The sequence below is a fragment of the Giraffa tippelskirchi genome, chromosome 13, assembly GCF_054371585.1.
Source record: "Giraffa tippelskirchi isolate mGirTip1 chromosome 13, T2T-mGirTip1v1.2.pri, whole genome shotgun sequence".
In the NCBI taxonomy this organism is placed as follows: Eukaryota; Metazoa; Chordata; class Mammalia; order Artiodactyla; family Giraffidae; genus Giraffa; species Giraffa tippelskirchi.
In genome coordinates this window covers 38718903-38985450 of record NC_137287.1, presented here as the reverse complement: position 1 = coordinate 38985450, position 266548 = coordinate 38718903, and the positions used below count along the sequence as shown (strand labels likewise).

The following is a 266548-nucleotide window of genomic DNA, read 5'->3' as shown; positions in this document are numbered from 1 at the left end:
GGGTGAATGAATGATTGAGTGGCTTCCCCAAGCCCCTGCACACTCAGAGAATCCTAGAATTGAGCCTGGACAGCTCAGGCTCCCTGGATGGCCTTGCAGCAGAGAGCAAGGGATGGGGCCTCTGGGAGCCCCAAATCCTCAGAGATTATGGGATCAGCCGGGGTCTGTACGGGCAGGCCCTGCATCCTGTCAGAATCACCCAGCCCTGGGATGTCAGACCCCCTCACGCTTCCTCCTGCAGCTCCACCCCAGAGGCCCTGTCCCCACAAATTCAGAAGGCTTTGTTAGCATCCCAGGTCAAGGAGCACCCTGGACCCACTGTAGCTGCAGAAGCTGGATTTATTGGTGGATTCTGATTCAGGGCCGCACTCAGGTCCCTGACGCCTTTTGCCAACCACCAACCAGATGGCCTTGGCATGGTAACCCACGGCTCAGACCTGGAAACTCAGGAATGGTCATTTCTCTTTGGTTGAGGTGTTATTTGTTTAAGAATGAAGGATAACCCCATTCAAAGCGAATGCTGGTAATGCCCAGAGGCCTGTAGTGGCCGTAGACTCTGATGAGCACCTTGTCACTGTCATCAGGGAATTCAATAAAGGTGTTGTCAACTTCCTTCCCAAATGTGAACAACCTCCCTTGGTCCGTGTATATGACCAAGTAACGGAGGAAGTTCTTATAGGAGCCGTAGATTCCTGTAATGTGTTCTTCTGGCAGCAGAATGATTTCCTGAGGTGTCCCACCTGGGGCTCCATATTTCTCACTCCAGGAAGAGCCATATCTCACCTGGATACTGAGAGGAAGGGGGAGCTTTGAAGGTCCAGGATATGGGTGACCCATCAATCTTCAATCCTCTAAACACCACCCCCCCCATGTCACCAGCAAGGACAGCCTGTCACTGCAGCATAAGTGCCTGAGCACGTGACTTTGGTGCCTGAGACAGGCTTCCTGGTCTCAACCCCTGCTCTGACAATTTCAGGCTCTGTGATTTGGGGCTTGTTGATACCCAACTGTGGATGTGACTGATGATAGACACAAAGTCCGATGCTGTAAAGAGCAATATTGCATAGGAACCTGGAATGTTAGGTCCATGAATCAAGGCAAATTGGAAGTGGTCAAACAGGAGATGGCAAGAGTGAATGTCGACATTTTAGGAATCAGCGAATTAAGATGCACTGGAATGGGTGAATTTAACTCAGATGACCATTATATCTACTACCGTGGGCAAGAAACACTTAGAAGAAATGGAGTAGCCATCATGGTCAACAAAAGAGTCCAAAATGCAGTACTTGGATGCAATCTCAAAAACAATAGAATGATCTCTGTTCGTTTCCAAGGCAAACCATTCAAAATCACGGTAATCCAAGTCTATGCCCTGACCAGTAACGCCGAAGAAGCTGAAGTTGAATGGTTCTATGAAGACCTACAAGACCTTCTAGAACTAACACCCAAAAAAGATGTCCTTTTCATTATAAGGGACTGGAATGCAAAAGTAGGAAGTCAAGAAACACCTGGTGTAACAGGCAAGTTTGGCCTTGGAGTACAGAATGAAGCAGGGCAAAGGCTAATAGAGTTTTCCCACGAGAACGCACTGGTAATAGCAAACACCCTATTCCAACAACACAAAAGAAGACTCTACACGTGGACATCACCAGATGGTCAACACGGAAATCAGATTGATTATATTCTTTGCAGCCAAAGATGGAGAAGCTCTATACAGTCAGCAAAAACAAGACCGGGAGCGGACTGTGGCTCAGATCATGAACTGCTTATTGCCAAATTCAGACTTAAATTGAAGAAAGTAGGGAAAACCACTAGTCCATTCAGGTATGACCTAGATCAAATCCCTTATGAGTATACAGTAGAAGTGACAAATAGATTTAAGGGACTAGACCTGATAGACAGAGTGCCTGATGAACTATGGACAGAGGTTTGTGACATTGTACAGGAGACAGGGATCAAGAAAATCCCCACGGAAAAGAAATGCAAAAAAGCAAAATGGCTGTCTGAAGAGGCCTTACAGATAGCTGGGAAGAGAAGAGAAGCAAAAAGCAAAGGAGAAAAGGAAAGATATTCCCATCTGAATGCAGAGTTCCAAAGAATAGCAAGGAGAGATAAGAAAGCCTTCCTCAGCGATCAGTGCAAAGAAATAGAGGAAAACAACAGATTGGGAAAGACTAGAGATCTCTTCAAGAAAATTAGAGATACCAAAGGAACATTTCATGCAAAGATAGGCTCGATAAAGGACAGAAATGGTATGGACCTACCAGAAGCAGAAGATTTTAAGAAGAGGTGGCAAGAATACGCAGAAGAACTGTACAAAAAAGATCTTCATGACCCAGATAATCACGATGGTGTGACCACTCACCTAGAGCCAGACATCCTGGAATGTGAAGTCAAGTGGGCCTTAGAAAGTATCACTACGAACAAAGCTAGTGGAGGTGATGGAATTCCAGTTGAGCTATTTCAAATCCTCAAAGGTGATGCTGTGAAAGTTCTGCACTCGATATGCCAGCAAATTTGGAAAACTCAGCAGTGGCCACAGGACTGAAAGAGGTCAGTTTTCGTTCCAATCCCAAAGAAAGGCAATGCCAAAGAATGCTCAAACTAGCGCACAATTGCACGCATCTCACATGCTAGTAAAGTAATGCTCAAAATTCTCCAAGCCAGGCTTCAGCAATACGTGAACTGTGAACTTCCAGATGTTCAAGCTGGTTTTAGAAAAGGCAGAGGAACCAGAGATCAAATTGCCAATATCCGCTGGATCATCGAAAAAGCAAGAGAGTTCCAGAAAAACATCTATTTCTGCTTTATTGACTATGCCAAAGCCTTTGACTGTGTGGATCACAATAAACTGTGGAAAATTCTGAAAGAGATGGGAATACCAGACCATCTGACTTGTCTCTTGAGAAACCTGTATGCAGGTCAGGAAGCAACAGTTAGAACTGGACATGGAACAACAGACTGGTTCCAAATAGGAAAAGGAGTATGTCAAGGCTGTATATTGTCACCCTGCTTATTTAACTTATATGCAGAGTACATCATGAGAAACGCTGGGCTGGAAGAAAAACAAGCTGGAATCAAGATTGCCGGGAGAAATATCAATAACCTCAGATATGCAGATGACACCACCCTTATGGCAGAAAGTGAAGAAGAACTAAAGAGCCTCTTGATGAAGGTGAAAGAGGAGAGTGAAAAAGTTGGCTTAAAGCTCAACGTTCAGAAAACTAAGATCATGGCATCTGGTCCCATCACTTCATGGGAAATAGATGGGGAAACAGTGGAAACAGTGTCAGACTTTATTTTTTTGGGCTCCAAAATCACTGCTGATGGTGATTGCAGCCATGAAATTAAAAGACGCTTACTCCTTGGAAGGAAGGTTATGGCCAACCTAGATAGCATATTTAAAAGCAGAGACATTACTTTGCCAACAAAAGTCCGTTTAGTCAAGCCTATGGTTTTTCCAGTGGTCATGTATGGATGTGAGAGTTGGACGGTGAAGAAAGCTGAGCACCGAAGAATTGATGCTTTTGAACTGTGGTGTTGGAGAAGACTCTTGAGAGTCCCTTGGACTGCAAGGAGATCCAATCAATCCATCCTAAAAGAGATCAATCCTGGGTGTTCATTGGAAGGACTGATGTTGAAGCTGAAACTCCAATACTTTGGCCACCTCATGCGAAGAGTTGACTCATTGGAAAAGACCCTAATGCTGGGTAGGATTGGGGGTGGGAGGAGAAGGGGACGACAGAGGATGAGATGGTTGGATGGCATCACCGACTCGATGGACATGGGTTTGGGTAGACTCCAGGAGTTGGTGATGGACAGAGAGGCCTGGCGTGCTGCAATTCATGGGGTCGCAAAGAGTCGGACACGACCGAGCGTCTGAACTGAACTGACCAGCCTCTCCTGGCCTTAGTTTGCTCATATGCAAAGTGGGACTGATTTGGGGGAGGAATCACTGAGGTCTTCCATCAGGAGAGCTCCCCAAAGTGCCCAGTCACCAGGACCCTCAGGAGGTGCAGCTGGTCTCCTGGCTCAGAGAGGGTAGTTGACCCCGGGCCCAGCATCTGGAGCCCCAGTCACTGCACTAGACCAGGTGGGGGCCCCAGGAGCAGGTGACCCCTATCTGTGAACTTCCCCCACCTCAGTGTCCATCCAGAGTGTCCCCTCCTCACCTGGCCCCACCCACACTCTGGGCCCCATGGTGCCTGCTGCTCTGGCCCATTCCCTCTCCCCAGGTCCCTGGGATCCCGTAAATGCAGAGCAAATATCTATCCCAGGCCTGGAGCAAAGCCCCCATTTAACCATTAGGGGAAGACCCTGGGTTTGGTGCCTCTACACTTCTAGTGTTCAATCAGTGGTCCACTCTGACCCTCCTTCCTTTTCTCTTTGACCCTAACCTGGGCAGAACTTCTGCTTTCCCATAGGCATTCTCAAACTGAGAGATCATTTCTGGTTGAGCTGAGTTGGGGTTGAAAGGAGACAGTGGGGAGAAGCACCCCTCCCTTTAGATCAACCCAGGAAGCAGAGGCTGGACTTGCAGGGGAGAGAGGAGGGGACAGGGCTGGGGTGCAGGGGAGGAAACAGCAGAGGAAGAGGGACAGGCAGAAGGTGCTGGCTGGGGGCTCCAGGACCCCAAGGCCTCAGCTGACTCAGGAGACATCAGGACCCCAGTGAGGGTGTTGGGAGGAGGGACCAGCCCCCTCCCCAGGTTCCTGAGACTGGGGCAGGGGCTGGGATGCAGTGAGGGGCTCCAGGCCCTGTTCAACTCACCTCTTGATTAGGCCCAGAGGACCTATGAACACTTGAATCCTGGTGATATCGTTTTGGAAGTCTCTGGAGGTACTGAAATAGGTACCTCCTCCAGGCCCAAATGTCTCTATTATGTGAAAGAACCAGGTGGGGAAGAGAAAAAAATAAACACACAGTGACATGTAGCCCGTTTCTGCCCAGAGGAGGACACAGCCCCTCCAGATGAGGGGAAAGGCCTGAGAGCAGAGTCCGCCTGTGACAAGGGCTGGCCCAGACCCCAGCCCTGGACGGAGGAAGGAGGGTGAGGGGGGCCTCCAGGGGGGTGGGCTGGGGGGTCCCCAGCCAGACTTACGCTGTGCTCAGCAGGTGGGGCTCCACAGGAGGGCGAGGGTCAGCCACAGCAGCATGGCTTCTGGCTGGAGAGTCAAGGGCTCCGGGAGAGAAGAGGACAGGCCATCCGATCTCAGAGAGGGGCTCCCCTGACCTCGTGGGCCTAAGCGTGGTGGGGGCGGGGCCTTACCTGGCCTGCAGAGTCCCGTGGTCCCGTCCTGGTGCTGGGAGTCTCTTAGCACCTGGATGTCCTCCACTGGGCCTTTTATACCCTCCTGGGCCATGTGGGTCCCCCTCCAGGAGGAAGGAACAAAGGGGTCAGCAGGGGGCAGGAAGGAGCTGGGAGGGGTCTTCCTGTTGGAATCCCCAGAGCCATCCAGGGGAAGGCTCCCTGGGTAACTGCCCGCAGGAGCTTCGTGGGGTCCAGGGCTCCTGCCTCATGTAGAACCCAGTTCAGGGTCCAGAACCCCCCATTGTGACAAGAAGAAGGGGAGCAGATAGTGGCCCGGCATGTGCACAGCCTCACTGGGGAAGAGCTGGCCGCCAGGGACCAGGGACCCGAGCTTCATTAGGATGGTAGTGCTGGGGGCTTGGTGTCAGGGTGGAGGCCCTGTCTAGCTGCCACCTCTCTTTCTTACATCACGACCCGAGGCCAGGGGTCAGCACATTGTGATCCATAGGCCAAGTCCTGCTTGCCATCGATTCTTACACAATCCATGAGCTAAGAATACATTTTACATTTTAAATGATTAGTAAAAATTCAGAAGAAGAATGTGAGATTTGAAAAGTTCATGAAATGTCAATACCATTGCCAATAAACTGGTGTTATCACCCTTCTGGGTTTCTCTACAGGCTCAGCGGTAAAGAACCCGCCTGCAATGCAGGAGATGCAGGAGACATAGCTTTGATCTCTGAGTCAAGAAGATCCCCTGGAGGAGGGCATGGCAACCCACTCCAGAATTCTTGTCTGGAGAATCCCATGGAGAGAGGAGCCTTGTGGGCTACAGTCCACTGGGTCACAAAAAGTCAGACCCAACCGAGCAACTTGGCACACATGCAGCAGACAGCAGCTTTGTCCAGAAGCTGGCCCCTCCTGGGCCTGCACTGACTCCTGTGGCAAAAGTGAGGCCCTGCCTGTCCTCCAGAGCTCCGCACATGCCCCCAGAGGCCTTCAGCCCCGTGATGCCTCTGGGGAAGGCAAGGCCAGCCGGCTGCAGGGGGCAGAGAAGCCCTCCGGAGGCCCCGGATCCTCCTGGGGAGGCGGAGACGCAGGAGGCCTAGGGCCCTGGCAGGTACACTTCCTGGAGGAAGGGGCCCAAAGGCGACACAAAGGGGCTTGTGTTCCTGCCCCAGCCAAGCGTCAGGCACTTTTTCTGAAAAAGCTGCCAGTTTGAAAGCCTTCCTTCTCTCTGCAGACTGCCAGGGTGTGAGCCCAAAAGCAGGGTCTGTCTGGCCAGGACTCCAGGATGCAGTACCTGGGGTGGGAGTTGGAAGAAGTGTTGGCTGCTGGCCTGGACAAGGAGGGGATGACAGGACTTGCCCGAGGGCACACGGGCAGCACATTATCATAGAGGGCAGGCGCATGGTTATAAGGGACACACATGCACACATGTGCTTTCAAAATGCATATTTGCAACACAGGATGCCCCTTCTAACATTTGCCCAGCTATCCCTACACCCAGGAGTTTGCACTTGCCCTGCACAGTCATGTGCACCATGCACACCTATGCTGGAAGCCTGGTTCCCAGAGGAGCCCCGCCCCCTCGGTCACCCTGGCCCAGTGCTGGCTCTGAGCCCACTGGGGAGATTTAATACAGGCCCTTTGTCCCTGGGGATCAGAGTTGCGCACAAGGGGGTTTAGGAGCATTGAAACCATAATCCCCTCTGTGGGCGTGCCCCAGACCTCAGTCTGCCGGGAGCCTGAAACAACAAGGTCCCCTTCCCCCAGCCAGGGCAGATGCTGGGCCCACTGGCATGTAGGTCGGGGGCAGGTCAGGACTGACATCCCTTGCCTCCCTCCCGCTGTGCTCTGTAGCCCTAGGACAGCCGATTGAGGCCTCGGTCCCTAGCACATCCCAGCATGCTCAGAGGTGGGTACCTCCCTGCGGTCTCCCAGCAGGGAGCCACTGCCTTGCTTGCTTGGAGGCTGGATCCTGCTTCCCAGGCTCAGGCTCCCAGGGCGGGGCAGGGGGTGCTGGCTCCCACAGGTGGCCTCATCTGCTGTCCGAAGCCCCAGGAATCAGATGGAAGATCCTGCTGAATGGGGTAGGGGGGAGATCAAGAAGGGAAGGGGCATTCTGTCCCGGGCCCAAGAGAAGTCCAAAGCTGGCCTTTGTGCCTGGTGGGGCTTCCCTGGTGGCTCAGACTGTAAAAAAATCTGCCTGTAATGCAGGAGACCCGGGTTCCTTCCTTGAGTTGGGAAGATCCCTTGGAGAAGGAAATGGTTACCCACTCCAGGATTCTTGCCTGGAGAATCCCATGGACAGAGGAGCCCGGCAGGCTACAGTCCATGGGGTTGCAGAGTCTGAAATGACTGAGCGACTTTCCCTCGCTTGCCTTTAGGGGGCTGTTGCCAGACCAGGTGGCCCCCTCCGAAGGGACAACTTGGCTGTGCATTTCTGAAGCTCTCGATTCTCCCCCCTTACTCACTCATTTAAAAATCTCACTAGATGCTCTAAGCAAAACATTTTTCTCCAGCTTTCGGCAGAGAAACTCAGTACTTTTATTGGAATGCCAAGTAGCCCGGTCTAATCTTTTATGTACTTAATGTCCCATTAGTGCGAGTGCTGAAAATAAAATGGCCTCCACCCAAGGGTCAGGTTGACTGAGGCAAGATCTCCAGGTTCAATTCCCCGAGGCTGCCCTGACACAAGTGCTTTTCACCTGGTATGTCAGTCAGCATGGGCTGCTGTAACCAATACTACAGAGCGGGGTTGGGGGGAGGGGGCGGACTCAAACAACAGAGGTTTATTTCTCACAGTTCTGGAGTCTGGAAGTCCAAGATTAAGGCTCCAACGGACTCGGTTCTTGGTGAGGGCTTGCTTCTGGTTCAACCCACTGCAGGGAGTTAACCAAACAGACTGAGGTTTTCTGAGAGCCTCTCAGGAACCCCAAATCCACTGTATCCTGCCTACAAGCCCCTAGACCCATAGCAATGCAAGCCCATCTGCCTACATCTCTTTTTTTTTAATTTAATTAATTTTTTATTTTTGTCTGTTCTAGGTCTTCATTGTTATGCGTTGGCTTTCTCTAGTTGCAGCGAGTGGGGGCTCCTCTGGAGTTACGAGCACGGGCTTCTCGTTGCGGTGAGTCCTCTCGTTGTGCAGCACAGGCTCTAGGCATGCAGGCTTCAGTAGCTGTCGCGCGTGGGCTGAGTAGTTGTGACACACAGGTCTAGTTGCTCCCTGGCATACGAGGTCTTCCCAGACCAGGCATCGAACCAGTGTCCCCTGTAGTCGAACTGGTGTCCCCTGTAATCCTCATTACAAGGCAGATTCTTAACCACTGGACCACCAGGGAAGCCCCTGCTTATATCTTTGAGAGGCTTCACCAACTAAGAATTGCTGGGGTGAAGCGTTCTTAAAGAATTACTCTGTTTGTACATATCATGTTGTTTTCTAGAGTTTGAAAGTGTCTAAAAGAAGCAGGTCTCCATGCTGCCCCACCTGCTTATCTTTCCTTCCATCTGCCTGTCCTTGAACTTGTCTTTCCAAACAGATTTCTGGAACAATGTTCAAACAAAACTAGGGTTACTTCCAAATGGTGGAATTTAGGACATTTTTCTATTCTCTTTTCTGTTCTTTTTCGTACTGCTTCCATTTTTTAAATAAGATTGTATTAATTTTACAAAGTAAAAATGATTGTTCTTTTTTTAATGGGATACATTTTTAACCTATAAGTTCTCAAAAGATATGAAATTGGAGGTTCCCAGGATCAGGAACAATGTGGGGAGTGGGTTCTCTTACTTACCCAGGGAAGTGTACTTGAGGACCTTCTCATGACTTAAAAACCTTACAAACATGAAGCCCATTTGGCTAAAACATTGCGCTCACAGAAAAGTTATCCTAAGAAACAATAAGAGGGACTTCCCTGGTGGTCCAATGGCTAAGGCTCCATGCTCCCAACGCAGGAGGCCCAGGTTTGATCCCTGGTTGGGTAACTGGATCCCACCTGCAACAACCAAACGACCCCGAATGTCATTACTAAGACCCGGTGCAGCCAAATAAATAAACGAATGGAAGTGACTGGGAAAGTGTGCCAAACTTTTAAATTAAGGTTTTCTTGAAGATATCATTTTTAATGACAACAACTTTTCAACTATCCAACACTAGGAGATTGATTACAAGTTTGGTTCTGGTGATTTTTTTAAAAAGTTTCTTCTTTGAGCTCCTTTGACTTTTATTTTCTAACGAGAAGGCATTGTTTTGATAATCATCATAAAGCTACTTTTACTTTGCTAAGAAGTCTGGCTCTGCAGAGCGATTTTCCCCATTATCTGAACATTTGCCCAAGGTGGGGGCGTGATGAGCAGCCCCAGACAGGACACATGCCAATTCTTCAAGCCATGATCGCCTTTCCACTTTAAAAGGAAAAATAAGCCTCTTTATTAGTCAGATGACCTAGTGCCTCTGCCATCGGATTCTGTAAGGGAGAGATCTCCTGGAGGTGGACAGAAAGGGAGACCACCGTGAAGAGGGACTCTACACAGGGAACCTGGGCAGCTGGTGAATGACAATGAGGGTGAGGGCGATGGGAAGGCAGGGCCCAGAGCTGTCACAACATAGACATAAGTGCATGGAAATGAGCATTGTTTCAGGCAACTCAATTCGCTGTATTTTCATCTACCAGCTGTATTTAGTAACATGAGAAAATGTCAATGTTGTGCCATTTCCTCACTTCTAGATAAACACCTGGCCTGCTTGAGCAGCCGGATCTCAGCTCACTAACGCCCCCTCGTGTCACATGGGGCATCTGGGAGGGACAGGTGAGTAAAGGAAATGAAATTGTACTGGAGAAAAATCCACCTGAGAGGTGGGAGGCCCTTGGGTCAGGGGGGTCCTACAAGGGAGAGAGAGAGAGAGAAAGAAAGAGAGACTCCAAGGGAACTGCGAAGATTCAGCCTGGCCCTAGAGATGGTGGGGCAGCATCTACACATCCCTTGAGAAATCCCTCACAAGTGAGGGTTCTATGGTCAAGAAGTTTGGGAAACACAACCCACTCTATCTTCTCTTTCAGATTCCTGATGCATTTTAGCAAATAAAAGTCATTGAAAAGTTCTGCAACAAAATTTTTTTTATTATTATTACAACTTTTATTCCGAAAAACTATTTTTTCTTTTTTTCTTTATATTTTTTAATTAATTTTTTTATTGAAGGATAATTGCTTTACACAATTTTGTTGCTTTCTGTCAAACCTCAACATGAATCAGCCATAGTTATACATATATCTCCTCACTTTTGAACCTCCCTCCCATCTCCCACCCCATCCCACCCCTCTAGATTGATACAGAGCCCCTGTTTGAGTTTCCTGAGCCATGCAGCAAATTCCTGTTGGCTACCTATTTTACATATGGTAATGTAAGTTTCCATGTTACTCTTTCCATACATCTTACCCTCTCCTCCCCTCTCCCCATGTCCATAAATCTATTATCTATGTCTGAATCTCCATTGCTTCCCTGTAAATAAATTCTTCAACATTTTTCTAGATTCTGTATATATGCATTAGAATATGATATTTATCTTTCTCTTTCTGAGTCACTTCACTCTGTATAATAAGTTCTAGGTCAACAAAAAAAACTTTTTTTAAAGAGTTAACTTTCCCCAACGTCTGTGATCCTAGGATCCTTTTACAAATAAAGTCTATTCACAGCCCTGGGAAATAACATTCCATGGAACACATGTTGGGAACCACTGCTAAAACGGAGCCATGGCTGAGGAAGGCTGGGCTGTTTCAGAATTGATCTAAAGAAGAAGTAAGATGGTCATTCTGGTGCTCACACTGGGGCCTCAGGAGCTGGGTGTTCTCTTCAAAATCCTGCTGGCTGGGTCACAGGGTGACGGTGGTGATATTGGTGATGGTGGTGGTGGTGGTCAAGGTGGTGATGGTGATGAGAGCCTATGCATAGTGCTTATTCTATGTTTGTTTAGTCGCTCATTCATGTCTGACTCTTCTGTGGCCCCATAGACTGTAGTCTGTAAGGCTCCTCTGTTCATGGGATTTCCCAGGTAAGAATACTGGAGGGAGTTGCCATTTCTTCCTCCAAGGGATCTTCTCAACCTAAGGTTCGAACCAGCATCTCCTGCGTTGCAGGCAAATTCTTTACCACTGAGCCACCAGGGAAACTTGCTTCTTCTACACAGGATATTGTTCTAAGCCATTTATAAATAACTCATTTTATTCTAACCATCTGCAAGGAAGGTACAAATTTTTAGATATAAAAAATGAAGCTGAACTCGTTCACTGCTGGTGAGAACATACTATTGGTAAATCCACTTTAGAAGACAGTTGGGTGTGTCTCCCAGGCCGCTGTACAGTTTGTGATGTGTTCAAATCAAAATAACACCTTCGGGGCCACCCACGAGGCCTCCTGATGGCCTGAGGGGGCTATTTCTTCAGATAAGAGGCCTCCTGAGAGGCCCACCTGTCTCAGGTGAGATTCTCAGAGGTAGATACTGAGGGGGGTGAGGATGGCGTGGTGGCTGGCTGCAGCCTGCTTTTCCTTCTGAAGGAAGGGCACCATCACCCAGTCCAGGGGACCCCACCTGAAGCTGGGCTGGGGGCTGGGCGCTGGGCACCACTTCTGGCTCTGCCCCCAGCACCTCTCAGGGTTGATGCAGAAACTTCCTCTCGAGGCCGGGAGGGGGTGCTGTCCACAAACTGCAGAGCAGCCTGGGCAGGCCAGAGCCCAGTGGGCACCGTGTATGGGAGACCTCCTTCCCGGGACAGGGGTGTGAGGCCCTCAGAGGCCATCCTGAAAAAAGAGGAGTGATGTGACTATTTCTTGGTTTTGTTCACTTATTTGTTGACTAGATGCCCCTCCCTCCCAGCCATGAGAAGGTCTGTCTGGGTCACTCGTGGGTCACCAGCTCTGAAAGCAGAGATCACACCCCCACACCCACCCCCTCCCCTGTCCCAGGTCCCCTCAACATGCGCGGCTGCAGGGCAGGCCTGCCCATCTTCCTGGTATTGGCTCAGAAGCTCCTGGGCTCCACCCCTGCTGGCTCTACAGACTCCTGGCCAGGCCAAGCCCAGGTCCCCATTTGGGTCCCCAGGAAGGGATCGGTGGGGGACAGTCTTGAGGGCCAGGCCTGGGCAAACAGGTCTGGTGACATATCAGGGCCCTACCACCCGCCCCCCCAGGACCTTCCTCCTCCGTCCTGCCCTCTCCACCAGCAGGGGACTAACTCTGGCCCCAGAGGGAGCTCCCTGGTCTTGTCTTCCCAGGACAACACTGGGTCTCACATGAGCCTCCCCAACTGAACTTATGGTTTTTCCAGTAGTCATGTATGGATGTGAGGACTGGACCATAAAGAAGGCTGAGCGCCGAAGAAGTGATGCTTTCAAATTGTGGAGCTAGAGAAGACTCTTGAGAATCTTCATAAATGATCTTTCTGATCGAATTAACCTGAAAGGGTTTTGTTGTTTGCAACCAAAATCTGCATAGCACAGATGGGCAGACGACGATTTAGGAGTTAAGCAGTGATCTTGGGGTGGACGGGACGTGAGTGACCATGAGAGTGTCCAGGAAGCCATCCGGGGCCACCGAAAGTGCAGCAAGGTGTCAACTTGAACACATACACTTTTATTAGCAAAGGGGACAAAAGGGGACTGGGCCTGACTCAGCAGATGGCCCGACTCTCGGGGGCCATCGGCTGGGCTCAGGCCAGCTGTAGGAATGGGAGATCCCAGAGCAGAGGAAGGAGCAGCAGCAGCAGGCAGGGGTCCAGCCTGCAAGTGCTGTTTTTGGCCAAAACTGCTCGGATCCACTTGTAGTGCGCACTGACATTGGTGTAGACACCCGGCCGGTTGGGCCTACCGCAGCCCACTCCCCAGCTCACGACTCCAACTTGATACCACAGCCCTTTCTTTTCACAGGCCAAGGGCCCACCTGAGTCACCCTGGGGACCAGCATGGGTGAGCCCAGCCTGGGGCGGCGCGGGAGGCGTGAGCAGAGAGGCCGGGAGAGCAGGAGGGGCTGTGGAGCCGGGCAGACGAGGTGCAAATCCCACCCCTCCCCCCCACCGAAGCGAGCAAGCCTGTTTCTGCATCTGCAAAGTGGAACAGTCGTCCCTACCCCCGCCCCTAGGGTGAACACGAGGCCTGAAGGGAGGGCAGGGACGCAGGGTGCTTTCTTTCCGGGGCGGGGAGACGGGCGGCTGGGGTGATAAGGTACTACGGGCCCAGAAGCGTGAGCTGGGGATGGGAGGGACACTCACAAAGCAGGAATCCTTGCCGCCTTGAGGGTCGCCAGCGCAAATCATGTCTCCCCAGATGTCAAAGCGGAAATCGGGCATTGAGAACAGGTGATTACACATGGTGGTGTTTATGATCCCGACCTGCACTTCCTGGAGGGTGTAGGGAGATGGCAGACCTGCCAAGGAGTTGAGGGAACAGAGAAAGATGGTGTCCTGAGCCTCTCCTCTGCCATCAGAATGGCATAGGCTACGAAGGCATGCAGCGGGGGGACCCTGGGGCACCCACAGTACCTGGGACATTGCCCTTGACTCCTCTGCTCTAGCCCAGCACCCAGCATGTGGTGGGTGATGAACACACCACGGAAGGGCCTAGAGGAGGGACAGGCTGTTACAGCTTCCCTCACCATAGCCTGCAGACAACAGGCCCTGCTCCAGCCCCCGGGGAGAGATCTTAGCTCATCCGGGTGGGGCTGGTGCAGCTGAGATGGTTTAGGATCTGCACAGTCCAGCACCCAGTGCCTGCGGACGTGAGGTAGCCCTGGTGCGCTCTCTCTCCCCCTACAATGCACCTGCCCAGCCCAGAACTCTACCAGGCACTCCTGCAGTACCCCTGAGATGCAGTGCAATCAGCCTCGGTCTCGGGTAAGGAAAGATTCAGGAGCAAGGTCACCCTCCCTCAACCCTGGCAAAGCACCAGGAGCTGCCAGAACCTAATATGAACCCGTGCATGCTAAGTTATTTCAGTTGTGTCCAACTCTTTGCAACCCTATGGACCATAACCCACCAGGTTCCTCTGTCTATGGGATTCTCTAGGCAAGAATACTGGAGTGGGTTGCCATGACCTCCTCCAGGGGATCTTCCCGACCCAGGGTTTGAACCCGGGTGTCTCATGTCTCCTGCATGGGTCAGTGGGTTCTTTACCACTAGCACTCCCTGGGAAGCCCTGATATGAACCCAGGCCTGTCCGAAGTCTAGACCGGAATCATTTCCTTGTCCTGCAGAGGATGGTGACCCCATTAACACTGAAAGCTGGTGAAGAAATCGTTTCTTGGCTGCCAGGTGCTCTGCTAAGCCCTTATGTAGGAATGTTTTTTAAGCCTCAGAACTACCCTCTCTGGTGGGAACTATTATTACCCCATTTTACAGATGAGGAAGGTGAGGCAGAGTGAGATGAAGTGCTTTGCCCAAGGCTTCCCCACTAGTACAGAGTACATCAGCTCTGGGGGTGGGGTCAAGAAGTCACCTTCTACCTGTGGGAGTGAGGGTTCAGCTGGCACTAGGTGTGATCACCTGTCAGCTGGGGGAGGGGCAGTGTCAGCCTGGTTGGGCCCCTCAGCTCACGGCCATCCAGCCCTTTGGGCCCAAGAAGTCTACACTGGGGCACTTTCTCCAGCCCCCTGGGGTGCAAGGAAAGGACGGAGCATGTCTCCAGTCGACTCCCCTCTCCTCGCTGGCAATGCCAGGTGTGTGGCTGGCTACCCTCTCTGGGCCAAGAAGCCCTGGTTTCTCCATAGATCCCCAGGGCCTAGGAAACTCTCCATGCCTCTCTGGGCTTCCTCATCTGTAGAGCAGGCATAAAGATGTTCCCAGCCTCTTCGGCAGGTAGACTTCAGAAGGAAGACAGTCCTTGCAGCCCAGAACCGTGCTGGGACACACAGTGCACTAGGGGAGCCTGGTCTATCATGGCTGCTGTGGTTGAGGGCGAGGCAGGGCTGCATTAGGCCAGGGGGCAGCTGACCGGCAGTTTAATCCGTGAGCCCCTCTGGGGCCTTGGGCCCAGCGGTTTCCAGGGACTCGTGGGGACAGAGAAATGGGCGGCAGCTAATGGCAACCCACTCCAGTACTCTTGCCTGGAAAAATCCCATGGACAGAGGATCCCGTTAGGCTACAGTCCATGGGGTCACAAAGAGTCAGACATGACTGAGCGACTTCACTTTTCACCTTCACAAATGCCAGCACATGGAGCCCCGCAGAGACTGAGTGGGAGCAAGGCTGGAGCAAGGCTCGAAGTTTCAAGAAGAAAGAATGAATGAGCTGGCACTCCAGGATGGGAGGGCTCCCCCCTCCCACCGCCCCTGTCAGTGCAGAAAGGATGGGGGAGCTGGAGTGACAGGCTGAATGGAGGGGGTGGGGGAGCACCCTGCTGGGGTAGAAAGAAGGGTTTCCTGAAACACACCCCCCCCCCGAAACACCCAACAGACACCCAGCAGGCTGGGGGTGCTAGCCTGGGCCTTCCTCTCTGGTTTCTGGCTCACAATCTCCAGAAGAGAGGGGGAGCTTAGGGTACAGAAAGCCCTGCTCTATGGGTGAGGGGCAAGAGTGGGGAACCAGCGTGGGGGGAACACTGAGCAGGCTGCCAGCGTGAGGCTGGCACAGCCAGAACCAGCGGGCAATGATGCCGCCACCCTCGCCTGGCCCAGACCCGCCTGTCTCCAGACTCACTCAGCTCTTCTTCAAGGTCTCCCCAGCCGGTCACCCAGCAGTCAGTGCTGTTCTCAAACTCGGAGATGGAGGCCATGACACAGATGGGCTGGATGTGCTTAGTGTAGGTGACCGAGGAGGACAGCTTCACCAGGGCGATGTCATACACTGGAGCTCCCAGATAGTAGGGGCTCAGGAAAATCTGATCCACATTGTAACGGTTGTAGTAGGCTTGCAAGTTCCAAATGGATGGTGCGGCAGACAGTTCCCCAAACTGGACTGACCATTGAAAGGGATCTTGGTTGCTATTAAGGGAGGAGAAAGCCCTCAGGGGTCTTCAGAGGGAGGGTGGGCCACCCCAGCACACCTGGGGCTGCTCCCTGAACTGAGACCACCAGGCCGCTGCCCGGCTCACCCCAGACACCATTAGCAGGTCCTCCTTCCACCAAAGAGGCTAAGGTAGAAACGGGGAGAGCCCTGAGAGGCCCAACCAAAGTCCCACACCTGGGGACTTGGGGCAGGAGGGTGCCTCCCCTGCCAGCTCATCTGGCCAGTCACTCGACCACCTGTTGCCTCCAGGGCCCTTCTCTTAAGGGGACCAGCAGGTTCATGGGCGTCACACAGGCTGGGCTCCCAACACCTTTGGGGACCACTGACCCCACCAGCCGCCGGCTCGTGTCCAGCACTTACCTCAGCTCACTCCTCCCCCGGGGGCACACCTCCGCTGGGAGGTGGGGTGAGGAAGGTGTAGGCTGGAGGTGCCATTTGGGGACAAATGAAACGAGAAGGAGGAGAACAAGACACACAAATGTTCCGGAAGAAACAGCACAGGGTTTCCTCCGGGAGCGCCCTGGGGGCCTCGCACCGGTGTGTAACGGGCTGCAGCCCAGCCTGGGGCTCAGGAGCACACGAGGGCCGCGGCCTCGTGGGACAGGGGCGCGCGTCCTGGCACAGACCCGGGATGCGGGGTCAGCGGGCCCCCTGCCCCCAGACTCACTTTTCAAAGCAGTGCGCGGCCGAGAGCACCCAGCGGCGGTTGAGCAGGCTCGCTCCGCAGAAATGGGTGCCCCACAGACGCAGGCTGCCCTGCCACGGCCAGCGCCCGATCTCTGAATCCTTTCCACCCACTATGCGTGTCGGGATGGGCCGTTGGCCACAAGGCCCTGGGATGGACAGACGGACACCAGGCTGAGCTGCGGGAGGCAGGCTCATCCTGCCCACCCTCACCCACTGGGAAGGGAAGGGGCTCCCGGGGAGAACCGCGCGTCCTGGGCTCGTGCCACCCAGGAAGCGTCGAACGCTGGGGACCCGCCCCACGTGGCCCGCCCCATCCTGCCCGCCCCCGGGCCCCCGGGGCCCATCAGTTACATGCGAGCATCGACGAGTTCTGAAAACCTGGAGCAGGGAGAGGGAAAGCTGAGGCGCCCTTCGCACTCGGGCCCACGAGCCCTCCGCCGGGAAGCGCCTCCCGCACGCCTTACCTGGAAGCAGCAGGTCCTTGTCCCGAAAGGCTGGGGGCAGGAGACGAGGTGAGCTCCCCCCGGCCTCCTCGCGCCCCAGCCGCCCCCGTCACCCCGGCTCGCGCCCGCAGCCCTCGCCCGAGCTCACCCTGCTCGGCGATTTCGATCCGCACCAGCAGCTGCGCCAGCAGCAGCGCCGCCCCCTGCGGGCGCATGGCCTCGCCCCCCGCCGCCCGGCGCCCCCTCCGCTCCCGCCCGCTCCAGGGCCCCGCTGAGCGCCCCCTGGGGGAGAGGGAGCCGCGGGAACCCTGGCCGCCCCCGCCGGGCCGACGACCTCGCTGGTCCAAGGTTTGTTTGGGTACCTGGGACGTCACAGTGCCTGGCTTTGAGCTTGTTACTGGGACTGGTCCCCAACGACGTACCTTGCTATGGCCCGGGAACCGGTGCGAGCAGCCGACCCCTCTCTCATCCGCCACGCTGGGGGCCTGGCCGCCCCCTGCTGCCCTCTGTACTAGCCGCTCCTTCCTCTAGGAAGGACCAAGGACCTGGCCCACCGTCAGGACTCTCATGAAAGCACAGTCCCAAGTCCTCACTGAGTGCCGACTGGGGCCGGGCACTGTATTATCTGCTGTTAAGTGATGAACTTCACGGGACCCACAGAATAAACGCTGGCCTGATTTGACCATCTAGGGGCCTCTTACCCTCCCTGTCTGCCTGTTGCCGGGCAAGGAGTCTCATCTATCTCTGCAGAGCCTACAGGTCGCTTCCCTTCCTTGTGGACACTGTTGCACCAAAGTCACTTTGTGGACACAAAGTCAAAGTCAGTAATACTTTAGGAGGATTCACAGAACTCAGAAAAGCTGTTCCTCTCCTGATTATGGTACCTTACAGTGAATGGATACAGATAACATCAGCACATGCCAAAGGTGCAGAGGAGAGTCTGGAAGAGGCCGGGTGCAGGCTTCCAGCTGTCATCTTCCAAAGGGGTCGGGTGGGCAGTGCTTAATTTTCCAACTCATGAAGTGCTGTCAACCAGGGGTACTCACCTAAGCTTTGGTGTCTGGAGTTTCTATTGGGATTTCATCGCAAAGGTATGGAGTGCCCATGTGGCTGACCTTAGTTCTCAGGCTGCAGCCCCTCCAGAGGTCCAGCTGATCTAGTCTGACCCAAGGCCCCACCATAAATTACATCATTATCAACTATCTGGAGAGGCCCCAGGACTCCAGATCTACAGACAGTGTTTTCAGGCAGGACTCTCCAAGGGCTGGATGTTATTTCCTAAGAGCTGATAAAGGGCCAGTCCTTTCTTTGGACTGTGCAGGGTTTGAACATCCTAGACCTGTTCAGTTAACCTTTTACTGCACAGCAACCAAGAATGAAGAAATGTTCACAGAAAATTTGTACATGCAGCGGAAGGATCTACTCAAATAAACTGAACTGACTCCAGAGGAAACTGAGATATTACATGGAACAGCAGACAGCTGGAAAAATTCTAACTGGTTTCCTCAGAAAGCCTGAAGAGGTGTTTATCAGCATTAAATAAGAATTATACTATAGAAGACCAATCAATCAAAGAACAAGAAAGAGTGTCTGGAAATTTAAAGTATTGCTGAAGTAAAGTAGTTTAGCCAAAAGCCTGAATAAGAAAATGGACATAGCTAAAAAATGAATTGGCAAACTTGAAGACAGAGTAGTGAAACACGGTTAGAACTTAGAGCCAGTTTAAAGGGGCATATTACATGAGAGAGCAATGTAGAGACATGGAACGACAGTCAAGACTGGCTCTTGTTGGGACTTCCCAGTCGTTAAGAATCCACACTGCAGTGCAGGGGATGAGGGTTTGATCTCTGGTTGGAGAACTAAGATCCCACATGTCGCCACAACTACAGAAGTCTGAGAGCTCTGAAGCTCACTCTGGAGTCTGAGAGACACAACTAGAGAGTCCGTGCACAGCAAAGGAAGATAGCCCACGTGACACAACTAACACCCGCCACAGCCAAATAAATAATAATAAAGAAAGATAGGTTCATTCTTGGTTGGTCTATCCATTTTTCCACAATAAAAAGTGCTTTAAGTGAAATAAAATGGGGGGTTGAGAAAAGGTGAAGATCAGGCTGGCCTCTAGAATCCCCATTAGCAAACCATTAGAAAAGCAGGTCTGGGGCTTCCCTGGTGGTCCAGTGGTTAAAAATCCTCCTGCCAATGCAAGTGACACAGGTTCAATTCCTGGTCCAGGAAGATCCCTTATGCTGCACAGCAACTAAGACCATGTACCTCAACTACTGAGGCGCCTGGAGCCCATGCTCTGCAACAAAAGGAGTCACTGCAAGGAGAAGTCCATGCAACTCAACAAAGAGTAGCCTCCACTGGCTGCAACTAGACAAAGCCCACCAGTAGCAACGAGGACCTACCAGAGCCAAAGGGAGGAAAAAAGCATGTCTGTACATGGTATTCGTTCCATTTTTGTTTTTACCTCCCCAGTATCATTCTGAATAGGTGACCAGACACTCGTGAACACAAAAAGAGTAATTGAGAGCCTCCCTGGTGGCTCAGGGGTGAGGAATCCACATGCCAGTGCAGGAGACACGGGTTTGATCCCTGATCTGGGAGGATCCCACATGCTGCAGAGCAACTAAGCCTGTGCCCCACAACTGCTGAGCCTGTGCTTCAGAACTCGGAAGCCACAACTACTGAAGTCCGAGTACCCTAGAGCCCCTGTTCTACAACAAGAGAAGCCACTGCAAAGAGAAGCCCAAGCACCACAACTAGAGAGTAGACCCTGCTCAGCACAACTAGAGAAAAGCCCGCATAGCAAGGAAGACCCAGCACAATCAAAAATAAATACATAAAAATAACAACAACAAAAAAATAACAAAAGAGTTGTTGAATGGCTGTGAGTTCTAAGGGACATTTGATGATCAGGAGTATCAGGATGTCTTTATTTTTATTTTTTATTAATTTTTCAATTGAAATATAGTTGATTTACAATGTTGTGTTAGTTTCAGGTGTGCAGCAAAGTGACTCAGTTTTTTGTTTGCTTTTTCCACCATGCCATGTGGCATGTGGGATCTTAGTTCCCTGACCAGAGATCAAACCTGTGCCTCCTGGCAGTGGAAGCTCAGAGTCTTAATCACTGGACCACCAGGAAAGTCCCAGTTTTATACACACACACACACACACACACACACACACACACACACACACACACACATTCTTTTTCAGATTTGCTTCCATTATAGGGTATTACAAGATATTAAGTATAGTTCCCCATGCTATACAGTAGGTCTTTGTTGGTTGTCTATTTTATATATAGTAGTATGTATATTTTAATCCCAAACTCCAAATTTATCCCACCCTCCGTTTGTAACCATAAGTTTATTTTCTATGTCTGTGAGTCTATTTCTGTTTCGTAAATAAGTTCATTTGTATCATTTTCTTTTTAGGTTCCACATATAAGTGATATCATGTGATGTTTGTCTTTCTTTGACTTACTTCACTTAGTATGTTAATGTCTGTGTCCTTCCACGTTGCTACAAATGGTATTATCTCATTCTTTTTTTCTCTTCTTTAACAAAACTTTTTATTTTGTATTGGGATATAGCTGATTACAGGGATGTCTTTACATCAGATTTACTGTTAAATGCACTGGCTCTTACATAATTCTGATAATCTAGACATTCTCAAAATAATTTCTGGGACCAAAGAAACAAAAAAATCACAAACAGGCAGGATGTGTCTTTCTTTATCCCCATAAGGTGTCAGTAAATCATGAAACTTCTGTTTGTTTTTTTTCCAATGACAAAAATCTGTAATACTGTTAGTGGAGGTACTTTACTATTTTACAAGGATTCCAGCAAGTCTATTCCAATAAGGGCCAAGCATAAGTAGTTTGGGCTTTCCAGGTGGCACTAGTGGTAAAGAACCTGCCTGCCAATGCAGGAGACATAGGAGACTCGGGAAGATTCCCTGGAGAAGGGCATGGCAGTCCACAGCAGTATTTGGCTGGCAAACTCCATGAACAGAGAAGCCTGGTGGGCTATAGTCCAAAGGGTCAAAAAGAGTCAGACACGACTTAGCATGCACACATATAAGTAGGTTAAGAAATTTAACTTCTTGTAATTTCTTTCCAGGACTTCCCTGGTGGTTCAGAGGGTAAAGCTTCTGGCTACAATGTGGGAGACCCAGGTTTGATCCCTGGGTCAGGAAGATCCCCTGGAGAAAGAAATGGCAACCCACTCCAGTATTCTTGCCTGGAAAATCCCATGGACAGAGGAACCTGGTAGGCTACAGTCCATGGGGTCGAAAAGAGTTGGACACAACTGAGCGACTTCACTTTCACTTTCTTTCTTTCAATTTCTTTCTAAACATCTTCTTTTTATTTTGTTTTGACTAAGGATATATATTGGTGGGAAAGTTGCAAGCAAGATAAAAGTGGCTATGGACTATCATGTACCAGATGCTTGCAGATAAAATAGAACCCAAGGCTCAAAGTCTTGAGAATGAGCTATGTAAAATGCCAATGTATTTCACATTGGTAAGAGTTATAAGCTCCTGAAAAGATATAAGAGGCCATGAGCTTTTTATACCCCAACAACAGAGCATTTTATACCCCAATAACAATTTTTATTTTGAAATTAAAAAACAAAAGATGTTATACGTAAAAATAAGATAAAAATGTTCTAAATACTCAAGAAACTAATAAATCCACATTTTTTTTTTCCTCTCAGAAATCAAGAGATCAGGTAAATTAAAAAGCTTACTGAGCATGATTTTGGCCTAAATCAAGCATTTGGGTGGAGAAGCAAATGGTAACCCACTCTAGTATTCTTGCCTGGAGAACCCCACGGACTGAGGGGCCTGGTAGGGTACAGTCCACAGGGTCGCAAAGAGTTAGACATGACTGAGACTGAGCACACACCCAAGCATTTGGGGCTTCCCAGAGACCCAAGGAGCCCCTTGGAGGGGGAGCTGCCTGCAGGCTAGGCTGATGTGAGGGGCAATCCAAGATAGGCACTTTTTTTTTTTTTTTTAATCTTTTGTCTGTACTGCACAGTATGTGGGATCTTAGTTCCCTGATCAGGGAATCAGGGTTCCTGCATTGGAAGGTGGATTCTTAACGACTGGACCAGCAGGGAAGCCCCTGGGCTTGCTCCGTATCTCTTTTCCTCTTTCTCCAATCCCTATCTTTCCTCTCCAACCCCTATCAGGGAAGCCTGAGAACTGGCTGGAGAAATGCAAGTCAGCCACTGGAGTAGGGAGCAGAGGGCAGGACCTCAGGCAAAGACAGGGGTGCTGGCCCCTGTGCAGGGAGAGGAAGCAGGAGTGGGGGTCCTTTGGGACCTCCATCAGTCTTTCAATTCCTTGAAGGCTCACCAGCTGTGTCACACACAGTCCCTGGAGGCAGTCAACAGTTGCACGTGCAAATGACGGAACAAGGTGATTTTGGATATTGTTAAGTTCTAGGAAGGAAATGGACTTCCCAGATGGTAAAGCCTCTGCCTGCAATGCGGGAGACCCGGGTTTGATCCCTGGGTCGGGAAGATCCTCTGGAGAAGGAAATGGCAACCCACTCAGGTACTTTTGCCTGCAAAATCCCATGGATAGAGGAACCTGGTAGGCTATAGTCCATGGGGTCGCAGAGAGTTGGAAACGACTGAGCAACTTCACTTTCACTTTCAGGAAGGAAATACAACAGGTCAGTGAGAAGGACAGTCAGCGAGGGCACATGGGCTTGACTTGAAGGCCCAGAAGAAGCTTGCCCTGTGCCTTTCTGGGCGAGAAGTCCGCAGGGAGAGGCCAGCCCGAGGCTGGAGCAAGCTCGGTGTTCACCAGAAAAGGACAGTTGGGGCAGGGGACAGGCAAGTAGGTGGTCAGAAGGAGGAGAGAGCTCCGGGACCATTGTCAAGGACCAGGCCTGTGTAAGCGGTCCCTTGGGTGCGGGGGAGGCAGGTGCTGGCATTGCGCCTCATCTCATGCAAGGAGCCCTGACCCAGGGAGTTCACAGGGATGGCCAGTCATGAGTGCTGTATAACAGAGACCACAGAGGGGGCCTTCTTCGGGGAAAGCCCACCCTTTGTTGCACACAGTGTGCCCCTGAGCCTACCAGCTGGAGCTCACACCCACTGCTCCTTCTGCAGCGTGTGAAGTCCAGGAGGGGTGCTGACAGCCCGGCTTCAACCTCTGGAGAAGTTTCCACGCTCCTCAAGCACCAGGCATGTCCCCCGTGTCTCCCCAATGCGCCCCAGGTCAAGAACACCTACTCTGCCTGCTCTGGCCCCCAGCGGCTCATTCCCTTAGAGTCACCACCTGGGCCCCGCTGAGGGTACCTTGGGCCCAGTATCCCCTAGGGTGCCCACCTCCTTGGGATATTCCTGCAAGTCCAGACTCCAGACTGCCTCCCCTGCCTGGAGGGACCGCCCCCCCAGAAGCCAATGCCTGGGGACTCATCACTTGGTGCACACAGAGGGGCACCAAGTAGGCACAGCCCTCCCAGGTTCCCGTCCGTAGAGTCACAGGGACACAGGAATAAATAACCAGCGATGTTTCCCTCTCCCTACTTTTTTTTTTTTTTTGGCCATTTCCTTCCCTGCAGGGCCCAGGTAAGAACGTTTGTAAAAGGCGATTTCAACTTGAAAATTTCAACTTGAAAATCACCCTGAGGAGGGTGACAAAAAGGGCTGGAACCTGCCACTAGGGGACAGCTTGGGCCACACGCAGGGACCAGCCTGAGGCCCGCAGAGGGAAGGACGAGACCCAAGACCACCAGTCCCCCAGGAGAGGCTTGTGAGGGGTCTTCTCTCCCGGCTCAGCCCAATTGTGCCCGGCCCCAGTCGGCACTCAGTGAGGACTTGGGACTGTGCTTTCATGAGAGTCCTGACGGTGGGCCAGGTCCTTGGTCCTTCCTAGAGGAAGGAGCGGCTAGTACAGAGGGCAGCAGGGGGCGGCCAGGCCCCCAGCGTGGCGGATGAGAGAGGGGTCGGCTGCTCGCACCGGTTCCCGGGCCATAGCAAGGTACGTCGTTGGGGACCAGTCCCAGTAACAAGCTCAAAGCCAGGCACTGTGACGTCCCAGGTACCCAAACAAACCTTGGACCAGCGAGGTCGTCGGCCCGGCGGGGGCGGCCAGGGTTCCCGCGGCTCCCTCTCCCCCAGGGGGCGCTCAGCGGGGCCCTGGAGCGGGCGGGAGCGGAGGGGGCGCCGGGCGGCGGGGGGCGAGGCCATGCGCCCGCAGGGGGCGGCGCTGCTGCTGGCGCAGCTGCTGGTGCGGATCGAAATCGCCGAGCAGGGTGAGCTCGGGCGAGGGCTGCGGGCGCGAGCCGGGGTGACGGGGGCGGCTGGGGCGCGAGGAGGCCGGGGGGAGCTCACCTCGTCTCCTGCCCCCAGCCTTTCGGGACAAGGACCTGCTGCTTCCAGGTAAGGCGTGCGGGAGGCGCTTCCCGGCGGAGGGCTCGTGGGCCCGAGTGCGAAGGGCGCCTCAGCTTTCCCTCTCCCTGCTCCAGGTTTTCAGAACTCGTCGATGCTCGCATGTAACTGATGGGCCCCGGGGGCCCGGGGGCGGGCAGGATGGGGCGGGCCACGTGGGGCGGGTCCCCAGCGTTCGACGCTTCCTGGGTGGCACGAGCCCAGGACGCGCGGTTCTCCCCGGGAGCCCCTTCCCTTCCCAGTGGGTGAGGGTGGGCAGGATGAGCCTGCCTCCCGCAGCTCAGCCTGGTGTCCGTCTGTCCATCCCAGGGCCTTGTGGCCAACGGCCCATCCCGACACGCATAGTGGGTGGAAAGGATTCAGAGATCGGGCGCTGGCCGTGGCAGGGCAGCCTGCGTCTGTGGGGCACCCATTTCTGCGGAGCGAGCCTGCTCAACCGCCGCTGGGTGCTCTCGGCCGCGCACTGCTTTGAAAAGTGAGTCTGGGGGCAGGGGGCCCGCTGACCCCGCATCCCGGGTCTGTGCCAGGACGCGCGCCCCTGTCCCACGAGGCCGCGGCCCTCGTGTGCTCCTGAGCCCCAGGCTGGGCTGCAGCCCGTTACACACCGGTGCGAGGCCCCCAGGGCGCTCCCGGAGGAAACCCTGTGCTGTTTCTTCCGGAACATTTGTGTGTCTTGTTCTCCTCCTTCTCGTTTCATTTGTCCCCAAATGGCACCTCCAGCCTACACCTTCCTCACCCCACCTCCCAGCGGAGGTGTGCCCCCGGGGGAGGAGTGAGCTGAGGTAAGTGCTGGACACGAGCCGGCGGCTGGTGGGGTCAGTGGTCCCCAAAGGTGTTGGGAGCCCAGCCTGTGTGACGCCCATGAACCTGCTGGTCCCCTTAAGAGAAGGGCCCTGGAGGCAACAGGTGGTCGAGTGACTGGCCAGATGAGCTGGCAGGGGAGGCACCCTCCTGCCCCAAGTCCCCAGGTGTGGGACTTTGGTTGGGCCTCTCAGGGCTCTCCCCGTTTCTACCTTAGCCTCTTTGGTGGAAGGAGGACCTGCTAATGGTGTCTGGGGTGAGCCGGGCAGCGGCCTGGTGGTCTCAGTTCAGGGAGCAGCCCCAGGTGTGCTGGGGTGGCCCACCCTCCCTCTGAAGACCCCTGAGGGCTTTCTCCTCCCTTAATAGCAACCAAGATCCCTTTCAATGGTCAGTCCAGTTTGGCGAACTGTCTGCGGCACCATCCCCACTTGGAGCCTGAGGGCCTTCCTGTGTCGATATAGAGTCCAGGATATTATCACATTCCCCCAATTCAGGGAGAATTCGCAGCATGACATTGCCCTGGTCAAGCTCTCCTCCCCAGTTACCTTCAGTCAGCATGTCCAGACCATCTGCGTCATGTCCTCCTCCCTGGAGTTCAAGAACAGGAATGACTGCTGCGTGACTGGCTGGGGGGACATCCATGAGAAAGAGGGTGAGGTTGGGGACAGCGGGTGGGGGAGGGGAGTGGTATCAGCCCGGCCCTGTGCCAGCCCCAAACACCAGCTGCAGGGGCCCTGCTCGGTCTGTGCCCACTTTGCCCTCGCTTTGTCCCCTCAGCAGTCAGCCCTCACCTCCTCCCCGCCCCCACCGCAGAGCAGGGCTTTCTGCACCCACACTCAGCTCCCCTCCCTTCCCGAGGCTGTGAGCCCGAAGCCAGGGAGGGAGGCCCACCCGCCCAGACCCACAGCCCCAGCCTGCAGGGGTGTTCGAGGTTTTGGGGTGCACTTATCAGAAAAGCACCAGGCGTTTTTTTTTTTTTAGAGATACAATTCACAAAGCATAAAAATCATCGTTTTAAAGTGTACAATTCAGGGACTGCCCTGGTGGTCCGGTGGCTAAGACTCTGCCCTTCCACTGCAGGGGGGCATGAGTTCAATCCCCGGCTGGGGAACTGAAACCCCACATACTATGTGGTATGACAAAAAAAAAAAGAAAGCATAAAATTCAGGATTTTTTTTTTTTTTTTTGATACTCAGAGTGGTGCAGGTATCACCACTATCTAATTATGGAACATTTTCATCATGTCAGAATGAAATCCCAGGCTTATTAGCCATTACTCCTTATTCCTCATTGTCCTTGGCCATAGTCCCTGGCAACCACTAATATGCTTTCTGTCTCTGTGGATTTACCTACTCTGGTCACTTCATATGAACACGATCTACAACATATGGTCTTTGGTGCCTAGCTTCTCTCACTCAGCATAACATTTTCAACATTCATTTTTGTTTTAGTGTATCAGTACTTCATTCCTCCTTTCTTTTTTGAGTTATTTCGCATATTAACCTTTTAAAATATATAATTTGAGACTTCCCTGGTGGTCCAGTGGTTAAGATTTCACCTTACAATGCAGGGGGTGTGGGTTCCATCCCTGGTCAGGGGATTAACATCCCACATGTTGTTGTTGTTCAGTTGCTAAGTCAAGTCCGACTTCGTGACCCCACAGACTGCAGCATGCTGGATCCCACGTGCCTTGCGGCCAAAAAAAACAAAACATAAAACAGAAGTGATGTTGTAACAAATTCAATAAAGATTTTTAAAATGGTCCACATCAAAAATAAAGTCTATAATTCAATGGCATTTCAAACATGCACAGTGCATAACCATTGACTCTATCAAGTTCAAAAACATTTTCATCATGCCCAAAGGAAATCCCATAACCATTAAGTAATCACTCCCCATTACAGCCCTCCCTCCAGCCCTTAGCAACCACTACCAGCTTTTTGTCTCTACGGATTTACGTGTTCTGGGTATTTCAAGTAAATGGAATCATCCACTATGTCACCTTTCATGTTTGGCTTCCTTCACTTAGCATAAAGTTTTCAAGATTCATCCATGTTATAGTATGTATCAAAACTTCATTCTTTTTTTACAGCTGAATAATATTCCATTGTATGGATGCACCATAATTTGTTTATTCATTCATTCACTGATGACTGTGTCGTTCCATCTTTTGGGTATGTGTGTCAATATTAGTATATAAATTTGTGCTTCAATACCTTTTTTCAGTTATTTTGTGAATGCATTTAGCAGTGCAATCCTGGATCACGTGGTAATTCTATTTTAACTTCTTGAGGAGCTGACAGTGTTCCATAGCAGCTGCTCCATTTTATATTCCCATCAACAATGAGGGTTATAATTTCTCTCCATTCTCCTCCACACTTATTATTTTCCAGGTTGTTGTTGTTTGGGGGGAAGGCATCCTAGTGAGTGTGAAGTGGTGTCTCACTGTGGTTTTTTTTTAAATAATCATATTTATTTATTTTTGGCTGTGCTGGGTCTTTGTTGCTGCGCAGGCTTTTTTTCTCCAGTTGTGGTGTGCAGACTTCTCATCTCAGTGGCTTCTTCTGCTGCAGAGCTTGGGCTCTAGGGTGCAAGATCTTTAGGAGTTGCGGCTCCCGGGCTCTAGAGCACAGGCTCAAGAGTTGTGGCCCACTAGCTTAGTTGCTTCACAGCATGTGGGATCTTCCCAGGATAGGGATGAAACCTACATCTGCTTTGGCAGGAGGATTCATAACCACTGAGCCACCAGGGAAGCCCCCTCTCACTGTGGTTTTGATTTGCATTTCTCTAATGATTAGTGATGTTGAGCATTTTTCATGTGCTAGTTGGCCATTTGTATATCTTCCTTGGAGTAATGCCTATTTAAGTACCTTAACCTTTTTTTTTTTTTTGGCCACACTACACGACTTGTGGGATCTTAGGGATTGAACCTGGATCCTCAACAGTGAAAGCATGGAGTTGTAACCACTGGACCACCAGGGAATTCCCAACTCATTTTTAAAAAATATTTAATTTATTTATTTGGCTGCTCCTGGTCTGAGTTACTGCACAAGGGATCGTCAATCTTCGTTGCAACATGAGGGATCTTTTTTTTTAGTTGCCGCATGTGGGAGCTAGTTCCCTGACCAGGGACAGAACCTGGGCCTCCTGCATTGGGAGCAGGGAGTCTTAGCCACTGGACCACCAGGGAAGATCCCCAACCCATTTTTAAATGGAGTTGCCTTTGTAGTTGAGTTGTAATAGTTCCTTATGTATTCTGGATACTAGACTTTTTTTAGAGATGTGATTTGCAAATATTTGTTCCTAGTTTGTGGGTTTCTTTTTTTTCCCCTTTTTTTCTTCTTTTTCTTTTTTTTATACTGGTTCCTGTGTCTCACTCCATAAATTTAATTGGTCTGGGATGTGGCATGGGCACTGGAGTATTTTAAAGCTTCCCAGGTGATTATAATATGTAGCTAGGGGTGAGGCCAGCTGGCTTGTGAGGGCCAAGTGATGCCAGGAAAGAGGGTTACAATAATCTCCAGGAAACAGATAAAGAGCTAAAGATTTGAAAGTTGAAATGAAGACCTCGTCCAAGTTCTGTCGAACAGGTAGGCTTTAGTGTCTGAAAGTTGTGTTTTGAATCCTCTTACATAACTCTTCAAATTCCTCGAAATAGGGGTCATAACCTCCTTCCTCCCAGGTTGCTCCACGTTGTCAGTCCCTGGTGTTGATGAGGGAATGGCATTTCAGATGCAGGGCTGAGCCAAGACTCACGGACCACATCTCTTTTCACTTTCATGATAGTGTCTTTTTTTTTTAATTTACTTATTTATTTTTGGCTGTACTGGGTCTTTGTTGCTGCTCACGGGCTTTCTTTAGTGGCAGTGTGCAGGCTTCTCATTGCAGTGGCTTCTCTTATTGTGGAGCATGGGTTTCAGGGCATGCAGCTTCAGTAGCTGTGGCATGTGACCTCAGTAATTGCAGCTTGCAGGCTCAGTAGTTGTGGCATGTGGAATCTTCGAGAACCGGGGATCGAACTTGTATCCCCTGCACTGGCAGGTGGATTCTTAACCACTGAACCACCAGGGAAGTTCATGATAGTGTCTGTTGATGCACAACATTTTTTATTTTGATGAAGTTCAGGTTGCTTTTTTCTTTTGCTGCTTTAACTTTTGATATCATGTCTAAGAAATCATTTTCAAGTTCAGTGTTCATGAAAATGTACTCTCATGTTTTCTTGAAGAGTTTAAGTTTTGTTAGAGTTTCAGCTGTTTTATTGATATGTATGTATTTGATTCATTTTGAGTTGATCTTTGTTTATGGTGCAAGATAAGGGGTCTGACTTAATTTTTTGCATTTGGATATCTAGTTGTCTCAGCACCATTTGGTGAAAAGACTGTTCTCTACTCTACTGAATTGTTCTAACGCCCTTGTCAAAAATCAGTTGGCCAAAGAAGAAAGAGTTTGTTTTTTTTCTACACTCAAAATTAGGTTCCATTGGTCTGTGTTTCTATCCGTTTGCCAGGACCCCATTGTTTGATGCCTGTACCTTCCAATTATGTTTTGAAATTGAGAAGTGTGTATTCTCCAACCTTGTTCCACTTTTTCAAATATTGGTTTTGTTATTTGGGGTCTCTTGATATTTTACATAAATTTTAGAATCAGCTTGTGAATTTCCACTCAAAAGACCTTTGGAGTTTGGATAGAGGCTGCATTGAACCTATAAATTGCTTTAGGAGAGTATTGTCACTGAGATAATATTAAGTCCCCAGTCCATTAACATGAGATATGTCTCCGTTTATTTAGATCATCTTTAACGTCTTTCAGCAATCTTTGTACTGCTTCTTGTGTGCAGATCTCTCATCTCCTCAATTAAATCTATTTCCAACTATTTTATTCTTATTGATGCTGTTATATAAATGAATTTTCTTTTATGATATTGTTTTGGAATTGTTAATTGGCAGTGTATAGAAATATAATTGATTTTTATGTCGATTTCAGATCTGCAGATTTGCCAAGTTTATTAATTCTAGTCCTTTCTTGTGTATTCTTTATGATTTTCTGTATACAAGATCATGTCATCTGTGAATAAAGAGTTTCACTTCTTCCTTTCCAACTTGAATATGTTTTTATTTCTTTTTCCTGCCTAATTGCTCTGACTAGAACTTCCAGTAAAATGTTAAGTGGAAGTGGCAAAAAAAAAACTGGCATCCTTGTCTTAGGGGGAAGCTTTCAGTCTTTCACAATTCTGTATGATATTAGCTGTGGATGCTTCACATATGATCGTTATCAGGTTAAGAAAGTTCTCTCTATGCTTAGTTTATTGCTTGTCTTTATAATGAAAGAGTGTTGGATTTTCCTGCATCAATCAGGATAACCATGTGGGTTTTTTTCCTTTGTTCTATTACTATAGTAGGCAGTATATTGATTGATTTTTATATATTGTACCCCCGTTGCTGACTGTGGATCAGATCATGAACTCCTTATTGTCAAATTCAGACTTAAATTGAAGAAAGTGGAGAAAACCACTAGACCATTCAGGTATGACCTAAATCAAATCCCTTATGACTATACAGTAGAAGTGAGAAATAGATTTAAAGGACTAGATCTGATAGGCAGAATACCTAATGAACTATGGATGGAGGTTCGTGACATTGTACAGGAGACAGGAATCAAGACCATCCCCAAGAAAAAGAAATGCAAAAAAGCAAAATGGCTGTCTGAGGAGGGCTTACAAATAACTGTGAAAAGACGGGAAGCGAAAAGCAAAAGAGAAAAGGAAAGATATACCCATTTGAATGCACAGTTCCAAAGAATAGCAAGGAGAGATAAGAAAGCCTTCCTTAGTGAGCAATGCAAAGAAATAGAAGAAAACAATAGAATGGGAAAGACTAGAGATCTTTTCAAGCAAATTAGAGATACCAAAGGAGAAGGCAATGGCACCCCACTCCAGTACTCTTGCCTGGACAATCCCATGGATGGAGGAGCCTGGTAGGCTACAGTCCATGGGGTCGCTAAGAGTCGGACACGACTGAGCGACTTCATTTTCACTTTTCCCTTTCACGCACTGGAGAAGGAAATGGCTTGCCTGGAGAATCCCAGGGACAGGGGAGCCTGGTGGGCTGCCGGCTATGGAGTCACACAGAGTCAAACACAACTGAAGTGACACAGCAGCAGCAGCAGCAACAGAGATACCAAGGGAACATTTCTTGCAAAGATGGGCTCAATAAAGGACAGAAATGGTAGGGACCTAACAGAAGCAGAAGATATTAAGAAGAGGTGGCAAGAATACACAGAAGAATTGTACAAAAAAGTTCTTCACGACCCAGACAATCACAATGGTGTGATCACTCACCTAGAGCCAGACATCCTGGAATGTGAAGTCAAGTGGGCCTTAGGAAGCATCACTACGAACAAAGCTAGTGGAGGTGATGGAATTCCAGTTGAGCTATTTCAAATCCTGAAAGATGACGCTGTGAAAGTGCTGCACTCAATATGTCAGCAAACATGGAAAACTCAGCAGTGGCCACAAGACTGGAAAAGATCAGTTTTCATTCCAATCCCAAAGAAAGGCAATGCCAAAGAATGCTCAAACTACCATACAATTGCACTCATCTCACACACTAGTAAAGTAATGCTTAAAATTCTCCAAGCCAGGATTCAGCAGTACATGAACCGTGAACTTCCAGATGTTCAAGCTGGTTTTAGAAAAGGCAGAGGAACCAGAGATCAAATTGCCAACATCCGCTGGATCATTGAAAAAGCAAGAGAGTTCCAGAAAAACATCTATTTCTGCTTTATTGACTATGCCAAGCCTTTGACTGTGTGGATCACAATAAACTGTGGAAAATCCTGAAAGAGATGGGAATACCAGACCACCTGATCTGCCTCTTGAGAAACCTGTATGCAGGTCAGGAAGCAACAGTTAGAACTGGACATAGAACAACAGACTGGTTCCAAATAGGAAAAGGAGTACGTCAAGGCTGTATATGGTCACCCTGCTTATTTAACTTATATGCAGAGTACATCATGAGAAACGCTGGGCTAGATGAAGCACAAGCTGGAATCAAGATTGCTGGGAGAAATATCAATAACCTCAGATATGCAGATGACACCACCCTTATGTCAGAAAGTGAAGAACTAAAGAGCCTCTTGATGAAAGTGAAAGTGGAGAGTGAAAAAGTTGGCTTAAAGCTCAACGTTCAGAAAACTAAGATTATGGCATCCGGTCCCATCACTTCATGGCAGATAGATTGGGAAACAGTGGAAACAGTGGCTGACTTTATTTTTCTGGGCTCCAAAATGACTGCAAATGGTGACTGCAGCCATGAAATTAAAAGACTCTTACTCCTTGGAAGGAAAGTTATGACCAACCTATATAGCATATTAAAAAGCAGAGATATTACTTTGCCAACAGAGGTCCGTCTAGTCAAGGCTATGGTTTTTCCAGTGGTCATGTATGGATGTGAGAGTTGGACTATAAAGCAAGCTGAGAGCCAAAGAATTGACGCTTTTGAACTGTGGTGTTGGAGAAGACTCTTGAGAGTCCCTTGGACTGCAAGGAGATCCAACCAGTCCATCCTAAAGGAGATCAGTCCTGGGTGTTCATTGGAAGGACTGATGTTGAACTGAAACTCCAATACTTTGGCCACCTGATGTGAAGAGTTGACTCATTGGAAAAGACCCTGATGCTGGGAAAGATTGAGGGTAGGAGGAGAAGGGGACGACAGAGGATGAGATGGTTGGATGGCATCACCGACTTGATGGACATGGGTTTGGGTGGACTCAGAGAGTTGGTGATGGACAGGGAGGCCTGGTGTGCTGCGGTTCATGGGGTCGCAAAGAGTCGGACACGACTGAGCGACTGAACTGAACTGAACTGCATTCTTCAGATAAATCTCACTTGGTCATGGTGTTAGAATTCCTTTAACATGAAGGACAGGGAAGCCTGGCGTGCTGTGATCCAGGGGGTTGCAAAGAGTTGGACATGACTGAGCAACCAAACAACAATGTTGCTGGACTCAGTTTGCTAGTATTTTGTTGAGGATTGTTGCATATATGATCTGTAGTTTCTTTTGTGAGATAGCTTATCTGGGCTTTGTTGTCACAGAATGAGTTAGAAAGTGTTGTTCAAAAAGGTTTGATGTTAATTTCTTTCTATGTTTAAAAAAAAAAATTTATTTACTTGCTTGGCTCTGTGGGGTCTTAGTTGCAGAATGTGGGATCTTAGTTCGAACCCTCATCCTTTGCATTACAAGGCAGATTCTTAACCACTGGACCACCTGGGAAAACCTCTCTTCCAGTGTTTGATAGATGTCATAGTTTAAGTCATCTGGCCCAGGACTTTTCCTCATTGGGAAATTTCTGACTACTGACTAAATCTCTTTACCTAGATTTTCTATTTCTTCTTGAACTTGTTTTGGTATTTTGTGTGTTTCTAGGAATTTGTTCATTTCTTCGAGGTTATCTAATTTGTTGGCATACAACTGTTCATAGTACGCACTTACAGTCCTTAAATTTTCTTTAAGATCAGTGATAGTATCACCACTTTCATTGTCAGTTTTGTTGATCTTTCAAAGAACCAACTTTTGCTTTCGTTGATTTTCCGCTATTGTTTTTCCCTTTCCTAGTTGTTTTTTTACCCTCATCTATCTCTTTATTATTTCCTTCCTCCTTCTATCTTTGGGTTTAATTTGCTCTTCCTTTTCTAGTTTCTTAAGTTAGATTATTAACTTGAGATTTTTCTCCTTTATTAACATAGACATTTCCAGCTATAAATTTCCTTGTGAGAGCTGCTTTTGCTGCACTGCAATGAGTTTTTGATATATTGTGTTTTTATTTCCATTCATCTCACAGTGCTTTCTAATTTTCCTCATGATTTCTTCTTTGGTTAGGAGTATGTTATTGAATTTCCATATAGTGAATTTTTCAATTTTCCTTCTGTTATTGAAGGAACAGAATTCTAGCCTCAATCAGCTGTTTTCTATGCTGTCAGTCTTTTCTACTTTATTGTAACTCATTTTGTGGTCTGACATCTATCTTGGAGAATGTTTGTACCCACTTAAAAGGAATGTGTGTTCTGCTCTTCTTTGAGGGGATTGTTCTGGTCTACTGACTATTCAAGACCTCTATTTTCTTAGTGGTCTCTCTGATTGTTCTTTCCATTAATAAAAGTGGGACATTGAAGTCATGTAGTTTGGGCTCAGTTGTTAGATGTGTAGATATAATTTATAATTATTTTATCTTAAAGACTTGACACATTTATCAATATGTAATGTCCTTCTCGGACTCTTATGACATGTTTTGACTCAAAATCTATTTTGTCTAACATTAGTATAGCAACCTCAACTCTTTTTGGTTACTATTTGCATGGAATCTCTTTTTCCAGATTTTCACTTTCAACCTGTATTTGCATTTGGATCTAAAATTATTGTCTTGTAGACAGGATATGGCAACCCACTCCAGTATTCTTGCCTGGAAAATCCCATGGACAGAGAAGTCCAGCAGCCTACAGTCCATGGGGTCACAAAGAGTCAGACATGACGGAGTAACTTCTCACCTCACAGACAGGATATAGTTGGATCCTTGTTTTTAATCCATTCTGCCAGTCTCTGCCTTTTAATTGGTGTTTAATCCACTTATATTAAAATTAATTACTGATAGGGAAGAATTTACTGCTTCCTTTATTCTATTGGGTTTCTATATTTAGTCAGATGTAGAAGATATAGATATTTTGTAGCTATATCTTATATCTATACCTATGCCTTATATCTTATTTCTTATTTCTTCTTTTCTTATTTAATTGATTTTTATTAGTATACTGTATTGATTTTCTTCTCATTTCCTGTTCTGTGTATTTTTTAGTTATTTTCTCAGCAGTTGCTCTGGAGATAACAGTTAATAACTTAAACTTATAACAATCTATTTTGAATTAATACCAATTTAGGTTCAACAGCATACAAAAATTCTGTTCCTATACAACTCTATTCTTCTCCTTTAAGTTGTTAGTGTCACAGTTTACATCTTTATATATTGTGTAGTCATTAACAGAGGTTTATAATTATTCTTATGCATTTGTCTTTTAAGTTGTATAGGGAAAAGAGCTATGAACCAAAATTATAATAATACTGACTTTTATATTTACCTGTGTAGTTACCTTCACCATTGTTCTCTATTTCTTCCTATGGGTTTAAGTTTCTGGCTACTGTCCTTTCATTTCAGCCTGAAAGGGTCCCTTTTCCATTTCTTGAAGGGCAGGGCTACTATGATGAACAGTCTCAGCATTTGTTTACCTGGGAATGTCTTAATCTCGCCTTCATGTTTTTGAAAGGTAGTTTTGCCTGATATTGAATGCTTGGTTGACTCTTTTCTTCTGTTAGCACTTTACATATGTCATCCCACTGCCTCTTGGGCTCCAGGGTGTCTGAAAGGAATTTAGCTGTCAGTCTTGCCAAAGATCTCTTTATACTTGATGTGTGTCTTCTCTCTCAACATTTTTTTAACAAGATTCTCCCTTTGCTTTTTGATATTTTGATGAAAATGTATCTCGATGTGGATCTCCTTGTGTTTATCCTACCTGGAGTTTGTTCATCTTCTTGAACGTATAGATTCGTGTGTGTGTGTTCAGTCATGTCCGACTCTGCGATTCCATGAACTGTAGCCCACCAGGCTCCTTTGTCCGTGGAATTTTCCAGGCAAGAGTACTGGAGTGGGTTGCCATTTCCTACTCCAGGGGATCTTCCCAGCCCAAGGATGGAACCCACATCTCCTGCACTGGCAGATGGATTCTTTATCACTGAGTCACATCTTTCATCAAATTTGGAAAGTCTTCAGCATGGATCATGCAGCTGTAGTATATGGGTTACAAACAAGCTAAGCAGCATCAGCCCCTCCCTGCTGTGTATGCTTCAGCCAAGATCTCTCCCCACTGGTCCAGGCAGGGCCTGTCATCTGCATGCCACAGCAAGGGAAACTGAATCTGGGGGAGGAGCTGTAACAGCCTCTCCATCCATTGGGTCCTTCTGTGGTCCACTATGTGCTGGGTGCTGGGCTGGAGCAGAGGAGCAATGTCCCGGGTACTGTGGGTGTCCCAGGAAGTCCACTCCCCCTCTTCTTAACCCGTTTCCCCAGATGGCAGAGGAGAGGCTAAGGTTGTTTCTTTCTCTCTCCCGCCCTCAACCCCTGGCAGAGCTGCCGCCTCCCTTCAATCTCCAGGAATTGCAGGTCTCCATCATAAACAAATCCAGGTGTTCCTACCTGTTCCAGCAGACTTATTACCACAGCAACATCAATTATGACATGATTTGTGCTGGCTCTGAGAATGGCAACGCTGACAGCTGCAAAGTGAGTACTCCTGCCCCAGTGAGGGCTGTACCACTCCTCCCAGTCTTGGTTCTGAGGATAACCCCCTTGGCCCCCCACCAATCCACCCTCAGAGTTTATTCATGAGATCACTGTAGACCTCATTTATCCAGCCTATAAAACAAGCTTCCCGTTCCACATTCATTGTACCTCCTTGGATCCTTATGTGAAATCCAGAGGACAGACTCTGCTCTCCCAGCCTCTCCTGCCCCGCCCTCGGTCTTGCTCACCCACACTGCTTTCCAGAGTGACTCAGGCGGACCCTTGGTCTGCGAAAAGAATGGGCAGTGGATTCAGATTGGAATCATGAGCTGGGGAGTGGGTTGTGGTAGGCACAACTGGCCTGGTATCTACACCAGTGTCAGTCATTACTTCAACTAGATCCAGATGCTGACGGCCCGCAGCACACCCAGCCCAGACCCCTCTCGATTGCTGCTCCCCCTCGCTCTGCTCTGGGCTCCCTTTCTCCTGCAGATGGCTTGTCCACACTCGAGTCCATGAGGATGCTGTAGTTACCGCAGCTCTGGGCACATTCACCAAGGGCTGGGGGCACCCTGGTGGCAGGACTGCCTGCTGGATCAGGCCTCGTTCCCTTCTGTCCCCTTTGCTAATAAAGTGTGTATATTCAAGTTGACACCCTGCAGCACATTCTGTGGCCCCGGGTGGCTTCCTGGACACCCTCATGGTCACCCGTGTCCTTTCCACCCCAAGACCACTCCTTAACTCCTAAATCATCATCCACCCAGGTTTGAGTTGCAAACAACAGAACCTTCTCAGGTAGTTCAATCTGAGAGGAAGTTAGTAGCACCAAGGTGGCTGGAGGCTCGGAGGGCTGGAGTTGGGGTGCTGTGGCAGAAATGCCCCCAGACTCTCCCCAGTGCTCATACCGTGTCCCCCACCACACAGATGCAGACACTCTGGTCTCACCACGGTCCCCAAAGGCTGACCTGGGACCAGGACAAGGGTGGAGGTAGTTCATTTGGGAGGCAATGCCAAGAAGCCCCAGTGAAAAGCGGGGAAACTGAGGCAGAAGGGGCAAGAACCAGTGACATTTGACCCTTGTGGCAGCTGAGGCACAGTCTGGCTGGGGCTCCCTGAGAGTTCATAGAAACACACCTCAGCATCGCCTGGGGGACAAAGACCCGGTGTGGCCACGTTTCTCCTGATTCCCTGTGGTTGAGGGATGTCCTGGGGGCATGGAGGCGACAAGCTCTATAACATGGCCTGGGTGGAAGGGGCGGCATCAAGCATGTCTGCCCTGCCCCCATGGGGCTCCCGGAACGCAGCCTCTGTGTGGCCAACAGACAGGTCAGCAGGGTTGTCTGGGGCCCCTGGGAACTACTCTGGCAGATGTGCATTTTCATGGGACCCACAGGTGCTGTGAGCACAGAAGGTGCTAGAAGCTCTGGTCTGGCTAGGGCTGGTCACTGTGGAGAGGCAGGCAGAGGAGTCTGGGAGGGGTGTCCTCATCACCCCTGCCTGCCCAAAAGCCATGCCGGCTGTGACAGCATGCTTGGGTTTCATGCCCCTTAGCAGCCCCCAAAGCTGGAGCTTCCCCTTCCCCAACTACTGAGTCCAGAGGCTGCAGTGAAGACCTGACTCAGCCAAATAAATAAACATTTTTTAATAAAATAAATAATTTTTAAAAATGATGAGGGGCTTCCCTGGTGGCTTGGTGGTACAGAACCCAGCTGCCAATGCAGCAGACATAGGTTCGATCCCTGTTCTGGAAAGATCACACATGCTGCAGAGCCACTCAGCCTATGCACCACAACTACCGAGCCCGTGCTCCGTAACCACAAGAAGGCCAAGCAGCACAGCTAGAGGGCAGCCAGCGGCCCACTTGCCACGACTAGAGAAAGCCCAGGCAGCAACGAAGACCCAGCACGCTCAACAATAAATAAACAAATTTTCTTAAAAAATGATGAAACTGAGACCCAGCGAGTTGACAGAATCCTTCAAGTCACCTAGCTCACAATCACCCGTGTCGACCTCAGGCTGTGTGGCGTGAGTGACTCAGAGGGGCCAGCAGGGGCCTGGTGGCTTCCATGTCTCCCAGGTGGGACTCACCTGCTTTGAGATTTCCTGCTGCTGCTGCTGCTGCTAAGTAGCTTCAGTCATGTCCGACTCTGTGCGACCCCATAGACAGCAGCCCACCAGGCTCCCCCGTCCCTGGGATTCTCCAGGCAAGAACGCTGGAGTGGGTTGCCATTTCCTTCTCCAACGCATGAAAGGGAAAAGTGAAAGTGAAGCACTCAGTCGTGTCTGACTCTTAGAGACCCCATGGACTGCAGCCTACCAGGCTCCTCCGTCCATGGGATTGTCCAGGCAAGAGTACTGGAGTGGAGTGCCATTGCCTTCTCCACCCCCCATCATCTGCCCTTCTGAGCAGTCAAAACCTGAGGGCGTTCCCGGTCACCTCCCCCACAGGCCCTCCGGGCTGACCCCACACAGAACGCTCACTGCCTGGTGTCCCGTGTTACCCGAGGACCGCGTGATTTAATGCCTGTGAAGCACTTGGCCCCAGACCAGCTGCCCTGCAACACTGCCCCGCAGGCCTGCCTGGCAGGGTGTCACAGCCCCTCCTCCAGCAGCAGGCCGAGTAACCCCCGGTGGCCTAGTGCCTGCGTGACAGTCTCGTCCACAGAAATGCCATCAAGCCTGCCCAGGCACACATCCCCCTAGCGTCCTGTTCAGGGCCACTTACCCCAGCCCGGCGCCACAGCGCACCCCTCCCTGTGGCCCGGCTCACCCCACAACGTTGTCCCTCCTTGTGTGACTCCAGTTGTCGGGGTTGGCATGGGGTGGGCTCAGGCTGCAGCCCTCCCAGAGGGCCCAGGTTGTGCTGGGACGTTAGTGGGAAAACACTTGGGTCCCGGGCAGGCCACCACCCCTCACCTCACCTGCTGCCAGGTCTTCAGGGCGCCTGGGGGTCTGGCCAAGAGCAGGGTTGGGCAGTCACCAGAGACGAGTCCTGTGCTGCAGGCGGTGGGCTGGGTGCCGCCATCCTGAAACACACTGGCAGGGCAGCCGGCTCGGGGCGCACCTCCCCTCCACCTTTGTTGAATGTTATTTTGTTTTCATCCTTGGCACTTAAAGACTTTGGCTGTAAGCAGCAGGATCCCCTAGAACCAGCATGAGTGAAGGAGAGTTGGTTTTGAAGGATACAGGGCAGCCTGCCGAGCGCAGGGATGACTGGAGTGAGGAGCTCCAGTTCTACAGGGCACTCTTCCTCAGTCCGGAAGGTTTCAGGCTCTTGGGCCAGCTGAGAGTCCTTGCCTGTGGCCACAGCCATGGCTGCCCCAACGATCCTCCCTCCCGCCCTCCTCCAGGGTGAAAACCTCAGGGAAGGATTCTGATTGGCTGGTCTCAGGTCACATGTCGCCTCTTGACCCATCACTGTTACCTGGGGGCCATGGTGGGATGCTGGCCCCGTCTGGGTCATTTGCCCATATCTGGGAGTCGGGGCAGGTCCAGCAGGAGAGAAAGTTGGGGCTGACTCAGCTGTGGCCCCTAGAAGGAAGGTGGTGAGATGGGCAAGCAGATGACATTTGTCCGGGGGCCGTTTGTGCAGGGTGACTCAGAGGTGAGACTGAGGGCATGTGGGCCAGCAGGGGCCTGTGCCTTAGTTTCTTGATCTGAGACCAGGGCTGGGTTGAGGTGAACCCCTGGGAAGGGATTCCTTTCCTACTCCTCTCAGGTTTGATCGCCCATTAGTCAACCAGTTCCAGATCCTCCCACCATAAGCCAGTTCCTCGGTGGGAATTTGTTTCAGGGTTCCTGCCCTCAAGTGTCCTCCAGACCTCCCAAATTGCAACAGGTAGACCACCCCCTGCAGCTCCCCTGCTGGACTGGGCATTCAGCCTTCCAGTGAACCTCTTCTCAAGGTATGGCCCACGTCCCCGGAGACGGCTGTGTGTCCCCAGGGTCCTGGGTCACTCTCCGTCCCACCAGCTTCTCCAGCTACTCCAGCTCTGCCCACTTGGCTCCACTGCAGCCAAAGCCTCCAGTGGCAGCCGGATCTGGGGTAACCAAGGTCAGGCACCTCAGGGAGGGCGCTGCTTTTATTCTCATGGCCCTTCTAGAGCGTTTCCATCAGCCAGGAATGATTCCAGGCTCTGTGAGGGCTAATCTGGTAATCTTCACAACCACCTGGGGGGGGGGGGGTGGTTTACAGAAGAGGAAACTCTCCCAAGGTCTTGGGGGTGAGAGGGATGACATTCCACAAACCGGCTCTGGAGACCGGGAGCATGGGCTTGAGCCTGGTCCTGGAACATGGACAGTGGAAGTCAGGCCTGAGGCCACCCTCCCTCGCTTTGTGTGGAAGGACTGGGGCTGGTTCACCACTAGGGCCCCTCATTCGTCTCCTTAACCCTTGCTGCTTCCCATGTCTACTGGCCCCTTCCGCTTACTCCTGAACGCTCAGTGCCCACTCCGTGCTGGCACTACTCTTGCCACTGGGGACTGGGTGCTTCTGAGTGTGCTCAGTCAGTCACTCAGTCGTGTCCAACTCTTTGTGACCCCGTGTCCCTGGGATTCTCCAGGCAAGAATACTGGGATGGGTTATCATTTCCACCTCCAGGGGATTTTCCTGACCCAGGGATTGAACCCGTGTCTCCTGCGTCTCCTTCATTGGTTCTTTACCACCAAGCCACCTGGGAAGAAGAACGTCTGTGAACTTTCCAAAATTTATACATTGAATCTTTAACACCAATGACTCTGGAAATAATTAATGAAGTCATAGGGTAGACTTATTAGTGTCCTTATAGAAAGAGATACCAGGGACTTTCCTGATGGTCCAGTGGCTGGGACTCTGAGCTCCCAAAGCAGGGGGACCAGGTTCGACCCCTGGTCAGGGAACTATATCTCACATGCCACAACTAAGACCCGGCACAGCAAATAAATAAATAATTTTTTTAAAAAAGAGAGAGACATCTGGCAGTACAGTGGTTAGGACTCCATGCTTCCACTGCTGGGGGCCTGGGTTCAATCCCTGGTCAGGGGACTAAGATCCTCCATGCCACACAGCACAACTAGAAAAGAAAAAAAGACAGCAGCACCTCCCCCACCACCCCTCATGCCCAGCAGACACAAAGAGAAGGCTATGTGATCACTCAGTGAGATGGCAGGGCAGCCACTTACAAGCCAAGAGAAGAGGCTCCCATCTGGCCAGTTCCTTGTTCTTGGACATCCAGCCTCCAGAATGGAACTTAAGCCTCCAGTCTGTGGGCTCAGACGGTAAAGAATCTACCTGCCATGCAGGAGACCCGGGTTCGATCCCTGGATTGGGAAGATCCCCTGGAGAAGGGAATGGCAACCTACTCCAGTATTCTTGCCTGGAGTATTCCATGGACAGACTGTGGGGTCGAAAAGAGCTGGACACGACTGAGTGACTGACACTGTGGTGTTCTCTCCTGGCAGCCTGAGCTAAGACAGGGACAAAGACCCAGACCCTGCCTCACGGAGGGGAGACAAATAGGTACGAATCAGACCTTCCCTGTCACACATCACCTCCGCCTGGGATACAGCCAAGGAGGGGTTGTGCTGGACAGGAAGGCCCCCAAGAGGGGGAACCAAGTGGATGGCTGCTGGAGGTGGGCACTGACTTGGTAAAAGGAGGTTCCGGAGCCTTTCCTGGAGGTAGGAGCAATCCAGGGCCCCACCCCCCCACTCGGCTCTTGCCTGGCTGGACTCAGGCTCCCACTCCCAGTTCCGTGCACCTTGGCCCAAGCCAGGCTTCCTTCGAGAAACCCAGGTGTCCCCTTCCTGCCACGGCAAAAGCACTGTTCAAAGCATCTTTGTTCAAGGCTGGACTGAGGAAGCCGCAGCCCCGCCCTGACCTCCTTAATTGCCTCCTAGCCCCTACCCTCCTCCTGGCTCTTTAAACCCCCAGATCCTCCCCCAGCCCAGTTAGCAGGAGGACACCAGCTGCAAGGCTGAGAAAAGAATCCAGGGTCTGCAGGGAACAGGGTGGGGGGGCACCTATCAGCGAAATAAAAGATGGGGGAGGGGCTGGGCTCCAGGGCTTGCACGGAGACCTAAGGTGCCCAAATCGTGCAACAGTTGGGGGGGCAGGGGTGGTCCTTGGGGCCTGGGCATAGGGCATAGAGCCTGGGCCACAGGGCTAGGTCTGGGACCAACCAGGTCTGAAGAAAGACAAAAGGAGCTCAGGGTGGGTGGGGGGGCTAGATCCTTCTCTTCTCTCGGCAGGCTCCAGCCAGGCTAGTCCTGGGCACTGCCACCCTTACCAGGCCCAGCCCTGGAGACAGAATGAAGAGGGCTTCCTCCCTCCAGGTCCTGCTCCTACTGCTGCTGGGTGAGTGGGGGCGGGGCTGGGGGTGCTGACCACAGGAGCTTTGGCTTCCTTCTGCCCAGCTTTCCTGCTTCCTCTAGAGCACTCTAAGGCACCCTACTCTTTTTTCTATTTTTGGCTGCACTGGGTCTTCCTTGCTCCTTCCAGGCTTCCTCTAGCTGCCGCGCATGGGCTTCTCACTGCTGTGGCTTCTCTCGACGCATGTAGGATCTTCCCCAAACAGGGATTGAACGTGTATCCCAATCCACATTGGGAGGCGGATTCTTAACCACTGGACCACCAGGGAAGTTCAGGCATCCTATTCTTGGCTCCAGGGCTTCCCCAGTGACTCAGCGGTAGAGTCTGCCTCAATTCAGGAGCCACGGGAGACGCAGGTTCGATCGATCCCTGGGTGGGGCAGATCCCCTGGAGAAGGAAATGGCAACCCACTCCAGCATTCTTGCCTGGAGAATGCCATGAACAGAGACTGGTGGGCTACAGTCCCTGGGGTTGAATAGAGTGGGACACAACTGAAGTGACCTAGCACACCCGCACTACTGGCTCCAAGGGTTCAAGTTCTCTCTGTCACTGACCTTGGGCTCTCCGAATCTGGTTGTGCTCTTCTGTGTAATGGGTGTAAGTCGCCACCTCACAGGGCTCTGGGGAGGGTTTAATCCTGTAGCCGATTGCACAAAAATCTGGCATCAAGTCAGTGTGACACATACATTCCACCCTCCTTCCTAATCTGTGACCGCCCTTCCCGTCACCCCGTTACCTGACACCAGACCGGTAATCCAGTCTCTTCCCTGCTTCCACCTCCAGGAGCAGCTGGGACCCTGGCTTCTGAAGGTCCGCTGAAAACCCCTGTGCCTACCCCTCCCTAACCCCGCCCCCACCCGCCTCCACGGCCCCCTCGCCTCCCTAACCCCGCTCCCCCCGCCTCCCCGGCCCCCACTGCTCTGCCCACCCCCAGTCCCCTTGTCCTCCCAGCTTGTGGGCAGCCTCGGATGTCCAGTCGTATCGTGGGGGGCCGGGACGCCCGGGCCGGAGAGTGGCCGTGGCAGGCGAGCATCCAGCACCGCGGGGCGCACGTGTGCGGGGGCTCGCTCATCTCCCCGCTGTGGGTGCTGACGGCGGCACACTGCTTCCCCAGGTCAGCAGGCAGCCGGGCCCCGCCAAGGGACGGTCCCCTACCCCTAGGGCTCCGCGTCGAGGTTTGCCGGGGCGGGGCGGGTGGAGCAAGACCCAGGGAAGGTCTTGGATCCGGGGGCTGTAAGTGGCCACGTTGGTACAGACACCCGGGCGGTTGGACAGGGCACAGCCCTTGGTCCCGGTACCACACCCACCGGAACCCCGCGCCCAGACTTCGCGCAGGTCTCACCCCGGGCTCTGAGAGAGAGGGCGGCAGGGACGAGCGCTCCTGGGCTGGAGGGGGAGCTGCTTTAATTAGACCTAGCGCCCCCGTCACGCAGGAAGGCGCTGCCCACCGAGTACCGCGTGCGCCTCGGGGTGCTGCACCTGGGTTCCGGCTCGCCCCCTGCTCTCCTGGCTCCCGTGCGGAGGGTGCTGCTGCCCCCGGACTACTCGGAGGATGGGGCCCGCGGGGACCTGGCGCTGCTGCTGCTGCGCCACCCAGCGCCCCTGAACACCCAAGTCCAGCCCGTCTGCCTGCCCGAGCCTGGGGCCCACCTGCCGCCTGGCACACCCTGCTGGGTCACTGGCTGGGGCAGCCTCCGTCCAGGAGGTGAGGCAGAGGGCAGGGCATGGGGGCACTAGGGTAGGGCCAGGGGCTGTCTCCCCAGCTCGCTCTAACCTTCAGGGACCCAGACATCCTCTCTGTCAGGCCAGGGAGCCCTGGGCTGGCAGGTGAGGTTTTTCCCACCAACACCTGCTTTCCACCTCACCCTCTGCAGGCTCTTCCTGGGTGTCCAACTCTTGCAACCCCATGGACTGTAGCCCACCAGGCTCCTCGGTCCATGGGGTTCTCCAAGCAAAAGTACTGGAATGGGTTGCCATGCTCTCCTCCAGGGGATCTTCCCAACCCAGGGATCAAACCCACATCTCTTAAGTCTTCTACATTAGCAGGAGGGTTCTTTACCACTAGTGCCAACTGAGAAGTCTCTGCCGCCTCTTAGACCTCCCCCTTCTCTTCCAGTGCCGCTCCCGGAGTGGCGACCCTTGCAGGGAGTGAGGGTGCCACTGCTGGATGCTCGCACCTGTGACCACCTCTACCACGTGGGCACCAACGTGCCCCGGGTCGAGCACATAGTGCTGCCAGGGAGCCTGTGCGCCGGCTACGTCGGGGGCCAGAAGGATGCCTGCCAGGTGAGAGAAGCTGCCTGGAACGTCTGGAGCCCACGCCCCTATGGCCAACACCCTACCTCTTTAGAACCTGGGACCCAGGATGTACCACCTCAGGGCTCAGTGTGCTGAACCCCGACCCAGAGGCACCAATGGGGGATGGCAGCCTGGGACCCAGAGTCCCTGGGGGGCTGGGACCTAAGCTCTCCTTTCTCCTGCAGGGTGACTCTGGAGGACCGCTGGTCTGCATGAAGTCTGGGCGCTGGGTCCTGTTGGGTGTGGTGAGCTGGGGCAAGGGCTGTGCCCTGCCCAACCGTCCAGGGGTCTATACCAATGTGGCCACTTACAGCCCCTGGATTCAGGCTCACCTCAGCATGTGATGCAGTGACCGACCTGAAGCCAGACTCTGGGTCCCTCGGCTGCCCGGTCTGTCTGGGGACCGACACATCCCATACCCTTCTGACTGAAGGCTCAGAGGCCTGATAAAGCCGAGGAGCCACCCATCCATCCATCTCTCTGTCCCCGGTGTCCTCCATGGGGCTCACCAAATGCGAGTTGCCAACCCTCCTCCAGGAGCCTCCTGTGTGTCTGGGGGTCTCACACTCCCTTCCTGCTCATATTTACCCTCCTGAACTCCAGCCAGGGCACCCAAAGACAGGCTAGTGAGTCAGTGCTGGGTCTGGTCTGTGTGCGCCTCTTTTCCGGAAGGAGTCAGAGAGATTCAGACATGACCGGGACCCAACCCCAGGGAGATGATTGACCATTGCTAGCTTTGAAGGTGGAGGGGCCACATGGCAAGAAGCTGAGGGCGGCCCCTGGCCGACAGCCAGTAGGGAAAGGAGCACCACAGCTGCAAGGGACCAAATTTGGCCAATAACCTGAGCAAGCTTGGAGGCCGACAACTCCTCCCCCAGCCTGCGGACCAGAACGCTGACAGACTATGCCCTTGATTTCAGCCTGAGGAGACCCTAAACAGGAACCCCACTGAGCCCACCCACAGAGTTGTGATGTAATAAACTAGTGTTTAAGCTGCTGTGTTTGTAGTCATCTGCCATAGCAGTAGAAAACTCATACATTTTGCCCCATTGCAGTGAAGGTGCCCCAGAAGGCAGGTGGCAGCCACCAGACCTGGCCTTCCCACACATTCAGGAGTCTGGGCCACTTGGCATCATGCCCTCTACCAAGAGGGGCCCCCAGGTAGGCCTGGCCATAGCTTCTGCTGTCCTTAGCTTTTTCTGCCACTCCCCCCTTCCATGCCCTGGGTGGGTCTGGGGCTTCCCGGCCCAGGACCTTCCTTCCCCCACCTGCACCTGGAGACCGGCCTAGGCTCTTTCAGCTCCCTGACCACCCTCACGTGCTGGGACCTGGTGTCTTCGCCCCTCTCTGCCATCTTCTCACCCCCAGGCCAAGGGTCATCCATCTAGGTAGACAGAGTTCAGTTTCTAGAGCAGCAGAAGGAACAAGAACCTGAACAAAACCTGGAGACTCCAACCTTCGGAACTGACAGAGGCAAGGGGGACAGGGAAGGCAGGGGGCCAGGGGAGGCTATCCCTGAAGGGGCAGCCTGGCTGGATGGGGCCAAGTGCACCTGCCCCAACACAGGCTTGAGCCGCGGTTCCCTCCCTCTCTTTCTTTTTTTTTTTTCCTGTGCCACTCCGTGTGTCTTGTGGGATCTTAGTTCCCTAACCAGGGATTGAACCCATGCCCTCTGTGGTGAAAGTACTGAGTCCCCACCACTGGACCGCCAGGGAACTCCCCTTCCTTTTTTTTCTTTTCTCCCAGGGGAAAAAGTGACTGCAGCAGGTGGTCGCTGCTGGGCCAGACCCGGCTGGGAGGAAGGGTGGGTCTGTGAACAGCGAGGGAGCTCCAGGCTGCCGGCTCCCCTAGGCTGAGCACCGTCCATCGTCCATCAGGGGCAGAGGTTGGCCGTGGCAGGCCAGGCAAAAGGCTGTGAGCGCATCGCAGTGGGGCCCTAGTAGCCCTGGCTGGGCGATGCTGGCTGTCCTCCCATCCCGCCCTCAGCCTGGGGCCTGCCAAGAGAACATCCTCAAGACGCCTCCCAAGGCATTGAGACCAGAACAAGCCAGGGACTGAGAGCCAGGATACCTCAGTCTTGGGCCTGCCATGATCAAAGTAATGGGTCTCCATTCAGAGAGATCTATTTCTTTTATATATATATAATGTATTTCTATATAATTTATATATTTTATTTATTTATTTAAATTTTGGCTGTGGTGGGTCTTCGTTGCTGTACGCAGTCTTTCTCTGGTTGCAGTGCTTGAGCTCCCCCTGGCGGTGGCTTCTCTCGTTGCAGAGCACAACTCTAGGGCACAGTCGTGGCTCTTGGGATCTAGAGCACATGGGCTCAGGAGTTGTAGTGTAGGCTTAGTTGCTCCACTGCATGTGGGATCTTCCCAGACCAGGGATCGAACCCATGTCCTCTGCATTGGCAGGCAGATTCTTAACCACTGGACCACCAGGGAGTCCGCAGAGCCCAGGGTTTCTGGAGCATAACCCAGAGCTAGGCAGACGTGTCCTAGAAGCAGAGGGGCAGGGAAATGCAAGGAAGGGAATGAGCAGAAGTCAGAATCCCCTGACACCCTGTGCGATGGGTTGTCCCCATTTGTCAGTTGGGAAAACAGGCCCAAAGTTGCACAGCTGGTAGGCGATAGGCTGAGATTCAAACCCAGGTGGTTCGATTCTGGAAGCAGCTGGGGATGGTAAGGAGGCAGTCACTGCCTCTGTTCTCTCCACTTCCTCCCACTGCAAGTGTGCGGCTGCAGGCCCACCTGCTTGCTCCTGGTGAGGCGCATGGACAAGCCGCAGCTCCTCTGTGCCCCGAAGGCTCAGTGGCACAGCACCCTGCCCCACTGCATCCCGCCCATTAGCAAGGTCAGTGGGCCGGGAGGAAGTGTGTGAGGGGTGGACCGGGCCCTGCATCATTCTTACACTGCACCCTGTCCCCGCGGGCTTCAGAAAGCCTGCCTGACCTGCCAGGAGGGAGCCCCTGGGGCATTCAGAGTAGTCCTGAGAACCACCCTTGCAGGGGACAGGACGCTGGGCTCCTGGCCATGCAGGTATTTTTTAGCTGTTCACCTGCTCCAGTTGGTAGCGCTGCAGCCAGATGGCCCAGCCTCTCCCAGGAGTACTGATGCACCTGTTTCCCCATCTGTGATCTGACCTGGTAACATCTGCCCCATTATGGCTGTTGGGAGAATCAAAATGACTCAGTTCTGCCCAGCGAGCACACAGGTTGTGCCAGGCATCGGTGGGCTCTCAACTGATTTCTGAACACTCGGGAGGTGTTCGCATTTCATGAATGGGGAAAAAGGCCCAAAGAGGCTAGGTAACGTGCCCCAAGACCCACAGCAGGCAAGAGGCGAAGCCAGATTTGAATCTGGGCTGTTGAATCAAATTCCACACTGAATTATGTCACTTCCCTTATAGAAAATAGTTGTAAAATGCTACAAATGAAAGACACACTAGTAACTAACATTGATTGACAATTACTATTTATTTATTTTTAATATGTATTTTGTTTATTTGGCTGCACTGGGTCTTAGTTGCGGCGTATGGGATCTATTTCCCTGACCAGGGAATCAAACCCGGTGCGTGCGTGCTGAGTCACTTCAGTCGGGTCCAACTGTTTGTGACCCCATGGACTGTAGTCCACCAGTCTCTGTCCATGGGATTCTCCAGGCAAGAATACTGGAGTGGGTTGCTATGCCCTCCTCCAGGGGATCTTCCCGACCCAGGTATCAAACCTGTGTCTCATATCCCCTGCATTGGCAGGTGGTTCTTTACCACTGAGCCACCTGGGAAGCCCCCAGCTCCCTGCATTGGGAGCACACAATCTTAGCCAGTGGACCACCAGGAAAGTCCCTGACAATTGCTATTTATTAATAACATTTTAAGAAATTTAAATAAAGCAAAGGAGAAGGTCCACCAGCCAAGACCCTACACACTTAGTTTAGAAGCCAGGGAGAAGTCTCCATGGTGAGCTTTGAGTGGTTGAAGCAACAGGGCAGAAAGGACCTGGGAGGACTTCCTGTGCAGGAAAGCAAGAACAGCTGGCCAGCTGCCTCACCTGCCGTCTTGAGGAGGGTCTGCACCCAGCTACAGAGCTGGGAGCTGGAGGCTGAGCCTCTCCTCCTCCCTCAAGCCTCTCCTGACCCCATTCTCCCTGCAGGAGGTGTCATTGTACTCATTGACATGAGGACAGAAGTTACCTCCTGCAACCGGCCACCCACCACAGCACCGTAGGGTGCACAGAGATCCCATGGGAGGGGAAGGGCTGCCTTGAGGCCTGGGGAGGGAGGAGACCCAGGAGGGGAAGGGACTTCAGAGGACTCCTGAGGAGCCAGAAGTCAGAAGTCAAAAATTATAACTATGGCTATAGTTTAGGAAACATCTATTAAGTGCTAAGTCTTGGTGATGTTACCCAAAAACTGGATTTGCTTCTCAGTGGGTATCGAGCAAAAAGACACAACCAAGAAGTAAAGATTTATTATTATTTGTGGCAAGTGAGGAGAACACTTTGGGTATCTCTTCCAAAGCAGTGTCTCCCTGGACAGCAGAATTGGCGGAGTTTTAAACTAAGGGTACATGCATATTCACAAAGGGGGTTGCATTGAGGCCAGGCTTAGATCACAAAATGGCCTAGGCCAAAAATGGCTTCTCTTCTGTCAATAAAATCATACCAGGTTCTCTTTCTCAAGGGACACACACCAGCATCCGCTTACAGTAAGGCTCCACAAACTCTACAAACAGCTATTCTGCCGCTTCAGAGAGGTGGAAACTGGGCTTTGGTGAGGTTAACTGCCCAAGGCTGCACACTCAGTGCCAGAGCAAGGATTTGAATCTCAGCGGGTATGAGCCCAGAGCCTGCATGGCTAGCCACCAACCTGATTCAGGGCCAAGGTAGCATCATCTTCAGATTCCTCCCACTCTAAAGAATTATCAATTTGTGGCCTCGATAACTGCTGAGCTGTTCAGCATCCAGGATCACCACTGGCTCATTTCTCATTGGGTGCCACAGCATGCCTCTCTGCCACACGCCAGCAACAACCCAGATGAGATTCTCCTTCTCCCTGAGAAAGGTTGCGAGAAAAGCCTTGCTCTAGCGTAACTGCAATTTGGGGCGATACAGGAAAGCGTCCAAGGAGGAAGCCCTAGGCTGTTAGTAGGGATGAGGAGTGGCCAGACATGGAAACCAAGTCCACATGCCCTTCCAGAGCCAGAGTGGACCTGGGCAGAAGAGTAGGTAGGTGCCCAGGGCACCCTCTGCCTGGAAAGACTGAACACCAACTTTGGCCATGCATGGTGCTTCTAACAAGTTAGGCTGTTCCATGGCCTAATTAGTTACCGAATGAAGGTCCTACAGCTTGCCACTCACAAAATCAATTACATACTCACAAATGTTGGTGGCAAAGGAAAGGTGCTTCTAATCAGAATGCTGGCAATCTGGAGAGATGGTGGACTCAACCTCCCCCACAAACTTTTAAAGGAAAGAAATCTCAGTTAGTCCTTGAGATCAGGTGTCAGAATTGTCACTGTCACCCCATGAAACTGCCTCAGATTGGAACTTGAACCCACGTGCTGGGGCTCCAACTCAGCCAAAACGTTGCTTGGGACTTGAACCCTGCCAGAACCAATAGTCTTCCAACTGAGATCACAGACCTGGTTTCAGGACCTAATGAACCTCATATCAGAAAGAATTCAGTGAAACACAAAGTGATAGCTAAGAAACGTATTTATTCAGAAAGAAAACACACTCCATAGCGTGCAGGCCATTGCAGAGGGTGAGTGCTGTGGCCTTGAAATACAGTTTGGTTAGCTTTTATGGGCTGAGTAATTTCATAGGCTAATGTGTTAGTGTTACTCAGTCGTGTCCGACTCTTTATGACCCCATGGACTATATCCCAGCAGGCTAGTCTGTCCATGGTATTCTCCAGACAGGAATACTGGAGTAGGTTGCCATTTCCTACTCCAGGGACAGGCTAATGAGTGGGAGGATTATTCCAACTATTTTGGGGAGGGGGGGTGGAGATTTCCAAGGCTTGAGCCATTGCCTACTTTTTGGTCTTTGAGGGTCCTTTGAGGTCTTTGAGGGTCAAACTGTCATGGTGGCTCACATTAGCTTGCTGCTGTGTTACAATTAGTTTATACTGAGGAGCAAGGTCTAGCCAACTTGACTTGTCTGCCATCTTGGACCCATTTGGTTCTAATCAGTTTGTTATGCCCTCTGGTTATGTCATTCTTTCAAAGGTTGTGCCCTGCCCGCTTCCCTCCTGTTTCACCCACATAGTCAACTTCTTGTGCTCTTCCTCTAGAGGCTATCTTGTTCATAGTTTGTTCCGATTACTGAAGTAAAGGCTAGGGAAGCAATCCAGTCACCTGCTGAATTTTTCATTTCTCCTTTTTTGATCTGTGGAAAGAATATGGCAAGATACTGTGCGATTAAAAATTTGAAAGGTGTGTTTAGCCCAGAGATGGATTAAGCATGGTTTCAAGTAGGGGATGTGTGTGCTGGTTCAAAACTTGTTTACAATTTAGCTTTGCTAAAGTGACAAGAAAAGGAGCTTCCTGCTGAGGGCAGTTTCCTGCAAAGAGCTGCTTTCACACTGCCTCACACCAACAACAGCGTCCAAGGGTCCTTACAGGCCCTAAAGCCTCGCTAAACTGGTTTAAATAATCCTCACAACCTAGGCTAGGGCGTGGAAACAGTACAGTTTTCCAATACGATGGACGAAAGATCCAGAATTAAACACCTCCTCAAAATGGCCACCAGGGAATCCCATAATCATGAGTCGGACTACCAGGTCTGACTGTGATGAATACCAGGTCTACGGCAGCCCAGGTCTCTCTGTGATGTGACTGTCTTGACGCCGCGATGACCAAGACTTATCATTCATACACTCTCCTTGGGACGTGACGCACCCTACACTGGCGAACTTCAGCCCTGTATCCCCTGTAAGAAGGATGGACCTGCGCCCAGGCCTCCGCCTGACTGCATCAACACGGGGACCTTGCTTTTGCCACAACCAAGGTGGCTCCACCGCCCAGAGTCCCTCCCGCGCTCGGTCCCCGCCAGACTCCCACCGCCTCCGCCACTCCGCCAACCGGCCCCGCCCGCGCCACGGCGCCAAGATGGCGGCCAGACGCTCGGCCGGAGCGCCCCCTTGGCGGATTACTTAAAATGGCGGCACGGGGCGGGGCCGTCGGGCGCGGGGCACGTTGGGGCCGGCGAGCGGGCTGCCGGGAACGGGGCGGAGCGCGGCCGCGCCGGCGCGTCGAGGGGGAGAGGCAGCCGCCGCGATGGTGAGCGGGCGCGGGGGGAGGGGCGCCGGGCCGGGGCCGGGGCCGGGGCCGGGGCCGGGGCCGGGGCCGGGGGCGGCGGGGGCGCGGGGCTGCGCGGGTGGGCCCCGGCTCCGCGCTCACGCCGGCCCGCCGCCCCCAGGACGTGTTCCTCATGATCCGGCGCCACAAGACCACCATCTTCACGGACGCCAAGGAGTCGAGCACCGTGTTCGAGCTGAAGCGGATCGTCGAGGGTATCCTCAAGCGGCCGCCGGATGAGCAGCGGCTGTACAAGGTGCGGTCCCGTAGGTTCCGGGCGCCCCGGGGTTGCAGGCGCCCGTGGGCGCACGGCGGCAGCGTCGTTGATGTAAACATCGGCGACCGGCAGCCGCGGGCCGGAGCTCCCCCGCGTGGGGCCGTTGCTCGAACTCGGGGAGGTGAAGCCCCGATAGCGCTCGCTGCACCGAGGTTCTCGATTAGGAGGGCGTGAGAGGCTCGCGCCAGACCGTATGCTGAGCGCCGAGGGCCGGCGTCTCATCTCATTCCTACAGCGGTCCCCCTGCGATGTTCTGGCCCTTGACTTGCTAGTTCGGCCGTGAAGAAAACTGAGGCTTGGAGGTGGCCACTTGACCAACCCAAGGTCGTTGGCAGAGTCAGGATTTCAGCCCCGATGCTCTTAATCCTCTCAAAACCTATCACGCGCCCCTCGGCCCAGACACTCTTAATGTAAAGAAATGGAGAGTGTTGAGATGCGTCAGGTCCCACCACTTCTTCCCCCAACAACTATTTATTATCCCCAGCTTACTGGTGATGTTCTCAAAGCCCCCCCCCCCCGCCCTTCCCCCTTTCCCCTTACAAACCAATCGCAATTATTCAGCAAGGATGGCTTGGGGTTTGGGGTTTTGGGGCAATACAGAGTGTCGGCCTCCCTTTCAAGTGTGGCAGCAAGAGGTCACTCACCTAAGTGCATTGATCTGCTTCTGCCTGGAAACTGATCTTTTGCTCCACTCCCTTTGTCAAGGCTTTTTTTCCTTATCTACTGGGATTTCTGCGGTAAGGACCCTTCCTGCTGCCTGAGTTCGTTCTACTGTGTGTCCTTTGCTCATAGAAGCTTCTTGGCTGCCGTATGAGTTGGGAATTCCAATAACTTCTATTTTACAGATAAGAAAACTTCACATCAAAAAGAGGAACCTGTTTGTCCAAGGTGGTGGAGCTGGGGTGCAACCAGATCTACCTGTGGCCAGATTGGTTCACTGGCACTTGGACTTGCATTCATCTAGAGTTGGGGGGGGGGGGGGAAGCGAGGGAGATTCCAGAGCCCTATCCTGGGAGATTCTGATATGGAAAGTCTTGGATGTAGCCCTGGAAACTAACATACTCTGGGGTGGTTCTGGGCCCTACTTGGGGCTGTGTCTCTTCCCTCTTCTGACTTGCATTGTAGCTATTGACCAGAGAAGTCTTTGTGACTTCTCTCTCCTGGGGCCTCTCCTGAGACCCTGCCTTCCTCTCTCCTCAGGACGACCAGCTTCTGGACGACGGCAAGACGTTGGGCGAGTGTGGCTTCACCAGCCAGACAGCACGGCCTCAGGCCCCAGCCACTGTGGGGCTAGCCTTCAGGGCAGGTGAGAGGGGCAGTGATAGGGTGGAAATGGCCAAAGAAAGGGGTGTTCAGGGAGCCTGCAGTTGTTCCTCCAAGCCTCTTGAACCTTGTCTCCCATTACACCAAATGCAAGCAATAGATAGTGTGCTTGCTTCCCCACTACAAGCAGTGTGAAGCATGTGAAATGCTTATGGAAACTGAAGCCAATTTCTTGGAAGATTCAAAAGATCCTTAGTCACAGTATTGGCTTACATTTACAGAGGACTAAGGGCCTGGCCCTGCACTCTGCACTTTATTTCCATTGTCCGATCCAGTCCTCTCGCTAGCCCTGAGGAATAAGCACTGCCATCCCCATTTGGGAGCCTCGGATGCCCAGGCTTGCTGGCAGTCACGTGGGGACCCCCCCAGTCCAGATGCAGTCTGCCAGGACCTTGTTTGAGCTGGATGCCGTGCCGCCTGCTGTCTCCATGGTGCATCTCTGTACCAGGCAGACTTTTATTAGAATCATTTTAAGGATGAGTGAGCTGAGCCTGCAGACATTAGATTGGGTTCTGCCCTTTCTTGCTCTCAGAGCCAGTACTCTCCTCAACCACGTGCCACCCTGACCAAAGCTTAGATACCTGAGTGGTGAGGGTGGTTTATGTTGCTCCAGTGTATCTCTTTTTCCCAAGAAAAAGATTTAAATTTTATCCTTTGTCTCTGAAAATTTAAACAGGGGTTATAGGGTCTTTTCACAGCTGTAGACCCAGGGGCTGGTGAATTTGGATGAAGTTACAAGTTTCTTTTTGTAGCTTGTAAGAATTCGTAGTGAGGGCTCAGGAGGGAGCATATAGCTTCAGTTACACTTTAGCCTCACGAATATCCTGTTCTGTGAGGACAAAGCAAGTGAAGCCTCAGCAGCTGTGTCCTTGGACAGCTACTTCATGCCCCGCGCCTCCCAGACTGGAGTGGTCTCCAAAAAGGAGTATGACGCCAGGACCAGCCTCACAGCAAGGGGGTGAGCCCTCGTGCACCCAGGCCCCACAAGTGCTCAGGAAAAGGCAGTTCTAGGGGCCGTTATGTGGGTTCCCTTGAGTCTTGGTGATGGGCAGGCAGGTGTAGTGCCCTATAAAGGTGTTCTCTGAGGCAGGTAGGGGAGGGCTGAAAGTACATGTGTTCTTCTTAAGCTAGGCCAGGCTTCGTTGTCCAAGACAAAATGTCTGTTCCTCTGATTTGAACAAAGGCCCTCTATGGACCTGCAGCACCTCAGCCATCTTGCAGGTGAGAACTATCACAGTGCAGTGAGGTGGTTTGTTTTTCCCCTTGACCCCAAGTTGTGGCATACGTTGTGGTGACTTCCACCTTGGGTGGCAGCACCTCATGTATGGAATTGCCATTTTGATGGGGGCTGTGATGTGGACTGAAGACAGGCTGATTCTACTCACAAAAGCACACTTCTGGGTGGGAGGTTGTCTCCCTGTGTAGAGAGACAGGTCTCCCCACCCCCCAAAGTGACTGCTTAGGTAGGGAGGTGTGATAACAGTGTCAGGTGTTAAATGGCACCTTTCAGACCATTTCCAAAGAATGGGGAAAGGTGATAAGAAAGAGACTGGAATTCTGACTCAGATTTGTGTCTTGGAAGATGAATTTGTTATTAACCCGGGCCAGGTGTCTTCAGCACTGTTGACATTGGGGCTGGATGATTCTGGGTGAGGTTATCTTGTGCACTGCAGGATGTTTAGCATTTCCAGCTCCTACTAGAGATGGTCATCTCCCCACTAGAGGCCAGTTTCAACTCATTGGCCAGGGAGATCAGTTAGCCTAACCGATTAGCCTAATCGGTTGAGTTCCTGAGCCAGGTGGAGGTTTTTCATGCAGAAGAAGAAGTGCAGTTCATTTGCTCTGTGCTGAGGTCACAGCAAGAACAAGACAGGGAAAGCTTCCTGGGACCTGCTGTTCCTAGTAGAGCAATGGTTACCAGAAACGGCATTCCCGACTGGTGGTTGTGTGTCCTGGGCATTGGGAACATAGAGGGACTATATAGGATGCCTGGGGAAGGTTTCTCTGAAGTGGTATCTGAATGCCGTTGGGTGCCTGGGGGCAGCAGCCATTCTAAGTGGCAGAGGGCAAGGCAAGAAAAAGCTTGATGTGGGAACATGGGGAGCATAGGAAAACACGTGGAGTGACATAATGGCATGATGTGAAGCAGGAAGAAGTGTGAAGGGAATGGGGAGGTGGGGGAAATTGTAGATGGATGCAGATAAGCTCAGAGGCTCACCCAGGGAGATGAGGTAAAGAAAGAGGGCCCCCGCATGGCCAGGCTGGGGGAGGGCAGCAGAGGCCACCCCAACTCCAGCAAGGCCCCCTTTCCTCTCCCCCAGATGAGGCATTTGAGGCCCTGCGCATTGAGCCCTTCTCCAGCCCACCTGAGCTGCCGGACGTGATGAAGCCCCAGGACTCAGGAAGCAGCGCCAACGAACAGGCTGTGCAGTGAGAGGCCTCCCCCAACTGTCCCCCCTCAATAAAAGATTTGGGTGTCCACCTGATTGCTGCCTCTTTCTGCACACCCTCTCCTGACTCGGGCATCCCCCTCTCTGGTGTGTTCCCCTCTCTGGTGTGTGGCCCACCCTCAGCCTCTTCCAGCCCAGCCTTCTCAGCCTGGGAACAAAAAGGTCTTAAGATGTGGCCCTTGGGGGCAGGGGATGCAGCCAGAAAGCAAAGGCAGCTCCTCTCCTAGCCCTCCCACCCCCAATAAAGTTTGTGGACCCAATTCCTGCATTTCTCATTTTTATTTGACAGAAAAAGTTGCTCTGGCTGTACAGATTTTAAAAAACCAAAATGCCTTTAAGAAACGTGAAGAAAAGTTGGGGGGAGGGGCCACAACCTCACTGGGAGGCCAGGAGGAGCCAACTGATTTCAACTACCCTTCCTTCTGGGTATAACTCACACAGGTCCGCAGGTTCCAAACCATCATCCCCCCAGGTACTCGGAGTTAAAGGGAGGAAGTTCCTTCGAAGTCCTTTCTGCGTCAAGACCTGGGAGTCCCAAACTGTATCCTCCCCTCCCGCAACTCCCACTCTCATTCCCAACCCACCCCAAACCCCCCAAAACATGTGAACCAGGAAAAACTCACAGAGATTAACATTTCACAGAACAAAGAAAAAAAAAGGAGAAGGAGGGAAATAAGGGAGCCCTTCCCCACGGGATGCTGCGGGGGCGGGGGGGGGGGCAGACAAGGATCCCTTCCCCTGGCTCCCTTGGGAAAAAAGGAGGGCATGCCCCGTGGCTCCAGAACTTGGGGCAGGATGGAATTCCCCCGAAAGGATTCATGGAGACCTGAAACGGAAGAGAGTCATCAATGCAGAGGCCCAGGCAGCCCCCAACACCCCCCCCCCACCCCGCAGCGCTCAACAGGGAGCCCAGCCCTAGAGTGTGACAAGGACTCACCTCGAGGAGCGGTGCCGCACGGGGCGGGGGCTGGGCGTCTCCTTCCTGCGCTTGTGACCCGGGGAGCGGCTGTCGCCGCGCTGGCTTCTCCGGGAACCCCGCTCGCTGCAGCTGCAATGAAGAGCCGTCGTGAGACCAAACACAGCACATCACCAACACCTGGTACCTTGGAGCCGCCTTCTGCAGGCATCAGCAGCTAGACCGGGCTCATGGCAGGAGAGCAGAGTGGCAACTGTACGTACCTCTGCTGGTCCCGCGGCAAGGGCTGGGGTGAGGGGCGGCGGCGCTCAGCAGGCGAGTAGCTGAGGGACCGGGAATCCCGGAGGGAGTCTATTGGCTTCCGGGGGCTGCGGGACCTGGGGATCAGAGCAGGTCTCCATAGTGCCACATTCTTCCAAACCCAGCAGCCGACACTCAGGACCCACCCCCACCCCACCAAGGTCCTGACCGCCAAACCTCATACCACACAGGGCCAACCTCAGACCCACCTTCATCCGCTCACTCACCCATCCGCCCGCACACCATCCACCGAGTACCCCAACAGGCAGGGCACGGGGTGCAGCGGGGGACGGAAAGATAAAGACAGTCCCTGCCCTTGGAGGGGCTCAATCTGATGGTGAAGGGAGGCCCAGGGAGGCTCGCTGGGCCCCATGTGTGGGAAGCAGCCCCACAGTTGTACACAAGGTGTACACGTGGTCTGGGGACCCAGGGGAGGGAAGACAAGGGCAGGGCAGGGAAGGGGCAGGGGCAGTCTTCTCGAAGGTGCTGTTTGAGCGGAGTCTTGCAGAACGAGGAGTTCACCAGGCGGACAAGGGAATTCCAGGCAGGAGGAACAGCATGTCCAAAGGCATGGGGTTCTCCTTAGACTGCAAGGCGCTGCTGAGTGTGGCTGGAGCACAGGGCGTGTGTGGGGGCGGGCAGGAGAGGAGAACACAGGGCAGGCAAGGCCAGTTGGTGAGGAGCCTCACACGCCATTCCCGCAGAGGTGGGGCTTTATCCTGCAGGCCACAGGGCGTCCCGGAAGGATTTGTGGAGTGAAGGGAGTAACCAGATGTGCGGTTTTAGAAAGATCCCTCTGGCTACGTGTGGAAGAGAATGGCGTGGAGGCAGGGAGACAGGGAAGAGGCTGTGGACAGAGTCGGGAGAAGATGACGGTGGCCAGACCAGAGCCCTGGTAACAGTAACAGGTTGACTTAAGAGCTAGAATCCCTGGGACCTGGGACCAGGCTGTATGTCAGGGGCAGGGAGAGGAAGGAACCTAGGACTCCCCAATTCCGGCTTGCGCACCCGCTTGGGTGGTGCAGCCCTCCGCCAGAACAGGGCACAAGAGGAGCAGGCAGGGAGAGGAGAGCCCAACTCCTCCTGTACTGTGAGCAGACACACCCCCGGGTCACACCCCACCCTTGTGTCCAGCAAGGCAGCACTCACCTCCGCTCGCCAGGGGGTGGCTTCTTGGGGCTTGCAGGTTTGGGCAAGGCCTGAGGGCCAGGCTTAGCAGGGGACGGGGAGGAAGAAGTAGAGGAGGAGGATGAGGAGGAGGAGGAGGAGGAGGAGGAGGAAGAGGAGGAGGAGGAAGAAGAGGATGATGATGAAGAGGAGGAGGAGGAGCTGGAACTGGAGCTGCTAGAACGCCTCTTCCGCTTGGCTGGGGCTGGCTCTGGAGGACGGCCCTCTCGAACAGCCTCCTTGGGGGCTGGGGCAGGGCTGGGGACCCTGTGGGAGAAGAGGGTGTCACGTGGAGACAAGCTGCCCCAGCCCCAACCCTACCTTCCTTGGCCTGGAGGAACGGCAGTGGGGGAGGGGTGCTGAGGAAGGCCCTGGGGCTCTCCGAGCTGAGAGCTGAGCCAGGAGTCTGTGAGCGCATTCTCTGGAGAGCGGTGGTGGCCCCAGCCGACCCAACCTCTGCTAACACAAGCAACAGGCTGGGGCCCGCAGCAAAAGGGATCAAGGTTAAACCTCAAGAATGTCCCTGATGGAGGAATAAGGCCCCTGGGCTCAGGTGTGGAAGCCGAGCTGGGTGGTCTCCGACCTCGGAGAGGAGAGCCGCAGCTTGGGGAGGCCACTGTGTGTGCGGGTTGGCTGGGGGAGGGGCCGTCCTGCCTGGAGGCAGGGAGAGGGATAGGATGACCTCTGAAGATCCTTCCAGCCCAGGGAGTTCCTCTTGAGGTCTAACTGCCATCCCTCCTGCTGTAAAATTAAGTCCATTTCCTCTAGTTCTGTCCTCTGTAGAGACGGAAAACTTATCATTATCCTCTAGAGAATTAACCTTCAGAGACTTTTATCTGTCCCATCCATCCCCCCGTTAACCCCCACCCCAGCATTCTCTTCTACCCCCAACTTAAGGGTCAGGGTCCCCATACCTTCTCTCAAAGAGCAAAGAACCTCTGGATAGGGCTTCTCCCTCCCCACTCCCACCAACCATCCCCGAAGCCTTCCCCATTCAAGAGTTCTACAAGTCCCCTCACCTCTTCAGTGCTACCTCAGGTTGAGCAGGAAGGCTAGAGCCCTCCGAGTCACTAGAGCTGGAGCCAGAGGAGGAGGAGGAGGACGACGATGACGATGACGAGGAGGAGGAGGAGCTAGAGGATGACGAGGACGAAGAACTCCGCCGCTCCTTGGCTGGCTGCAGGGCAGCCAATGTGGGAGGCTGCTGCGCCCCCGCACAGGCAGGTGGTTCCCCAACCTCTGGGTGGGACACCCCGGGGACAGGGCCAGAGAGCATGCCATTGTGGTCACCAGCAGAGGACGCGGTCTTTGCCACTGTCCCAGAGGAAAGGGACTGAGACCCTGCTACAGGGGTGGTCTGGGCAAGTAAAGATCGAGATTGGTCAGAAAAAGCAGATGGCACTGGGGACCTAGGCCGATCCTGAGCTGGAGGAAGAGCAGACTGTGAGGGAGCCTGGACCATTCTAGAAGCAGGAGAGGGAGCCCGCTCAGAGGTCACTCTAGACTGGCTTGGGGCAGATGGCGGGGTTCTGGAGCCTGGGCCCCCTGGTGGGGTTCTGGACCTGGCTCGGTCAAGGAGTGGTGGTGAGGTTCTCCCACTAACACGCTCATAGGCAGAGAGGGGCACCCTGGGGCTGGTGAGGTTTGCACCAGACAAGGCTGGAGCCATTCTAGCACTAGTGAGGTTTGCAGGGGCCAAGGCTGGAGGGGTTCTTGAGCTGGCGATATTCACAGGTGCTGTGGCATGTGCAGACCTAGGACCCACCAGGTTTGCAGGAGCTGGAGCCTGGGGTGCTCTGGAACTGGACGGATAGTTTGCAGCAGTCGGGGCTGTGCCAGAACCCGTGAGACTCAGAGCTGCCAAAGCAGCGGGGGTTCTGGCTCCTGCTAGGTTCACAGCTGGGGCTGTGGGAGTACGAGGGTCAGCGAGGTTCACGGCGGAAGGCGCCACTGCTGTTCTGGGGCTGGCCAAGTTCATGGCTGCTGCTGCAGCTGGTGTTCTGGAGTCAGCCAGGTTGACTGCTGAGGGGAGGGCAGGTGTCCTGGCGCTGGCCAGGTTCATGGCTGCGGCAGAGGCTGCAGGGATCCTGCTGGCAAGACTGGCCGCAGGGGCTGTTCGGAGACTCATGAGAGGCACTGGAGCTGGAACCTGGGACATTCTCGCAGCAAGGCCAGCCGCAGACATGGACGGAGGAGGCCGAGCAGTGCCAAGGCTGATGGCAGTCAGAGCAAGTGCAATTCTCGACTGAGCATGGTTTTCAGGTACAGATGCTCTTGGGTGATCAGGAATTCGGGGACCTGGACCATCCATCATGGAACCGCCAGCTTGCTGCAGGACAGACATGGGTGTTCTGGAGCTGCCGAGGGGCTCAAGCACTCCGGGTGACCTACAGCGGTCAAGAGGAGTTGGTGACATGCTAGGACGGCTGAAGCAGCCCATTCTGGAGCTGTTGAGAGCTACAGGAGGTGTCCGAGAACCAGAATGGTTTCTTGTTGCTGGAGGAGTAGCAGAACGTGATCGATCGGAACTGCTTCCAGAGGCAGAACGCCTGCGGATGGCCGGAGGAGATCTTGTTAAGGATCGTTTGCCCCGAGTTGTTCGTGGAGTACGGGATCGGGAACGGCGGCGAATAGCAAGTGGCGAGCGACTTCGAGAACGCTTGCGTGGCAGCAATGGGGTTCGAGACCTGGAGCGGCGCCGAATAGCTGGAGGAGTTCGGGACCTAGATCGGCGGCGTGTCACTGGAGAGGTTCGCGAGCGAGACCTTCTTCGAGTTACTGGAGAAGTACGAGATCGTGATCTCCTTCGGGTGACTGGGGATGTTCTGGATCTTGATCTTCTGCGGGTGATAGGTGAGGTCCGGCTTCGAGATCGCCGCCTGGTTACAGGTGGAGTCCTAGATCTGGACCTTCTTCGAGTCACTGGTGGAGTTCTAGAACGGGAACGCCGGCGGGTCGGCGTCCTGGATCTTGAACGTCTGCGGGCTACTGGTGGTGTTCTGGACCTAGATCGCCTTCGACTCACGGGCGAAGCTCTTGATCGGGATCTTCGTCTAGTCACTGATGTCCTAGACCTGGATCGTCTCCGACTGACTGGTGAGGTTCGAGACCTGGACCTCCGTCGGCTAACTAGGGGTGTTCTGGACCTGGATCGCCGGTGAGTGGCTGGAGAAGCCCGAGACCTGGACCGTTTCCACGGGGCTGGTGATGTGCGTGAGCGGGAACGCTTCCGACTGGTTGGGGGTGTCCGAGAGCGACCTCTGCGGCGTCGAGAGGAGGTTCTGGAACTCTCCTGCCGAGCAGGAGATCGTGAATGGTAACCAGAGCCTCCCCTCCGACGGCGAGTAACCCGAGACCTCGACCGGCTCCGCTGTCTTCTCCGAGAGGTTGACTGAGAAGATCCAGACCTATCCCGACGTCGGGTCGTCCTGGTTTTCTCCCTCCTCGAGCGGGAACGGGACCTCTGGAGCCCACGAGGCTTTGGTGAAGGAGAACGGCCTCTCCTTGAAGTTGTCTTAGTGCGTGGAGAGGATGCTGAACGCCGCCGGCGTGACGATCTCGACTTTTCAGCTGGCTCTGGGGAAGATACTGAGGGACTTCTTCGGCGTCTCGGGGGAGTTCTAGAGCGTGTCTCTGGTGAGGATGATGCAGAACGGCTCCTACGGGAGAGCCGGGCCTTCCTAGTTAGCTCAGGAGATGACCGGGAACTGCGACGGCGCGGCGGAGTACGAGACTTAGTCTTGGGCTCTGGTGATGACCGAGAGCTTCTTCTAGCAGTTCTGGATTTGGGAGGGTGTTCTGGAGAGGACTCGGAACTGCTGCTTCCTTCAGGAGAAGGGCCTCTGCCTTTGCTTGATGAACCTGACCTGCTTCGTCTTGGAAGAACTCGAGGGGCAGGAGCCTTGGGTTCAGGAGAGGAATCAGAACCACTCTGTGCCCTGGGTGCTGCTCTTGGCTTCTCTTTAACCTCAGGGGATGAGCCAGACCTACTACGCCGAGGAGAAGGCCGGGATTTGCTGTCCACCTCCGGAGAGGATCCAGAGTGACTCCTCTGCCTGAGTGGCATTCGCGTCTTAGCTTTAGAATCTGGAGAAGAGTCTGACTCGCTTCTCTCCTGAGGGGATGCACTGGGTTTCCCATCGAGTTCCTGAGAAGATCCAGACCGACGTCTCTGCCCAAGAGGTGTCCTAGCCACAGTATTCTGTTCAACTGATGACTCTGACCCACTTCTCTCTCTCTGGGGGGTAAGACATTTATTGTTGAGCTCCGGGGAAGATGGAGAACGACTCCTTGGCCTAGGGGTCTGAGGCAAAGCTTTTGGTTCTGGAGAAGAATCACATTCACTTCTCCCCCTGGATGGTGTTCTAGGTATATCTTTCATTCCGGGAGATGACCCAGATAGGCTGTGCCTGGAGGGTGTCCCAGATCCATCTCTAAGTCCTGGGGAAGACCCAGACCTGCTTCTCCTTGAGGGGGTTCTGGGTAAGCCATCTTTCAGTTCAGGAGAAGATGCAGAACTACTTCTTTCCCTTGAAGGTGTTCTGGGTATAGCATCAAGTACTGGCGAAGACACACTCTGGTTTGAAGACATTCCTGCTTTTTCCACCACATCTGGGGATAACTCAGAGCTGCTGTGTCTGGAGGACCTTGTTGATTGTTCTTTCACATCTAGAGATGGATCTGTCTCTAGCTGATTAGGAAAAGGTCCATTCAAATCTTTACCCTCAGGAGAAAATCCAGTATTCATTTCTGCAACAGGGCCTCCCGAGTTTCTAAATTCTAAAGGTGATCCAAAGCTATTCTCCCTGGGAGGCGAGTTTGACAGTTCTTTATGTTCTGGAGAAAAGTGTGGCCCACTCCAAGCTGAGGCCATTGCAGGGACTTCTTCCGAAGAAGCCTGCAACTGGCTTTGGTCAAGAGTCAAAGGTATAGCAGGCCTTTCTATTTCTGGAGATGATTCAACACTACTTCCAGCTGTTTCTTTAAGTTCTGGAGACAAATGCAGCAGGACTTGGTTTGAAGATTCTTCAGATTTCTCTACTACCTCCATTAATTCTTCATCTTGGCTTACCTTAGCTAATGCAGAACTTTGGTCTTTTGTATCTGGAGATGACCCAACACCACCTCTTTCCCTTGATGGAGTTCTAGGGGTATCTCTGAGTACCGGTGAGGACTCAGGCCTATCCTGCACTGGAGGAGGACTCAATTTGTCTCTTGGTCTTGGAGGTGATGCACTAACAGCCTCCTGCAAGAGTAAGCAAGTTTTTTCTTTTGACTCAGAAGGCTCTAATCTGCTCTGTCCCAGAAGAGATTTAGAGTCTATGGCAGGATATGAGAAAGAGTCAGACTGGGACCTGCTCTGTTCTGGAGATATTCCAGATTTCAGCCTAGGACTTGCTGACAATTCACCTCTTGTTGGAGATCTGGGTGCCAGCTCAGCGACTGGAGATGAGGACCTAGAGCAGCTGTCCTTAGGAGGTGTTTGAGATTTGCTCTGCAGATATGGAGATTCAGAATGACTTGGTCTCATTTCTGGGCTTGAAGTACCAGATATGGAGTCTGGTGAAGCTGGAGATTGTCCCTTCTGTTGCAGAAATGAGGGTGGTGTGCTAGACTTGACTCCTGGACAGAGGGAGAAGGATCCAGAGCAACTTTGTGCTAGTGAATCTTTAGACTTCTCTTGGGAAAATGGGGACTTTGATCCAAGAAGATTATGCCCTGGTGGAATCTGGGGCTTTGCTTTGGGGCACGGCGAAGTAGACCCTGAGTGACTTTGTCTTGGTGGTGTTCCAGGTTTCACTTTGGTATCTGGAGAGGAAGATCTAGAATGGCTGTGTCTTTGCAACAATCTAGGTTCTGTCTTAGAGCATGGAGACACTGATTTGCTTTGCCTTGGAGATGTTTTAGATGTCATCCTACTAGGACTTGGAGAAGAGAAGCCAGAATGGCTTTGGACTGGTGATGTTACTGCCTTCACTTTGGGTTGTGGAGATGATGACCCAGATCGGCTCCGTCTTGGAGGTGTGCCAGATTTCACTCTAGAAGGAGAAGACCCAGAGCAGCTATGTCTGGAAGGGGTCCTAGGCTTCACCTCAGCGTCAGGTGATGATTCAGAACGGCTCTGTCTCTGTGGCATTGCAGACTCTTCATTTACCTGGGGACTTGTTACGGACCCTTGCCTTGGTGGTGTTCCAGACTTCATTTTAGGTTGAGGAGATGAACTGGAATGACTTTGTCTTGATGGTGTTTTAGATTTCTGATTACCAGGCGGAGAAGAACCAGAGCGACTTCGTCTCAGTGGTGTTCTAGATTTAGCTTTGCGTTGGGATGATCCGGAGCGACTGCGCCTTGGTGGTGTCTGAGACTTTTTAGGGCATGGAGAGGACTCTGAAAGGCTTCGCCTCACAGACAAGCGGGATTTTGCTTTGGACCTTGGTGAAGAGAGAGACCTGCTCCGCCTAGAAGAGAGCCGCGATTTCTTCATTTCTGGACTTGAGTTGGACCTGCTCCTTCTCTGTAACATGCGCGATTTGTTCTTCCGCTCTGATGATGAGCCAGACCTGCCCCTTCTTTGTGGTGTTCTAGAGTGAGATCTTCCCCGTCTAACTAGGCTTCTACTACGGGATCTTCCCCGTCTTGCTGGTGTCCTAGACTGAGATCTCCCTCTCCTGTTTGGGGTTCTAGAGCGTGACCGGCCACTTCGTCTAGTTGGAGTTCTAGAGCGTGACCGGCCACTTCGTCTTGCTGGTGTTCTAGAGCGTGAGCGCCCACGCCTGGCTGGGGTTCTGGAACGTGACCTGCCACTCCTCCTGGCTGGTGATCTACTACGAGACCTCCGTCGTACAGGTGACCGGGTCCTAGATCTGCGCCTAGCAGGTGTTCTAGACCGAGACCTGCCTCTCCGGGTGGGTGTTCTAGATCGTGATCTCCGCCTGGCGGGTGTTCTAGATCGTGACCTCCGCCTGGCGGGTGTTCTAGACCGAGATCTGCCTCTCCGGGCAGGTGTTCTAGAACGAGATCTGCACCTAGTTGCAGGGGATTTAGAGTGTGACCTGCCTCGTCTTGCTGATCTAGACCTGCCTCTTCTCTGTGTGTTTCTGCTCCTGGACCAGCCTGGTCGCTGAGGAGACCTAGAGCGGCCACGTCGCTGGGGGCTTCTAGATCGTCCCCACCTCTGTGCAGACCGTGACCTACGCCACTGAGGTGACCGGGACCGAGAATGACCTCTCTTGGTAGGGGTTCGAGACCGAGACCGCCCCCTCTTAATGGTGGTAGGACTACGGGACCTCCCCACCTTACGGGAAGGAGTATGAGAATGTGACTTAGCCCGTTTTGCTCGGCCATGCGAGCGGCTCTTGGATGCAGGAGAAGAACTCTCTCGGCGGGACCCAGGAGCTGGTGCCGGTTTAGGGCTTTCAGGGGAAGAGCTGGCATGCCGAGAAACTTTGGTAGGTTGAGGGGATGGTGGGCAGCTCTCTGAAGAAGATTGGGGAGGTTTCTCAGGAGACTTAGGTGGTGAATGACCCTGGGCTGGAGAAGCCTCAGAAGGGGGGTTCACTGGCTCCTGACTTAAGGGAGTTGTTGCAAGGGGTTGTGGGGAGCTGCCATGTTGCTCAGCAAGGAGCAGAGTGGGAGCCGGTGGTTCTGGCCCTGTGTTGCTCCTTTCCGGAGAGGGACTAGGTCGAACTGCAGATTTCTAAGAGTAAAAAAGAGAGTAGGGGTAGGGATAATGTAAGCACCAAAACTTCCTATCATCTGTAAGGTCCCAACACCCCTTCCAATGAAACACCTTTTCCTCACCACAGGCAGTCACATTCATTCAATAATCACATAATACAAAATACAGTTAAAAACATATGAAACAGAGTCTATAATAATCTCAAGGGTCTTCTAATCTAGAAAAAAATCAATGCAATCTAATGTACTGTTAGTTCACAATGACCACTGTAACATGCTAAATGGAGAAAAGAGTATTTTTAAATGTAAAGATAAAGCAATTTCCCAAAGTGATTGACTTCACCCTTAAAAAATAACTATATTAAAGTAAAGGGAAAAAAACAGTTTGAGAATATGGCATGTGAATAACAAAAACTAGGATAAAGTATAGGAAAACACAGGAAAAGAAACCAAGTTACAAAAACCTTAAAACATAAGCCAAGAGAAATAGGAAGTAAATTATGTTTCTGAGGTGATCCAACTTGCAGTTTGGAAAAGCAACTCTGGAGAACATGAAAAATAACAGAGAGCTACAACTTTAACAAAGAGCAATTAAAAATACACTGTGATGGCTGAAATAAGAAAACACGATTAGGGTTTGAATTAGAAAAGCAAGTATAAAAGAAAAGGTATGGAAAAGATCCTTCCAAAAGTAGTTTTCAGACTGCAAGCAGCAACTCAGTGGGTTGAGAAGTTTTAGTAAGCCACAGCAACACTTAATCAAATAAATATTAGAGACACTGAATAGTAAAAGGCTAGTAAGCATAAAGAAAATTTTCTGTTCCAAGTTTTATCTTACATTTACAAACAGAACACTAAGGTAAAACCTATTTATTAATACCTAGTGAAGTTTGAAAGTCACAATTCTAAATGATTTGCAGATACAAAAGAGAACTTCATGAATACCAAGAGACAAATCAGAAAACAAAACGTGACCTTATTTTTCCCTTAACTTTGAACAGCTATCCTGAATCCACAGCCTTGCAACCCCAAGAACATCCATTAAATCAGGAACATACCTCCTTCTTGTCTTTATCTTTGTCTTCACAGGGACTGCTAGGTTGCTTTGTGGAAGGCTCCGGACTACTAGGCTGCCCTATGTTGGTAGTACCTGGTTCCCTAGGAGGTACATCTCCTTCCCCTCGATGCCCCAAAGCAGGCGAAGGACTTCGTCCAGTCAAGGCAGTTGTGTGGGTTTTAGCTGCAGCACTTCGAGACCTGAGGGAGGTAATTGAGGACGGGAAGAGAGAAAGAAAATCAGTTCAGGAGAGAACAGAAAACCCCCTCCCCAGCTCCCATCTACCTTCCCTAACTATAACCCTCCTCCAAAAAGCCTTCTCTCACTCACAAGATTCAAATTATTCACATTGAAATTCAGGTTCAGTTCCTCTTGCTCCTTCTCTTCTCAACATCAATCCCCAAAAATGTTCTCCCTCTACCCCTTCATATTTACCTCCCCCAAACCTCCCAGAACCCTCCACCCAGTCCAGTCCCTACCCGCTTCATTCACAACTCACCTCTGAGCCCACCTCCTTCAGGAAGCCTTCCCAGATTAAGGAAGCCAGGGCAAGGATTCCTTCCTCCCCCAGACACCACGAACAAACCACCACCCCCCCTATTCTGGCAGTCCATATATATCAGAACAAAACAAAAAATAACAAAATAAATAAAATAAACAAAAACAAAAACAAAAAAAAGAGAAGGGGAAATGTATATGTCTGTCCATCCTGTTGCTTTAGCCTGTCAGCTCCTAGAGGGCAGGGACCGTGTCTTCCGAATGGTCTGTGCAGCGCCTAGCACACCGTGGGCGCTCAATAAATATTAAATTGATTAACCCACAAGTCCCTCTCCCTCCCTTCCTCCTGGACCACCCCTTACCGACTGCGGGAAGTATCTGAAGAAGAAGCAGAGTCAGCAGAAGTTGAACGGTGGGCCCGTCGGCTCTTGGGGGCTGGAGTTGTACTTCGAGATCTGAAGGAAGACCAATATCACAGCTCAGGGCACTGTCACACATCTACAGGGTTCCCCTTATGCATCCCTCCACCTTCTACTGGACTGCCCTATTCCCAGGTGGCACTCATCTACCCGCTAAGCAAATTTCCCTCTAATTTACTCACCGCTTCCGCTTCTTGTCCTTAGATTTACGTTTGCTCTTTGGAGTAGGAGACCTGGGAAATAAGGCAAGATTATTTAACATAAAAACCATTTTTAAAGGAAAAAACATCCAAAAGTAGAATGGGAAGAATTGTTATTCACGAGAATCAACAGCAGGAAATCAAGGAACTGAGCTTTACTCTAAGGAGAAAAAAAAAGAGCAAACACAGCCATTGTATAGCAATGGCTCACCACTCCATGTGCCACTATGCTCCCTATGCCACAAAGAGCTCTTACCTATGCTTCCTTTTCTTGGATTCAGATTCGGACCTGTAGATAAAAAATAAATAAAACATAAACTATTATCTATGCCTGAATTCACCAAGCTTCTCCCATCACTCCATGTACTCCCACCTCATACCTGTGCTTCTTCTTCTTAGAACTCTTCTTCCTCTCTCGTCGAGGAGAGCTGCTCTCTGACCTGCTAAACGTGGGTTCAGAAACAGGGTCCTTCAGGTTGCCTCCTTCCCTGGCCCACCCTACTTAAGATCCATCCTCAAAAGGCTGCACAGAACAACTCCAACAGCACCTATGTGCCAGATGTACACCCAGAACTCATTTACTCTCTAAGCAGCATAGGTATCTATAACACCAAACCTCAAAAGAGAACACGGTACCAAAATTCTGATCAGTTCTGCAGAGCTACACAATCAACCCTTCCCCACTGTGGCAGCACACATATTTCCTCTTCCCTGACTTTCCTGACAACTCCCTCCTGCTTCTTAGAAATAAAAATTCTCTATTTCCAAAGAGAAAAAACCTGACAGGTGCGGTCCTCTGGCTACCAAAATAACTTTCCAACTAACTTACCGTCCTCTATCTTTCTTCTTTTTCTTCTTCTTTTGCTTTGGCGTTGGTGAGCGAGAACTGCTAGACTCCCGGACAAGGCTGAGTGAAGACAAAAAGAAGCAAAGATGGGTGCTAAGATGAATTTTCTGAGGCATTTCAACTTCAGAACAAAATCTGAAGAATTTGAGAAGAAATAATCCACACACAAAAGATGGAGCAAAGCGCTTAGAATTAGGAAGAGAAACTGACACTGGTCTCGTGTACCTGTAAGGCTTGGGAGGCTCAGGAGCTGGTTGTTTAGCTTCTCGAGCACGACGCTGGGGATCAAAAGAGCTGCCATCCACATAGGAATCACTGATGCCAAAAGCAGCTCGGAGTCGCTCATTCTTCTTCTCATTCAATTCTGCCAACTGGTGAGTCTCAGTTACCCTAGAAGAGAAAAGGTCAAAGGTCTAAAGGAGATTGACAACAAAGTGCAGTCATATTCACACAATTGCAGGCATAGACCAAACAGCCATGAGAAAAGGCAGACGAGAGCAGATCCACAGTAAGGAGAGAGAACAGCAAAAGCAGCAGAAGAGTCCAGAGAAAATGGAGAGGGAAACACTCACGCTGGCCTCTGCCCTGGGTTCTCCTCCTTCCCCCCAGGGTTCACATCCTTCTCCAGCAACATGAGTCGAAAGGTCGCCACTTTTTCCTGAATTTGCTGTTCCTCGTACCTGAAGAAGAAAAGCCTTCAGGGTTAGAGCCTGATTAGACACTCTCCCCAGACCCAGGTTCACAATTCCCTTGTTCCCAGCAGGATCCCTTCCCTTTCCATGCACACATAAAATTTTTCACTCACTGTCACCCAAAGGGCCCTCCTATTAAATTCTGCTCTTTTCCTGTAATCTTTCTTCCCTCCACTGACTACACCCTCTAGAACAGTGGATTTTAAACATGCTACACTCCGGGGCCAAAAGAGGAAAGTTAAGCAGGCAGAGTTCCAAGTGTTCCTCCCCAACTTCAATCAACATGAACAGGTCTTTCATTTCATGGGATTCCAAAGTAACATGCATTGTTAAAAAAAAAAACCAAAAACAAAACGGGGGGATGCCACTGCTGAAGTTTGAAAACCACTGCTCTAAAAGGTTTTCTGCCTGAATGTGCTCCTTTTCCACAAATCTCACTTCCCTACCCAACTCATGATCCCCTTTATCCAGGTATTATTCCAATTTCCTGTTTTCCTTCCTTTGCTACTCTCCAAGGCCTCAACCCTTAAATCCATTCACCTTCCTTTTCTCTACCAATGACAACACGTATCAGCTTACCAAGCTCTTGTGTCCTGCCTGGTCTGCTTCCCCACCTCTCCCTTAAAGCATGTATTTCTCAATGGCCCCCCTCTTTCCCCATGTGCCTTCATCTAAATAATTCAGACTCCCTCAGGCTCCCTTTTATGTTCCAGACACAGGTTCCACTTTGAACTGCCCCTCAACTCCTTTCAATTCGCTAGCTTCTTTATCGCATCCCCTCCTACAACTCACTCCTCTCCAAGCCTCTTTCAACTTGCCCTAAGCTTCCTACAGCCCACCTAACTCCCCCAGCTCTGCACTCACTCGGTGCTTGGCTCTCCCCCAGACCTCCCTCACCCCTGCTCTTCCATCATCTCCTCCAGCTCGAGGCATCGCAGCTCCACGCGCCGCTTGCGCTCGTGGTCCAGGATGTCAGGATTAGGCCGCTTCACCAGGGCAGCCTCCAGGCGCCGCAGTTCCTCCTCTCCCTTGTAGTCAGGCCGCTCACCCCGGCGGCCCCGCACCAGGGACAGGTTGCGCTGGACGTAGCCGTTGGTGCCGCTGCCCCGGGGCGTCGGCAGCCCGATCCCGTTGTACATGGCCCCGTGCCCGGGGGGGGGGGGGGCACCACCGCTCCTGAAGGGGAGCGGGGAGACACGGGTCAGGCCCCTGGCCCCAAACTAGCCACTTACCACCACCCAAATCCCTGCTCTTCTTCAACCCTACTTCGACAGGTCTCTCCACACTAAACCTCCTTTGGCTGCACAATCCTCCTGGTCTAAACAAACCCTTCCTTATCGTTCCCTCACTTTCTTTCTACCAAATCAAGACCAGCTCTTACAGTCTTTATCCTCAGTGTGCAAGAGCCACTTCTGTTTGTACCTAGCTTTTCCTTACCCACCCCAAACAAAGATCCCATTTCTCCCAAATTTCTCCACATTATCCCTTTATTCTCCTTTGAACCCAATATGCACAAGTGATATCCTTACCAACTACTGTGATTCCTAACCCCTGGCAACTGACTGAGGCCTCCAAACAGTGCACAACAAACACCAACAAAAAATAAAAACAGAGAGAGAGAGATCTGTGGCACAGAAGGGCCTGCAGTCAAGTCTAGAGTCTTCCAAGAACTGACCTAAGCATTTCAGGCTAGCTACCCTGAAGGTAGCCAAAAATTATGAATACAAGTTAACTCAAGAACCCCTAGATATCCAAAAGGAGGCCTAACCTAAAAGGCCAGCATGCACTGCAGAAACACATGAAGCCTGGATACATAATCCTCATATACTTCATCTCTCAGGTAAGGAGCATGTCCAATCAACTATCCTGACTGATAAAGTTATTTCTTCAATTTCCTTCCCAAAAGGGTTTCTCACATGGTTTGTGGCTCACCCAAGTCTCCCTAGCTCCTGTTAAAAGATTACGTTTTCAACTCAACGCTCTGTATGTATCAAACCGGCCTCCTCTAGTCCAACTGTTCCCCATACCTTCTCTACATTCCTTTCCCTATACTTATTCACAAAAACCCCACTCTTTCTCCCTCACCTTCATTAATGTCAAACTGTTGACTTAACAGTCCCCTCGTTACCTTACTTCCTATAGTTTTTCTCATCCAGCCCCACATGACTCTGAAGAAACCCTCAAATGCTAGTTTTCTGATTAGATTTCTTGACTACATAGACTCTCTTCCTTTCTCTTGCTATATGTACTCTTTTTTCCTCCAATTCCTCCTGTCCAAGATAGTTTCACAAGGGAAATGTGTGCGTGAACAGGACCCCAGGAAAGAACCCAAGGAACAAAGGTGGAGAGATTAGTGAAGGCAGAAGGAAAAAACACAGAACTGGATAAAAAGGAAAGTTTCATTTAAAATATTCTGTAAAAAACATTATATAAACACCTGGAAAAATGTACTAACCTCCCCCTTTACAGGTAGATGTTGAATAAAAGGAAGACAGCTCAAGTATAGAACAGTTTGGTATCCCTTACCCCCCAACTCTAAGGCTGGGTCCCTACCCAATCCCAGTTGCAGACTCTAGCAATCTAAAAACAAAACAAAAAAATAACCATATTGGGGTAAAGGATGATACTAAATCTAAGAAAGGCAAGCGGAACTGCGTGAAGAAATGAAAAATTTCTTTATAGTGCAAGAAATCTTCCAACCTTCACTTTTACTTTCTCAAAATTTCTCCTTACTCAAGCTAGATCTTCTCTGGCTCTCTATACCCTACCTAGTTTCTGCTTCCCTTGTGAAAACCTTCTGACCTGTAATTAATTCTTCAGTTTAACCATTCACCCACACTTCCATACCACCTCACGCAATAATCCTCCCACTCCCTGGAGAAGGATAACCAGCAGCTGCTAAGCAAAGGGTATTCAATCACAACAAACTACTTTTAAAGAAGGAACCAGGAAAGAAAACAAACAAAAAACAGAAATACCATGGCATCCAAGACAATGCTCAAAAAGGACCGATGGACAGGAGTGTAACAATAAAACATATACACAAATCACCAAAACCTAAATGGAGATACTTAAACTGGGGTCCACGGACTATGGGCATGCAAAAATCACCCAAGCCAAAAGCAGACAGTAAAAGCAAGCTGCAAAAGAAGATAAAAAGCAGTTTTTTCTGTTGGAGAATTATCACATGTCAAACTGACAAGACAAAAGGACTCTTAAAATTCAGTATTATGACAGTGGAGGAAAGAAACGCACCAAAAAGGGAGCGGAGGGTGCAGGAAAATGAAACTAAGTAATACGTAAGCACATCAAGTTCAGCACTGGGGCACCATAGTAGCTGACGAGGCTACCGAACACAAGAAGCTTAAGTACTAGCTCAGTAAGAGGCCTAGACTCAACACATTCAAAAGGAAAGACAACACAACTTTTAAAATTTTTGACCCAAGAGATATCTTACATAAGCGTTTGCGTAAAAATCAAGGTCTGGAAGAGTTTTGAGTCAAATTATAACAAAACCCTGCGCTTTCTCCTCAAGAAAGGGCTGGCAGCCGCCTCCCCAGCTTCCAACACAACTTTGGAGGCGATCATGAAAAGGTGCAAGAAAAGAGCACGTGGTCTGCCTTAACATACCTAGACTGAATACTTAAATTAAAAACAAACAAAAAAAAACGTTTTGAACGCTTCGCTTCTTAATACTTCATGGCAGACAGTAACGAATCCAAACTGCCTAAATCTAGGAGGCATCTAGTTCAAGACCTTCTTCGCACAGGCTGAGCCGCCAAGACCTATTTTCGGCCTTGAGGGATGGGGGAGGGGGCTGCGCGGCGCCCGGTAGTCTGGGAGGCTCAGGGCCAGACCCCAACCCCGGGGAGGGACGGATGAGCCGGACGCCGGCGAGGCGCGGGGCAAAGAAGCCGACAGCCGGCCCCCGCCGCCGCAGCCCCCTCCCCGCAAACAAGATGTCGGCAAGGACAGCTGCAACAGGGCCTCGTCGCCGTACGCGTCCGGGAGACGAGAAGCCAGAGTCGCGCGCTACCCACTCCTCGCCGAGAACGCGCGCGAGCCCAAGTGCACGCGGCGGCGCGCGCCATTGCCATGGGGGAGGGGGAATAAAAGCCCGCGCGCGACAAGAAGCGCGGGAGAGGGGGAGAGGGGGGAGGCAGGAGAACAGGGACGTCCGCGCGAGCTAGGGGCGGCGAGCGCGCGTGCGCGCGGCGGCCTAAGCCGTTCTCCGCGCGCTTTGGCCTGGCGCCGGGGCCGCCGCCCCTCCCCCACCCGGCTCGCTCGCTCCCTCACCCTCTCACCCGCCGCCGCCGCCTCCGCCCGCCGCCTCCGAGGGGGAGAGGTGCTGCCGCTGATCGAGCTCCTGAGTCCTTCGGGGCCTGGAGCTGCGGCCCTGCCTCGCCGGTCCGCCCGACTCAGCCGACACCGCCGCCTCCTCGCTTCCTCAGGGGCCGCAGCGGGCTCCGACTGCGCCACTCGCACCCCGCCTGGGCCGCGTTGCACGTCAGCACGACCAACTAAACGCGTCAGCACGCAGCCGCGCGCGTCGCAAGGCCCGTCGGGAACCGTAGTACGCTCTGCGGCCTTGTGCGCAGGCGCCGAATCAGCACGGGAAGTGTAGTCTCTCGAGTCCCGAAGGAGGTTCAACTTTGTTGTCGATGAACTACGATTCCCGTCAGCCAGTTGGGAGGAGGGTCTGGGGAGCGGAACGGAGCGAGCAACGCATTCCAGAGGGTTTCCGACGGGGAAGCAGGAGGACATAGGGCCTAGCGACGCTAGCCCTCGATCGCTCCCGCCTTCGACCCAGAGCATCCTGGGAGTCGTAGTTCTAGCGTGGCGTGGAACCCGTAGGTAGCTTCGTTCTCCTCGCCCCCCCACCCCACGAGGCCGCCATTTTGTCTCCCATGTTAGGAGGCAATGGGCCCGAGGCCAATAACACCGCTGCCTCCAAGTGACCGCACGGCTCCTGAGGTGAGCCCGGGGGCCGTGCTGCACCCATCCTTCCGGACCCAGGAGTACCCGCCCCCCAGACCCCGGGCGGCGGACACCCCGGTAATCCCAGAGCCCAGCTACAGGCCCAGGGCCTGAGCCAAGAGCTGAACCAGCAGACCGTGGTGTTCGCAGTTTCCATCCTCTGAACCGGACTGGCTGCCCCTGAGGAATGATTTTTTTTTTTTATGACTACGAGTAAGGGGGCCAGACAGAGGTGCACTTTTCTCCTGCAGAACATGAGGCGTGTTACATACGTGGCACGGTAAAAACGTTACAACCCCCCCGCCCCCCCCCACCACCAAGTTTGTCAGCCCTCTGCAGAATGTCTTAGGTTAATGTTTTTAAATCCGTTTTGCTTGAGCCTGAAAACCAGCCAGTCTCCCTCAGAGCAGAGTTGGGAGAAGCTAGGCTTTTCAGGCAGGCCAGTCGTCCGGGTTATCTCTGGTGGGGGTGGGGGTGAAGGCAGCATGTAGCAGCAGCCACTTAATGAACTGTGGTCCCTTTGACTTTTTATCTGATGTTACTAGGTTTTCTTTGTAATCGTGGAAAGATAAACTCACCTCATAAGCTGGACCGGGGCAACCCACCGCTTGGTCTAGGGCTATAGCTTTGGCTTAAAGGTGCCGGCGCTGATGTTGTAATCTTACCTTCTTGAACTCCTGGCAAGTGCTTCCCTGAGTTGGACGCACGTTGGAGTGATTTATGGCAAAGTGGAAAAGCCTGTCCTTTGTGGGCTTAAGCTGATATTTCTCAGGTGAGGGTGAAGGGTGATAGTTTCTTAAAACCCACCACCTTCAGTAAGACCCTTTCCTGTAACCAGATTCTCAATGATATTCTTCGCAAGAGATAGGAGGGTCGGAGGTGGGGAACAATCTTTGAAAAAATGATATATCCTGAGGAACCGAGATAAACACTGATTAGAATTAAATGGGTTCAAGGTGGCAGACAAGTCAACTTTGACTAGAATGTTAGCCTCAGTATACACTCATTTTAACATATCGGTGAGCTAGATGACCCACCAGAGGCCCCATGACAGTTCCAAGGCCAACCATCAAAGACCAAAAACTGGGCAGTGGTCCAATTCCTGGAAATCTCTGCCCCTTCCCCAAATTAGTTGGAAGAATTCTCCCATTCATTAGCCTATGAGAGGACCCAGTCCATAAAAGCTAACTACACCATGTTTTGAGGCTGCACTCACCCTCTGAGATGGCCCACATTCTGTGGATTGAGTTTCTCTCTAGATAAATTACCTTCTTGCATATCACTATCTGTCGCTGAGGTTTGTTTTTTTTTAAGTTTATTGATTTATTTTAATTGGAGGACAATCACTTCACAACAATGCGGTAGCCCCTGCCACACGACAGGGATCAGCCGCGGGCACACATTCACACCCCTGCCCCGCCATCCTGATCTCACTGAGTTCTTTTTGCCATGAGACATCAAGAACCTGAGCTTCATTAGTGTGTAATCCTGCAACCAGGTGTAATCTCAGTTGGAAAGCTGTGGGTTAGAGTCCCAAGCAGGGTTTTGGCTGGGTTCAGATCCCAGCACATGGGTTCAAGTCCCAATCTGAGGTGAATGGTTTCACCTGTATTTACTGAATATTTTGTGCTAAGTTCTGTATGTGGATCACTGCATTTAATGCTTGTGAGAACGTCCTATTCCTGTGAGAAAAGGATGAATTATGAGAACTATGAATTCGTTTACATATCCACAGTCTATGTGCTCAGTTGTTCAGTCGTGTCCGACTCTTTGCAACCCCATAGACTGTAGTCCACCAGCCTCCTCTGTCCATGGAATTTTCCAGGCAAGAATACTGGAGCAGATAGCTGTTTCCTACTCCAGGGGGATCTCCCCAACCCAGGGATCGAACCCACATCTCCTGCATTAGCAGATGGATTCTTTACCACTGTGCAACCTGGGAAGCCTACATATCCACAGTACGGTTTTCAAAATTAAAAAAGTAACATTGAAATAATCTACAAACTTTATATAGAGGTGTTATAAATTGTTCTGATAATATCCTTAATAGCAAAAGAAAATTCAAAATCATAAATGTTGTGTTCTTAGACATCTTAATCCGGAAGAGTTGCTGATTCTTTGTAATTCATGGCATTACCATTTTTTGAAGAGTGCAAGCCATTTATTTTATAGAAGGTCCCTAAATGTGGGTATGTCTGATGTTTCATCATATTTTTTAAATGCAGATTACACATTTTTGGCAGGAAGACCAGGGAAGTGATACATGTTCTCAGTGTATAGTAGGAAGAGATACATTCTGCCCAATAGTTCCATTACTGCCAACACTGACTTTGATCTGATTCTGATCATTTGGTTAAGAAGGAGTCAACCAATTTTCTCATGAAATGTCTAGTTTGTGAAAGTGAAAAAGTGTGAAAGTGTTTGTTGCTCAGTGCCATGCTGTGTGGGGCCACCCAAGACGGCTGGGTCATGGTGGAGAGGTCTGACAGAATGTGGTCCACTGGAGAAGGCAATGGCAAACCACTTCAGTATTCTTGCCTTGAGAACCCCATGAACAGTATGAAAAGGCAAAAAGATAGGACACTGAAAGATGAACTCCCCAGGTCAGTAGGTGCCCAATATGCTAATGGAGATCAGTGGAGAAATCACTTCAGAAAGAAGGATGGGATGGAGCCAAAGCAAAACCGATACCCAGCTGTGGATGTGACTGGTGATAGACACAAAGTCTGATGCTGCAAAGAGCAATATTGCATAGGAACCTGGAATGTTAGGTCCATGAATCAAGGCAAATTGGAAGTGGTCAAACAGGAGATGGCAAGAGTGAATGTCGACATTCTAGGAATCAGCGAACTAAGATGGACTGGAATGGGTGAATTTAACTCAGATGACCATTATATCTACTACTGTGGGCAAGAATCCCTTAGAAGAAATGGAGTAGCCATCATGGTCAACAAAAGAGTCCGAAAGGCAGTACTTGGATACAATCTCAAAAACGACAGAATGATCTCTGTTCGTTTCCAAGGCACACCGTTCAGTATCGCAGTAATCCAAGTCTATGCCCTGACCAGTAACGCTGAAGAAGCTGAAGTTGAACGGTTCTATGAAGACCTGCAAGACCTTTTAGAACTAACACCCAAAAAAGATGTCCTTTTCATTATAGGGGACTGGAATGCAAAAGTAGGAAGTCAACAAACACCTGGTGTAACAGGCAAATTTGGCCTTGGAGTACAGAATGAAGCAGGGCAAAGGCTAATAGAGTTTTGCCAAGAGAACGCACTGGTCATAGCAAACACCCTATTCCAACAACACAAGAGAAGACTCTACACGTGGACATCACCAGATGGTCAACACGGAAATCAGATTGATTATATTCTTTGCAGCCAAAGATGGAGAAGCTCTATACAGTCAGCAAAAACAAGACCGGGAGCGGACTGTGGCTCAGATCATGAACTGCTTATTGCCAAATTCAGACTTAAATTGAAGAAAGTAGGGAAAACCACTAGTCCATTCAGGTATGACCTAGATCAAATCCCTTATGATTATACCGTGGAAGTGACAAATAGATTTAAGGGACTAGATCTGATAGAGTGCCTGATGAACTATGGACAAAGGTTTGTGACATTGTATAGGAGACAAGAATCAAGACAATCCCCATGGAAAAGAAATGCAAAAAAGCAAAATGGCTGTCTGAGGAGGCCTTACAAATAGCTGGGAAGAGAAGAGAAGCGAAAAGCAAAGGAGAAAAGGAAAGATATTCCCATTTGAATGCAGAGTTCCAAAGAATAGCAAGAAGAGATAAGAAAGCCTTCCTCAGCGATCAGTGCAAAGAAATAGAGGAAAACAACAGATTGGGAAAGACTAGAGATCTCTTCAAGAAAATTAGAGATACCAAAGGAACATTTCATGCAAAGATAAGCTCGATAAAGGACAGAAATGGTATGGACCTAACAGAAGCAGAAGATATTAAGAAGAGATGGCAAGAATACACAGAAGAACTGTACAAAAAAGATCTTCACGACCCAGATAATCACGATGGTGTGATCACTCACCTAGAGCCAGACATCCTGGAATGTGAAGTCAAGTGGGCCTTAGAAAGCATCACTATGAACAAAGCTAGTGGAGGTGATGAATTCCAGTTGAGCTATTTCAAATCCTCAAAGGTGATGCTGTGAAAGAGCTGCACTCGATATGCCAGCAAATTTGGAAAACTCAGCAGTGGCCACAGGACTGGAAGAGGTCAGTTTTCGTTCCAACCCCAAAGAAAGGCAATGCCAAAGAATGCTCAAACTACTGCACAATTGCACGCATCTCACATGCTAGTAAAGTAATGCTCAAAATTCTCCAAGTCAGGCTTCAGTGATACGTGAACCATGAACTTCTAGATGTTCAAGCTGGTTTTAGAAAAGGCAGAGGAACCAGAGATCAAATTGCCAATATCTGCTGGATCATCGAAAAAGCAAGAGAGTTCCAGAAAAACATCTATTTCTGCTTTATTGACTATGCCAAATCCTTTGACTGTGTGGATCACAATAAACTGTGGAAAATTCTGAAAGAGATGGGAATACCAGACCGTCTGACCTGTCTCTTGAGAAACCTGTATGCAGGTCAGGAAGCAACAGTTAGAACTGGACATGGAACAACAGACTGGTTCCAAATAGGAAAAGGAGGACGTCAAGGCTGTATATTGTCACCCTGCTTATTTAACTTATATGCAGAGTACATCATGAGAAAGGCTGGGCTGGAGAAAACACAAGCTGGAATCAAGATTGCCGGGAGAAATATCAATAACCTCAGATATGCGGATGACACCACCCTTATGGCAGAAAGTGAAGAAGAACTAAAGAGCCTCTTGATGAAGGTGAAAGAGGAGAGTGAAAAAGTTGGCTTAAAGCTCAACGTTCAGAAAACTAAGATCATGGCATCTGGTCCCATCACTTCATGGGAAATAGATGGGGAAACAGTGGAAACAGTGTCAGACTTTATTTTTTGGGGCTCCAAAATCACTGCTGATGGTGATTGCAGCCATGAAATTAAAAGACGCTTACTCCTTGAAAGGAAGGTTATGGCCAACCTAGATAGCATATTTAAAAGCAGAGACATTACTTTGCCAACAAAAGTCCGTTTAGTCAAGCCTATGGTTTTTCCAGTGGTCATGTATGGATGTGGGAGTTGGACAGTGAAGAAAGCTGAGCGCCGCAGAATTGATGCTTTTGAACTGTGGTGTTGGAGAAGACTCTTGAGAGTCCCTTGGACTGCAAGGAGATCCAATCAGTCCATTCTAAAAGAGATCAATCCTGGGTGTTCATTGGAAGGACTGATGTTGAAGCTGAAACTCCAATACTTTGGCCACCTCATGCAAAGAGTTGACTCATTGGAAAAGATCCTAATGCTGGGTAGGATTGGGGGCAGGAGGAGAAGGGGATGACAGAGGATGAGATGGTTGGATGGCATAACCGACTCGATGGACATGGGTTTGGGTAGACTCTGGGAGTTGGTGGTGGACAGAGAGGCCTGGCGTGCTGCAATTCATGGGGTCGCAAAGAGTCGGACACGACTGAGCGACTCAACTGAACTGATTCTTACCTGGAAAATCCAATGGACAGAGGAGCCAACTGGGCTACAGGCTATGGGGTTGCAACAACAATGTCTTCAAGGTAAATTCCTAGAAGTCGGATTGCTAAGGCAAAAGGTAAAGACAAACGTAGTTTTGTTAGTAAGGACTGATCCCTCTCTGTAAGGGTTGTACCAGGTTGCATTCCCACTGGCAGAATATGAGAGGGCCTGTTTCCCACTGCTTCACCAACAGACTACCTTGCTGTGCTTTTCCATTTTGGCTAACCTCATAGGTCAGGAATGTTACTACAGTGTAGTTGTTTTGTGTGTGGTAAAATGCACATGAATGTAAATTTTACCATTTAAACTAATTTCTGAATGTACAATTCCATGGCATTAAATACATTCACAGTGGTGTGCGACCATCACCACTATCCATTTCCAGAACTTTTTCATCCCCCAAGCTGAAACTCTGTACTCGTTAAACAATAACTACTTCCTAACCCCAGCCCTTGGTAAACTCTATTCTGTTTTCTCTCTATGAATTTGCCTGTTATGATTGAAACTGTCCATCCTGGCCAGGCACCTAGTTATCATTGGCATGAGTTATATTCTACAACAGGAGATCCTAATAAGGAACATGAAACTAACAAGACACCACCAAACAAAAGAACTAGTGAAAGGTCAAAAGGAGACAGGAGACACCAGTCCATGTGTCCTCCCAGAATCCTTCTTCCTGGAATCCACCTTGGCTGAGCAACGCACTCGCCACCAAGAAGCACCCCAAGTCAGAATGATTGGCCAGAAACTAACCCCATCACCATAAACCCCGAGACTGCAAACCTCGAGACCCCTGAGTTTTCTCACCCTGCGGCTCTCTGCCCAGGCACCCTTTCTCAGTAAAGTCTCTTGCTTTGTCAGCATGTGTGTCTCCTCAGACAATTCATTTCTGAATGTTAGACAAGAGCCCACTGTCAGGCCCTAGAAGGGGACCCCTTCCTGCATCAGTTCTAGATTCCTCATTGCTCGATTGGGCCCCTTAAGAGGGCTGTCCTTTTGCTCTCTGTGCACGCCCTGTCCGGCCAGCACCTGCTTCACTTGCTTCTTAAGCACAAGACTGACCTTCTTACATACCTGCCCCAGGCCCCAGCTAGTGATTGTTTTTATTAAAGGGGCACTAAGGAGTGTGCCTGGGAGCCAAGCCTGCCACTTTGTCCTGCCCACTCTCAACCCCGCATGATGAGGTGGTTGCTCCAGGACCTTGTGCAGACATGTAAGTGAAAGTTGCTCACTTGTGTCCAATTCTTAGGAACCCAATGGACTGTATAGCCTGCCAGGCTCCTCATCCATGGAATTTTCCAGGAAAGAATACTGAAGTGGGTAGCCATTTCCTTCTCAAGGGGATCGTCCCAATCCAGGGATCGAACCCAGGTCTCCTGTGTTAAGATTCTTTACTGTCTGAGCCACCAGGGAAGGCCTGCTCAGATGTGTTAAGATCCTCCCATTCATTAAACCATTGATGTCTCTGTTGCCGATCCAGGCTGTTTCTGCATTCTTAAAGCTGGGAAATTATATTAGTCCTGCTGTGTGCACCCCAGCACTCATAGGGTGGAGTCTATCTGTCCTTTCACACCCAGCTTATTGTACTTAGCATAATGTTTCTAAGGTTTATGTTGTAGCACGTGTCAGCATTTCATTCTTTTTTTATGACAATATCCCGTTGAATGTATATAAACCACATTTTATTTACCCAGCATTCACTGACGGACTTTTGAGTTGTTTCCACATTGTGGCTATTGTGAATAGTGCTGCTGTGAACATTAGTATGCAGGTTACTGTAGGGACAAATGTTTTCATTTCTGGACTCTATAGACAGTCTCCTCTCCAGGCTCCCAGCCTCTGGGCTTCCCCTTCAATCTTTATGAAACCTCCTAAAAGATTTTTTTTTCTTTTAAAATTGTATTTATTTATTTATTTTTGGCCGTGTTGGGTCTTCGTTGCTGCTCAGGTTTTTTTCTAGTTGCAGCGAGTAGGGGCTACTCACTAGTTGCGGTGCTCTGGCTTCTCATTGCAGCGGCTTCTCTTGTTGCGGCTCCTGGGCTCTAGAGCACATGCTCAGCAGTTTTGCCGCTTGGGCTCAGTGTCTCCACGGCTTGTGGGATCTTCCTGAATCAGGGATCAAACCCGCATCTCCTGCAATGGTAGACAGATTCTTTACCCCTGAGCCACCAGGGAAGTCCCCAAAAAGATTTCTTAATTTTCCTTTGAAACGTAATTTGTATCCTACAGTGTAGTGTGTTGACTAGTGGCCCCCCAAACTTCATGTTCATCTGGAACCTCAGAATGTGACTTTATTTGGAGCAAAGGGCTTGGCAGAGGTAACCAGTGAAAGATCTCCAAACGAAATCACCATGAGTTGAGAGAGGAGACAGATGCACAGGAGAGAAGGCTGTAGGAAGATGGAGGCAGAGATAAGAGGGATGCAACCACAAACCAAGGGACGCCAGCAGCCACCAGATGCTGAGAGAGGCTGGGAGACTCCTCCTCCAGGGCCTCTGGAGGGGTGGGAGACTCTGCAACGCCTCGAATTAGGACTTCTGGCCTCCAGATTGCGGGAGACAAATTCCTGTTGTTTTGAGCCACACCATTTGTGGCAATTTGTTATGGCAGCCCTGGGAAGCTTATGCATACAGGTAAGCCACAGACCAGAATGCACTGTTCTCCCCATCCCTTTCTTCTCCGGGTGTATGCTCTCTGCAACTTGGGGGTTTCTAGGACTTTTTTAGAGCACTACCTTTATTTCTTAGCTGTTGAGGCTTCATGAAAATTCAGATGAATTATGCCACTTTTTCAATCTTAAAAAATACTGAGGGGAAAAAAAAAAATCCTAAACACTGAAAATAAAAGACCAACCAATCAAAAATATCAGTTAAAAATTATAAGCATATTTCATAAAAATATAAACATATTTTATAAAAATAAGCATATTTTATAAAAATATAAATGTATTTTATAAAAATGTAAACATTCTTTGTAAAAATGTAAGCGTATTTTACAAAAATATAAAGTGGCACTCCCTCAGCTGGTACCCCACACTGCAGAGCCCTCAGAGCATTGGTGGGAACCACTCCCTGGAGAGGCCACAGAGCGCGATGCCAGCTAAAGGTCAGAAGGAGACATCCGTGCATGCATAGTATTGGCACAAATCCATAATATGAAAAAAATGGGAAAAACCTAAATGCATGTACCTTGACAACCAGGAGAACTGTGTTGCTCTTTTAATGCAAGGTTTTTTCACTGTTACAAAAACCTTGCATTAAAAGAGCAACACAGTTCTCCTGGTTGTCAAGGTACATGCATCAGGCAGGCTGTATTCTCTGCCAAGATAAGGAAGTAGATGATACAAGGTGGGTGGTAGATGGTAAGATGAGTGGTGTTTTATATGTGTCAGAGACTCCGGGCCTCCCCCTGCAGGACCTGTCCCCAGGAAGCCTCAGGCTGCCTACTGCTAGCTAGCCCTCCCCAGGACCCAGCCCTCCCCAAGTCACTGCCCTCCCAAGCCCAAGTGTCACCTCCTCCAGGAAGTCTCCCAGGACTGAAGGCTCCCGGCTGGGACCTCCCAGAGTAAACGTCTGCTGCCAAAACTATTGGCTACAGGGATTCTGATCAGTACAAGCTGGAGGCTACTGAGTGGGCAGGGACTGGACTGAGCTGCTGGACTTGCAGCTGTGTTTACGCAGGAGCTCAGCCTCCTCTCCAAAGGGCTCCAAGTTATGGGGTCTTTGGCTCCATTTTCTGCAGCCTGTGGCCTACCGCCTCTCCATGCCTCCTTTACCAGCTACATGGGAAGCCCGCCCAGGTGCTGGGCACTCCCTCTCCCCCTCATCTGCACCCATGGAGCCCTGAGTCATCTCACAACTGGTACCTGTAAAAGCTTTTGTTGCAGAGCAGGCGAAAGAGAACAATGGAACAAACCATTGCTTTCCAGTGGCAGTAGTGGTAAAGAACCCGCCTGCCAATACAGGAGATGTAAGAGACGCAGGTTTGATCTCTGGTTTGAGAAAATCCTCTGGAGCGGGGCACGGCAACCCGCTCCATTATTCTTGCCTGGAGAATCCCATGAACAGAGGAGCCTGGCGGGCTACGGCCCATAGGGGTCGCAAAGAGTCAGACACATGATCTCCGAAGCATGGTTTCAGGGAAGCTACTGCTTTTCTAAGAAGCCCTGGTGGTGGGGTGCCGTGCACAGGAGGGAGAAGAAAGGAAATAGCACTCACAAGTCTGTTTGCTGATCTGGCCCAGTTACAGCTGAGAGTCGGAGAGGAGAGAGCTTGGCTTCCTTCAAAAGGTGAGGGGGTGCCAGACTGGGGAGCAGAGTGGGATTGCTGCTCCACCAACATGTGGGGGTACCTTTGAACAGGCTGGGGGTGGGGGTAGTTGGGCAGGAAGTGGGTGGGAGAGGGGAGGGAGGGGACCTAGATGCTCCTTTCTCCACACCCAGCAACCCAGCAATCCCTGGGGTAGCCCAGCCTGTACCCCACTGTCACTTTCCAGGGGACCCCCATCCTCCCGAGGTCAGCTCCAGGCAAGTGGCACTTGTCTCTTGTCTGGGCGACCCCTCCAGAAGAGTTGGGGCCGGGCTTCAGTCTCTGCTGGGGTGGGGGGGGCCCCAGGGAACTTGGGGGAGTCAGAGTGTGTGGGAAGGAAGATGACTACAGGTGTTCCCCCGACAGGGGTGAACTCTGATACCTTAAGAAGATGACAGAATTGAAAAGCGCGATAATCATCCATGTGGTGAGAGACAAGTCTCCCCCTGGAAACCAGCCAGACCTGACCAGGCCCAGCCCACAGCCGCCAGCACAAGAGCAGGACCCTGGTTGTTTCTAGAACAGATGAGGTCTCCAGGGCCCTGGGGTGGGGGTGGGAGACTGCTTCCCCTGGACTGAGACCCCAGCACATCCCCAGCTACAGACCAGGATGTTCAGGGGACCTGAGGGACTGCTCGGCCTCCACCCCCTCCTGGAAGCCTGGGTCTGGCTGGAGTCATGCTTGAGGAGCCAGAGTGCCCCGCTCGCCCCAGACCCTAGAGCCCATACCTGGCTTACCCGGAAGGGCTCCTCCCAGGCAGTCCTGTCCCAAGTGCCCCCCCCACCCCGCGGCCACTTGTTTCCTCCCACCAGTCCAGGAGGCAGAGGGTGCCATCTCCATGAGGGCCAAGTCACTGCCCTGAAATTACCGGATTGTTACTGCAGAGCGAGGGGCAAGGCCGGCATCTGCCTTAGAGTTTATTCTTTCTGCTCAGCTGGGGGTGGGGGGGCAGGGATGGGGCCATCTTGTTGAGTGTCCCTGTCTTTTCTCTGGTTCCTGCACCTCCTCCTGTCAGTCTGGGACCCCGAGCCCCACAATCCCCTCACTGTCTCCATCCTGTGGGGTCACCCTGGTGTCACTCAGGTCAGCTGACCTCATTCCCCCCTTATAGGCCCCTCCTCTGTCTATTAGTTTAAAAGCCATAGGGTCTGCGGTGTGGCCCGCTGCGCTAATAGTGGTCACTGGGATGGCCCTTTATGCCTGGATGAGGACCACTGAAAGACCATGCCCTTCGAGGTCCTAAGTTGACCACAGGTAGGGGTCGGGGAGTGTGTGAGTAAGAGGGAGGCCTGAGTGTGGTTTGGGGGAGGCACAGGTGCGGTGGGGAGAAGGTGGTGGGACTCCCTCCATTGGCCTGGAGGCCTAGTGGCCCCAGCCAAATGGCCACCTTTGTCCTCCTCCCGTAGTCAGTTCTGGGCCCTGCCTGACCCCACCCGCTTCTCTTGCAGGTAAAAATGAACAAGAACCCTAAAATGTATTGGAAGGAATCCTCTCCCAGCCCCCTGCAGACTGGAGAGTCCACTTTCCTAGGGTCAGGAATTCTTGGAAGCAACATTTTATCTTTGGGGTTTGAACAAAATCAACTTGTGGGCAAAAAAATAAATTCGTTGAACACACACGTATTGAATGTGCCTGACTCTGTTACAGAACTGGTCTCTGAATCCCAGGATTCAGGGTCCTTTGAGGTCCAGCTCTAACCTGAGCAGCCCTGAACACTCCCCACCCCAACCAGGCTCCTGGCCCTTCGCCAGTGCTGCCTGGCCTGGGCCACCTCTCAGCCCACGGGGGGCCCTTTGGGGCCTCTGTGCTCTTAGGCCCTGACAAGGGAAAAGCACTCTGCTTTTCCTCTCCTGCACTTACAGTCACACACCAACACTTCTCACACCAGATGTGTGGGATTTATCACACCTGCCAGTTTTCTGATTTCCTGTGGACAACTGAGATTTTTATGATAACTATGCTTTGATTTATTTTACTGATGTATAGTTGATTTGCAATGCTGTGTTAATTTCTGCTGTTGTACAGCAAAGTGATTCAGTTATACACATATATATATATTCTTTTTCATATACTTTCCTGTTATGATTTATTACAGGATATTGAATATAGTTCCCTCTGCTATACAGCAGGACCTTGTTTATCCAACTTATGAATAATAATTTGCATCTTCTAATCCCAAACTCCCACATTTATTATTTTTTCTTTTCTTTTTCTTTTTATCTGCCATGCCGTGTGGCAGCATGCAGGATCCTAGTTCTCTGAACAGAGATCAGTCAAACCTGTGCCCTCTGCAGTGGAATCATGAACTCCTAAACACCACAGGGAATTCTCTGGGGTTTTTTTTCTTTTTTTTTTTAACTGAGATTTAATTCACATGCCATAATATTCACCATTTTTAATTTAAACAATTAAAAAAAATTTTGGACACACAGCTTGCAGGATCTCAGTTCCCCCACCAGGGATGGAATTCCCCTCCCGCCACCACACCCTTGCAGGGCTGTGAAAGCCCTGAATCCTAACCACTAGACCAACAGGGAATTCCCAATGTTCACCATTTTAGAGTGTACAGTTTTGTGACTTTTATTAATAGTATATTTACAACCATCACCATTATCTAATCACAGAATGCTGTCATAACCCTCAAAGAAACCCAGTCCCTTTTCAGCAGTCACTCCTCATTCCCCCCCAAATCTCTCAGCCCCCAGCCATTATAGTCTACTTTCTGTCTCTATGGATTTGCCTTTTCTCTGCGTTTCACATAAATAGAACATGCAGTATTTGTCATTTACCGTCTGGCTTCTTTCACCCAGCAGTGAGGTCTCCCAGGTTCCTCCACGTTGTACAGGTATCTGTATTTGGTCCCTTATTATGGTGGCTCAGACGGTAAAGAATCTGCGTGAAATGTGGGAGACCGGGGTTCCATCCCTGGGTTGGGAAGATCCCCTGGAGAGGGAAATGGCAACCCACTCCAGCATTGTTGCCTGGAGAATTCCATAGACAGAGGAGCCCGGCAGGTTACAAGTCCATAAGGTCACAAAAAGTTGGACACGACTGAAGCAACTTAGCATAGACACAGCACATGGCTGAGTAATGCTGCATTGAGGGATAGCCAGCATTTATTTATCCACATATCAGTGGATGGACATCTGAGTCATGTCATAGTTGTTACACTGTTATAAATAATTCAAAAAGCCTGAGGCTAAAGCTGGGTCGCCTCAGGATAGGCCAAAGAGTGAAACTGGCCACGAAACAGCTATGTCAGAGGATAAACAGGAAATCTTCTAGTTATTCAGTAACGGGGCGGGGGGAACGGGAGACCAGAGAAACCAAACAGCCCTTCTGTGCACATGACCTCTGTGCTTGTCCCAGGTCAACATGGAGAGCAGACCCACGTTTCCCACCGTGTACACTCTGCAGCTGATGCTCCTGGTGGTAGGGAAGGGGCGCGTGGGGATGCCGTCAGAGCCAGCCGACCTCAGAGGCCCATCCAGTTCCTTTGAGGCCTGGGCGCCGGCTCTAACTTGTCTTCTGCAGGGGTTGAGGGAGGGTGGTGATTCAGCCAGGAAGAATCTCTCACTGACGACCCGGCAGATGGCTGGCTATCTGAAGAATACAGGCGATATCCTTCACTCCAAACTCCTCCGACATAAAGCTCAATGCTAACTGCAGGCCCCTCGTCCGTCTCCTTCCTCTCTTTCCTCCCTCCCTTCTTTCTTTCTTCCTTTCACAATACTTACTTTTTACAAAAGCAATGTCCTTGAAGTACAGTTGACACAGAATAAAATTTTCCCTTTGGAAATATACATTAGTTACTATTAGACATGTATTTGTTGACTAAACAAATCCCAGGGGACTTCCCTGGTGGTCCAGGGGTTAAGATTCCCCGCTTCCACTGCAGGGAGCATGGACTTGATCTCTGGTCAGGAAATTAAGATCCCACATGCTGAAAAAACTATTTGATGGAGGCAATGAGAAATTCAATTTTCAATCGATTAAAATTACAGACAGGTCCCTAAGCATTATCAGTGTTTTGAAACAATTTGGCAATATATTTTAAAAATAAATTCCAAAACGTGAGAGAATCGAGCGGAAAGGGAGAAATTATCAAACCATTAGAAACAAGTCAAAGCAAATGCTACGAATTGAATTGTGTCCCCACTCCCCACACGAAGTTCAAGTCCTAATCCCCAGTGCTTGTGAATGTGACCTTGTTTAGAAATAAGGACTTTGCCATTAAGTACTTCAGATGATCGTGTTAAGATGAATTTGCTAGTGTGGACCCAATTCAAATGACAGATGTCCTTATGAAAAGGGGAAATATGGGCACAGAAATGCACACAGGAGGACACTCCGTGAAGGTGAAAGCAGAGGTCGGGGTGATGCACCTAGAAGCCAAGGAGGGAGGCTTGGAACAGACTCTACCTCTCAGCCCTGAGATGGTTGGATGGCATCAGCTACTCAAAGGACATGAGTCTGAGCAAACCCCAGGAGAGAGTGAAGGACAGGGGAGCCTGGCGAGCTGCAGTCCATGGGGTCGCAAAGAGTCGGACACAACTGAGCGACTGAACAACAACTCAGCCCTCAGAAGGAACCCACCCTGTCCACACCTTGACCTCAAACTTTTGGCTTCCAGAACTGTCAGATGAGAAGTTTCTATTATTTCAGCCACTCCATTTGTGATAGTTTGTTCAGTACCACTGACACACTAATACTAATATGGGAGGAACTTACTTAGGATTATTTTATTTATTTTTAAAAATTTTATTTATTGATCTATTTTTGGTTGTGCTGGGTCTTCGTTGTTGCGGCTGGGCTTTCTCTAATTGTGATGAGAGGGGTACACTCTTCACTGCGGTGCAAGGGCTTCTCATTGTGGTAGCTTCTCTTGTTGTGGAGCACAGGTTCTAGGCACGTGGGCTTCAGTAGTTGTGGTACACGGGTTTTAGTTGCACGGGGCATGTGGAATCTTCCTGGACCAGGGATCAAACCCATGTCCCCTGCATTGGCAGGCAGTTCTTATCCACTGTAACACCGGGGAAGGCTAGGATGATTTTTTAAAAAACAAGAAACTCAAATTGGAAAAGACCATTAGATTTAGCTGAATATGGAATTCCCTGGTGGTGCAGTGGTTAGGACTCTGCTTGCACTGTCGAGGGCCCTGGTTTGATTCCTGGTTGGGGAACCAAGATCTCACAAGTGGGGAGGTGTGGCCAGTAAATAAATAAATATTCAGATGTGTAGATGTATACACCAATTTTCCCAATCATCTCCCCCACCAGATGCAAATGATAATGTTTCCATCAAATGTGGAATGCTAGGGTTAACTGAATTCAGTAAGGTTTCTTAAATCAGTAAGGAAAAGATGAACAAGTTCATAGAAAAATGAATAGCACAGCAGGTCTCAAAGTGTATTCTGGTGGCTCTAGGGGTTCCCAAAGCCCTTTCAGGAGGCCCGTGAATATTTCATAGTATTAATAATATGAGGCAAATTGTGGCCTTTTTCACTATGATGACTTTGCACCAGTGGTGAGAAGCAATGATGGTTCTTAGTGTGAATCAAGGCAGTGACACCAAACTGACAGAATTTGTTGCCAGTAATAAAATTCTAAGGCTTTTGGCAAAAAGTACAATTTTGGAGATTGTATCTGCCACCTTTAGCTTCATAACTTCCCAATATTGCTAGAGAGTTGCAATATTCATGAATGTTATACATTTTTTTCATATTGTATAATAAGATGTGTCAACGGATGCAAGATCTAGTCAGTGAACAAATATGTTTGGAAAGACCAACAAGTGATTTACAAAATCACATGTGAATAAAAGATCCTTTCAAAGTGCAAGATAGATCAGTGGGGTTTCATGTAATAGAACACAAAAAGCACACTGATATCATTTGAGATTTCATGTTGCAGCTAACCTTCAAAAAACTACCACATTCTGAGTGTCAGTGTAATATCAAAGAATAGCCATAATTATCTGAAAAGGCTCTAAAAAGACTGCTTCCTTTTCCAATTTTTTTTTTAATCTGAGGCTAAATTTTCTTCATACACGTCAATCAAATCAAAGTATTCTTATAGAGTGAAGGCAGACACAGATATGAGAAGCCATCTGTCTTTTCTCAAATGTGATATTAAGCAGATTGTTTTTTGGGCCATGCCATGAATCATGTGGGGTCTTATTTCCCCAACCAAGGGTAGAACCGATGCCCCCTGCAGTGGGAGTCCTGAGTCTTAACCACTGGACTGCCAGGGAAGTTCCCAAATAGATTTTTTTTAAATGTAGCACACTGCCATTCTTCTCACTCATTTTTGGTTTGAAGAAAAAGTCAGTGTATTTGTCACTGCTATTTTATATTTTCAGATTAACTTTGATATTGGAAATATTGATAGATGAAACCTATAAAAAACAAAAGCTCTTTGAGCTGCTCAACAATTTAAGGGGTTCTGAGACCAAAACTTCTGAGAACCACAGGACTAAGAAATATAAATGTTGGAACCCATGGCCCACAGAATGCTACTCTGTGAATTCTCACAATGACTCCCTGAGGTGGGTGATATTATTATACCCATTTACTAGATGAGAAAACTGAGACACAGACAGGGGAAGCAATTGCTCGTCACACAGCTAGCTAACGCCAGAGCTGGGATTTGAATCCAGGCATCTGACTCCAAGCTTGTGCATTTCCTTAGGGACAATCTGGCAATAAGTTCTAAAAGCCCTTAAAGATATTTGCCTTCTTTGACTCTTTCATTTGAAATTTTATGAAAGGGGATAATCAGAGATAATCAAATTTGGATACAAAGATATTTATAACGTAATAAAATTAGAAACAACCAGTAGTCAGCGGATTATTAATAGATAATGGAAAAGAAACTTACTAAGGCCTTTGAATGAACCTAGAAAATACCCAGGAAATGACGTGACCCCTGGAGAAATGATTGGAGGATGTTGGAAGTCCGGTTGCTGAACCTGAACCGAGGGTGGGGATGAGGAATCTGCAGATAGCGGGGTGGGGGGAAGGAAGGAGCTGGGAGTCTTTGGGAGGCAGACAGGTTCTGCTGATGTTTGGACTTGAGGAGGAGGATACAGGGGAATGTGGGTGAGCTGAAGGACACAGGATGGAGAAGATGCAGAGAACATGGGAAACGCCTGACATCCCGGGCAGGTGGGCCCCAAGGGATCTGGACCTGCCCTGCCCAGGGAGCCCAGGAGCAGCCTTAGAGGAAGAGGAGGGAGGCGGAGGGGTGGGGTGTCAAGGGAGTGGCATTTTCTAGAGGAGCAGTGTCTGCATTTTGTCCACTTGAGGACACGCAGCCAGAAGACTGGGGGCTCCAGCCAGGCGAAGGGCCGGGGTTGGGGAGACGAGTGGAGGACTGGGAAGGGTCGAGGTGAGCAGAGGGCGCAGGCGCGGTGCGGGAGGGGAGCAGGGGCGTCTTTGCATCTGGGGCGGGTGAGAGGCAGGGCCGGCCTCAGCTCGGAGGATGCTGGACCACTCGGATCGCCACCCGCCAAGTGTCCAGGAAAGCACTCCCAGGCACCGCAGCTCCCCGCACCAGAGCAATCCCGGTCCCCACCGCACAGGGTGGTCAGAGAATAAGTGGGCAGTGACTGTGCGCTGTGAGTGGTGGCTGGACCAATGGGCGATAGACGGACCGATAGATGAGTACTGGACCTGTGGGCGTTTGGAAGTAAACGAGGAAACGAGGAAGAGACCAATGGCGAGGGTTGGACCGAGGGTCCAAGAAGGATCAATGCCAAAGATGCTGTGCCCTCAGGGATGCTGGGGGCAGAGAGGAATCAGTGGCTTTGATGAGCATAAAGGAAGTTCTCTCTGTTCGCTCAGAAGAACGACGAGGACAATCGGGGCCCTTAAACAGTTGCTCAGGCTTCCTCCGCGTCGAGCCGAGATCAAACACTGGGGGAGGTCGGATGGTCTCAGTTAAACCCACCCTCCAGTCCTGGGAGAGCCCCGCCCAAGGTTGGTAGCCTGGCCGGCCCCTGGACGCTCAGCCCCGCCCAGTACCCGCATGGCCCCGCCCCCGCGCGCCGATTGGTCAGGCCGCCAGCGGCCGCGCGGGGAAGACCCGGAGAAACCACTTTGGCCCAAGGAACGGGCCCCTCACAAACCCTGCTGCGCATGCTCGTTCCTTGACCCCAGCCTGAGGTGACTGCCCGAACCTAGGCGGGGGCCCCCAGACACCGAGGCCGAGGGACCTGCCGCTGCTCGGCCTCCGGAGAGAGAGGGTCCCTCTGCTGTCGCCGCCCGGCCGGTGCCCGGTGAGGACGGGCCCCAGCGGATCGGGGAGGGTCTCAGGTCCCTGCCGGGCTCTCCTGAGGGTCCCCAAGGGCTACTGATGCTGGGGGCGGGGTGCTCCCCACCTCTGCCTCCCGGCGCTCAGGCCACCTCCTTGTCCTTCATCCGCGATTCAATCTCCTTTCTCCTCGTTCCTCCTTACCCCCAACCACCCCGACTCCAGGATTGAGCCCTCACACCCCAAATCAGGGAGCCCCACTCTAGGTTGTCTATCCTTGACCGCGTCTGCCCTACCCAGTACCGCCCCCGCCCTGCACCCAGCCCCGGTCCCATCCCATCCTTGTGGCTCTAGCGATGCTCTCAGGGCTGGCGGTTGGTGGTCTGAGATGTTGGGACAGGGGAGGCACTCAGGGGGCTTGGTCAGGAGGGGTGATCATGAGGCGAGAGGAGAGAGGTGGGGAGCGGGGGCCATTTAGGCGGAGTATAGACAGGTCTGGGGCAAAATACAGCGGGTAGAAGGAGTAAAGCTAACTCTAAGACTACCTTTGGTGACTCTAAGACATGGTGATTAGGGAAAAAGAGATGTCATTACATGAAATCCCCACTTTGGGAAAACCATTCCCTGTACATTATCAAGTAGCAATTCTTGACCCATTTTGGATCTTACTGCTGCTTTGAAAATCTCCCTGTGAGGATGTGTACCTGATGCCTAAGTGAACCCATCACCTCACCAGCAGCCCCATCACAGCCCTCCAAGAAGCACATGGGACAGTGATTATGGAGTGGCCGAAGAACAGTTCAACAATGAATGAGAGATTAGAAACTTCCTAAGCTCAGGACCCATGGCATCAGCCATGTTTCACAAAGTATAAGGATCAAATAGAGTACTGGTTAAAAAAAAAAGTAGATTCTCAGGGCCCTCTCCAGATGCACTGAGAAAGAAGTCTAGGGTTGGAGGAGTCCAGGATTGGGCATTTTAAACAAGAATTCTGGAAGATTCTTAGGTATCATGAAGTTGGGAAACCACTGGTCATAGACTTAATTTCCCTTTTCTTAATACATGAGTTTTATTGAGATAGTTTACATACCATGAATTCACTCACAATGTGCAATTCAATGGCTTTTAGTAAATTCACCAAGTTCTGCAGCCATCACCACTATCATTTGGAAATTTTTCATCATCCCCAAAACCCACATACTAGCATTCACTCTTCTGGCCCCCATCCCTCCCACCCATAACCCTAGAAAACCACAAATTTACCTTCTGTCTTTATGGATTTTTCTACTCTATCAATTTGCTAGAGACTTCAGGTCATTTTATAGAAATGGAATGTATAATTTGCGATCTTTGATGACAGGCTTTTTTTTCACTTAGCTAATCTTTCCAAGGCTTATTCATGTGTGGCATGAATTTTTCAAATTATCAAATAATATTCCATTGTGTGGACACATCACATTCTGTTTATTCATTTATCTGTTGATGGATATTTGGGCTGTTTCACTTTTTGGTGTCTATGAAGAATGCTGCTGCAAGCATTCTATGTACAAGTTTTTATGTGGACATCAGTTTCCATTTCTCTTGGAGAAACAACTAGGAGTGGAATTGCTGGGATAGATGGTAATTTTATGTTTAACCTTTTGAGAAATCGCCAGATTGTTTTCCAAACTGGCTGCACCTATATACATCTCCACCAGCAGTGTTATCAAGGCTCAATTTTCGTCTCAACCTCACCATCACTTGTTATTGTCTGTGTTTTGTTTTGTTTTACTAGATCTATCCTAATAGTGTGAACTAGTATCTCATGATCCACGTTTCCCTCACAACTAATGATGTTGAACATCTCATGTGCTTACTGGCCACTTGTATATTTTCTTTGGAGAAAGGCCTTTTCAGATTCTTTGCCCATTTTTAAATTGAGTTATTTGTCTTTTTATTACTGAGTTGTAAGTGTTCTTTATAAATTCCAGATGCAGGTCCTTTATCAGATATGTTGTTGTTTTAGTCACTAAGTTGTGTCTGACTCTCTTGCGGCCCCATGGGCTATATGCCAGACTCCTCTGTCTACGGGAAATCCCAGGCAAGAATACTGGAGTGGGTTGCTGTTTCCTTCTCCAGGGGATCTTCCTGACCCAGGGATCAAACCCGGGTCTCCTGCATTGGCAGGTGTGTTCCTCACCACTGAACCACCAGGGAAGCCCTTTATCAGATACACGATCTGCAAAAATGTTCTCCTATCCTATGGGTTGCCTTTTAACTCTCTTGATTGTGAGTCTCTTTGACTCACAAAAGTTTTCAATTTTGATGATGTCCAAGTTACGTGTTTCTTCTTTGGTTGTCTGTACTTTTAGTTCTTTGCATAATCCAACTCTTTTTTTAAGAGTTTTATCACTAGCTCTCATGTTTAAACCTGTGGTCATTTAGAGTTAATTTTTTGGATATGGTATGAGGAAGGGATCCAACCACCTGGAGTTTCATCTCTGGACCACAAAGGTTTGGGCTAGGCCATGGGTGTGCCCCAGGGCCAATCAGAGGCCTGTGGGCGGGGCTTCCCGCCATAACCTTTTCCTGCCCAGAGTGGCTCTGCCAGGGGAGGCACTGGCAGTATCTTTTCTGCTGGACCCTGTGTCCCCCCAGGCCCCCAATACCACCATGTTGTCCACCCTGTGGGGCAGGGTGGGCAGAGCTGGGAAGGACCACATGGGAGGAGCAGGAGTTGGCTCATCCAGAAGCTGGACCAGGGACAGGAGAGATAATGAGACATCAATCCTAGGGGGTGCCAGTGGTCAGGGGACTTGCTACCAGGCAGCATAGACCTGAGGACACACCCCCTGGAGGTGTCCTCCCTGTCACAGTGGGAGGTCCCTGCTCTCATGTCTAATTGTCAGGGGAACTTGTGTTGGGCAAGGCACCCCAACCACACATTGATCTTGCACCTCAGGCTCCTGTCATGGGTGATGGGGTCTTGGAAGACTTTGAAGTGTGGGGCGTGGACCCTTCAAGCCATGTGAGTTTGTTCAGTTGCTCAGTCATGTCTGACTCTTTGCAGCCCTGTGGACTGCAAACTCAAAGAAACAGTTCAAGGCCAGGTCAGAGAAGCAGGTCCAGAGGGGCAGGTAAGAGTATGGGCTTCGCTGCCCCCTGGGTCCTGGACAGGGTACATGAGACGTCTGCCAAGGTGACAGCCTTGTTTCTGGGCTAAAGTGAGAAGGACCCTCACCATCTGCCCACTACCCAGTCACCCCCAACAGACACCCCCGCACTGATGCCTCAGGGCCCCGGTCTCCAGGCCAGCCCTGCTCCTGTCAGCCATCCTTTCTGCTTCTCCAGATCAGCAGCCAGGGAGCCCTCAGTGACCACGGCTCCTCTGGACACCTCCACAGCCCTGTCCCCACTCATCTGGGGCAGCGCCAGCACCAGCTCAGACAGAAGTCACTGCCCTCGTGGGGCCCTGGCATCCCCTAGCCCTGGGTGGCCCGGGATGGGGACTGGATCTATTTGTGAATCCAGAGTCCTGCCTCCCAGGGCCAGGCTCCCGTCTGGGCTCTGCAGAGTGCCCTGGGGGCCCAGCCCCCGCTCCTGGTGACATAGACACAGTGTTGGGGTGAAGGGCAGCAGGCCTTCTGGGAGGGTCAGTGACCTGAGCTCACATCCCTCAAGTGCTTTTCCCTGACGCCCGTTGCTCAGGAAGACCGGCTCCTGTTATCCTGGACCAGGTAACCCAGGTGCAGTGTGGGGTGGGCCCTGACCCCAGCTCGACTGGACCCCCAGCTCTGCTCCATGGCTGTGTGCCTCCATGTTCTCATCTGTAACCTGGGTCGATGAGAATGATCAACTTCCACAACGTGGGGTGAAGGTTAAATGGGAAAAACCCATGGAAGCACTCCACCCTGAGCTCAGCACCTGTGGGCCTGGATTCCTAGTAACTCACAGCTGTCGGTACCTTGGTCATCCCAGCAGCCCCTGGAGAGCCCTGTTTCTGGCACATTTTATAGATGGGGAGTGAGGTTTGGCTGGGGGAAGTGACAGATCCACGACTGCCAAGACAGCAGACATGCCAGCCCATGTTCTCCAGCTCCATTCAGGTCCTTCCCCAAGGTGGGGGCGGGCATTGGGGGGCACAGGGCAGCCCCACCTGCCCTGACCTCCAGCCCGGATTCCTCCTGAACCCTGGCCCAAGGGCCCCTCCACTGATGGGACTTTTCTTTTTTTCCATGTGAGATCTTAGTTCCCCAACCAGGGATCAAACCTACACCCCCTGCATTAGAAGTGCAGAGTCTTAACCACTGGACTGCCAGGGACGTCCCCGCTGATGGGATTTTGCCTCCTCCCTTAGGACAGAGCCCCTGGACTGCCAGGTTCCTTGCAGGGAGGTGGAGGACAAATCCTACTGAGACCTGAGTGTGGCCTTGGGGCCCGGCTGTCCATCCCAGAATGCCCTTGCCTGAGCCCAGCGAGCAGGAGGGCGAGGGTGTGAAGGCCGGCCAGGAGCCCTCCCCTGAGCCCCCTGAGCCGGGCACAGATGTCGTCCCCGCAGCCCCCAAGAAGCCCAGGAAGTTCTCCAAATTGGTCCTGCTGACGGCCTCCAAGGACAGTGCCAAAGTGGAAGGGGCCAAGCGCAGAGGCGTGCACTGCATCATGTCCCTGGGGGTGCCCGGCCCCGCCACCCTCGCCAAAGCCCTCCTGAAGATCCATCCTGAGGCTCAGCGGGCCATTGAGGCCGCCCCCCAGGAGCCTGAGCAGAAACGCAGCAAGCTGGACACAGGTGAGGCCTGGGCCCAGCAGGAAAGGAGCAGGGCCTTCTGAGGGCTGAAGTCAGGGAGCCCGCCAGGCTTGGCTGGCCTGGAGAGGGTGCATGTGCCGTGGACATTTGTGTGTCTGTCTAAATACATCTTGGTGTGAATCTCTGTGTGTCTGTAGGCCTCCATGCACACGTGCGTGTGTGTGTGTGTGTGTATGTCTAAGTTTCTGTCTCTTTACATGTGTATTTGCCTAGGAGAGTAACTTTGTGTGGGTCCTTGTGTGTCTGTGTTCCTGGGCCTATTTCTCTGCATGTCTGTTCTTCTGCATTTACATATTTATGTGTCTTTGTCATGAGATGGGGGCATCCTCAGCCACCAGCCTAGAGTTCTCAGGGAACCTAAGGGACCCCTCAGGCTCCATCGCCTGCTAGATGGAGCCATCCTCTGGGAGTCAGGGAACCCGGAGCCTGGAGGCCTCTCTGCAGGGGGCCCAGCTCACTCTTGAGCCCTACCGCTGGTCTTTTCCATTCCAAGTGCCTCCTCGAGTCCACCTGCCTCTCCTGGAGGGAGAGGGTCCTTCCTGGTGACCTGTGGGGAGGCAGGGCTCAGAGGAGCCAAGTCACTGCCCTGAGGCCATCAGTCGGTAGCTGCAAGGATGGGGGGGGACATCTGGCTCAGAGCTCTTTCTCCAGCTGGGCTGGGTGGGACAGGCCAGGGCTCCCTCCACACCAGCTGAGACCTCTGCTCACTTCTCAGATCAGCCTGGGCTCTGGAGCCATGTAGGCCTCAACCCATAGGGCGCCTTTGTGAGAATTAGGACAAATCCACCTTCCTCGGACACAGAGATGGGGCATGGAACGGGCTACACGCAGGCCCCCAGGCGCCCGTGGGCAGGCGCTCATGGGTACCCCTCGGCCTGCCCCTCCACCTTCACCTCCAGACCTGTCCGCAGCGCCTCCCGCCTCCTGCCCTGTCCCCTGGCCAGGCAGCAGGGGTAGCAGCGGCTTCCTGGTGCTCAGCCCAGAATTGGCCCGAAGTTTTCTGGAAACAACCTCTGTGTCCCTGGGCCAGTGGCCTTTGCGAGCGTGTCTCTGGAGTCAGCAGTTACTTCTCTAAGTCAGCCAACAGCTCTGCACCCCTCCCCTGGCAGCTGGGATCCCCAGGTTTGACCCCCACCCCTCCACCCCCTGTTCCTTTGACAACAGCCTGACCCACCCCCTTCTCTTCCAGACGGAAAAGAAGACGGAAGCTTGGCAGGGCCTCCTGCCCCCAGCCCCTCGGTGGACGGGGAGGAGTCCACCTCGGGCCCCGTGGAGCCCAGGGCGGCCCCATAGCCCTGACAACCGCGGGTACGTCCTGCCCAGGTCAGTGAACTTGGCTGCGCCTTCTACACGTTCCACTGGGCTTCTCCTGGGGCCCAGCCCCTGACTGGTTTTCACTTTCAGCACTGTAATTTTTTTCCCCTCAATCAAGCATAATTTACTTTTGTAGCAGAAAAAAAATTTTTTAAGAGAATAAAAAGAAGCTGTACACTAGGTCCCATCATAGATAGGTTTTTAAAATTCCATGATTCTGGATCCTTTGAGACCCCAGCTCCAACCACCACCGGCCCCCTTCCCCCTCCACCTCCACTGTCCCCCCTCCCCTCCACCATCCCCCTCCCTCCCACCCTGGGCCTCCCCTCTAGCATTTACCTCGCCCTTCCTGGCCTGGACCATCTCTCAGACCCCAAAGGGCTCTGCAGGGGCTTCCATCCCCCAGGGCCTCACACCCCTGGGCCTCCTCAGCCTGGACAACCAGCCTGAGATGGAGACTCAGAGGCCCCCTCTTTCTGCCGCCTTTGGTCTCCAGCCCAGAGCCCCTGGGAAGCAGATCCTGCCTGTCCCTGGCTCTTCCTCCAGAGCCAGTCCCCAGGAGACCTCAGCCTGCTCCTTCCTCCTGGACCCTCAGAAAGGCCACCTCCTCCAGGGAGCCGCACAGGACTGACAGCCCCCCTGCACAGGGGCCCTAATGTTCATGGCAGCCCTAGGTTCTGCTGAGGAGGAGGTGGGCCTGCAGTCTGAGGGAGCACCCCAACAGAAGCATATGGTGCCCCGTTGTGTTCCCTCTGGGTGGTGTGGGAGCTGAGGTAGATTCTTGGGAGCCTGAGCATCCCCCCCAGGTCCCTGGGGTGCTGCCCTGCTGTTACCCTCCTTCAACCAGAAGTTGGGGTCCCCTGAGAAAAGGTGTCAGCCTGGAGAAGGAAATGGCAACCTACTCCAGTGTTCTTGCTTGGAGAACTCCATGGACAGAGGAGACTGGCAGGCGACAGTCCATGGGGTCGCACAGAGTCAGACACGACTGAGCAACTAACACCTTCAAGACGGTTCAGCCCACGTGTTCCTCATTTGGAAACTGCCTTTGGGTGAAACGAAATGGATTTTTTTTTTTTAAGGCAGAGTTTTAGAGGACTTCTGTTTTCAAACAACATTTTCCAAATTTAATCTGTATCTGTTGACTCCCTTTTGGGAAAAGTGAGTTACGTGGCATCTTCGTTGCCCAATTCTCCATTCTGCTGTTATTTTTACAGCATGGTTGTCTGTAACATTTACATTCTGTACCATAACTTGGAAAGTTCTTTTGTCTGGATTCTATATTTAAATAGATTCCCATCCCCCACCCCGGTTCTCCTTTCCTGAGGTGTGAGTCATCCCATGGTGGGCTGGTTCTGAGGGCTTGCTGGGGTGCTGGGGGGCGGGGGGGAACGTTTGATGGTGGAGCAGGCCTGGAGAAGAGGAGGCGGGAAGAGGAGCTGGCCAGGCTCGACCCCTGCCCCTCAGCCTGATCTCCAGGCAGTCTTGGCCTGGACAGGGTCCCAGCGGGCATCCACTCCCTTGAACTGTGCTGTGGCACCATTGACCCCTTCTGCTACTGCCAGGCAAGGCTGGGGAGGGAGTGGCACTTGGGGCCCCAGTGAGGGGGCCTGGTTGACTCACTGGTCCTTGGAGGCTGCGTGAGGGAGCAGCAAGGAGGAACCTCCCTCCGGGGGCCCAAGTGGCCCTGCCTGGAAGGTGGTCAGGACTGTGGGGCAAGAAGCCTCTGCCGAGCCAGGATGGGAGCCTATATGCTGGACCCGGAGGTGTTGAGGTTTTCTTATTTTTTAAATTTTGAAACACTGCAAACTCCCATAGAAGTTGTACAAGCATGCAGGGAGCACCACGGAGCCCTCACCTAGATTCACCCGCCCTCTCCCTCCTGCCATTTTCTTCCCCCTTGACTTCTTCTTTCTTTAACACACCCAGACCAATACTGTATATTTTTTTCTGTCTTATATTCATTTTCATTCTTATTTGTTTGGCTGCACCAGGTCTTGGTTGGGGCACACGGGATCTTCTGTGCCCCGTGCAGGATCATTAGCTGTGGCACGTGGGATCTAGTTCCCTGACCAGGGATCGAACCCAGGCCGGCTACACTGGATGTGCAGAGTTTTAACCCTTGGACCACCAGGAAGTCCCACCCTTTGGAGAACCTTAATGTCTTCCCAGAGCAGGATACACAGGACCCAGGGGTCAGCAGATCACGGCCCAGGCTCCCAGAGCTAGACAGGAAGCACAGAACTTCCTGTGACAAGTCCATGAAAACTAGGGCTAAGGGCTGCCTGCGAGAGGGCCAGGAGCTCCTCAGCGTATGACAGGGGCCTGGGGAAGCCCTGCCAAGGGAGCTGAAGGGTAAGGACAGCATGCTTGGGAGAGGTGAGCCTTGGGCTCAGAGAGAGAAGGACAGGAAGGCCATGAGGCAGGCAGGATGGGCAGAGGCTAGTGGCCCAGAGCCCAGGGGCCTAGAGGCCACAGGTAGGTCCAGGTTCATGGAAGGTAGAGGGAGGTGGGGAAGGATTCTCCCAGAGGGGGAACCTAGTCAGCATGGTTTTACAAAACTCACCAGACACCCAGAGGAGAATGGATGCGGGGTGGGGTGGGGGCGTCCAAAGTGGGAGCTGAGAGAACAGTCAGGAGGCCACTCCACACACAACTCCCTACCCGCTGCCCCAGGGTAGAGGAAAGGGAAGGGAGATGGGAGATGCTGGAAGGGGGCTGAAAAGGGCTCAGTGATGGGTGGTCTCTTTCAGGGGACTGGGTTTGAGGGAGAGAGGATTGGCCTGCCCAGCCAGTAGCTCAGTGGTAAAGAATTTGCCTGCTAATGCGGGAGACACAGGTTTGATCCCTGATCCAGGAAGATCCCACATGCCTCAGAGCAACTAAGCCTGTGGGCCACAACTCCTGAGCCTCTGCTTTAGAGCCCGGGAACCATAGCTGTTGCACCCGTGATCTGCAGTTACTGAGGCTGGCAGGCCCTAGAGCCGGTGCTCTGCAGCGAGAGAGGCCACCAAAAGGAGAAGCCCCAGCAAAGCAATGAAAAGCAGCCCCCAGCCGGCTGCAACTAGAGAAGAACGCTGGCAGTCACAAAGACCCAGCACAGCCATAAATAAATAAATAAATAAGCAATAAAATTTTAAAAAATACATAGGATGATGCTACACTTTCTTTTTAAAAATAACTTGCATTAGTCTTTCTTTCAAGCTAAAAATAATGTAATTCATGGTCATGAAATAAGAAAATATTTATTAAGAAAAAATATTACAAATATATCCAATAATTCCATCACCTAGAGATAGGTTTGTAATAAATATTTTTATATTCAGAAAATTGGGGTCATATACAGTTCCTTTTTTTTTTTTGGACATGCCCTCTGACTTGCGGGATCTTAATTCCCTCTGGAGAGTCAAAACTCCGGGCAGCAGCAGTGAGGCACCGAGTCCTAACAGCCAGGGAATTACCTATTTTTTTCTTAATATATTACAAAGGTCTTTCCAGCGTCCATTTTACAGCGTACCACAACGTACCACCACAGGGGTGGTGATCATTCATCCAGCCAGTCCCGCTGGACGTATCCCGGTTGTGTCCAGGTCGGTAACGATCCTCTCAAAAGTATTGGGTGAGAGAGCGGCTCCGAGGGAGGACATCGCTCGCAACATTTCCACCCGGCGCTCAGGCATCCTTGCCAACACCCGGCAACACCATTGAAAAATATTGACAACGCCCTACTCCCCGCCCCATCCGCAGGCACAATCCCCGCGTGTTTTCTCCTGGGGGCTGCCACCTTCAGCCTGGAGGGCCGGTCCAGGGACGCCCCCTCCCCCGCCCCGCGTGGCTGATGCTCCGGGCGGCCGGGAGGCGGCGTGCGCGGAGGTCGTCTGGCCCAGCGGACCCGGGACGCCCACCCAGGCCCTTTGCGGCCGGCGCACCGGCTCCAAAGTGACTTCTGCTGGGGCCAGGGAGGATTCCTCAGTGGCGATCCGGCAGATGGCCGGCTATTCGAGATCCGTGCTCCAGATCCTTCTCCGACAGACTCTCCGACCTAAGTCGCAGCCCCTCCTCCTCCGTGTCTGATTTCCCCAGCTGGTACTGCTTCCAAGACACCACGTGACCCACTGTTTATTAAAATCTATTGCTTCTCCCCCCACCCTCCTGCTCCGTAACTTAGGCTCAAGTATGCGGGGCCGGCCGTCTTTGTCGATTTCGGCCCCGGAGGCGCCCCGGGCGGAGAGGCGGGGGTGCGGGACGCGAAGCCCGAGCAGGGGGCGGAGATGCAGGGACCCCGAGCGTCGAGCCGGAGGTCCGGCGGAGCGTAGGCCCGAGAGGGAGGCGCAGGACGGAGAACATGGATGGGAAAGTGGGCAGGAGAACGCGGGAAGGAGGGGATTTGACCGAGGGTGCGGAGAATGTGGGCAGGCGGGCCCCGCTCGACCTGGACCCGCACCTACCCGGAGCGCGGGGACGCGGCGAGGCGCGGAAGAGAGAGGCGAAGGGGAGGGGTGTCAGGGGAGCGGCATTTTCTAGAGGAGCAGTGTCTTCATTCTGTCCACGTGAGGACGCGCGGCCAGAAGTGTGAGGGCTCCGGTCGGACGAAGGCGGAGCGGGGTGGGGCGGGCGGAGGGCTGGGAAGGGTTGCGGCGAGCAGAGGGTGCGGGCGCTGTGCGGGAGGGGAGCGAGGGCGTTGTTGCACCCGGGGCGGGTGAGAGGCAGGGCCGGCCTCAGCTCAGAGGATGCTGGACCACTCGGATCGCCACCCGCCAAGTGTACAGGAGACCACTCCCAGGTCCCACAGCTCCCCGCACCAGAGCAACCCGGGTCCCCACAGCACAGGGTGGTCAGAGAATAAGTGGGCAGTGACTGTGCGCTGTGAGTGGGGGCTGGACAGATGGACGATGGCCGGACTCATGGACGAGCATCGGATAGCTGGGCAGGGGCTGGATCAGTTCAGAAAAAGATGCTTTCCCCTCACTGAATGCCAAAGGGATAGATTTTTTTTTTTTTTTTGGTCTGACGTTTTATTTTGACATAATTTCATACAGAAAAATTAAAAGAAGTGTACAAAGCATTCTCATATACTTTTCACCCAGGTATCCCGAAATTTAGGAATGAAGCAGCCACAGCAGCAATAGCAAAATTTAGAAATGAGTGTCCAATAGGAAAATAACTAAATTAGGTAGCCAATCATATGTAAATAGATCTATAATATTGGGGAGGGTCATAATATACAGTTAGGTGGAAAAAGCAAGAATACCTGAAAGTAATTGCCATGGAGTGTGTTTGCAATGATGTAAAGTTTAAAATAGAGATCTATTTTCGAAAAGACTGACAAGAAAGATGACAACTGTAAACTTATTAAGGGGTCCAAAGCCATCCTGGGAAAGAATGAACTTGGAGAATTCACTCTCTGATTTCAAAACTTACCACAAAGCAACAGTTATTGTGTCAGGGTGGTGCTGGCACAAGATTGACACAGACCATGAATAGAATTGAGAGTCCAGAAATAAATCCTCATATTTACAGTTAATTGTTTTTCAACAGCGGAGCCAAAAGAATTACAGGGAGAAAAGAACAGGCTTTTAAACAAATTGTACAACTAGGATGTTCATATGCAAAAAAAATGAAATCACAGCCCTACTTTGCTGGTGCATACTTAGTCATTAAGTCATGCGCAACTCTTTGCAATCCCATGGACTGTAGTCTGCCAGGCTCCTCTGTCCATGGGATTTTCCAGGCAAGAATACTGGAGAGGGTTGCCATTTCCTTCTCCAGGGAATCTTCCCGACCCCGGGATCGAACCCGAGTCTCCTGCATTGGCAGGCGGATTCTTCACCACTGAGCCACCTGGGAAGCCCCATACTTTGCCCATATACAAAAGATAACTCAAAATGGGTTTAAGTCTCAAATGTAAGAAGTAAACCACCAAACTTTTTAGAATATGTAGGGGTAAATCTTTGTGAACTTGGACTAGGCAATGATTTCTTAGATGTGACATCAAAAGCACAAGCAAAAAAGAAAAGATAAACTGGACATCATCAAAATTAAGAATTTCTGTGTTTCAGAGGACCCTGTCTTAACTGGGGGCAATAAAATTAAAGACAATCCACAGAATGGGGAAACTTTCTGCAAATCATATATCTGACAATGGGCATATATCTAGGATATATAAAGAATTTTTAGGCTTAATAATAAAATGACAACTCAACTTTGAAACGGGTAAAGGCTCTAAATAGACATTTCTCCAAAGAAAATATGCAAATCGCAAATAAGTACTTGAGAAGAGGATCAACATCATCGGCCATCAGGGAAATGCAAATTAAAACCACAATGAAGTGCCACTTGACTTCACAATGAAATGCCATGCTAATCAGAAAGATAGATAGTAACAAGTGTTGACCAGGATATGCAGAAATTGGAATACTCACACATTGCTGGTAGGAATGTAAAATGGAGCAGACCTTGTGGAAAACAATTTAGCAATTCCTCAAGTGGTTAAACATTGACCCAGCAAGTCTACTCCTAGGTAGAAAAATAATTGAAAACATCTGTCCACACAAATTTGCACAGGAATGTTCACAGCAACACTATTCATAGTAGCCCAAAAGTGGAAACAGCCCAATGTTATTCAACAGATGAATGGGTAAACAAATTGGGGTATGTCTATACAGTGCAATATTATTTGATGATAAAAAGAATGAAGTACTGCTGGCATGCTACAACATGGATGGGCTTTGAAAACACTATGCTGAGGGAAAGAAGCCAGATACTAAAGACCGAAGGTTGTACGATTCCATTTAAGTGAAATGTCCAGAATATGCGTATCTATAGAGACAGAAAGTAGATTAATAGTTGCTTAGCGTGGGAGGATGGGGGACTAGGTGTGTTTCTTTTGGAGTGATGAATTGTTCTAAACAGATTGTGGTGACATCTGCATCTCTGTGAATATACTAAAACCCATTCAATTGTACATTTTTTAATTGGATGAATTGAATGGTATGTGAATTATATCCAATAAATCTGTTACCAAAAAAGATATAATAAACCTTTTATGTGTTAGCATAACATTTTTATGAAAATCATTGTATTTTCCAAAACAAATTTTATAAGAATGGCATTTTACTTCTTTGGGGGGGGTGGTAAATCTCTTTAATGTAGGTAAATGGAGCACTTACACGATCTCATATGTGCTTCAGCATTCAACCTGTTACACGTCATGTAACCTTTGGAATATCCCATGAGGACTTCCAGAAACCCCCAGAGACTTTGAGGACGGTTTCTCTACTACAAAATTCATATTTTCCGTCTTGCAATTAATTGGTACCTTGTGGAGAAATATGTACTTTGAGAATATGCAAACACTAGTTCCGTGTTAAACTTTCACCCTCCGGTCTTAGCGGCCATTTATTTTTGTCCAAATCAGTTATTACTTAATGTCGTCGTCGTGAAGTTGCTCAGTCGTGTCCGACTCTTTGCGACCCCATGGACTGTAGCCTACCAGGCTCCTCCGTCCATGGGTTTCTCCTGGCAAGAATACTGGAGTGGGTTGCCATTTCCTTCTCCAGGAGATCTTCCTGACCCAGGGATTGAACCCGGGTCTCCCGCATTGTAGGCAGACGCTTTATCGTCTGAGCCACCAGGGAAGTCCAACATATTACTTAATGATGGTCGCCAAATGGTGAATTTCTGTTTCATTCCTTCTTCATTTATTAGTCGGCATCCTACTGTAAGAGATTTCTCATCTCTCCATTTACTTATTTACATCACTATCGATCATGGATTCTTGTTTTACTCAGTTATAATCTGTTATCATTATTTAGTTTGAATCAAAATGGCCCAACTTTGAGGTTGGTCATTTTAACATGTCAGTGAAGTGCAGAAGAAACCTCCTTCCGCAGCCTAAGGAAAGTGACGGGCGTAAGGATGTACTTCAATGATCGCTTCCGCTCAGTTAGCGCAGAATCAAATCCTGGGGCGGCTCGGGAGTCTCAAGGTCCCTCAGCTCTCTCTGAGCGTCACCGCACAGGACCTCCAGTCCAAGTCTCAGGTCTGAGCTACTCTCGGTCCGCGGACGCCGCCGCCCAATCCTGGGCTTGCCCTGCCTCTTTCGCGAACCCTGGCCCCGCCTCCCCGCGCTGATTGGTCGAGCCTACGGCCGCCGCGCACGGAAGACCCGGAGAAACGGAGTTTGTCCGAAGAATGGAGCCCCGCGGCCCTGCTGCGCATGCTCGCGAGGAACCCGCGAGTGCGCTCCTAGAGGCTGGCTCCCCGGAGGGGCGGCGCGCACGACACGGGGCTCGCTCCCGAGAGGGCAGGTGGAGGCAGGGGGTGGACGCCCGGGTTGCGGTGGCCGGAGGGGCCTGGGCCGCGAGGTCGACGCCTGTGGCTGCAGAGGCCTGAGGCCAGAGGACCCGCCGCGCGGCTCGGTCTCCGGAGAGGGAGGGCCCCGCTGTTGTCGCTGCCCGGCCGGTGCCCGGTGAGGACGGGCCCCAGCGGATCGGGGAGGGTCTCGGGTCTCTCGGCGTGGTTGCGCCCCCAGCCGGGCTCTCTCGGGGGTCCCCAGGGCTGCTGATGCTGGGGAATGGGGTGTCCTCGGACTCTACGTCCCTCGATCAGGCCGCCTCCTTGTCCTTCACCTGCGATTCGCAGCCTCCTTTCTCCTCCTCCCCTGCAACCCACCCGACCCCCGGGACTGAGCCCCGACACCCCAGGTCAGGGAGCCCCACATGGGCTTGCCTTTCCTTGATCGTGTCCGCCCCACCCAGTACTGCCCCCGCCCAGGCATACACCCCAGCCCCATCCCGACTTTGCAGCTCCGGAGGTCCAGTGACCTTGCACTTTTTGCTGTTGTTACACCTGCTTCCACTGCTGAATATGTAGATTGCCTGTTGGTGCTTTCAAACTTTTTAGACTCAACCTACAGTGAGAAATATATCTGACATGCCTGTAGGTGCCTGTTACTGAGAGAGAAGTTTAAAGGGAGATTCTTACCCCAACCTCACATGACGCAGCCAGATCTACTCTACGTGGGTTCTAATTCTATCCTATCTTGTTCTAGTCTATTCTCTTCTTTCCATTTTTTAAAAAAGACTATTGCTAACCCATTAAACTGATTTCAGGGCCTAATGAGTCTGACCAGTTTGAAGCCCTTGCTTTAACCACCACAGGGGTCCAAAAGAGCCTGACACGACTGAGCACACACACACACACACACACACACACACTCTTTCGCTTCCATTACCCCTTGCCTTTGGAGGATGCTGAACTCCAGTAACAGATAATCAATCACGTGTAAATTTCAGTTCCAAAGAAAGGGTATACTTTTTATCATTCTGACTTTAATGCTTTTCCAGGCCAAAATCATTTCTAGGAATTAGTTCAGTTCAGGCAGTTTTACCTTGTTCCTCTCCCAAAAGCTCCAAATGGACTTGGGGAAGCTGGAGGCTAGATTGTGGAGGGTTTATAACGGAGATGGACACCACTGTCGTTGGAGAAGGAAATGATTTGAGCTGAGCTTTAGGAAGTCAGTACTTAATAGGGAGAATCTGGATGCTGGGCAGAAAGGCAGTTGAGGAGGTGGTGGGGGGACTTCCCTGGTGGCTGAATGGCTAAGACTCTGCTCCCAGTGCAGGGGGTCTGGGTTCAATCTCTGGTCAGGGAACTAGATCTGCTTGCCACAATTGAGTTCCCAGACCCAGTCCCTCGGGTCCCTGCAGCCAAATTAAAAAAAAAAAAAAAAAGGAGGCAGGATTTCCCTGGTAATCCAGAGGCTAAGACTCTGTGGTTCCAATGCAGGAGGCCCAGTTTGATCCCTGGTCAGGGAACTTGGTGGTAAAAGAATCTGCCTGCCGAGGTAGGAGTCTCAGGCTCCACCCCTGGGCAACCCACTCCAGTATTCTTGCCTGGGAAATCCTGTGGACAGAGGAGCGTGGTGGGCTATAGTCCGTGGGGTCATGAAAGAGTCAGGCACGACTGAGCACGCACACCCAGGGAACTAGACTCCCCACACCTCAACTCAGAGTCCACTCGCACAAGGAGAAGATCACCAGTGCTGCGATGACAACCAAAGAGCCTGCGCACTGCAACCAAGACCCGGCCCCGCCAGACACATGCAGAAATATTTTTTAGAAAGGGAGGTGGTGGGAGATGGAAGCCCCGAGGTGATGTGGGATGGGAGGGCATGGAAGATGGTGTGACCCAGTGTCCAGAGACGTGAGGACGAGTTAGGCCTGATATGGGAAGTGTGGAAACTGCCACGATTGTGATATACGGGGGTTAAGAGATTTGGGGCCGGAAGTCCCATTAGCTGGAATCTACCTTTCTGTGCCCTCTGCCTCTAAATTGCTTTGGAGCAGTGGTCCTCAGGGGACATTCAGCAAACCTGGGTTGTCAGGATTTGAGGGATGCGACTGGCATCTCCCAGGTGGCGTTGGTGGTAAAGAACCTGCCTGCCAATGCAGGAGACTCAAGAAAATTGGATTTGATCCCTGGGTCGGGAAGATCCCCTGGAGGAGGAAATGGCAACCCACTCCAGTAATCTCGTTTGCAAATTCCACGGGCAGAGGAGCCTAGTGGGCTACAGTCCATGGGGTTGCAAAGAGTCGGACACGATTGAGCGCACAGTGGCATCTCGCAGGCAGAGGCTGGGGATGCTGCTGAACATCCTTCATTCCACAGGACAGCCCCCATGACAAAAGAATTATCTGGTGCAAAAGGTCAGCGATGCTGAGGTTGAGAAGCCCCGCCTCAGAACAGAATTCTTAATCTTTGGGGGGATCACTGCCACCTTTGCCTCTGTCAGCACTAATGCCCGTTTGCACACTTGGAGACCACGTGCAGAATCATAGGAGGCCCCCTGAGGCAATCAATATGTGTGTCCTAGTTGGGGGTGTACTCCTTGTTCTTATGTGATGTTGTTTGTTGTTCAGTCGCTCAGTCATCTCTGACTCTTTGTGACCCCCAAAGAATGCAGCACACCAGGCTTCCTGTCCTTCACCATCTCCCTGAGTCTGCTCAAACTCATGTCCATTGAGTCAGTGGTGCCATCCAACTGTCTCATCCTCTGTTGCCCCCTTCTCTTAAGTGATGACTCACAATTTATGGAAGAATTTCATGTACGGTATCTCATTTGCCATTTTCCCTGTTTCCCAGGTGAAATCAGTCCAGAGAAGTGATGGGATTTGCCCCTGGTCTCCCACCCAGCAAGCCAGCGCTGATGATGGGTGTTGGCGGACTGTGAAGGTGGTTCTCACTTGTCTATGAAGGTAATTCTCTTGCTCCTCCATCAGCAGCTAAGCGGGGATCTTAGGGCTTGGACCCACTGGTGTTTGGAAACAGTTTGCATGTAATATTGTGTGCCTCTTGGGTGCTGGGTTTATCAGAGCAGGGAAGCTGAGTATTGCACTCAGATTTGCTCTGTACCTCGATTTGGGAGGAGGGGAAAAGAGCATCAGAGAGTGATTAACCGTAAACTGTGAGGTTCTCGCACTTTCCATTCACATCTGCCTGACTTAAAAATACTCCAGTCACTCTTTACTGAGTGAAAATCAAATATTATAAAACAAACACATTACGGCCCAAGTATTCACCTCCAAACAGTGAAGAGGTTAAAAAAAATTTTTTTTAATCCACCTAGAACAAATATACAAATGTAATGCAAATAGAAGTTTCATAAAATAATGCTTACTTTTCTTATATGCAATGCAGGTTAGTTGTTTCCTACGTGATTTTTAAAATTGCTGACTAGGGACTTCTCTGGTGATCTAGTGGCTAAGATCCGCACTTCCAGTGCAGGGGGCCCAGGTTTGATCTCTGGTCAGGGAACTAGACCCCACGTGCTGCAGCTAAAGATCCCACATGCCACAATGAAGATGGAAGATCCCGAGTGCCACAGCTAAAACCTGGCACAGCCAAATAAGATAGTAAAATAAATTTTAAAAAAACCAAATAAATAAATTTGCAGGCTGGAACCTACAGATTATAATACCAATGACCAGGGAGATTTAAAAAGCAGAGGCTTAAGACCAAAACAGAGGAAATAAAACTCTTTCCTGCAGATATGAAATGAATGCATATTTAAGCTTTTGCTTCACTCATCAATCCAGGAACCAGTAAGATCTTACAACCAGTTTGCAAGGGAATCCAAAGAAGATTCTAGAAGACTGTAGGTCAAGAGTATTGACGTGAATGTGTACACGGAGGCAAACCTGGAGAAATTGCTTACTTATCTGTATTAATTTACATGATGAGAAAGCAAGAACGGGTCTACAGACTAGAACTATTTTGCCTTGTTCTGTTACCTGTGCAGAGTTATAAAAGCAGCTCAAAGGCAACAAGAGGCTAGAATGGTATAACCTGAAAGGCTGTGCTCCAGACAAAGCCCAAGTTTCCACTGATGCACGAATTTCCCCTACAGCCTCATAATTTCAATGAAAGATATTTTTTGCATGAAATAAGGGTGGTCCTGTCAGATTCGGGGAAGGGGGGAAGGTCTGATCATTTACACAGGTGTGGCACGCTTGCTAATTCACCTCATAGGCCTTCTTGAGTTTGCTTTCCTGGAAGTTTCTGTAAGGAACCTCAGATTGGACTTTTAAAACTCTGGTATATGTTACCCCAAGGTACTGAAGCCATGCCCAACAAGCTTTCTCCCCGAGATTTCATCTGTACTACTTAAAAATTTGGCCAAATTCCACTCTTCTTGAGGTCCCCAAAATAGCTTAAGGTGTCTGAGACCTGTTAGATTGTTATTAAAGGATCATTTTAACAAGATGCAATCATGACTCTCCCATCGATGTAAAAATAAACAAACATTAACGATTCTGTTGAACACGCTAATGAAGGAACCTGTACGTTGTGACAGATGAAGTAACGCGTGAGAAACACTGCACGTGATGCCCTGCACAAAGAAAACGTCAAATCTTTCTCAGGGTGGCAACAGATCTTCCGGCCACTGAACCTCAAGGGCATCTAGTCCATTGTTTCTCAAAGTTGAGTCTGTGATCCCCCAGGACCAGAGCCTCAAGGGGTACTTGCTAAAAATCCAGATTCTTGAATCTGACTCTAGACTCACTCTCACAATTTTGGATGGGAAATCTAGGCATCTGAATTTTTTTTTTAAGCAGCAAAAGGTTTATTGTAGGGCCAAGCAAGGAGAATGGGTGGCTCATGGTCAGAAACCGCCTCCAACCTCTCAATGACTTTCAGGGGAAAGTTTCTATAGGCAAAATTTGGAGTGGAGGCTGCAGGGTGCATGACTTTCTTCTAATTGGCTAGTGGGGAGGTAACCAGGCAGAGCTCCAGGAATCTCCAGCCCCAAGCATCTGCATTTTTATCAAGTGCTCTGATAAAAGTAAATTTAAAAATAAAAGTATCAAACACCCCAAGTAATTCTTACGGAGACCAGAATTACATACACAAATAATTGAAATAAAAGCTTCGTGAAAACTGAACTTAACCTCAGTATATGGGTGTACCCTTTCTGTGCTGTTTTTTAAACATCATTCTTAAGCAGGGTTTCTCAGCCCCGACCTTGCTGCTGTTTTAGACCAGATCCTTCCTCGTGGGGGTGGGGGGGCTCCCCGAGATCTGAGCAGCATCCCTGGCCCCCACCCACTGGAGGCCAGGAGCCTGTCCTGCACCCTACTTGTGACAGCTAGAAATGTCTCCTGACATTGCCACGTGTCACCTGAGGGCAGACCACCCTGATTGAGAACCACCAGCCTTTTAACCCTACTCCGTCGTCGATACCTGTCAATACCTATGGGTTAGAATCCTCAACTTGTAAAGGACCATTTTTACCTTATTTTAGGAGTATAAGCCCTGGAAACAGACACGGGAGGTTCGCACGCTGGCTGTCCTTTAGCGGCCCAGCTCCCCGGTCACAGGAACCTAAAAGTGAGCCTCAGTTTCCTCCTCTGTGAGTCACTCAGTCATGTCTGACCCTTCATGACCCCCATGGACTGTAGCCCACCAGGCTCCTCTGTTCATGGGATTCTCCAGGCAAGAATCCTGGGGTGGGTAGCCATTCCCTTCTCCAGGGATCCCTCCCAATCCAGGAATTTAACCTAGGTCTCCCACATTGCAGGCAGATTCTTTACTGTCTGAGCCACCAGTGAATGAAAGAACAGCAGGCCTAAAGGATGAGGGTATTTGGGAGATAAAATAACCTATGCAGAGCCCTCGCCTAGCCCCAGGCACCTCAATGGCATTTGGCGACTATGAGGCATTGTAATCACAGTCCTTCAGATTCCTGAAGTTCATGTGGTCGGAACCCACCTGGGAAAACAGAAAGTACTGTAAGGTTTCACTGGGAGTTGCATCGCTCTCCCTGCTGGTGAAAGCCGAGAAGCTAAACTAGAAATGGCTTAGCAGTGGTGCAGCAGCCCAGGCTGGGGGTAGAGGCGCTGAGCAGACAGCGCTGGTGCAGCCACGCCAGGCAGGTCGCTTCGGGGACACCCTCCTTGCTCCTCGCGCCATCCTCCAGTCCCCCACGGTGGCTCCTGGTGGCCAGATCAGCTGAAAGCCACAGTGTGTTAGATGCTCAGTCGTGTCTGACTCTCTGCGACCCCATGGACTGTAGCCCACCAAGCTCCTCTGTCCATGGAATTCTCCAGGCAGAAATACTGGAGTGGGTTGCATTCCCTTCTCCAAGACACAGTACTAAGCCATAAAATAGCTGGTGTGTAGGGCCAATCAGTGCAGCTCTGAAGGCCTGGCTCTCACTACCTGTGTGGTCCTGGGCCACTCACTTCAGGCCCGAGCCTCAGCTTCCCTAGGAGCAGAAGGGGCAATGGTGCAGAGATGAATGGGTCCCCACACTTGAGGTACCCGTGACGTCATAGGATATTTGTTCTTGGCTCAGGTCCCAGCTCAAGGACCAGCCTCATGGCTCTGGGTTGGAGTGTCCCCTTGGTGTCCCCTCCTCTCCTCCACCCTACTCCCCTCTCTCTCCCTGCTTCCACCCAGAAAGCCTATGGCTCACTTATTTTTCTCTGTCAATTTCCACTGTGTCTATAGGTTTGAAACTTGGGTTTTCAAAATCCTTTTATTTTGAGTTAATGTTAGACTCTTAAAAAAAAATTGCAAAAAAAAAATAAAGATTTCCCCTGTGCTCATCACCCAGTCTCCCTGAATGTCAACATATTACCAAACATGCAGTGATCAAGTCCGGGAAATCCACGCTGGTCCCGTACTATTAACCTGAACTATTGACCTTATGCACATTTCACCAGCTTGTCCCCTACGTCCTTTGTCTGTTCTCAAATCCCGTGTTGCAGCTTGTCCTTGTGTCTCCTTCATCTCCTCCAGTGACAGGTCCTCAGTCTTTCTCTGTGATGACCTTGACACTGTGACACGTCCTGCTCAGTCATTTAGAATGTCCCTCCAAGTGACTTGTCTGGGGGCGTTCATTCAGGGCAGGAACATCCCCAGAGATGATGCTGTGTCCTCCTCTGTGTGTCTCGTCAAGTAGGTCATGGTGCTCGTGTGTCTTATTACTGGTGAAGCTGGCCTTGAGCACTTAAAGGCTGTGTCTGCGAGATTTCTCCACTGTCAAGTCATTATCTCTCCCTTTGTGGTTAATACATGTCTTGGGGGGTCTTTGAGGCTCTGCAAGCAAGGCCCACAGCGGAGACCACAGGATTCTTGATTTTCACTTGTTTCTCTGCCCCATCATCTATATTCCTCTTTATCTTCTTTTATGACACATCTTGCAGAGGAATGGAATCCCTGCTTTTCCTGAGAGATATGGAGTTTTCTTTAGAAAACAATTACCAAGCAAGGAGGTGTAGCTTATCTTTAACGTGTGTAATATTTTCCCACTGTAAAGAGCTCACGCACATTGTAAACAATCTTGAGAAAACAGAAGCAATTTAATGGAAAAAAATAAATCAATTTTCTTACTAGTTTTAACGTTGTGAGGTATTTCCTCCCAGTGATAGAAAGTTTTTTTTAAGTCACAAATACATAAATTAGTCAATAAATAATAAATGTGACCAGACTTGGAGATGAGCCAGAAGAAATGAAGTGTATTGAGGTCTAGAGGCAGTGTCACCATCCAAGGAATATTTTGGTTTTTAAAAAAAGAGCAAACGTAGCTTAGAAATTGTAATCTTTGCTGAATTTGTTCATTGGATTTTGCTTTCTACCTAATATGTTTTGTAGATACAAACTTTTTTTTGGAAGTCTTCCTGAATTATTCATCCAAGGTGGAAAAACTCCCAAATTCTAGTTCCATAAACACTGTGTGCATGCTAAGTCCCTTCAGTCGTGTCTGACCCTTTTCGACGCCATGGACTGTAGCCCGCCAGGCTCCTCTGTCCGTAGGATTCTCCAGGCAAAAATACTGGAGTGGGTTGCCATGCCCTTCTCCAGGGGGTCTTCCCCACCCAGGAATTGAACCTGTGTCTGTTAATGTCTCCTGTATTGGCAGGGGAGTTCTTTATCACTGGCGCCCCCTGTGGTACATCTAATTCTACCAAGGATGCGTACTTTCAAGGAGCAACATCACCCTCTTGTGGCTCTATTATGGTATTGCGCTGAGGACTTAGATTGGCGTTCATGTCCCGGGCCTGGTTACATAACATAATACTTTGGTCCTTTATGAGGGATCCATCTGGTCTGCAGGTGGGGGCCTCCCACTCTATAAAGAGGAATAAAATAGCAAACATGTTGAACACATGTATGTGCAACAGAAAGTTAAGTGTATATTAAAGACACTAATGCAAGAATTGAAACAAGTGCATTTGAGTGGCAGAATCGAGGATAATTTATCAATGTTACATTCTCAACATTTAAAAGTGTTTTCAATAAAGTTTTTACAATAGGATATTAACAACTTACAAAATATCTTAATGTTATAGTCCATGCCCCCTTGCCCTGCTGCAACTTTTGTGAGGAAACAAAGCCGAAGAGTGAGAAGCCTGTTTATGGTGAAGACTGTTTTTTTCCAAGTGACCCTGGGGACTCGAGTCATACCTGTAATGATTTGGTTTTTTGGCTGCACTGCTTGGCTTTCAGGCTCTTGGTTCCCAGACCAGGGACTGAACCTAGGCCCATGGCCGTGAAAGCACTGAGTCCTACTCCAGGGAACTCTCTATAAGGATTTTTTTTAAACAACTTTATACCAGACCATCTGACCTGTCTCTTGAGAAACCTGTATGCAGGTCAGGAAGCAACAGTTAGAACTGGACATGGAACAACAGGCTGGTTCCAAATAGGAAAAGGAGTACGTCAAGGCTGTATATTGTCACCCTGCTTATTTAACTTATATGCAGAGTACATCATGAGAAACGCTGGGCTGGAAGAAACACAGGCTCTAATCAAGATTGCCCTGAGAAATATCAATAACCTCAGATATGCAGATGACACCACCCTTATGGCAGAAAGTGAAGAAGAACTAAAGAGCCTCTTGATGAAAGTGAAAGAGGAGAGTGAAAAAGTTGGCTTAAAGCTCAACGTTCAGAAAACTAAGACCATGGCATCTGGTCCCATCACTTCATGGGAAATAGATGGGGAAACAGTGGAAACAGTGTCAGACTTTATTTTTGGGGGCTCCAAAATCACTGCTGATGGTAATTGCAGCTATGAAATTAAAAGACGCTTACTCCTTGAAAGGAAGGTTATGGCCAACCTAGATGGCATATTTAAAAGCAGAGACATTACTTTGCCAACAAAAGTCCGTCTAGTCAAGGCTATGGTTTTTCCAGTGGTCATGTATGGATGTGAGAGTTGGACGGTGAAGAAAGCTGAGCGCCGCAGAATTGATGCTTTTGAACTGTGGTGTTGGAGAAGACTCTTGAGAGTCCCTTGGACTGCAAGGAGATCCAATCAATCCATCCTAAAAGAGATCAATCCTGGGTGTTCATTGGAAGGACTGATGTTGAGCTGAAACGCCAATACTTTGGCCACCTCATGCGAAGAGTTGACTCATTGGAAAAGACCCTGATGCTGGGTAGGATTGGGGGCGGGAGGAGAAGGGGACGACAGAGGATGAGATGGTTGGATGGCATCACCAACTCGATGGACATGGGTTTGGGTAGACTCCGGGAGTTGGTGATGGACAGAGAGGCCTGGCGTGCTACAATTCATGGGGTCGCAAAGAGTCGGACATGACTGAGCAACTGAACTTACTTATTGAGATATGATTCACATAGCCTACAATTCCCCCATCTAAAGTATAGAATTCAGTGTTTTTAGTGTATTCACAGTCAACTTTATAACATTTTCATTCCCCCAAGAAGAAACCCTATTTTCCTTTGCATCACTCCTGAATCTCCCCCTTCTTCCTGTCCAACCCCCATCAACCACAAATCTAATTTCCATCCCTAGTGGACATCTCACGTAAATGGATTCATACCACATGCTGACTTTAGTGTCTGGGATCTTTCACTGAGCATGCTGTCTTCAAGGTTCATCCACATGGTAACAGGTATCAGAACTTCATTTCTTTTGTTTTGTTGTCTAGTCACTCAGTCGTGTCTGACTCTTCTGCGACCCCATGGACTCTAACCCATGAGGCTCCCCTGTCCATGGGATTTTCCAGGCAAAGTGGGTTGCCATTTCCTTTTCCGGGGGATCTTCCCAACCCAGGGATTGAACCTGTGTCTCCTGCTTCGCAGGTGGATTTTTTTTTTTTTTTTTTTTTTTACCACTGAGCCACCAGAGAAGCCTTCCTTCATTTTTAAGGCTGAATAAATTCCATTGCATGGATAGACCACATACAGGCCAGACCAGGTATTTGGGAGAGAAGCATGGATTTTGGATTAACCTAGCAGGTGCCAATCCTGCACTCAGGCCAAAGAGGGAGATGGTGGTCTGAAGAGTCAGGGGGCAGGTGCTAGATGGCCTGGCGGAGAAGGAAGGGGCGTGGACTGTTCCAAAAAGTCTAACTGTTGAGGGAAGGAGGGGTTTTTTGAGCTTTTGTTTTAGGATTTAGGAGACCTAAGAAGCTTAGGCATCATTAACTCAAAGGACATGAGTTTGAGCGAACTCTGGAAGATGATGAAGGACAGAGAAGCCTGGCGTGCTGCAGTCCACAGGGTCGCAAAGAGTCGGACACGACTGAGCGACTGAACAACAACGAGAAGCTTAGGCCTGAGAACTGTAAATGCAAAGACCCAGAGGAGGCGCAGAGGTTTGGGGACCAGGGAAAGCAGATTGTTCAGACGGAGAAAGGACCCTGGTGTCAGGGGGGTACCAAGGGAACTGGATTGGACACTTCGTTCTCCAAATCAGGATAAAGTTTGTACACTCTCTTTATCCAGACAGTGATGAGTCATTAGAACTTAGGAAGCATTCATCCACAATGGATGAACTGTGAAAGAGAAATTGTAAAATTCGGAATCACGGAGGAATAACTTTCATCAGAAATGTGCATTGTGTGGAGAACCTCATTCATCAGTATGATAGATGGAGCATTACTATGTATAGTTTGCTATAGTTGTGGTGTTTTTTAAAAATAATTTTATTTGCATGTGTGGTAAAATAAACATAACAAAAATTTACTACTTTAACCACTTTTAAGTGACAGTTCAGTGGCATTAAGTACATTCACATTGTTGTTCAATCATCACCACCATCCATCTCCAGAAATTTTTCATCTTCCCAAACTGAAATGGTTCCCATGAGTGCATGCGCAGTTGTGTCTGACTGTGACATAGCCCACCAGGCTCCTTTGTCCGTGGGATTCTCTACGCAAGAATGCTGGAGTGGGTTGTCGAACCCGCATCTCCTCTCCCATGTCTCTTGCACTCCATGCAGGTTCTTTACCGGGGTTGCCCAAAATGGTCCCCATTAAACACTAACTCCCCATTCCTCCTCCCCGCCAGCCCCTGTCAACTACCGTTGGACTTTCTGTCTCTATGAATGTTACTACTCCAGCTACATCATATAAGTGGAATCATAGAGCATTTGTCCTTTTGTGTTTGGCTTATTTCATGTTACAGATTCTTTAAATGCACAATTCTCATTTGATATCCTTTATACTTAATATTTTGTTCCTCTCACTGAGTTACCAGTCTTTCAAATGTGAGCATCTGAGGGATTTAAAATTTGTTAGATGACCCTTAGAGTTCAAGAGTTCAAAAGCACTTTGATATTGGATATTCCAGTTTAGTTCAGTTCAGTTGCTCAGTCGTGTCCGACTCTTTGTGACCCCATGAACCGCAGCATGCCAGGCCTCCCTGTCCATCACCAACTGCCAGAGTCTACCCAAACCCATGTCCATTGTGTTGGTGATGCCATCGAACCATCTCATCCTCTGTCATCCCCTTCTCTTCCTGCCCTCAATCTTTCCCAGCATCAGGCAGGGTCTTTTCCAATGAGTCAGCTTTTTGCATCAGGTGGCCAAAGTATTGGAGTTTCAGCTTCAACATCAGTCCTTCCAATGAACACCCAGGACTGATCTCCTTTAGGATGGACTGTTTGGATCTCCTTGCAGTCCAAGGGACTCTCAAGAGTCTTCTCCAACACCACAGTTCAAAAGCATCAATTCTTCGATGCTCAGCTTTCTTTATAGTCCAACTCGCACATCCATACATGACTACTGGAAAAACCATAGCCTTGACTAGATGGACCTTTGTTGACAAAGTAATGTCTCTGCTTTTTAATATGCTGTCTAGGTTGGTCATAACTTTCCTTCCAAGTAGTAAGCGTCTTTTAATTTCATGGCTTCAGTCACCATCTGCAGTCATTCTGGAGCCTAAAAAAATAAAGTCAGCCACTGTTTCCACTGTTTCCACTATTTGCCATGAAGTGATGGGACCGGATGCCATGATCTTAGTTTTCTGAAATGTTGAGCTTTAAGCCAACTTTTTCACTCTCCTCTTTCACTTTCATCAAGAGGCTCTTTAGTTCTTCTTCACTTTCTGCCATAAGGGTGGTGTCATCTGCATATCTGAGGTTATTGATATTTTTCCCGGCAATCTTGATTCCAGCTTGTGCTTCCTCCAGCCCAGCATTTCTCATGATGTACTCTGCATATAAGTTAAGTACGCAGGGTGACCATATACAGCCTGACGTACTCCTTTTCTTATCTGGAACCAGCCTGTTGTTCCATGTCCATTTCTAACTGTTGCTTCCTGACCTGCATACAGGTTTCTCAAGAGGCAGGTCAGGTGGTCTGGTATTCCAATCTCCTTCAGAATTTTCCACAGTTTATTGTGATCCACACAGTCAAAGGCTTTGGCATAGTAAATAAAGCAGAACTATTCCACATCCATTAGTATTATTCCATCTATCAAAAAGTCAAAACTGACTATGTTCAGTTGCTTGCCAAGAATATCATTTATTGCTGCATAACAAATGAGCCCTGATCTCACTGGCTTAAAATAACAGTAGTTTATTATTGATCAGAGTTCCATGGGGTGGGTGCCTGGGCCACTTTCCCCTGGCTCTTTCTTGTGGTCACACATAGCTGGAGGGTCGCTGAATTTGACCGTGGAAATGGCCTCCCTCCAGGCCTGGCAGTGCCTCCATCCCCTGTGTGTAGCCCCTCATATAGCTTCCTTCCCTGGCAGTCTCAGGGCCCCTGTCTGAGAGGGTGGCCCGCCACAGCAAGCTTCTGCCATGCTCTATTGGCTACAGCAAGTGACCAGTCTGGGCTGGAGACCAGTTCAGGTTCAAGACCACATTGCAGAGGGGCCTGCATACTTTATGGGAGGATTTGCGGTCATTAAACAATCTACACTTTAAGGCCCTTTAGTGGTTGAGAATGGGAACCCTCAACCAAATCTAAATTGAAGCCAGGTGCAAGGACCCAAGCCTTTCCACAGCCTGTGGTCAGCCACAGTTCGAGGTCTTTTGTTGCACTGGAATTTGTTCCATATCCTTTGAGGTACATGCATAGTGCTTAGTCGCTCAGTCATGTCCCACTCTTTGCGACCCTGTGGCCGGCAGCCCGCCAGGCTCCTTTTGTCCATGAGGATTCTCCAGGCAAGAATACTGGAGTGGGTATATTTTAAGCTTTTTAAACAGAAGCTTCAGTTGAGAGAATTACACTGACTCGGGGTGACCATGACTCTGGGTGCAGTTCACCGGAATGTGGGGGTTCTTTGTCGGACGGCTTCGGCCTCTGATAGCCTGAGACTGAGGGGTGGGTCCTTGCTGCCTCCACTGCGGACCAAGCACAGGGTCCCGTAGGAATGTGCGTGCTGGGTGGGCAGTGACCGCAACGTTTTGGCGGCCTGAGCTGTCTGAACGGCCTTTGGAAGGGAGGGCCGACTCCCTGGGGCCTTTCACAGTGTCGTGGGAAGGACGCAGGGTCGACACCGCGTTCCTGAGCCTCTCAACCCCGAGCGCTCAAGCCCCGGAGGCGGGCTCCGGGCGGACGGACGTGCGCCGGAGCCAATCAGCGCGCGGGGGCGGGGGCGGCCAGGGGCTCCTCGCGGAAGCCTTTCCCGCCAGAGCGGCCGCGCGCGCGGAGGCGCCGGCGCAGTCCTGCTTCGGCCGTCACACGTGCCCCCGGGTCCCCAGGGCCGCCGCGCCGGCCTGTGGGGCGGGGTGGGCAGGGCCGGGAAGGGCCTCACAGGGGCAGCAGGGGTTGGAGGATGACGCTAGAGGAAGGACCTGGCCGGGGAATCCGTCAGGCGTCTCCTTAACCTGTTCCCTGGGTTTCCTTGAATCCCCGCCCGTCGGGACAGGGCTTTGCTGCTGCCCTCGGTGGCCTTGGCTCTGCCTCCACGGGGACCCAGGAGCGCCGCGCATGGTCTGACAGACCTTGGGGTGCTGCATTTGGGCCCCAGACCAGGAAACGCCACGCGGCAGGAATGGGGGACCAGGGTATCAGGACTGCAGAACACAGAATGGGGGTGACAGCTCACAGATGGGGAAGCTGAAACTTACTAGGAAGCTGAGGTCCGATCTGGGCTGTTACTGAGAGGTGGGAAAGACCCTGACATGCATCCCACCCAGTACCCCAATAAGACAAAACAGCCACCGATGTCCCCACAGTGATGCCCCAGGGCCCGGATCTCCAGGCCAGCCCTGCCCCTGTCAGCCATCCTTTCTGCTTCTCCAGACCAGCAGCCAAGGAGCCCTCAGTGACCACGGCTCCTCTGGACACCTCCACAGCCCTGTCCCCACTCAGCTGGGGCAGCGCCAGCACCAACTCAGACAGAAGTCACTGCCCTCATGGGCCCTGGCATCCCCCGGCCCTGGGTGGCCCGGGCCTCTGGCCTGGGATGGGGACTGGATCTATTTGTGAATCCAGAGTCCTGCCTCCCAGGGCCAGGCTCCCCTCTGGGCTCTGCAGAGTGCCCTGGGGGCCCAGCCCCGGCTCCTGGTGAAACAGACACAGTGTTGGGGTGAAGGGCAGCAGGCCTTCTGGAAGGGTCAGTGACCTGAGCTCACATCCCTCAAGTGCTTTTCCCCGACGCCCGTTGCTCAGGAAGACCGGCTCCTATTATCCTGGACCAAGTAGCCCAAGTGCAGTGCGAGGCCGGCCCTGGACCCAGCTCAACTGGACCCCCAGCTCTGCTCCATGGCTGTGTGCCTCCATGTTCTCATCTGTAACCTGGGTCGATGAAAATGATCATCGTGGGGTGAAGGTTAAATGGGGAAAACCCATGGAAGCACTCCACCTGAGCTCAGCACCTGTGGGCCCGGATTCCTAGTAACTCACAGCTGTCGGTACCTTGGTCATCCCAGCAGCCCCTGGAGAGCCCTGTTTCTGGCACATTTTATAGATGGGGAGTGAGGTTTGGCTGGGGGAAGTGACAGATCCACGACTGCCAAGACAGCAGACATGCCGGCCCATGTTCTCCAGCTCCATTCAGGTCCTTCCCCAAGGTGAGGGCAGGCGTGGGGGGCACAGGGCAGCCCCACCTGCCCTGACCTCCAGCCCGGATTCCTCCTGAACCCTGGCCCAAGGGCCCCTCCACTGATGGGACTTTTCTTTTTTTCCATGTGAGATCTTAGTTCCCCAACCAGGGATCAAACCTACACCCCCTGCATTAGAAGTGCAGAGTCTTAACCACTGGACTGCCAGGGACGTCCCCGCTGATGGGATTTTGCCTCTTCCCTTAGGACAGAGCCCCTGGACTGCCAGGTTCCTTGCAGGGAGGTGGAGGACAAATCCTACTGAGACCTGAGCGTGGCCTTGGGGCCGGCTGTCCATCCCAGAATGCCCTTGCCTGAGCCCAGCGAGCAGGAGGGCGAGAGTGTGAAGGCTGGCCAGGAGCCCTCCCCTGAGCCCCCTGAGCCGGGCACAGATGTCATCCTCGAAGCCCCCACGAAGCCCATGGAGTTCTCTGAACTGGTCCTCCTGGCGGCCTCCACTGAGAGAGGGGATGGAGTGGACACCCAGCCCGAAGAAGTGCACTGTGTCCTCACCCTGGAGATGGCTGACCCTGACACCCTGGCCGGGACTCCCCAGATCCTGCCAGTAGAGGAACAGCGTGGGGTGGTCCAGCCAAGCCCCCAGACCCAGGCACTGAAACCCAGCAAGCCAAACATTGGTGAGTTCCAGGCCAGCTGCCCCTTTGTGGCCCTGCGTGCTCAGACTTGGGCTTTTCCAGCAGGGTGACCTTGGCCATCCCTTCCCTGCTCTGAGCGGGGCCTCCCTGACCTTGTCCCAGGCTGGTGCGACAATGGCAGGAAATCATCCCTGGGCGCCCCAGTCCCTGTGTTCCCATCCATGCCCCTGGCCGCAAGCCTTGCTCCGTGTCAGCTGACCTGCCCCCCACCTTGTCTTCTGCAGTCACCCAGCCCCTGGAGTTCCTGAGGACCCCGTTTGGGGGCCGCCTGCTGGTGCTGGAGTCCTTCCTGTACAAGCAGGAGAAGGCCGTGGGGGACAAGGTGTACTGGAAGTGCCGCCAGCACAGTGAGCTGGGCTGTCGGGGCCGGGCCATCACCCGTGGCCCACGGGCCACCATCATGAGGGGCCACTGCCACCCGCCCGACGAGGAGGGCCTGGAAGCCCGGCGCCAGAGACAGAAGCTGCCTGGCCTGGCCCTGCCCGAGGGCTTGGCGGGTTCCCAGGGCCCAGGCAGCTGGGTGGAGCAGCCCCTGGAGGGGGCGGGCCCATGGCTATGCCCCGTGGAGCCAGAGCCGACCCCAGGCCCGGTGCTGAGCAACCCGGCCCCCGAGGAGGATGAGGGGCTCCGAGCCCTGGCACTGTTGAGATTGCCCCCGAAGAAACGCTCAACGCTGGGGAGCAGTGAGTGCCCCCCACCCTGGCCTTACCCTTGAGCAGGCGGGGACCATGCCCCTTTCCTCTGCCCAAAGACACACCTGGGTCCTCTGTGGCTTCTTAGCATGCTCCAAGTCAAAAAACCATTTTAAAAATATAAAGGCGTCCCAATAATCATTAAGCCCATGGGCATAGAAGCAGTGCTCGTGGTCGGGGAGGCCCAGCTCCTCCTGGAGCTTCCTGAGGCACAAACCTGAGGTTTATGGGCCCCACGGAGTGCTAGCAACCTTTGAAGTTTGGGGAGGTGGGCTTGGTGGGAGACGTGAGCTTCTTGGCCCAGGTTCAAGGTCTGGCCCCACCTCATGCGGCTGGGCAGCCTTGATGAAGTTCTGCAGGTTCACAAGATAGGCGATGGCCTCGCTGTGAGGGGACTGGGTGCTGATGGGTGGGAAATGCCAACCCTAGTCCAAAGTGTGTTGTTGCTGAGTCACTGCTAGATGGAGTCTTTGCAGAGGTTTTTATTCTTCATGTTTGTTGGCTTTCCTTTTGTTTTTGCAGAGGTTTTATTAGCAGTCACTGGGAGGTGGGTTTGGTCCCTGAGGCTGTGGGCCTCCTAACCTGGAAGGGATTGAAGAGTTCAGGGATTTAAGGGCCTAGGGGCAGGGTGAGGAAGCTGGAGATGTGTCTCTCACAGTGTGTCTTCTGGTCCCATTTTATTTTATGGAGTGTGCCTGTGTTATTCAAAAACTAGATCCAATTTTCAAACAAACCCTAAGCAGAAGTATGGCCAGAAGTGACACATCAGAGCTGGCTCTGCCCTGCCCCGGGGGTGGTGCTTGACCCCCGAGACCACCCCCTACTGGCCACTAGGAGAGGAGCTGCATGGCCTCCTTGGCTCGCTGGGCAGGCGGTCCGCAGGGACGCAGCTGGCGCCCCCGGCAGCGGGCACCCACCCAGCCCCCTCCCCGCTTCCTCCTCCAGGAGGGCCCCCGCCCCTGGAGTTCCTGAGGACCTGCTATGGGGGCAACTTCCTGGTGCACCAGTCCTTCCTGTACAAGCGGGAGAAGGCCGTGGGGGACAAGGTGTACTGGACGTGCCGGGACCACACTCAGCGTGGCTGTCGCAGCCGGGCCATCACCCAGGGCCATCGGGTGACTGTCATGCGGGGCCACTGCCACGCACCCGATGTGGAAGGCCTGAAGGCCCGGCGGCAGCAGGAGAGGGCCATGGCGGTGCTGCGGGCCCAGCCAGGCGGCCCTGGGGGCCCAGAGGACAAGCCGCTCCAAGGCGTGGACAGCCTGCTCTACCGCAGAGGGCCCGGACCCCTGACTCTCACCAGGCCCTGGCCCAGGAAGCGCCCGATGGCCAATGACGAGGACCTCCTGGCCGAGCCCCAAGGCGAGGAGGACAAGGATGAGGACCTGGGTGAGTCCACACCCGCTGGACCGGACCTCCCTCCAGTCTTGCTCCCCAGGGTCCCAGGAGGCGGGAGGGGGGCGACACCAGGCCTGACTTGGCCCCCGGCCCCACTGCAGCTCCTGTCCCAGGTTCCCCCCCCACCCCCCACCCACGCTCCCATCTCTCCCCAGGAGGCCCCGAGTTCCTGAGGACCCCTCTGGGGGGCAGCTTCCTGGTGTATGAGTCCTTCCTCTACCGGCGGGAGAAGGCGGCCGGGGAGAAGGTGTACTGGACGTGCCGGGACCAGGCCCGCATGGGCTGCCGCAGCCGCGCTATCACCCAGGGCCGGCGGGTGACGGTGATGCGAGGGCACTGCCACCCGCCCGACCTGGGGGGCCTGGAGGCGCTGCGGCAGCGGGAGAAACGCCCCGGCACAGCCCAGCGAGGAAGCCCAGGTTGGTCAGACGGACGGGGTGGGGGGTGGGGTCAGCCTGGGTGGACAGGCAGACTGCCCAGACTGCCCACCGTGTCCTCGACCTCCAGCAAGCATCCTCTCATCCTTACTGGAAACTTCTGGAAGGTTGCAGCTCCCTCCTAGCTCCTTCCCTCCCCGTCCCCCCCACCACCCCCACCTCACGTCATCCCCTTCCTCTCCCTCCTGCCCAGACCAGGAGGAAGGAGGGCCTGGGACCCTCACTGCAGCCCCTGATCAATCAACCCAGGCTCCCTTTTCTCCTTCTCATCTTTTCTTGTTTCACACGTATAGGATTTACAGAGGAAGCTGATGGCACAGGGCGGTTTCTCATTTTTCCGGGGGGGTGTCTGACACCGCGCCCAGTAACAAGCATTGAGGGGTGAAGGTGACGCGGTCCTGTGATTGCTTCGCTCTCCCCCAGCACCTGCCATCGTCCCTCAGGGCTGGGCAGTGAGGGTCCCGGCCCTCGTCCCACCTTCGACAGCCCCACCGGGCCCGTGTCTGACCCTAGAGAGGCCGCAGTAACTCACATGTTCCTGTCTTGCCAAGAGCGGCCTTGACCCGGCCTTCTCTGCTCGCTGGGGCTCTCGCTCAGGTCCATCCATCCGTCCATGACTCTACCTGCCTCTCCTCCGGGGGTTCCCAGTCCCAAACTTTTCTGAGTCGCCTTTAGAGCCTGGCTGGCCCTAAAATTCTCTCAAACTCGAGACCTCTGATTTTTTCTTTTTTCTTCTTGACTCTCTTTTTATCCCATTTCTTTGTAACTTCTGTGTACCTGGGGATGGTCTCACCCTTTGCCATCCTCACCCCCAACTCCCATCCTGAGTAGCCACTCAGCTCCTTTGTTCTTTCCCTCTTCTCTGAAGCCTGCCTCCTTCCACTGCTGTCAGCTGGTCTTTTATCCCCTCCTTGCCTGTTGACCTCCGACCAGAGACGGGATGGGGGTGGGTGGTGGTGGGACCCAGCAGTTCCCCACTGCGCTGCCCCCTCCTCTCAACGCAGCTGCTGTACTTTTGTTCTATAAAGCGTCCCGGCTGAGTGGGACCAGGCTGTTTGTGGCTCCTTCTCAGTGGCCATCTGGTCTCTGTGCTGGGGACTGATCCTACGCATGCACATGGCGGGGTCTTTGCTTGAAAGTGTAAGGTTGTGTCTCCGCCCCTGGGGTGCATTGCTGTGCTGGGGGCAGTCGGGGCCTTTTTAGGCCAGAAACTCGTGTCCTTCACTCATGGAAATTTCCTCATGTTCCATGACGTTCAAGTCCCTATTTTTCACACACTTCTTTGATTTTGCTTTCCAGTCGTTCGATTTACTTTCTAACTTTTGCTCTCGTATTTGAGCTCCTTTTTGACCCACCTTCCCAGAGCAGAAAGCCCACCCCACCCCCAACCAGCCCCTGGCAGCGGCCTTATTGTCTCTAAGTGCCTTTTCTCTGTGGGTTTCTTTGGTCCCTGCCTTTTAGGGTAAAGCTTGTCTCTCTTTTTTTTTCTTTTTGTCAACAGGTGAAATTTTCCAAGCAGGTACATGCTGTTCAGTTCCATTTTCTGTCAATCACACAGTTGTATAAAGCAGCACAAATTGAAGAGGAATGATTTTTTTTTGGGGGGGGCATGCTACACAGCTTGCAGGGTCTTAGTTCCTCGACCAGGAATTGAACCCCTGCCCCCAGCAGTGAAAGTGAGGAGTCCTAAGCACTGGACCTCCAGGGAATTCCTGGGAATGATTATTGTATACACTTTAAATTGCTTTGCATGGTCTCATATGAGATACTTGGTGTGAGAAGCTTGACTTTTCGATTGTGGAAGACGTGAGAATCTTTGATCACGTGTCCAGTGGTCCTTGGCTGTCTGCCAGGTTTAAGGTGAGACCCACACACTCTGTATGTGGGCGCCAACCCGGTGACGCAAGAGACCCCAGACCTCAGCGCCCAGCCTGGCTGCTGGCTCCAGGGACTTGAGCAGGGAAACAGGGTGGGCTGCAGACTTCCTCCTCCTCTCCCCATGCCCCACACTCTTGCTCCCCCAGTCAGGCACCTGTCTCATTGCCCTTCAGGCAGACAGCCCTTGCCAGTCCCCTGTTTGGGGCCTGCCCTGGGCCCCTCCTCCTAAGGGACCTCGGGCCTCCCTGGGCTCAGCCACTGGACTCTGCCTGTTCAGAGAGTGTCCCCCGCAGGCTGGGCGAGCTCTTGCTTTGCCAGCTTTGTGACCAGGTGCCCCCTCTGTCCAGCCTTTAACCTGTGTCAGCATCTTTGCCCTCTCCTCCCCTCTCCTCCTTGAATCTGCAACTCGTGCCCTGTGCCTTTTTCATTCTCAGTTTTCATCGAGTGCAGGGAAAGCAGAAACATGCCCCCCCCATCCCATACCTCTCCTCTGGCCATGCACTGCCCCCTCTGACAGCTGCCACCCCCGCTGCTGACAGACCCTCCAACCCCCCTCCCCCTCCCCTGCATGGTCCCCGTGTCTGGGTGGCGGGAAGGGAGTTCTCGAATCAGAACCCCCTGGGTCCCCCTCTCAACACCTCAGAACAGTAGCCCACCCTCCCTACCTCCCTCCTCTGACCCTGTCCCATCTCTCCCCAGGAGGCCCCGAGTTCCTGAGGACCCCTCTGGGGGGCAGCTTCCTGGTGTATGATTCCTTCCTCTACCGGCGGGAGAAGGCAGCTGGGGAGAAAGTGTACTGGACATGCCGGGACCAGGCCCGTATGGGCTGCCGCAGCCGCGCCATCACCCAGGGCCCGCGGGTCATGGTGATGCGCAGACACTGCCACCCGCCTGACCTGGGGGGCCTGGAGGCGCTGCGGCAGCGGGAGCAGCTCCCCAGCCCAGCCCAGAGGGAAGGCTCAGGTGCGGGTGGGGGGCGTGGGGACGGGCAGGGGCTGGCCCTGGTCTCCCTGGGGGCCCAGCAGTCCAGCTTGCTCCAGTCCCTGGGGACAGCCCAGGGCTCAGCCTGGAGGGTAGCCTGGTGGGACGTTCCTCCTGTGGCCCCAGTGGGGTGGGTCTGTCCCCCTGGGCGGTGAGCTCCCCGGGGGGAGAGGCCACTTTGGGCCCCACATTCCCACGCTGGTCCTGGTGGGGCTGGGGTCTCAGGGGGAGATCCCTTCGGAGGGCTGGAGAAGGTGGTGGGGCAGGGGCGATACCAGGAGCCGTAGGAAGTGCTCCTGGACCTGGAGGACCTTCTGTCTGCCCTTCTCTCCCCACCCTCACCTTCCGGCCACCCCAACCCCGACATGTCATGAGCTTTCAGTTCAGATTCTTAAAAAGTTTCCTGAGGGAGAATTTGACTAGTCGCCAGCTGGCCATGGGGCAGGTGGCCCCAGGGCAGGGAGGCCCCTGGTGCACTGTCCAGACCAACCTCGGGCCTTCCAGAGTGTTCCAGTCCAGTGCCTGCCCTGGGACGCCTGCCAGCCAGTGTGGAGGGCGAGTTGGGCCAGGAGGGGCCTGCGGGAAAGCTCAGGGTTTGGGTGGCCTCAGGACTAGCCTCCCCGGTAGCCCCAAGGCCCTCAGACACACAAACAGACAGCCTGCGCCCCAAGGCGACAGGGCCGAGGCAGCCTGAGCTTCAGTCCCCAGGGCCCTGCGGCGCAGGCTGGGGTGGGACTGCGGGGGCACGGGATCCCCGCTTTTCTGGCTGGAGCTCTGCGCCCTACCTCTGGGGCCCTGCCCAGGCGCCCCATTCACACAGCATGTTCCTTCCAGAAGCCCCCCAACCCCTGGAGTTCCTGAGGACTTCCCTCGGAGGCCGGTTCCTCGTGTACGAGTCCTTCCTCTACAGGAAAGAGAAGGCGGCTGGGGAGAAGGTGTACTGGATGTGCCGGGACCAGGCCCGCAAGGGCTGCCGCAGCCGCGCCATCACCCAGGGCCAGCAGGTGACCATCATGCGCAGCCACTGCCACCCACCCGACCTGGTGGGCCTGGAGGCGCTGCGGCAGCGGGAGCGGCTCCCCAGCCCGGCCCAGCAGGAGGACCCAGGTACAGACAGGGGTGGGGACGAGGGTCTCTGCCAGCCCGAGGGTCAGACACCCCAGGGGACCAACACCATCTGGGGAGCTTTGTTCCCTGGGTTTCCTGCCTTTCTAGAGTCTCCTACCCTACCTCTCACTGGCTCCTTCTCCTGGATGGAGAAATACACCTAAGTCTGTCCCATCCCTTTTTTGGGGGGTGCTGTGAGGCCTGTGGGATCTTAATTCCCCCATCAGGGAACTGAACCCACGCACCCTGCACTGGAAGCACAGTCTTAACCTCTGGACCACCAGCTGTTGTTCAGTTGCTCAGTCGTGTCCGACTCTTTGTGACCCAGTGGACTGCAGCACACCAGGCCTCCCTGTCCATCACCAACTCCCGGAGCTTGCTCAAACTCATGTCCATTGAGTCAGTGATGCCATCCAACCATCTCATCCTCTGTCTTCCCCTTCTCCTCCCACCTTCAATCTTTCCCAGCGTCAGGGTCTTTTCCAATGAGTCAGCTCTTCACATCAGGTGGCCAAAGTATTGAAGCTTCGGGTTCAGCATCAATCCTTCCAATGAATATTCAGGCTTGGACCACCAGGGAAGTCCCTAAATCTGTCCCATTATTAAAAACAACTTCCCTGGGAATTCCCTGGCAGTCCAGTCATTAGGACTCCATGTTCTCACTGCCTGGGTTCAATCCCTGGTTGGGGAACTAAGATCCCTCAAGTCACACAGTGCAGCCAAACAAAACAAACAAGCAAACGCTCCCGTTCTAACTGCCATTTTCTTTCCTCTCTTTTACACTAAGAGGTCTTCATCTTTTACGGATGGTAGTATCTTTTGAAAATCTGTTTAAAAAATATAGATTGCTCTAGAAGAATGTACTAATGAGTATGCACACACAAGCATGAGCACACGCACACACATACATAGTTTTGCAAATAATTAACCATGTTGAACTGAACTTGGTTTCACTTCAAATTAACAGAATGTAAAGCCAGGCTTTAGAAAGCAGTATGTGTCTCATATTAATTCGTGGAAATAGGAAGGGCCACATCTTATACAGGAATGAATCCAAGTTGTATAAAACGACCAAAGGAAACTTGATTTCTGCTTTAAAAATTTTTTTTCCATGAGAAAGCCAGTTTGACTTAACCAAGAAGGAGGTGCTGCGACTCGCCTTTCGCAGGATAAAGGGTGTGGCCTCTTCGAGATCTAGCTGCCTTCCAATCTTTTTGGTGACAAGGTGAAGCCTGACTCGCAATCTCCAATAGCTTATTTTACCTGGCATAGGTAGTCTGGGGCTTCCTTGGCGGCTCACCTGGTGAAGAACTTGCCTGCCAACACAGGAGACGCAAGAGACGCGGGTTCAATCCCCTGGGTCGGAAAGATCCCCTGGAGAAGGCAATGGCAACCCACTTCAGTATTCTTGCCTGGAAAATCCCATGGACAGAGGAGCCTGGTAGGCTGCAGTCCATGGGGTCGCGAAGAGTCGGATACGACTGAGCAACTTCACTTTCACTTTTCACTTTCATGCTTTGAAGGAAATGGCAACCCACTCCAGTGTTCTTGCCTGGAGAATCCCAGGGACGGCAGAGCCTGGTGGGCTGCTGTCTATGGGGTCGCACAGAGTCGGACACGACTGAAGCGGCTTAGCAGTAGCAGAAGCAACTTAGCATACATGCAGGCAGTTAGTTTGAGGCGTCAGAAAACCAGAATTCCCAATGACTCCCCCAGTCAGAGTCATTCCACCTGGTTTTCTTTACCCTCAAGACCTTGAGGTCATTGTTCCAAGGGGTGTGCCTTTGCCTCTGGTAACTTCAACAAGAGAAGTATTAATCCATATTTTCAATGTTTTTCCCTCAGAAAAGGTAAAACTTCTGCCTGAAGTTCAACTGTGCTTCGAGACGTGTGCTCCTGAATGCCAGCAGAGCTACGGGTAACTGTATTGGTTATCTAATGCTGCGTCACAAATTACCCCAAAGCCTCAAGACTGAGAACAGCAAATACTTACTGCCTTTCTCAGCGTCCCTGGGTTGAGATTTCAGGACCGGCTAGGTGGGGTAGTTCTGGCTCCAGGTCTCTCGTGAGATTGAAGAGAAATTGTCCATGCAGGTGCAGCCATCTGAAAGCTTGAGGAGGGGGGCTGGAGTAGGTGTTTCCAAATGACCCATTTGCTCACAGGGCTGTGGGCTGGAGGCCTACACCATGTAGAACTTTCCTTAGGGCTGCTCGAGCATCCTCAAACAGGACAGCTATTTTCCTCCAAAATAAGCTATCCGAGGGAGGGAGCATATTAAAAAGCAGAGACATCATTTTGCTGACAAAGGTCCATGTAGTCAGAGCTATGGTTTTTCCAGTAGTCGTGTACCAATGTAAGAGTTGGACCATAAAGAAGGCTGAGTGCTGAAGAACTGATGCCATCGAACTCTGGTAATGGAGAAGACTCTTGAGAGTCCCTTGGACTGCACGGAGATCAAACCAGTCAATCCTAAAGGAAATCAACCCTAAATACTCATTGGAAGGATGCTGAAGCTGAAACTCCAATATTTTGGCCACCTGATATGAAGAGCTGACTTATTAGAAGAGATCCTGATGCTGGGAAAGATTGAAGGCAGGAGGAGGAGGGGGCGACAGTGGATGAGATGGTTGGATGACATCATTGACTCAACGGACTTGAGTTTGAGCAAGCTCTGGGAGTTGGTGATGGACAGGGAGGCCTGGCGTGCTGCATTCCATGGGGTCGCAAAGAGTCGGACTCAACCGAGCAACTGAACAACGACAAATGATGGAGCAGAGCAATAGGAGGCCACCACCTACAACAGAATTCACATTCTTCTCAAGCACACGTGGGACATTCCCCAAGACAGACTATATGTAGGCCATCAGACAAGACCCTTCAAATTTAAAAGGACTGAAATCATATAGAGTATGTTGTCTGACAACAGTGGAGTGAAATTAGAAGTCAATAACAAAAATTTGGGAAACTCACAAATACATGAAAGTTAAACAGCATATTTGTAAATATATCCAGTGACTCAAAGAAAATTACAAGGGAAATTACAAAATACTTTGAGAGACTTCCCTGGTGGTCTTAGTGGTTAAGACTTCATGTTCCAATGCAGGGGACCTGGTTTGATCCCTGGTCAGGAAACTAGATCCCAACTCATCCTGTAAGGCTGCTGGTAGCCTGGCACCAAAACCAAGCAAAGATATCATAAGAAAAGAAGACTAGAAAACAATATCTCTTAGGAATCCAGATACAAAAACTCTCAGCAAAATACTACAAACTGAATCCAACAATGTGAAAAGGATCCCACACCGTGACCAAATGGGAATTATGCCAGGAATCCAAAATTGCTTCCCTGTTGGTAAGTCAATATCATACAAGCTTGTATACAGAAGAGACTTAACACGGCAGGCCGGCAACTCCTGTCCTTAGAACAGCCTGTTTGTAAGGCTCACCCTGAGCTTCCAGGGTCCAGATCAGGATGCTTCCAGGCCTTGACTGATACTATCCCTAAATTACAACAGTTGCTCACTCTTACCTGTTTGTACAAAGAATTTGATTTTTGCTGAACACTTGCTTTTCTTCATGGGCTTCCCTGGTGGCTCAGACAATAAAGAATCCACCTGTAATGCAGGAGACCTGGGTTCAGTCCCTGGGTTGGGAAGATCCCCTGGAGGAGGGCATGGCAACCCTCCAGTATTCTTGCCTGGAGAATCCCATGGACAGAGGAGCCTGGTGGGCTACAGCTGTAGCTCCTCTGTCCATGGGGTTGCAAAGAGTCAGACATGACTGAGCGACTAACTACTGCTTTTTTTCTGAGAATCTGGAATATCAGTGACTGTAGGTACTCTCTGCTTAAAACAAGATATAGTTTATTCATACAATGTTATTTGGCCATAAAAAAGAATGAATTGCTGACACACGCAACAACATGGATGAACTTCAAAAACATCAAGGGAAGTGAAAGAGGCCAGACACACAAAAGACCACACCTTGTGTGATTCTACTTCTATGAAATGTCCAGAATGGGCAAATCTATGGAGATAGAAAGTAGATTAAAGTTTGCCTAGGGTGAGGAATGTTGGGGGTGTAGTTAAAGGGCATGGAGTTTCTCTCTTGTTGTTTTCTTAGCCATGCCTCTTGGCTAGCGATATCTTAGTTTCCCCAACCAGGGATTGAACCCCGGGCCACGGCAGGGGAAGCACCAAGTCCTGACCCCTGGACCACCGGGGAGTCCAAATCCCGTGTTTTCAAGGCACCAATGTGATGTGTGATGACCTAGCTGACGGTGATCTCTAGGGGGAAGGGATTATAGGAATCCTTAACTGTCCTTTTTTGGGGGCATTTTATTTATGCTAGGTCATTTTTTATTTTATTATCCTTAACTTTCTTCATTATCTCCTTCCGCCATGTTTGGATTTGCATGACGCATGTGTGTTTCTGTGTCATCAGGAAGGTGGGAAGTACACAGCTCGACAGTGAGTCCCAGTGAGGCCAGCCTCCGGCCTGACAGCAGAGGAATCAACCCAACCTAACGTGTCACCAGTGTCAAGGATGCTCCAGGTCCTCTCAGGACCCTGGCACTTCCCACCCAGTTAGATTTTGCTTGACAAAGCCTCTCTTTCATTCTCCAAGGCATCCACGGGCTTCACATTTCCTCCAGACGCCTCCCAAGAAGAACGCTTGATGGTGTTTCCCTACTGGCAGAGACGAGCCCCAGGAACTGGTGGCCCACAGCAGTGCGTGATGTGGGGTGACGTGGCGAGCGGGGGGACCCCCGCCAGGGCCTCAAAAAGCTCTGAGAAAGGAAGCACCGTTCACAAAGACACCTCCCCTGTCCCAGCCTGCTGAGCCGCAAACACCCAGCCATCCTGAGGCCCACAGCTTTGCCAAGGACTTTCCTGTCGGGTGTGGTCCCACTTGGGCTCCATAAAGTGGAAAGTCACCGTGGCGGCCACGTCAAGATGAAGGCTGGCGAGTTTGGGGAAGTTTCTGCCTCTTTGGGCTGAGCTGCCCCATTTGGTGTTTGCTGGGCAGGTGCCAGGCGGGCCTCCGCGCTCCTTGGGCACCTACTGCCGGGGTGTGGCCGTCCAGTAGCAGAGCAGGCAGAAACCAGAGGACTTTTACACCGTCTGTTGGAGTTTTCTTTGCTCTTCTCCAACTTAAATCAAGCCCGCTGCCGACGATGCCCAGGGCAGGTGTTGTTGGGCCGTGGGAGCCAGAGCTGGGCAGACTGCCCCGGGTCACCCAGGTTCGCCTGATGCTGGAGGAGAGGCAGACCCAGATGACGGGGGTGAGGGCATCCCCTTCTCCTGTCTTCTGGCACAGCCAGGAGCAACAGGCCGACATCTCCCACCAACCCAAAGCTGCAGCTTGTTAAGGGGGCCACATCCCCGCCAGCAGCTCCTTGCCCCCACTCAGTGATTGCCGGGGGCCCCCCCTCTCCGGCCTAGCAGCCTGCCATCCGGCTGCGGGGCAGTGACAGCTCAGACACTCCCTGCTGTCCCTCTGCCTCCACACTTCCCGCAATAAACCCGATTTTATACCTTGCCGTGTAGAGCTGCTGTGTGTGTCCACATGCCTGCTGCAGCAACAGATGGCCACCAGAAGGCCACACACTCCACGCCTCTCTGTGCCACGTGGTTGGAAGTGATGGAGTTTGGTTGAGCAGAGGGAGGTCTCCACACCTGGGGCAGCGTCTGCTCACCTGGCCCAAGTGTCAGCAGAACCAGGCATGGGTGGGAGTCCTCGGAAACTTCACGGATGGGGTCTCCTGCTGGCCATTCCCCCAGCCCTCGTGGAGCTGAAAGAAATCTCTGCTGACTCATCCCACCTCCTCCCTGACTTGTTTTCACAAGCTGGGCCAAGCTGGAAGTGGAAGTGGCCCCCCCAAACTAGGGCCACCTGGACCCCCCCCCCCAGACCCTGGCTACCTTCCCAGGCAGGTAACTGACCCATTTCTTGACTGGACTGCCAGTTCCACGCGGCCCTTGCCCACCAGTCTGGCCAGTGGTCATGGAGATGGCTCAGCAACATGACCAGACGGCCCATCCCACATCCCGGGTAGGAGGCCCATTGTGCTGCTGGCCCCACGTGGTGGACACTCGACACGGGGGCTACGTTTCGGGCAGTGCTCTTGCCCCGAGACAGCGAACTGCCCTCGGCCAAGGCCAAGGCTGAAGACACAGCCCTGAGGGGAGCAGATACACCCCAATCCAGATCCACAGATGAGCACACCCATGGGAGGCGGCTGCACCTGAACTTCAGTGGACAGGCACGTCTGTGCCACCACCAGCTGGCTCTCCGCTCAGTCTCTCACGAAGGGGAGCCTCATAGAGCCCCGAAGTGCCAGGCCAGAAGCACTGAGTCCTAGCAGCTGGCGTCACCTCCGCCCCGCAGGGTCACCGGTCCCCCCGCCTCTGCAGCGTGTCTGCCTCACCCTCTGATGGGGCCCATCCGCACGCCCCCCTCTCTGCACCTGCTCTGACCTCAGAGGGCAGGTGGCTGGTCCATGTTGCTCAGACCGAGGACTCCCCAGTGGACGTGAATCTGGTCACTGCCGCCGTCTGGGGTGTCCCCATAGCCACCCACCCCTGAGCCCCCTTCATGTGGCCACTTCCTCCCCGGTTCTAGAGCCAGGGAGACAGCCCCTGCCCCGGCGCCATCACAGAGGAAAGCGCGCAGGAAGCTGGCCCCTGGTGGACAGTGAGAGCGGGACTCGGCCCTGCCCTCCTCCTGCCCTGTTCCGCTCGGTCGCTCGTTCCTGCAATAAACCTTTCTTCGGTATGTCTTCACCACATGGAGCTGCTAGAGTATTACTGTGTTCCTCTCAATTGTGAAATTTGAAGTAAAAGTTCATAAGGAGAAGGGAAACCACCAACACGGAACCCAAGTTTTAAAGTTTTAAAGACGAGGCAGTGGTGGGCTCTAGGGGCTCCCACCCCGAGTCCTGCCTCTGGGGGTGTGAGGCGAGCATCGCTGAAACGCTTCTCCCAGCCCAGTCCCCACGCTGGCCCAGCCCAGCCCCCTGCCCCCATGTCCTCCATCAAGATGCCTCCGGCAGGGTGGCACCACGAGTCACTAAAGTCAGCGGGTGCATCTCAGAGCTCGCTCTCCTGCACTGACTGGCCCTCCTTGATCCTGGCAGACCTGCACGTGACCCCGGGTTCTCCGCGCGCCGCCCCCCCACCTCCTTCAATGGCTCCTCGGCCCTGGTCCAACCCATTCACAAGGTGGTTGGCTCTGGGGACTGGACCTCAGCCTTCTCTGCCCGGCCGCTTTCAGGGTTCGCGGTTTGCCAGCATGCAGCTCCAGCCCCCACTCCCTTCTGCAACAAAGCCTGTGTGTCCTGCTGCCTCTAGGCCCTTGGCCCCAGGTCTCCCGTGGTCACCAGCCAAACAGGGAGTAAAGGGGACTGTCCCCCCCACAATGGTTCCACCACAGTAGAAACCCAGGGCCATCCATGACACAGTCCCTCTTTTCCCCGTGTTCTGTCAGTGGTTAGGCTCTTTTCAGTAACAGTCTTATTGAGATACAGTCCACATACCATCCAGCTCACTCACTCAAGTGTGTGGTCCAATGGCTGTTAGTATATTCACAGAGTAGGGTCTCCATCACTTCTAACTCCAGAACATTTCATCATCCCGAAAAGAAACACCAGATCCATCAGTTGACACTGTCTCTGCCAGTTTCCCTGTGTCTTCAGGTTGATGGGGTTCCTTCCTCCGGTAATGGGAGAATTTGAGGAATCCAAGTGTCTTAGTCTGCTCAAGCTGCCGTAGTTATGCCATAGACTGGACTGGGAGGGGAGGATCTTAAATACCAGACATTTATTGCTCACAGTGCTGGAGGCTGAAAGTGTGAGATCAGGGAGTGGACAAGTGGACTCAAACTCATGTCCATTGAGTCAGCAATGCCATCCAACCACCTCATCCTCTGTCGCCCCCTTCTCCTCTTGCCCTCAATCTTTCCCAGCATCAGGGTCTTTTCCAACAAGTCGGCATCAGGTGGCCAAAGTATTGGAGCTTCAGCATCAGTCCTTCCAGGGAATATTCAGGGTTGATTTGCAATCCCATCACACAACACCTCTGCCAGATGTTCTCTCCTGGGTGTCCATATCAGGTATGACTACCTGGTTCAAGGACCAGAAGCGAGAGGTACCCAAGGAAGTCTCTGAAGGCCGGGGCAGCTGCCAGCCTCAGGCCACAACCCCACCATAGCTCTGCAGAGCGCAGTCTCTCATGGCTGCCCTGCCACCGGCCCCCTCAGGGCTCTAGAGGCCCGAGAATGGCTCCTCAGCCGCTTCCACCAAAAAAAGACTGGCTGCTGGAGAGGCTGCTCCTGGAAACCGTGGGACACTGGACCTCAGCTGAGAGAGTGATTAGTCCAAGTAGGAGATGGTGGTGGCCCAGATGAGGGCGGTGGCAGCAAGGATGGCAAAGGGACAGGAAATAAGAGATATTATGAGTTGAAGTGTGTCCTCTCAAAATTCACATGTAGAAATCCTAAGCCCTAGAACCTCCATGAGTGAAAGTGTTAGTCACACAGTTGTGTCCAACTCTTTGCAACCCCATGGACTGTAGCCCTCCAGGCTCCTCTGTCCACGGAACTCTCCAGGCAAGAATACTGGAGTGGGTAGCCATTCTCTTCTCCAGGGGATCTTCCCAACCCAGGGGTCAAACCTTGGTTTCCTGCATTGCATGCAGATTCTTTACCATCTGAGCCACCAGGGAAGCCCTGGAACCTTAGAATGTGACTTTATTTGGAAATAGATCATTCCAGATGTGATTAGTCTAGACAGGGTCAAACTAGAGTGGCCCCTAGTCCAATATGGCTGCTGTCCTTATTAAAAGGGGAAATTTGGACACGGGTGCTCACACAGAGAGATGCATGTGAAGATGAAGGCAGAGATCGGGGTGATGGATGGCTTCTACAAGCCAAGGAATGCCAAGACAGCCAACAAGGCACCAGAAGCTTAGGGAGAAGCATAGAACATTCTCTCCCCCCAGCTCTCAGTAGGAAGCAGCCCTGGAGACAAGAACTGGATGAGGGTGAGAAGATATATTAGTTTAGTTGCGCCAGCTGCTATAACAAGCAAGGCCCGGATCTCAGTGGCTGAATACATAGATGTTTACGTCTCCACTCACGCAGAGTCCCATGCTGATACTTTTGGTTGGCAGGCTCCTTGTATAAGGTCACTCGGGAATCCAGCTCCTTCCCCCCTGCCCTGGGCCCTAAGTATCCTCTCCATTCAGTTGGCGAATGAGGGAGTTAGAAATTGAGGCTGCTGTAGGCCAGACCTAGCAGGGGTCTACATCCGTGCAGTCCAAACTTTAAGATCCGGGGAGCTTGTTAATGCAGGTTCTGATGAAGGAGGTCAGAAGTGGAGCTTGAGAATCTGCATTTCTGCATTCTGCATTTCTCTCCGGTGATGACAATGCTGTAGATCCCAGCTATTGCTTTGAGTATTGAGAGTGAGAGGCGTCACTTCCCCTCTCCATGCCTCATGGCCAGAACTCCTGTGGCCACACCAAATGCAAGGGAAGCAGGGAAATGAAGTTCAGCTGTTAGTGCAGGAGCTGGAGGAGGCAGGGGCAATCGACAGTAGTGGGCAGGCAGGGGCCAGGCAGCAGGGACCCAGCTCTCCTGGGACAGCGTTGCTGCAGCAATACCAGGGGGAGGTCCTGACTGGAACCGGGGACCTTTGAATGGCAGCCTTTCTAAACTCCCCAGAAGGGGGGGGGGGTAGCGAGGGCCCAGGCCTTCCAAGTTCAAGCTTCTGTGAACCAACTGGGACTGGAGCTGGCAGTGGGGGTGCAGCCCCTTGCCTTGGCACCTGAGTCCTGGAACTAAGCACCCCCTTCCTCTCATCCCACACCCATTTTGCAAGAGATCAGCCTGGCCTGGCCCCCCATACTGTCAGGGAAGGGCTCAGTTCTTCCTCCAGATCCCCGCTGACCCTCTTTCTGCATGTGGAGTCCTGGTGGTCTTTGTCCTCCACCTCGCCCTTCTCTCACATGACCCCGTCACCCCGGCCACGGCCCAGGCCAGAGCCTAGGACAACACCACGGAGCCACGGCGGCCCCCAAGCTCACAAGCACAAGGGAGAAGGGGGCCCCGCTCAATGGGTGTTACTGCTCCCTCCTTAGCTGGTTTCACCTGTGCAGTGAGACCCCCATCCGGTGCTCAGCAGGGCCAGGAAACTGGGAGGCAAGAGGGCTCCCCCAGGAGGCAACCAGGGCGCTGGCCCCCAGTCTCAGCCAGCCAGCTTCTTAGAAAGCTTGCCACCCCAGCATGACACATGCACCCCCTCACCAGCATGTGTGTGAAAGTGCCTGCTAAGTTGCTTCAGTCATGACTCTGACCCCATGAACTGTAGCCCGCCAGGCTCCTCTGTCCATGGGATTCTCCAGGCAAGAATACTGGAGTGGGTTGCCCTGCCCTCCTCCAGGGGATCTTCCCGACCCAGGGATCAGACCCAGTGATCAGACCCACCTCTCTTCCGTCCCCAGCATTGGTAGGCAGGTTCTTTACCACTAGTGCCACCTGGGAAGCCCCCAGCCTGAGGCATTGACTTCCAAGCAGAGGTCTTCAGGGGTCCCACCAGCAGCAGCAGCACTCTGGGTTTCCTAGAATCTTCTCTGCTGCCCCCAGTCTTCCTGGAGAGACAGGGGGAGTGTGGATACTGACAGGGCGGAGATAGGTCCTTCCAAGCTGGGCAGCGAGATGGGGGTCTGGTGAGGGGTGGGAAGGCTGCACTGAGGGGCAAGACATCTGGGCGACTGGGACTCTGGGCACCCATCTCCCCCTCCCCCCACTCCCCCACCCCCCGCAACGCGCTCTCCCACGCACCTGCGCTGGCCTCCCCCCAAGCCCTGGGGGCAGCCGGCGGGCGCTGCTGAGAGATCAGAGGACTCGGAGGAGTTGGGCCCAGGAGGAGGGGGCGGGGAATTTCCCCCCACGCCTGCCTGGGCCTGCTCCCCTCCCCCTCCCCCGCCAGGTGGGGGGGTACCGCTGGGGGAATTCCACCACTCTGCGAGCCCGGGCCGGGGGTCCTGGGGAGAGGAGGAGGAGGCGAGGAGGGGACAGGCTGGGAACAGGGGCGCAGCTGCCTTCCCCCCAGACACCAGCTGCCCCTGCCTGTCCCGGGCTGAGCGTCCACCCTTCCAGCCTGTCGGGCGGGTGCGGCGGCAGGGAGTGACGCTTCCCCAGGCCGGAGGCGTCGGGACCCGGGAAGGGAGAGGCGTGAAGATCCAAAGACAGTGTGCGTGTGACCATCTCACCATGAATGGTGACTGAGTGGAAGAGCGCGTGCACTTCATTCAAGGCTGGCTGTAAGCGGGGGACGCTGGCGAGTCCCGGGACATGTGGCCTCGGGAGACGGTCCTGTATCTCCCCCGTTAGGGTCCTTCTGTCCACCACCCCGGGAGGTCCTCCTGCACACGCTCCCACCTGAACCTTCACCTACCCGGGGAGGGGGAAGGGCGAGGAGGCGCGCGCCGGGCCAAGGAGGGTCCCGGAGATGGGGGGCGGGCGTGGGAGGCGTCTGGACCTGCTGCCTCTGCTCCAGTCTCGGGCGGGGCTTCCCGTCCTCGGGGGGTGGGGTGCGGAGGGAGGGACCCAGGGGGGAGGGACGCGCGGAGGGACGCGAGGGGGGCAGGAGCCGGCGCGTTAAAGACCTGGGCGAGGGAGGCTTACAGAGCGAGGCGCAGAGGGAGGGGGCGGGTGTGGAAGCCGAGGCAGGACCCCGAGCCCGAGAGGCAGAGACGGGAAACGTCCCTGGCCTGAGATCGCCCCCCGTGGTAAATTCCCGGTTGGGTCGGGGCAGAGACACGCCTTCAAGGCCAGAAACCTTAGGAGGCAGATACCCCTGGGCGATACTCCCCCGCCCCCCCATCCTCTCGCCCCAGACCCAGAGCGCGCCCCAGAGCCGGACGAGGACGGACTGTCAGAGGACAACGCCCCCCTCCCCGGACGCCTGGGAGACCCTGGAGCGACCCCGGGGGCGCCGAGGGCCTTGCGCGGGCCAGGGCGACCTCTCCTCGGTTCGGGGCGATGGGGACACGGGCCCCCAAGGCCCTGCTCCTCCTCCTCTTGCTCCGGCTGCTGCCGCCACACAAGGCCTCAGCGGGGAGCCTGCAGAGCCCAGGTGAGTCCAGGCGCGGAGAGTGCACCGAGAGCCGCACTCCCAACTCTGCCTGCGCGCCTAGAACCCGACTGCCCGGTTCGAGAGGGGCCAGAGCAGGTGGAGGCGGCAGTCGAACAGCCCTCGGGCCCGGAGGGTGGGGAGAAAGTCCGGGCGAGGGTCAGCCTCAGGCCCCGCCGTCCGCGCACAGGCCTGTCCGAGTGCTTCCAGGTGAACGGCGCCGACTACCGCGGCCACCAGAACCGCACCGGCCCGCGCGGGGCCGGCCGCCCGTGCCTCTACTGGGACCAGACGCAGCAGCACAGTTACAGCAGCGCCAGCGACCCCCAGGGCCGCTGGGGGCTGGGCGCGCACAACTTCTGCCGGTGAGGGGCGGGGCCTCCGCGGGGCGGGGCCGGTGCAGAGTTGAGGGCGTTGTCCTGGGGCCGGGCCGCAGCGTGGGCGGAGCGGAGGTCTCCGCTGGGCGGGCCCAGGAGCCACCCGGAGGGCCTGATGGTTCATTCGCTGTCATGTCTGATTCTTTGCGACCCTATGGGCTGCAGCACACCAGGCTTCCCTGTCCCTCGGTATCTCCCCGAGTTTGCTCAAACTCATGTCCACTGAGTCGATGATGCCATCCAACCATCTCACCTTCTGTCTCCCCCTTCTCCTGCTCTCAATCTTTCCCAGCATCAGGATCTTTTCCAATGAATCGGCTTAAGGACCTAAGGGCGGGGCCTAAGCGATGAGCGGAAACCTTTTCTGACCTGGGTCAGGCCTTAGGAGTCTAACTTTTTACAGAGCCTCAGGTCAGACCTGGGCACCAAGGCGCCCATGAGGAGGGGGCCTAGTCAGAGGGCAAGCTCTAGAGTGATGGCCGGGCCCTCAGCGTTCGGCTCCTTTGAGAGACGTCTACTAGCAGTGACCGAGGGATTGGGGGTTCAGAGCCTTAGCTGTGGTCTGAAGCGGCCAGGACCAAGCTAAGTGGGAGGACACTTCCCTGCTGAACCCCAAAGCTTAGGGCTCATTACTTCTGCTTTAAAGCAGGGTTCCAAGACAAGGGACAGCGGCTGAGGCCCAGGGCTGAGTGGGGGTGAATACAAACGGCCTCGAAGTCCTCATACATGAAGTCATGTCCGAGCAACAGCTGAAGACCTAAAATCAGCCCCCCAGGGCCCCTTTAATGACTTCCCACCATGCACTGGGAAGTCGACATCCATTCTGGTGGGCAAACCAGGATTTGCTCTAACACACACAGTGGCCATTCTGCGAATAAGCCGTGGGTCAGGGCCTGGAATTCATGGTTCTTGGGATGACAGTATCCCAATTATTTCTTCCGGACCTGCAGTAACCCAGATGGTGACGTGCAACCATGGTGCTATGTGGCGGAGACGGAGGAGGGCATTTACTGGCGCTACTGCGATATCCCCACGTGTCACAGTGAGTGGGCCAGGCTGGACCAATGGGGGAGGCCGGGCTGCCGAGATGGAGTTCGCTTTTGCAGGCCCCACACTGAGCCTGACTCTGCTGCCCCCTCAGTGCCTGGGTACCTGGGCTGCTTCGTGGACTCTGGGGCACCTCCGGCCCTCAGTGGCCCCAGCGGCACCTCGACAAAGCTCACCGTCCAGGTGTGCCTCCGCTTCTGCCGCATGAAGGGCTACCAGGTACTGCCCACCTGCCCAGACCAGTGACCCCTGACTTTGACCTCAGCACCCAAATCAACATCCGACTCTGAGTCCAAACCTTGACGCTGATTTCCGAACCTCCAGCCCCAATTCCCACTTCTGACCCCGATCCCTGGCTCCCATCACCCCACCCCTCCCCCAGCTCCTGTCTGGGGGAGTCACCCAGTCTGTGCTCCCAGTTGGCGGGCGTGGAGGCCGGCTACGCCTGTTTCTGTGGCTCTGAAAGCGACCTGGCCCGAGGACGCCCAGCTCCGGCCACCGACTGTGACCAGATCTGCTTCGGCCACCCAGGCCAGCTGTGTGGCGGCGATGGGCGCCTGGGCATCTACGAAGGTGAGGAGTGGGCAGGGATGAGGCGCCTGGGTGAGGGGAAGAGTGCGATGCCGTGACAGGGGGAGGTATCTGGGGAGGGAAGGCATGGGTGGAGGGCAGGGCCTGATTAAGGGATTAGGTTGAGGACTGGCCTGAAGAGGGGACTGGGCTGAACCTGGGGGTCAGGGGTCTGGGGCTCAGGCGGGACTAGAGGAAGGAATTGTTTGAGGCCAAGACTAGTTGTTGTTGTTAGTCACTCAGTCGTGTCTGACTCTTTGTGACCCCATGGACTGTAGCCTGCCAGGTTCCTCTGTCCACGGGATTTTCCCTGGCAGGGCCAGGGTTCGGCAAGAATACTGGAGTGGGTTGCCATTTCCTTCTCCAGGAGACCTTCCTGAACTAGGGATTGAACGCTGGTCTCCTTCATTGCAGGCAGATTCTTTACCATCTGGGCCACCAGGGAAGACTAGAGGAGGGGACTAACGGTTTGATTAGAACGGGTTGGACGGGGCCTCCGGGTTCTGACAGCCGGCCCCGCCCACAGTGTCCGTGGGCTCCTGCCAGGGGAACTGGACCGCACCCCAGGGTGTCATCTACTCCCCGGACTTCCCGGACGAGTACGGGCCGGATCGGAACTGTAGCTGGGTGCTGGCCCCTCCGGGCGCCGCGCTGGAGCTCGCCTTCCGCCTCTTCGAGCTGGCCGACTCGCGTGACCGGCTGGAGCTGCGCGACGCCGCCTCGAACAGCCTGCTCCGCGCCTTCGACGGCGCCCGGCCGCCGCCGCCGGGCCCGCTGCGCCTGCGCGCCGCCGCGCTGCGGCTCACGTTCCGCAGCGACGCGCGCGGCCACGCGCAAGGCTTCGCGCTCACCTACCGCGGTGAGGTCCCTCCCCACCCCGCCTCCGGCCCTCCGCTCCGCCGGCCTGTCTCACACCCCTCTCCGCAGGGCTGCAGGACGCCGACGCCGACCTGGCGCCCCTCGAGGGCTCGACTCAGACCCCCGCAGCGCCCCTCGACGGGGCCAACGTGAGCTGCAGCCCCGGGCCTGGCGCTCCAGAGGGCTCGATGCGGGGTGAGACGGTGTAGGAGGCGGGAGCGAGTTTGGGGGGGGGTCAGGCCCTTCCAAGCCCCGTGCTCACCGCCCTCGTGTGCCCGCAGCCCAGGTCTTCTCGACGGTGACGGCCGTCTCGGTGCTGCTACTGCTGGTGCTGTCGCTGCTGCGCCTGCTGCGCGGACGGTGCGGGCTCTGGGGTGGGGCCTGAGGGCGGAGCCGGCGGGGAGCCTGTCGCCCCGCCCCGGTGCCCCCGGGGCGTGGAGGGCCCTCTGGGACGCTAGGGTACACGATGGGAAAGGGGCTGGACGGAACTCCTGGGTTCTTGAGGGACGAGGCCTTGGGTCCACACATGGAGTCGCGCGTGGGATCACAGGTGAAGCGAGGTGCTGGAGGTGAGGTTGATTGGAGGGTTCGGCTGACGTCTGCTCCCTCTCTAGGGGCTGCCTGCTGGCTCCGGGTAAAGGGCCCCCAACGTTGGGGCCTTCCCGGGACCCCACAAGAAGCTGGGCCGTTTGGTACCGCCGGCCTCGAGGGGTGGCCCTGCCCTGTCCTCCCGGGGACCCCCAGGTTGAGGGTTTAACCGCGAGTTACCGGCCCTTGAGCGCCTCCAGCCAGAGTTCCCTGCGTTCACTCATCTCTGCTCTCTGACTCGGGGACCCCCAGGGTCCACTGGATCCTCCTGCGGCTGGATGGACTCCGCAGACCCTATGCCACCCTCTGTCTGCCTTGGCCTTCTGCCCCTTTGAGGGCAGCTCTAGTCGTCTCCAGGAGGCCAGACGTTGGACAGGAAGCATCTGGTACTGTTATTGAGAACTTGACCTGACCCTCGGGGTCCGGATGGTCAAGACCAAAGGGCAAGAGGAATCCTGCCTCCCTTCCTCTTAGACCTCGGTTCGCGGGTCTTTGAGCCCTGCTTGGGGTAGTTCTGGACTACTGCCCAAAGTGAAATGTAAGAGGTCAACAAAAGTGGTCAAAAGACCAACCATAGACTTTGAATAAAGGACCTGTTTTGGTACAGGCCGCCGGAAATTCTTATGTACGGGAGGAGCTATGTTAACGAGGTACTGTGCCTAGGCTGGTTGTGTGCAAATTAAGGGCGTTCCACGGAAAGAGTTTCGTGTAACCGCCTGGAACGCACAGGACGGAGAAACCGAGGAGGCGGAAAGATGAATGGGCGGGATCCTGAAGAAGGGGAGGAGGTGGAGGCGGAAGAAGGGATACCTTCGTGGTTTTGATTTAGAATGAACCCTGCGGGGCGGGGATGGGGGAAATACTGAACTTTCTTCCCTTATTTCCTGCTTTCGCTCCTTCACTGTTTCCTGCCGGTCCTAGGCGGGGCGCAATATGCTTCAACAGTGAGCGAGTTTCGCCCATGCCTCATGGTTCAGCAAGGAAAGAGCCCGCCTGCAATGCAAGAGCCGCAGGAGATGCGGGTTTGATCCCTGGGTAGGGAAGAGCCCCTAGAGGAGGAAATGGCCACGCAGTCCAGAATTCCTGCCTGAATAATTCCATGGACAGAGGAGCCTGGCGGGTTACAGTCCAAAGGGTCGCAAAGAGTCAAACACGACTGAGCGCGCTCGGGCGCGTATGCACACACAGACACACACACACGCTCTGAGAATCCTGGCCCAAGGGCAGGTACTCACTGGAGAGAACCAGGCAAGTTAGGCACACCCCTACAGGCCCAGCCACCTTGGCGCGCCTTGCTGCGCTCCGGGGAAGTCGTGAGAGTGGAGCGATCACCCGCGGAGTAGGGGCGCGCAGGCTCTAGACCTGACCGGTCCGAAAGTCCTGGGCCGGCAGCACCTTGGACAGAGCCCGGGCTGTGGGGACGGGGCAGGGTGGCGGGGTTGTATCCCGGAGGGTGAATGCCCAAGGGTGGGTAGACCCTGGGACTCGCGCGGAAAGCCCGGGCGCGCACTGCAAGGGAACGCGAGGCTCCCGGGTCACTCTGGCAGAGCCACAGGGACTCAGAACGTCGCGTCCCAATCCAACAGACACCCCATGCAAATGAGACTGGGACCGAAAAAAATTATGCTAAGAGGGTGAAGGCCTGAGCGGCCGCTGGAGGAACCTCCCCGCCGGCCGCGCCCATTGGCTCTCGCAGCTGCAACGTCAGGAGCCCGGAGCGCGAAACCCTGGGCGGGATGATGGGGGCGAGCAGCTGGGGCGGAGCCTGGCGGCCCCTCCCGTGTCCGGCCGCGCCCGTCCTCCGGGCCGCCAAAAGAAAACTGGCCGCCGCCGCCGCGGCGAGCTGTCCCTGCAGAGCGCCTGCCCCAGCGGAGCGGGCCGCACTGCGCTCCGGCGCCTAGCGCGTCCCCGGCCTCCGCCCCAGCGTGGGGTCGCCAGGCCCGCGCGTGCGCAGCGCGGGAGGGGCGCGGGCCGGGACCCCCGGGCCAGCGCGTGCGCGGACAGAGCCCTGAGAGGTGGGCGGGCGCCGGGACTAGGCTCCGGGTGCGGCGGGCCCACTGAGGAGACCCGGGGGGCCAGAGGAGCGCGGACCGACCTCGCTGGACCGGGCCATGGCGTTCCTGGCCGGGCCACGCCTGCTGGACTGGGCCAGCTCACCACCTCACCTGCAGTTTAACAAGTTCGTGCTCACTGGCTACCGGCCGGCCAGCAGCGGCTCGGGCTGCCTTCGTAGCCTTTTCTACATGCACAACGAGCTGGGCAACATCTACACGCATGGTGAGCCGCGCCCTGCACCCCCCCATCCGCGGCAGCCCTGTCCGCGCCGGAGCCGCGGCCCGAAGGCCAAGGAGAGCCCCAGCGCCCAGGTCCTGGGCTGTCCCGGCCCTGGCACGGCCAGGAGCCTTAGTGACAAAGCTGCCATTGTCCCGGACGTCGCTACCCGCTTCTGCTCCCCCGGCGGGGCCCCGGGGACAGGCGAGGGAAGCGGAGTGGGGGACCCAGTCCGCTTAATCCTTCTGAGCCCTGGGAAGAAGGAGCTTGGTGTCTGGCCGCTTCGTAATCCCTGAGCCCTGGCATCCTCTCCCTCCAGCACCCATCCCGGAGATAGGTGGCGACGAGGGGCCCAGGAGAGGAAGTCAGGCCGGCGGCCCAGTGGCCCCTGCCCGAGCCGCCCAGCCGCGGGGCTCCGCCTGGTGGCGGCTCCTTCCTCCCCCCGCAGGCGCCGGGCCCCTCCTCCGCTGCCCGGAGGAACTGTGCTGACACAGGCCTGCCCGTCCTTGGCCTGCCCCGGCAGGCGGGCGGCTGAGAGAGGGGTGCTGAGTGCGCTGGGCCTGGCCTTCGTACCTGCTCCCTGGGGGGACTGTGGCCTGGCCAGGCCCCACCAAGAGTGGGCAGTCAGCGGCTCCAGCCCGCCGCGCTGAACTTCCACTCCTGTGAAGGCAATGCCAAAATGCCTGCGGGAAGTGGTAGGAATGGCCCTGGAGGCCTGGGCTGGGAGGCATGGAGCACCCCAAAAAGGTGCCGGGGTAGGAGATGGAGCAGGTTCTTCCAGCCCCCTCCCCAGCCTCACCTCAGATGACAGAAAGGCCCTGCATTTGTCTGGTTGTTTGTGGAGAGGAGAGGGCACAGGGGTTGGGAAGAGCAGGCAGAGCGGCCCTGGCATGTTAGCATCGCCCACATGTCCTGTTCAGAGCTCAGCTTGAGGTCACACCCCTGACTTCTGCCGAAGTCAGGTTTGCGGCTGGGGGCCCCTGCTTTCCAGGAAATCTGCCACAAGGGTGAGAGCAGCTTTGGAGTCAAGACTGCCTGGGCTCTGCACTGCTTCCATTGCTTCCTTGCTGGGGTCACCTGGGGCAGTGACTCAGTTTCCTCACCGGTCATGGGGATAAAGGTCTGTCCCTCCCAGAACTACTGTGAGCTCCGCTAAATCAAGTGATCAGAAGCCCAGGGCCGGCCAGCAGCTGGCCCACAGCCTCCTCAGGACCTGTGTTGCCCTCACCCTGCCGTGCTTTCTGAACTGGGGCCTCCCTGGGGACATGCCTTGTCCTCAGTGTGAAGGTGTCTGATGGAAAACTGTCTCCCTCCCCCAGGACTGGCCCTGCTGGGCTTCCTGGTGCTGCTGCCCATGACCATGCCCTGGGGTCAGCTGGGCGAGGATGGCTGGCTGTGGGGCACACACTGTGTGGCCTGCCTGGCCCCCCCGGCAGGCTCTGTGCTCTATCACCTCTTCATGTGCCACAAAGGGGGCAGCCCTGTGTACACGCGGCTCCTTGCCCTGGATATGTGTGGGGTCTGCCTCATCAACACTCTCGGTGAGCAGGGCGGGGAGTGGGGGGTGGGGGGCTTAAAGGACGGGAGCTGGGGGTCGGGTCCACTCACATGAGCCCTGGGTAGAAAGGGCAGGAGTCAGGAAAACTGGAAGCAAGAGGGCAGGTGGGCCCACGGACTGACGTGCCCTCTCCCGCCTCTCTCCTCTGCGCAGGGGCCCTGCCCATCATCCACTGCACCCTGGCCTGCCGGCCCTGGCTGCGCCCCGCTGCCCTGCTGGGCTACACCATGCTGTCGGGTGTGGCTGGCTGGCGGGCCCTCACCGCCCCCTCCACCAGTGCCCGGCTCCGCGCCTTTGGCTGGCAGGCCTGCGCTCGCCTCCTGGTGTTCGGGGCCCGGGGAGTGGGGCTGGGCTCTGGGGCTCCAGGCTCCCTGCGCTGCTACTTGCGCATGGACGCGCTGGCACTGCTTGGGGGGCTGGTGAACGTGGCCCGCCTGCCGGAGCGCTGGGGACCTGGCCGCTTCGACTACTGGGGTAACTCGCACCAGATCATGCACCTGCTCAGCGTGGGCTCCATCCTCCAGCTGCACGCTGGCGTCGTGCCCGACCTGCTATGGGCTGCCCGGCACACCTGCCTCCCGGACTGAGCCACCTCCCGCCTGCCATGCCCCCAGGCTTCTAGGGCCAATGGCGCCATGCTTCCATCTTTCCGCTGGCCTGCAAGGGGATAGCTCCCTCAACGCTTTGCAAATGGGACTTCCCGGCAGGGGCCTCTGTCTGTTCATCCCGTCTTCCCTGTGGACTAGCTGCTTCGACTCACACCTTGGAGCTCCAGTGGCCCCTGCCTGCCTTCTTCCAGGGAACTTAGTCTTACTTCGTAGATTGAAAGGCAACCTTCCCTTCTCTGGGCCTCTGATTACCCTCTGTGTGACTTCTGAAAGTTGGGCCAAAGGGATAGTTGTGATCCTGCCAGCACAGAGCCATGGCCCACCCTGGGCCTCCTCGGAAATTCACATGAGGCTCCTTGCGGCCGCCCAGCCTCCTGCTGTTGCTGCATGGCCTCCGTCCGTCTGCCCTGTGTGCCAGCCCTCCCAGCAGCCCGAGGTTCGCCCGCCGTTTTCCCTTCTGTCTGGAAACCGTGGATTGAGGGGTCTGGGCATCAGGACTAGACTCACCCCCGGACCCAGGAGCAGGAGGGCAGCTGCTGTTTTTTCCAGGCAACTGGCACAGAGACCTAAAGCGCTGGATGGCCCTGGACCCGGCCCTGCTGAGCTGAGGGCCCACCCTCCACCTTGAGTGAGTGCTCTGACAACCGACCTGCCCACCAGCGACACAGCTGCTCAGGAACTCTGCCCCACACAGTCGGTGGCTCCCAGTTCATCTGCTGGCCTGGGGCTTGGGGACTTGCAGCAGAGCTCAGCCTGTCCCGGGGGCCTCAGGCCCTAGGCGACGTCAATAAAAGGGGGCAGGAAGCACTGTGTTGCCACACAAGCAAGCTTGGGTGCACCCCAAGATTCAAATACCTTTTATTAGACACAGCCAGGTGGAAGGGACCACTGGAGTCCACACAGGGACCCCAGCCTCCAGGAGGATGGAAGGGAGGGGCTGAAAGGTTAAAAGAGCTGAGCCCGGGCCCGTGGACTTAGCTCGGGCCCAGGGAGTCCTCAAACAGGCTGAGGAGGTTTCGAGGTTCAAAGGCAGGGAAGGTGCCCCGAGGGGGCTCTGAGTCAATGTCACTCAGGTCCAGAGCATCCCTGGGGGGCAGGAAGAACAGAGAAATGACTCAGGACCAAGAGCTACCCCCTCCAACCCCCAGGACCCTGGGCCAGCTCACCTCGGTGTGTGCCTGCTCCAGGGGGCAGGGGAGCCACTGCGGGGGGTGGAGGTGCTCCCGGCAGCCCTAGCCAGGATGGCCTCTGGAGAGAGCGAGGGCCTGCGTGGGTGGGCAAGACAAGCAGGCTGTCGAGGGGTGGGGAGGGCACCAGAGCATCAACGCCCACCCTGTCCCTCGCAGGATCCGCCTGATGCAGGCGAGGGCTGGTGCCGGACAATGGGTGTGTGGTGGATGTTGAAAGAAGCGCTTTGACAGCTTACAAAGGCCACCTCTGTCCCTTTTCAGAGCACGTACGCTCTGAGCTGACTCTGAAATGACCTTGTGGTAAATGAAGCTCATCTGGCAGACTGTCTGCTGTAACGTGCTCCCGTGGGTGAATGGCGTGAACCCTCTGGAGAACTGCCTGCCCCAAGCATGTGGCTTCCTTTGCAGTAGTTTCTTCATTACGGCCTGTCACTTGGCCACCAGCCACCTAGGACTAAGGAATCCCTCCTCCCAGGGAAGGGACTCGCCAGAGGAAAGATGCTGCCTTGTCCTTGGGCGCCGGTCACGTCTGTGGGGGTGGGGGCTGCACCGCCCGCCTCTCGGCAGTGTGATGGGCCCTGCGCAGCCCCCCAGCATGGCAGCACCCTTGACGGGAGGCTGCCAGTTCTCTGCTCGGTACAGACCCTGCTCCACGCACTGAGTTTAGAAACAACTGCATTCACACTAGGCCAGACCACACCCCCACCAGCTTTGGTTTCCTTCCTGGGGCTTGAAGGGGGCCAGGTTTGTGGGTGCGTTCCCAGTTCACCACGCTGACGGCTGTCCCCCACGCCCTGCCCTCAGCCTCCCTTCCCGAGTCCTCACCCACCCTAAGCTGTCGTCGTCCCAGGTGCTGGAGAGGCTGCGGTCCAGGAGGAGGCTGCAGGGCGGTGACCCGGGTGGGGTGGCCGGCGGACCCGGGGGCTGCAGCCAGCTGGCGGGGTGAGCCAGCCCATGCCAGAGCCAGCAGAGCAGGGAGAGCAGGGCCTGCAGGGACAGGGGCTCAGGGGAGGCCGGGCAGGCCCTGGGTGGGGAGCGGAGCCAGACGGCCCATCACCCTCCCTGCTTACCTGCCACAGGGCCCAGCCTCGACTGAGGGCCTCGGCGGCCATGAACCACAGGACGCTCCAGGGCCGTGGCTGCCTGAGCACGGGCAGGGCCAGCAGGGCCTCGGCGGTGGCCCTCAGCTTGGGGTCAGGCTCCAGCATTGTGATGAGGACGGAACGCAGCTCAGAGGACAGGCCTATCCCCGGGCAGGGCCACATCAGGGGTGGGGCCTTGCGCCTCCCAGCCCCTTGCCACCAGCCGCCCTGACCCCCAGAGCCTGTCCTCCCCACGGCAGCACAGCCCCCCAGCCCTTGCCCCCCAACTCACCAGCCGTGAACTCAGGGGGCAGGTAGCCCTGACGCAGCCGCTGCCAGCCCTCCCCTCCGCGGGGCAGCTCCATGTTGCACGCCACCTCCAGGATGGTGAGCCCCAGGCTGGGAGGGGCAGGGACAGAAGGGGGGTGGGGAGGGCCATGAGATGCAGAACCCAGCGACCTGGGCTGACCCCAGAGAGAGGGCTGCTGGCCTCCACTGTGAGCCAGGGCCCTTGGTGGGGAGGGGCTGATGACAGGGACCCTGGGGCCAGCATGGCTCACAGCCCACCGTGGTGAGTCCTCCCACCAGCCCCCGCCCCCACAGGACTGGCACTCTGGTTGCTAACAGTGATTTAACAGTGAGGCTCTCCTCGTCCTGTTGATGTGACCAGATGCTACTGTCAGAGGCAGGGGAGGGGTGACTGGCATGGACCTTGGAACCCAGCGCCTGGTCCAGGCCCAGCTTTACCGCCTGCTAACTGTGGAATTGAGGAAAGTCTCTCCACCTGCTGTCTGTTCCCCTGTAAATGGAGTAATACAGCCCCTCCCAGGGAGGTGTGGTGAGGAGGCCAGTGAATCATGTAAGGTGGCTCCAGAGGCTTGTCTGCTTAGACAGCCTACCTCTCCAGGCCCTCTCGACTGGAAGGCAGGACCTCCATCCCCCTGAGGCAGGGTCTCCAGGCCTGAGACCAAGGCTTCCTGACTCTGGGCTGGGCTGGTGTCCCTCTGCTGACTACGCCCCCATCCACCAGGAAGCCTCCCGCCCCCCAGCCCTCACCTGAACACATCTGCCGCTGTCCCATAAGAGCCCTGGAGCAGCTCGGGGGCCATGTAGCGGGGGTCTCCCTCCTGGGCCTCGCTAGCTCCTGACGCACCCAGCTCGACCAGCAGCCCGAAGTCACCCAGCTTGCAGCGGCCCCGGGGCCCCAGGAAGATGTTGGCGGGCTTGACGTCCAGGTGGACCAGGCCCTGGCCGTGCAGGTGGGCCAGGGCCAGCAGGGTGTCCCGCAGGTAGCCCCAGACCTGGGCTTCAGGCAGGCTGGCGCCCCAGGCCTCGCAGTGCTGCTGCAGGCTAGGCCCACACAGCTCCGTCTGTAGGTACAGGATGCCGCCCTCCTCCCAGGCTTGCTCCAGCCGCACGCAGCACGGGTGCTGCCCCACCTTCTCGTGGCCACCCACCTCGGCCAGCTTGCGGGTCCGGTCCTTGGGGCCCCGGAACGGCGACATGGAGCGCTTCACTGCATAGAGCCGGCCGTCTTCCTTGGAGCGCACCTGGAAGGGAGGGGGCACAACCACTCAGGACCACCCCGAGGTTCGGTTAAGATCTCACGTGTGTGGGAGAGGTCACATGGCAGCCACTTTAGAGGGACCCCTGTGTGTGCAAGAGCAAAGCTGGACAAACCTTCACACCACGTGCCAGTTTGCTGGAGACCCAGCGATGGAAGAGATGGGGCAGACCTCTCAGTACTGGCCCGGGGGGATGTGTTAGATGAAGAAGCTGCCTAGAGAATAGCAAGGCGGTGTGGTCTGCATGCAGCCTATGAAATGGCTTCGTCTCTATGTGGTCAACTCCAGAGAAAAGTCTAGAAGGAAGACCCCCACCTGACAGTCATCTTGGTTTCCTCCAGAAAAGACAGCTGACCTAGGGGCCTCTGTACTTTTTAACAAAATTGTCTTCGTGTAGTACTTGTGTAAGGAAAACGACATTTTAAAAGGAAATATACATGATTGGAAAATATATTTTGAGGAACAAAAAGTGGCATGGAGGAGTTGCCTGAATGGTTGTGGCTGGAGGGAGATGGGGGGGATTGTTCTGGCTCAGGGGCCAGGTGGAGCTGCCAAGACCCCCAGACGGCTGGCTCTGGGCAGGAGGAGATGGCAGGCAGGACCTACCGCAAGGCGTGCCAGGCTCTGGACAAGGGTAGAGTGTGTACTGAGGGGCCTCAGAGGGCCTGTGCAGGGGGGTTATGAGAAAGCAGCCAAGTCCAGCACTGAGGGGAGCCTGCCAGCCTGTGAGGGGGGCCATCAGGGGAGAGGAGGGCAGCAGGCTCCCTGGACACTGTTCCACCCTGGCCAGGGGGAGGGACCCCAGACAGACCTGCGGAGCTGTCAGCAACTCACCTTGAAGACCTCCCCGAAAGAGCCATGGCCCAGGCGGCCGAGCCTGTGGAAACTCTGCTGGAAGAAGGATTCCGGTCGGCTTGGGTCATACCCGGGGCTCTGCAGGGGCTTGGAGGCCTGGTCCCGGAACGACACCCGCTGGGCGTGGGGCTGATGCCAGCCTGGGGTCCGAGGAGGGAAGAGGCGGCTGACAGGGATGCTGCCCTTGGCAGGAGGCCGGGGCGGGAGGCTCCGGCTGAGCCCTCTGGGCCTCTTGAGGGAGAAGCCAGGTTCTGCATGGCGGAAGTAGGCTGGGACTGGGACGGGGGTGCCACCCAGGGGTGGCGGGGTGCCCTCGGCGGGCATGAGCATGTCCAGCACAGGCGCCCCCGGGGGCAGAATACAGTGTGTCACTCAAATGGCGCTTGGTCCTGGGGCCCCAAAGAGGCTGCAGAAGACAGCCGCATCTACGCCACACACACACTCCACTTTAGGCATGGAGGCCGCCACACCGTGAGCACCTGCAGGAAAAGGTATACAAATGAATGCGCTGTCACCGGTCCCCGAGGGTAGAAAAATACACGCTGAAAACCACAGCATCCTCTCCTGGAGGCTCCCACAGTCCGACAGAGGTTAACCAAGGCAGGTTCTGAAGCCAGACCACCTGTGTGCACAGCCCTGCCTGGTTTAGCCTTAAAATATCCAACCTTTGGGAATTCCCTGGCAGTCCTGTGGTTGGGATTTGACACTTTCACTGCCCTGGCCCAGGGTCCAATCCCTGGTCAGGGAACTAACATCTCCCAAGGCACATGTGCTATGCTGTGCTTAGTTGCTCAGTTGTGTCTGACCCCTTGTGATTGCATGGACTGTAGCCTGCCAGGCTCCTGGGGCATGGCCAAAAACATTAAAAAAAAAAAAATTAAAACTTACCAAAAAAAAGTCCAACCTCTTCCAAGACTGTAAGGTAGAATTATTAACATAGGCCCACTACCCCTTATCTCCGATTCCAAAAGAAAAAAGAAAGTCTGAATTTCAAATGTCTTTCTTGCTTCCTTTTTCATAGTTGAGCTGCTAAAACTGTTAGTGGGGTTTCTTTCCAGCTCCATGTGGCAGAGGCTAAGCTTCCACTGAGTGTAGCAGAGAAACTGGGGCTCCCTCCTTTCACCAGCCACTCATGGGGCAGAAGCTCTAATTGAGCTGCAGGAAGCTGTGATATAGGAGCCCAGTAGTTCAAGTCCCAGCTCATTCCTCAAGGGAAGATGCCACACTAGCAAAGGCAAGCCAGGAAGGCTGGGGGCTACTGCCTCCACACTCAGGCAGCGGTGATATTCAGAGACAGGCTCCACTGTCTGTGCCCCCAGCTCAGAGATTCTGCCCAGGGGAGAGGCAGGTCAGGAAACAGAGAGCTCCAAAGCTCTTCCTGCAAAAAGCTGACCTGATTAGTAGCAGAGTATGAGAAGTTCAAGCCTAAAGGTACTCTCAAAATCAATGGAGGCTTTGGTAATATGCAATTAGCAGGAGGCTGGTACTTCCATTAGAGCTACTGGCTGAACCACAGGCCAGCTAGTGTACCAGCGAGAACTGGGGAAAGGCATAGCTAAAATGAGGCATCCTGGGGTCAAAACAAACCTTAAGTCTGGAACTCCAAAGATTCCCCTTTAAAGTCCAAATTTGATCGGATCAGTCCGTGGAGCAGTTGATGCTCCAGGGAATTGTCAAAAACAATAGAGCAATCAGCCAGCAACTTGTGGGGCCTGACAGCTGGGTATGATCAGGGAAGAGACAAACAGAGGACCCCTAAAACCACTAGTGTCCCAGGGTGACTGTGCACAGGCCCAAAGCCAGGGCCTCTGAGGAGCAAAGTCAAAGGCTTCACATTGCAGAGGAAAGAGACATCACTGTTGTGGTCCGGCTGGTCAAACGCACAAGCAAACAATCCCAAGCCCCCAGGTGCAGGGTGAGGAACCAATCTAAAATGTCCATTTTTCAACAACAAATTACAAGGTATGTAAAGACAAAGGAGAGTGTGACCCATACACAGGAAAAAAACACACAGCAGAAACTGCCTGTGAGAAAGACCAGATGTCTTGAACAGACAGACTTCACAGTTGTTGTTCAGTTGTGTCCGACTCTGCGACCCCCTGGACTGCAGCACACCAGGCCTCCCTGTCCTTCACCATCTCCCGGAGCCTGCTCAAACTGATGTCCATTGAGTCGGTGATGCCATCCAACCATCTCATCCTCTGTCATCCCCTTCTCCTCCTGCCTTCAATCTTTTCCAGCATCAGGGTCTTCTCCAATAAGTCAGCTCTTCCCATCAGGTGGCCAAAGTATTGGAGTTTCAGCTTCAACATCAGTCCTTTCAATGAATATTCAGGGTTGATTTCCTTTAGGATTGACTGGTTTGATCTCTTGCAGTCCAAGGGACTCTCAAGAGTCTTCTCCAGCACCACAATTCATAAGCATCAATTCTTTGGCATTCAGCTTTATGGTCCAACTCTCACATCCATACATGACTACTGGAAAAACCGTAACTTTGACTCTATGGACCTTTGTTGGCAAAGTAATGTCTCTGCTTTTTAATATGCTATCTAGGTTGGTCACAGCTTTTCTTCCAAGGAGCGTCTTTTAATTTCATGGCTGCAGTCACCATCTGCAGTGATTTTGGAGCCCAAGAAAATAAAGTCTGTCACTGTTTGCATTGTTTCCCCATCTATTTGCCATGAAGTGATGCGACTGGATGCCATGATCTTCGTTTTTTGAATGCTGAGTTTTAAGCCAGCTTTTTCACTCTCCTCTTTCTCATCAAGACGCTCTTTAGTTCTTCTTCATTTTCTGCCATCAGGATGGTGTTATCTGCATATCTGAGGTTATTGATATTTCTCCCAGCAATCTTGATTACAGCTTGTGTTTCATCCAGCCCAGCATTTCACATGATTACTCTGCATATAAGTTAAATAAGCAGGGTGACAATATATAGCTTTGAGGTATTCCTTTCCAATTTTGAACCAGTCCATTGTTCCATGTCGGGTTCTACCTGTTGCTTCTTGATCTCCATACAGGTTCCTAAGAAGTCAGGTGAGGTTGTCTGGTATTCCCATCTCTTTAAGAATTTTCCAGTTTGTTGTTATCCATGCTTTAGAATAATCAATGAAGCAAGCCACTATAAATAATGTGCAGAGAACTAAAGGAAGCAGCACTTAAAGTAAACATGATGACAACATCTCAACTAAGTAGAGGATATCAATAATGAGATAGAAATTATAAAAGAAGCAAATGCAGAGTTGGAAAAGTACAATGTAACTGAAATGAAAAAATTCACCTAAGGGGTTTGAAAATAGATTTGAACTGGCAGAAGAAATAATTAGTGAACTTGAAGATAGATTGATAGAAATTATGCAATCTGAAGACCAGATGAAGAAAAGGGAACCAAGCTGCAGAGAAATATAGGATAGCATTAAGTGAGGAAAAGCTATGACAAACCTAGACAGCATATTAAAAAGCAGAGACATCACTTTGCCAACAAAGGTCCATATAGTCAAAGCTATGGTTTTTCCAGTAGTCATGTACGGATGTGAGAGCTGAACCATAAAGAAAGTTAAGTGCTGAAGAACTGATGCTTTCAAATTGTGGTACTGGAGAAGACTCTTGACAGTCCCTTGGACTACAAGATCAAACCAGTCAATCCTAAAGGAAATCAACACTGAATATTCATTGGAAGGACTAGTGCTGAAGCTGAAGCTCCAATACTTTGGCCACCTGATGTGAAGAACCGACTTACTGGAAAAGACCCTAATGCTGGTAAAAATCGAGGGCAGGAGAAGGGGGCGGCAGAGGATGAGATGGTTGGATGGCATCACCAACTCAATGGACATCATCTGAGCAAACTCCAGGAGATAGTGAAGAACAGGGAAGCCTGATGTGCTGCTGTTCATGGGGTCTCAAAGAGTCAGACACAAGTTGGTGACTGAACAACAAAGTGAACCAACATATGCATGATGAGTACACCAGAGAAGAGAAGGAGCTAGAAAAATATGGATTAAAACTTCCCAAATGTGATTGTAAAAATAATAACCAAGAAGCTCGATGAACTTCAAGTAGGATAAATGCAGATACACACATACCATATCAAAAGTGCTGAAAACCAAACATGAGGGGAAAATCTTGGAAGTAGCAGAGGAAAATGACTCATTACTGAAAATGCCCCCCTCCCCCTTCATGTAAGGATGGACATGAAGATCAATGGAAAAGAATGAGAGTTCAGAAGTAAACCCTCACATTGATTGATTGATTTTGACAAGGGTGCTAAAAGAATTCAGTAGGAAAGAAATAGTTTTTTCAATAAATGGTGCTGGGACAACTGGGGGGTCTACATGCAATACTCATTTACAAGAAAAATCCGACCTGGCCTATTCTTCCTTCTAAGTGTAAATATTTATATAGAAATACTAATGCATTTGATTATGAGATGATGTCCCAGATGCATGAATGGGTGGTGTCACATATGTTGGTTGGTTGGTTGGTTTAGTTGCTAAGTCGTGTCCGACTCTTTCGACCCCATGGACTATAGCCTGCCAGGCTCCTCTGTCCATGGGATTCTCCAGGCAAGAATACTGGAGTGGGTTGCTATTTCCTTCTCCAGGGAATCTTCCCAACCCAGGGATCAAACCTGGTCTCCTGCATTGCAGGTAGATTTTTTAGCAACTGAGCTATGAGGGAAGCCCGTTACATGTTACATGCACCCTATTAGCTTTCTAAAATTGAAGACATTTTAGAATTTAGACATTTAGTCCAAGAAACACATCTGGACTCAGGGGCTTGAGCACCTGTAATGCTGGCTTCATGGAAGGCTTAGTCTAGCATCTGGCATGTAGATCCCTCAGTATCTGTTATATAATGCTCTGAGTCGTAACTGAAAGACTACACAAAAGACAGTGATCCCATAGGTATAAGTGGCTTTTCTGTTGGAGCAGAGAGGGCTATTGTGTGGCTATAATGTTATAATTGAAAGAAAAAAGGAAAAAAAAAAAAAGGAGAAGAGTCTAATCTTGAGAGGAGCCACAGTGTATCAAAGAGTCCATACTCAGCACAGGGGGGTGAGTCAGTAGCTGAAACCGCAGGGAGCGATCATCTGAGGGTGTTCTCCAGCGCCTGGGTAAGTGAGGGGTGAGGGGAGGGACCCTACGGTAGGGGGGGGGCCTGCATGGAGAACTCACCCTGCAGCCTGTGGGGACGCTCCTTCTGCCTCCATCCATCTCAGGAATCCTATCCCAGAGTTTCTCAAAGTGAGGGACCAGGGTGTCAGGACCCCGTAGGGTGCTCATTGATAGTACAGCCTCCAGGCCCTAAACCAATTCTCACACCATCCCAGAGTACTTAAACATTCTAGCATGGCCAAACAGCTTTGGGGGTGGGGGGGGGAGGTAGGAGAAGTTGGGGCTCCCGGTGAATCCAGGGAGGCCCCAAGCAGAGGCCAGGCCGGGATGACCTTTCAGGGGCCTCACCCTCTCACTGGGTAGGATGCCATCTGCTGATCACGGTCTACAGCACTAGACTGTGAGCTCCTCCAGGGCAGGGCCGAAGCTGATTCACCTCCGTGGGCGTGGGGAAACCCTGGCGAACAGAGTGGAGCAGACCTGCGGTCACGGGGGAGGAGCTTTTCTTGAGGAGGAGGAGGAGTAAAGTAGGAGTAGTCGCCGCGGTAAGGGGCTCTCAGAAAGGGGATAGGGAGGCCCGGCGAAGGAGGCAGGAGCCTCTAGAGGGGAAGTGGGCGGAGCCGCCCGCGGCGGAGGGGGCCCAGGGAGGGCTGAGCAGTGGGGTAGGGCTGGCCCAGGGAGGGCTGGGGCTGTCGGAGGGGTGAGGAGAGAGGCGGGAGGGGGTTGAGGGTGAGGCAGATCCAAGGAAGGCCAGTCAGGGGGTCTAAGATTTGTTCGCGAGGAGGTAGAAGGGAGGAGGGGGCGGTCCCTTCCGGGAACCCTCAGGGCTGGGTGTGGGCTCACCTGAGGCGGGTGGGCGGGGCGCAGCTCAGCAAAGTCCCAGATTCCGGGTCGGCGGAAGGCGCGGGAGTCCGGGGCGCTCAGGCGGGCCGGGGTCTTCGGCCCGCCGCTCCCCACACCTGGGCGGGGGGACTCTCGAGGGGGAACGGCCCGTGAACGCGCGCGGACCCAGCTCGCGCCAAAAATTCCAAACCGGCCTCGAGGCCCCGCCCAGGAACGCCTCTTACCCCCACCGCCTCCCCGATGAGGCCTATCAGAGGCGCCCAGCCTGCTGGGGCTCCGCCCCAACGTCCCTGCGTGCGCGTCGTCGACGCCGCGCCGCCGGCCCAGCGCTCTATTGCGCAGGCGCGAAGTCTCCTCAGCTCCGACCCCGGGCGGAGGAGGTTGTCTACGCGGTGCGGCTTGGAGGCTGAGGCGCTACGCGGCGTCTAGGCAGCTGTTGGGTCCCTCTTGCCTGGTTCCCGGGTCGCCAACCGACCTCCAGACCTCCGTGCCGGCACCTACGGCCCTCGCTAGGCTGGCTTAGTTTTTGCGTCTATAAAGGGAACGGTCACTGTGTTTTTTGCCCCTGAGGTGTAGCCCCAAGAGGCGGTCTCTTGGGGCTGGGCAGGAAGTCTCTGCGGCCTCCGGGGTTCTTTCGAGGTCGAGAGTGCCTTGGGGTTCACTGTACCTCCTCATACCTGCCGTGCACCCCACTGGGGCGATGGGGCTGCCATCCCCCCATTCCTCCCCCCGCCACACAACACCGTCCACCCGCTGAAAAAGAATGAACCAGAAAATTCTGCCTCTTCCAAGAAGCCTCCCTGCCTCCAGGCCTCAGCTACTTCCGAGGCAGCCCTTCCTAGTCTTTGGATTTGAGACTTCTGCGCAGCTCAAACCTCCCTCAGCCCCTTCTTGGCTGAACGACCTTGGGAAGGCATTGGGTCTTTCCAAGCTTGGGACTTAAGTCCCCTCTCCTGTAAAAATGGAGCTGCTGACGCTTCCTTCAGGGAGCTGAGGATTCAAATAGGATGATCCCCTTAAAGTTCTTAGCAGCGGGACTGCCAGAGCAGACGCTGATTCCTAACTGGTGACTGGGAGTTGCTTCTTCTTTCACCGGACGGGACCTTTTCATCCTTTTAACAGGATCAGGTTAGTCAGGCTTCCAGGCCACAAGGCTCCCCATCTGGTCAGATCTCATTTCCCACCTTATTTAGTTCATTTGTGGATCAAGTCCCCACGTCTCTGAAAGGTCACGGACTGCAGGGCTGCCTGATTGCTGTGGTGTGTCCACATTCAGGGAACGCTCTCCAAGGCTTAGACTGGGACTGGAGGCCTGGCATCCTGGGTTGGGCCCAAGACCCAGAGCCTCAGCCAGCTGCAGCTCCCCTCCCTGTACCCTTCCTTTGCATTAGCATATCTGGCAGTCACAGCCCCTGTCACTCAGGCTGAATCCCTGCTCCAGAGCCCAGGCGTGTCCCCAGGAGACCCAGGGAGCTGGCAGGCCCCTCCCTCTCCAGCTGCCATCCCCTCTGCTAGCACCACCTCTGGGAGTCCTGGACTCAGTTCCTTTTCCTCATTCTGAAAAGTCGAGTTCACAATGACTTAAAAATATTTTTTTTTGAGTTCAAAACGTGCTTTCAGTGAAACTGTGAAAGGGCTAGAATATAAGGTTAAGTACAGATAGCACAGGCCATGGAGTCAGGGAATTTAGGGCTCTGCCCTCCACAGAAGCTGTGCAATTGTGGGTAAGTTGCTTCGTGTCCCTGGGCCTGTTTCCACATTTCCATATTTTTCCCATTTTAGGGGAAAATCGGAGTAGGCAATGGCACCCCACTCCAGTCCTCTTGCCTGGAAAATCCCATGGACAGAGGAGCCTGGTAGGCTGCAGTCCATGGGGTGACCAAGAGTCAGACATGACTGAGCGACTTCACTTTCACTTTTCACTTTCATGCATTGGAGAAGGAAATGGCAACCCCCTCCAGTGTTCTTGCCTAGAGAATCCCAGGGACGGGGGAGCCTGGTAGGCTGCCGTCTATGGGGTCGCACAGAGTCAGACACGACTGAAGTGACTTAGCAACAGCAGGGGAAAATAATCATAGTTCCTACTTCCGTGAGGTATATGAGCACTAAAAGAGAAAATGCGTGTGAGAAAAGGACAGTCAAGCAAACAGTAGGAACTTACTCATTCTTTAATGATAATAGTTAACACTCCCTCATGTGTCTGCATGCTAAGTCACTTTCTGTTCAGTTCAGTCGCTCTGTCGTGTCCCACTCTTTGCAACCCCATGAACCGCAGCACGCCAGGCCTCCCTGTCCATCACCAACTCCCGGAGTCCACCCAAACCCATGTCCTTTGAGTCGGTGATGCCATCCAACCATCTCATCCTCTGTCGTCCCCTTCTCCTCCTACCCTCAATCTTTCCCAGCATCAGGGTCTTTTCCAATGAGTCAGCTCTTCGAATCAGGTGGCCAAAGTATTGGAGTTTCAGCTTCAACATCAGTCCTTCCAATGAACACCCAGGACTGATCTCCTTTAGGATGGACTGGTTGGATCTCCTTGCAGTCCAAGGGACTCTCAAGAGTCTTCTCCAACACCACAGTTCAGAAGCATCAATTCTTTGGTGCTCAGCTTTCTTTATAGTCCAACTCTCACATCCATACATGACCACTGGAAAAACCATAGCCTTGACTAGACGGACCTTTGTTGGCAAAGTAATGTTTCTGCTTTTTAATATGCTGTCCAGGTTGGTCATAACTTTCCTTCCAAGGAGTAAGCATCTTTTAATTTCATGGCTGCAATCACCATCTGCAGTGATTTTGGAGCCCAGAAAAATAAAGTCAGCCACTGTTTCCACTGTTTCCCCGTCTATTTCCCATGAAGTGATGGGACCAGATGCCATGATCTTAGTTTTCTGAAATGTTGAGTTTTAAGCCAACTTTTTCACTCTCCTCTTTCACTTTCATCAAGAGGCTCTTTAGTTATTCTTTACTTTCTGCCATAAGGGTGGTTTCATCTGCATATCTGAGGTTATTGATATTTCTCCTGGCAATCTTGATTCCAGCTTGTGTTGCTTCCAGCCCAGCGTTTCTCATGATGTACTCTGCATATAAGTGAAATAAGCAGAGTGACAATATACAGCCTTGACGTACTCCTTTTCCTGTTTGAAACCAGCCTATTGTTCCATGTCCAGTTCTAACTGTTGCTTCCTGACCTGCATACAGATTTCTCAAGAGGCAGGTCAGGTGGTCTGGTATTCCCATCTCTTTCAGGGTTTTCCACAGTTTATTGTGATCCACACAGTCAAAGGCTTTGGCATAGTCAATAAAGCAGAATAGATGTTTTTCTGGAACTCTCTTGCTTTTTCGATGATCCATTGGATGTTGGCAATTTGATCTCTGGTTCCTCTGCCTTTCCTAAAACCAGGTTGAACATCTGGAAGTTCACAGTTCATGTATTGCTGAAGCCTGGCTTGGAGAATTTTAAGCATTACTTTGCTAGTGTGTGAGATGAGTGCAACTGTGTTTTAGTTGTGTCCAACTTTGTGATCCTATGGACTGAAACCCACCAGGCTCTTCTGTCCATGGGATTCTCCAGGTAAGAATACTGGAGTGGGTTGACATGCTCTCCTCCAGGGGATCTTCCCTGGCCCATGTCTCCTGCATTGGCAGGGGGTTCTTTACCACTAGCGCCACCACAGTATTTTGTAATTTTCAAAGCAGCTGCCTGGCTCAAAAGGAGGACCCAGGAGGAGAGTCGGACCCAGGACCTCTGCTCCCACCTGGGGTCACAAGGTTTGAGACCAAAGCCCTTGGCCGGGGCTCTGTCCAGGAGGAAGCCCCCCAAGCCCCGCCCAGGCGTGGGTCCCGGCAAGTCCAGGCAAGAGCTGGCTTGAACCGTGCGCCCCCTTGTGACCTGTCTCGGAAACAGCACCTCGGATCCGCTGAGACTCCCGGAAGCCGCATTCACCACTCATCGGGAAAGGGGCCACGAAATTGGATTAATGTGGCTTTAGAAAGGCAAGGAAAAGACTGCCACACGTGTAAACATGGCTACCCTAACAGCAAGAGGAGATCGTGATGAGCACTTCTGGGGAGTCGGCTGTGTTCTGTTGCTTGACCTCTGTGCCAGCCGCGTAGGTGCTTTGTAGGTTCGTGTCATACTGTTCATTTCTGTCTTGTGCACGCTTCTGTATATACGCTATACTTCACCCTGGCCTATGGCTTTGTTTGTTTACTTGTTTGTCTTTTGGACGGCCGTGCTGCCTGGCTTTTGGGATCTTAGTTTCCTGAGCAGGGATCGAACCCAGTCCCAAAGCAGTGAAAGAAAGCACTTAACCACTGGACCGCCGGGGAATAAGAATCTTATCCCTGGCATAAGATTTTTTTTGTTTGTTTTTTAATAATCCAACAGGTGTGAGGAGGAGTTAATAGAAGTCAGCTTTGCACAGCGCAAGTGTCTGGGGCCTTCAGAGGAGTCCCAGAGGCGGCAGAGGCAGGCATTTGGGCTAAAGAGCTTCCACGTAGAGGCCCGAGGGGGTGACCTGAGGGGCCTTTAGCACAACTGCGTGTTCAGAAGATGTCTGACCTGCAGGCGCCTGGCCTGTCCTTCAACTGGCCTCCCCCAGATTCCCACCAGGCAGGTGGTGCTGCTGCGAGCGGCTGGCGGGAACCTCTTGACCCAGGCTGTGCCATTTTAGGCGACACACTTCCTACACCCCAGCCATCACCCTGCCCTGGGCTCCCAGCTCTGGCCCCTCAAAGCTGCTCCTCTGTTCAGAGGCTGGGCTGTGTGTGTTCCCCACTTCTGGGAGCAAAGGGGAGCCCAGACCTTGGCTCTGCCAGGGGCTCTCGTGACCCTGAGTGGTCCACGTGCTCTCAGGCTACCCTGCCAGGCTGGGGCTGGGGGTGAGCTCTGGGGCCTGACCGAGCTGTGCTGGGGGTGGGGGTGGTAGTGGCATTGCCAAGGCCAGGGGTTCCCAGCTGGGCCAGGCCCTGGTCCCGAGCGGAGTCAGTTGGCCCCAGTCCCCAGACTGTTTGGCGTTTTCCACAGGCTCACGCCAGCACCCAGGCAGCCTGGCAGTGGTAGCGGGCCCTGGCTTTCCCTCTGGCAGTGGCCAAGCAGGCACCCGGCCTGTACCTCCCACGGGGCCCCTCCTGGTCTCCCCGCCCTCCTCCTACTGGGCCAAGCTTCCCTGGCGCCCAGCAGGGTGGGCCTTGTGTCTGGGTCTGTGCAGGGGGCCCTCAGCTCTCCCAGGTCTGAGGCAGATGCCTTGGGCCCAGACTGGCACGAGGTGGGCAGGCAGCAATGTGACGACTGGGGTAAGAGGGTCTGTGGCCCAGATGTGTGTGGGTGAGCAGAGGGTGGAGACCTGTGGGCTGCCTGCCTTCAAACCCCAGCCCCCATGCTTGGCTGTACGATCTGGGACCAGTCCTTTCTCTCTGTCTCTGTTTCCCCATCTGTAAAATGGGGTAAGAAGTAGCTCCCTCGTTTTAGAGGAGAGGGAACAGACACAGGGAAGTGGGATTTCTGCTCAAGCTCCCCAGCTAGATGGAGCTGGTATGTGAACCTGGTCTGAATCTGAACCCAGCACCCAGGCTGCTGATCACAGGCTACTTAGCCGCCCTCCATGAGCGAGCCAGGGAGCTGGTGCCTGCTGCCATGGGCCGAGCAGGTGGCCTGGCAGGAGAGTAGGCAGCCACAGCTGCCCTGGGCTCTCAGGAGTGGTTGGGGCCAGGGGCCAGCCCTGAGCCTTCCCAGCCTCTGGGACTCCAGGTCACGGACAGCTGCCCCCGGCGGGGCAGGAGGTGGGCCTGTGGGGTGCTGGGCCAGGGCGCCTGGCTGAGGGGATCGTGTTCACGCGGGGGTCTGTGGGGGGGAGGTGATGTCATGGGCATAGTCACATCATGTGTGCACCCCCAGGGGTGCTGGCCCTCATGTGTGGGGAGAGTGAGCAACAAGGGAGGGGGTGGTGCTGGGAGCACCACCAGTGAGGAGTACCTGGAAGAAGCCCACCCTCCACTGTGGCTGAGCCTGGCCCCCTTAGTTGTCATGGGCTCAGAGGCTTCACCCCCAAAAGCCTCTTCCCCACTGGGCCCACTCCTCACTGTATCCCCTCTCCATGCCCCACCCTGCCAGGTTGCCTAGTGTACCCAGCTTGACTCTGGACTCCTCAGCTCGAGATGCCAGGGGTGGCTGGGTCGGCAGGGAGCAGGCCAGCAGACAGAGAGTGGAGCCTTCACGACTAAGGTCCAGGGACCCTGAGTCACTGCTGTTCCCCCCCAGCCCAGTGGGGTCCACAGGAGGAGGAAGAGCCTGGGGTCTAGACCCCCCATGCCTGGCATGTCTCAAGCCTGCCAGTTCTGGCCTCCAGGACTCAGCTGTCCACCAAGCACCCTCCCCGGGCCCCAGCTCCAGGCTCATCCACCGCAAGGCAACCTTCTTGCAACTCTGCCCCCACTGCAGCTTAAGCAGCTCCCCTCCCCCCACCAGATTCTGTCCCTAAAGTTAGAGTCAGTGCTGATGGAGCAGAGCAGGAGATGGAGGTAAAGCTGGCAGTGGGGTGGGAGGTGGGGGGGGACGGGCCCCCACCCAGCCTTCGAGAAACAGCGTAAATTGGGCTGAATGCGTGTTACCCATCCCTGTGTGTCACCGTCCCTCTTGGAAGGGTGGCTCACGCCCACGCTTGCTAACCTGGGCTCAGCTGGGGGCAGAGGGCCAGCGTCTCCTGGCGTGGTCACTGGTCCAGAATTAGATGAAGCAGACTTTTGTTGCACACACGTCTGCTTGTGGGATAATGATGAGGTCCTGATGGGCTACCCTGTTCCTGGGCCACTTGCCCCTGTAACACTGCCTCCTTCCTGTAACACAGTATCTCATTCAGAGGGTCCCCTGCCAGCCACACCCACGTTTCTGGGCTTGGCTCCCTTCTCACCCCCAGCTGTGTTTGGGCTGGGCCTGGGGTGCCCACCTGCCCTTCGCCAACTGGCGGGGGAGCAGCTGAGCCTCCAGGCCTGATGCCAGGGCCCCAGCCCCTGACAGGGGTGGAGGAGCCTCGGGGGGCTAGGTGGGGGCCTGTCCCAGCTGTCAGCACCCGTGATGGATGAGGGGTGGGGCAGGGAGGAGGCCCCAGCTGATCTCCTGCAGCACTGGGAGGTAGGGGCTGGCCCCCTGGGGTCTGCCAGCCTGGCTGAGACCCTGGCCCCCACCCAGCAGGGGTGTTTAAAGCCCCACAGGGTGGTACCTTCCCACTCTGCCAGCATCATGAGCACTTGGGCCTTCCCCGCAGCCCTTCTCCTGCTCGGCCTGACCTCTGAAAGCCTGCAAGGCGGTGAGCACACCGGCGGTGGGGCTGCCGCCCGGTCTGGGGGTGTCGGTGGAGCATTGGGCCCCAGAGAGGGAGGGGAGGGTCTGTGAAGTCTGGACCGGGGCAGGGTTTGGGGAGGCTGGGGGACAGATGCCTGGGATCTGCCCCTTCTCTGTCCCCGGGATCCCTGCCCTGAGTTGGCACCGGGCTTGCTCCCCTAGGACTCCCTCCATCGTCTCCGGGCCTGGGGAAAGGTAAGTGGACCCTGCAGGCTCTGGGCTCAAGGAAGAGGGTCTGGTCTTTCCCTTGCAGGCGCCTTGGGGCTCTCTAGGGGGAGTGCCCCGGATGTTCCCTGCTCTGAGATCCAGATCTGGGGTCCCCGGAGAACACAGGGCAGGTGGCCTTGTTCACGTCAGCTCAAGTGTGAGAAACACAGACACCCCGCACCCTTGGAGGGGAATTGAGAGGGGGCAGAGCCTCAACTCAGTGTGAGAAAAAGAAGCCAGAGGAGGAAGGGCTGGAGTTGGGGTGGGGGATGGGGGCAGGTTGCAACAGGACAGGGAAAGGACCTTGCTTGCCACCAGCAGTGAGGTGAAGCAAAGGCCTGGAGGTGGGAAGGGGAGGGAGGGAGGAAACGGGGGTGAGCTAGGCGGTGTGTCCCTCCAGGGACCTATGGGGTCCTACATGTGGGAGAGGGCTCCCTCCTGAAAGCTGACACAGCTGAACTGCAGGAGAGCAAGACAGGGGCACTGGGGGGACAAGGAGGATGGGATTCCCAGGGGAGTGCTCAAGTAAGGACAGAGGTGAGGGGTGCAGCCGCCGCTGGAAGCCGATCCCAGGGATCCAGCCCCAGGAGTCTGGCCCAGACCCCTCCCTCCTCCTCAAGGACCCTTCCACTCCCCCTGCCACCAGTCTGCTCACCCTTCAGTGACCCCTGGGGAGCCTGAGGCCCGGGGATGGGGGCGCACCCTCTCGCTTTGCAGGGAGCTTGCAGACTCAGCTCCTTGCTGCCCTCTAAGTGCCCCCTCTTCCCGACCCCACAGGCTTAGGAGGCTCCAATGGCTATTGATCGGGTAAAGCTGGTGGAGGGGAGGGGGGCCCTCTGTGTCCTCGCAATGGGCACCCTAGCTCCTGGCCCCTCCTGCCCCACCCCTGCTCACCTTCCCGTTTCCCCCATAGGCTACGGCCCCCCCAGTGGTCTAGGAGCAGGTGAGGCATGGGAAATGGGGTTTGGGTCTGGGGGAGGCAGCCATCTCAGAAACACTCGGGGACCCCTGTGCTGCTGCTCCCCCCAGAAACCCACCTGCCGCCCTTCCTGCAGTGTCTTCCTTGTCCTTTCCTCCCACACACTACCTCCCGCCCCCCACAGGAGTCCTTCCAGGAGTCCACCAAGGCCATTCTGGTGTCACGTCATCCAGTACCTGCCTGGGGGTACAACTCTTTCCTCTCCCTGCTTGTTCCCTGGTTGCCCGCAGAAGCCAGCTCCAGGGCATGCACCCCAGGCTTGGAGCGAGGTCCCAGGGAGCCTCTGAGCAGAGGAAGGGAAGAAGGGGCCTGGGCTCCCCACCTGCACCTCCGTGCCTTCCGCCTTCCTTGGAAAGGAGGACTGGAGCTGAGTCATCAGGCTCGGAATGGCTGAGGGGTGGGGGGCGTCCGGGTCTCCCCCAGGCTTCCAAATGGGTGTTGCACCTCAGAAGCCGGGTGGCCTGGCCCAGCCCCAGCTCTCTCCTTGTCTCCCCATCTTTCTCTCACACCCCTCACCTCGCTCTCTTCCCCCAGGGTTCGGGAATGGGCGCGGGCTGGGAGTCCACCCAGGTGAGTGGAGGGCGGGCAGGGGGGCTGGTCTCCCAGGCCTTGGAAGGGAGGGCAGGATGGATGATTCTGGGGGTGGGGGCCAGATAGGGAGCTGTCTGTCAGATCGGTTGTTTCTGGTGGGGTCCAAGGTGCTGCACCCCCACCCTAAACCTACCCAGTTCACGGCTTCCTCTCCCTAAACCTACCCAGTTCGTGGTTTACTCTCCCCACAGGCCCTCCAGCTCAGAATGGCTATGGAACAGGTAGAGGTGGGGCCAGGATTCTCGGGGCAGCCCTGACATGGGGTGTCCTTTCCCCCATGACCCCCGTCTCCTTCTCAGGCATTGGAGGGGGCGCGAAGCCCCAGAAGCCGAGTGAGCCTCACCCTACCTGTCCCTCCCTGTCTCTGTGCCCGTTTCGCCCTCACTCTCCCTGACCCCTCCTGCCCTGTCTCCCCATGTGTCTCTCCAGGGTTTAGGAACGGGAATGGGCTGGGAGTCGGGACCCTCCCAGGTGCTGTTGCCCAGCCAGGTGAGGTGGGGGAAGGACGGGTGTAGATAGCAGAGAGGGGTGTTAGGGGTACAGCAGGTCAACCTTGGGAGGGGCTTCTCCCTGGCTCTCCCAGGGCAGAGCTGGCGACTCACTGGGGGCAGAGGCAAGGTCCATAAAGAATCCTGCGGTCTAGTTTGGGGAACAGAGAACACGGAGTCGCCCCCACTTCAGCTGGGACCCCAAATGCCCCCCTTTACCTCTCCCTCATGGAGTCCCAGGAAGAGGCTGGGTCCCTGGGTCCCCTTAACCACTACCCTTCTCCCCAGGCTTTGGAGGGGACGCGAAACTCCAGCCGCCAGGTGAGCCCCGCTCCCTGACCTGATGGCCGTCAGCCCACCTCCCAGTCTTCCCGCCCTTCGCCGCCTGGCCCCAGCCCCTCCACCCTTCCCTCTCTGTCCCCAGGATACGGAAATGCGCTGGGAGCTAGTGCCTTCCCAGGGCTGGGAGCCCAGCCAGGTAAGGGCGCCTGGGGCACCGCCCTGGGGTTCAGGGAGGGGGAGGGAGCGCGCAGAGCTGGAATCCGGGAGCCCGTCGGGAGAGAGCGGGGTCGTGCGGGAGGGCAGAGACTCAGTCTGGGGGCGGGGCGTGGAGCCTCCAAGGCCCGGTGAGCCCCGCCCCCATCCCAGCGCTCCCCCTACCCCTCCCGGCCCCCTCTGTGCGCCCCGATCTGCCTAGCCGGCACTAACTGCCTCACTTCCTGTCCGCAGGATTCAGGGGTCGAAATGGTATCGGCGTTGGGGCTTTTCCGGGAGCAGGTGAGCGTGGAGGGGCAGGGCTGCAGGGAGGGGCAAGCAAGAGGGGCTCAGGGTCTTGGCCCACGCTATTAGGGGAGGGGCTGGGATCAGCGTCGGCCTCTGTCTCTCTCCGGGGCTGGGAGGGCCCCGAGACCTCCAAAGCCAGGTGAGGTCAGGGAGAGAGGCCTGTCCTCAGCCCTGCCACCTGTGCCGCTGCTGCCACTCCTCTGGCTGGGGCTGGGGTCTTGGGGAGGGTCCAGACTCCCCGGTCCCTCTCTGGGCATAACTCTCTGAGAACTGTGGTGGGGGTGCCCAGCTCATGGGTTGAGGACACCCCTGGAGGTGTGGACCCACCCCCGGCAGCCCAGACCCCACCCTCCCTCTCTCCACCGGCCCCACGGCTCTGAATCACCAGGGACCGGATTAGGGATGATAGAGGTTGGGGGGGAGCTGGCCTGCGGGCTTGGGTTGGGGGTTCACCGGAGCTTCACTGCATCTCGGTCTCGTTCTCAGGAATTGGAGGAGGCGTGAAACCTCAGAAGCCAGGTGAGCCCCACCTTGTCCCTAGGTCTCTGCCCTCTCCCCCGTTGTCCCTCCCCCCCTTACTCCCTCCTGCTCTGTCTCCCCAGGACTCAGCGCTGGGAATGGGCTGTGGGCGGGGGCCTTCCCCGGAGCTGGAGCCCAGCCAGGTGAGGGCACCCAGCCAGGTGAGGGCACCGGGGCCAAACTGGGGTGCTGGGAAGGAGGGAGGGGAGGGGCTATGGAGGGCAGAAAACTGGTTTATGGGGGGAGAATGGGGGCAGGGAGGGGTCCACAGGCCGGAGCCTTGGGAGGGGGCGTGACACCTCAGAAACCGAGTGAGACACAGACTTGGCCCTGCCCCTCCCTGCCCTTGTCCCCACCCCAAGTCCTCCTCTGTGCCCCCACCCACTGCTCACACAGGGTATTGGCATGGCCTGGGGGCCCAGCCAGGGAGGGTGGCTAGGGCCTGGGCTGCTGGGGGAGAGAGGGGTCACCACCATGCCCCACTCTGGACTCCTAACAGGGGGCCTTTTAGGGGTTCACTCCTTCCACCACCTTTCCTGAGTGCCCGCCTGAGCCCGGCCTTGACTGCGCACTGCAGACCCCGCTCTCGTCAACCTTAGGGCTGCAGGCCCACTGGGCCGAGTGCCCAAGCCGGGACCCCTGGGTGCCCATGTGGACTGAGGTCAGGACTTGGCAGAGAACCCACCAAGAGCAGAAAGCCAGAGGGCAGAGCCCAGGGCTGGAGGCCAGGGGGGACTTGAATCTAGCTGTGGGGCTCACCTTTGTGGTTTTAAGCTGGGAGTGAAAGAACTGGTCTACCTGGAGTAGGAGAACTTGGGGAAGAGGCTGCTGGCATTGCAGTGGGGTGGGGACACGCAGCAGTCAGAGTGGGATCAAAGAGGGGTGTGGACAGGACCCCAGGAGGGAGGCTGGATCTGGGGTTCCTGTCTCAGCTGCTGCTGTCTCCCCAGCCCTTTTCCTGTCACAGGTCCCCACAGGGACCTCCCCATCCCTCTTGTGAACCTACCCAGGCTGGATAGAAGAAAGGGGAGGGGAGGGCAGGGGTCCAGGGGAGGCCGGGGTGGGAGGCTGGGGCTCACCCCCACGTCAGCATTGTCTGGATTTCCTATGTCCCCCACCCCCCACAGGTCTCACAACTCCAAATGGCTTTGGACCAGGTAGAGAGGGGACCAGGGGGAATTGAGAGGGGAAGCCCAGAGGGGGGCGTTTCAGGGTCCCTCACCTGCTGGTCTCTCCTCAGGCTTTGGAGGGAGCGGGAAACCCCAGAAGCCAGGTGAGTCCCGCTCTGCCCTGTTGGGCTCTCGGTTGATCTGTCTGTCTGTCCGTCCTCTCTGTATCTGAGCTCCTTCAAGCCCCGCTTCACTCTCAGGCCTCTCGCTCTGTCTCCCCAGGATTTGGGACCAGGAACGGAGCCCAGCCAGGTGAGACCTGGAGCTCTAGGGCCTCAGGACTCACCCTGGGGGTGGAAGATGAAGGGGAGGGGACTGCCCCTGGCTCTGAGGGAAGACGGGATCGGGTGGACTCACTGGACAGTCTCCTCGTCCCCAGGCCTTGGAGCAAGAGGGCTGAAACCTCAGAAGCCAGGTGAGACCCGCCATCCCATCTGGGATCCCACAGCAAATACTCATTCAGCAGCCAGGTAGGGAGGGCACATTCTGGACAGGAGGGGCCAGGGGCAGACTGTGCCCCACTGAGAAATCTTGAGCCGGGGCATCCCAGAGAGAGGACCAGAGAGGGAACAGGCTCTGGAAGTGGCCGCGGGCCATGGTGGCAAGAGCCAGTGGTGAGAGCAGAGCCTATGGTTGGTGAGGGGATGTCAAGGACTCCCCCTTCCTGGCTGGTTGGTGGGGGCAGGGGTGGTGGTGACACCAGCCAGGGGGGACCCCAGGCAGGCGGGATGGCTTTCAGGCTCCACGGGGAGGACGAGGACCCGCCCAGCTGGGATGGGGTGGGGGGTCCACATCTGGGTGTCCTCTCCCATCCCCCCCAGGCCTTTGAGGGGCAGGATTGATGAGGGATTGAGAGGGGCTGGGGGAGAGCCTCTAGGACCCTGGTTTTGCCTGGGCTCTGGAAGGGGCCACTGGGACTTGCCTGATGGCTCAGATGATAAAGAATCCACCTGCAATGCAGGAGACCTGTGTTCAATCCCTGGGTTGAGAAGATCCCTTGGAGGAGAAAATGGCAACCCACTTCGGTATTCTTGCCTGGAGAATCCCATGGACAGAGGAGCCTAGTGGGCTACAGCCCATGGGGTCTAAAGAGTCCAACATGACTGAGCGACTAACACTTTCCCCCACTTTAGCCAGGGTCCCAAGCTCCTTTCTCACCCTTCCGTCTCCCACAGGCCCCCTGGCTCAGAATGGCTACGGAGCAGGTACCAGAGGGTTGGGAGAAGCTAGTGTCGGGGTGCTGGAGCTCTGGGTTGGTCCCTCACCTGCTCCCCATTTTCCTCCAGGCTTTGGAGGGGGTGTGAAAACTCAGAAGCCAGGTGAGCCTCACCCTCGCCTGTGTCTCTGTCCCCCACCTGGAGTTTGTGGCCCCTTCCCCCACTCACCTCCACCTCCATCTGTCCCCCCAGGATTTGGGAACGGGAAAGGACTGGGAGCTCAGCCAGGTGAGAGTAGTTGGGTCTGGAGGCTTCCACATGCGGGTGTCCTTTCCCGCCTCCTTTCCAGGCCTCGTGAGGGCCGGGGAATGATTAAGGGGTGCTAGGAGGAAACCCCCAGGATTCTAGCCTTCTGGCTTGACTTCCCCCTCAGCTAGACCCCAAATCCGCCCAGCTCACCCTTCTTCTCCCCACAAGCCCAGCAACACCGCAGGGATACGGAGCAGGTAGGAGCAGAGGGGGGCCCTCGGGTGCCCAGGATGAGGGCTCTGGGCCCTTCACCTGCTCCCATGTCTTCTTCAGGCTTTGTGGGGAGCATGAAACCCCAGAAGCCAGGGGAGTCCTACCCTGGCCTTGTCTCTATCCATGGACCCCCGAAATCAGAGTGCCCCTACCCCCTGCCTCCTCGCTCTAGGATCTGGGGATGGGCTGGGCATGGGCCTCCCCTGGGGCAGGGGACCTGGAGGGCAGGGCCTGGGCTCTGAGTAGAGGGCAGACGAGGCTGGCCTCAGAAGCCGGGTGAGCGGGGAGACCCCCTGCCTCGTCTCTCTCCTGCTTTGAAGGGGTTCACCTTCAAACACTGCCCGCCCACCCCGCTTTCCTCCCTAGGATATGGTAATGGAAACGGACTGGGAGCCAGGCCAGGTGAGGGCAGCTGGGCCTGGGTCCTCAGGGGGTGGGGGTGAGGAGGGAGCAGGGACTCGAGAGGTGGGGGCCACAGGGAAAATGAAGAGTTGGGGTTTGGGGGTCTGGGGAGGCCTAGAGGAGTCCATGTCAGCCCCCCTGCCTCCCCAGGCCTGGAGGGCGTGGGAAACCCCGGGCATCAGAGGAGAGGAGGCCGTCCCGGCCCTCCTGTGTCCCTCAGACCCGTGACTCCACTGCCTGCTTCACAAGTGGAGGGTGTCCGGGGGTACCAAGGACCCTGGGGAGAGGTGGGGGCAATACTGAGGGGCCCCCATGCTGGCCTCACCCCTCAGCTTCACGACTAGTCTTATCACCCCGCACCCACCCCTGCACAGGCCCTGCGGCTGAAAACGGCTATGGAGCAGGTAGGGGGGGCCTGCCCAGGGAGGCAGCGGAGGCCCAGGGGCGCCCGCACTCATTCTGTGTCCCTCACCAGGCCTGGCAGTGGGCATGAAGCCCCAGAAGCCAGGTGAGCCTGCCTTAGCCGCCTCTCCCCGTCTCCCCAAACCCTGAGCTTCCCTGCCCCCTTTCACACGCCCACCTCCATCTCCCCTCTCCTCAGGATTTGGGAACGGCAATGGACTGGGCGTCCAGCCGGGTGAGACTGGGGCCTCTGGGTTGGAGGTTATGCCTGGGCATCCTCTCCTGCCTCTCTCCAGGCCTCTGAGGGTCAGGACGGGTGATGAGGTCCCCACCGGCCCCCCAGCTCAGAACTGAGGGGTTGGGAGAAGCTGGAGGCTGGGCACAAAGGAGAGAGGAGGGGGCCAGGGCCTGGACCCTGCTCTGAGGCGCCCCTCCTGGGCTCCTTGAGGAGGGTGGCCATGAGCAGAGGAGGCTACAATTTTCCTGGTCCCCACATTGGGAGGAAGGGGGGCCCCAGTTTCCGGCCTCCTGTGCACCTCAGCCTCTCCCCCCGTCCCCACAGGGCCTGCAGTTCCCATTGGCTATGGCCCAGGTACAAGAGTGGGTGCTGGGGGCAGATGGCGGGGGAGAGGCTCAGAGCGGGTCATGGTCCCTCATCTGCTCCCACCTGTTTCTTCTCCAGGAGTCGCTGAGGCCATGAAACCTCAGAAGCCAGGTAAACCCTCCTTTTCTCTCTACCTGCCCTGTGATACTATGATTCGTAGGAGGAAATAGGGCTTCCCAGGTGGTGCAGTGGTAAAAAACCCAACTGCCAATGCAGGAGACACAGGAGACACGGGTTTGAGCCCTGAGTGGAGAAGCTCCCCTGGAGAAGGAAATGGCAACCTACTCCGGCATTCTTGCCTGGGAAATCCCTTGGACAGAGGAGCCTGGCGGGCTACAGTCCATGGGGTCGAAAACAGTTGGCTATGACTGAGCACATAACAACACTGGGCAGCTGACCCCATGGAGGCACTGGGAGTGGTGTGCTCAGAGGGGACGGGAGAAGTTAAGTGCCCGCTCACGTGTCTGGTCCCTTGCATCTCTTCCATCTGGCCCTTCCCAAGTTCTATGCTTTTCTAGTAAATTGATTATCTAATAAATAAAATGTCTCCCTGAGTTCTGTGAGCTGCTCTAACAAATTAATCAAACCCCTCCCCAAGGAGGGGGTCGTGGGAATCTCTGATCTACAGCCAGCTGGTCAGAAGCACAGGTGACAACTTGGATGGGAAACTGGTGGCAGAAATGTGGGGCGGGGTGGGGAGCAGTCTTGGGGGCTGAGCCCGTGACGCTGCCATCTCCGGGTCGACACTGCAGGGCCCTGTGGTGCAGTCTGAGAACCGCTCGGTGGCCCTGGACTTGCTGTCAGGATTGGACCCCTGCCTTCTCGCTACCCCCGAAAACCGTCTCCTCCCGCCCTTGCTCTTCCTTGTAATGCCTGCCTCTGTCTCTCCAGTTTACAGGAATGCGCTGGGAGCTGGAGCCTTCCCAAGCCAAGGGGCTCAGCCAGGTGTGGGGCAGGGACAGGTCTGGAGTTCTGGGGGCTGGGGAGGAGGCCCCACTGGGTGAAGAGCTGGGTCCTGGGGAAGAGGAGGGGCAGGGTGGGGTCCACCGGTCACTCAGCTTCTGCTGGTCTCCCCCCAGGCCTAGGAGGGAGCGCGAGCCCTCTGAAGCCAGGTGAGTCCATCCACCTCTCCTTTGCCCCCTCTGAAGTCTCCCCAGCCCCTGACTTCATGCCCGTGCTTCCTCCCAGGATACACGCCACTGGGGAACGGGCTGCTGGGCAACGGGCCTCAGCTCCTCCCAGGTGAGGCGGGTGGGGGCCTGGGGTGGGAGAGAGCACACCTTCCTCAGGGAGGGCTGGTTGGGCCTGAGGGAGCCTCCGTCTCCCCTGCAGCTCTCGGAGGGGGTCTGAAACCTCAGAAGCCAGGTGAGCCCTCCCGTCCCTCTCCTGCACCTCCTCCCGCCTCTCCTTCCAGACACCCCCCCCCACCAATGCCCCTCACATTCATTTTTCCTCTCCAGGATATGGCAACGGCAATGGGCTCGGGGCCCAGCCAGGTGAGGCAGGAGGGGAACAGAGGGAAGTGGGGGGATGTTGCTGGATGATGGGGCAGGGTGGGCAACAGCAGGAACCACGGCAGGCGGCTGAGTCCCCTTGTCCCCAGAGCAGACTGTGACCCACGGGAGCTGGGCTTTTTCTGACATGGCTGCTGTCCCCACTGGCAGCACCTTTCTGCCCTAGAAGCCACCGTAGGCCGTGGCTTGACCAGGCGGAGGCCAGGAAGGCAGCCTGTAGGCGGCGCCAGTCTGGGGTCACTGCCCTCTCCCTTCCTTCCCATCTAGGTCCCTGCAGTGGTGGGGTTCTTGCCAAGCCTCCCACTCCAGGGATCCCTTCTGATAAAGAGGGTGGCTGGGGCCTGAAATCCCAGCCCCCTCTCCCAGGGCAGGATGGCAAGTTCCCAGGTCAGTGCTGACTGGGGTTTCTGAGGGGCCATGGTGTGTACTTGGTCCCAGGAGAGGCTGGGGTTGGCTGGGCTGCTCAGAAGCCCCCAGGCCTGATCTCCAGCAAGTCAGTGAAGAAGAGCCTGAACTCTGGCCCTGAGACCCCGTGTGACTGCCAATATGACAGCACCCCCAGGCCCCAGCCCTTCCCCCGTGGCTTCCTGAGGCATTCCCCACCCGCCTCGCCGTGGGCTCACTCCTGTCCCCTGGCCTTCCTTCTAGTGCCTACTCCAGCCCTCTAGTGGGGACTGAAACCTCAGGAAGCAGGTGTGTGTCTGTCTGCTCCCTCTCCATGCCAGATTATGCCATTCCATCTCCCTTTTTCTCTGGCCCACCTCAGGTGTTCAGGTGTCTTAAGGCCAGGAAGTCCCTCTCTGAGTCTACCCTTGGCCTCTCGTGCTGCTTTCTTCATGTCTTCTGATTTCCATTCCCTGGGGATGAGAAGAGTCCCTTCTGCCTCAGAGTTGCCCACTCACCTCCATTCCTCTCACAGGGTACCAGCCCCCAAATGGCTATGGACCAGGAGCAGAACTGGGTAAGAAGGCCCTTCTGAGCTTTCCCTCCCCTTCCCTCCACCAGCCCAGGAAGGAGGTTATCTCTGACCCAGCCTCCTCTCCCCCAGGCTTTGGTGGTGGCCTCAGGCCCCAGAAAGTCGGTGAGCCCCCCTGGGCCCCGTGTTGGGCATGAGTCGCCCCCCCAACGGCGAGCACGGCTTGTCTGTGTGTCTGTATCTGTCTGTACTCACTGCGCTCTCGCCTACTAAGCGCTGGGCCCCATGGATGGCCAGAGCCTGTGCCGTGGGTCCTGTCTCAGGTCAGAGTAGAGTAACAGACTGAGCAGGTGGGAAGGGAGGTACCCGGGGCTGAGGGGAGGCCTGGCTTCCTGAATGAGGGTTGTCCTGTTAGCTGCCTGCAGGGGCAGGACTGGGGGAGGCCCCTTCTAGATTGCCTCTGAGTCGGTCTGTCTACCTGCCCCTCCCTGTCTCTCCATGAGCAGGTCACCCTGCCCCCCGCCCCATGTGGCCCCCACCCCTCCCCAACCAGCCCCCCTCCAATCGCTTTCCTGCAGGTTTTGGCTACAGCAATGGTGGGCTGGGCAACGGTGGTCTGGGAGCTGGGGTCTTCCCTGAGGCCCACCCACAGCCAGGTGCCTGGAGGGGCTGGGGGGGTGGGGTGGGGGGCTTTGGGCTCAGGGGTGCTCGTGTCTCTGACCTTGTCTTTCCTCCTCCAGGGTTCCCGGGGGCCGATGGCTTTCTGAATGGTGAGTGGGACCCAGGCAACCGAGTGCAAGGGGGTGGGGAAAGGGTTGGTTCTCTCACAGGGTATGGGGAGGCTGCCCTCGTGCTCCCCAAAGTGGCCACTCCAGGCCCTGGAGAAAATGGTAAGACATACTGAGAGGGCAGAGGGAACCCTAGCAAGGGCGGTGGGGACCAGGCCAGGCGGGCAGGGGTCTTTGAGAACCGGGGAGGACCGGCGCATCCTGGACACCCAGCTCCAGTGGGCAGGGGTCCCAAGCCGGCTCTCCTTCTTCAGGTCAGGCTGGGGCCCTGAGGGGCTTTCCTTGGCTCTCCCTCCGGCCCTGGGGGGCTGCCTTGAAGCCTAGATACGTGGTCGGAGGCACATACCCAGAGGTCGGGAGCCAACCAGGTAATGGAGTGTGCGGAAGAGCGTTGTTGGGGGGGTGGCTGCAGGGAACTGGGCTCTGGGCCCACCTGACTGTCCTTCAGAGAGGGAGGGGGGCACTCCTGGCAGAGGGAGTAGAGGTGGGCATGAGGGACTCAGTATCCTCACCTCCATCCCTCCCCCAGGGCCCTATGGACAGCTGGGGCCAGAGCTGGGCCCTGGGCCCTTGGGTGAGTAGGGGTCTCCCAGGGCCTTGGGTAAAGCTGGGGGTGGGCAGAAGGACTCCGAAGTCCTCTGCTGACCCAGGTGCCCTGGCTTGTCTCTGTACCTTAGGAGGCCCTGAGGTGAAGAGAGGCAGCAATGGCCCGCTGGAAAATGGCTTTGGAGGTGAGAGGGAACTCAGTGGCCCACCCCCAGCCACCCCATGCCACCATCATCACCCCTCGGGGCTGCACTGGGGCAACCCCAACCCGTGGGAGGAACAGATGGTGGCTCTTAGGCCACCGGTGGGTGCCTGGTGGGTGGCTGGCCCCAGAGATCAGGTAGAGGACCCGTGTCCCCCAGGAGGTGAGCAGGGGCCAGAGCTCAGCTGGGCCCTGCTCTGCCTCTGCCCAGGCCGCTGACTTCTTGGGAAATGATGAGCACCCGAGCACACCCACCGTCCGTTCTGAACGCCTCTGCATGAGAGCCTGGTCTTCAGGCAAGGCCGGCCAGACCCTCTGGCTTGGCCTCTGGCCTGGGGTCTCCTGCAGGCTGGAAGTCTCAATAAAGGCAGTGTGCTTCCCTGTTTGCCTCTGTGTGCTGTGTAGGGGGGATCTCCAGCTGGGCTGGGGTACCGCCTGGGCCTGCAGCCTCCACCCAGCACCTTATTCATTCCTTCAACAAACATCAACACAGCTGTGTGCCAGGAGCTGTGCTCCAGATAAGAGCCACATGAGCACAGAACAAACTCAGGCCTGCTCTCAGGGACAACACGTGGTCACAATATAGAGATGGAGCCATGTCCAGGTTAGGGGACTTGTGCATTACACACTGTGTACATGCTCAGTTGAGTCAGTCGTGTCCTACTCTTTGCAACCCTATGGACTGTAGCCAGCCAGGCTCCTCTGTCCACGGGATTCTCCAGGCCAGAATACTGGAGTGGGTTGCCATGCCCTTCTCCAGGGGATCTTCCCAACCCAGGGATCAAACCCGCATCTCTTGCATTGCAGGTGGATTCTTTACCCACTGAACCACCTGGGAAGCCCACATTATACATTACTTGTGTTTTAATTGATAATTAACTTATTAAAATGATGCACTAAAAATTTCATTTTCCTTAAGCCTTTACACTTGCTTCCAGATATCATTGTATTGATTCATCTTATAGTTTGTATGCAAAACTTACTTTCACATTCTTAGATTAACACTCAGTTAGATTATAAATTTGTCAGATCAGCTTCTCCCTAAATATTTAGCATGCTTTACAAGCCTGATACTCAATTCCCTTAGACACTTCACATAATTATGCACATAATCTACTTGATCTCTTAACAGGGTTGGGGTGTGTGTGTGTACAAATCCAACCAGCAACTTTCTTCCGAAGCACTTAAGGGGTTCTTGGAAATCAGTCAGATGTTTAATATGTCAGATTACTTAACACTTTCAAACATTTTAAAAAGCTAGTTACTAATCCAGTATCAGTAATCAGTGCTATTGGATTGCTTCCTTTTCCCATCCCATGATTATAAATTTAATCACCCAGAAATGTGGAAGCAAATTTATTCTCCTAGGCTGGGTCTAGAATGGAGGTTGCATAAATTGGGGATTGATCCGCTCTTCTGAACTTTGACCTGGGGCTTGGGTGGTCCCAGAACCAGTGTCCTTGAGTCTCTGTTCTGAGTTATGCCTCCCCCAGTCTACACCTCTTGCAATCTGGTGAAGTTTTACCTTAACTGAAGAATTTGAGCTGAATAGAGTCGATGGGATTTGCCACCCAGGGAGGAACTCAGCTTGTTTTTCTATGGTGTGATTTAAGATAACAGATATAGACCAAAATCTGACTGCAGTATGCACAACCTTGAGGAGGTTGCGTAAACATTATTGGAATTCCAGCCTAATATCTCTTAGTCTACCTCATTTAATTTGCTCTATTTGAGAATCATCATAGGCTTTTGCTTTTTCATAAAAGTATTGATTCTTTGGGCTTCCCTCAAAGAAGCTTAGTCGGTAAAGAGTCTGACTGCAATGCAGGAGACTTGGGTTCGATCCCTGGGTCAGGAAGAGCCCCTGGAGGAGGAAATGGCAACCCACTGCAGTATTTTTGCCTGGAGAACCCCATGGACAGAAGAGCCTGGCAGGCTACAGTCTATCGGGTTGCAAGAGTCAAACATGACTGAGCAACTAAGCATATACTGATTCTTAAAATATCATCTTGTGGACTTTCCTAGTAGTATAGTGGATAAGAATCCACCACCAGTGCAGAGGGTACGGGTTCAATCCCAGGCCAGGGAATATTCCACATGCACATGCCACAACTACTGAAGCCCGCTCGAAACCTGTGCACCGCAAGGAAGAATAACCCAACTCTAGTGCAATTAGAGAAAGACTGCACACAGCAACAAAGACCCAGTGAAACAAAGAATAAATAAAATTATTTTTAAAAAGTCACTTTGGGGTCACCTCACATCAAGCAACAGTCTGAACTGGTGTAAAAAATAAAGTGAAATTAGGGAAAAACAAATCATCTTGTGTTTCTCTGCCCTGAGATGTGGAATAAACATTATCTCTTCACTAGAGAACAGGATTAAGAGCAACATCTGGGTAGGGGGGCCACTAAGCACTGTCTCAGAGAGGGCAGTGGGTGCTATACTTTCTAACCCACCTAGAAATGTTCTAATAATTTACTGTTGCTGTTTTATTTGTTTATTTTTGGCTGTGCTGGGTCATCTTTGTGGCAAATGGGCTTTCTCTACTTGCGGCAGGCAGGGGCTACTCTGGTTGCGGTGTGCGGTTTCTCATTGAGGTAGCTTCTCTTACTGTGGAGCACTGGCTCTAGGGTGTGGGCTTCAGTAGTTGTGTCCTGAGGGAGTGAACCAGAGTCCCCTCCACTGACAGGCAAATACTTAACCACTGGACCACCAGGGAAGACTGTAATATTGTTGTGGGTTTTTTTTTTCCTAATATTGTTTTAATAAAGATCTCTATATTTTGACTTCGGGCTTCCCAAGTGCTGCCGCTGCTGCTGCTAAGTCGCTTCAGTTGTATCCGACTCTGTGCGACCCCATAGACGGCAGCCCACCAGGCTCCGCCGTCCCTGGGATTCTCCAGGCAAGAATACTGGAGTGGGTTGCCATTTCCTTCTCCAGTGCTTCCCAGGTGGCGCAGTGGTAAAGAATTGGCCTGCCGAGCAGGAGTTGCAAGAGATGTTGGTTCGGTCCCTCAATTGGGAAGATCACCGGGAGATGGAAATAGCAGCCCACTCCAGTATTCTTGCCTGGAAAATTCCATGGACAGAGAAGCCTGGTGGGCTATAGTCCCATGGATTTCAAGGAGTCAGACACGACTGAGCACCGGCACCAACCTGGTTCCTGGCTGCCTCTTGAATTTCATATTCTGAGTTTAAATAGATTGACCATTTATCCTTTTTTGCTTTTTGTCACCCATTTGTCTTTTATAACCATTCTTAACGTTACTGCAAATACTACATGTCAAGCTTTGCTATTTAGTTGGTATTGTTTCATCTCCTGTATGGGCTTCCCTGGTGGCTCAAACGGTAAAGAACCTGCCACAATGTAGCAGACCTGGGTTAGATCCCTGGGTCGGGAAGATCCCCTGGAGAAGAGAATGAGAACCCACTCCAGTATTCTTGCCTGGAGAATTCCATGGACAGAGAAACCTGGGGGGCCACAATCTGTGGAGACGCAAAGAGTCGGACACGACTGAGTCACTAGCACACACATATGCACGCACAGATCACTGGATGGAAATTTGCATGGATCTTGACCCACAAAATCTTCCCTGGTGGCTCAGACGGTAAAGCTTCTGCCTACAATGCGGGAGACCCGGGTTCGATCCCTGGGTCGGGAAGATCTCCTGGAAAAGGAAATGGCGACCCACTCCAGTATTCTTGCCTGGAAGATCCCATGGATGGAGGAGCCTGGTAGGCTACAGTCCATGGGGTCGCAAAGAGTCGGACACTACTGAGCGACTTCACTCACTTTGACCCACAAAGAGCATCTCTTAAGGACAAACCCCCCAAAAGAGGCGATCCATAAGCTCTATTCTAGGGCTGTCACAGGGGGAGGAGGGCAGGGTGGGGGCGTCGAAGTGGGGAGCTGCGGCGTCTAAGTGGACGCTCAGGCCAGTTGGGGGCGCCCACTGAACACGCAGTGCCTGTGCTCAGGGATAATGGGGGTGGAGCCTGTGGCACCTCGGAGCACTGTGATTGGCTGGGGCTGAGGGAGGGGCGGGAAGAAGGACTTGACAGAGAGCGCTGCTGTCTCTGATTGGCTGTCAGTGATAGCTCCTGACAGCCGGCAGGAGATATGTGTAGGTCGCCGGCGCACTGGCCTTTGATTGGCTGGAGTGCGGCAGCGCACGACTCCGATTGGCTGGGCCTCTCTCAGAGAGACGCGTGGCCACTTGCTGGAGGGACAAGGCCTCCGCGAGCTGCGCGCGAGGGGCCCTGGCGCGGCGGCTGTGGCCAAGCTGGCTGCCCGGCTTCCCCGCTCCCGCTCGCATCCGCGGCTGGCCCGCGCCCGCGTCCACTCGCGGCTGGGCCGGTCCCGCGTGTCGCTGTCCCTGACCCCGCTACCCGCGCCGTCCCTGCCGCACCCGCCGTTGCCGGGACTCCCGCCGGGCCTGAGCCCCGCACCGCCGCCGCCGCCCTCGGCGCTCGCCCTGGCCGAGCTGCCGCCGCTGCCTGCGCTCCCGCTGCGGCCCGCGCCGCCGGCTCCCTGGGGCCCAGGCGCCCACGTGGCGCTGCCGGAGCTGCCGCCCGAGGCCTGCGTGTTCGCGCCACCCGCCGCCGCGCTCGCCCTGCAGGACCTGCCGCGGCTCCCCGCGCCCGCGCCGCTGCCCGCACACCTGCCACTGCCGCCGCTGCCCGAGGCCACGGTCGCCGCCACTCCCGGTCCCGTGGGCGCGCGCGGCCGCCCGCCCCTCATCGCCGAGCCGCCCCCGCAGTCGCTGCCGCCGCTGCCCACACGGCCCTCCCCCTTCAACCTGCTGGCGCCCCCAGTGCCTCGAGACCCCCGGCCACTGCCCGCCTTCCCCCTGCCGCCGCCGCCGCCGCCGCCGCCGCCCCCTCCTCCCTACTTCTTCCTGTCGCCTTCCTGTTGAAGATCCGGCCCTCCCCGCCCAGGAGGGGCTCCGGGCGGGTGAGTAGCCAGGCCTGCCTGGACCCAGGAACTGTGCCCCTCGCCGCCTTCCCCTCGGGCAGGTTCAGAAGGCGTGGGTCAGAGCAAGGCCTGGGGTGCAGGGAGGGTGGGTCCGGAGCAGCTTAGGTTGGAGAAGGAAAGATCAAATCTGAAAATAAACTCATTTGAAGATCGGAGCCATTTCTTCCATTTTTTCATATTGCCTGACAAGAAGCCTCTGGCCTGGTCATTTGAGAATGGAACTAATTCCCTGTACTGATAAACTGGCTGGTGATCTGGGCGGGTGGGGCTGAGGAGCCCACAGCACACAGCTTGAGAAAATGAAAACAAAAATCTTGAAATACTTTTACTAGTGTATGCAAAATGTCTCATTTTCTCTTGTATAATAAAAGGTTTGAATACTATCACTAAAGTCCTCTGCTCAAGTTTGTATGGCTTCTTGGAAACTCAGACATGCCTTCCAAGTCTTAAGAAGTCCAATTTTCAGCTGAAATAGATCCTAGGGTCCCTTGGGCCTGGGAGCACCAGGAAACCAGTGGTGCTGATGGACAATCGATACTGGGCCTTGGAACAGGAGTGTCACATGCAAGGGCTGTGAAGTCACACCCACAGGATAGGAAAGCTCCCAGGGTGAGTCATGAGAGGAAGCCCCTGTTCTCTCCCCATCTTTACCACCCCTTCCACCCCCCTTCTCCCCGGCGTGTACAGCACAGAATAAAGTTCCCTTTGTTACTCAGGTGGCTTGGGCTCAGGTAACCAGGCAGACGTCCTATCTCAATGGGCTCTTCAACAGCAGATTAGGAGTGGTATCAGGAAGCCAACTTGACCTCGGGGGACCTCTGAGAGCCTGGGACCCAGGAGCAGGAAAGGAAGTGGTTGAATTTGCCGAGACTGCTGTAGCAAACCACCACAAACTGGGTGACTTAAAATAGGAGTTTATTCTCTCCTGGTTCTGGAAGCCAGAAGTCCAAAATCAGGGTGTCCCCAGGCAACACTCCCTCCCAAGGGTCTAGGGTTCTTCCTTGTTGTTCAGTTTCTGGCAGCTCCAGGTGTTCCTTGGTTTGTGACTCCATCACTCCAGTTTCTGCTTCCATCTTCACGTGACCGTCTCCCTTGTATCTGTGTCTCATATTTCGCCCCATTTTTTTTCTCTTATGACACCTGCCATTGAATATAGGGCCCACCCTAAGTCCAGAATGATTAAGGATTAAGGAATTAAGGATCTTGAGACATTCCAGGGCTTGGGTTGTGTCTGACTCTTTGGGACCCCATGGACCGCAGCACACCGGGCTTCCCTGTTCTTCACCATCTCCTAGACTTTGCTCAAACTCATGTCCATCGAGTCGGTGATGCCATCCAACCATCTCATCCTCTGTCTTCCCCTTCTCCTCCTGTCTTCAATCTTCCCCAGGGCTTGGGAGTCACCCTTATCTGTACAGGCTGTGTCCTTCCGCTGTGGGGCTGACCCACCTGCCATGCTATCTTTCAGTTTCCCTAAACTATGTTTTAGGCTCTATCCTTTGCTAAACCTGACACTTGGGTGCCCTTGGAGTCCCTGGGCAGGACCCAAAGGACCTAGTGTCTTGATAAAGCTCTCAGTGAGTGAAAGTCGCTCAGTCATGTCTGCCTCTTTGCGAGTCGAACTTGCGAACTCTTTGCAAGAAAATTCTCCAGGCCAGAATACTGGAGTGGGTAGCCTTTCCCTTCTCAATGGGATCTTCCCAACCCAGGGGTCAAACTCAGGTCTCCCGCATTGCAGGTGGATTCTTTACCAGCTGAGCCACAAGGGAAGCCTCAGTGACAGACAAAAAAAATAGACTGACTTTCCACTGTGCAGAATGGTGGTCCAGTCCCCATGGCTGCCAGCTCACTGCTTCCTCTACCCTCTTTGTGTCCTATAGCCCTCCTGCCCTCTGAGCCAAGAATCAGAACAGTGAAAAGAAGGACAAGACAGTGTGGGCTCCTAAAGAAGACAACATTCTCAGAGCTTCAGATGGATAACTGCTACTGGTGGAAAGCTGACAAGTATGACTGATAATAAATTGTTACCCAGTCAATGGAGTCAGCACAGGTTTACAAGTGAAACTGTCATTATGCTCACACACACACACAGTCAATACCTAAAATAAATCCTAAGATATGCAGGGCACATGGGCCTGGGGCAGTAGTCCTGGAGTTTGGCAGGGCAGGCTTCTCCCTCTGGTTTATAGCCAGGTGACACCGAGATTAGGCAGTTGTGAATTTGCCCAGCGAGACCTGGGCGTGGTTGACACTAGGTCTAACCCAGAGTCCACTGATCTGCGAGTGGCAAGCCAACACAGCTCTTTCTGCAACAGGGACACACGCTCATGTGCCAAGTCGCTCAGTCATGTCCACCTCTTTGCAACCCCACGAACTGGGCCCCACCAGGCTCCTCTCTCCATGAGATTGTCCAGGCAAGAATACTGGAGTGGGTTACCATTTCCTCCTCCAGGGGATATTCCCAGCCCAGAGATGGAACCCGAGTGTTTTATGTCTCCTGAATTGTCAGGCAGGTTCTTTACCACTAGCACCACCTGGGAAGCCCCGCTACAGGAACACGGACAGGGTGAAAGTGAACCCAGGTGGAGGGTGGCTTCCCGCATAGTCAGATGCAGGGGGATGGCTTTAGGGAGGTTTGGCCTGGCTGTGGACAGATGGCACTGCCTTCTGGGAAAGGCGCACCAGGAGGCCCAGCTCACCATCGGGAAGTTCAACGATGCTGGACGTTGAGCCGGTGGCTTTGAAGTCAGTCTGGGGTTGCACCAGGCTTGTCCTATTTCCCACGTGTTATCTTGGTCAAGTTCCTTCGCTCTCTAAGCTTCCTTCCCTGTCTATAAAATGGGGATGTGAGCTCAGGAGAATTATTACTGGGATGTCAGTTTCCTCTGCTCCTTTTGGTTCAGCAGCCGGGGGCTTTCTGCCTGTATATCGGGGCCTCAGGAAACAGGTGACGCAGCCTTTGGGGTTGTTGTGCAACCCCCATAGCCACCTCCAGACCCCTGGTGGCTGTGGTCAGTTCCTCCTCTTTTGTCCTGATCACCTGTAAGGGGATCAAGATGGACTATAGAGTTAGCGCTGACCCCTCCCCCCTCACCTCCATCTAAGCTGAGCCCCCGTCTCTTTGGCCCACCTGAGCCTCCCGCCCCTCCACCCTCCCAGAGAGAGCAAAGGTTCGATTTGGTTCTTTCACTCCTCGGTTTCCTCCCAGCTCCTCCCCGCCGCCCCCCCCCCCCCCCCCCCCCCCCCCGTACACCAGGAAAGATTTCCCTCCCACCTCTCTCCCAGGAGGCGGCGATTGCTGGGGAGTCGATAAAATGTCATTGAGATGGTAACTTCACAGTGGGGGTGCTGGTCTCTCCCCAGCGGTAGCCTTCCAACCCCAGTCCCGGCCCCTCCATAGACCCCAACTTTAACCCTTCATTTCCCAGATCCTACTGACCAGAAAACCCTAGAGAGGGCCCAGGGCCTCCTAGCCTAAGGAGGGCTGAGGGCTGAGGGCTGAGGGTGGGCGGCACATTCCAGCCCTGGGACCCTGGGGCTCTGTCCTCCTCCCCCACCACCCCCTCGGGACCATGGGCCTCTCCTTGTTCTCTGACGAATGTCTCCACGTTGGCGCCCCCTCTGAGCTGTGGGAGTAGGTGCCTTATCAGGAGGGAGAGGAGCGGGAGAGGTGCGGTGGCTGTGGCTGGGATTGGTCTCCAGGGGCAACAGTGAGGGGGGCGTCTGCATCCCCTGAGTGCCCACCTCCCACGAGGCTGCGTGAGGGGCAGTGTAAAGGGTAGATGACGGGATCTAGGAAACCTAGGGGCCACTTAGTGCCATCTCTGGGCACAAGCTTACCTGGTGCGTGCACTGCCCCCAGTAGGCCCTGTCGCAATGTTGGGGGTGGGGTGGGCAGGCGGGCAGGGTAGAGCCGCCAGTGGACTTGGTGGGCCTTGAAAGCAAGGCCTCCCTGGTGCTTCTTCCCCAGTGACTTAGACAGAAAAGAATCTGCCTGCAAGACAGGAGACCCAGGTTCAATCCCTGGGTTGGGAAGATCCCCTGGAGGATGAAATGGCAACCCACTCCAGTATTCTTGCCCAGAGAATCCCACGGACAGAGGAGCCTGGAGGGCTACAGTCCACAGGGTCGCACAGAGTCGGACATGACTGAACGACTAACACAGTGATGCCAGGCCTGACTGCAGGCTGACCCACTGTCCCCGTCCCCCTCACCCTGATGTAGGACTCTGCTCAAACTAGTAATTACCAGGCAAATCAAGATGAGCTGGTGGCCTTATACTCTAGGCCAGAGGCAGACTGTCTCCAGGCCTGGAGAGAGAAAAGGCCCCAGGCTGGGGCTGTCCAGGATGGGAGGCCTTTTGTGCTTGGGTCGGTGGGCCCTCCCGAGATCAGGGCTGGCTGCCGCCTGACACCTACCCAAACCTGTGTGACTGGATTCCTGGCAGCCCCGGAGGGAGCCCACTGAAGGCTTGCCTCTATTTGCCCTTCTTCTTTCTCCACATCCCCCCATCCCCCATGAAATGTGAGTCCTCAGGGGCCCGGACCAGCTGGACAACCCACCCTTGCTCCCCCCTGCTCAGCACAGCCAGCAGGGAGCTCTGGTCATTTCCCAGCCTTTGCATCAGCACCCTCCTCCCCGTTCTCAGGCCAGGGCCACCAGGATGGCTGACACTCTCCTCCTCTCTGGGGAGGCTCCCTGGCCACTAGAGTCTACCTGTCAGACCTTCCGATTGGCACTGGCCTCAGTCTCTCTGCCTGCAATGCGGGAGACCTGGGTTCGATCCCTGGGTTGGGGAGATCCCCTGGAGAAGGGAACGGCTACCCACTCCAGTATTCTGGCCTGGAGAATTCCATGGACTATATTATATAGTCCATGGGGCCTCAAAGAGTTGGACAGGACTGAGTGACTTTCACTCACTCAGTCTCTCCATTTAAGGGGGAGGAGTTCTCCTGCTTTTCTGGGGGTGCCCATCCTTTTGCAGATCTGATCAAGATGTAAACCTCTTTTCCAAAACATTGCTAAAAGCCGTTCCCAGAGCATTGCAGCCACTTGAAGTTAGAATTCTTTATAAATGCAGCCCCCCCGGGTGGACGAGGAGGCATCTTGCACTCCTCCCCTCCCTCAGGGTCGCCGAGGAGCAGCTACTAGGTGTGCATGGTTGGGGGGGGTGCCCTCCCATCCCTGCCCCCACAGGCCAGATGAGCTCCAGCTTCCTCAGGGGAAGTAGGGGGAGGGGAGAAGCTCTCCCCTGGGAGTCCTCCCCATCACCCTGGAGATAGGAATTTTCATCAGCCCCCAACTCCCTTTTCACACAGTGAAGCTCAGTGCTTAGCACCTAGGGAGGGGCTTGAAGGAGCTCATGCCTCCCCCCAAAATGAGGTGCTGCTGTTTGTGGGTCCTGTGAGGTTTCTCAAAGGGGTCTTTGACCCAAGGAGGCTTGACCTTCTATGAATTTTCTCCTGGCTGGGGAGGTGGGTGTGTGTGGGGGGCGCGGGAAGGACTTGAGCTGTGGTCTGCATGACCCCCAGGCTGGGCTGTTCCCACAAGGGGAGTCCTGGGCTCCCTTGATGGGGTCTTCAGGAAGGGGTGTGCATCCTGAGTTCTGCAAGGCAGGGCTCAGGGACTCCTAAGTCACCTGGGCTTCACCCCCTAGCCCTACCCTGCGGTGTCTCCCCAAATAGAGCTGGGTGCTGGGCTGTCCCCCCACTTACGGCTCACCCCCTGCAACTCTCCCCCTTCCCCCACCTTCACAAGAGGCTCTTTATCCCCTCGCCCCGACACTCTCAGCCGCTCAGCTCAGCCCCCAGTGGCAGCAACAGGGGTGGGGAAGGCACATCTGAGCTGAAGTCAAGGTGGGGAGGGGGATGGTTTTCTAGGCCGTTGCCTAGGCGATGCCACCTGAGCTGGGCGCCAGGCACCTGTCGCCAGGGGAACAATGCGGGCGGGGCCCCTCCCTCGGGAGACGCCAGAGCCACTAGGCTGAGACAGGAGATGGATCAGATTCCAGAGAGTCCTGGGTGGGTGGGCTGGGAGACAGGGGTGTGTGATACTGGGGAAGCTGGTGCGTCTGCATCATGGAACAGAAACAAAACAGGGAGAGGGAGAGCAAAGACAGCGCGGCGGGGGGTAGGGGGTGGGGAGCGGGTTTCAGGAGGCTCAGCATGGTGCCCTAGGTGTCCTCCCACTTTCAGCCTGAGCCAGGACCTTTGCCTCCCCAGCCAGTCCCCAGTCTCCTCCTCATTCCTTTGTCCCTGTGTCCCCACAGGCATGGAGGTTCTTTCCTCCTCGGTTGTTCCTGGTCACAATCCCCCCGCGACTCTGAGTCCCCCCCACCCCCCAGCCCCGCCTCCTCCCATCACTCTGGCTCCTCCCCGGCCTTGGCCTTAAAACCCCCGCCTGCAGCCTGGAGTGCCCAGGTGGCACCACGGGGTGAGCTGCTCGGCCCCAGAACCTGCACCAACCCCCTGGCAAGGGACGCGGCTCGTCTTGGCTCTCCTCTGCCGGCAGGTGGGTTGGGAGGGTCCGTGCAAACTGGTCAGACAGGCGGTGGCGGGACCTGACTGCAGGGCACCTGAGGGGCGATGGGACCTGCCCGAGAACAGCAGCCACTCAGCTGAGCGAGACTTTGGGGTGCATTTGTTGCTGGGGGTTCAGAGACACATCTGTGAAGGGCACGGAGCAAGGAGGCACCCACAAGAGGCTCTCGGATGTGGTGAGTGCTGTCTGGGTCAGAGGACGCTGACACGCCCTTGCTGAGCACGGAGACCCCCCACCTGCGTTCCCACAGGCGTGGAGCATCAGACCCACTCCTCTGATCAACCGGGCTGCTTAGAGTGGGGAAGACCTGACTGACGGAGGGGACAGATGGCTTCCACTGGCCTTGAACTCCTGGGTATGACCCTGGCTGTGCTGGGCTGGCTGGGGACCCTGGTGTCCTGTGCTCTACCCCTGTGGAAGGTGACTGCCTTCATCGGCAACAGCATCGTGGTGGCCCAGGTGGTGTGGGAGGGGCTGTGGATGTCCTGCGTGGTGCAGAGCACGGGCCAGATGCAGTGCAAGGTGTACGACTCGCTGCTGGCGCTGCCGCAGGACCTGCAGGCCGCCCGGGCCCTCTGTGTCATTGCCCTCCTGCTGGCCCTGCTCGGGGTGCTGGTGGCCATCACGGGCGCCCAGTGTACCACCTGCGTGGAGGACGAAGGCGCCAAGGCCCGCATCATGCTCACCGCGGGAGTCCTCCTCCTCCTCGCGGGCATCCTGGTGCTCATCCCTGTGTGCTGGACGGCCCACGCCATCATCCAGGACTTCTACAACCCCCTGGTGGCCGAGGCCCTCAAGCGGGAGCTGGGCGCCTCCCTCTACCTGGGCTGGGCCGCCTCTGCCCTGCTTCTGCTGGGTGGGGGGCTACTGTGCTGCACGTGCCCCCCGGCCCAGATCGAGCGGCCCCGGGGACCGAGGCTGGGCTACTCTATCCCCTCCCGCTCGGGGGCATCTGGGCTGGACAAGAGGGACTACGTATGAGGTAAATGTCCCAGGAAGCCTGCTGCTTGAAACTTTGACCTTGTGCCGGCTGCCCTGCTCTCAACCTTGCCTTCTACTCTCACCCGTCTCCCAGGTGGAACCCACGTTCCAGAGGTAGGAGCAGGCCTGGCTGCAGAGCTAGTCTCAGCACCCGGCCGAGTGAGCCTAGACCCTCCTCCGTGGAGGCCCCACCTCCAACCCGGCAGGTGCTCCTGCTTCTTTCTTCTATCCTGGATTCAGGCTGATCCTCCCCTGCTCCCAGAACTTGGGCTTCACCCAAAGGGCAGTAGCTCCTTATGCCTTCTCCAGCCTGGAGTTGGCCCCCTCCGACCTGGCCACTACCGGGCATCCAGAGCAGCCGCTCTCCTCCAGGCCCAGACTCTGCCCATCACCTTCCCCCCTCACCCCACCTTCAAGTAGGGAATAAACAGTATTTGTAACTTGGCTCCTTTGATCTGTGTTTGGGCTGGGAAGACCATGGCCTCCCATGGGTTTGTCAGGCAAGGCCTGCTCCAGGTCATGCCCAGGTGGTGACCTCACTCAGGCCATGCAAGTCACAGGGCAGGGAACTGAACAACACAGGAGGTGTGCCACTCATGCCCACCTCCTCCTGCTAGTCTGGCATTCAGCAGCCTCCCCAGCAACACCAAAGGTAAGTAATCAACAAAACATGCTTTATTTAGTAAAAACTGGTGAATGTGGGCAGGACATGGCAAGTACACAGGGGCTGGAATAGGAAGGTCAGGGGTCAGCACAAGGGGGACATGACTCAGGATGCAGGAGCCAGAGGGCAGAAGACTTGGAGGCTGGCAGGTCTTTGGTGACTTATCACCTGCTCTTCTGGAGGCAACATGAGGCTCGAGAGCCCCTGGGGGTTCCAGAGGCTTGACCAGCAAGGAAAGGCTTGTCCTAGGGAGGCCCTGCCCCCAGCACCAGCAGGGGACAGCATGGTACCCTTCACACAGGGACCACAGTTCCAGGTTGGTCTCTAAGATAGGGTTGTCCAGGGTGGAGAACAATCCAGAAACTGAAGCATCACCTTTTTGGCTCCATCTTCCAAAGTGAGGAACACCAGTAGCAGACCCCAGGTAGGTTATCAAGTGGATTAACCACTGTCCCCCTCCCCCAATAAGAAGCCAAAACAACCCCAAAGCTGTCATGGGTCACCATCTCCATGACTCCAGTGCAGTGGGTTAGGCTCCACTGTCAAAGGAGCCCCCACTCCCCTACCCGAATTAGACGTAATTCTTAATTGGGTATTCAGAGGGACCCCGAGAGGCGGTATGTGGGACTGATACTGAGTATCGGGCCATATAATGGCTGGAACCCTGGGAACCCCCAGAGGGGCAGGTGCAGCACAGTAGCCCCCCACCCAGCAACAAAAGGCCAGAAGCCGCCCAGCCCAGGTAGAGGGAGGCTCCCAGCTCCCGCTTTTGGGCCTCGACCACCAGGGGGTTGTAGAAGTCCTGGATGATGGTATGGGCGGTCCAGCACACAGGGATCAGGGTCAGGACCCCCGAGATGACAAAGAGGATCCCAGAGGTGAGCACCAGGCGAGCCTTGGAGTCCTTGTCCTCCACGCAGGTGGTGCACTTGGCTCCGGCGAGGTAGACCAGCAGGCCGAGCAGGGCCACGAGGAGAGTGATGACACAGAGGGCCCGGGCAGCCTGCAGGTCCTGCGGCAGCGCCAGCAGCGAGTCGTACACCTTGCACTGCATCTGGCCCGTGCTCTGCACCACGCAGGACATCCACAGCCCCTCCCACACCACCTGGGCCACCACGATGCTGTTGCCGATGAAGGCGGTCACCTTCCACAGGGGCAGGGTGCAGGACACCAGGGCATTCACCCAGCCAAACAGGGTCAGGACGATCCCCAGGATTTGCAGACCAGCAGAAGCCATGGCGAGGTGGGGGCTGAGACGCTGTACTGGGGGGACAAGAGTAGAGTAAGGTTAAGACCAGCTGGCTCAGCCCCTCATTCCCAATGAACTCTAGGTCCCATGCCGCATGCCATAGCCACCACACAGGACACCAAGAGTATGAACCCTGTACTTGGGCAAGGCACTCTCCGAGCCTCATCTTCTCAAGGGCAAATGAGCATTTAATGCTTCAGCATTAATTTTTCTTCCTAGGAAATGGCCCACTCCAGTATTCTTGCCTGGAGAAACCCATGGACAGAAGAGCCTGGCAGGCTATAGTCCATGGGGTCACAAGAGTCGGACACGACTTAGTGACTAAACCACCGGTTATGTGACAGACACTGGTGTATAAGAGTGAAAAATTAAGCAACCCAGTTTTGAGTGCAAATGAAATAAAGCACCTATGCAAATACTGGGGTTCCATGGTGGCTCAGACAGTAAAGAGTCCACCTGCAGTGCAGGAGATCTGGGTTTGATCCCTGGGTTGGGAAGATCCCCTGGAGAAGGAAATAGCAACCCATTCCAGTATTCTTGCCTGGAGAATTCCAGGGACAGAGGAGCCTAGCGGGCTACAGTCTACAGGGTTGCAAAGACACGACTGAACTACTAACACACACACACACATACACCAAGGTTAACCCATGGCCCTTTGGGTACAAAGGGATAAAACAACAGAATGCAATTTTTCAGTAGTTTCCACAGGTCAAATGAGTGGTGGGTCGGCTCTATCCATTAGTTCCAGGCTTAAAACTTAGTTTTCACACCAAGGACAGATCCAAGGTTCCTCTTAGCATTCAACATGTGTCCAAACCTTTCACCTCAACTTGGATCCATACCCCAAAACACGTGGTTGCTAGTTTGATCTTAAGATATAGTGCGGACGGTGGCCAGACAGTCCTGGCCTTGCTCACCACTGCCTGGTTGAAACCAGCTCCACCCAGTCAAATCCTGGATGGGGCAGGAGAGGTGGAGAAGAAACACAACAAAACAATAACACCAGCCCCTCCCACCCAGAGCACTTTCTTTCCCAAGGTCCCCAGATGCCTCCTGGGGTCCTGCCCTCTGCCCTGCCCGGGACCCACAGAACAGACTCCCAAGGTTGGTGACATTTTCTTGTGTAGTCTTGGCCCAAATGCCATCCTCTCAGGGCCCAACTTCCCCCCAAAGAAGCTGCCACCTTTGGAGTCTGTCCAGTGAACCAGCTCCTCTAGGGCAGCTCTGGCCCCCTCACATCCCTATTTGTCTCGGACGTCGTTTGGGGGGCAATCAGTTCCGTTCAGGGTCTCCCTATGATCTTCCATTGCACAAAGTTCCCGCGCACGGCTTGGACCTAAACTTAGTACCAGCCCCAGGGGGTGACCAGAGGGCAGACTCTCCATTCCTTTGCACCCCGCCCATAACCCGAGAGAACTCATGGCCTCGGGGGAGACCGGACGGGGTGGACCGTACTGCGCCAATCCAAGCCCAGGGTCAGCCCTCGAGGCTTCTCCGGCCGGGTTAGGGTGGGGGCCATGCTAGCCTAGGCACCTGGCACCTCCCCCTTACAAGCGCGCCCCTGCTCTCGGCTCCTTCCCTTTCCATGCGCCAAGGCCTCGGCTCATCCGAGGGCGTCCTCTCCCGCTCTCGATCCCTATTTCCCCTGAGCCTGGCCCGAAGGAGGGTGTCCCCAGCCCCCCGCCGTGGAAGCCGCGCACCCTGGAGGGGCCTAAGGGCGGCGCTCGCCGCGGGGTCCACTCGCATAGGTGAGGGGGAGAAGGGCCTGGCCCTAGAGAGCAGCGCAGGTGGGGGAGGGGCTCCCGGGTTTCGGTGCCTTTGTCCCGGGCAGGGGGAGGGGCGCTTAACCCTTCCGCCGAAGGACCCCTTCAGGGCCCGGCTCAGGTGCAGGCGTGCCACCGCCCCCAGGGGCTTGCAGTCAAATCAGCTCAGGTTCGTCCCACGCACCACAACCCAACTCTGCCACGCCCCACGCGCCCCGCAATCCCAGGTGTCTACCCCTTCCCCCACGACAGGCACACCTGCCCAGGCTCACCTGAGAAGGAGTCCACAAGGATTCTGAGTAGCCGGCAGAGTGTGGCGATGGGTGCGGAGGCGGGGGTCTTTAAAGAGGCAGTGACGTCACCGGACCACCGCCCTGGGGAGGGGCAGAGACCCTTGTCCTACTTGCGGCGAATCCCAACCTGGTCAGTAAGGGGCGCTCGAGCCTGGAGCCTCTGCTCGCACACCTCTGGCCCGGGCGCCTGGTAGCAGCCGGCTGCAGTTCTGCCCGCGGGGAAGGCGCGCGGTGTGGAGCCGAACAGAGCTCTAGTCTGGACTCCGGAACTCCCCTAACCTTCCCGAGCCTCATTTCACTCCGAAAAAGGGAGAGAACATTTTACCAGTCAATCCTAAAAGAAATCAATCCTGAATATTCACTGGAAGAACTGATGCTGAAGATGAAGCTCCAATACTTTGGCCACCTGATGCGAAGAGTGAAGTAAAGTGAAGTGAAAGTCGCGTCCGACTCTGTGCGAGTCCACGGACTATACAGTCCACGGAATATCTCCAGGCCAGAATACTGGCGTGGGTAGCCTTTCGCTTCTCCAGAGGATCTTCCCAACCCAGGTCTCCCGCACTGCGGCCGGATTCCTTACCAGCTGAGCCACAAGGGTAGCCCAAGAATACTGGAGTGGGTAGCCTATCCCTTCATCCAGGGGGTTTTCCCGACCCAGGAATCGAACCGGGGTTTCCTGCATTGCAGGCGGATTCTTTACCAACTGAGCTATCAGGGAAGCCCTGATGTGAAGAGCCGACTCATTGGAAAAGACCCTGATGCTGGGAAAGATTGAAGGCAGGAGGAGAAGGGGACGACAGAGGATGAGATGGTTGGATGGTATCACCGACTCGATGGACATGAGTTTGAGCAAACTCAGGGAGATAGTGAAGGACAGGGAGGTCTGGCATGCTGCAGCCCATGGGGTCGCAAAGAGTCGGACACCACTGAGCGACTGAACAGCAAACATCAACAAATGACCCAAGGTAGAAATGAAACGACACAGTAGTATTATTTTTGTTATATTATTATACCCTCGGGGCCCTTAAGAAAGCTGCAGTTATCTGAGATGAGTTGTTTCGTGGCACCTCTCAGGCTTCCGCCACCGAGAAGGCAAGGCCAGATCTGCCTCCCTTTGGCATTCTGGCCGCTCCGGCGCAGAGGAGGCGTTTGTTGAGCGAATGCCTGAACTTAGCGGGCGGGGCGGGGCGGGGCGGGGCGGGACGGGGCGTCTAGGGGCGGATCGTGGGGGGCCGGGCCAAGACGAGGGGTCCGCCCCGGAAGGCGGGGGCGGGGGCGGGGCCGCCGCTCTGTGCCCCAGTCCGCCGGTGGCGAGCGCAGACGGCAGCGGCCGCCAGACGAGCACCATGGCTCCTTGCCCGCTACGTCCGCTGCTGCGGCTCCTCATGCTGGGGCTGGGGCTGGCGCTGCTCCGCGCCGCGGCCGGGGAGCGAGTGCCAGGTATGCCGGTCCCCGGCCGGGCGGGAGGGTGTGGGAGCAGGGGGAGTCCCCGGGCCGGGATCGGGGAGGCGGCACCAGGAGCCTAAAGACGGGGCAGAACCGGGGGACCAGGCGGACACGGGGATCCGGGGTCAGACAGTCCCCAGACACGGCCTCCTCTGGTCAGGAGAGGTCCCATCCCGCTCCCAGCTTCTTCTGTAGTCCGGGCCTCAGTTTCCCGCCTGTCCGACGCGAGGGTCGGGGTGTTTCTGTCCTGAGAGTCTGGACTCGGAAGTGGAGAGAGAAGGTTTGAGGGAGGGATGTCTCGTCTGGTAAGGCGGCACGCCCCCAACCTGATCAATACCGGGTCTGCCCACCCCACCTTGACCGAAGAGTGGGGGGCTGCTGAGGGGCACGGAGGTCTGTGCCCCCTATACCATGTGGGGTGCCCCCTGACATCCGGTGACTTCAGTGCCCAGCTATGCGGGGGGAGGGACCGGGGTCGGGCCCGGTGCCCGGGAATGAGTCACCCGCCGGCAGCGGGGTGGGGGGGCCGGCTATGGGGACCTGACCGCCCCCCACCCCAAGCGTCCCGCACTATGCCCCCCGCTCCCCCACACTGCCGTGTCCCGGTCGGGCCGTGCGGTCACCTGTGAGGAATGCAGAGGGCGCCGGTGACTCACGTTATTCGAGCCGGGCCGACCCTGACCTCAGCCCCTAAAATAGCCGCGCCCCACCCCCAGCCTCTGACCCGCGGCCCCCTCCCCAGGCACCACCCCCTGCTCTCGCGGCAGCTCCTGGAGCGCGGACCTAGACAAGTGCATGGACTGCGCCTCGTGCCCGGCGAGACCGCACAGCGACTTCTGCCTGGGCTGTGAGTGGGGGCGGGGCCGGGGCGAGCGGACCCCAGGCTAGGGGAGAGGCTTGCTGGGTGGAGGAGGGAGCAGGGGACTTGAGATCTGGGGAATTAATCGGGGTGGGGGTGGAGGCTGGAGTGAGGAAGGGGCTCTCACTAGGGTAGGGACCTGGGGGAGGGAAGCCTGCAGGTTCCTATCTAGGGGGCGGGGCTGGCCTGAGAGGGGCGAGGCCTGACTTGAAGTCCCGCCCCCAGGCGCTGCGGCCCCTCCAGCACCCTTCAGGTTGCTGTGGCCCATCCTGGGGGGCGCCCTGGGCCTGGCCCTCGTGCTGGGGCTGCTTTCTGGCTTCCTGGTCTGGAGACGGTGCCGCAGGAGAGAGAAGTTTACCAGTAAGTGTGTCCCCGCCCGCCCGATGGCCCCCCATCATTCCTCAACATCTCCCCCACTCCTGACACCCCTCTTCTTATCTTGCAGCCCCCATCGAGGAGACCGGTGGGGAGGGCTGCCCTGGCGTGGCCCTGATCCAGTGACAGGGCGCGCCCCCTGCCAGCAGGAGGCTGTGCCCGCTCATCATTCATTCATTCATTCTGGAGCCAGCCCCAGCCTCCCAGACACAGCCAGAGCCAGGCTGCTCCAACCACAGGGGTGTGGAGGGATGGGAGACGGTGAATCACCTCTCTAAAGTCTGGGCCCAAGCTTCCGAAGGGCCTTCCAAGGTGTCTGACCGCCCTGTCTCTGGCTCCAGAATAGAAAAGGAGACCCTGGCTGGCTCATGCCAGACACCTGACACTAAGGAACCGCAACATTTGCACAAGGGTCCCCACCCCCACCCCCACCATGGCCTGGGGGCCAGGCTGACCTGAGGGACTGACACAACACCAGGTCCCACCCACTCAGATGTACTGAAATTCCACCACTTGGGGTCTCAGCCTGGGGGGGTTAGGGACCTGTTCCTTAACACTAGAGGGCTGGCCCTCTAATGGGGCTGGCCCTAAGACACTGCCCCTCAGACCCCCTAACACAGGGGGAGATATTTATTTGGGGAGAAAATGTGGAGGGGGAGAGAATTTATTAATAAAAGAATCTTTAACTTTAAATGGTTTGAAGAGTGGCATGATCCCAGCCTGACTTCCCAGAGCTGGAGGGGAGGAGTGAGTCACCGCGGGGGTGGGGGCGAGGCTCTGACTCACACATTCTCAATGCCTGAGCCCAGCCTGCCAGGACCTGGCCGGCCACGACCGTTTTCCAGGGAAGTGCTTGAGGAGAAATCCGGCATCTAGCACCCCTCTTTGCCCTCCCTTCCCCAAAGAGCCTGGGTTCCAGATTGAAGCTTTCATTCACTCAGCAATCTTTATTCAGTTCTCGGTGGGGAGGGGATGGCCTCCTTTCCCATGTTCCTGCCCCTTCCACCTCAGGGCTCTGTGTCCTCTGTTGAGAGGAGGTCCTGGTGCCCAGAGGCCTGGTCTGGAGGAAAAGCAGGGCAGCTGGTCCCTTTGTGGGAGTGCTGCTCTCCCTCGTTGAGGAGAAGGAAGTGGGAGGGGGGGCAGGGGCACTGATCCCCAGATCTCAGAGCTCCATCATGTCCCCAGCTGGGGCTGCAGGGTAGTGGGGGGTGGGAGTGTCCCCCAGCCTCAGGAGCCGGAGAGCCTCAGGGATCAGGTTCCCAGGGTACCGCCAGAGAAGCAGCTCAGAGCAAGGGCTTCTGGAAGAGGAAATAACAGGGCACAGGGGCAGAGGCTGGCCTGGTAGAGCCACGCCCCACCTGGTCCAGGTCCCCAGGGGCTCCTGGACTGCTGCTACCTTCCAAGGAACCAAGTAGGGAAACAACAGAGGTTGGTGAGAAGCTAAAAATAGCACAGTGAGGCAGAGCCTGGAAATGGGCTCCCAGGACTGGGTATGATCCTCTGGAAGGCCCAGCCGGTGGACTGTGGATGGTGCCTACCTGAGTGGGGGCAGAGCTGGGGGAAATGCCCTGGGAGGGCTGCAGTAAGGGTGGTCATTGTGCAGGCTGAGTCGAGAGAAGTGGGTGGCCATGTTCTCCTCGGACAGGAACTGCTTGCGCAGGGGCTCCCTGGGGAGAGACGGGGAGGCAGGCAAGGTGGGATATTCAGAGGAGAGGTAGCCTGATGGGGACCTGAGGTGACGGAGGACTTGGTGGGAGTCCCTCCCTGCCCCCAAACTCACTGCTCCTCCTCCAGGCGCCGCTTGGTGCTCATGGGCACAGCTCCTCGGAGAGGGGAGCTGGGAAGAAAAGAGAGCTAGGAGCACCCCACCCTCTTGGCGCCATCCCCAGGATCTGCCCGCCTGAGCCTGCAGCGTCAGCCAGCAGCCCCCCGGCCCATGCCTGTCGCTGACGTCTAAGTCACTCTCTCTCCCAGACCATCCAGGATCCTGCCTCGGAGGTCTTCCCCAGTCTCCAACCTTGTCTCAGCTTATGCCCAAGCCCTGACAATAAGCCCCACCGCGTGTCATCCTGCAGACCTCCTCTGAGGCCCCAGCCAAAGCTCCTGGGACCCTGGGCCGGGCCCACCCAGGGCCCCCCACACACACCTCGCGTCCAGGCCTCCAGAAGCCCCCGAGGCGGCCCGCGGGTCGCGCTGGGCCCGACCCTGGGGGCCTCGCTCCAGGGGTTGCTGCAGGATCATTGGGGTTCGGGGTCCTGCGGGCAGAGGGGTGGGATCCGGGCGGCAGGGGCGGAGCCTTTGAGGGCGTGACCCAGCGCGTGGGGCGTGGCTTTAGGCGCGCGCGGCCAGGTTGCGCGCAGGCGCGGAAGACAGACGGCACGCGGCTAGAAGGCGGGTCTGCTCAGCGGGGTGGGGGAGGGGACCCGGCGTAGCAGGGTCGCGGTGGGCGCCACTTGGTGTTGGGGTGTCTTCTAGGTGGTCACCTCTGCTCCTGGGACTCTGGTTACGCGGTGGCCGCCTTCACGCCAGGCCGGCCAACGGTATCGGGGAGGTGAGGAACCGCGAAGGGGAGGTGCCCACTGGCACTTCCGGACTCGTGAGGCTGCGTTGCGCGCGGAGCACTCTGGTACTTTTAGTTCTCCAGATGGAGCGAGCGGCGCAGCCAGCCGTGCCTCTTGGTCAGGTGAGGGGGGGGGGCGATGCGCGGTGCCTTCTGGGATTTGTAGTCCACTCCTGGCTCAGAAGGGGCAAGGCAGGGAGTCGTGCCCTGAGCCCTGTTTTGCGTGGGCTGTTGGTAGGACTCGGATTCTGACCCGGGGGAGGGAAGATAACCCAGAAATACCTCAGGGGCCTAACGTGAAAGTCACAGGATGCGGATCAGGGGTCAGTACGTTTTTCTGTATTGGAGTAATAGAGCAGTTTTTTAAGCGGTTTCTGAGCGAAGACAGAAACTGTGACGCTGTGTACAGTAGCTCATCCAATCATGACAAAATCTCCCATGAGCTCCATTTGACAGTTCAGAAAACTGGGAGGAGAGGCTGAGTCTGCTCAGATTTCCACTAGGCATCATGCCTCAACTGTCCCCTTCCTCACCTCCTTGGAGCCGCCCCTGGAACTTAAATGGGCAAGTGCCCGCTTGGTGGGCTGTCTCAAAGGAGAACTGGGCAGTGGGACTTTTGCAGGGGAAGCAGGAAGGAGTGTGTGGATCAGAGGTCCCAGATGCCCCAGCCTGCCTTCATCCAGTCTCTCTCCACAGGTGGAAGTGTTTCAGGCCCTGCAGCGGCTGCACATGACCATATTCTCCCAGAGCGTCTCACCCTGTGGGAAATTCCTGGCAGCTGGCAACAATTATGGACAGATAGCTATCTTTAGGTACCCTTGCCCCTGCTCCTCACTGTGCATGAGCTCTGGCACTTGGCCCTCTGGGGGCTAATGCCCCCTTCTTTTGACACCCAGGCCCCTCTCCCCGTTCCCTTCAGCTTGTCTGCTGCTTTGAGCTCCGAGGCCAAAGAGGAAAGTAAGAAGCCCATGGTGACCTTCCAAGGTGGGTGCAGGCATTGAGTCTGGCTTGGGGGACCCCAGGGTGGATGACAAGGTCACTCAGGTTCTGTGCTTCCATTTAGCCCATGACGGGCCCGTCTACAGCATGGTCTCCACTGATCGACATCTGCTGAGTGCTGGGGATGGGGAGGTGAAGGCCTGGCTTTGGGCGGAGATCCTTAAGAAGGTGAGTGTGGAGCTGGGGGAAGGGTGAGGTACCCAGATCCAGAGAGAGCCTTTGAGGTCACCCAGTGCATGGGGTCACAAAGAGTTGGACACAATTCAGCGATTGTACAAGTGTTTCTCTCCACGAAGGGCTGTAAGGAGCTGTGGCATCGTCAGCCCCCATACAGGTGAGCCAGGCCCTGTGAGCAGAGGGCACATGGGGGTGAAGGTGCCACCTCACCAGAGTTGACTCTGCTTTCCTTCCCCCAGAACCAGCCTGGAAGTACCTGAGATCAATGCTCTGCTTCTCGTGCCCAAGGTTAGAGCCCTTCGTAAATTCGGGGCTCTTCCCTGTCCTGTTTTTGGCCCAGATTTTGATCCTTCCCCTCTCCCTGGCCTGACTTGACCCTGACTTCTGACTCCATCCCACCTTCCTCTGCAGGAGAATTTGCTTATCCTGGCCGGGGGAGACTGTCAGCTGCATGCGATGGACCTTGAGACAGGGACCTTCATGGTAAGAGAGCAGGGCCAGGGGAGTGGGGGCAATGGTGTTCCTCCTGGGTCTTGTCCTGACACTGCCCCTCTCCCTGCAGTGGGCCCTCCGGGGCCACACGGACTACATCCACTGCTTGGCACTGCGAGAGCGGAGCCCCGAGGTGCTGTCGGGCGGTGAGGATGGGGCCGTGCGGCTTTGGGGTAAGGGAGTGTCGCATTGGAGGGACGGCTGGTGGTGAGGGAGGGTGGGGCAGGGAGAGTACCTGCCTCTCGTGGTTCTTCCTCCTCAGACCTGCGCACGGCCAAGGAGGTCCAGACAATCGAGGTCTACAAGCACGAGGTGAGGGCACACCCACCCTCTGTCCTCCCTTCTTCCTTCCTGGGCATCTCTGATGTCATCATCTCCCGCTCTGTTCTCCTCCTCCCTCCCAGGAGTGCTCGAGGCCCCACAATGGGCGCTGGATCGGATGTTTGGCAACTGACTCAGACTGGATGGTGAGCCAGGCAGTGTGCACGCTGGGGTGGCAGCTTGGGCCCTGTCTGGCTGAGGGCCCATGGCTCATGGTGGCTGGGGACCCCCACCTTTCTGCCTAGGTCTGCGGAGGAGGCCCAGCACTCACCCTCTGGCACCTCCGATCCTCCACACCCACCACTGTCTTCCCCATGCGGGCGCCACAAAAGCATGTCACCTTCTACCAGGACCTGGTGAGGCCCTCTCTCTTGTTTCTGCTGTTCTTGCCCCGCTCCCCCTCCAGCTCTGAACTCTGAGCCCCCTCCCTGTCTTCCACAGATTCTATCAGCTGGACAGGGCCGCTGTGTCAACCAGTGGCAGCTGAGCGGGGAGCTGAAGGCCCAAGTGCCTGGCTCCTCCCCAGGACTGCTAAGCCTCAGCCTCAACCAGCAACCAGCAGCCCCTGAGTGCAAGGTGGGTCCAGCCAGGGGTGGTGGGGACCCTGGGAGGCCAGGGCTTGGGGGCAGGTCAGTCACTCCCCTGTTGTTTCTAGGTCCTGACAGCTGCAGGCAACAGCTGCAGGGTGGACGTCTTCACTAATCTGGGCTACCGAGCTTTCTCTCTATCCTTCTGACCTCCAACAGCGTCTCCACCTCCATCTCAGGGGTTCACAGTGTTTTCTTCTTTTTTTATATACAAATAAAATGGGTGGCTTTTTTTTTTTAATGTGCTTTGTTCCCAAGAATGGAGGCCAAGTCGGTGTAATGATTTATATATTACTCTGTCTGATCTTGATACATAAATACCCACCCCCATCCCCAACCCGCAGCTGAGGGCCAGGGGGCTTAATGCCTAGAAAAGATAGATTTGTATAGATTTGATAACAGCTCTGCCACACGTGCCCCTGCCACCTATCTGGGGTCTCTGGCCCCCAAAGCTGGCCCTTGCTCCCAGTGAGCCCTTGCCCAGCCTCCAAGGGAGGGGAGGGCACCAGCCGCCTTTGGCAGACAATCGGGACCCATCGCTCCGTTGGCCAGAAGAGGAAAGTGAGCCAAGAGGGCAAAGCCAGCCCTGTGTCTACCCGGCGCTCAGGTCCTTCGGAAGAGGGTGCTGAAGAAGCCGCCAGCGGGCCCAGGGCTCAGGCGCAGGGAGAAGCGTGTTGGGGCGGGGCGCGGAGTGGAGGCGGAGGCGGCCGCACTCAGCTCTTTCTGGCGTTGGGAGCGCAGCTGCTGGCCGATGACCACCTGCATGTCGTCCTGTGGGCGGGCCGGCGGGGCGGGTCAGCGTCCGGCCCCGCCCCCGCCGGCTCCGCCCCGTCAGCCCCGTGCGCCCCGCCCCTCACCTGCCAGGCCTCCAGCTCTTGCGTCAGCGCCACCTTCTGGCGGATGGTGCGAAGCAGCTCCCGGGAGAGGGAGTCCCGCTCCAGAGAAACGCGGCTGAGCTCCAGGGACAGTTCCAGGACCCTGCAGACGAGGGGCAGAGAGCAGGTCCGAGGACGCTGGGGCTTCAGCGTGCAGGAATGGTGGGGGGCTCCTGGACCCAGGCGGGAGTGAGACCACGAATACGAAACCAGGGAGGTCAGAGGGCCCCCGGATCAGAGGGGTTCCAAGGCCCAGAAAGGCCAGTGTGTTCTGGGTGCCTGAGCCGCCCCCCGCCCCTGGGCGGTGGTGAATGGTTGCAGATGCTTACTTGTTCATGGCCTCGTCTCGGTCCGAGAGGGCACTACTTAAGGCCTCCTCGGGGTCCTGCACCCGCAGTTCCTTCTGCCTTTGCAGTTCCTCCCGCAGAGATTGTAGCTCTGCCTGCTGCAGCGCCATCTGCGGGCAGGGTAAAGTCCAGAGAGGCAGTTAGGCCCCTGGGTGTCCCCGGGCTTGCTCTTCCAGGCAGTCCAGACTCTAGTTTGCTGCCTTCCCGTACCTCCCACCTCCTATCTCCTGCTCCACAAACAACCCTGACAGCTAATGGTCCTGTGCTGGAGACGAATCTTCTGAGTGCCTAGCTGGGTGGGGTGGGTCGGGGTTAGATGGATGGTCTAAGCCTGCAGGAAGGATGCATGGAGGAAATGGAACTTAAAGGGGGAGGATAGTCCAGGAAGTCTTCTTGGAGAAGGTGACATACAGGCGGGCTGTTGAAACATAATGGCAAGTTTGTTGGGATGAATGGGTATCCAAGTAAAGAGGGATTCGTGGGCAAAGGCTTGGAGGTGTAGATGGGAAAGAGAAACTGACATTGAGAGGGACTTTGCATCCAATACTATGCTTCCCCCACCTCAACCTGCAACCGGACCACTTCCGCCTCCTCTTCTCCCAGTATCTCCTCTGGGTTCAGGGATGCTCCCTTCCTGGGAGGCTCCAACCTCTCCTCCTGGGGCGAACGCTGCTGGCTGGCTGGTTCTTGGGTCTCCGGGGATAGAGTGGTCTGTCCACCAAAGAAATCGATCAGGGCAGTGTCAAACCTTCTAGGGATTAAAAAAGGAGGGGCGGAGTCTGCAGCCCTTCAGGTGTGGAGCCTCCCCGTGTGGAGCCCGGTGTGGAGCCTGGTGGGCCGAGAGCTCACCAGAGCATCTCCACTTCTGTCCGTGTTCTGGTTTTGGTCCTGGTCGCTGTTGAGGCTGTGTGCGAGCTCTAACTGCAGCGAGGCTCCCGAGAGGTCGGCGTCTTGGAAGCGCGACTCCTCTTCCAGCTCCGAGACGCGCCGCTGCAGCCTCCGCAGCGCGCTCAGCGCCTCCGCCGTCTCGGAGCGCGCGCGTTCCAACTGCGGCAGCAGAGCGAAAACCGTGAGCGTCAGCCGGGTGCCCCCGCGGCTGGCCGACAGGGGGGCGCCGGCGCGCCGCGGGAGAAAGGCATCCCCACGCGTCCGCTCCGCCCAGCGCCGAAGTTGGCTCCCTGTTCCCAGAGCGCGGGGCGGCCTTGGGACCCCAGTCTCCCTCGGCAGACACCACTTGCCTCACCTATTGAGCAGGGCCCTGACGAGCGCCCAGACTTCAAAGTCTCCCGTCACCCTCCCTCCAGTCCCGCCCCCTCCGGTCACCTGGAAAAGCCCCGCCCCGTCCCTGACCCGGCCGGCCCACCTTCTTACTAAAGCTGTCACCCGGCACTGACTGACTGATCCTCTCTTCTCAGCCAGGCGACCTGCTGAACGTCTCACACCCTTCCCACAGCCATGCAGCATTACCACCCATCTCACAGTCGAGGAAACTGAGGCTGGTGTCCCACAATAGTAGGAAGGGACCCTGGGATAAGAACACTGGTAATCTGACCCCAAAGCAGGTGTAAGCTCCTAAGATCTCAAACATCAAGGCATACTGCCTCCTTCCATTTCCTTTCCTCTGTTTTCCCACCCAGACCTGGTCCAGGTCCCCATCACCTCCAACGGTGAGCTCTGGCCTCAGCCCCATCCCTGGCCTCCAGCTGCTGGTCTCTGATGCATCCTAGAACCACCACCCCCACTCAGTCTATCTGTGGCTCCCACTTGCCCTTGTGCCCTTCCAGCCCGGCTGCTAGGGTTCCTGGTGACCCAACTCTGGGGTCTTCTCCCAGGAGGCCCCGATGCAGTGGGCCAGGCCCCCAGCCGGACGTGCCCGCCCACCCTAGCCCTGCCAGTCACCTCCAGACTGTGCTCCCGCCTCTCCCGCCGCAGCAGCAGCAGCTCCTCCTGGGTGGCCTGCAGCCTGCCCCGTCCCTTCTCCAGCTCCTCACGCAGACCTCGAATCTGGGCCTCCAAGTCCTGCCGGCGACTCTGGAGCATCTGATTCTGGGGAAAAGCCCATCAGAGCTAAAAGTGGAAGGGCAAGGCTGGGCCCAGACAGCCCCCAGGCCAACCTTCCCCGCTCAACAGACCCCCGGCCCCAACTGGCATTCACCTCCCCCTGCAGACTCTCCAGCCGTGTCCTCAGCTCTGCCCCAGCCAGGGCCTGAGCCTGGCACTGCCCTTGAAGGCTGTCCAGTTCCCGCTGAAGCTCCTGCTCAGTCTGCGAGGCCTGAGGGTGGGGGTGGGGGGAAACAGAGCTCTCAGCTGGCCCACGCAGCAACAGGCCCAGCACACCCACCCCAGACGTCCGCCCCTCCTTGCTGAGACCCAGGGTCAGGGCCGTCCAACCTGGGCCAGTGCACCCACCCCCACCAGGACTGGGCCCAGCGTGCCCACCCCCACCAGGACCGGGCGTCCGGCCCCTCCTTGCCGATGGGCCCAGGGTCAGGGTCATCCCACCTGGGCCAGCTGCTGGCTGAGCCGGAGGTTCTGTTCACCGAGTTCACTGAGGGCCCGAGCCCGCTCCCGGCCACTGTCCTGCTGCTCAGAACGCTGCTCCCCGAGCTGGGCCCTAAGGGCCTCCACATCCCTCTCCAGCTCCACCGCCCTGGCCTCCCACTCGGCTCCCCGGGCTGCCAGGCCCCGGCGCAGTTCATGGTTCTCCTGCTGCAGCTGCTGTGGGGCCGGGACAGAGGGGCGGAGACATGTGACAATGAGACTCACAGAATGACAGCCAGAGACCTGAGGGGGGTCCGAGGGGGTCTGAGGCAGGCCTGAGAGCCGGAAACAGGACAGAGCTGGGGGGGAAGCGGGCGGAGGGGGCAAGACGCAACCTCGGACAGTAGAGGAGGCAAAGGAGCCGTAGAGAGGTTTCTGGAGGGGCTGACCCTGGGCCTGAGCTGGGCGAGAATCCCCGGTGCCCACTCACCTCTAGCTGCTGCCGGGGCTTCTGGGCCCGAGGTTGCAGGCGCCGTTTTTGGCGCCTGAGTCTGGCAGAATTGAAGCCCCGGCCCATGGCCTCACACAGCTGCGTGCTCTGGAGATTCTGCCTCCGCTCAACCCCTCTCCCCCAGCTCCTCCTGGCCAGCTCCCTCTAATTAACCCTGGGCAGCCGCACCCTGGCCCCATGCCTCTGCCAGCCCTCCCCCAAAACCTGTCTAACCAGCGGGGGGACGCTCCTGGCACACCCAGAGGACCAGCTTGGGGAGGCAGGCAAGTCAGGGGGCCAGCGTCTGCCCCCTCACCCCTCTGCAGACTTTCCATGCAGGATGGTGATGCTAACCATAGCTGCTACGATGATTAGCAAGCCCTCCTGCTAGCGCTTCATCTACATTATTGTATTTACTCCATGGGAATTAGAATCCTTTTGTTGCTCTTTAGTCACCAAGTCATGTCTGACTCTTGCAACCCCATAGACTCTAGCCCACCAGCCTCCTCTGTCCATGGAATTTCCCAAACAAGAATACTGGAGCGGGTTGCCATTTCATTCCCCAGGCAATCTTCCTGACCCAGGGATTGAACCCACATGTTCTGCATTGGCAGGTAGATTCCTTACCGCTGAGCCACCAAGGAAGCCTTTAAAATCTTTAATATCTTCATTTTACAGATGAGGAAACTGGGCCTTAGAGAGGTTAAATGCCTTGCCCAAGGATACACAGTGAGTTACTAGAGCAGGGATTCTAACCCAGACAGCCAAATCCTTAATCAAATACTGTAGGAGGGGGACAACACAGCTCTAGGATTAAGCCCACCAGTCTGGGGTCCTATTGTCCTATTGTTCTGGCCATTGCCCAGCTCTGCTTCTGCTTTGTGGTCAGGCAAGCTCTCTAATACCTCCAAGTCCCATCCATCCATCTAGCCATCCATCCATTCATCCATCCAGTATTTCCTGAGCTTGCCCCAATTTGGGGTCTGGCTATCAGCAATAAGTGAGACTACCAAATTCACTGCCTGAAACAGCTTCGAGTCCAGAGGCAAATGAACATGTTCGAACCAGGTAGTTTTGGAGAGGGGCACATTTAGGGCTCTAAAGAAACCCTGGGAAGTGATGAAGAGGAGTGGGGTGGGGTGGGGCATCCTTCAGGAGGAATTCTAAGTTGACTCCTGCAGGGCAAGAAGGAAAAGGGATACACCAAGGAACAGCAGGTGCAAAGGCCCTGAGGCAATAAGCATGGGTTGCTCAGGGAACTGAAAAAAGGCCCCCTCAGAGGAGGGGCAACGTGGCTGAGATGAGGTCAGGGGGTTCAAGTAGTATGTTTAGGCCCTGGTGAGAAATTTTGGTTTCATTCTAAATGAGGGGGAGCCATTGGGAGATTCTGGGCAAAGACTGAAATGATCTGATTTGCAGTTTTTGAAGATCCCTTTGGCTACCCATTGGAGAAGGAGCTCGAGGGGCAAGGTAGAAGCTGGGGACCAGTGAGGAGGCAGCTGCTGTGTCTGGGGAAGAGATGATGGCACTGCGGCCAGCTTGGAGAGAAGATGAGAAGTGAGTAGACTCGGTGTCTAGTTTCAAAGAAGAATCAACAGGACTTGCCAGTGTGGGAGGAGAGAGGTTGCGGAGATGCTCATGCTGGGGCCCTGCGGTGGGAAGCTAGGGGCGGAGAGCAGGTGATGGGATCACGGAATCCAGTGCCACTTATGTTGAGATGCCCATTACGTGGCCAAGTGGGGCCAACAACGTGGATACAGGAGTCAGTGGCGTCCTGGGTGTGTAGGGGGCCAGATTGGACGCCCAGGGTGAGGGTGACCACAGCATGGGCAGAGGGAACTGTGCGTATCTCCCAGAGCTGAGTGAAAATTGACCAAGATCATGCATCAAAGTGCTTAGCCCAGAGCCAGACAGGGAGACAGTGCCAGGATCTGTTGGCTGGGGTTTGTGCAATACTGCTGAGGAGCCAGACCCAATGTTCAGAGAGGGCCAGCGGCTTGCCCAAGGTCACACAGCCTGGCAGGGATCTGAACTCAGGTCCTGCCTTGCCCTCGGAGCCCGTGTTCTTTTCTCTGCAGTGGGCAGCCTCTGAGACCTTTAGTTCCCTGATCAGGAATAGAACTTGCATCCCTGCATTGGCAACACAGAGTCCCAAATGCTGGACCGCAAGAGTTGTCTCGGAGCCCCTGTTCTTAACCACTGGACCACAGTGCCAGGGAGACTGGTCCTAGCCCTGGACTGCTGTTCCAGAGGCAAACCCCCGCCCCGCTTTCCTCCCCTCACCCCCCCCATCTGGCCCCTGCCCCCTGTCCTCCACCCCCCAGCCCTGCCCTCTGCCACCAGCTCACTTCCTCACGCTCAGTGTGCTGGGCACTCAGCGTGTCCAGCTGCCGCTGCAGCTCCTCATTACGCTCCAGAAGCATCTTGCCGAGCTCTGCTGCCAACAGCAGGTCTTTCTCCTTCTGCTGCAGCTGCAAGTCCAGGTCCTCTGGCTCCTCAGGCCCTGGGCCCCCTCCCAGGAATGAGTCCCGCCGCTCCAGCACAAAGGGGAAGAAGCCCTCGTCACCGCTGGGGGAGGCGCCCCCAGAGAGCAGCCCGGCCGGAAAGCTGGGCCCTTCTGGGAAGTTCATGGTGCCGGCAGCGTCTGTAGGGGCAGGTAGGGCTGTGAGAAGAGGTGATGACAGGACTCCTCCTCTGCAACCCAAAGGGGTTTGCCCCCCACTGGCCAAGACATGGCTCTCTTGAAATTCTTCACCTGCCACTGGCCCTCTAAGTCTTCTGGGGCCAAGAAGGATTAATGATCTGTGTCTTGTCCGCCCAGCTCCGTTAATATCCCCAGGGTAAACTGAGACAGGGAGAAGCAGAAAGAGAGCTGCCCAGACTCCTGCCTCTGGTGGATGGTTTCTGCCTCTGGTGGATGGTTTCTGCCCCCGGGGAACTTGTCCCAGTGCTCCAGGACCACAGCTCACCCCAGCCACCAGCTCCGCCTTCCTCTTCCCCGGGCCCCACCTGTTTTGGTTTCCAGCCTCTCACCAGCTGGGATACTCTGCCCAGAAACCAGGTTCTTGGGACTCAGGACTTGGAGATAAATCCAGCCTCTTCTCCCAAGAATCCAGGGCCTTGGGAAATGTAGGTGTCCTGACCCCTTACCCCCCAGAAGTCCAGCCCCCTCCCCTTCCAGAAGCCCAGGCCCAGGTTCCCTGGCCCCCAGGGCCCCCTGGCCCTTGTTCCCCTGTTTTCTCAGGTCCCCAGACCCTCAGCCTGCCCCTTCTGGACTGCTGGCCCAGGCCCCCCAGTTCCCAGCCACCCAGGGCGAGGTAACAGGTTATGCCTGTGCGGGCACTGCCACCTGGCCACTCCAGGTTTCTGTTTACTTCCCGCCTGGCCCGGGGGATGGGAGCCTGGCGGCGCTCCCCTAGGGCCGCGGGGGGCCGCAGTTCAAGGGCTCTGGGGCTCAGGAGGGAGGGGACCCACAGGCTTCCCTGGCCTTTTCCCCGTGTCAACCCCCACCAGCATGTCTGGAGCTCCCGCATTTCCTGTGAGCGCGCGCAAACGCGTACACACACACACAAACACCTGACTTTTCTCTTCCTCCTCTTGGCAGGTGTCAGACCCCAGGCCTCTCCGCAGGACCCAGGCATCTGCGGTCTTCCCAGCTCAACTGCCCCCGGGCGGACCGGGGGTCTCCCCGATGTGGCCCCTGCGGATCCAGCCCACTCTGGGACTCGGGGTCATCCCGCCTCCTCGCCCCTCCCCGCACTGAGCTACTAGCTCTTAGCACCTCCACCCGGGCGTCGGGGCCACCAGCGCCTCGATCCCTAACCCTCGGCATCGGAAGCCCAGCCGCAGCCTTCCCGCCTTCCTTCCTGCTAGCTCCCGGGTTTCCCGGCCCCCAGAGTCCGGCCCGGCCGCCCCTGCCCCGCCCCATCGGCCCGCGCCCGCTCGGCCCGGCCCGGTCCGCCCGAAGCTCGAAAGGGCCCCTGTCCTCGCGCCCCCTCGGCTCTCACCCGACGGCGCCGGGCTGCCTCCGAGGTCCCCGCGGCCCTGGATCCCCTCTTCCGGGGGCGGCACCAGGTGCACTGCCAGCACAGGTGAGGGGCGGGGCCACGGGGCGCCCCCTGGTGGCCGGAATGGCCAGGTGGGGCCTAAAGAAAGGCGACTCCACCCAGGTCAGAGCCGCTGACCCATCTTGCTGCCACCGAAAACGACAGGGCCCATTAATTGAGCATCTGCTGTGTGCACACCCCAAGCTGAACATAGACGTCGGTTCCCTTTCCGCTCACAACTGCCCTGTGAGATAGGACATTATTAACGACAGCAACAAATCTAGCGGATATTAAGCACTCTGCTAAGGAAGCGCTTATTTACTTTCATGACATCCACATGAAGCAGGAACTACTATTATCCCCGTTTTACAGATGAGGAAACTGAGGCCCGGAGAGGCTCTGTCTTGCTTGGGGTCACATGGACAGGACTTGACTATGAGCAGCACAGGTGTAACTTCTTAGGCTGATTCCTGTGTGGCAGGTGAGGACGGCTAAAGTAACTTGCCCATAACCACACCTTAGCCTGTGCTCCTCCCAACCTGAGGCTATCAGCTCCCAGGCTGCAGAGTCAGGGGCAGAGGACCGGGTGAGGAGACTGGGAGGACCCATGGCTGAGTTCCGGGGTCGAGCCCGGGGCAGCCTGGGGCTTGCGGGCGATGCCCCAGCCGTGGCCTGGTGGCTTCTTGAGAGTCTCCTCAGACTTCCAGGGCTCCCTGGGTCCCTATGAAAGGGGCTCCTGGCCTAGTGAGTGGGGATGGACGGAGGACTCGGAGCAGTGGTGTGTTGGTGACTCTTTAACAACAGGCTGTCTGGGGAAAGAGAAAGCCTTGACTTGTTAATTCTGCCAATTTCTGTGCTATAAATACTCCCTCCAAGGCTGATTACTTTTTTTTTCTTTCTTTTTTTTTTTGGCAGCACTGGGCAGCATGTGGATCTTACTTCCCTAACTAGGGATCGAACCCATGCCCCTTGCAGTCGAAGCATGATTCTTTTTTCTTTTTTCTTTTTTTTTAATTCATTTATTTTGGTTGCACTGGGTCTTGGTGGCTGCGCACAGACTTTCTCTACTTGCGAAGAGCAGGGCTACTCCTCATTGCGGTGCACAGGCTTCTCATTGCGGTGGCTTCTCTCATGGCAGAGCATGGGCTCTAGGCACACAGGCTTCAGTACACAGGCTCAGATGTTGTGACACATAGGCTTAGTTACTCCGAGGCAGTTAGAATCTTCCCAGACCAGGGATCGAACCCGTGTCCCCTGCGTTGGCAGGCAGATTCTTATCCACTGTGCCGCTGGGGAAGTCCTAGAAGTGCGATTCTCAACTATTATACCACCAGGGAAAGCCCCAAGGCTGATTTCAAGCTACTGACATTGACATCTTTGAATGTGGAGATGGGCAGAGACGTCCATATCAGCTTTTGTCAGCCAGTACTGGCTGAGTCCCCTGACCCTCTGGCTGTGGGTGTCAGGGTTTTTGAGCCTTGGAGGACTGGGGTCCTGTCTGGCTGAGTCTTAGAAAAACAGGAGGAAAATGGGAGCTGGGACTCCTGACTCGTGGGGAATTGGATGTAAGGGCTCCTTGGAGGGCTGGTTCCAGGCTGGGACTCCTGCATCCTGGGCTGGGACAAGGTTTCCTGCCAGCATAGAGCAGGGGCTCCACCAGTTCCATCGCAAAGCGGTCTGTGGGCTGCCTCGCCTGGTAAAGCCACCACATTCTTCCATAGCACCTGGGCGACAGCCTGGTGGATGTCAGAGAGCTGAAGGCAGCCCAGCCTTGCCTTGGTGCTGCCGCCCAACTCCCTGCAAACGCCAGGATCACCCAGGGCTCCACCTACACCACACGCGCACTCAGCACGCCTTCCTTGAGCCCCAGTGCTACGGAGGAGGGGCTGGGCTCGCCTGGAGACAGTCATGAAGGCCCTATTACTAGGAGGTTCACAGTCCACCCAGGAGGTCGAAGGAAGTTTAGACCTATGTAAACCAGAAACGAACCAATAAAAAACACACCACGGAGTGTAGCTCACAGGAGCTGGCATTGCATGCTTCAGTCTAGATCCCAGATTGGCTAATATCAGCTGTGTGTGCCTGAGTCATTCAGCTGCCCTCAGTTTCCCTATTTGTAGAATGGAGGTGATCACAGTCCCCCGCTAATGGAGTTCTGACAGTTGAATGAGGGTGAAGGTAAGGTACGAGCACTTAGGCTGCGCTGGTGCTCAGCAGGGCCATAAGAAGTGACTCACCACATGTGTTAATATTACAGTGTACTCCATCCTCACAGCAGTCCTGTGAGGTCATGACCATTCACAGTTTACCAGCTCAGGGAGGCAAAGTGATTTGTCTGTGCCTCCATGACCAGTGCTTCATCCCAGCTTGCCTGCCTCCCAGCCAAGGTCATTCTTGGGGCATTCGAATCTGGCCTCCAGGCTCCTTGCTGATTCCAGGTGAAGATGGAGAAGAGGGACAGAGTGGCCCCAGGGAAGTCCCTAGGAAGCCCTAGGGACAGGTTCAGATAAAAGAAGGGAAAATAATCCAGTCCCCTGGTCTCCAAGTGGCCCTCAAGCAAGCCTGCCTCCTTTAGCCTCCAGGCCTGGCCTTGGCCCTGAATACTCTCCCAGACCTTCCTCACCACCTGGTGTGCGCCTAGTGTTCCAAATCTTGGCATTTCCTCCTTGGGGAAGCCTCTGCGGGCCTCACAAGGACTCCGCTGGGCGGGGGAAGCCGGCAGAATGCTCCTCCCCCTCCATCAAGGCAACCAGGGGGTTGGGGCACTTCCAGACCAGGGCGCCTCCCGGTGTTTTCAACATATGCAAAGCCTATGAACAATAAGCAGTATTGTTTGGGGCCTTTAAAAACCTTCCTATAAACTGTTTTACACTGAACACATTGTTCTGAAACTTGCTTTTTTCATTTAGCCTATTATTTCCAAGTTTTCTTTTTTTTTTCTCAACTTAAAAAAAAAATGATGTTTTTATTGGTGGATATTCATTTCCTATGAGGTTCCCAGGTGGTGCCTTGGTAAAGAATCCACCTGCCAGTGCAGGATACCCAAGAGACGTGGATTCAATCCCTGGGTTGGGAAGATCCTCTGGAGGAGGGCATGGCAACCCACTCCAGTATTCTTGCCTGGGAAATTCCATGGACAGAGGAGCCTGGTGGGCTATAGACCACAAGGTCGCAAAGAATTGGACGTGACTGAGCACACATACACGTTCATTTCCTAGGGCTTCTCTAACAAATGACCACAAACTGGATAGCTCAAACAACAGGAACAAATTGTTTCATAGTTCTGGGGGTCAGAAGTCCTACATCCAGTTGTGGGCAGGGCTGGCTCCTCCTGGAGCCTCTGTCGGTAGCATCTCTCCCAGCTCTGTGGTCCAGTGCTCAGAGCTCCCCAGGCTCCTTCCCCAGGGCTTATCCCCTGGCAACCACTGATCAGCTTGACTTTGCCTCTTCCAGTGTCAAATGAAAAACTAGTCACAACCTAAATGTAGAGTTATTTTATTTGGTGGGAACGTTAGGGACTCCGAGCCCGGGAGACAGTACTTCAGGTAGCCCTGAGAGACTGCTCTGGGGGGGTGGGAGAGGGAGTCAGGCTATAAACAAGCTTGCAACAAAGGGGGCAGGTGGTCTGAACATCAAATATTATTGTTAAGTAAAGAAAACTGAATATCACGTTAAGGAATTTAGCATTCTTCTATGTATGAGAAGATGCAAGTGAAAGAAAGTGAAAGTGTTAGTTGCTCAGTCCTGCCAGGCTCCTCTGTTCATGGAATTTTCCAGGCAAGAATAGTGGAGTGGGTTGCCACTCCCTTCTGCAGGGGATCTTCCTGACCCAGGGATTGAACCTGAGACTCCTGCAACGCAGGCATGTTCTTTACTGTCTGAGCCACCAGGAGAGCCCCAAGTGTCTGGGATTATTGAAGTCATTCCTTTCATATGCATCTCAGCTATCTGGGACCAGCATCCTGCATTTTTGCAGAGGTATCCGTCTCTTCTTGAATTCCCTTAGGGCACACTAGAGGGCTGTAATCACTCCTGACTGTGACATCCTTAAGTTCCGAGTGTAGGGAGTGACGCCACCTTTTGGCATGGCTCGGAAATTCAGATTTGGAGGGTGGGAATCGTGGATAGCTGGGACATTTCTTGTCCACTGGTACCGCAGGAAATATTTCATTTCACACCAGAATGCTCTCTGAATGAAATTGATCACAGCGAGGCAGCGGTGAGCAGTGGAGTGAAACGAGATCTTAATTCCCTGACCAAGAGTTGAACCTGAGAAGCCTGGATGACAGAGAACCATCAATCCTAGCCACAGGACCAGGAAGGGCTAGAGGCAAGAAGCTATTTTTTTTCCCTGGATCTTTGCCCCCATTGAAAAATGCACTTATCATGGAGGCAGAAACTGTAAATACAGGTACAAAGTTTATTATTAGAGACATAGCACAACGACAAGTGGGAGAGCACATAGAGAAATTGTTTAGTTAAGAAGAAGCAAGGTAGGGATGGACACCCAGAGAGAAAGGGTGTGAGTGTCCCCCCTAGTGAGGAGTGCAGAAGAGAGGCGGTTAAGTTGTTTATACAGGACAGTTCTTCCGGGTCTTTGTCTTCCTTCAGGCCAGTTATCTGGTTCCTTTATCCACACCTGACCTACCCTGGGACACTCCCCTGGGTGTGCATACACCTCTCAGCCAAGATGGATCTCAAAGTGAAGCCTGCTGGGAAAAGCAAGACTCATTATGGCCTGGCATTATCCCTTGACTTTTGACCTACAAGGAGTCTTTCTGCACATGTGTAGAGTCTCTTGTCCCAAAAGAGAGGCAAGCGGAGATATCTTAATCCTTTACTCAAATAGGCTTCTGTCCCTCTTTGTCCTCACCTTGACTATTGCCATGACTGTTATCTTAAGAGACAAACACCATTATCTACAAGAGACAAACACTGGCTATTTACCCTGCTTTTGTTGTTACTTCTGTTAGGTAGTTAAAATAGGAAACAGGAGTCCAAAATGGCAGTGGCTAAAAGACAAGGAAGCGAAAAGCTCGCGAAAATAGAACAAAGGAAGGTTAAAGGAAGGTCCGAGGACCGGAGTGAGGACTTCAGGTAGAACAAACAGCACTCCTGACTGGCCCAATTTGCATAGGGCAGGCCCAGGGGGAGTGAAAAACATACAAAAAGAGGAGCCAAAGGGCTCTCTCTCTCTCCTGCACACTGGGGCATTTTTCTCTTCACATCTTTGGGTTGACATGCCCTCACGCCTCGAGGATGGATTTTCCTGCTATTATCTAAATAAAATAGAGCTGTAACACAGAGCTGTAACACTGATTTGTCTAAGAGCTATAACACGGTCCGTTTGAGATCTGAGAGCTATATAACACGGTCTGTCCAAGACCTGAGAGCTGTGACACGCCGAGGGCTTTAATGTCCGTCACTCCAAATCTTTGTTGTGACGAGACAGAATCGAGGATCATACACTCGCCTGACACTTCCATTTCAGAGGGCAAACAGGAGGCTAAATGTAAATGCCTTAGCTGGAGCCCACCTATCTCTTGTCTCAAGAAATGCTAACAGTTTTAAGTAGCCAGCCTGAAGCCCAATTCTTCGTGCCCCAAGAGATGCCAGCAGGAGGCTAGTTGTAAATCTCCTGCATCAGAATCACGTCCGATGTGTAGTCTTTGGTGCCTGGCTGTTTTGACCCAGCATAATGCTGCTGAAATTCACCCATGTTGGGTGTATCAGTGGAATCAATAGAGCTGAGGACTTCCCTTGGTGGTCCAGGCGCGAAGACTCCGAGCTCCCAATGCACAGGGATCTAAATCCCACATGCTGTAACTAAAGATCCCGCATGATGAAACTAAGCATTCACATCTTGAATGTCTCAACAAAGAGTTGGCACACCGCAGGAAGATCATAGATCCCGCATACGGCAACAAAGACTCGGGTGGCTCAGATGGTAAAGAATCTGCCTGCATTGCGGGAGACCTGGGGTTCAATCTCTGGGTCAGGAAGATCCCCAGGAGAAGGGAATGGCAACCCACTCCAGTGTTCTTGCCTAGAGAATTCCACGGACAGAGGAGCCTGGCAGGCTGCAGTCCATGGGGTCACAAAGAGTCATACATGATTGAGCAACTAAAACACACACACACAAAGGAAAGTTACAGGAATGACATAACAAATACCCTCCACTTGACACCCAGTGGTGGCTGTTTTGTCACACTGGCTTTCTCTCTCTCTCTTATATGACACGCACTTGCACACATTTTGCTAAGCATCAGCTACTTCGGCTTGTCTCTCTAAGGATGCAGATACCCCACTACGGAACCATATACCTTTATCACATGTGATCAGCTGACCATTTCTCTTTAGTCTCCATTCATCAACAACACTCCCCCTGTCTTCTTATGTGTCTTTTGGGACATTGACTTCGTGGGGAAGAATTCGAGCAGCTGTTTTCCAGAATGTTCTCAGACTTATCCAGGAAGATGTATTTAGATTTAGTTTGTTCTTAACAGCTGTAAGGTATTTCATCCAATGTTTATGACCCAATTTATTTCTCCGCTCACCTATCAGTGAGCACTTAGTCTCCTGGCACTTTTTCCAAGTTATAAACAATGTTTTAATGCAGATCCTCATCGTTGTACACAGATTTCCGTGGATTCTTGGGTGGAATTTTATGCTGTCATTCATCTACTTCTGGAATCAGTTGGGGGAAGTGTTCTAGTGACCTCTTGCTGGGTAGTAACTATCCCACCATTTAGAGGCTTGGAACAACAATTTGGTTTTCTCTCTCACCCTTCTGAGGGTCGGCTGGCTTCTGCTGGAGTCTCATGAGGTTGCAGGTGAGATGGTGGTGGGGCCGGAGTCAGATGGTGTCTCGGCTCCCACATCTGGCGCCTGGGCTGCCTGGCTGGGTCACCTGGGGTCAGACAGCGTTTCTTTCTGGATGCACCCTCTGTACGTGGCCGCCTGAATTTCCTCCCAGGGAGGCTATCCTTGACTGGAGGCAGCTGACTTCCCCAAAATGAGGTTCCAAGAAACCAGAGCAGAAGGAAGCTGCCAGGCTTCTTTTTTTTTTGATTCATTCATTTATTTTTGGCTGCGCTGGATCTTTGTTGCTTTGCACTGGGCTGCTCTTCATTACGGAGTGTGGGCTTCTGTTGCGGGCAACGGCCCTAGGACGCAGGCTTCGGGAGTGCGGCTCTCCACCTCTAGAGGGTGGGTTCAGTACTTGTGGTGCAAGACTGAGCTGCTCTGCGGCACGTGAAGTCTTTCTGGGACCAGGGAGCTCACCTGGCTCTCCTACATTGGCGGGTGGATTCTTAACCACGGGACCACCAGGGAAGTCCTGAAGTTCCCAGAACCGTCACTTCTACAGCATGCTTCTGGTCAGACAAGGCACTGAGTCAGCCCAGATTCAAGGGGAAAGAAGTAAATTCTGCCTCTCTGCAGGAGGAGTAGAAAATAATTTGTGGTCATTTTTTTAGGCTCCTTCGGATTTAGTAAATCTGGCCCAATTGTCTCCAAGGGGTAGGTATTAATTTATACTCTGTAATCAAAAGTCTAACACCATTTCTGATGTTTGTTGTTGTTTGTTGTTGAAGCTCCAGGCTTCCTCTTCCTTCTGGATACAAACTAATAAGGCCCTGCTCCCTGCTCCCATGCACAGGAGAGAAATTTAATCCAGGAGCGCTCTGGCCAGATTGGAGGGGCCCTCAGCCCAGCCTCTCCCCCTGACCACAGCGAAGGCCCCTCCTCACCCTCTCAAGCCATTTCAGACCTGCTGGAGCACCTGCCCTGCTCCCCCCAGGAAGCCTCACTATGTGAATCACCAGTCTCATCCTGTTCTCTTGTGACATGTGGCCTCATCAATCTTCACATCTGAGCCACATTTTTTTAAATGTATTTTTGCTTATTATTTGGGTCTTAGTTGCAGCACACAGGATCTTCAGTTGCAGCTTGTGAACTCTTAGTTGCAGTATGTAGGATCTAGTTCCCTTGCCAGGGGTTGAGCCCAGGCCCCCTGCATTGGGAGCGTGGCGTCTTAGCCACTGAACCCCCTGCGAAGTCCCCTGAACCAAATTTTGTGTGGAAAGTTTGATCCCATTACAGAGCAACCATGAAACATATTCCTATAAGCAAAGTGTGAGTTTCATCTGGCCTGAACCTAGCTAATATAAAGCTTTTAATTTTTGCCAATCTGATGATGGACATGGTATAAAATAATAGAAAACTTAGTTATCAGTCTCTGCTCTCAGTTTGTGGTGCAAAGCTCCTAAAACTCTTGTTAATAAAGAGGCTAGGAGAGATGAGGCTTTCGTTAAGTTGGTGCCAGTGAAGTGGGTTTTGGAGGAACTCACGGAAACACGTGGCTTGGGAAGAGAAAGGATGAAAGGGCAGGGGGTGCAGAGATCCTGGTTCCTGGTGGCCACGTGGTCACCCACCATCTGGAGAAGCAGCTGTGCTGTACTCAGGTTGTTGTTTTTGTTGTTTAGTTGCTCAGTCGTGTCCGATTCTTTGTGACCCCATGGACTGAAGCCCACCAGGCTCCTCTGTCCATGGGATTTCCCAGGCAGGAATACTGGACTGGGTTGCCCTGCCCTCCTCCAGGAGATCTCCCTGACCCAGGGATCGAACCCGTGTCTCCTTCATTGGGAGGCGGGTTCTCTATCACTGAGCCACCAGGGAAGCCCACTGTACTCAAGTACTGAAGGTAACAGCTGGCAGCGGAATTTAGGAATGGATCCAACTCCCAGGGAGTTGGTTTAAGGGAGGCAGAAGGAAATGAAGACTAATAAGAAAAAGACAAACTATTAATATTCTGTCGGTTATTATTGTTATCTGTGATAGCTAGAAGGAAAGTAAAAGGGAGTGCTGGCTGGAACCTTGGTACTGGGCAGATTTTGGTGAGTCTGAGGTTTGACCACTAGTCTAGCGCCACCCACAGAGGGAAGAGTCACGCTGGGACAACTGTGAGTACCTCTGAGACCTCGAGTCACCAGGAAGGGAGTCAGGGTACGGGGAGGGGCAAGCCCAAGGAGCTACTGAAAGCAGGGGGACAGCCTGGAGGGGGCTTCTCATTTTAAATGACAAGCTGTAAGGTAAGGTGTATCCTTATCCTCATCTTCTTGAAGACCCTTTACAGAAATGGATGATGAGTCACTAGCTTAGGGGCTGTTCCCTGGTTCTGAACCTGCAGGGTGTTGAGGGCATGTCTGAGTTGGGACACACAGCTCAACGTGAAGCAATCACAGATGGTTTTACGGGATCCAGCCCTTCAGGAGGTTATTTCCGAGGGAACAGCCAGCCTGGTAAACTAGATAGAAGCCCCCATAAGGTCTAATTTCCCTGAGAAGGAGAACTCTCCATCTCTCCCCATAAACGCCAAGAGGAATGCTCCAGATGAAGTGGCTGATAACGCTGTATGCCAGCCACCTAGGATGAGCTGGAGGGACTTTGGGATGACCTGGAGGGACTTCCCTGGTGGTCTAGTGGCTAAGACTCCACATTCCCAATGCAGGGGGCCCAGGTCGATCTCTTGTCGGGGAACTAGATCCCATGTGTTCCAACTGAAAGATTCCTTGTGCTGCCACTAAGACCTGGTACAGCCAAATACACAGATATTAAATATAAAATGACCTGGACAGTCACCCACTGAGGATGCCCCTCACCAGGCTCATAGTACATGATGTGGTTGGGGTGGCCCTTTTGCTTCAGTACCTCATATAATCTGACTGCTGCCAAAACCAAAGGACTGTTCAGGAAGCCTTATGAATTTGTGGTCCCAGCTCCCCCTTCTGGGTCTTACTAAAGAAAAAACATCAGGCTAATTAACAAGAAAATGGGGAAAGGCAGAGTAGAGAATCAAGAGACAGATCTCAGCAGGTAAACAATTTTTAAAGGGTTATTAAAAATAAGGTGAATAAAGCGAATATGGATAGAATGAAACAAAGAGGAAAACAACAGGAGAGAGGGACTTCCCTGGTGACTCAGTAATTAAGACTCCATGCTTCCACTGCAGGAGGCACAGGTTTGATCCCTGGTTGAGAACCCTGCATATGGCCAGAAAAAAAAAAAAAATTGGGAAGCTAGCAACCTGGGGAGAAGGCAGACTTGTGTCCCAGAACTCTCTCTGAAGTTCTGCTTGGCCATGAACAAAGTTTTGAAAGAGAAAAACGGAAAGTAAACTCAGCTAATCATTGATCGACATCTCCTTTTGCATGCAATCTTGTAATCTTTCTTTAGATGTTATCTTGTTCACACAATTTCTTTGGGAGATTACTGAAGGGGAAGCTAAGGAAGAGATCTAGTCATCTGTTAATTCCTTTTTCTTCATCTCTATTTCTTTGATCTGAGGAAAGAAACAGGTTAGGCAAAGTATTGTGTGAGCAAAAGATTTGAAAAGTGGGCTTGGGCCGGAGGTTAGTTACAATACAGCTTTGCTAAAGTGACAAGACAAAAGGGACCTCCTGCAGAGAGCTCTTTCCTGCAAAAAAAAAAAAAAAAAGATAAATAAAACTCTTTTCCTGCAAAAAATTCTTTCCTGCAAAGAGCTGCTTATAAATCCCCACTCTTGGACATCGCTCCATTTCCAGGGCAGCATGGGCAAAGGTCTGTTTCCTACAACTTTCTCCTGCTGACGTAGGGTGTCGTATTCTTAGGGTGGAATATGTTGACATGGGTCTGTAGCATCTCTGCTGACAATTTTAGTTGCCTGCTTACATATGTCGGCAGAGCAAGCTACAGTTATGTTGATGCCCACAAAGATGCAGACTATTATGAGCAATAGCGTTAATCCCACTCTCTTGGGGCCAGTTCTTGGACTGATGCTCACCGTAGATTCAGTACTGCTCAAGATGGCGCCGCTTACATCATGGCTGTTGTCTGGTCATCATTCAGTTAGCCTTTTCCCCTGGGAGCAGTTACAGTATCTGTAAAACAACTCAGGAATGTCCATCAGACACTGAAAGCTTCTGTGACTCTATTGTCCGGATTGTTAACTGCTTGAGCCTGCTCTTTTGTGACTCAGGGAGGCTCGGGAGGCTTCAGGTTTCCTTTTCTCCTTTGGCTGTGCTGGGTCTTCCAGTTGCGGTACGTGGGATCTAGTTCTCTGACTAGGGATCAAACATGGGTGACTTCAGCTTTTCTATAAACAAGAGGCAGGGGGCATGGAAGGACCTTTGTACTTGGGGTGGGGGGGACCACAGTGTTCTTCTCAGTTTCAATTCCTCCCCTCTGCCCCCCCCCCAACCAACCAACCACTTTCTATCCCAGTAGATTGGTTTGCATTTGCTAAATATAAAAAGAATCATATAGTTTTCAAAAAATTAACCTTTTTTCTTATTGTGGTATAATACACGTATATAAAATTTACCATCTCGACCATTTTTAAGTGTAGAGGTCAGCAGTATTAAATACAGTCATATTGCTGTGCAGAAATGAGCACCCTCATTCCCACTACTCCTTTCAGCATATAAAACTGAAACTCTGTCCCCATTAAACACAGACTACCCCTTCTCCCCACTTTTGGCCCCTGACAGTCACCACTGTACTTCCTGTCTCTGTGAATTTGACAACTCTAAGTACCACATGTTAGTGGAACTGTAAAGAATCTGCCTGCCAGTAAGTCTTTCTCAGGGCTTCCCAGGTGACGCTAGTGCTAAAGAACCCACCTGCCAATGCAAGAGATAAAGAGACGCGGGTTCAACCCCTGGGTCAGGAAGATCCCCTGGAGGAGGGAATGGCAACCCACTCCAGTATTCTTGCCTGGAGAATCCCATGGACAGAGGAGCCTGGGGGGCTACAGCCCATGGGGTTACAGAGTCAGATTTGACTTAGCATGCACGGACACAAGTCTTCCAGGAACACTTTTCTGTTGATATGTTTTTCCTTTGAACTGGCCATGTTTCCTGTCTCTTTGTTTGCCCCGTGATTTTTGTTGAACACCGGACATTTAAATCTAATAATGTGGTAACTCTGAAAATCAGATTCTCTCCCTTCCCCAGGGATTGTTGTTTTTGTTGTTGTTGTTGTTGTTTGAGAGCTTTTTTATTTTTATTATTATTTTGTTAATGTTATAGGCTGTCTCTGACTGAAGTGTGAACTTTATATGTTCTTAGATCTTTTCTGAGCCTTGGGCACATGCAGTCATTTCTAATTTTCTCCACAGATGTAGGGTTTCTATTTTTTAATGTCCTCATCTTTAGTGTCTGACTCCTGAAAGGGGAAAATCGGAAAAAGAAGGGGGTGAAAAAGAGGTCCGGCCCTTTAAATCCTCACTTGGGGTGGGGGCGGAGGCTGCAGCAGGAGGCAGGGGCTGCAAGAATGACTTCCTGCTACCTCTGTCTGCACCTTGGTGATAAGCCATCAGAGCCCAGATCCCCCATCCCTGGAGGACCGGGTTGTTTCTGCTCACGGTCCTTTCTGCAAGCCCTCCAGGTGGGGGATGGGCAGCTGCTACCGGACTGAGAGCTGACAGGGATGCTCATTTACTGTTGGAGGCTTCCCCTTGAAGTTGGAAGCCTTCAGGGTTCCAGAAGTTCCATCAGAGAGCCTCTGCCCTGCAGTTGTTGTCCAGGTGGGGAGACAGATTCCTGGTGCTACCTGCATCACCATCTTCCAGAATCTTCTCTGATCCAAAGCCTTTTGCACAAGAGTGGAAAACAGTCCAGGAGTGAAGAAGAGAAGTACCCAGCACTCCTGGACACAGGAGCTTCACTCACTGTGGTACCAAAACCCCATGTATGAAGCCCTGACTTGGCTGCAATTAGATTGAGAGAACAGAGCACAGAATGGCAAGAGTTCCTGAGATTATGGAAGGTGGGATGTTTAAACAGGCTTTATGTAAGCAGTTGTGTCTCCTCTACCTAATGTTTCATGGGAATGAGTATTATGTCCTACTGGGCACATTTCCCCTACCTGGTACCATAAACTCCAAACCTATAGATGAATACAGGGTCTATGGAATTAAGGTAAAAGTTCTACTAGTTGGAATTCTACTAATTGGAATAGTCAATCAGACTTTCTGTGAAGTGCCTCTTTTACCTGAGTGCAATTATGGGATTGAAATTAAAAGATTTCAATGAAATTTTAATTTCCATGCAGTTAAAAGATGCTTGCTCCTTGGAAGAAAAGCTATGACCAACCTAGACAGCATATTAAAAAGCAGAGACATTACTTGGCCAACAAAGTTCTGTTTAGTCAGAGCTATAGTTTTTCCAGTAGTCATGTATGGATGTGAGAGCTGGACAATAAAGAAAGCTGAGTGCTGAAGAATTGATGCTTTTGAACTGTGGTATTGGAGAAGACTTGAGAGTCCCTTGGACTGCAAGGAATCAAACCAGTCCATCCTAAAGGAAATCAGTTCTGAATATTCATTGGAAGGACTGGTGCTGAAGCTGAAGCTCCAATACTTTGGCCACCTGATGTGAAGAAATGACTCATTGGAAAAGACCCTGATGCTGGGAAAGATTGAAGGCAAGAGGAGAAGGCGTCGACAGAGATGGTTGGATGGTGTCACCGACTCGATGGGCATGAGTTTGAGCAAGTTCTGGGAGTTGGAGTCCACATAGCGTGGGATAGAAAGTGGGGTGCTAGCTCAGGCAAAATTTCTGTGCAGTAGCCCTATGTGGAGTGTAGACTTCGGCTTAAGGCAAAAGCCTGTGAGCATGCCCAGTGATGACTACTGGGACTTTGAACTAGAGAGTTTCCAGGGTTATTTACTACAGTAAGTCCCCTACATATGAACAAGTTCCATTCCAAGAGTGTGTCTGGAGTCCAAAAATGCTAGCCTAGGTATGCTAGCCTAGGTATGCAACTCGGAGAAGGCAATGGCACCCCACTCCAGTACTCTTGCCTGGAAAATCCCATGGATGGAGGAGCCTGGTAGGCTGTAGTCCATGGGGTCGCTAAGAGTCAGACACGACTAAGCAACTTCACTTTCTCACTTTTCCCTTTCATGCACTGGAGAAGGAAATGGCAGCCCACTCCAGTATTCTTGCCTGGAGAATCCTAGGGACGGCAGAGCCTGGTGAGCTGCTGTCCATGGGGTCGCACAGAGTCGGACACGACTGAAGCGACTTAGCAGCAGCAGCAGGTATGCAACTAACACAATCAGCTATGCAGCACTGAACTGTAATGGTCTTATAATACTTTTCACTCAAATAATATATTAAAAAACAAACACAAAAAACAAAAGAAACATTTTTAATCTTACCACACTGTACCCTGAAAAGTACAGTAATACAGTGCAACAGCTGGCATACAGGGGCTGGCATCAAGTGAACAGGCAAGAAGAGTTACTGACTGGAGCAGGAAGAGGAGGTGGGAGATAGTAGAACTGAAAGATTGTCAGCAATAGGAGATGGACAGCAAGCTGTAATGTTACTCGTGTCTTATGTGACTGGATATGCCAATGTGGGCTTGCATCTTTGAAAGTTTGCAACTTGAAGTTTCCTAGGTAGGGGATTACGGTACCTAGTTTTCAGATGTTAATTGAAGCTCCCCATGACTAAAGGACATACAATGATCTTGAAACCTGAAATATCCATAACGTCTAGGCGGATGTCAGAAAAACGCTCCAACGGAGATGGCAGTGCCCAGAAAATCCCATCATAAGCTGGAAGTGGTTTTCCCAGGACGGTGCTGCCTGCGGAGACCGTCAGGAGCAGGGAGCCTCTTCTCTGAGGACTGAATCTGCACCTATGTGAGCAGTTCTGAATTCCATCTCTGGACAGCGAATGCCCCATTAACAGCTCTTAACTGACCTTCAAAGAGCTGCTCGGTCTGTGGAGAGCAGTTTCCAGGTGAACAGACAACCTCGTCTTTGGAAGGTCACCACTCTGATCAAAGAAGGTGAAAACAGGTCAGTCTGGTGGGCTGAACTGCAAGCTGTTTTTCTAGCTGTGATGGGAGAATTGGCAGTGGTGAAATTTCCTGTGTTTTGGTTTCTACAGACTCATGGTCAGGCAGGAGGGTGACAGAAAACTAGATTCTTAAAGGGATGCCTGGGGACTTCCCTGGTGGGCCAGGGGTGAGGACGCCTAACCTGTGCTTCCACTGCGGGGGCCTGGGTTTGATCTCTGGTTGGGGCACTAAGATCCTGCAATCTGAGAGGCCAGGCCAAAAAGAAAAAATTAAAAACAAATAAAATAAAAGGATGCCCATATGGGGCATAGCCCCGTGGAAATCACTTTGGAAATTTGAGGGCACTTGTAAGTAGGATACGACACTTCAGTGCCCATTGTTGGAACCCTCTTCCAGCTTAATAAGCAGAGATTTCGGTGTGTTCACTTAAGGTGGCCACAAATAAGTGGACATGGGGTCCCTGCAGAAATATTGAGATGGGGCTGAATCTAGACATAGTCCTCTTGTACCCCCTGAGGTGGCGGGCTCCCTAGAGGGCAGGACTGGATCGTAAGTGGCAGGTGAGACTAATGCTGGTGTCCTGGGGGCACACATGGGTCCTGTCTAGAAGAGACCCCGACTCTGGAGTGGGCTTTGCTTACCCAGTGGTAGATACAAATGCTCAGAATGACATAAAAGATCTGGAACAGAAGATACTGTGCCAGTTTGCGTGGCCGGTCATCATTTTTTCAGACCAAGGATCCCACCTGATAGCCCATAATGTCCAAAGTACCCGTTTGGTAGGGAATTGGAGCAAGCAGTTGAAACACTGGTTGTTTAACATGGGACCAATAAAGAGCTGGGTTACACACCTCCACATGTAACACAGACATGAGCGTGGCCAAAGGAGTGTCCCCACTGGGGGATGTCTCTGTTTTTCCCGTAGATCTGGGGAACAAAAAGCGGGGAGAAATGCAGGTCAGACAATGCAGGTTTTGCCAAGGCAGGAGGATACCCATATACCACTCTTTTTTTTTGTTTGTTTCCCACCACACCACTTTTTTTCTTCCCACCTGGCTTCCCAAGTGGTGCTAGTGGTAAAGAACCCACCAGCAAATTCAACAGACATAAGAGGTGCGGGTTTGATCCCTGGGTCAGGAAGATCCCCTGGAGGAGGGCATGGCAACACACTCCAGTATTTTTGCCTGGAGAATCCCATGGACAGAGGAGCCTGGTGGGCTATATAGTCCATAGGGTTGCAAAGAGTCGGACACGACTGAAGTGACATAGCACACACCTGCTCCTATGATCAGGGCTGCAAATACAAGTGCTCAAGACATCGATGATTTCCAAATAAGAGACAGAAACACTACTTCAAACTTTATGTCAGAATTCCTAAGTGCCTGCTGGGGCAATGTACACCCCCCCCACCCTCCCACCCCCCCACACCCTCCCACCCCCCACCCCCCCCACCCCCCCCGCCGCCCCAGACAAAGCTAGTGTCAACAGTGAATGCAGCTACAGTGATGCTGTTTAAAGATAGCTCACCAGCTCCAAGGCTGCATCCTGAGCCCTCCACCTCCCACCTGCTTCTGGGCCAAAAAGGAGCAGGCTCTCAGAGGCAGGCTCCCTTGGGAACTCTTGTGTACAGACCAAGGTATAAATCAACACTTTGCTTTTCTTAAAAAAAAAAAAAAGCTCACCAGTTCTGCACCCGTGTGACCACACCCTCTGTGGGCCGAGGAGGGAAACACCCACTGGACTAGTATTGCTGCCTGCAGTCTGGACCAGGACAGTAGCCAAACCTAATGTCCCTTCCAAAGGCGGAAGCCTTTGGGGAATCAATGCAGAGAAAGCAGAACAGGATCAGTGCAGAGAAGGCGGAACAGGAGCTAAGGGTAAAGTAAAGATAAATGAATTATGTCATGAAGGAAAGCCAGTATTACATTAATGCCTTGAAAGAGGCTCAGAGCAAGAGATGATATTGTCTCTTAGCTCGATTACAACCAGATGCCCGGAAAGGTGAAGCCACATGTGCCAAGACTACTCTTGCTTTCGGAACCTGACAAGATCAGATGGAAGCCTGCAACTTCACCCTGGCTACGGATGGAGGTGATTGCTGACTGCGTGGAATTCTGTGACACGACAGTGTCTTTCAAGTTACATATTGTTTTTCGGGGGGTTTTATTTGGCTGCACTGGTTGCAGCCTGTGGGATCTTTAGTTGTGACATTCAGGATCTAGTTCCCTGACTAGGGATCGAACCCTGGGCCCCTTGCACTGGGAGCACAGTCTTAGCCATTGGACCACCAGGAAAATCCCAGTGTTTCCCTGAGTTCTGTGAGCTGGTCTAACAATAATTGAATCCAAGGAGGGGGAAGCCATGGGAACCTCTGACTTGTAGCCAGCTTGGCTGATCTGGGGTGACCTGCAGACCTCCTGCCTGCATCTGAAGCGGGGAGCAGTCTTGTGGGCCTGAACTCTTAACCTGTGGGATCTTAGATAACCCTAGTTATCGTCAGAATTGAAGGACACCCTGGGTGGTGTCACAGAGAATTGCCTGATGTGGGAGGAAACTCCACACCTGGTATCAGAAGTGTTGTGAGTGTGGCCATGTGCGAGAGCAAAGGAAAGACCCAGGAGGGGGAGGAGGGGACGTTTTCATGGCACACGGGGATCCGATATGGACTGGGCTGTGTCCCTAAATTCATAGGTTGAAGTCCTAACCTCCAGCCCCTCAAAATGTGACTGCATTTGGAGACAGGACTTTAAAGAGGCGATTAAGGTAAAATGAGGCCGTTAGGGTGGGCCCTCGTCCAGTGTGACTGGTGTCTGTGAGAAGAGGGGATGTGGACGCAGAGACACAGGGCTGCCTGGGCAGAGGAAGGACCACTGAGGACACAGCCACCTGCAAGGTGAGAAGCCTTGGGGAAAACAGCCTTGCCTCCAGAAGTGAGGAAATAAACCGCTGTTGTTTGGGCCACCTGGTCTGCGGCGGTTTGTTCCGGCAGCCCCAGCGGTTCAGCACAGGATCTTGATGTTTTAGTTTGCATCTCCAGCTTGCTAATCCTGCTCTCTATTTATTTTGTTTAAAACGCACACGGGGGTCCCATCGCGGCCCAGCTCTGCAGACCGTCCCCCGACAGGAAGTCCACTCCCCCTTCCTCCTCATCTTTTTCCAGCTGCTCGGCCTCCCAGCACCCGGCTACCCGCAGGCGTGAGCGGTGGCTCTGCCTCCCGGGTCTCTTCCTATTCGCCCCCTCCTCCGCGCTGCGCTCCGACCGACCTGTAACAGGCGCTCCAGCTCCTGCGAGGATGTTGTTTAGTCGCTAAGTGGTGTCCGAATCTTTGCGACCCTGTGACTGTAGCCCGCCAGGCTCCTCTGTCCAAGGCATTTCCCAGGCAAGAAGAGTGGAGTGGGTTGCCATTTCCTTCTCCGGGGGATCCTCCCGACCCAGGGATCAAACCTGAGTCTCCTGCATTGGCAGGCGTATTCTTTACCACTGAGCCACCTGGGAAGCCTTAAGAGGCTGTTACTGGATTTTAAAAGCGTTGTACCTGCCCCAAGGTAGCCCCCGGGTCTGGGATCTGGGAAGCAGAGACCCTCGCAGCCCACGTGGTTAGGGGAATTAATTCGAGGACCACAGGCAGCCCCAGGCGCGCACACCGGGGCGGGGCGGGGGGGTGAGGTGCGGGGTCGGCAGGGATGGGCGGGGGGCGAGCCGCGGCCCCGCGGAGGGGGAAGCAGCCCAGCCGCCCGCCGCCCGGAAATCCCCCAGCTGAAGCGCCAGCCGAGCCCCCTGAGGTCTCCGGGAAGGGCGGTGGGGGGCGGGGAGGGCCCCGAGCCGCCCCTCCCCCGGGCCCGGCGGCGCAGGTCTGAGAAAGCAGAAGCGAGCGGCCCTCCGGGGAGTCCCATTGGAGCAGGGATCTGGGAAGAGAAACTTGCGGCCGGGCTCTCTGAAGCGCTCTGGGAGGCCCTGGATCTGGCAGAGTCTTTAGCCATCACCGACGACGAAAGGTTGGGGCCCGGCTCCCCGCCGCGCCGTCTTCGCCTGCCCCGCCCCGCCGGGCTAGCCGCTCCTGTCCACAGGCCGTCCGCGCGGACCGGACCAGTGCGCACCCCCGGGAGGCCGCGCCGCAGACCCGGAGCCCGCGCCTCCCCCACTTCCCGCGCCCTCTCAACCCTCCCGGCCCTCGGCTGGACGCCCCCGTAACTCCCGCATCGTACCTCCTAAGATCCCGGATCCCCGCGCGCCACCCTTTCACCCGCTCGCCCGCTCCTCGTACCCGGTGCCAGGTCCCCCGAGCCTCTCCGGGCCCCCGACCTCCTCCCCAGATCTCCAGGGCGGCGCGGGGCAGGTCCCCGGGAGCCCTGCCGGCCGCCGGGGAGGAGCGCACCATGCTCCGTCTCCTGGCCTTGCTGCTGCCGCTGCTGCAGCAGCCCGCGCGCGCCCGGGAGCCCTCGGCGCAGGACGTGAGCCTGGGCGTGGTAAGTGCAGGGGTCCGCCGGCTCCGATCTGCAACAGAGCTGGGAGAGGGGAGCCGGGGCCTGGACTTCTGGGTTCAGAGAAGGCTGGGGACGCTTTCCAAATGTCCAAGGAGTGACCGAGGATGGAGACTGGGGACCCGAATCCTTGGATTCCTCAGGAGGTTGAGGGCCTGAATTTGGAAACCTAAAAAAGGGTTGGGGTGGAGAGGTGGGGACTCTTGGGAACAGATGAACACTAGCAAATCTGGGGCTGGAGGGCCTGGACCTTGAGGTGGGGAGCAGATGGTTCCCCGGGGCTGGGGACGCCGGGCTGGCCATACCTGGTGAGAGGTGAGGCTTCCAGGATGGTGGTTGGATGGGAGAGTCCCTCCACGAGCCTTACTGCTTCCCCTGTTCCCACCTGTGGTCTAGGACTGGCTGACCCGCTATGGCTACCTGCCGCCCCCTCACCCTGCCCAGGCCCAGCTGCAGAGCCCTGCAAAGCTGCGGGATGCGATCAAGGTCATGCAGAGGTTTGCTGGCTTGCCAGAGACAGGTGTCCTGGGTACGTGGCTCCCACCCCCTCCCCAGCCCTGTCTTGGCAGCGCACCCAGCCTGACCATTGTTGCCCACCCCACCAACTGCAGCGTCTAAACATCTGCATGTAGCTGAATCACCAGGGGCTATGAACATGTTGACCTCAGGTCCCAACCCTGGAGGTGCTAAGACATTCCTGTTTCAGTAAATATTTATCAGGAATCTGTTCCCGATGAACTGACATGTGAGGTCATTCCAGGCTCCACTGGTATAGTGGTGAACAAGGTAGAGGAGGTCCCCGCTCACATGGAGAGGGAGAGAGGCACAGATCAAGAACAGTGATGAGTGGTCTGAAGAAAATAAAATGCTAATGATCCTCAGGGACTGGTCCTGGCAGGGCAGGCTCCTCTAAAATAGGTCACGTGAGCCAGGAGGAGCTCATGTGACATGAAGAATTCCTAGGACACAAAGAGGGGGAAACAACCATGGGGAGATGTGGGAGACGATCTCACAGGCCAGTGCAAAGGCCCTGTGGCAGACACAGGCTTGTATGATTGTGATGAAAGGCAGACTGCAGAGCTAAATGAGAGCCTGATTAGGGGCCAGGAAAGGTGTTTTGGTTTGACTTCAAAAGTGATAAGAATCGCTGAGAGGGTTTGAAGGAGGGAGGCAAGGAGACCTGATTTACAGTTTAGAGTTTCCTCTGCTTACTGGTGGAAAATGGAAAGTGGGGAGCACAGAGACCAGTGTTCAGGCAAGGACGTGATTAGAAGCAGTGAATCCAGAATGTGTATTCGGAGGCAGAGCTGAGAGGCTCGTCTGTTGGGTTAAATGAGAGGAAGAGGGAAGTGGAGGGGTCCTGTCCAGATGCGAGGGAGGTAGGAACCTTCTGGCCCCAGGATGTGCTTGGTTGCTCCTTATCGCCTCAAATGACGAGATGAGGTTGGACCTTCACTTGGATCTGAGGAGATTGCTGGGAATGGAGCTGAGCTGGGCCGGGGGATTTCGGGTGACCTGACCTGAGGCGGGCTTGCCACCAGAGACCAGAGACCTGGCTGGCCTGGGGACTTTGAACTTGACCTGGATGTGATGGGGACTCGGGAGCTAGCCTGTGAGGTGTGAATAGTCTCCCAGGGGCTTCCAACCTTTAAGAGAGGCATTCTCCCTGCACCCCTAGGGTTCTTTCTTTAGAGTCCAGCTGCCAGGACTCAGGGAAGAGGGCCACACAGATCCTGGCCTGAGACTCTTGAGTCCATCCAGGGTCAGGTGCAGAGGGTGATAGTACCCAGAGGGCAGTGCCATAGTTTGGTACGAGCTGGCGTTCAGAATCAGACAGCCTGGCTCCCAGTCCAAGCTGTGGGGCTTTTGTGAGCTAGTGTTTGGAGCTTTTGGAGACTCAGTTTGTCCATGGAGAACGTTAGCTCTCGCCTGCTGCTGATCCCCCATCTGCCGCAACCTCTCCCGCAGACCCGGTGACGGTGGCCACCATGCATAAACCCCGCTGCTCGCTGCCCGACGTGCTGGGGGCGGCAGGGCTGGTGAGGCGGCGGCGCCGGTACGCTCTGAGTGGCAGTGTGTGGAAGAAGCGGACACTGACGTGGAGGTCAGTCCTGGTGCCCTCTCGACCACCCTAGGGCTGCCTGCTGGGCCCCAGCTTCATGTGTCTGCCCTCTGTCTCCTCAGGGCCCCTCACTCAGCCCTCCTCTTTCCAGGGTCAACTCCTTCCCCCAGGGCTCTGCGCTGAGCCAAGAGACTGTGCGGACCCTCATGCACCACGCCCTGACCACCTGGGGCGCCGAGTCAGACCTCAGGTTCCAGGAGATGGGTTCGCAGGGGCCCACGGAACCTGACATCCTCATCGACTTTGCCCGGGCCTATCACCAGGACAGCTACCCCTTCGACGGGCAGGGGGGCACCCTGGCCCACGCCTTCTTCCCAGGGGAGCACCCCATCTCTGGGGACACGCACTTCGATGATGAGGAGACCTGGACTTTTGGGTCAAAAGGTACCATCTCCCCTCTTCTGAGAGGTCCCCTGTCCGGATCTACCTGTCCTTAAGAATGAAGTTTATATTACATTTACTGTGGAGGCTGTATCAGTTGGGCTTCTCCAGAGAAACAGAACCAGTAGGATGGGTGTGTGCACGTGTATGTGGAGAAAGTGATTTACTTTAAGGAACTGGCTCACAAAATTGCAGAGGCTGGTGAGCTCCAAAATCTGTAGGGCAGGCCTGCAAGTTGGAAATTCAGGAGACTTGATGGTGCAATTTTGAGTCCAGTATTTGCAGAGCAAGCCAGTTGGAAACCCAGGCAGGCTTTCTATGTTGCAGTCTTTGGGCAGAATTCTTTCTTCTCCAGGAAACCTCAGTTTTGGTTTTTAATGCCTTCAACTGATTAGACGGGCCCCGCCCACACTATGGAGGATAATCTGCTCTACTTGCCGTCAATGGCTCATAGATGTTATTCATGCCGATAAAACAACCTCCACAACAACATCTTGACTGGTACTTGATCAGGCATTGGGGCACCCTAGTCTGGCCAAGTTGACACAGAAAATTACCCATCACAGAGGGGAAGTCCAAGTTGGGGCTGAGGACTCAAAGGGGCAAGAACCCAGGTCTGCCAGCAGCTGAGTCAGAAGAGTAACTGGCAATTGCTACACAGGGTGTCACAATTATGCAGAATCACAACAGAGGAAGTCCTTAAGCCTGGGGGTGCTCATAGGAAGGCTGGCTAAAGGGATGGGGACTTCCTGGAAGCGGTGACTTTGCTTGTTCCACATATGTAGACACTGCATGCCAACTAGCGCCCAGAGTCCCACTCTGCTGGAGTACCCGGGTGGGGGTGGGAGGGGACATGTAAGAAAGCACAAGCCAGTGAGCTCGCCGAGGCCAGGGGAGTCAGAGGTAGGGGCACAAGGGTGAGGAGCAGCCTGGGGTATTCGGGGCTGGAAGGCACACATGTGCTGTTGGGAGCGGACCGCAGAGGATGGAGGGCCAGTCTCATATGATGAGAGGGGCCTGGGAGGGCACAGGGCAGGGTCTGGACCATCGGATTCTAAAGGCGGTGGGAGCCGTGGAAGGTTTTGCATTCCAGAGATACCACGGGCTGCCGTGGGGGGCAAGATGGGGATGGGGAGGCAGGAAGGTAGCTGGGGGCCCAGGTCAGAGACGGTGGGGGCGATGGGTGTGGGGCCGGAGGGCAGTGGGCAGCTCAGAGGAGAGTCCATCGGGATGGACAGAGATTGGGATCTGATTGGATTTGGCAGCAAAGGGGGTGAGGATGGCCAGGTACCAGCCAGGTTTCTGGCTTAAAGCCCTTGGAGGATGGTGTCCCATTAATGCAGGTGAGAAGCGGGTGGGGAGGAGGAGCAGGCTGGGGAGGGCAGGTGAGTTCAGGTCGGGGCCTGTGTCTGCAGTGCCGGGTCCGTGCAGGTGGTGTGTTGATGGTCTAGTCTCTTGTGCTAAAATTTGGATTCCTCCAACTTAAGTCAGGTTTCCCGGAACTGGAGTGCGAGAGGAAAATTCTTGTGCAAGCAGTTTTGGGGGGCACGTTCTCAGAGGAAAGGGAAGCAGGAGAGACGTGGGGGGAGGGAGGAGGGGAGAAGCTAAGCTAGGATGTGGTCTCCGCTGGAGAAGAGCCTGACCCTGCAGGGAACTCTCTGGAGCATAAATAGCGCCCCAGGGTTGGTTCTGCCTGGAAGCAGGGGGCCAGCTCTCCCACTCCCCATCCCTGGAGCTGCTGGGGGAGGCTGGACCAGAAGGGACAGCCATTTCCCTGGGATGGGTCCTCAGGCTCTAAGTCCCCTCAGAGGGACTTAGGTGAGATGGAGATAGTGGACACAGATCCACCACAGGGAGGCTGTGTAACACAGCGTTTAAGAACTTGGGGTTGAAACTGAATGCAATTCAGGGTTCCTCCACGTGCTGCTGCGTGTGCCAGGTACTTGGCCTCAGTGTGGTCACTTTCCTCACCTGAGGAATGGGGATAATAATAGTATGTACTGGTCCCATGGGCTTGCAGATAAAACGAGTAATTCACCTACAGCTCTCAGCACATTGTTCACTGTCGGCCGCTATGAGCTGGGTCTCCCAGCACATTTGAGAGTTCGTGGTACCTAGGAGGTCAGGTTCCAGGAGAAGGTAGAATGTGAAGACCAAGTTCAGAGGTGGGAAAGTCTCACAGTTAAGGGGAGGGTGGCAGGCTGGGGGTGGGGGAGGGATGAAAGCAAATGGAGGAAAACTAGGTTGAAAGATGATTAGGAACACAAGTGAAGGAGGAAGTGGGCAGCAGTAAGCAGGGCTTCAAGTCATCTAGTAAGTTACTTATGGTTGGATCTGGCCATGTGGGTACAAAGTGACCTTAGTGCCCAATGGCTTGGTGGGTAGAGGGAGAATCCAGACCACAGAGGTGTGAGAGGAGCTGAGCAACAGAAGGCTGAGTTCAGACTGCTGACCAGAGAGCTTGCTGGGGGCGGAGCAGGGTGTGGATGGTGGGCAGATGAGTCCAGGGGGTGTCCTAGGAAGAGGGAGTCTTGAAGACTTGGGGACAGTGGATGAGCCAATGGAAAGAAAGAGGTGGGGGATGAGTGCATGGATCGCGGATTAACGGATGGATCAATGAACCGATGAACAGACACACGGACGGATAGAGGGACAGATGGATGCATGCATGCACGAAGGCAGAGATGAACGGATGGGTGGGGCTTTGTCCTTGTCCTAGAGGCGGTGAGTGAGGCAAGGATCTCTCCCAGGGCAGGGCAAGAGGCAGGAGATGAGCTGGTGGGGCATGAAGCTCTGTGCCCCATGCACAGAATCTTACCGATGACACAAGCAGCCTGTCTTGATGAAACAGGAAATTTGTCATCTAAGAGTTGTGGGCTGGGGCTGGGACTGGGTAGCACCTGGAGGGGCTTTGAGTCTGGATTTGAGGCTGAATGGGGGCAGCAAAGGAACTGCCTGCTGAGGCCGTGGGTGAGGGTGAAGGGAGGTGCAGAGGACCCCCAGAGATGAGCATCGGGAGTCTCTGTGGCTGGATCTGCACGGTTGTGTAATTTCCCTAGCTGAGTAGCGTGACAAGGGTGCAAGGAAGGGGTGTGGCCAGAGGAGAGGCAAGGACGCTGGGGGTGCGGGTGGTGAAATACGAAAAAGATCTACCTGATTAAGACACCAAATGTCCTCTATCCAGTTTCTTAGAAAAACCTCTCAGTGCATATTGAGAAAAGCCACAGTAAACATGGGAATTCATCAGTACTTAAGAGTTTGACTAAGACATCTGAAACCACTGCTGAGAAGCAAGACAGCCCAGCCAGGGTTCTGGCTCTGTCATTTAACTTGACCTCTCTGTGCCTCAGTTTCCTCGCCTGTAAAATGAGGATAGGAGGTAGAAGTAACTGAGGACAAGCCTTTGCTACTCTGCTTATAACTCACTCATCTTGTCCTTAGATTCCTACTTAGTTGCCTTGAGGGGTGGAGAGAAATTTGCTTTTCAGGTCACCAGGTTACTTCCAATAATCGCACTTTCAACACTGCTCACTCTAGTTAGCGATTTCCATGATGGTAGATCAACCTGGGAGTGTTGGGGGGCGCTGCTTGCCTCTCTTGCTGTCTCTGTGCCTTCTTAGCCTCTCACTGACTCAGGAATCAATGAGGAGCTGGGGTTCAGCCAGCAGCTGGGAGCATGGAGACAGCTTGGTTCCGGCGCCTGGGCTGGGTCCCCAGGGAAAAGCCTTCTGTGGTCGGAGAGGTTGGGCGCCAGGGCCAGCGGGCTGTGGTTGGAGAGTGCCTGCTTGAGCTTCGAGTTCAAGACAGATTCAGGCTGCGGGGGTGGGGAGGGGAGGCGAAGACCCCAGGGAGGTGGGGGTGGGGGGTGGAGGCGGTGGGAGGGAGAGATGAAGCTGAAATAGGACTGAGGGTCCTGGACATTAGCCCGGTGGGGATGGATCCAGAGGGAGGGGGAGGGGGGCCATGGAGTCTGACGTACCTTCGCTGTGGGTGGGAGTGAGAATGGTGCAGATGGGCGGGCCCCTCTGGAGCTGTGAGAAGGGAGTTTCCCCAGAGCTGCAGGCTCCCTCAAGAGAACCACACACTGGGAGGATCCTGCTTCCCCTAGAATGTTTCCTTTTTTTTTTTTTTTTTATTTAAAAGAATATTCATTTATGTATTTGACCCTCGGATTTTGGGATCTTGCAGCTTGCAGACTCTAGTCCCTGACCTAGACACCCTGCACTTGGAGTGTGGGGACCACCGGGGAGGTCTCCCCACAATGTTCTGTACGTTGCCTTCCTGGGGCAGGGGCTCCAACCTTATACAGTTGCTCCTTCCCCTGTCCATGCCGTGTCCTCCTGCTCTTTCCCTAGTCTGCCCTGAGGTCTTTTCAGCCCGTCTCTGTCCCCGCAGCGTGCAGCACTACCAAACAAGGCTACAGGAGACTATCTACCAAACAAGTGCACCCATGGAGGAGGGAAAGATGACTCAGGGAGGGAGTCTGCATAGAGGAGACCACGGCCACCTCGGAGGGTCTCCTGGCTGTTTCTGCCCACCGGAAGGCCCCTCTCTTCGGGACTTCCTGGGGGTGAGGTGGGGCCCGGCTCCAGCGCATTCTCCCTTTCTCCCTAGATGGCGAGGGGACGGACCTGTTTGCGGTGGCTGTTCATGAGTTTGGCCACGCCCTGGGCCTGGGCCACTCCTCAGCGCCCGACTCCATCATGAGGCCCTTTTACCAGGGCCCAGTGGGCAACCCCGCCGAGTACCGCCTGTCCCAGGACGACCGCGAAGGCCTGCAGCAGCTCTACGGTACCGGCGGGGGGAGGGGGGGCGGGGGGGCGCCACGGAGTGCTCGCCCCCTGGTGGCCTCTGCAGTAGCGTCAGGGGGCCCAGCCCTCTCTAACCCTCTCTCCACACAGGGAGGGCACCCCAAACCCCATATGACAAGCCCACGCGGAAGCCCCTGGCTCCTCCTCCCCCGCCCCCTGCCCTGCCACCAGACAGGTGAGTCCTCTCCATAGGAGGCCTTGGATGCGTTCCCTAACCTCAGGGTCCTCCTCTGGAGATGGGCAGGTGAGAGTCCCTGCCCTGTAGGATGTGGTCAAGGTTAAAAGGAGCGGGGCCCCGCCCCTCCTCTCCGTTCACCTCTCTTTTCCTTCCCAGCCCCCCACAACCCCTCCCTGATCGATGTGATGGCAATTTTGACGCCATCGCCAACATCCGAGGTGAAACTTTCTTCTTCAAAGGTAAGTGATTTTCATCTCCCCGATCCCACACAGCTGGCTTCACACCCACTTGGAGTGACCCGCCGCCGGGGCCCCAAGAGTCGCAGGGATGCGGGACTTTCAGTGCCCAAAATGGGAAGGTTCTGGCCCACTCGGTCACCCTAGAGCCACTGCAGCCTTGATTTTTGATGGACCTGCCCCCCCACACACACACCCTCCCCTGCGGTGGGAGGGGAAACCCAGCTCTGTGTCCCAACCACACCCCAGCGGGCGTGGGGGGTGCAGGGTAGCGGAGGCGTGTGCAGAAGGGGTGACCACCTGCCATCTCATCTCACGTCCATACGCTCACCTCTTCTTCCCCTCACCCCCTCTCGCCCCCCAACCCAGGCCCCTGGTTCTGGCGCCTGCAGCCCTCAGGACAGCTGGTGTCCCCGCGGCCCGCCCGGCTCCACCGCTTCTGGGAGGGGCTGCCGGCCCAGGTGAAGGTTATTCAGGCCGCCTACGCCCGGCACCCGGATGGCCGGATCCTCCTCTTTAGCGGTCAGTGGGGTCCGGCTGGTGGGGGACGCCTAGCACCGGGCCTGCGCCGCGCGCGCGGCTCACCCGCTCTCCGCCCCGCCCACAGGCCCGCAGTTCTGGTCGTTCCAGGACCGGCTGCTAGAGGGCGCCGCGCGGCCGCTCACCGAGCTGGGGCTGCCCCCCGGGGCGGAGGTGGACGCCGTGTTCTCCTGGCCTCTCAACGGGAAGACCTACCTGATCCGGGGGCAGCAGTACTGGCGGTACGACGAGGCGGCGGCGCGCCCGGACCCCGGCTACCCGCGCGACCTGAGCCTCTGGGAGGGCGCGCCGCCGGCCCCCGACGATGTCACCGTCAGCAACACGGGTGGGAGAGCTCGTACATCCGAGGGGGCCGAGCGATGGGGGTCCAGGGGCCGTGGGGTGGTGGGACCTGGAGAGCCCGAGGGCTGGGGAAGCGGTGTGGGGAGGGGGGTTTGGAGGGTGGTCAGGCGTGGACCAGCCCCTCCAACATCTCCTCCCTCCCCGCAGGTGACACCTACTTCTTCAAGGGCGTCCACTACTGGCGCTTCCCCAAGGGCAGCATCAAAGCCGAGCCGGACTCCCCTCAACCCATGGGTCCCAAGTTCCTGGACTGCCCCGCCCCCAGTGTGGGCCCTCGGGCCCCCAGACCCCCCAGAGCAACCCTTAAACCCAGAGACTGCGACTGTCAGTGCGAGATCAGTCAGGCTGCAGGGTGGCCTTCCGTGCCCCTCCTGCCTCTTCTGTCCTTGCTGGTGGGGGCCCTGGCCTCCTCCTGAGGGGGCCCTGCGGCTGCGTGGAAGGACCGGATCGCCCACGGGGCCCCCGCGGGGTGTGGCTGTGGGAAGTCTGTCCCAGGGGCGGGGCTCAGCCAGGACGCAGCTGGGGATGCCGGTGGAGCTAAGTCCAGGAGGCGGGAGACACAGGGCCGGCCCTGGCACTGAACGCCCCCTGTGTGCGGCCTCCTGGGCCTTCCTTCCCTGCCCCTGGCCATGACCCCGCAGGACTCTCCTTTTCTCGGAACACCTGGCCTTTCCCGGAGCTCAGGCGGCTGAATTCCTGCAGCCCTGGCCCCGCCTGCCAACAGCAGCTGTCCCAAGTGCTTGGTACTTTACAGGACAGCTGCACTCCCCCTTGCTGAGCCGGCTCTCCAGCCTCTGCTCTAACTTTTCTCATCCTGTCCTGCCTCCACGAAGTCCCAATCGAAGCACATTGGTGGGGTCCCAAACCCAGCTCTGAGACCACCCGTGAGCATGTGTCCCAAGTCCGGGGTGACATCAGTGGTTTACACGTGGGTGATGCTCCTGAGATGGCCCCTGTGGCCCATCCTTGGTTCCGGTCACCAGCTGGTACCAGAACTGCCCACATTCAGTAGGACACCCTCCTGCCCCTAAAACACCTCTCCCAACTCCACACCTGAGCCTCTGCCGCCCCCTCCAGAACCCCTTGGCTCCCATCAGCTCGATGCTGGTGGGAAGACAGTGGACTGGTCCCCTCTCAGTCTGGGGTCACTGCCTCCTCAATGCTCCTAGGTGACAAGTGGGTGGAACCTGGGCCACCTCAATGACCCCCTCTCCCTACTGAATTCAGGATCTAAATGAGTGCCTGTGCAACTCTGCTTCTGGAATATTCCATACAGGATGACCCAGGAAGGGAGTTCCCTGGTGTTCCAGTGGTTAGAATCTGGTGCTCTCACTGTCATGGCCTGAGTTAAATTTCTAGTCCCAGAACTAAAATCCTTCAAGCCCTTTGGTGTGGTCCAAGAAAAAGAGAATGACCTAGAGACCTTTAAAAATGCAGATTCCCTGTCTTCACTGTGAATCCTCACTCTGGGTCTGGGGCCAGGAATCTGCATTTAAACAAACTGGGTGGTTGATGTGGGGGTGGGCTGGGGGGTGGCCCCGATCTGCAAGGGACCAGGGCCAGCAGCTGCCGTCTCTGGTCTCAGTCTTCTGACTTGTGCATCCCCACCATGTTCTCCCTCCCAGGGGCCAACTTCTTCCTGTGTTTACAGAGCCCATACAATGGCCTGGGTGAGACAGGTTCAACCCCCATGGCTAGAGTCGCTTAGTCACCATTTCTTGGGTTGTCACCCAGCCTCAGCGGGTCCACAGTGCTGCCCAGAGCTGACCCAGTGGGCATGGAGCCCACCGTAGTCAGAGCAGGTCAGTAGGAGGATGACAGCCAGGTGTCTTCAACCAGCCAGGGGCCTGAGAATTCAAAGGCACCAAAAGCCCTCTGGGCCTCTGTCAGGACTCTAAGTATGAGAGGAGGAAACTTGTATTCACAAAGCTTGTCAGCCCTGAAGCACGACAATAAAAATAAGAGGAGAGAAAACCCTTCACTTCCTTGGAACAGTGATGGAGCCCCAAGGTGAAGTTTGGTGGCAGGAACGTGACAGACCCGAATCACTGTTTTACAGAAGAGGTTGGAATCCACCATTGATGGGGTCAGGGTGGCTGAGCATGAGCTGGGGGAGCAACCAAAAGTTGGTTGGAGGGGCCCAGAGAGGGATGTCCCATGCAACATTTGAGGCTCCTTTCACTGCGACAATGGACACTTCTCCAGCCTCTCAGACTTCGTGAAGTCTGCTTCACAAAAATGCCACATCGCACTGAATTGTGTTATTTAAAGAATGGGAAATACATGATACAAATTATTAAAATACAAACATTTAAAACTTTAGTATTTCAAAGGGCAACACTGGAAAAGTAAAAAGACAACCCACAGAATGGGGACAAAAAATTGCAAATGATACACCTGGTAAGGGCATGGAACCAGAAAACATATACCACCCTTGTGTGTGTGCGTGCACGCTCAATGCTGTCTCCGCAGCCCCACAGACTGTAGCCCTCCAGGCTCCTCTGTCCATGGGGTTTCCCAGGCAAGAATGTTGGAGTGGGTTGCCATGTCCTCCTCCCGGGGATCTTCCCTGACCCACGGATTGAACCTGGATCTCTCACATTACAGGCAGATTCTTTACCGCTGAGCTACCGGGGAAGCCTCGGGAAATAGCGTAGTGGTACCTCAAAAAGTGAAAAACAGACTTAGGGGTTGCCTGGTAGTGGGCCCTGGGGGGTGATGGCTTAGGGGTGCAGGATGGTTTCTTGAGATGATAAAAGTGTTCTGAAATTGATGGTGGTGATTGTTGAGTAGTACTGTGCATTAAACTAGGCACTTTCCTAGGTGAATTGTATGATACGTGAATTACATCTCACTAAAACTAACAATGGTTCAGCCCACAGTAACACACGAAATGCCTTTCAGGAAGTGGCCTTCATGAGACAGATGTGGAGGTGCCCAGTGTCGCATCTCAGGGAGCCAGATCACCAGCAATAAGACCTGGAAATGGGGCGTGCAGCTGAAGCAAGTGAAAGCCGCTCAGCGGTGTCTCACTCTGAGACCCCACAGCCTATGCGGTCCAAGGAATTCTCCGGGCCATGATACTGGAGTGGGTTCCTTTCTCCAGGGGGATCTTACCAACCCAGAGATCGAACCCAGTTCTTCCGCATTGCGGGCAGATTCTTTACCCTCTGAACCACCAGGGAAGCCCGCAGCTGAAGCAAGAGAGGCTCCATTGTCTCCCTCCTGCCCTGGAGTTCTGAGCTGGCTCAGGGAAGGATCTGGACCTCCTGGGTGTGGGAAGGGAGTTTCAGACAACTGAACGGACGCCTAAGGGGCAGGGGATGCCAGCTGGCGTCTGGTGGACCCAAGAGAGACTTTCCCTGAGGAGCGGGATTCGTAGGTTTGTCCCCATGGGGTGCACACGGGTGGCCCATCAGGAAGCCGGTTCCTCTTCAAGGATATTAGACACTGAATCGTGTTCCCCTAAATTCGCACAGTGAGGTCTGAACCACCAGCACCTGGAGGTGAGTCTTTACAGGAAATCAAGTTAGCATGAGGTCCTTAGGGTGGGCCCTAATCCATTACTGTTCTAGCCATGCGTTCCAGGAAACAAACTCATTGAGTGAGGACAATGCAGATAGTGGAGTGCAGTTTATTACGCCGGCAGGCCCATGGCAGAGTCTCCTCTTAACCAAGGACCCCAACCAGTTTTTCTGAAAACCTTATATACCCTAAGTGTACATGCTCAAACCCACCTCCCCAAATTCCTTGAAACTAGTCTGGACAAGGGAAAAGAGAGATACGATCAAAGGTAACCCATGATTCATGTGTCATAAGCCTAGATAGTTAAACAGTGGACATTTATCAATAGGCGTGTGGTCATATCCCAATAAACATAATGGAATTTATGACTTTGTTCTGTTACAGAGATACTTAGCATATTCTTTTAGGCAACGGAGAGTCCAAGTACAAGTCCTGAGACTCTTATGGGGGAGGGGTGTCTGGTTTTCCATTGGTACGCTGTTTCTATAGACACTGGGCACAAAGTTCAGAATCCATTGGGAGAAGGTCCATGCCTGTAGCCTAATGTTTGCAGCCTGACCTAAGATGGTGTCCAGCTCTGTCTGTTTCCTGTTTTTTTCCCCTCGTGATGCTCTTAACTCATTATGAGCATCATTCATAGGGATATATTGCACCCTGGCTCTCTGACCGCCAGTTTGGGAGAATATCAACCTTTGGGTTACAAAGTTCATAATACATTGTAAAATGCAAGGTCCACAAAGCAGAACTATCAAGGCAACTAAAACAATTGTAAATATAGTGTTCCACCAATCACCCTTCACCCAAGATAGGACTGAAGTCCAGAAAGGAATGTTTTCATCTCGCATTGCTTTTACCTGGTTTTTCATGTCATCTAAAGCAGTTGATACATTGCCAGATAAGTCAGGAATGTATACACAACTTTCAACCTTAATTATAGCACAAGTCCCTCCTTGAGCAGCTGTGAGTATGTCCAAAGCCATTCTATTTTGAATTGCCACTTTTCTCATTTGGATTTGCTCTTCATTTAAGGCTTGGATGGCTTTTATACTATCTAGGAGGGCCTGTTTTGTGAAATTAGTCAAGGCCTCTACTTTAATCTTAATATCTGTTGTCCCTATAGAGGGTACGAATATACTCAAAGCAGCAATATACTCATACCATTGAAACACAGAGGGCTTTAGGTTGCTGTGGGTAAAAGCGAATCCCAGTGTGCAGCGGCCTACCCAGCTGATTGGTAGCCAAGGCCAAAGGTTAGGCCCACAAAGCCACTGGGTTCCGTTGGGTGCCACCCAGCGGATTCCAGGGTTATATTTCCAATCAGAGCCTGGCCAGTGGATGGACTGGTTGGGGTGGTATGTGACCTCAAATATTCGTTTACATTGTTCGGGGGATAGGTATCCCATATACTTAGTTCTTTCGGGTCTAAGGGACAGTCACCAAACTTTACCCTATGTTCTTTTTGTTTCCAGCATATAGCGGTTGGAGCAATTAATTGGCCCTTTTCTGGGGTCATCCAAAAATATTCATCCCAGACTTAGTTAAATTGTTCAACATACCTAGAGGCTTGTCCTCCCTTTCTGGTCAGTTCAGTTCAGTTCAGTCGCTCAGGTGTGTCTGACTCTTTTCGACCCCATGAACTACAGCACGCCAGGCCTCCCTGTCCATCACCAACTCCCAGAGTCCACCCACACCCATGTCCATCGAGTCAATGATGCCATCCAACCATCTCATCCTCTGTTGTCCCCTTCTCCTCCTGCCCCCAATCCTTCCCAGCATCAGGGTCTTTTCAAAAGAGTCAGTTCTTTGCATCAGGTGGCCACAGTATTGCAGTTTCAGCTTCAACATCAGTCCTTCCAATGAACACCCAGGACTGATCTCCTTTAGGATGGACTGGTTGGATCTCCTTGCAGTCCAAGGGACTCTCAAAAGAGCCTTCTCCAACACCACAGTTCAAAAGCATCAATTCTTCGGTGCTCAGCTTTCTTTATAGTCCAACTCTCACATCCATACATGACCACTGGAAAAACGAAAGCCTTGACTAGACGGACCTTTGTTGGCAAAGTAATGTTTCTGCTTTTTAATATGCTGTCTAGGTTTGTCATAACTTTCCTTCCAAGGAGTAAGCGTCTTTTAATTTCATTGCTGCAGTCACCATCTGCAGTGATTTTGGAGCCCAGAAAAATAAAGTCAGCCACTGTTTCCACTGTTTGCCCATCTATCTGCCATGAAGTGATGGAACTGGATGTCATGATCTTAGTTTTCTGAATGTTAAGCTTTAAGCCAACTTTTTTACTCTCCTCTTCACTTTCATCAAGAGGCTTTTTAGTTCTTCTTCACTTTCTGCCATAAGGGTGGTGTCATCTGCATATCTGAGGTTATTGATATTTCTCCCAGCAATCTTGATACCAGCTTGTGCTTCTTCCAGCCCAGCGTTTCTCATGATGTACTCTGCATATAGATTCAATAAGCAGGGTGACAATTACAGCCTTGACGTACTCCTTTTCCTATTTGGAACCAGTCTGTTGTTCCATGTCCACAAGGAACCTTTTTCCTTTTTGCTCTTTAAATATGAGGTAAAGGCTTTTGGTACTTCTATGAAACTGGGATTTATATCAAATGTAACCCCATGACCTGAGTCTATTGACTGTAGGTCTAGCTTACACCAAGAGAGTAGGGAGAGGTTATGATTGACAAGAGAAAGGAAAGTCTCTTTTTGTCGTCCCAGAAAGAGCAGAGTGGTTTAAAATCTCCTTGGTGGAGCAGTGACACCCACCAAGGAAGTCCATCCATCACAAACAGAGGCATAGCCCCACATACCCAGCAGTTGGAGGTGTTGTGGCAGTCCACGTAGGAAGGTGCCCATGAGATGAAAACATTGTCCTGAGCTGAAACGGAAGTTAAATTCAAAATCACGTTGATGAGGCCAAGCAGCAGGAGTTGATTATGCGGCTTCATCCTGAAGAGGCCCGTCCAGGGTCTTCTTTTCTTTCTTCTTCTTAAGGATGATCATAGTCTCTCGAGGATCAGTGGGGTCCCTCTGCGCAGTCCACTCAGCGTTTTCTGGGTCTGCTTGGTATGCTCTCTTCACCCTCGTATGATGGATCCAAGGGCCAATACCTGCAACTTGAACTGCAGTAGCGGTAGTTAGAATAAAAGTATAAGGGCCCTGCCACCGAGGGGCTAGTGAATCATGTTTCCAATCTTTGACCCATACTTGGTCACCAGGCATAAACTCATGAATCTGTTCCCCCAAGGGGAATGGCACTCCTTCTTGTACAAACTTAGTTACCTTACCTAACTGCTCCATCTGCCATGAAATCCCATCCCCCCTTACCTGAGGCAAATTGGTTGACACCTGTTCTATTATGGGAGGGGGTCTCCCATATACAATTTCGTATGGAGAGTAGCCATGGGACCGTGGGGTCATCCTGAGTCTGAGCAGAGCCGTCAGAACCAAGTCCACCCAGGAACAGTCAGTCTCTATGATCCATTTGGAGAGTGTCTCTTTAAGTGTCCGGTTGGTCTGTTCCACCATCCCAGAACTCTGGGGTCTATATGCAGTGTGTAGTTTCCATTTGATGTTTAAAGTTTTATTTACTTTGTACTAAATCAGCTACGAAAGCCGGGCCATTGTCCGATCCGATGCTGGTAGGAATTCCAAATCTGGGGACTATCTCCCTAAGCAAGCACTGGGCTACTTCTGATGCTCTTTCAGTCCAGGTAGGAAAAGCTTCTACCTATCCCGAGAGCGTACATACCAAGGCCAGCAGGTAATGGTAGTGTCGGTGAGGTTTCATTTCAGTGAAGTCCACTTCCAGGTGGTCAAAGAGCAGTGTGCCTTTCAGCAACCTGTGAGCAGGCAGTGCAGTTCTGAGATTGTGTCCTGCAGAGGGAAGAGAGGCGGGGAACCAAGAAATATTTTCAAATTAGCTCTTCCAGTTTATCATGGCTTAGGTGGGTCGCTTGGTGTGTTTGGCTTACCAGAGTGGGTGCCAGCTCCTCCGGTACCAATAATTTGCCACTTGGCAATTCCCACCATCCCTTTTCAGTCTTAATAACTCCTTCTGCTTTGGCTAATTGGTTTGGGCTTCAGTGTATTTTGGAGAGTCCAGTGCTAGCTCAGGCAGTTCCACCAATATGAGCACTTTAATAGGGGCTTCACTTGTCACCCCCATGCCCTTGGCTGCTTGTTTAGTGGTCTTATCTGCCAGTCTGTTTCCCTGAGCCCAGGGGGTATCCTCTTTTTGCTGTCCTCGGCAGTGTATGACTGCAACCCTTTCTGGTTCCCAGACAGCATCTAATAGGGTCAGAATTTCTTCCTTATTTTTGATATCTTTTCCACTAGCTGTCAAGAGGCCTCTCTCCTCATATAGAGCCCTGTGTACATGTAGTGTGGCAAAAGCATGTCTGGAGTCGGTGAAGATGTTTACTCTCTTGCCTTTTGACAGCTGGAGAGCTTGAATCAAGGCCCATAACTCAGCTCGTTGAGCAGACCAGTGTTGTGGCAAGGAGCCAGCCTCAATGATAGTCTTTTCTGTGACTATAGAGTAACCTGACAGCCGCTGTGCTTGTTTTATCAGGCTAGTGCCATCAGCCTAATAAAGAAAGATGATGATGCTGTGAAAGTGCTCCACTCAATATGCCAGCAAATTTGGAAGACTCAGCAGTGGCCACAGGACTGGAAAAGGTCAGTTTTCATTCCAATCCCAAAGAAAGACAATGCCAGAGAATGCTCAAACTACGATACAATTGCACTCATCTCACACGCTAGTAAAGTAATGCTCACAATTCTACAAGCCAGGCTTCAGCAATACGTGAACCGTGAACTTCCAGATGTTCAAGCTGGTTTTAGAAGAGGCAGAGGAACCAGAGATCAAATTGCCAGTGTCCGCTGGATCATCGAAAAAGCAAGAGAGTTCCAGAAAAACATCTATTTCTGCTTTATTGACTATGCCACAGCCTTTGACCACACTAAACTGTGGAAAATTCTGAAAGAGACGGGAATACCAGACCATCTGACCTGTCTCTTGAGAAACCTGTATGCAGGTCAGGAAGCAACAGTTAGAACTGAACATGGAACAACAGACTGGTTCCAAATAGGAAAAGAGTATGTCAAGGCTGTATATTGTCACCCTGCTTATTTCACTTATATGCAGAGTACATCATGAGAAACGCTGGGCTGGAAGAAGCACAAGCTGGAATCAAGATTGCCGGGAGAAATATCAATAACCTCAGACATGCAGATGACACCACCCTTATGGCACAAAGTGAAGAAGAACTAAAAAGCCTCTTGATGAAAGTGAGAGAGGAGAGTGAAAAAGTTGGCTTAAAGCTCAACATTCAGAAAACTAAGATCATGGCATCTGGTCCCATCACTTCATGAAAAATAGATGGAGAAAGAGTGGAAACAGTGTCAGACTTTACTTTTGGAGGCTCCAAAATCACTGCAGATTGTGACTACAGCCATGAAATTAAAAGATGCTTACTCTTTGGAAGGAAAGTTATGACCAACCTAGATAGCATATTAAAAAGCAGAAACATTACTTTGCCAACAAAGGTCCGTCTAGTCAAGGCTATGGTTTTTGCAGTGGTGATGTATGGATGTGAGAGTTGGACTGTGAAGCAACCTGAGCACCGAAGAATTGATGCTTTTGAACTGTGGTGTTGAAGAAGACTCTCGAGAGTCTCTTGGACTGCAAGAAGATCCAACCAGTCCATCCTAAAGGAGATCAGTCCTGGGTGTTCATTGGAAGGACTGATATTGAAGCTGAAACTCCAATACTTTGGCCACAAGACCCTGATAGTGGGAAGGATTGGGGGTCGGAGGAGAAGGGGATGACAGAGGATGAGATGGTTGGATGGCATCACCGACTTGATGGACATGGCTTTGGGTATACTCTGGGAGTTGATGATGGACAGGGAGGCCTGGTGTGCTGCAATTCATGGGGTCACAAAGAGTAGGACACAACTGAGCGACTGAACTGAACTGAACTGAACTGAGCGCCATCAGTATATAGGACCCAATCAGGGTCCTGAATCTGTTGGTCTCAGAGGTCAGGTCTGTTAGCATAGACTTCTTCCAAGACTTCCCCACAGTCATGAGAAGGTCCACCCTTTGCCACTGGAAGGAGTGTGGCTGGGTTTAAAATCTGCTGCTGCTGCTGCTAAGTCGCTTCAGTCGTGTCCGACTCTGTGCGACCCCATAGATGGCAGCCCACCAGGCCCCACCATCCCTGGGATTCTCCAGGCAAGAGTACTGGAGTGGGTTGCCATTTCCTTCTCCAATGCATGAAAGTGAAAAGTGAGAGTGAAGCTGCTCAGTCGGGTCTGACTCTTCGCGACCCCATGGACTGCAGGCTACCAGGCTCCTCCGTCCATGGGATTCTTCAGGCAAAAGTACTGGAGTGGGTTGCCATTGCCTTCTCCAGGGTTTAAAATCTGGCAAGGCTCAATACGGAGGTTAGGGTTTTCACGTATTAGCCCTTGATATTGAATAATCTGGGAGTTTGATAGTCATTTGTGGGGATCTCCTCATAAGAGTGTGTTGACCTCACGTGGGACTCTTACAACCAGATCTTGGCCTAAAGTCAATTTAGTAGCTTCTCATACTTTCACTTTCACTTCACTTTCATACTAGCAGGACAACTGCGGCAACTGCTCACAGGCATCCGGATGACCCAGAGGCGACACTGTCAAGCCACCTTGAGAGATAGGCTACAAGTCTGTCCCACGTTCCCACCGTCTGAGTTAACACTCCCACTGCTGTTTTGTCCTGTTCAGTTATATATAGAGTAAATGGCTTGGCAAGTCCTGGCAGCCCTAAAGCGGGGGCTGATATAATTGCCAACCTTAGTTCATCAAAGACTTTTTGTTGTTTTTCAGTCCAATTTAGTGGATTTTCCTCAGGCCCTGTCAGGAGTTCATATAAAGCCTAGGCCATTTGGGAATATCCTGGATTCCAAATTCTGCAAAACCCAGTAGCTCCCAAAAACCCCAGACCTGCAGAGAAGTCTTAGGTGTTGGGATTCTCAGGATCACCTCTTTTCTGGACTGGTCTAATAACCTTGTGCCCTTCTTTAAAACAAACCCCAGATACCTCACCTCCTCCTTGCAGAGCTGTGCCTTCTTCTTCAACACCCGGGAACCTGCTTCCATCAGCAGCTGGAGCAGTGCTTTCGTCCCTTCCCAGAATTTTTCCTCAGTCTCGGCAGCCAGTAGCAGGATATCCACGTATTGTAGGGGCCAACATCCATGCTCTTCCGGCTGGAATGAGTCCAGGTCAGAAGCCAAGGCTTCCCCAAAAATGGTTGGGGAATTCTTAAATCCTTGTGGGAGACCAGTCCAGGTGAGCTGTTGTTTGGTGCCCCCGACTGGATCTTCCCATTCAAAGGAAAAGATGGGTTGTGATGCTGGGGCGAGGCGTATGCAGAAGAAGGCATCCTTGAGATCTAGGCAAGTATAAACTTTAGTCCTAGGTGGGAGGAGACTAAGTAAAGTGTAGGGGTTTGGAACAGTAGGGTGTAAAGTCACAGTAGCCTGGTTGACTAGCCTGAGATCTTGCACAGGCCTATAGTCCTGTCCTCCTTCCTTTTTGACTGGCAGGATCAGCATATTCCAAGCTGACTGGCACTCTACCCGAATGCCCGCTTGTTTCAATCTATTAATGTGGGGTAGTATGCCAACCCGGGCCTCTATCGGTAGTGGGTATTGGCGTATTCTTACCAGAATGGCGCCTGGCTTGAGTTCTGTTATCACTGGGGCTTGATGTTTAGCCAGCCCGGTGGGGTATTGAGAGAAAGAGCAAATAATTCGTAGTGCCCACCCAGAAGGTGGGCGTCTCCTCAGGGGAGAAAGTCATTTGTGCTCCTAGTTGGAGAGCAAGTCTCTTCCCAACAGGGGTACTGGGAACTCGGGAATGTAGAGGAATTAATGAATCACTTGGTGTCCCCTCATCTGGCATTTTCTGGCAAAACGATTTATTCATCTCTTCTCCTGATACCCCAGTTACAGCGGTAGTCTTTTTGGATAATGGTGCCACAGGTTTTGTTACCACTGACAGTTGTGCTCCTGTATCCACCATAAAGCGAATGTTTTGCCCCCCAATTTTAAGGTTATCATGGGCTCTCGGGGATCTGATATCTCTGAGCCCCAGCAGCCCTATTTAGTTTCTAAGTCAGCAAGTCGCACAACCGCGGGAGCTTTTTCTTCCCTCCTTGCCTTAGGGCATTCATTCTTCCAATGGCCAAACCCTCGACATTGGGCACACTGGTTTAGCTGTAATGGGTCCCCGGGCCTCCGTTGGGACAAGTTGAAGGGCTGTCCTGTCCCTGGGGCAGGAGGAGGTTTTCCTGGAGTGCCCGAGATAGACTTTCCTAGTGCAGCAGCTGGCATTGCAAATCTCTGGTCTGTTTTCTTTTGTTCCTCTTTATATCTCTTTTCATATTTCTTTTCTATTTCTGTGTCCCTGTTCTGGAACACTTTTGTCTGCTATTTCAATTAAATTGGAGCTGGACATGGATAGCACCCCTTCTGTCTTTTGAAGGTTTAATTTAATATCGGGGCATGCCTGTGAGATGAATGCTGAGTTTACAACAATCTGAGAGCCCGTAGCTTCCAGGTCTATAGGCATATAAAGTCTATAGGCTTTGCAGAGCCCCTCATAAAATTCAGAAGGTGATTCATTCCCCTTCTGAATTATCTCAGCAGGTTTTGACATGTCCATTGGCTTACGGGCTCCTCTCCTCAGCCCTTGTATAATGGCTGTCCAATATCTGTCTAGTTGAGTCCTCCTTTCTTCTGTGTTATAGTCCCAGTTAGGTTTATCAGCGGGGAAGGCCTGCTCTATCCACCTTTCTGGGTTTGCAACACCTTCTGGAACCATCTCTCGTAACCATTTTTTTGCTTCCATATTAATCCTGTACCTCTCCTCAGCACTGAAAAGAGATGTCAATAGTTGCATATCATCCCATGCTGGTCGATGGGTGTGAAAAATGGTTTCCATCAATCTAGTCACACCTTGTGGCTCTTCTGAGTAAGGGGGGATATGCTTTTGCCGATTCAGTATATCGGTTGATGAGAAGGGCTGGTAGTAATAAGCTACAGGAACTTGATGGTAGTTACCCTCCTCCCCTTGCACCAGAGGTTGCTGGACTTCTCTAAGAGGCAATGTAGTGGTGCCCTTCCCTTCGGCTCTCTGGCAGAGCGCAGTCTCTGCTTAATTCCAATGTCTCCCTCCCTTCCTACGGTGGTACTAACTGGGAGTGGAGGATAGAGCTTGGGGCGTTATGACGTCAGCAGTGGTTGAATCCAGTGGGTTGTAGCCTGTTGCCCCTTGAACTAATGTCAGAGCTTGGCGGAATGGCGGCTCTACAACCTGTGGGGCTGTCAGGAGGCCTGGTGAAAGTGGAGGCTCTGGAAGGCTTACTGGCCTCTGGTCAATTCCCTGTGGGGAGGCTCTCCACACTGCAACAGCGTTGGTTGGTGGGATCATCATGCAGTATGGTGGTGGGGGAAGTTCTTCCCCCTCTGGATCCTGCAAGATTTCCTTTTCATCTTTGGTTACTTTTTGAGCCATTAATATCTTTCCTTCCCCATTATGGATGTAAAAGTCGGGCCCATTTCGGGGAGTCCTGGGCTATCGCTAGCCAAGAGTCTATGTATGGGAACTGATTGGGGTGCCCAGGTTTTCTCGTAACTATGGCATAGACTGTCTTTATTAAATTTAAGTCCATGGTACCCTCTGGTGGCCAACCGACTCCCATAGTGGGCCATTTGACCTCGCAGAGAGTGCAGAGGCAGTTGGGCCTCATCTTTGTCCCGTAGTCTCTGTCAATCCCTTTTTGAAGTTTTTGATCATATTTTCTAGTACAGTTGCCTTAGATCCGCTTCCCTCCATTTTTCTAAACTTTTCATTGATGGTTTAGATGTCTTTCTTGTCCCAGCGGGCTTAATTGAATGAGGATAAAAACACAGATGGATTAGATACCCCACGTCCCAGGCTTCTCCTAGAAAGGCCAGTTCGTACTCACTGATATATTTTTTCTTTCTACCCTAACTAGTTTGTGGGATTGGGGGTTTCGCAGCAGATAGGGCACCTCCTGGGGGAGGGTAGAATATGAACACACAAGGATCAGCTTTCTTCTCCTAAAAATCCCCTGGCGATTGCTTGGTAATAATTTTCCCAGAGACGGCATGGACACACCTCCTAAATGACCTTCACAAATTTCCTTTCTAAGCCCTAACAAGCTCTTCGACCTGTGTACCAAGCAATCTCTGCCACCTGCCTATTCCAGGCTCCTGTGGGTCGGTGCCCCTTCCAGTCCCTCCCATGGGGATGATCAGCCCCCCTCTTCCACCCTGCCCAGTGGGCTCCTCCTCACTTGAGCGCTCAGTTTCCCTGCTGCCGTCCACTACTTGCTAGCGTGAAAGGTCTGGGTGTTGAGAAGCAGACTCCCTCCAGAAGGGCGAGGCACCTTCCCCACTCTAGAAGATTCAAGCCGCAAGGCCTCAGAGTAGTCCCAAATGGGACTTGTCTCCTCAAAGGGAGGAGTTTCCCGGCCAATGCATCAAATGTTGTAGCCACACGTTCCGGGAAACAAACTCACTCAGAAGGACAATGCAGATAGCGGAGTGCAGTTTATTACACGGACGGGCCCAAGGCAGAGTCTCCTCTTAGCCAAGGACCCTGATAGGTTTTTGTGAAAACCTTATATACCCTAAATGTACGTGCTCAAACCCACATTCTCAAATTCCTTGAAACTAGTCTGGACAAGGTAAAGAGAGACACAATCAAAGTTAACCCATGATTCATGTGTCATAAGTCTAGATAGTTAAACAGTGGACATTTATCAATAGGCCTGTGGTAATATCCTGAAAAACATAATGGAATCTACGACTTTGTTCTGTAACAGAGATAATTAGCATATTATTTTAGGCGATGGAGAGTCCAAGTCCTGAGGATCTTTTATGGAGGGGCGGTGTCTGGTTTTCCAGTGGAATGTCGTTTCTATAGACACCAGGCACAAAGTTTAGAGTCCATTGGGAGGGTGACCATGCGTGTAGCCTAATGTTTGCAGCCTGGCCTAAGATGGAGTCCAGCTCTGTCTGTTTCCTCCTTCAACAGATGCAAGGCCGTGGCTGTGTTGGGCTGTGAGGGGCTGTGCTCTCAGGGGGAGGTGGGCCAGGCTGTGAGAGTCAAGCCCTATGGGGCTGGCCAGGGCCCAGGAGACCCCTGCCAAGGGGACTGAGGATTGGGGACCCCAGCAGGGCTCAGGAGACCCTGGTCAGGGGGCCCAGATGGTCAGCAAGGCTCCCTTCAGCCCCTTCTGAGGGACACATCCTGTGTCAGGCACACAGGCCCGGCCCCCTGCCCTGGATGCCCGGGGCCCATGAGAGAGTCTCCACCTCAGGGCCTTTGTAGGTCCTGTGACTTTCTGAGGGCAGGGCGGCCACAGAAGCTTCTCTGGATGTGGAGTGGGGTGCAGTCTGTTCGAGGGCCCTGATTGGCTTCCTCTGAAGTTTCCTCAAACTATCATTCCAAGTCTGAACTTTCTGACATCCCTCCCTGCGCTCGAGCTGATGGTGGGGGGACGAGGCCCTAGCTGGGCTCAGAGGTCCCGACCCAGCTCAAGGAGGAGGGGCCCTGACCTGGGACCCTAAGTGTAAGGGACACGCCCTCCCCACCCCTGCCCCTCAGACCTCTGTCTCCATGCCTTCCCCTCCTTCTCTTCCCCCACTCTGTTTCTGCTTGTATTTCTCAGTTTCTGTCTCAAACACACATAGCTGATCCTATCTCCTCCCCCAGCATGGCTCCACCCTCTCCGCCCCTCCCTGGCAGGCTCTTAAGTCACTGGCTCTCAGTGGGCAGCAAGGCAGGGCTCAGCTGGAGTTCTGGCTGCAGGATCTCAGGTGAGGGGCTCTACGGAGCCCGGCGTGGTGGGAGGGGGAGACCTGCAGGTGGAGGAGCCTAGGATGGTGGGCATCCCACTTCTCTGAAACACTTTTCCTCCCACGCTTCCTCCCGCCAGGTTCCAGCGGGAGGACCCTAAGCCACCATGTGCTTCTCTAAAGTGAGTGAGAGACGAGAGATGAGGGGAGAGTGGGCCTGGAGTCTCATTTGCTGTCTGTCCCTGCTCCCACCAGCTCAGCCCCAGCCCTGCTGACTGCTCTGCACACAGCGGCCTCTGTCCCACCCTCCGTGGGCCCTGGGGTGGCTGCTGGGGAATGTGAAAGTGTGAGTCACTCAGTGGACTCTGACTCTTTGCGGACCCAGGGACTGTAGCCTACCAGGCTCCCCTGTCCATGGGATTCTCCAGGCAGAGATACTGGAGCGGGTTGCCATTTGCTTCCCCCTGGGGAAGCAGAGGGTCAAAACATGGGACCCGTGCCATCAAAGTGCCCAGTCTCACAATGACCCTGGTCGAACACTCTGCTGTCACCATCCTGAAATTCTGGACAATTGCTAACAAACACGCTACGGTTTCCTGTTGCTCTGAGCCCTTTCCTTATGAAGCAGGTCCTGGCTGTGGGGCTGGGGCTCTGGCTGGGAGGTCGGTTTGGGGGGCAGCTCATTGTGGAGGCCTCTGTCAGGACCAAGGAAGGAGAGATGGACCAGGGAATGTAGGAATTAGAGTCCTCATGCTCGTGGGGGAGTCGGACATGGAGCGTCTGCAGTGTCAGAGGAATCAGCCATCCTCGGGCTCCTTCTAATACTTACTCCTATTTATTGAACTCCTTTTGTCTGTGAAGGATCTTAGTTGCAGCATGAGGGGTCTAGTTCACTGACCAGGAGTCGAACCGAAGCCCCTACACTGAGTGGTGGGAGCCTTGGCCACTGGACCACCAGGAAAGTCCCCCACCCCCACCCAGATCCTATCTACATCCTGGAAACCCCAGGGTGGGGGGTGCTGGCAGACCATGTGTTCCTGGAAACTGAAAGCATTTCTCTCAGGGCCTGGATCAGCAGCTGAAGCCACGCTGAGCTCAGAGTCTATTCTTTCCCTTTGGGGTGCCCTCCCCACTCGGTACCACTCCCCCACCTCAGTTCTGAGGGTGGCCAGACGCTCAGGGGCTCCGGGCCATGGCACACCGGTGTCTGGGAGTGGTCATCGCGGGGTGACCCAGGCTGAGCGGCCAGGTCCAGTGAGAGGATGATGTGGGCAGCAGAGTGTTCCCACGGACCCGCGAGCTGTTTCCTTGCCTGGTCATGTGTGATGCTGGGCTCACAGGATGGGCCCCCGGGACACAGGGTGTGCAAACGGGAGCCCTGCACGCGCTGTGAGCCGCACTGACCACCCAGGGCCCGGAGGGCACCGTGGACGCGCCACATTCCCGCCGTTACGTGGAGTCTCCCGAGGGGTCTGTGGGGCGCCTCCCACCTCCATGATGGAGTCAAGTGTCTGGAGGGGAAGGGGCTAGGGGCCGGGGGTCTGCAGGGTCTGAGGTCGGAAAGACTGGCCACTGTCACTGCCAGCGCCTCAGACAGGAGCGGACAGCGCCAGTTCCTCCCTGGTCAGCTCTCAGTGGGACCACGGAGGGCTAGGCATCTGGGACCCAGGTTGATGGGCCTACTCCAGGGCAAGGGTGCTCCTTGGGGGGCGGGGAGGTATGTGTGTGAGTGTGTAAAACGGGTATGGGTGGTTACAAGTTCAGAAACCTGAGTTTCTCTGTTACCTCCACAGGGAGTCCCATGCAACCTGGCTTCTCTCAGGGCCACAATGGTAAGAAGCTCATCCCCACGTATAGCTGGGGGCTCGGGAGGCCTGGGTTTGGCTGGGTGAAGCTGAGAACGTCCTGGCCCACTTGGGACCCAGCAGGGAGAAGAACCAAGCTTCTTTTACTCAAGTCCATCTCTGTTCACAGCATAACCATGTGGATGTTTTCTGTGATAAGATGGAAAATCAATCAGAAGCACAGGTGGGTCAGTGTGCCCCACCCCCAAACCCTCCCCAGTTTGAGGGAGGTGGGGTGGGTTCACAGACATGGTGATGATGAGGGTCACAGCTCAGGGCCCAGTTCTTACACTGGACAAATGCACACCTGTGTGGCAGGTGAGTGCACAGGGAGGGGATATGGAGGCCCAGGGATGCTGAGGGAGGTGACCAGACCACAGGCCAAGGAGGGCAGGGTAGGGATGCCAGATGCATGGTCCCCAGGTTGAAGGTTAGTTATTGGGGTGACTTGGCAGAGATGAGAACTAGCTGGGGCTTGGGGTTCAGGGTGAAAGTGAGAGAGGGTGGGAGTATATTAAACGAGTGTTTTTTTCCCAACAGATGCAGGCAGGCCTAGCAGAGATGGAGGTGAGTTTGGATGTTGCCCCTTGCTAAGGGTAGTCCTCAGAGTTGGATCAGCCAGGTTATGGGGTCTGGGGCCCTGGCTCCCTTCAGACTCACCTGGATGCGCGGGAGGCCACAGGGGGGACCACTGACCTCAGCAGCAAGGCAGGAGTGCAGACTGCACACTTCCTCTCCCCAGGAGGAACTCAGCAAGGACATCCTTGAAGTCATGGAAGATCACATTCAAGAGAACCTTCCAGTGAGTTGGAGCCACTGTCTCAGCGCCTTCCTTCCCCTCCCTGTTGGTCTCTCTTGTCCTTGGTGCTGCCACGTGTGCACAGAGCTCCCTGAAGTGGGGGATGAAGGGGGTCCCTGAAATCTCAGGCGGTGCAGCCTTGCTGACATCAGCCTCCCCACTCGGCGCACGGTGGCCAGAGCCCTGGACTCAGCTTCCTGCCTATGAGCCCCGTGGGCCTGGTGCTGGGTTCAGAGACCAACCACCTACAGGCAGGTACAACCAAGACTCAGGGTTCATTCTTCGAGGGGAATGGAAAGGCCAGGTCCAGTCTCTGGGAGGTGTCTTCGTGTCTCCGGAGCTGTTGGCTGGAAGGCAGGCAGTTTCCAGTCATGAGCTTCTAATTCCCAGCATCTCCCAAGGGCTGAGAGGCCTCAGTCAGGTCAGGACCAGGGTCTGCCTCGCCCTCAACAGTCCCGTCATCCCTGCAGGAATTCCTGCAGGAGTCCGGTCCCTTGCTTCAGGAAGTGCGGCAAGGACTACGCCGCAGAATCCAGAGACCCTTGGTCTCCGCCTGTCTTGAGGTCCAGAATCCGGAAGAGAGCATCTGGGTCAGAGCCCTGAAGGGGTTCCTGGGCATTCTGCAGAGTCTCCAGCAGCGGTGTTGGGATGCGCTCACCTGGCTGGAGAAGGCAGCGGCCTGCTTAGAGGCCCTCTGCAGTGCGGTCAAGGCCATCTGTGGAGTGCTGACAGAAATCTACTCCTCTGTGGGGCAGGTCTTCTGTAAAAGCCTCATCCAGGTCTAGGAGCCCCAGGTGGTTCTGGAGGAGCCCCACTCATCCAGAAGTCCTTGCACGTTCCCCTTCCCGGAAACCATCTTCTGAAGAGACCTGTACCCTCGTGCTCACCCTTGACCCATCCTTGAACTGCCCTCACCTCCTGTCCTGCAGGGTCAACACCACAACATCAGGCCAGGTTTTCCTCCTCCAGGTCTGACCTGTCTGTCAGGGAGGGGGATGCTCTGCTGACCCGGAGATGCGGGAGAGGCTGGGAAGCCAGGAGGCCCCAAGGACCAAGGTGCCTTCCGTGGGTCAGCATCCCTCAGTGTCTCTGCCTGTCGCTCCAGACCCTGTCAGATGAGGCGGTGAGCTTCTGATTCTCAGTGAGGGGGACCCCTGAGGGCTGGCTGCGGGTCTAGCAGGAGGAGGCAGTGGTGGGCCCTGACCCTGACGTTAGTATCTTAGGGCCCTGATCATCCTAAGGGACCCAGCTTGCTGTCAGCTCAGGCCCCAGCAGGGCAGGAGACCTGGAAGAAGGCTCTCCCTGGCCCTGGCCCTGCCCCTTCCTGTCTGAGGACAGCAACCTGACAGGGAGTTCCTTGTGGCAGAGCCCCATTCTAGCCACACCCTTCACCCTTCACTTCCAGGGGGGTCCCTCTGACAGGCCTGACACTGGAAGGCCTACCTCTGGCCTGAGATCTCTGCTGCAAGGAGCCGCCCACTGCCAGGCCCTGAGCAGCCTTGACTTCCTGGCCCTGTTCTTGCCTCACCTCCCCATCAGTATTCAAGTCTCAGACTTGCCCCTGTGTTCTCCGGTGACCCTGTGCTAAACCTCCACTTGACTATTTCCGTTTTTTCTTTTTATGTAATGACCTTACATCTGATATACTACTTCTCATGTTGGTGATGTTACTCAGTTGATATAAGTAGTAAGGTTTTTTTTGTTTAACATTAAATTTCTTCCCCGTTTCAACGTCAAGATGAGTTTGTTTTTTGTTGTTGTTGTTTATAGATCAAATCTTTTCTCCATTTCAATGTAAGTCACATGAAATACCATTTCTAAACATTGTCCCTCCCAAAGAAATGTTTTGGTTTTGACCAATGATATTTGATATGTGCATGTGCAACATAAACTCAGCAGCTAACAACAAAATCCAATAAAAATATGGAGGAAAGAGTCCTCCATGGTGCAGGAAGGAGTGATTTTAATGGACTCGTTGTAATTTCCTAGGATTCTGGGTATAAGTTTCTTTCTTCCTATGGAGAATTCTGAAACAATGAAATATTACTTATGTAAATATCAGTCATCTCACTTGTTTGACCTTATAACTAGCACATGCAAATTATAGACAGCAGTTTTCAGTGGATTATTTGCTGTAAAGATGTTTTGTACTCCATTTAGCATAGGATATCCATTTGAAACTGTTAGGTGGTATTTCATGGGATCTGAGGAACTCTGGTCCTTTATGTCTCAGCTCAGAAAGAATTCAACACGAGGCAAAAGGAGCCTGGCAGGCTACAGTCCATGGGGTGGCAGAGAGTTGGACACAACTGAGTACCCAATGCTCTCACTGACCTGTCAGACCCCGTCGAATCAGCAGGACGCTGTTCTGCATCCCCTCACATGCACACTAGTCCTTGGCTGCTGGCCAAGCTCCTCTCCCCCTGGGGTCTCTGCACATGCTGCTCCTTTTGCCTGGGATGCCCTCCTTTTTCTTCCGGGGCAGCCCTGCCCCTCTATTTCAAGCCAGGTCCCCTCAATGCCCCACCACGTTCCCTGGCACATGGGTGGGGCTCAAGAAATAATAATCCCTTTATATGCTGTGTGTGCTGCTGCTCAGTCGTGTTGGACTCTGCAGCCCCATGGACTGTGGACCACCAGGTCCCTCTGTCCATGGGATTTCCCAGGCAAGGATACTGGAGTGGGGTGTCATTTCCTTCTCCAAGAGATCTTCCCAACCCAGGGAGTGAACCCAGGTTTCTTGCATCTCCTTCATTAGCAGTCAGATCCTTTACCACTAGTGCCACCCACACTGTGGGTTCTCCCAGTTCCTCAGTCTCTTAGTTGACCTATCCTTTCTCCTGGAAACGTTCTTCCCAGGAGTCTTGCAGGAGTCTTAAACCTAAACCTGTGACATGTGGGGACTCCTGTAGCCCTGTCTTCCTCCCAACACCTAAACGACTGAACCTCCCAGCCCCAGGCTCAGAGCTTTCCCTTCCAGCTGTGCCCAAGAAACACCTCTACTTTCCAAATCCAGTTCCTCTTCAAGGACATCAGAAGGCACACTGTGTCCCCAAATTCCTATGCTGAAGTCCTCTGAATGCCACGTCATCTGGAGGTGGTCTTTACAAGGAATCAAGGTACACGAGGTCCTTGGGGTGGGCCCTAATCCATTATGACTGGTGACCTTATGAAAATGGGGGATTAGGAGACACATATGTGTCTGGAGAGGATGCCGTGTAGGTGTGGAGATGGCTATCTGCAAGCCCAGGAGGGGCCTGGAACACAGGCTTCCCTCAGGGCTCTCAGAGGAGCCATACCTGCTGACACCTTGACTTCAACTTCTAGGCTCCACTGTGAGAGAATTAATATGTGTTGTTGATATATGGGTCTGTGGTTCTTTGTTATGGTGGCCCTGGGCCTGGAAGACATACGAGAAGGCCATGGAGGTGCTGGGCTGTGAGAGGCTGTTGCCTCAGCAAGGAGGCTGGCCAGGCTGTGAACGACAAGCTCTGTGGGGCAGGCCGGGGCAGGGAGACACCTGCCACTTCGCTTTGGATTGAGGGGCTCCCAGAGGGCTCAGCGCCCAGATGGCCTTCATTCTGTCCTGAAGGCCCCAGTCTGTGTGCCAGGCAGTCCAGGCCCCTCCTGTCAACAACTGTGCCAAGCTGTTTGGGTCTTTAGGTACTGGCCCACTGCTCACCCCAGGATGCTGAGCCCCAGTCTGGCTTTCCAGACCCTCTGTGATGTTTGTCACCCTGTTCTGCTTCTGTGAAATCCCAAGCAACCCACATTGCTGGGGTCAGCCCTGAGACCACCCCTGATCACCGTGTCCCAAGTGCTGGGTGATGTCACTGGTCACACATAGATGATGCTCCACAGTGGGTCCCCGTGGACCTTCTTTCCGGTCAGCACGCTGGAACTAGAACCACCCACTTTCAGGGGGACACCCTCCTGCACCTGAAACACCTCTCCCCGCCTCCACACCTGAGCCTCTGCCACCGTCTCGAGAACTGCTTGGCTCCCATCAGCTCATTCTGGTGGGAAGACAGTGGACTGGTCCCCTCTCTGTCTGGGGTCACTGCTTCCTCAACGTTCCTGGGTGATTAGTGGTGGAACCTGAGCCACCTCATTGACTGCCCCCCAACGCCGACTCACCACAGAATTTAGTATCTAAATCAGTGCTTCTGCAAATGTGCTTCTGGAATATTCCACACAGGATGACCCAGGAAGAAAGTTGCCTGGTGGTCCACTGGTTAGAATCAGGTGCTTTCACTGTCATGACTTGAGTTAAATTTTTCGTACCAGAACTAAGATCCCTCAAGTCGCTTAATCCTGCCAAAAAAAAAGAGAGAGAGAGAGAATGACCGTGGAAACTTAAAAATGCAGATTCCATGTCCTCACTCTGAATGTACACTGGGGTCTGGGGACAGGAATCTGCATTTGATCAAGCTGGGTGGTGGGGGTGGGGAGTGGTCCTCCTGGGCAAGGGAGCTGGGCCGGCAGCTGCATTTCTTTGTCTTGTGGCTTTTCTGTGTCTCTGTCAAGTTCTCTAACCTCTTCCTGTGTTTACTGAGCCCAGCTCACGGCCTGGGTGAGAGTTCACCCCCCATGGCTGGAGTCACATAGCCACCATTTCTTAATGTGTCACCCAGCCTCAGCAGGCCCACAGGGCTGCCCAGAGCTGACCCAGTGGGCATGGAGCCCACCGTGGTCACGAGCAGGCCAGTAGGAGGATGACAGCCAGGTGTCTTCAACCAGCCAGGGACCTGAGAATTCAAAGGCACCAGAAGCCCTCTGGGCCTCTGTCAGGACGCTTTGAAAGTGTGAGGAGGAGGAAACTTGTATTCGCAAAGCTTGTCAGCCCTGAAGCGGGACATAAAAATAAGAGGAGAGAAAAACCTTCATTTCCTCAGAGCAGTGATGAAGCCAGGCTGAAGTTTGGTGGCAGGAACGTGACAGACCCGAATCACCATTTTACAGAAGAGGCTGGAATCCAGCATTGATGCGGGACAGGGTGGCTGAGAATGAGCTGCGGGAGCAACCAAAAGTTGGTTGGAGGGGCCCAGAGAGGGATGTCCCATGTGAGATTTGAGGCTCCTTTCACTGGGACAATGGACACTTCTCCAGCCTCTCACACTTCATAAAGTCAGCTTCACAAAAATGCCACATCACATTGAATTATATTATTTAAAGAACAGTACAGCTCCAAGAGTTGGTGATGGACAGGGAAGCCTGGCATGCTGCAGCCCATGGGGGTCACAAAGAGTCGGACATGACTGAATGACTGAACTGAACCGAACAGTCCCAAGATAAAAATGTGAAAGTTTTTGTGTTTCAAAGGATACTATCAGAGAAATGAAAAGACAACCACCGAATAGGGACAAAAATTTTGCAAACGATATATATGATAAGGGATTGGTATCCAGAACATAAAACTCTCCTGACAACTTATAATAAAAAGACAAATAACCCAGTTTAAAAAAGTGCTAAGGATTAGTGTATACATTTCTCCAAGAAATGTATGAAAGTGGTTCACAAACACATGAAAGGATGCTCAACATCATTCGTCACTGGGGAACTGCAAATACAAGTCAGAGTAAGATACCACTTCATGCCCACTAGGATGCCCAGAATCAAAAAGTTGTGATAGTAAGTGTTGATGAGGATGTAGAGAAATTAGAACTTAGATATACTGCTGCTGGCAATGTTAAGTAGTTTTATGACCTTGGGAAATAGTCCAGTGGTACCTCAAAAAGTTAAAAGCAGACTTAAGGGTTGCCTGGTAGTGGGCCCTGGAGGATGATGGCTTAGGGGTGCAGGATGGCTGCTTCAGGTGAATGAAAGTGTTCTGAATTTGATTGTGGTGATGGTTGAATAGGTTTCTGCATTGAATTGGGCACTTTCCTGGGTATGGTATGTGAATTATATGTCAACTAAAATTGTGAAGGAAACGGCTCAGTCTGCAATGAAACATAAAATGCCTTCAGATGATTGTACTCTGGAGAAAGGCATGGAGGGGCTGAGCACCCTGCCTTAGGGGCCAGGATACTGGAAATGAGATCCGGAAATGTGACTTGCAGCTGAAGCAGGATCAGCTGCCTGTCTCCTTCCTGCCCTGGAATTCATAGGAGGCTCAGGGAAGGATCTGGACTTCCTGGGTGTGGAAAGGGGGCTTCAGACAATTGAATGGGCTCGAAAGGGGCAGAGGATGCCGGCTGGTGTCTGGTGAACCCAAGAGAGACTTTCCCTGAAGAGTGGGTTTTGTAGGTCTGTCCCTCTGGGGCCCACACTGATAGCCCCTTACAGAACCTGGTTCCTCTGTAAGGATATTAGAGGTTGACTTGTCTTCCACCAAATTCCTATGCTGAAGTTCAAACCACCAGCACCTTGGAATGTCACCTTACCTGGAGGTGGGTCTTTACAGGGAATCAAGTTGAAATGAGGTCTTTAGGGTGAGCCCTAATCCATTATGATGGGTGACCTTATGAAAATGGGGAGTTAGGAGACAGATACTTGTCTAGGGTTGGCGCCATGTAGACATGGAGACAGCTGTCTGCACGCCTAGGAGAGAAGCCTGGAACACATGCTTCCCTCAGGGCTCTCAGAGGAACTACACTTGCTGACACCTTGATTTCAACTTCTAGATTCCACCGCGTGGTGCGTACTTAGTCACTCAGTCACGTCTGACTCTTGGCGACCCCATGATTGTAGCCCACCAGGTTCCTCTGTTCATGGGGATTCTCCAGGCAAGAATACTGGAGTGGGTTGCCATTCCCTTCTCCAGAGGATCTTCTCAACCCAGAAATTGAACCCAGGAATTGAACCCAAGTCTCCTGCATAGGCGGGAGCCACCGACCACACCACCAAGAAAGCCCAAGAATACTGGAGTGGGTAGCCTATCCCTTCTCCAGGGGATCTTCCCGACCCAGGAATTCAACCCGGGTCTCCTGCATTGCAGGCAGATTCTTTGCCAGCTGAGCTACCAGGGAAGCCCCTATGGGTGGTTAGGCATCCCCAATGATCAATCCAACTTACTTGCAGGCAGGTTTAGTTTTTTTCCATTTGAATTAATCAGCTGCTAGCATTTTCAGTGTGAATTAGTTACCAATGTTCCACAAGAAGAGGTTTCCCATATTAATCTAACATCTGGGATTTTAAATTTTATTCAATTTTAATTGAACAGCTGAATACACTGGATGATGTTGTACTGAACATGGGGGTAGACTTGAGAGGAGAAATCACTCCAGGGTGAGACTGGTTGACCTTACCCACAGTTGGCTCTAATAGCTGTGTTTTCCCCACAACACACACACACACACACACACACACACACACACACACACACACACCAACA

The 266548-nt window shown here is 53.8% G+C and overlaps 22 protein-coding genes, 5 long non-coding RNA genes and 1 pseudogene across 89 annotated transcripts; 17 read left to right on the top strand and 11 right to left on the bottom strand.

Moving 5' to 3' along the window:
• Positions 1–321: 321 nt before the first annotated feature.
• LOC145531794 (uncharacterized) lies at positions 322–5699 on the bottom strand. Of its 3 annotated transcripts, none has more exons than XM_081555225.1 (4): positions 5270–5699; positions 5102–5180; positions 4771–4876; positions 322–790 (listed from the first exon to the last, which is right to left on the bottom strand). In XM_081555225.1, exons 1-4 carry the CDS (start codon positions 5361–5363, stop codon positions 758–760), a joined length of 312 nt encoding a protein of 103 aa, XP_081411351.1. In that variant the 5' UTR covers positions 5364–5699; the 3' UTR covers positions 322–757. The 3 variants fall into 3 exon arrangements, 1 of the variants encoding a protein (XP_081411351.1); XR_014072762.1 differs by lacking the exon at positions 322–790 and adding an exon at positions 3421–3706 and having other exon boundaries at positions 5270–5658; XR_014072761.1 differs by lacking the exon at positions 322–790 and adding an exon at positions 3421–3595 and having other exon boundaries at positions 5270–5658.
• A 5840-nt stretch (positions 5700–11539) lies between these two features.
• Positions 11540–17694, bottom strand: LOC145531793 (testisin-like). 11 transcript variants are annotated; one of them, XR_014072757.1, is made up of 9 exons: positions 17523–17694; positions 17396–17425; positions 17283–17309; positions 16912–17077; positions 15936–16219; positions 13785–13862; positions 13515–13669; positions 12541–12703; positions 11540–12049 (listed from the first exon to the last, which is right to left on the bottom strand). XR_014072757.1 is itself a non-coding variant. In XM_081555221.1 (8 exons), coding segments are annotated over exons 1-8 (894 nt in total). In that variant the 5' UTR covers positions 17590–17694; the 3' UTR covers positions 11540–12047. The 11 variants fall into 11 exon arrangements, 7 of the variants coding, with proteins under 7 accessions (XP_081411347.1, XP_081411344.1, XP_081411350.1 ...); XR_014072758.1 differs by having other exon boundaries at positions 12561–12703; XR_014072759.1 differs by lacking the exon at positions 12541–12703.
• A 6793-nt stretch (positions 17695–24487) lies between these two features.
• Positions 24488–37573, top strand: LOC145531791 (testisin-like; annotated as a pseudogene). Its single transcript, XR_014072753.1, has 7 exons — positions 24488–24659; positions 24757–24786; positions 24873–24899; positions 25105–25270; positions 25963–26248; positions 36767–36921; positions 37186–37573. The product of XR_014072753.1 is annotated as a testisin-like (transcript).
• Positions 25198–46565, top strand: PRSS33 (serine protease 33). 2 transcript variants are annotated; one of them, XM_081555216.1, is made up of 10 exons: positions 25198–25270; positions 26091–26248; positions 36767–36921; positions 42361–42418; positions 43150–43255; positions 44054–44080; positions 44222–44384; positions 44704–44975; positions 45387–45556; positions 45754–46565. In XM_081555216.1, the coding sequence occupies exons 5-10, from the start codon at positions 43210–43212 to the stop codon at positions 45910–45912; spliced, it is 837 nt and encodes a 278-aa protein (XP_081411342.1). In that variant the 5' UTR covers positions 25198–25270; positions 26091–26248; positions 36767–36921; positions 42361–42418; positions 43150–43209; the 3' UTR covers positions 45913–46565. The 2 variants fall into 2 exon arrangements, with proteins under 2 accessions (XP_081411342.1, XP_081411343.1); XM_081555217.1 differs by lacking the exons at positions 25198–25270; positions 26091–26248 and adding an exon at positions 27697–27770.
• A 6226-nt stretch (positions 46566–52791) lies between these two features.
• On the top strand, positions 52792–56956 carry ELOB (elongin B). The gene is made up of 4 exons (XM_081555215.1): positions 52792–52852; positions 52992–53126; positions 54348–54453; positions 56792–56956. Exons 1-4 carry the CDS (start codon positions 52850–52852, stop codon positions 56902–56904), a joined length of 357 nt encoding a protein of 118 aa, XP_081411341.1. The 5' UTR covers positions 52792–52849; the 3' UTR covers positions 56905–56956.
• Positions 56957–57184: 228 nt separating this feature from the next.
• Positions 57185–75190, bottom strand: SRRM2 (serine/arginine repetitive matrix 2). Of its 2 annotated transcripts, none has more exons than XM_081555212.1 (17): positions 74998–75190; positions 71591–71869; positions 70574–70681; positions 70227–70391; positions 69984–70061; positions 69535–69597; positions 69411–69443; positions 69137–69187; positions 68898–68990; positions 68537–68812; positions 68039–68237; positions 60323–66999; positions 59286–59570; positions 58364–58746; positions 58100–58213; positions 57858–57968; positions 57185–57746 (listed from the first exon to the last, which is right to left on the bottom strand). In XM_081555212.1, exons 2-10 carry the CDS (start codon positions 71830–71832, stop codon positions 68770–68772), a joined length of 876 nt encoding a protein of 291 aa, XP_081411338.1. In that variant the 5' UTR covers positions 71833–71869; positions 74998–75190; the 3' UTR covers positions 57185–57746; positions 57858–57968; positions 58100–58213; positions 58364–58746; positions 59286–59570; positions 60323–66999; positions 68039–68237; positions 68537–68769. The 2 variants fall into 2 exon arrangements, with proteins under 2 accessions (XP_081411338.1, XP_081411339.1); XM_081555213.1 differs by having other exon boundaries at positions 69535–69594.
• LOC145531788 (uncharacterized) lies at positions 61616–65763 on the top strand. The gene has a single exon (XM_081555214.1). The coding sequence runs from the start codon at positions 61616–61618 to the stop codon at positions 62462–62464; it is 849 nt and encodes a 282-aa protein (XP_081411340.1). The 3' UTR covers positions 62465–65763.
• Positions 75191–75256: 66 nt separating the features above from the next.
• Positions 75257–87207, top strand: LOC145531790 (uncharacterized). The gene is made up of 6 exons (XR_014072752.1): positions 75257–75950; positions 83513–83916; positions 84805–85571; positions 85957–86120; positions 86703–86845; positions 87040–87207. It is a non-coding gene; the product is annotated as an uncharacterized LOC145531790 (long non-coding RNA).
• A 6534-nt stretch (positions 87208–93741) lies between these two features.
• Positions 93742–104085, top strand: FLYWCH2 (FLYWCH family member 2). Of its 3 annotated transcripts, none has more exons than XM_081555209.1 (4): positions 93742–93868; positions 98180–98608; positions 99816–99949; positions 103685–104085. In XM_081555209.1, exons 2-3 carry the CDS (start codon positions 98278–98280, stop codon positions 99917–99919), a joined length of 435 nt encoding a protein of 144 aa, XP_081411335.1. In that variant the 5' UTR covers positions 93742–93868; positions 98180–98277; the 3' UTR covers positions 99920–99949; positions 103685–104085. The 3 variants fall into 3 exon arrangements, with proteins under 3 accessions (XP_081411335.1, XP_081411337.1, XP_081411336.1); XM_081555211.1 differs by lacking the exon at positions 103685–104085 and adding an exon at positions 100437–101243; XM_081555210.1 differs by lacking the exon at positions 103685–104085 and having other exon boundaries at positions 99816–101243.
• Positions 104086–108201: 4116 nt separating this feature from the next.
• Positions 108202–136437, top strand: FLYWCH1 (FLYWCH-type zinc finger 1). Of its 13 annotated transcripts, none has more exons than XM_081555193.1 (11): positions 108202–108407; positions 111083–111195; positions 123616–123718; positions 123956–124386; positions 124629–125087; positions 126042–126485; positions 126650–126913; positions 129509–129772; positions 130625–130897; positions 132743–132815; positions 135522–136437. In XM_081555193.1, exons 4-11 carry the CDS (start codon positions 124053–124055, stop codon positions 135571–135573), a joined length of 2163 nt encoding a protein of 720 aa, XP_081411319.1. In that variant the 5' UTR covers positions 108202–108407; positions 111083–111195; positions 123616–123718; positions 123956–124052; the 3' UTR covers positions 135574–136437. The 13 variants fall into 13 exon arrangements, with proteins under 13 accessions (XP_081411319.1, XP_081411324.1, XP_081411322.1 ...); XM_081555198.1 differs by having other exon boundaries at positions 135339–136437; XM_081555196.1 differs by lacking the exon at positions 123616–123718 and having other exon boundaries at positions 129512–129772.
• Positions 134742–141599, bottom strand: LOC145531785 (uncharacterized). The gene is made up of 3 exons (XR_014072749.1): positions 141381–141599; positions 136433–136689; positions 134742–136149 (listed from the first exon to the last, which is right to left on the bottom strand). It is a non-coding gene; the product is annotated as an uncharacterized LOC145531785 (long non-coding RNA).
• Positions 141600–141775: 176 nt separating this feature from the next.
• On the top strand, positions 141776–147075 carry KREMEN2 (kringle containing transmembrane protein 2). Of its 5 annotated transcripts, none has more exons than XM_081555206.1 (10): positions 141776–142219; positions 142796–143034; positions 143222–143396; positions 144359–144450; positions 144550–144674; positions 144875–145028; positions 145552–145884; positions 145953–146078; positions 146165–146243; positions 146498–147075. In XM_081555206.1, the coding sequence occupies exons 2-10, from the start codon at positions 142941–142943 to the stop codon at positions 146706–146708; spliced, it is 1389 nt and encodes a 462-aa protein (XP_081411332.1). In that variant the 5' UTR covers positions 141776–142219; positions 142796–142940; the 3' UTR covers positions 146709–147075. The 5 variants fall into 5 exon arrangements, with proteins under 5 accessions (XP_081411332.1, XP_081411331.1, XP_081411334.1 ...); XM_081555205.1 differs by lacking the exon at positions 141776–142219 and adding an exon at positions 142580–142687; XM_081555208.1 differs by lacking the exon at positions 141776–142219 and having other exon boundaries at positions 142580–143034; positions 145961–146078.
• A 1199-nt stretch (positions 147076–148274) lies between these two features.
• PAQR4 (progestin and adipoQ receptor family member 4) lies at positions 148275–155214 on the top strand. 5 transcript variants are annotated; one of them, XR_014072729.1, is made up of 4 exons: positions 148275–148748; positions 150062–150283; positions 150454–151536; positions 152360–155214. XR_014072729.1 is itself a non-coding variant. In XM_081555184.1 (4 exons), exons 1-4 carry the CDS (start codon positions 148583–148585, stop codon positions 150885–150887), a joined length of 621 nt encoding a protein of 206 aa, XP_081411310.1. In that variant the 5' UTR covers positions 148275–148582; the 3' UTR covers positions 150888–151735. The 5 variants fall into 5 exon arrangements, 4 of the variants coding, with proteins under 4 accessions (XP_081411310.1, XP_081411308.1, XP_081411311.1 ...); XM_081555184.1 differs by lacking the exon at positions 152360–155214 and having other exon boundaries at positions 150454–150623; positions 150825–151735; XM_081555182.1 differs by having other exon boundaries at positions 150454–155214.
• PKMYT1 (protein kinase, membrane associated tyrosine/threonine 1) lies at positions 151721–161754 on the bottom strand. Of its 5 annotated transcripts, none has more exons than XM_081555172.1 (9): positions 161558–161754; positions 161063–161194; positions 155580–156079; positions 154237–154730; positions 153473–153579; positions 153169–153341; positions 152928–153085; positions 152075–152173; positions 151721–151994 (listed from the first exon to the last, which is right to left on the bottom strand). In XM_081555172.1, the coding sequence occupies exons 3-9, from the start codon at positions 155928–155930 to the stop codon at positions 151883–151885; spliced, it is 1494 nt and encodes a 497-aa protein (XP_081411298.1). In that variant the 5' UTR covers positions 155931–156079; positions 161063–161194; positions 161558–161754; the 3' UTR covers positions 151721–151882. The 5 variants fall into 5 exon arrangements, with proteins under 5 accessions (XP_081411298.1, XP_081411299.1, XP_081411296.1 ...); XM_081555173.1 differs by having other exon boundaries at positions 160775–161171; XM_081555170.1 differs by having other exon boundaries at positions 161063–161171.
• A 160-nt stretch (positions 161755–161914) lies between these two features.
• LOC145531781 (uncharacterized) lies at positions 161915–167843 on the top strand. Its single transcript, XR_014072741.1, has 5 exons — positions 161915–162685; positions 164961–165131; positions 165257–165328; positions 165465–165684; positions 167673–167843. It is a non-coding gene; the product is annotated as an uncharacterized LOC145531781 (long non-coding RNA).
• Positions 167844–169591: 1748 nt separating this feature from the next.
• GREP1 (glycine rich extracellular protein 1) lies at positions 169592–181072 on the top strand. The gene is made up of 36 exons (XM_081555169.1): positions 169592–170049; positions 170620–170655; positions 170868–170897; positions 170976–171008; positions 171106–171165; positions 171453–171485; positions 171589–171642; positions 171894–171941; positions 172434–172466; positions 172550–172609; positions 173594–173623; positions 173707–173739; positions 173858–173887; positions 174015–174050; positions 174811–174840; positions 174922–174954; positions 175045–175080; positions 175681–175716; positions 176091–176120; positions 176192–176224; positions 176318–176353; positions 176681–176710; positions 176801–176833; positions 177614–177667; positions 177802–177834; positions 177911–177964; positions 178055–178087; positions 178183–178218; positions 179156–179197; positions 179285–179317; positions 179731–179808; positions 179893–179922; positions 180195–180308; positions 180470–180514; positions 180618–180671; positions 180900–181072. The coding sequence occupies exons 1-36, from the start codon at positions 169899–169901 to the stop codon at positions 180905–180907; spliced, it is 1578 nt and encodes a 525-aa protein (XP_081411295.1). The 5' UTR covers positions 169592–169898; the 3' UTR covers positions 180908–181072.
• A 1261-nt stretch (positions 181073–182333) lies between these two features.
• Positions 182334–187709, top strand: LOC145530924 (uncharacterized). Its single transcript, XM_081552271.1, has 3 exons — positions 182334–182356; positions 184892–185644; positions 187546–187709. Exons 1-2 carry the CDS (start codon positions 182334–182336, stop codon positions 185604–185606), a joined length of 738 nt encoding a protein of 245 aa, XP_081408397.1. The 3' UTR covers positions 185607–185644; positions 187546–187709.
• A 3261-nt stretch (positions 187710–190970) lies between these two features.
• On the top strand, positions 190971–193630 carry CLDN9 (claudin 9). Of its 7 annotated transcripts, none has more exons than XM_081554414.1 (5): positions 191636–191685; positions 192071–192175; positions 192323–192380; positions 192456–193187; positions 193281–193630. In XM_081554414.1, exon 4 carries the CDS (start codon positions 192533–192535, stop codon positions 193184–193186), a length of 654 nt encoding a protein of 217 aa, XP_081410540.1. In that variant the 5' UTR covers positions 191636–191685; positions 192071–192175; positions 192323–192380; positions 192456–192532; the 3' UTR covers position 193187; positions 193281–193630. The 7 variants fall into 7 exon arrangements, with proteins under 7 accessions (XP_081410537.1, XP_081410540.1, XP_081410539.1 ...); XM_081554413.1 differs by having other exon boundaries at positions 191934–192175; XM_081554411.1 differs by lacking the exon at positions 191636–191685 and adding an exon at positions 190971–191139 and having other exon boundaries at positions 191934–192175; positions 192323–193187.
• Positions 193631–193845: 215 nt separating this feature from the next.
• CLDN6 (claudin 6) lies at positions 193846–197177 on the bottom strand. The gene is made up of 2 exons (XM_081557197.1): positions 197135–197177; positions 193846–195113 (listed from the first exon to the last, which is right to left on the bottom strand). Exon 2 carries the CDS (start codon positions 195085–195087, stop codon positions 194422–194424), a length of 666 nt encoding a protein of 221 aa, XP_081413323.1. The 5' UTR covers positions 195088–195113; positions 197135–197177; the 3' UTR covers positions 193846–194421.
• A 1294-nt stretch (positions 197178–198471) lies between these two features.
• TNFRSF12A (TNF receptor superfamily member 12A) lies at positions 198472–200528 on the top strand. The gene is made up of 4 exons (XM_081555186.1): positions 198472–198595; positions 199344–199448; positions 199686–199820; positions 199906–200528. The coding sequence occupies exons 1-4, from the start codon at positions 198502–198504 to the stop codon at positions 199959–199961; spliced, it is 390 nt and encodes a 129-aa protein (XP_081411312.1). The 5' UTR covers positions 198472–198501; the 3' UTR covers positions 199962–200528.
• A 234-nt stretch (positions 200529–200762) lies between these two features.
• Positions 200763–202405, bottom strand: HCFC1R1 (host cell factor C1 regulator 1). Of its 3 annotated transcripts, XM_081555188.1 has the most exons (4): positions 201982–202405; positions 201616–201672; positions 201374–201502; positions 200763–201133 (listed from the first exon to the last, which is right to left on the bottom strand). In XM_081555188.1, the coding sequence occupies exons 1-4, from the start codon at positions 202074–202076 to the stop codon at positions 200998–201000; spliced, it is 417 nt and encodes a 138-aa protein (XP_081411314.1). In that variant the 5' UTR covers positions 202077–202405; the 3' UTR covers positions 200763–200997. The 3 variants fall into 3 exon arrangements, with proteins under 3 accessions (XP_081411314.1, XP_081411316.1, XP_081411315.1); XM_081555190.1 differs by lacking the exon at positions 201616–201672; XM_081555189.1 differs by lacking the exon at positions 201616–201672 and having other exon boundaries at positions 201374–201565; positions 201982–202158.
• Positions 202169–205228, top strand: THOC6 (THO complex subunit 6). Of its 7 annotated transcripts, none has more exons than XM_081555178.1 (13): positions 202169–202386; positions 203092–203207; positions 203315–203379; positions 203459–203562; positions 203691–203728; positions 203811–203859; positions 203983–204054; positions 204134–204209; positions 204326–204375; positions 204468–204530; positions 204630–204740; positions 204826–204960; positions 205040–205228. In XM_081555178.1, the coding sequence occupies exons 2-13, from the start codon at positions 203125–203127 to the stop codon at positions 205118–205120; spliced, it is 927 nt and encodes a 308-aa protein (XP_081411304.1). In that variant the 5' UTR covers positions 202169–202386; positions 203092–203124; the 3' UTR covers positions 205121–205228. The 7 variants fall into 7 exon arrangements, with proteins under 7 accessions (XP_081411304.1, XP_081411303.1, XP_081411307.1 ...); XM_081555177.1 differs by having other exon boundaries at positions 204134–204236; XM_081555181.1 differs by having other exon boundaries at positions 203292–203379; positions 204134–204236.
• Positions 205229–205242: 14 nt separating this feature from the next.
• On the bottom strand, positions 205243–213239 carry BICDL2 (BICD family like cargo adaptor 2). The gene is made up of 10 exons (XM_081555168.1): positions 213172–213239; positions 211513–211808; positions 208696–208911; positions 208349–208465; positions 208093–208239; positions 207043–207240; positions 206755–206904; positions 206176–206303; positions 205829–205949; positions 205243–205742 (listed from the first exon to the last, which is right to left on the bottom strand). The coding sequence occupies exons 2-10, from the start codon at positions 211792–211794 to the stop codon at positions 205575–205577; spliced, it is 1527 nt and encodes a 508-aa protein (XP_081411294.1). The 5' UTR covers positions 211795–211808; positions 213172–213239; the 3' UTR covers positions 205243–205574.
• A 4371-nt stretch (positions 213240–217610) lies between these two features.
• LOC145531782 (uncharacterized) lies at positions 217611–221009 on the bottom strand. Its single transcript, XR_014072743.1, has 2 exons — positions 219534–221009; positions 217611–217919 (listed from the first exon to the last, which is right to left on the bottom strand). It is a non-coding gene; the product is annotated as an uncharacterized LOC145531782 (long non-coding RNA).
• Positions 221010–227390: 6381 nt separating this feature from the next.
• On the bottom strand, positions 227391–232494 carry LOC145531778 (uncharacterized). Of its 8 annotated transcripts, none has more exons than XR_014072735.1 (5): positions 232273–232494; positions 231331–231520; positions 229749–229937; positions 228918–228993; positions 227391–228041 (listed from the first exon to the last, which is right to left on the bottom strand). XR_014072735.1 is itself a non-coding variant. In XM_081555187.1 (4 exons), the coding sequence occupies exons 1-4, from the start codon at positions 232443–232445 to the stop codon at positions 227969–227971; spliced, it is 450 nt and encodes a 149-aa protein (XP_081411313.1). In that variant the 5' UTR covers positions 232446–232494; the 3' UTR covers positions 227391–227968. The 8 variants fall into 8 exon arrangements, 1 of the variants encoding a protein (XP_081411313.1); XR_014072736.1 differs by having other exon boundaries at positions 229749–229876; XR_014072734.1 differs by having other exon boundaries at positions 232332–232494.
• On the top strand, positions 231797–243117 carry MMP25 (matrix metallopeptidase 25). Its single transcript, XM_081555167.1, has 10 exons — positions 231797–232533; positions 232945–233077; positions 234517–234652; positions 234762–235054; positions 239666–239842; positions 239953–240037; positions 240197–240279; positions 240646–240798; positions 240884–241141; positions 241306–243117. Exons 1-10 carry the CDS (start codon positions 232444–232446, stop codon positions 241572–241574), a joined length of 1677 nt encoding a protein of 558 aa, XP_081411293.1. The 5' UTR covers positions 231797–232443; the 3' UTR covers positions 241575–243117.
• A 1661-nt stretch (positions 243118–244778) lies between these two features.
• LOC145531780 (uncharacterized) lies at positions 244779–251865 on the bottom strand. The gene is made up of 3 exons (XR_014072740.1): positions 251785–251865; positions 248442–248566; positions 244779–247812 (listed from the first exon to the last, which is right to left on the bottom strand). It is a non-coding gene; the product is annotated as an uncharacterized LOC145531780 (long non-coding RNA).
• A 4668-nt stretch (positions 251866–256533) lies between these two features.
• LOC145531770 (uncharacterized) lies at positions 256534–260949 on the top strand. The gene is made up of 7 exons (XM_081555165.1): positions 256534–256590; positions 256710–256751; positions 258363–258401; positions 258544–258597; positions 258954–258980; positions 259156–259215; positions 259683–260949. The coding sequence occupies exons 2-7, from the start codon at positions 256737–256739 to the stop codon at positions 259995–259997; spliced, it is 510 nt and encodes a 169-aa protein (XP_081411291.1). The 5' UTR covers positions 256534–256590; positions 256710–256736; the 3' UTR covers positions 259998–260949.
• Positions 260950–266548: the final 5599 nt, after the last annotated feature.

What these genes read in the sequence shown, in the direction of transcription:
- LOC145531794 (XM_081555225.1), bottom strand. Translation starts at nt 5,363, where the DNA reads ATGGCCCAGGAGGGTATAAAAGGCCCAGTGGAGGACATCCAGGTGCTA. An exon ending in CACGGGACTCTGCAGGCCAG is followed by an intron (nt 5,181 to 5,269) that starts GTAAGGCCCCGC and finishes TCTCTCCCGGAG; the next exon opens with CCCTTGACTCTCCAGCCAGA. An exon ending in CCTCTGGGCCTAATCAAGAG is followed by an intron (nt 791 to 4,770) that starts GTGAGTTGAACA and finishes CCTTCCTCTCAG; the next exon opens with TATCCAGGTGAGATATGGCT.
- LOC145531793 (XM_081555218.1), bottom strand. Translation starts at nt 17,589, where the DNA reads ATGCGCCCGCAGGGGGCGGCGCTGCTGCTGGCGCAGCTGCTGGTGCGG. An exon ending in GAACTCGTCGATGCTCGCAT is followed by an intron (nt 17,078 to 17,282) that starts GTAACTGATGGG and finishes TGTCCATCCCAG; the next exon opens with GGCCTTGTGGCCAACGGCCC. An exon ending in AGACCTTGAAGAAGAGCTGA is followed by an intron (nt 13,670 to 15,935) that starts GTGAGTCTGGAG and finishes ACTCCTTGGCAG; the next exon opens with GTCTGCCATCTCCCTACACC.
- PRSS33 (XM_081555216.1), top strand. Translation starts at nt 43,210, where the DNA reads ATGAAGAGGGCTTCCTCCCTCCAGGTCCTGCTCCTACTGCTGCTGG. An exon ending in TGGGACCCTGGCTTCTGAAG is followed by an intron (nt 44,081 to 44,221) that starts GTCCGCTGAAAA and finishes TTGTCCTCCCAG; the next exon opens with CTTGTGGGCAGCCTCGGATG. An exon ending in GGGCAGCCTCCGTCCAGGAG is followed by an intron (nt 44,976 to 45,386) that starts GTGAGGCAGAGG and finishes CTTCTCTTCCAG; the next exon opens with TGCCGCTCCCGGAGTGGCGA.
- ELOB (XM_081555215.1), top strand. An exon ending in ATGAGCAGCGGCTGTACAAG is followed by an intron (nt 53,127 to 54,347) that starts GTGCGGTCCCGT and finishes CTCTCTCCTCAG; the next exon opens with GACGACCAGCTTCTGGACGA. An exon ending in GGGGCTAGCCTTCAGGGCAG is followed by an intron (nt 54,454 to 56,791) that starts GTGAGAGGGGCA and finishes CCTCTCCCCCAG; the next exon opens with ATGAGGCATTTGAGGCCCTG.
- LOC145531788 (XM_081555214.1), top strand. Translation starts at nt 61,616, where the DNA reads ATGGAACCGCCAGCTTGCTGCAGGACAGACATGGGTGTTCTGGAGCTG.
- SRRM2 (XM_081555212.1), bottom strand. Translation starts at nt 71,832, where the DNA reads ATGTACAACGGGATCGGGCTGCCGACGCCCCGGGGCAGCGGCACCAAC. An exon ending in GAGATGATGGAAGAGCAGGG is followed by an intron (nt 70,682 to 71,590) that starts GTGAGGGAGGTC and finishes TTTCTTCTTCAG; the next exon opens with GTACGAGGAACAGCAAATTC. An exon ending in AACCCAGGGCAGAGGCCAGC is followed by an intron (nt 70,392 to 70,573) that starts GTGAGTGTTTCC and finishes TTTCTCTTCTAG; the next exon opens with GGTAACTGAGACTCACCAGT.
- FLYWCH2 (XM_081555209.1), top strand. Translation starts at nt 98,278, where the DNA reads ATGCCCTTGCCTGAGCCCAGCGAGCAGGAGGGCGAGGGTGTGAAGGCC. An exon ending in ACGCAGCAAGCTGGACACAG is followed by an intron (nt 98,609 to 99,815) that starts GTGAGGCCTGGG and finishes CTTCTCTTCCAG; the next exon opens with ACGGAAAAGAAGACGGAAGC.
- FLYWCH1 (XM_081555191.1), top strand. Translation starts at nt 124,053, where the DNA reads ATGCCCTTGCCTGAGCCCAGCGAGCAGGAGGGCGAGAGTGTGAAGGCT. An exon ending in ACCCAGCAAGCCAAACATTG is followed by an intron (nt 124,387 to 124,598) that starts GTGAGTTCCAGG and finishes GCTCCGTGTCAG; the next exon opens with CTGACCTGCCCCCCACCTTG. An exon ending in ACGCTCAACGCTGGGGAGCA is followed by an intron (nt 125,088 to 126,041) that starts GTGAGTGCCCCC and finishes TTCCTCCTCCAG; the next exon opens with GAGGGCCCCCGCCCCTGGAG.
- KREMEN2 (XM_081555206.1), top strand. Translation starts at nt 142,941, where the DNA reads ATGGGGACACGGGCCCCCAAGGCCCTGCTCCTCCTCCTCTTGCTCCGG. An exon ending in GGGGAGCCTGCAGAGCCCAG is followed by an intron (nt 143,035 to 143,221) that starts GTGAGTCCAGGC and finishes GTCCGCGCACAG; the next exon opens with GCCTGTCCGAGTGCTTCCAG. An exon ending in CTTCGCGCTCACCTACCGCG is followed by an intron (nt 145,885 to 145,952) that starts GTGAGGTCCCTC and finishes CCCTCTCCGCAG; the next exon opens with GGCTGCAGGACGCCGACGCC.
- PAQR4 (XM_081555182.1), top strand. Translation starts at nt 148,583, where the DNA reads ATGGCGTTCCTGGCCGGGCCACGCCTGCTGGACTGGGCCAGCTCACCA. An exon ending in GGGCAACATCTACACGCATG is followed by an intron (nt 148,749 to 150,061) that starts GTGAGCCGCGCC and finishes TCCCTCCCCCAG; the next exon opens with GACTGGCCCTGCTGGGCTTC. An exon ending in CTGCCTCATCAACACTCTCG is followed by an intron (nt 150,284 to 150,453) that starts GTGAGCAGGGCG and finishes TCCTCTGCGCAG; the next exon opens with GGGCCCTGCCCATCATCCAC.
- PKMYT1 (XM_081555172.1), bottom strand. Translation starts at nt 155,930, where the DNA reads ATGCTCATGCCCGCCGAGGGCACCCCGCCACCCCTGGGTGGCACCCCC. An exon ending in CTTTCGGGGAGGTCTTCAAG is followed by an intron (nt 154,731 to 155,579) that starts GTGAGTTGCTGA and finishes CCTCCCTTCCAG; the next exon opens with GTGCGCTCCAAGGAAGACGG. An exon ending in TGGAGCAGGCACACACCGAG is followed by an intron (nt 151,995 to 152,074) that starts GTGAGCTGGCCC and finishes CCTGCCCCCCAG; the next exon opens with GGATGCTCTGGACCTGAGTG.
- GREP1 (XM_081555169.1), top strand. Translation starts at nt 169,899, where the DNA reads ATGGCTATTGATCGGGTAAAGCTGGTGGAGGGGAGGGGGGCCCTCTGT. An exon ending in TCAGAATGGCTATGGAACAG is followed by an intron (nt 170,898 to 170,975) that starts GTAGAGGTGGGG and finishes TCTCCTTCTCAG; the next exon opens with GCATTGGAGGGGGCGCGAAG. An exon ending in AGGTGCTGTTGCCCAGCCAG is followed by an intron (nt 171,166 to 171,452) that starts GTGAGGTGGGGG and finishes CCTTCTCCCCAG; the next exon opens with GCTTTGGAGGGGACGCGAAA.
- LOC145530924 (XM_081552271.1), top strand. Translation starts at nt 182,334, where the DNA reads ATGCACAACCTTGAGGAGGTTGC. An exon ending in CACAACCTTGAGGAGGTTGC is followed by an intron (nt 182,357 to 184,891) that starts GTAAACATTATT and finishes GGCCTCTCTCAG; the next exon opens with AGAGACGCGTGGCCACTTGC.
- CLDN9 (XM_081554411.1), top strand. Translation starts at nt 192,533, where the DNA reads ATGGCTTCCACTGGCCTTGAACTCCTGGGTATGACCCTGGCTGTGCTG.
- CLDN6 (XM_081557197.1), bottom strand. Translation starts at nt 195,087, where the DNA reads ATGGCTTCTGCTGGTCTGCAAATCCTGGGGATCGTCCTGACCCTGTTT.
- TNFRSF12A (XM_081555186.1), top strand. Translation starts at nt 198,502, where the DNA reads ATGGCTCCTTGCCCGCTACGTCCGCTGCTGCGGCTCCTCATGCTGGGG. An exon ending in GGCCGGGGAGCGAGTGCCAG is followed by an intron (nt 198,596 to 199,343) that starts GTATGCCGGTCC and finishes CCCCCTCCCCAG; the next exon opens with GCACCACCCCCTGCTCTCGC. An exon ending in CAGGAGAGAGAAGTTTACCA is followed by an intron (nt 199,821 to 199,905) that starts GTAAGTGTGTCC and finishes CTTATCTTGCAG; the next exon opens with CCCCCATCGAGGAGACCGGT.
- HCFC1R1 (XM_081555189.1), bottom strand. Translation starts at nt 202,076, where the DNA reads ATGATCCTGCAGCAACCCCTGGAGCGAGGCCCCCAGGGTCGGGCCCAG. An exon ending in TCTGGAGGCCTGGACGCGAG is followed by an intron (nt 201,566 to 201,981) that starts GTGTGTGTGGGG and finishes CCGTCACCTCAG; the next exon opens with GTCCCCATCAGGCTACCTCT. An exon ending in CCAGCTCTGCCCCCACTCAG is followed by an intron (nt 201,134 to 201,373) that starts GTAGGCACCATC and finishes TTCCTCTTCCAG; the next exon opens with AAGCCCTTGCTCTGAGCTGC.
- THOC6 (XM_081555175.1), top strand. Translation starts at nt 202,480, where the DNA reads ATGGAGCGAGCGGCGCAGCCAGCCGTGCCTCTTGGTCAG. An exon ending in CATCGTCAGCCCCCATACAG is followed by an intron (nt 203,729 to 203,810) that starts GTGAGCCAGGCC and finishes TCCTTCCCCCAG; the next exon opens with AACCAGCCTGGAAGTACCTG. An exon ending in CAACTGACTCAGACTGGATG is followed by an intron (nt 204,531 to 204,629) that starts GTGAGCCAGGCA and finishes CTTTCTGCCTAG; the next exon opens with GTCTGCGGAGGAGGCCCAGC.
- BICDL2 (XM_081555168.1), bottom strand. Translation starts at nt 211,794, where the DNA reads ATGAACTTCCCAGAAGGGCCCAGCTTTCCGGCCGGGCTGCTCTCTGGG. An exon ending in TGGTCCGGTTGCAGGTTGAG is followed by an intron (nt 206,304 to 206,754) that starts GTGGGGGAAGCA and finishes CCCTGCCCGCAG; the next exon opens with ATGGCGCTGCAGCAGGCAGA. An exon ending in CGAGACGAGGCCATGAACAA is followed by an intron (nt 205,950 to 206,175) that starts GTAAGCATCTGC and finishes CCTCGTCTGCAG; the next exon opens with GGTCCTGGAACTGTCCCTGG.
- MMP25 (XM_081555167.1), top strand. Translation starts at nt 232,444, where the DNA reads ATGCTCCGTCTCCTGGCCTTGCTGCTGCCGCTGCTGCAGCAGCCCGCG. An exon ending in AGGACGTGAGCCTGGGCGTG is followed by an intron (nt 232,534 to 232,944) that starts GTAAGTGCAGGG and finishes CCTGTGGTCTAG; the next exon opens with GACTGGCTGACCCGCTATGG. An exon ending in AGGCCTGCAGCAGCTCTACG is followed by an intron (nt 239,843 to 239,952) that starts GTACCGGCGGGG and finishes CTCTCCACACAG; the next exon opens with GGAGGGCACCCCAAACCCCA.
- LOC145531778 (XM_081555187.1), bottom strand. Translation starts at nt 232,445, where the DNA reads ATGGTGCGCTCCTCCCCGGCGGCCGGCAGGGCTCCCGGGGACCTGCCC. An exon ending in GGGATCCGGGATCTTAGGAG is followed by an intron (nt 229,877 to 232,272) that starts GTACGATGCGGG and finishes GATTCCCCAAAG; the next exon opens with GCTTCCGCCTTTGGAAGGGA. An exon ending in TGTCTGTGTTACATGTGGAG is followed by an intron (nt 228,042 to 228,917) that starts GTGTGTAACCCA and finishes TTCTTTGATCAG; the next exon opens with AGTGGTGACCTTCCAAAGAC.
- LOC145531770 (XM_081555165.1), top strand. An exon ending in AAAATCAATCAGAAGCACAG is followed by an intron (nt 258,598 to 258,953) that starts GTGGGTCAGTGT and finishes TTTTCCCAACAG; the next exon opens with ATGCAGGCAGGCCTAGCAGA. An exon ending in CAGGCCTAGCAGAGATGGAG is followed by an intron (nt 258,981 to 259,155) that starts GTGAGTTTGGAT and finishes TCCTCTCCCCAG; the next exon opens with GAGGAACTCAGCAAGGACAT.